This window comes from Engystomops pustulosus, chromosome 4 (genome assembly GCF_040894005.1).
Source record: "Engystomops pustulosus chromosome 4, aEngPut4.maternal, whole genome shotgun sequence".
In the NCBI taxonomy this organism is placed as follows: domain Eukaryota; kingdom Metazoa; phylum Chordata; class Amphibia; order Anura; family Leptodactylidae; genus Engystomops; species Engystomops pustulosus.
The window spans coordinates 20,855,097-21,140,763 of NC_092414.1; the positions used below are offsets into that span (position 1 = coordinate 20,855,097).

Consider the following 285,667-nt stretch of genomic DNA (forward strand, 5'->3'; position numbering starts at 1 on the left):
AGTGCCACCTCTGGCACCAGTGCCATAGGTTTGCCACCACTGCCATAGAGCAAGAGATTCCCTTTTTGGATTTTCTCAATCTTTTTAATTGTTTTATTCAGGAATCTGAGATTTGCTTTCGGAGCAAATATATTTGCTAAAGTAAATGGGACAGAATTGATTGCACACACTAGAACAAAGTGGGGCACATTTACTAATGGTCTGCAGAACGCATTTCCGTCGGGCTTCCTGAATTTTTCTATTTTGCGCCGCATTTAACTGTGGTTTTTGGCACACGTGATTGGATTTTGGCGCTTTGGCGCCGGCTTTCACGCGACACAAATCAGGGGGTGGGCCGTCGGACGATCCGACGGATTCGGACTGAGCGCGAGATTTAGCATCTCAAATTGTGTTGCAAGCCAAGCACTCACATGCACCAGGAAGAAGAAGGTGAACTCCACCGAACCTGAGCAGGGAAGCGACACATGCAGGATATTGGGCGCACGATCTTGGTGAATTGCGCCGGACTTCATCTCCGTCAGACCGTCCGGATCGGGGGTCGCGACAGGACCGGGTAAGTAAATGTGCCCCAGTATCTCCCCATCTCGTCACATAAGCTCTCCGAGACCTGCACATCTACATCGTCTCTACATGCTATCAGTAACTGATTGTGGGATACCTCTAAACTTTACATTGTTGCGTCTCCCTCTGTCCTCCTTCTTGCTTCTTATTGCCTCCGGCTCCTCTTCTAGGGAGTAATGAGCCTCGATCAATTCATTATGGGAGCTAGTTACTTCCCCCATTTTGTTCTCTAGGTGATCCACCCTGTCCCTCCCAAGTCCTCTATATTAGCCTGAGTGTCGGCCAACTTGGTTTCCGATGGCATCTGCTCAGTGGAGGGGAAAGCTAATAGTGGGTCCTGGTCCTCCACCTCCTCTCTCTCAGCCTCTGCCTCTCTCTCCTCTATGACCTGTAAGAGACTCGGGCTTTGCTTATCAGGGCTGCAGCATGGTCGCTCACCCTGCCATGCGGTGTCGGCCGCCATCTTGTTCGTCCCTCCTGCCAATTCACTTTGCTGCTGTTCCTTTCTCGGTGATGTCAGGCACAGGCTGCTGGAGGAAAGGCTTTGGGTGAGTTTAATACCTTGTCCCGCGAGCTCCGTGGTGTTAAGGGAGGCCCTCTGTGTTCTCTCTCCGCTGGCTACACCACCGCGTTTGGCTGCCTGGCGGCGCCATCTTGGGAGACCTCCTATCTCAACGCTCTGGCTGAAAAATACTCCGTTATCTGCCTCGGGCCCCTTTTACCTGACCTCTTTCTGGTCATCCTCTTGAGCAGGGGTTCTGGGACATATTTACACCCAGAATTGGTGTCCAGTGGTACTGGGAATACCGTTGCTTTAACCCATGGACATGGAGATCAGAACCGTGAGTCCATCCTGAAGCTCATCCAGGCCAGGCCCTGAAACTTTTACATTTCTGATCACAGAGGGTCTAGCAGAACAGGTGTCCTCTAGTCCTCCTTTGCTTCTTTGTGATGTCAACTTCATCTGGTTCTGTAAGCTTAGGCAGAAGTCAACGGAGGACGGGCTCCCCAATGCCGAAAGTGCCAGTCAGATCCTCTGTGACCAGACATGTATGTTCTATCCTGTAGATCCTGACTAACATAATAACTAATGACTAACATACTGCTGGTCAGAAAACCTCATCCCAGTGAGGGATCTGCCACGAAAGCTTCATGGTCGGCCATTTTTTTGCCTTCACAAGAGACTTAGAAGATGAACATCTTACTTTACCATACAAATGTGATTTTTCATGGGCAATCCACCACATACAGACATTTCACGTGGTTGGAGCAGACTGTGTAATACAGTCATTGGTGATGCTCGGCCAGGAATTGCTTTGTGAATTAGGCATGGTTTTTCAATTTTCCACCCCTGGACACCATCTCCACATATATAGTCGAAGAACTTGAGTGACCTTGCTTGCCCCTTACTCCTTCGACTTCTTTGTAGAGTAGCAGGACTCTCTAGTTGAGTGGTCTCTTGTCCGGTTTTTAAGTGAAAATTGAGGAGAAACCTTAGGAGGTCCTTTCCATCCGTAGGGTCAGGGCCAACCAGAGCTGGTGCAGTCTTCTTCTCGACTCTACATATGATCAGGCATAAAATTTTTTTGACAATGTGATTTTTTATCTTGGCAGATTCATAGAAGGGAAGATCTCACATATGAGCCATCACTCCGCAGGGTAGGTCTTCTGGAGCCTTGTAGGCCACCTCTGAATCTTCTGCCAGGTTCAATCACTCAATGTTGACCCTGTTTACTCACTTATCACTCTTATACAGCATAACCTTTGTGTTGCAGACCCCATCTTATAGATCTACCGCACTACAAGGTACATTTCCAGCCAAAAACATGGTGGTGGTGTCCAACTAAATCGAGGGGGTCCCGATTCCTACAACTGCTTGATATCAAAGATGAGTTTGAAAAGGAGAAGTGATCACGACCACCCCATCCATAGATGGAAGAAGCCAAGAGTGGTAATGGTGGGCCACTGTTGATCTAACATTAAAGGGGTTGTCCTCTACTATAAAACACGTTCCACTACTCCAGAACAGTCCAGATTAAAGTGAATGCGGCTTAGTTGCAACGTCAGATACAGCCCAAATTTTTAGTTACAATATCCCTTTAAGATTTCTGGAATCATCTATTTTATTAAGGGGGTGTTCTGTGTCCCTACAGACCTGCTATAATTTCCTTATGGAGAATGTTACAGCGATTCATTGTGTAGTTTTGGGTTCTTGTCTGACGGCACCGGCTCCTGGTGAATGATACGACCACAAATCTAGATTTTTTCATTTTATTTGCTGCTATTTTTCTGCCGTTCCCTGTCACCGCAGATCAATCAGGATGTCCATGGACTCAGATCTAGTGCCGTAAGAAGAGGAGAGGAATACTGATTTGGGATGTTGAATGTGTAATGAGTAGACCCAGAGGAAGAGTATAGTAAGTTATCTCCATGACGCTGCAATTATTACTATTCACGGTCCTTATTCCCTCTCACCGCACCCTTGGTAAGTCCTGAATATCAAAAAATTTAATGGAGATGTTTAGTGGAGAAATCTGGAGCCACCACTGTACTAGAAATTATTTCCCCAAAATTTGTTAGTAGCAGCAGGACTGTGAAAATTGGAATTTTATTCCAGGATTGTAGCACTGGGGTTGTGGGCTCACACTTCTGTGCTCTGTGCTCACTGCAGCCAGTGTTAGTTAGTGTCCCTGGAGAGATGTGTAATCATAACTTAGTGTGGGGTTGTGGGCTCACACTTCTGTGCTCTGTGCTCTCTGCAGACAGTGTTACTTAGTATCCCTGGAGAGATGTGCAATCATAACTTAGTGTGGGGTTGTGGGCTCACACTTCTGTGCTCTGTGCTCACTGCAGCCAGTGTTAGTTAGTGTCCCTGGAGAGATGTGTAAGCATAACTTAGTGTGGGGTTGTGGGCTCACACTTCTGTACTCTGTGCTCACTGCAGCCAGTGTTAGTTAGTGTCCCTGGAGAGATGTGTAATCATAACTTAGTGTGGGGTTGTGGGCTCACACTTCTGTGCTCTGTGCTCTCTGCAGACAGTGTTACTTAGTGTCCCTGGAGAGATGTGCAATCATAACTTAGTGTGGGGTTGTGGGCTCACACTTCTGTGCTCTGTGCTCACTGCAGCCAGTGTTAGTTAGTGTCCCTGGAGAGATGTGTAATCATAACTTAGTGTGGGGTTGTGGGCTCACACTTCTGTACTCTGTGCTCACTGCAGCCAGTGTTAGTTAGTGTCCCTGGAGAGATGTGTAATCATAACTTAGTGTGGGGTTGTGGGCTCACACTTCTGTGCTCACTGCAGCCAGTGTTAGTTAGTGTCCCTGGAGAGATGTGTAATCATAACTTAGTGTGGGGTTGTGGGCTCACACTTCTGTGCTCTGTGCTCACTGCAGCCAGTGTTAGTTAGTGTCCCTGGAGAGATGTGTAATCATAACTTAGTGTGGGGTTGTGGGCTCACACTTCTGTGCCCTGTGCTCACTGCAGCCAGTGTTAGTTAGTGTCCCTGGAGAGATGTGTAATCATAACTTAGTGTGGGGTTGTGGGCTCACACTTCTGTGCTCACTGCAGCCAGTGTTAGTTAGTGTCCCTGGAGAGATGTGTAATCATAACTTAGTGTGGGGTTGGTGTGGGAACCTAGTGTATCTTGTTAGTAACAGCAGGACTGTGAAATATGGATTTGTATTCCAGGATTGTCCTCACACTGATGTGCTCATAACTCTCTGAATGGCACCATCTGTATAAGGATCCAGATTTGCTAGAGTAACTGGTCATGTCCTCACACTGAAGTGCTCTGTGCTCCATGGCCCTTTCCCTTTAAAGGAAATACTGTGACTGTATTGCAGATTAAAGTATAGAGCACAGCAGTGTGAGGACAAACCCCCAATCATATAAATTAATTTGATCTGTATAAAAAAAAACTATGACGAGGTGACTCTGCTGATCTCACCCCTTTCTACACAGCAAAGTTAAAACAGTAATTGTGGAAAACCATAATATTTGTATAATATAATGTCAACTAAATCTTTCATTTATATCATGTCTTCAGCTGTACCTTGGGGGCCCTCTACTAGTCCCGATGCCACTAAGTGTGTGATTACACATCTCTCCAGGGCCAATACATTGGCTAAAAGCACAGCAGTGTGAGGACACAGCACCAGTACATTTGGAAAAGCGACAATTATGGAATAATAAGTACATTTTTTTCACAGTTCTGCTGCTACTAATGACATACACAAAGGTCTGATAACACATCTGTTCAGGGACAATACCTAATGTCAATATCATGTCTCCAGCTGTACATTGGGGCCCCTCTATTAGTCCAGATGCTGCTAAGAACATACACAAAGGTGTGATTACACATCTCTCTAGGGCCAATACCTAACATTGGCTTCAGAGCACAGCAGTGTGAGGACAAATTTCCAGTGTACTTGGAAAATTACAAACCTGGAATATAAATACATTTTTTCACAGTCCTGCTGCTACTAAGAACATTTACATATACATATAAATAAAGATTATTATTATTATTATTATTACTACACAAAGGTTTTATTACACATCTCTCCAGGGCCAATTCCTAACAGTTGCTTAGAGAACAGCAGTGTTAGGACACACCACCAGTGCATTTGGAAAATAGACAATCCTGGAATAATACATTTTTTTTCACAGTTCTGCTGCTACTAACGACACACACACACAGTTCTGATTTCACATTTCTCCAGGGACAACACCTAACACCATCTGCCTGTTTGTGTACAATCCTTTTAATGACTGTAGTTTCTAACCTGAAAGACCATATAGAGAAGCGGATCAGCGTTGTACACCATGAATAAAGTCTATCCGCCTCCAGGGGTCAGACAGCAGCAGCAGTGACTGACCTGCCAAATTGATTCTAAAACCCGCCCACTTCGGAAACCGCTTTCCTGTAGAATTCCGTCAATATTTCCTTCAAATTTTCATAGAATTCTATATAGACCATATCAGAGGGCTTGATATCTGGTCTTTACGTCCCACCACACTGCGCACCCGAAGATAAACCGGTCCTAAACTTGTAGTATATCCGCCCACTTTTGGAGGGGTTTCACAAGCCCTGCCCCCTTTTTATTGTGACAGAATGTAGAATCAGTGAAAAAGGTTTGGCACAGGGCTGCGATTGTGATTAATATATTCAATAGAAACCAATGCACTTTCATAACTTATCTCTGATGCTCCTTAAAGGGAACCTGTCAGCAGGAATGATGATGATTTTTAGCTGGTGATAGGTTCCCATAGCCTAAAATGGCCGAATGCTGCCACTAATTTATACATTTTTATTTTCCTGGGCCCCTCTTACCATCTGCCCAAGTTAACAGCTGCCCCCATACACTGTCGGCCCCCTATGAGGTGGAGTAAGACCACCGTGGGCCCTGGGTTGTATGAATATTATAGCCCCTACAAGTCTGGGATCACTTCCTACATATGGGACTAGAATCGGCTTCTTGGGGAATGGAGGATGTGTCCCTTCTGCCTGCTCTCAATTTGTGGTTTCAGGACCTTTGGAGGACCTTCAAAGGTCCTGAAATGGCTCTTGTGCACATGTAAATTGAGAGCAGGATCAGATGTACATGGATTTCATGGGTGAAAATTTGGTGGGTGGTTTGGGTGGGCGTGGGGCCCCTAGAAGACTTGGGCCCCCGGGCTACTGCCCAATCCGCCTATGTTATAATCCACTACTACCATCATCTTCCTCCATAAGGCCTGACATAATGGGATTACTCCTTTTTTAAATTATGGCTATATGCCGGGTACGGATAAGATGAAGACAAATAGGCAGAGAAAACGCAGCGTCAGATTAATAAGACTGCGGATAAGAAGATTTACGCGGGAGGCCGCCTGCGCTGCTAATATATAGTCGCCAAACTCTACGGACGCCCGTTACTCTCCGTAACGTCTGTTCTGTGGTTGATAAATCAATGGACCTGTTTTTCTGATATTATTAACGGCGCCTTATAAATATTCTGGCTTTTAAGTCATTTCACTCGTTTGCGGTGATTTTTTTTTTTACAGATTTCATGGACCACAGCGCCACCTAGAGGGCATTTTGGAGTATTGCAGTCTGAGTCCATAACGCCTATAGAAATGGATTTTATTATCGTAATTTTGTGAAATGAGAATATATTTTGCTATCGCCGTGATTTTGGGTCTATATCTCCTATGAAGATGTATGTGTCTCCATGGAGACAGACTACAGAGGACCCTGTGTACTCTGGTCATGCAGTAGCTCTTTTATAGGAGTTTTGCAGGTTGGGTTGGGGGTGTCAGATCAACAGGAATGTGAAACCTATAAAAATCCCTTTTTGACAACTTTTCACCCTCGCCAGGTAAAGTTTTTCACTAGTTCTCCACCCTCGTTGGCTATAGATCACTTATTTAAAGGGAACCTGTCACCAGGTTTTACCCCATTAAATTACCAGCTCCCTCAGGTAGGGGATGAAAAGTCGTTTCTAAAATCCCCTCTTTTATGTGAAATCTCTCCTGTTTACCTATGAAATATTTCCTCCAAAGTCTGGCAAACATGACTCTTCTCACCTCATTTTCACATGAGATGAGTCAAGTTTAGTGGTTGCAGGGGCGATGTCAATTCAGAAGCCTCTATCTTCAGGTCTATAGTACCTAGAATCATGCTGCTGGTGCCATATTAAAGATAAGAATCACATATTTTAGATCCCATCAGGCCTATGGTTCTCTGAGCTACAGAAATGGAGATACAGGCAGTTAAATGATAGGTGGGAACCGGATCTTTATCTGCAGCTTGCATTTCCATATATGTCTTTAGCTGTCAGTATCTCTGGTTCTGGTTATGTGATATGAAAGATGAGATCCTTATCTTTAATATGACACCAGTAGCATGTTTCTAGGTGCTATAGAACAGCAGAAGTGACACTCTGCCGTCAACCACGAAACTTGACTCATCTCATGTGAAAATGAGGTGAGATGAGTCAACATACTGGTAGGATGATTAGATTGTGAGCCCCTTTGGGGACAGGGAATGATCTGGCAAACTCTGTGCGGCGCTGAGTAATCTGTGTGCGCTATATAAAGGGATTATTATTATTATTATTATATTTGCCTGACTTTGGGGGAGTTTTTTGTAGGGAAACGTGTGAGTTTTTACATAAAAGAAAGAAAATTTCATCCTCTATCCGAGGGGGCTGGTAGTCTAGTGGCGTTAAATCTGGTGACAGGTTCTCTTTAAGTCCAGAAATTCTGCAGGAATTCTCCGGATTCAGACCTCAAATCTATTTCCTATTGAGTCATAATATTTAGTTATATATGAAGTGATGGATGGCCGGCCTTACATCCCCCTGGTACATGTAGTTACCTACCTTAGGTAGGTATAGGTAACATGTAGGTAATTACCTTAGAATCCATCGCTCCCTCAACTTCCCAGTAAGTACTAGACCTAGGTTCTGCAAGTTATACATACAGTAAATTGTGACTGTATTGCAGTGTTTCATTTTGGCCACTAGAGGTCCTTACTGCATCAGCTCCTGGTAATAGAATATGTAAGAGGTTGACAGCAAGAACCAACTGAGACCTGTAATAATAATAATAATTCTTTATTTATATAGCGCACACAGATTACGCAGCGCTGCACAAAGCATGACAAATCAGTCCCTGTCCCCAATGGGACTCATAATCTAAACAACCTACTAGTATGTTTTGGAGGGTGGGAGCAAACCGGAGGACCCGGAGGAAACCCAAGCAAACCCGGAGAGAACATATAAACTCTTTGCGGATGTTGACCTGGGTGAGATTTGAACCCAGGACCCCAGCGCTGCAAGGCAGAAGTGCTACCCACTCAGCCACCGTGCCGCAAACTGTAGATTTGGACTGGGAATATGGTCCATGTATGTGTCACAACATTGCGATATGTTACTGTCTAGCATCATGTGATGACACCACAGTATAGTTGTAAGTGTATGGGCGCAAAATACCTGGTGGCTACCTTATAGACCCCCAAAAAGAAACAAAGAGAGCCACCAGCCACGCCCACATCATGCCACTCCACGCCCACTTGGTGTGGAATTGGCGTAAGTACAGAAATAGGGAGAATTCATTGTGACTATTTGAGGACCAGCACGGCAGGTGTCCTGATAAATCTGTCCCTCTGTTTTGGGATATTTTGTGCTCTAAACCACAAGCATTGCCCCCGGTCACACCTCCAAGCATAGTATCATATCAACCTTAATGGCCCCCACATTGTAAAATGCCCCTTCCTGTGGCCAACCCCCCGATGGACCAATAAAATGCCCCTAATGCAACTCAGCAACATACAATATCCCCTCTTTCATTTTATCCTTCCTTACTTTTGGTTCCCCTCTTAGTGGGCCCTTTTATTTATCTCGTCATACCTATAATGCCCTAGTCTACTGTACTCTGACACCTTTCTCCTTCTCACACTGTGGTCCCTCTCTCAATGTGGCCCCTGTCCTCCCTCACCCTCATATTTTGTAACCCAATAGTATTGGGGGCACTCATCTGGTAGAAATAGTATTGGGGGCACTCTGCTGGTAGAAATAGTATTGGGGGCACTCTGCTGGTAGAAATAGTATTGGGGGCACTCTGCTGGTAGAAATAGTATTGGGGGCACTCAGCTGGTAGAAATAGTATTGGGGGCACTCTGCTGGTAGAAATAGTATTGGGGGCACTCAGCTGGTAGAAATAGTATTGGGGGCACTCAGCTGGTAGGAATAGTATTGGGGGTACTCTTCTGGTAGAAATAGTATTGGGAGCACTGTGCTTGTAGAAATAGTATTGGGGGCACTCAGCTGGTAGAAATAGAATTGGGGGCACTCTGCTGGTAGGAATAGTATTGGGGGTACTCTTCTGGTAGAAATAGTATTGGGAGCACTGTGCTTGTAGAAATAGTATTGGGGGCACTCAGCTAGTAGAAATAGTATTGGGGGCACTCAGCTGGTAGAAATAGTATTGGGGGCACTTAGCTGGTAGAAATAGTATTGGCGGCACTCAGCTGATAGCAATAGTATTGGGGACACTCTGCTTTTAGCAATAGTATTGGGGGCACTCAGCTGGTAGAAGTAGTATTGGGGGCACTCAGTGTGGTTTATCTGCTGGTAACAATAGTATTAGGGGTACCCTGCTGGTAGAAATAGTATTGGGGGCTCTCTGCTGGTAGCAATAGTATTGGGGGCACTCAGTGTGGTTTATCTGCTGGTAACAATAGTATTAGGGGCACTCTGCTGGTAGAAATAGTATTGGGGGCTCTCTGCTGGTAGCAATAGTATTGGGGGTACTCTGCTTTTAGAAATAGTATTGGGGCCTCTCTGTTGCTAACAATAGTATTGGGGGCACTCAGCTGTTTTTTCTGACTTTCTGCAGGTATTATTGTATATAGCAGTCTCTGGCACCATTTATTGGGGGCACTGTACTGGTTGGGGCATAGAGATGGGGGTTACATGCAGTAGATATATAACTACCCCCCCCCCCATTAGTATTTAAGCTCCTGTGACCAGTTTCTCTGTGTCTGATCCTCGGCTTCTCCATGACTGCTGTGTCTCAGATTCCTCCCTCCCTCTCACATTCCAGGATCGGGGAGATATTTTGCGGAGGGACGAGTGTGATTTGAATATAAAGTTAATTTTTGAGCATTTCTTTATCAATAATACATCAGAGTATTTCGGCTGCTCAATAATTTCATTATATGGGAGCGGGAGAGCGCTCGACCTCAGTGTTTTATTTTAATGAAGTCGATAAAACTTAGAACATTTTGTTTTGTGGGGGGGATCTCGGGAATTCTGGGCGCCTCCGTCTCTTAACATCTTTTAACCCCCTCCTGCTCCCTGATGTATACAGTACTTAGTGATAGGTATATACTTCTCCAGGTTCCTTTATACTCTGCCCGGTGACCATAGATGGCGCTCCATACCCTGCAGGGGCGGATAAGACCTCCCCAGCCCCTGGGATGTATGGATATTATAGCCCCTACAAGTCTGGAATCACTTCCTACATCTGGGACTAGAATCAGCTTCTTGGGGAATGGATTATGCGTCCTTTCTGCTACTTTGTTTCAGGACCTTTGTAGGACTTTGAAAGGTCCTGAAATGGTTCATGTGTACATGTGTATTGAGAGCAGGAACAGTTGTACAAGGATTTCGTGGGTGAGGGTCCTTCTCAGTACATATGGGACTAGAATCAGCTTCTTGGGGAATGGAGGATGCATCCCTCCTGCTGCTGCTGCTTTCACTCGGCGGTTTCAGGACCTTTGGAGGACCTGTAAAGGTCCTGAACTAGCTTTTGTGTCCATGTGTATTGAGAGCAGGAACACATCTATGAGGATTTCATGAGTGAAGATCTTTCTTTGTATAAAATTTGGTGGGAAGTTTGGGTGGCCATGGGCCCCCTAGAAAACTTGGGCCCCGGGCTACCGCCCAAACCGCCTGTATTATAACCCCCTACTGACTGATAATGGTTAGCTGCAACGACAAGGGGTGGCCACTACACCCCTTTCAGCGCCAAGCTTAGTGTCCAACAGCTTATATGTTTGGGTCCCACTAGGTATCCTATAAATCCAACAAATAATTCAGGGCTGGAAAACCCCTTTAAGATATTGACGTACTGTATATAGTTATAGCATCACCTGACTACACGCAATGTAGTCAGATGTGATGAAGTCTATTTTGTTATAGAATTTAGATTTTTTTTCTTTTTATTGGTTTACCAAGTGCAAGAAGTTGTGAGCGTTATCCTATAGCGCCATCTCATGCACGAAGTAGGTAATGCTACATAGTCTAGTCTTAGATGCTTGGAGTGTGATCAGTCGTTTCACCCCACAGCCGTACTCCGAGGCTAGTAACATCTGCTGGAGGGTAGGCGCGTGGCGGCTGTACCAGTTACGACCCACAATGCAACAGAGATTAATTTGACAGCAGAAGTTACAGAAGTTAAAAAGGGAAGAAAAAGCTTAATTATCAGGAGCACACCGCCGCCTGAGGTCAGACACTCAACTGGCCTGATGCTTGATGCCAATAAGACAGACTAAGTAATCAAGATCACCTGATAACTGCATCAGGGAACATCAGGAAGATCTGGAACAATGAGCAGGATCCAGATGTCGGCCACTCCCTAATCTGAGGATTGGTCATCTGTATGAAGGATCGGCACTAAGCCACTCCCCACAGATACAGTTCAAGGTATGGAGACTCCATATGGGGACCTGTGACTATGACAATCTGCAGGCCTGCGTGTGTCACAAATAGCTAAGGTCAACCATGGTTCCATCGACGGACGCTGTCACTTTTTATGTAAATTACCATAAACCCCTCCCCCTTTTTAATCGGATTTATGGAAACTTTTACTAAAAAAATCAGGACTGTGAGCGTAGATGGTAACGCTTTGTATGAGGTAGTTTCCAAATCACGTAGAGATCTATGAATATGGTAATTAGTGTGTATCACTGGGAGATGATGTGGCTCCGCCTACATTCTGCGCTGCTGGATTTACATAAGGGGGGGGGTGAGTATTTTTAGCATTTGGTGGGTGGGTGGGGTGGCAGTGTGATTGTGTGGGTGAACGGGATCATTGGAAAAGTTTATGTATCCTAAACTGTGAAATAGAAGCTACTGTGAGTCACTATTGGGAGAATTTATTTGGCACCCTGCACATATTGTTTAAAGGGAACCTGTCAGCAAGGCGCTATTTTCCATCTATCACACGTTCCAAAAGCCCATAAAATGATAAAAGCAGAAGACATCTAATATCGGCATTATAGAACCGTACATGGCTCCTCGACAACCTCCCGGGGGCTGGGATTCAAATTCAAACTCATCCGGATTCATGGCGCAGCCCCGTGTGACGTCACGGGTGGGAGGGGGTTGTGTTGGCGGCAGCTGGGAATCAGTGGTCCGTCCCCTGGTTCCTAGCGGCCGCCCGTCCGAGACCTTAAAATAAATACAGAACCAAGTTTAGAATATTAAAACCCATAACAACCACAAAGGAGACCCTAGACTTATCATGAAATTAATATAAAACCCTATAAACAGACCCCAGACCAGAACTGCAAATATATACAGACTCCAGGACCCCAGACTAGGACTGTGGATATATACAGATCCCAACCCATAACTGTAAATACAGCCCCAAAACAGAACTATGGATATATACAGGTCCCAGACTATATATTAATATATACAGATCCAATACTAGTATTGTAACTATATACAGACCCCAGAACTGTAACTATATACAGACCCCAGACCAGAACTGTAACTATATACAGACCCCAGAACTGTAACTATATACAGACCCCAGACCAGAACTGTAACTATATACAGACCCCAGAACTGTAACTATATACAGACCCCAGACCAGAACTGTAACTATATACAGACCCCAAATCAGAACTGTAACTATATACAGACCCCAGAACTGTAACTATATACAGACCCCAGACCAGAACTGTAACTATATACAGACCCCAGACCAGAACTGTAACTATATACAGACCCCAAATCAGAACTGTGGATATTTACAGACCACAAAACAGAACTGTAAATATATACAGACCAGAACTGTAACTATATACAGACTCCAGGACCCCAGACTAGGACTGTGGATATATACAGATCCCAACCCATAACTGTAAATACAGCCCCAAAACAGAACTATGGATATATACAGGTCCCAGACTATATATTAATATATACAGATCCAATACTAGTATTGTAACTATATACAGACCCCAGAACTGTTACTATATACAGACCCCAGAACTGTAACTATATACAGACCCCAGACCAGAACTGTAACTATATACAGACCCCAGACCAGAACTGTAACTATATACAGACCCCAAATCAGAACTGTAACTATATACAGACCCCAGACCAGAACTGTAACTATATACAGACCCCAGACCAGAACTGTAATTATATACAGACCCCAAATCAGAACTGTAACTATATACAGACCCCAGACCAGAACTGTAATTATATACAGACCCCAGACCAGAACTGTAACTATATACAGACCCCAAATCAGAACTGTAACTATATACAGACCCCAGACCAGAACTGTAACTATATACAGACCCCAGACCAGAACTGTAACTATATACAGACCCCAAATCAGAACTGTAACTATATACAGACCCCAAATCAGAACTGTAACTATATACAGACCCCAAATCAGAACTGTGGATATTTACAGACCACAAAACAGAACTGTAAATATATACAGACCAGAACTGTAACTATATACAGACTCCAGGACCCCAGACTAGGACTGTGGATATATACAGGTCCCAGACTATATATAAATACACTCACCGGCCACTTTATTAGGTACACCTGTCCAACTGCTTGTTAACACTTAATTTCTAACCAGCCAATCACATGGCGGCAACTCCAGCTGGTCTGAGTATTTCAGAAACTGCTGATCTACTGGGATTTTCACGCACAACCATCTCTAGGGTTTACAGAGAATGGTCCGAAAAAGAAAAAACATCCAGTGAGCGGCAGTTCTGTGGGCGGAAATGCCTTGTTGATGCCAGTGGTCAGAGAATGGGCAGACTGGTTCGAGCTGATAGAAAGGCAACAGTGACTCAAATCGCCACCCGTTACAACCAAGGTAGGCAGAAGAGCATCTCTGAACGCACAGTACCTCGAACTTTGAGGCAGATGGGCTACAGCAGCAGAAGATCACACCGGGTGCCACTCCTTTCAGCTAAGAACAGGAAGCTGAGGCTACAATTTGCACAAGCTCATCGAAATTGGACAGTAGAAGATTGGAAAAACGTTGCCTGGTCTGATGAGTCTCGATTTCTGCTGCGACATTCGGATGGTAGGGTCAGAATTTGGCATCAACAACATGAAAGCATGGATCCATCCTGCCTTGTATCAGCGGTTCAGGCTGGTGGTGGTGGTGTCATGGTGTGGGGAATATTTTCTTGGCACTCTTTGGGCCCCTTGGTACAACGCCACAGCCTACCTGAGTATTGTTGCTGACCATGTCCATCCCTTTATGAGCACAATGTACCCTGTAACATCTGATGGCTACTTTCAGCAGGATAATGCGCCATGTCATAAAGCTGGAATCATCTCAGACTGGTTTCTTGAACATGACAATGAGGTCACTGGACACAAATGGCCTCCACAGTCACCAGATCTCAATCCAATAGAGCATCTTTGGGATGTGGTGGAACGGGAGATTCGCATCATGGATGTGCAGCCGACAAATCTGCGGCAACTGTGTGATGCCATCATGTCAATATGGACCAAAATCTCTGAGGAGCTTCCAGCACCTTGTTGTATCTATGCCACAAAGAATTGAGGCAGTTCTGAAGGCAAAAGGGGGTCCAAACCGTTACTGGCATGGTGTACCTAATAAAGTGGCCGGTGAGTGTATATATATATATATAGACTTCAGACCAGAGCTGTAAATACTGTATATACAGACTCCTTACACAGCAGGGGGCATGCCATACACATCTTTGGGGACAGTCGCAAAGGAATACAGTGAGTTCTGAGTGGACAGTATTAGTCTATACAGAAATATGAGTCCAGGCTGGGCCGGAAAAATCTAGACTCGGGGGTCTTCTTTCGAGGCCACTGATTTAGTATAGCAGGCCCCTGAAATTCCCAGAAAACCCCTGTAATGTAGACTACAGGTGATGCCCCCCACCACTTTGCTTTATTAAATCATAAGAGAAAACATTTGCCTTCTCAGGAAATATCTGCCCCCCCCCCCCCCCCCGTTACCATCGGCATCATGGGTAATAAGACGGAAGGGCTATTGTGTCTTTAATGTATAATCCATATAATATTGCAGGGAGTAAGGCGATAGGAATGTACCACATGCTGAAATGTGTCACCAGCGGCACATGTATCCCCCTGACAGGGGGCTGAGGTTTCATCGCAGCCTCCATGTTGGCAGCGCATCATACGGCCTGCCGCACAGTTGTCTCCGAGGCTGGAAAAGAAAACAAAGGATAGAATGATCCTTATACATATGCGGATCACACAACCAAAATATTAGCCCTGTTCAGCTGTTTCTTAGATCCGCTCCTGGGAAAGCTGAGTGAACAGTTGATTATCCTTACAGTACGTCACACAGCTTTCCTTGAATTCTGAATGGTAAATCTGCCTTGTCAGATTCTGTTACTGTATAACTAGGCAAGATTTAAAGTAAAGAGACCTGTAACGGCAGCCATATTGGTTCTCACCCAGCTTTCCCAGAACTAACTAAGGACTGAAGCTTTAATAACTTGAGAATAAACAAATTTTGTAATAAATGGAAAATTTTAAAAGATCTGACTTTTGTTTGATAACAAATGACCTATAGTGTATAAAGGGGTTTTACAAATAAGAAAATACTAATTCAGACTCCCTATTGGGGGATCTGAAATGAATAGAGGGAGTTATCAGTTCAGTTTCCTTCTCTTTTGGCCACGTTTGTTACAAAAAGGTTGTCCTACGCTGGAGGATTAGTCCTGCAGTACCTAATTTACCCTCTAGTTAGGCTACATGGCCACCAAGGAGTGGAAATGGGTATGCACCTGTGCAATGCTTTTGTACGTTATACTACGTAACTCAAGGGTTAATTTATGCTCTGTAATTCTAAATTGTAAATTCAAGCTGTCATTGGTTGGTACTTCAGAGATGTAACTATTGACCAAGGTATTATAACGCCCTGATCTGCAGCTCTGAGTTTAGTGGTGAGCGAGTGTACATGGAGACTGCTAAGAGATCACACTATGAACTATTGAGCTGCTGGTGCAGCAGAGCCAAACAGGCTGCAGGACAATCCAGCCTGGTTGACCAATAGGTCCAGGGATGAATACTGAATTGTTCCTGCAACTAAGGAATATTGTCTAAACAGAAGCCAACCAACAGAGAGACCTGCTAGCCACAAGAGAAATCTTTGCCAAACTGTTTGGACTCTAAACAAACAGCTTTCACCACTTTACTTCAGTGTCTCCAGTGTGCATCCGTGGCCTGCCATCCCTTCTTCCACTTTTGTGGGATTGCCCCCCCCCCCCATATCCGGGGGGACTAGCTTCCAGACTACGGCCTCCCCCTCCTTTTCTTGCTTCTGGCCCAGACAGGGGTGGAGGAGGCCTAGTTTGGGACCAAGCCACGGTGACACTGGCCCCAAGGCCCCAATAACTGCCTAATTGACACCATTCACTGTCGATCCCTAGTGGGGTAGTTTTGAATTTATCCTACAGGGGGCACAACAGGACAAATGTTGTATTACATACCGACTCTTCAAATGTATGACCACCCACCATACATGGACAGGCCAGCTCCACCAGAGGGGAATACGTTTAGTAGGACCATAGCTAGTTCTAGTTTATGCAAGTTGCATAATCACATCCATCCACTAGAGGGCACAACAAGACTTTTATAATTTTCATCCTATGAGGCCTAAGTAAACATGAACATTTTCTGAAGGACATCCTATATCTGGGTGATTAGTCCCCTCAAACCGATCCTATCCTATTTCAAGGGGCTCTGGATTGGCCTAAACAATCTACTGTGAGATCTCCTCATTTATATTGTGATTGGAAATGTCATCTTACAGAAAAGGGGGCGGAGCAAATAGGGATCGGGGCGCTAATCTCTTTAAGGTAGTGAAGTATCTGTGATCATATTATATAATAAAATTACTCAATGTACATTTATCAAGAAGAAAGGACAATTGAAAGGCCTATGACTGCAGGATCTGACTACGCAGCGTTTGTTTTGTAGTCTGTCACCATGGAAACATTCCGGCCTACACAGGAGCAGTATAAACAAAGCAATATGAGACTTTGCCAAACCGATGAGTTTTTTCTTCTTTGCTTGATATTTATTTCATCTTGACCCCACGTGACTTGTCCGTACACCCACACTCGTCTATTGTTTATTGGGGTTTATTCAGATTTTTGGTTGTTTTATCCTCTCTTCTTTTCGCTCACCGCAGACCGAGACTCTTTAAAGGGAGTTTACAAGCCGAGATGAAAAGGAAGATGTTCAAAGATGGTGAAGAAATGTTAAGTGAAGCTTAGTGAGGATAAAAAAACCCCAGACTTACATCTCAAGATCAAATATTAGCATTGCCCAGATTAACCTTGCGGATTTCTGCTGTCAGCCGGGCCGCACTCTCCTCCTGTCATCTCAATCCGGGCCCTGTGTGTTCTGGAGGCGACCTCCTGTAGCACGGGGGGAAGGGGTCACTATTTATTTGGCTTTCACAATAGTGCCAAAAATTATTGGCCCAATATACCTCTAGGGGGCGCACTACCAATCTAATCATGAGGAGCCCTTTCAGTCTAGATTTACAGGAAATTTCCTTTAAAGGGGTTGACCACTCTTTTACATAAATTTACTCATCTGGCTTAGAAATCCCTGAATGTTTATCATGTGATTCAGCAGTCCCGCTACTTACATTTGTGCTGTGTGCAGACCCTCTGTGCTTCTTTGTTGACAGGTGTGATGGGAGCACTGATGAATAGGAGGGGCTGCAGCAGGAGAGATATGACTCGTCCTGCTCCCTCACTTCCCCCTCTACCGGTCTCCTCTCTGTGATGACCTACTGTGAAAAGAAATATGGAGTGGGAGACGCCAGAGGAAGTTGTATATATGCAGAGGGCAGTATATAGAGGACAGGGAAAGGCTGGAGCTTTCAAAGGAGGCAAAGGTGCAGAGATATCTAATGAAAGAGATTGATTGAAAAGTGGTCAACCCCTTTAAGCTGGGTCCATATGGGCTTTAATTGGCCCATTTACAAGGGGTTAGCAACCATTATTACTCCTTCTTTGAGTGTTCTGAGGGGCCCCCTAAATTTTCTCTTCACCCATTAATGGAGTCATTTGGAACAATAAACCACCCACAGGTCTTATGGATCGATGTTTTCGCATTTCAAAACCCCTTATATCATTTATACTTACTTAGAGATGAGTCTGATGATCCGTATTGGTCTTATTTCTGACTCTCCCGCCACCTGCGCTGAGCGTTAAAGAAGTACACCGCAATTTTACTGCGCATGCGCTCAAGGCCAGGGTGTATCGATCAGGCTGTACAACCATGTAAGTGCTGGGAGTAACGGCCGAATAGGGCAATTTACACTAAACTACCCACAGATCCTCAAGGTGTATTTGCCTTGACTAGTTCCCATTAAAGGGTTATCCCTATGTATAGTATTCATGACACATCCCCAGGATATGTCATAGATACATGATAGATGTGGGTCTCACCTCTGGTCGGCCGGGCCAAATAGATCTAAATCTAGTGTTTCCGCGCATGCGCAGTCATCCCTCGGTTTGGCCCAGTCATGGGAATGGGGTCAGCAGACCAACATTTTCAAGATAGATGTGGCTTCCGGAGGTGTAGGCTTATGCACATACTACAGACTGTTGGTGCATGCGCTGATTTTTCTCTGCCACTGCGCCGCCTGCAATTAATATGAATACTTTGGCGTTTGCAGTATGGATCATAAAACACTGATCCCACAAGTTACTGGCCAATGAAATCGCCAATACAGCACTGCAACGCTGAGTGAAGAGGTGGCCATGTGGTGGGATGCCTCGCTACTTTAGTGCCCACTCTCCTTGTAGTAAATAGTTCCCATATAGTATAATGACCCTACTTCTAAATCAATAGTGCACCACCCCTAAAAAAACAGCTCTACTCACCTTCTCCTGACCCTCGCATGCAATGTTTATGTCAGCCTCCTTCGGCAGAAACCTGCCCTGCATAGGTGGGACATCATGGTGCCGCCATTGCCAGGACACTGATCTACATTGTAGAATTTTATAAGTGTCTGTTCAAGAGAACCCGGCCAGATCCCACCCCTGCCTCTACCTCTACGTATCCTTCACTGATCCTGTGTAAGAACCTGTCAGGGGTGCCCCCGCGATCTATGTCACTGATAGGAGGCACACCCGTGCCCCTCTCCGTGGTGCATTTACTTCTCCACAATCCTGCTCCCGTCCAGGCTAAGCCATGCGCTCCCTAGGGCATGCACGCGCCGCCACTCATCATCCCTGCCAGATCTTAGTGCTCATTATCCCTACAGAAAGCTTCCTTGTTCCCTGCGTTTGTTCCTTGTTCCCGTGTACCTTGATCATCTGCTGCTGACCTCGGACCTGACCTTTGACCTCTGCATCCCTGCCGCCTGCCTGTGCCTGACCACGAGCCTGGACTCCAATTCCGTACCGCGACCTTTGCTGCCACTGTGGGCTGGTAGCACTTGTGGATCGACCTGGTGGTACCCCACCGCAGCAAGACCATCCTGCTTTGCGGCGGGATCTGGTGAAGACCAGGTGCCACTTAGACTCCGGTCCCAGGTGGCGGCTAGTTCCATCTCCCACGGTGGTCTGGCGCTAGTCTGCGCATGATTTATTGTAGTTTTCTTTTTCCTGTGATGTCTTGACATGTTGTTGATGTTAGTGATGAGTCGACCCAACCCCAGACTATGTTTGGACCGAATCTGAACCCCCGCTAATTATCACCTGCTATTGGTGCTGGCGGTTGTTAACTCATTAAGCATTTCAATGGAACACCACCATTTTCCCAGAGATCAACGCTGCTCCGGGGAAATGATGAGGTGCATGCGCCATCTACATTGAAGTACCCTTTTGGCTTTACCCAGGGCATTTAAAGAATCAACACCCGTGATCAGTGCCAGCACCTATCATGGGTGTTAAATGGCCGAGGGTGAGATGAATCCCAACATGAACCCGGACTTCTGACTGACATCCGAGGGAGCAGAACCAGCAGTGTTCGGCATGGATCAGAACATTGCGGGCTCAGGTTGGCACATTACTGTCAGTGGTGTTTCGTCTGAGCACTGTGGCTAGTACTCCGTTCTACAGCGCCACCCGTGGGATAGTACGAAGTACCAGCCACGCTGAGACACCACTGAAGCTGGATCTTTGGACGCCCTATATGCCCGAGTGCTGGTAGCAGCTTGGAGAACTTGGTGCCACCTCGTGTCTCGTGTGGTATCTGTTGTGTCTCTAACTTTTTCCCTTGTTTAATCTTTTGTAACAATCTATGTATAGAGACTCCATAGCAGCCGGGAAAACCTGAAGTATGAAATAAAGATGAGACAAGTCAAGACATCACAGGAAAAAAGGTATAAATCATGCACAGAATAGTCACAAAAGAAAGGAGGATAAGTGATAATTGTACAAGAGGAGCTCTGCCTTTAGGAATTAGTGACGTGAGGTCAGAGACGCGCCCGCTAATAGCAACCACCCAGGGGATACATATTTAGATAGAAGATATATGGATAAAAAGAAAGATATATATGAGAAAGAAATTAAATGGCATAAATAGATGATAGAGAGATAGAAATAAATAGGTTGAAAGAAAGATAGATGATGATAAATAGTTAGATAGAAGATAGATAGATATGAGATAGATAGATATGAGATAGATAGATAGATATGAGATAGATAGATAGATATGCGATAGATAGATATGAGATAGATAGATAGATAGATAGATAGATAGATAGATAGATAGATAGATATGAGATTGATAGATATGAGATAGATAGATAGATAGATATGAGATAGATAGATATGAGATAGATAGATAGATAGATAGATAGATATGAGATAGATAGATAGGAGATAGATAGGAGATAGATGATAGATAGATAGATAGATATGAGATAGATAGATATGAGATAGATAGATATGAGATAGATAGATATGAGATAGATATGAGATAGATAGATATGAGATAGATAGATAGATAGATATGAGATAGATAGATATGAGATAGATAGATAGATAGGAGATAGATATGAGATAGATAGATAGATATGCGATAGATAGATATGAGATAGATAGATATGAGATAGATAGATAGATAGATAGATAGATAGATATAGATAGGAGATAGATAGATATGAGATAGATAGATAGATATGCGATAGATAGATATGAGATAGATATGAGATAGATAGATAGATAGATAGATATGAGATTGATAGATATGAGATAGATAGATATGAGATAGATAGATATGAGATAGATAGATATGAGATAGATATGAGATAGATAGATATGAGATAGATAGATATGAGATAGATAGATAGATATGAGATAGATAGATATGAGATAGATAGATAGATAGATAGATAGATAGATAGGAGATAGATAGATAGATATGCGATAGATAGATAGATATGAGATAGATAGATATGAGATAGATAGATAGATAGATAGATAGATAGATAGATAGGAGATAGATAGATATGAGATAGATAGATAGATATGCGATAGATAGATATGAGATAGATATGAGATAGATAGATAGATAGATATGAGATTGATAGATATGAGATAGATAGATAGATAGATATGAGATAGATAGATATGAGATAGATAGATAGGAGATAGATAGATAGATAGATATGAGATAGATAGATAGATAGATATGAGATAGATAGATAGGAGATAGATAGGAGATAGATAGATAGATAGATAGATAGATAGATAGATATGAGATAGATAGATATGAGATAGATAGATATGAGATAGATAGATAGATATGAGATAGATAGATAGATAGATAGATAGATAGATAGATAGATAGATAGGAGATAGATAGATATGAGATAGATAGATAGATATGAGATAGATAGGAGATAGATAGATATGAGATAGATAGGAGATAGATAGATAGATAGATAGATATGAGATAGACAGATATGAGATAGATAGATAGATATGAGATAGATAGATATGAGATGGATAGATATGAGATAGATAGATAGATATGAGATAGATATGAGATAGATAGATAGATAGATATGAGATAGATAGATATGAGATAGATAGATATGAGATAGATAGATAGATAGATATGAGATAGATAGATAGATAGATAGATATGAGATAGATAGATATGAGATAGATAGATATGAGATAGATAGATAGATAGATATGAGATAGATAGATAGATAGAAAGATATGAGATAGATAGATATGAGATAGATAGATAGATATGAGATAGATAGATAGATAGATAGATATGAGATAGATAGATAGATATGAGATAGATAGATATGAGATAGATAGATAGGAGATAGATAGATAGATAGATAGATAGATATGAGATAGATAGATAGATATGAGATAGATAGATAGATAGATATGAGATAGATAGATATGAGATAGATAGATAGGAGATAGATAGGAGATAGATAGATAGATAGATAGATAGATAGATAGATAGATATGAGATAGATAGATAGATAGATAGATAGGAGATAGATAGGAGATAGATAGATAGATAGATAGATAGATAGATAGATAGATATGAGATAGATAGATATGAGATAGATAGATATGAGATAGATAGATATGAGATAGATAGATATGAGATAGATAGGAGATAGATAGATAGATAGATAGATAGATATGAGATAGACAGATATGAGATAGATAGATAGATATGAGATAGATAGATATGAGATGGATAGATATGAGATAGATAGATAGATATGAGATAGATATGAGATAGATAGATAGATATGAGATAGATAGATATGAGATAGATAGATATGAGATAGATAGATAGATAGATATGAGATAGATAGATAGATAGATAGATAGATATGAGATAGATAGATATGAGATAGATAGATATGAGATAGATAGATATGAGATAGATAGATATGAGATAGATAGATATGAGATAGATAGATAGATAGATAGATATGAGATAGATAGATATGAGATAGATAGATAGATAGATATGAGATAGATAGATAGATAGATATGAGATAGATAGATAGATATGAGATAGATAGATAGATATGAGATAGATAGATATGAGATAGATAGATATGAGATAGATATGAGATAGATAGATAGATAGATAGATGAGATAGATAGATAGATAGATAGATATGAGATAGATAGATAGATATGAGATAGATAGATATGAGATAGATAGATATGAGATAGATAGATAGATATGAGATAGATAGATATGAGATAGATAGATATGAGATAGATAGATATGAGATAGATAGATATGAGATAGATAGATATGAGATAGATAGATATGAGATAGATATGAGATAGATAGATATGAGATAGATAGATATGAGATAGATAGATGTGAGATAGATAGATAGATATGAGATAGATAGGAGATAGATAGATATGAGATAGATAGGAGATAGATAGATAGATATGAGATAGACAGATATGAGATAGATAGATAGATATGAGATAGATAGATATGAGATAGATAGATATGAGATAGATAGATATGAGATGGATAGATATGAGATAGATAGATAGATATGAGATAGATATGAGATAGATAGATAGATATGAGATAGATAGATATGAGATAGATAGATATGAGATAGATAGATATGAGATAGATAGATAGATAGATAGATAGATAGATATGAGATAGATAGATAGATAGATATGAGATAGATAGATAGATAGATATGAGATAGATAGATATGAGACAGATAGATATGAGATAGATAGATATGAGATAGATAGATAGATAGATAGATATGAGATAGATAGATATGAGATAGATAGATAGATAGATAGATATGAGATAGATAGATAGATAGATATGAGATAGATAGATATGAGATAGATATGAGATAGATAGATATGAGATAGATATGAGATAGATAGATAGATAGATGAGATAGATAGATATATATGAGATAGATAGATAGATATGAGATAGATAGATATGAGATAGATAGATATGAGATAGATAGATAGATAGATATGAGATAGATAGATATGAGATAGATAGATAGATATGAGATAGATAGATAGATAGATAGATAGATATGAGATAGATAGATATGAGATAGATATGAGAGAGATAGATATGAGATAGATAGATATGAGATAGATAGATAGATAGATATGAGATAGATAGATATGAGATAGATAGATATGAGATAGATAGATAGATAGATAGATAGATAGATATGAGATAGATAGATATGAGATAGATAGATATGAGATAGATATGAGAGAGATAGATATGAGATAGATAGATGTGAGATAGATAGATGTGAGATAGATAGATAGATTTAAAAATACAGAAGCCGCTTATCTTTTTAGCTGAAATTTATTTGAATGGACATTGGTCTCCCCCCCCCCCCAAATAAATATAATTTCATGCTCTCTCTGAATTAGTTTTATTTTTTTTACATTGGAACTTAAAAATTTTATTTTTTCCTTTCATATTTTTTCTCCATTTCCATTCCCAACAGTTTACAGAACATAAAGGAATCATTTATTATTTTTTTTTTTTGTATTTTTTTTTCTTCTTCTTCTTAAAAATGAATGAAAAACAGACAGCGGGTCATCACTTCTCCAACACTCGGATGTCGTTTCTTCGTCCGGGAATCCATCCCCCGACTCTAAATCATTGTACAATATTTACAGACGACGTCAAATACTGCAGACAATGTATCAGGACAGAACCGGATGGTCACAAATCTTCTATACAATCATTTGGTTTTTTTTTTATTAAGTTATCATGCTAAATTTATTTTCTTTATATTTTTTTTTTAATATATTCATTATAAATAGAATTTACGGTAGGCAGTTTATTTGTCATCTATCAGAGTGGTAGAAGCACGTACAGAATCGACTTTGACCTTTGACCAGCGCCGGTTTACCATATAAGGCCTTATTGGGTCAATGGGCCAGTGTAGGATCATTTGAAACTTATTTTTTTTTCCCCATCGGTGGAATGTTTTTTTATCTCGTTTTTTTTTTTCTCGTTTTTGATTATATAAAGTTGTACAACCCATTTTGCCCCCAAATCACCTACATTTGTAAACCCGGCCTCGCTGGTCAAAAGTTATAAAAGCTTAGATTTTTCCCAAAAATATAACATAGACAGGAAGAAAAAAAAAAAAAAAAAACATCATCAATGTACCAAAAAACTTACATTGCATCATCAGGCGTCTATCTACATCTACCAGTCATCGATGTCTGAGAGGGAACCGGCATGCCCTATATGTTTCGTATTTTATAAAAAAAATTAGGAACCAAAAAAAAAAAAAAATTGTTGTTTTTAACTAACAATTATCAGCCATTGTCTCACAATTTTTAAAAAATTTTTCGACATTTTTTTTTTGTACATTTAATTTTCTCATGCAAATTGATTGTGACGCAAAAAAAGATGTGGCACAAGTGTGTAATTTTTGACACATACAACAAAAAACATACATGTTAGGACCGGGTGTTTTTTTTGGTCGTTGTCGTCTAAGATGCCATCCTATCAGAGCCGATATAACAAATGAGAATATGTGAGAATTATGAACCTCACGGCTTTCCGTAAAAACCCGGACACTGAGACACAATGAGATCGTGACCTTATATTACAAAAACCTAGAGAAAAAAAAAAATTTGCACCATTTTAAACGAATGCGATGTAAAAACTAAAACCTACAATCGATTTTACATATTCACAGTGAAACTGAAAATTTTTAGTTTTTTATGTGCTGTCTTTTTTTTTTTGATACTTCACAAATGGGTTCGTACAACGAAACGGCTGAATTCTTGGCAAAAAAATGGATACACGATATAACACCATGCAAGTCTGAGTTTGCTTAAGTTGATGAAAGTATCGACATGCCAATATTCTAAAACTTCTTTTAAAAAAATATTTCCTCGACGACACCTGTTTATTTTTGTTTTTGCTCCCGTTCCGGGTAGAACCTTGAAGAAAAGGAGAATTTTTCAGACTTGCATCAGGAAAAATAAAGTCACTGGGCGGACAACTTTTTGAGAAATAGGTCGTATGAAAAGTCTCGATTTTTTTTTTAACCTACAAGGCCACCCCAAATTTTTACAGATTTTTTTTTTTTTTTAGAAATCTTTAAAAAGTCACGTCCTCCTAAAAATCTCCCAGCTCCACTCCATCAGACGCTTCCGTCGTACGGATTTTTTTTTTTTGCAGTAGTCCCCTCTAGTTTTTTTTTTTTAGATGTTTCCTTTTCCCATGATGCACATAAGACGAGAGTCGCGTTGAGCTGAGAAAAATCAAAAACATCACTTTTTATTTCGACATCTTCCCGGTTTTTTTAAAGTCTTTTGGGGTAGATTCCGTTGCTCGTTGGAGCCGTCTCGATTTCCTTTGGAAAATTGTTGAGTAATCCTCTAATTTTTAATTAAATGACTATTTTTTTTTAACAAAAATAAGATTTTTTTTTTTACATACAGAATTTTTTTTTCCAGTTTAGGAAGATCCAGAATTTTTTTTTGCCTTCAGCCTTCAGAAAAATAGGAAATCCGATAATTGAAAAGCTTCTTCTCTTCATATAAGCCTCTGTGAGTAAACACTGCCCACCCTGACGACGCAGACCCTATACTATAGACCCTTTGGAAGAGGATAGATGGATAGACTGGATCCGTGTCGCCAACGTCCTTTGTAAGTCACCCAGAACATCCTGGCCCGATGTCTCACAGTTCTTATCGTATAATAGCTGTTTAAACGCTTCGTTTTCGATGAGGAGCATCATATTTTTCAAGAAGTAGCCTTCACAGTAAGACGATAACTCAGGGACACCGAGAAACTGTGGAGACGGAGAAAACGGGTTAGAGGGCGAAATCGGATCAGTCACAAGATTGAAGACGGACCAAATTTTGTAACCTTGAGAAGTGATATGCCATAAAAAACACTGGTTATATTATAGTAAAAAGAATTAATAATAATAAATATACATTTCCAAAATTGATATGAATTTATTACTAACTTGGCTCCGAAAAAGTACAACCAGTCTTGAAACATACAATGCATCACATGACTATGTTACCATAAAAGTAAAAATTTGACCACCAGAATCTCGAAAAAAACAAAAATAAGGGAACTTCTTAAAGGAAACCTACCATTAGATATCTACCTATTAAGGTAGATCTGGTGGTAGGTTGCCCCCTACATTCTAAAGCCTAATTTATCTTTAGTGAATACTATACTACTATCTGCACTAAACTACAGCTCATCTAATTAATATGCTAATTACTGGAGAGGCTACTTGGCCTTTCTGTGGAGCGGGAGCAAAGGCTACTCCACGCCCCAGTAGCCTCTTCTGTCCCTGCCTACCTGACTCATATCTGTGCAGAGCGCACGGGCATAACAGTGCCCCAATGGCCCCGAAGCTGGAGCTATTGGGCAATAGCGGCATTGAGGGCGTGCAATCATGGAGGCAGCATGGCAGGGGATGAGCAATTAGGCAGGGACAGAAGAGGCTACTGGGCTTGGAGTAGCCTTTCCCTGGAGCAGGAGCAAAGTCTACTACATACCCCAGTAGCCTCTTCTGTTCCTGCCTACCTGCGCATACGCAGACTCATATCTATCCAGAGCGCACGCACATAGCAGTGCCCCAACAGCCCCAAAGCTGGAACTACTGCGCATAGAGGCGCTGAGGAAGTGCAATCATGGAGGCAGCAGTTAGGTAGGGATGAAAGAGGCTACTGGGGCTTGGAGTAACCTTTCCCTGGAGCAGGAGCAAAGTCTACTACATACCCCAGTAGCCTCTTCTGTTCCTGCCTACCTGCCCATACGCAGACTCATATCTATGCAGAGCGCACGCGCATTGCAGTGCCCCAACGGCCCCGAAGCTGGAGCTACTGCACATAGCGGCGCTGAGGATGTGGAATCATGGAGGCAGCACATCGGGGTATGAGCAGGTAGGCAGGGACAGAAGAGGCTACTGGGGCGCGGAGTAGCCTTTCCCTGGAGTGGGAGCAAAGGCTACTCCATGCCCCAGTAGCCTCTTCAGTCCCTGCCTGCCTGCATGTACTCAGACTCATATCTATGCAGAGCGCACACACATAGCAGTGCCCCAATGGCCCCGAAGCTGGAGCTACTGCACATAGCGGCGCGCAGGACGTCTAATCATGGCGGCAGGGGATGAGCAGGTAGGCAGGGACAGAAGAGGCTAGTGGGGCATGGAGTAGCCTTTGATATTGCTCCACGGAGAGACTACTCCATGTCCCAGCAACCTCTCCAGAAATTAGTATAGATATAGTATAGTTAGTAAGTTAGATAAACTGTAGTTTAATATAGATGTAAGTCTAATAGGTAGATATCTGATGGTAGGTGTCCTGTAAAGAACATCTTTACCAACCCCAATCTGTGTTGTTCCAATGATTCTGTCATGGGTGGAATTATTTCTGTAGCACTCAACGTGCCGAAGCCATTACTAACATTATTTTCTGCTCTCTAGATGGTTGGAGCAAGGAAGCCCCCTTGTATTATTAGGGTATCTTGAATTTATAGAGGAGGAGGTCTACATTTTGGATTCTCATCTAGATTGTACATGGAGGAGGAGCCAAAATTACAAGAACAGTCCTTCCATTCAGTGTAATACTCCACTTGCCCTGTAGGGGTGCTGTAGGGAAATTAATCAGCTGATCACTGGGGGTCTAAGCCGCAGGATTCCTTGTACTCAGTCTATAACTACCTAAGTAAAAAGGATTATCTTGTGTATACAATCACTTTAAGACATTTGAAGATTTAGAAATATGTTTTTGTACTGACAATCCCTAACAACCGACCTGTTTCAAGATGATCTGCATGGCCGGTTTGGGAAATAACAAGCAGCTGCTACCTGAGCACTGAAAGATTTATCGGAATAATCTTGATGTGTTTTTACAGAGACTACAGATTAGCGCATGGATGTAAGATTTTAGGGGAATTTGCTGTGTCATTCTGGGGTACGTGAAAAACAAGAGCCAGTCCAGACTGTAAAATGCTGTGTAGTCTGGAGATACCTAAAGGGCCCCCAGCAGTCTGTACAGTCTGGAGGGGCCCCTATAACTTCAGTCTAACTGTGTTGTCTTGAGTGCACCCTATATAACAACAACAGTCTGGATACATAGTCTAATATGCACCCAATAACAGCAGTCTAGCTATGTAGTCTGGAGTTACTCATATAGCAGCAGCTTGTAGTCTGGACCTCCTCCTGGAGTGCCCCCTATAACAGAAGTTGGGCTGTGTACTGTGTAGTCGTGGGTTTCTAGTCTGGACCACCCGATATAACAGCAGCCTGGCTGCATAGTCTATACATTCCCTCAAAATTGCCGTCTGACTGTGTAGTCTGGAGCGCCTCCTATTACAGCAGTCTGGTTGTGTAGTCTAGAACCCCTCTAGTCTAGGAAATCCTGCAATGTAGTCTGAAGTGACCCATATGGCAGCAGTCTTGACCGCCCCCTTATATTGGCCATCTGGCTGTGTAGTCTGGAGCACCCCTGTATAAGAGTAGTCTGGTAGTGTAGTCTAGAGCACCTTCTATATGAGCAGTATGGCTGTGTAGTCTGGACCACCCCCTATAACAGCAGTCTGGATGTGTAGTCTAGATCACCTCCTATCTCAGCAATGTCTCTGTAGTCTGGAGTGACCCTTAAAGCAGCAGTGTGGACTGCCCACTATAGTAGCAGTCTGGCTGTGTAGTCTGGAGCACCTCCTGCATTAGCAGTATGGCCATGTAGTCTGGACTTCCCCCACATATTTTGCACCTCTTCTTATAACATCAGTCTAGTTGTGTACACGGGACCACCCACTATAACAGAAGTCTTGGTGTGAATGCACCCTAAAACAGCCATCTGTCTGTAGTTTCACCCTCTTCCAATAACAGCAGTCTGGCTGTGTATCTAAGCGCCCCCTATAGCAGCAGTCAGAGTGTGTAGTCTGGACAGCCCCCTCAGTGTGGCTGTGAATCTGAATGCTCCCTATAACAGCAGTCTGTGTGTAGTTTGGACCTCTTCCTATAACAGCGGGCAGGCTGTGTAGTCTGGACCGCCCCTTATAACCATAATCTGGCTGTGAAACTGAACGCCCCCTATCGAGGCAGTCAGTGTGTAGTCTGGACAGCCCCTTTATAACCACAGTGTGGCTGTGAATCTGAATGCTCCCTATAACAGCAGTCTGTGTGTAGTTTGGACCTCTTCCTATAACAGCGGGCAGGCTGTGTAGTCTGGACCGCCCCTTATAACCGTAATCTGGCTGTGTATCTAAGCGCCCCCTATAGCAGCAGTCAGAATGTGTAGTCTGGACAGCCCCCTTATAACCACAGTGTGGCTGTGAATCTGAGTGCCCCCAATATATCAGTCTGTGTGTAGTTTCCTATAATAACATAACAGCAATATACCATAACGATTCATATTGTAACATTGTATCTGTACCTTGGCATGGTTATATATATCCACACAGTTTTCCGTGTTGATGCTTTTTGCACAGATTATTTCACAGTGGCGTTGCAGAGCTTCCAGGTGAAAAAACTTGCTGGCAGACAACAGCTGCGAGAGAGGGAGGAAGAGGTGCAAAGGATAATGAATTCACGGGGAGCGGAGGTTGGATTGTAGCATTAATAAAATAATCTCGTGCGATAGGACTGAGACTAAATATGGCGGAAATGTTGGATTATCAATAATTATGTAATTGGCATGGCGGTAACGCGTCTGTCCTATAAACAGCTTCCCCTCTAAACATCGGCGTCTAGTTTAGCCCCAAGATCTTGATCATACAATGACTTACCTCCATGATTTCATTATTCTTGATGAGGAGCGATTCTGTGCCGCCACAGTATAAGTACTGCATGACCAGCTAGAAGAAAAACGGAGTATATGTCATGGACGGTCATTGAGCCCACATTCACATAGAGGCCGAGACTGAGGTCCCTCAGGAGTTTTTTAGCCTGGCATACCCCTTTAAGATCCTTACGCTTGCTCATTTTTACGCTTCCGTATACACTTTCGGGTTCTATGTTTGGGTAACCATCTGGTCTACACCTATCCTTGCCGATTTTACTTTTCTGTGGTCTCTCGAAGTGTCCGATGAGTGGACCTATTAATCCCGTTACAGCGGGGAGATTGCAGGATGCATAATTGATGGCGGCTCGCTCAGACTATGCGGTATTATTAATACGCTGTGCATAATTCATGAACCATTGTAACCTGAGATGTCAAATTATATTAAAGTAAATCTTACATTAAAATGTCAAAATGTTCTTCACTAGAAAACTCGGCCAAATATAGAGTCATCCGACCTACAGGAGTCAATGTTCTCGTGGTGGGAATGGTCCGCACCCTGCTGTCACATTAATAAAGGTAAACTGTGAAGGAGACCTTAGGGGGTATCAAAACCTCAATGGGGCGGCAACACTGTTAGGGGGCACTAAATGGGCATCAAAACTTTGTAAAGGGCACTTGAGGGGCAACTTTACTGTGTTGGGGCAGTAGGTGAGTATCGCTGCTGTGGGGGGCCATTCTTACTGTGAAGGAAGACACTATGGGGCATCATAACTGCGAAAGGGGAATCAATAATGTGAGGGGGCACTAAGTGGGTATCAATACTTAGTAATGGGCACAACAGGGAGAATTCTTAGTGTGTTTTAGGGGCACTAAGTGACCATCACTACTGTGAAGTAGTATTGTGGGAACATCTTCAATGTGAAGAGAGACACTAGGCGGCATCATAAATGCGAAAGGAACTTCAATACTGTGTGGGGGCACAAAGTGGGCATCAATGGGCACAACAGGTGCATCTTTACTATTTATTGGGAGCATTAAGTGATCATCACTATGGTCAAGGGACATTGTTGGAACATCCTTAACGTGAAGAGAGACACTAAGGGGCATCAATACAGTGAAAGGACGCTAAGTGGGCGTCAATATCCTGTAATGGGCACTACAGGGGCCCTTTGTTTTGGGGCACTACTATGAGGGGGCACTGTTGTACCAACCTTACTGTAAAGGGAAACACTAGGGGGCATCATAACTGTGAGGCACTTCAGGGGCATCTTAACTGTGATGGGGCTACTAATTGAGTATCACTACTGTGAGGGGGCATTGTTGGCGCATTCTTAAGGTAGACACTAGGGGGCATCCTAACTGTGAAGGAACATTAACACTGTGAGCGGGAATTAAAATGGCACCAATACCTTTTAGGGGGCACTAGGGGGCATCATAACTTTGAAAGTGAGTATCACTGCTTTAAGTCGGCACTGGCACGCCATCCTTACTCTGTAAGGAGACACTAGGGGGCATCTCAACTAGGATAGGTCACTAAAGGGACATCAATACTGTGAGGGGCAACAATATCTTGTAATGGGCACTACAGGGGCACTGTGCTTTGGAGCACTACCGGGATGTTTTAACTCTGTTGGGGGCACTAAATGAGCATCACTACCGTGAGGGGGCACTGTACATCATTAAAGGAGACACTAGGGGGCATTGTAACTGGAAGGAGCAACAATACTGTGGGCGGGCAATAAAATGGCATTAAAACCTATTAGAGGGCACTACAGGGGTATCTTTACTGTGTTGATGACACTAAATGACCGGCATGAGGGGCACTGCTGGAACATCTTAACTGCGAAGGAAGACACTGAGTGGGCACGGGCATACCATCCTTACTGTGTAAGGAGACCCTAGGGGACATCTCAACTGTGACAGGTCACTGAAGGGACATCAATACTTTGAGCGGCACCAGTTGGGAATCTCTCGGCTCTTGTCAGACACGTACCTGGAAGATGTGATATTTCACATAATTGATTTCGATGCAGCTGTTTTCCGCCGTCGATTTGTTGGTAAGAAGAGCTTTAAACCTTCAAAAAAAAGAATTCGTAGTTATCTAACCAGAAACTTCACACTCGCATCTTCGTGGTCTTAGATCAATCCCCCACCCATAGAGGGCGTTGTACTATTTCCTGTTATATCAGCAGTACTGTCTATAGACCCCCTACTTAGACCCTTAGACTTGGTTTTGTGTAAATCTTACCTTGGAGATGCAGTGAATAGTAACACTTTGTGTGCATAGAAAGGTCTTCCTTCCACAATAAAGGTGACATCCGACATTTCTTTGTTGTTGAGGAAATGAGGATCTACAAAGAAACACAAGAATTAAAATATTCTTCATGCCTGAGGAGCCCATAATTCAAGGGGGTGTCAAGGGGAAAGTTGATTTTTTCCCAAGAAACAGCACAACTCTTGTCCATGGTTTTTTCCTGGTACTGCAACTCATTTTCTTACCATACACACCCAAGGACTTCTTGGCTAGATGATAGGTGGCCCTACTTGTTATGGGAAGTCCTAGGACCCCATCACATTTTTAAGAATATACCTTCTCACTCATTCCAAAGGGACAAAATCAACCTAGGGACCTCCATCGGACTCCATAACACTCACATAGAACATACACCATTAACCTTCTGAAGAACATTTAAATTTGATCTAAAAGGTCTTACGTCCAATTTCTGGTGGCCATGTATGACCTGGCCATATCTACCTTTATAGATGACTGCATAGTCATGGTTCTTGAATGGTAGTCCCAAACCATTAATTTTGCCTAGAGGAGTTCACCAAAAGACATGGTCACACATTGGCATGATGGTGGTAGATATATGAGGAAAAGATCTGAGCCTGTCAATCTCCAAAATCTCATGACCAGACTAGATTGGAGTCATGATCTCCAAGATGTGTCCATCCAATGATTGCAAAACTCCAACTCCGAAAATGCTGCAAATTTTAGTTTTTTTAACAGCTTGAGACCAATAGCTTGGTGGCCTTCAGAGTTAAATAGGTCATAGTAATCAAGATCGATGACTTGGTGGAAGACATTGAAGAGACCCATCAATCAAAAATGGAACCAGATACAAGATGTGGTCAATGTAGTCCTCTTGTGGACAAAGTAGACCTCCTGCCACTACCCAAAGGTGGAGAAGAGTAGGTGACTTTCTACAAACTAGTCTTTTTTCCTCAACTAAGCGACGACAAAAATATGGGTCACAGCAGTGCAGAGGACGCTGGTACTTGGCTTTCATCCATGGATTACACTACTGCTCACCTGATCTGAAGCTGCACAAGCACCAGATCAATACTCCTGATGTCTGCAGGAGCTGCAGAGCAATTTCGTAAAATGGTGGCAGATCAAAGTCTCTAGCTATGCGAAGATGAACACCCATGGAAGATCATCGTATATTTGCCCAATGTTTCTAGAGCTACTTAGTCAATCAGGCCCTTGAAGATCAATTAGATTGCACCTGTCATTGTGAGAATCTTGGAGAAAGCTGCTTATCAATATAGATGAGACCTGCATTGTTACACAAATGTTCTGACGGTGGCGAAGCGAACAGGATAAAAAACTACAGAGACGTATTAAGCATGTTGGAGACTACTAATCAGCTTCAAGGGCCGATGGTTCATCTGTGTTTGCATAGCTTTCATTTCTAGCCAAACAATGCACAAGAAACATGAAGAAGCTACAATTTCAATAAGACATCTTACCTAGCCGAGACGTCTGCTTGCGCTTTATCTCGGTCAGCTTCGGGATGGGGTAAGGACCGTAGCACTGGCTGAATATGACCGCCAGTTGTTGGCTGATAACCTCATTCTGTAATGGAGAGAAGACGGTTTCTGTTACACAAATGTGATATTTGACCTCTTGAGATGTCGATTTTTTAATCTATGTTTTGGAAATATGTCAGGATACAGCATCGGTGGGGGGGGGGGGGGCGTAACCTGAGAATTTCCCTACATAGACCCCCCTTAGATTTTAGCTTAGAGATCTCTCAGCTAAAGTTGACCGTTGGGATTTATGATTCAAGTCATGGACCCCATCAAAGCAATGTTCTAGGAAATTTCTATGTAACCCACATGTCTTAATTTTCGATATTTTTATCTTTTTACTTCAGGTGTGCATCCCTCTGGCAGGCCTTAAAGGGAAACTATCACCAGGGACCTCATTTTCACTAAAGACAGGTTACACAAGCCCATCCCAACTGCATTGCAAATATGTATTTTTGCCTTCTCTAAGCATTTACATTACAATATAATTGTGTTTTATAACTTACCTTGCACCCTGACAGAATCATCTGTGTAGTTCCAGGGGTTGGGCTTTGGTTTGGATGCATATCAAAAAACAACATGGGACTAGTCTGTGCTGCAGACTCCTCAGCTCTCAGCCCCCACCTTTGTGCTCCTGTACAGCTCCTCCCTCCCCAACTGATGTCAGCTCACCAGACTGTGAGCTTTGTCCCTGTGAAGGAACACAATGGTGGGGGCTGAGAGCTGAGGAGTTTGCAACACACACAAGTCACATGTTGTTTTTTGAAACGCATCCAAGCCAAAGTCCAACCTCTGAGACTACACAGAAGATTTTGTCAGAAAGCCAGGTAAGTTACAACACACTATTATATTGTAATGCAAATGCTTAGACAAAGCATAAAAGCATATATGCAATGCCGGTGTTCTAGGCTTCTGCAACCTGTCTTTAGTGAAAATGAGGTCCATGGTGACAGGTTCCCTTTAATTATCATGTCTTGTGTGGCCTCCTTCAGTATCATTTTCTCTGGCAGATCGTCAGAATCATGACCTATCAGAGACCTTTAGTATAATTTCTTCTGACAAGACGTCTGTATCATTCCTTCTGGTAGACCTTTAGTATTATTCCTACTAGGGGGACTTCAGTATTATTTCTTTTGGTGAGCCTTCTTCTTGTGGGTCTTCACAATCATTTCTACTAGGGGGACTTCAATACAATTTCTTCAGGTTGGTCTTCACTATCATTTCTTCTGGTGGGGGGGTCGTCAGTATAATTGTTTTCTAGGCCTTCTAAATCATATATTCTGATGGGCCTTCAATGTATCAATGTGGTTGGCCTTCAGTACATTTTCCTATTGTAGACCTTTAGTATAATTTTTTCTAGTAGGTGTTCAGTATAACTTCTTAGGTTGGGCTATCATTATTATTTCTTATGATGGACCTTCAGTACTTCATTAGAATATCCTCTAGTAGACCTTTAGTATCTTTGTTCTGGTAGTGTTTCAGTATCATTACTTACGTTGGGCTTTTCGTATTATTTCTTCTGTTTGTCCTTCAGTACAACTTTTCTAGTGACCTCAAGTACCATTTCTTCTGGCCACCTTCAGGACCATTTCATCTGGTGGCCTTCAATCTAATTTCTGATGGATCTTAAAGGGGTTTCCCCACAAAAACAATTTAGGCCCTATCCACGGGATGGGGCCTAACTTGCTGATCATTGGGGGTCTCAGTACTGAGACCCTGCAGATCACCAAAACAAGGGGTCTGACCGACCCCTCGTCGCTTTACAAGAGTGATAGAGCAGACGGCCGCGCATAACCACTCTGCTCCATTAATCTGTCTTCGTGGGAAAAACACCTTCAAGTATCATTTCTCCTCAACATCACCAGTTTCTATTTTTGCAGGACTTTCTTATGGTGCTCTCGAGATACAGTTGGACCCCCAGCTCAATGACTAAAAGCAATGACCCATTTTGGTTGTCTTCTTTACTCCTTCTATGGTATTGATGCCAGTTTTTTTTTTGGAGGACTTCTTATGGTGCTCTCAAGGTACTGTTGGACCCCCAGCTCATTGACTAAAAGCAATGACCCATTTTGTTTGTCTTCTTTATTCCTTCCTATGGTATTGACGCCATTTTTATTCTACTTTATATCCTGACTTGCTAAAGCAATGAAGCCGATAAAGCGATGTACAACTCCCAAAAACTCAGGCAGCCAATGACTCTCCAGAGTACTTCTCATTGTCATCTCTAGTAAGACTGATTAAATGTCACTCCAGAGTACCGATACCCGTTACCAATGTGGTCTGTGTAATTAAAAACAATCAGCATCTCCCTGCCGCGCTGAGGTCTGTGAGATCTGTGGTAAGAAACCCATCTACAAAAGGTTTTTTTTTTCCAAGCAGATGAAGGCTTTTCCTCAGTAGAGCGAAATGAAGGAAAGAATAAAAAGCCCCATCAGACTAAACGCTGGGAGATCTGCCAAGAATAAACTTGGAAATTGCATTTGCAATCACAGCTGTGAAGTGAACTTTGGGAAACCCTGGGCGAGAAGGAAAGTTACGTCCTTGGGGGCCAGTAATGAGACGATTGCAGAGATGACGGGATCGGCGGAGCAAAGCAAGATCACGATCAGTGAATTGAATTCTTTGTTGGAGATACATCTGCCTCCTATTCAGTGCCGTTCACTCCTCACTCATAGATGGGGGGTGATGTGCATGAGGTCACTACACTTCTTATTGAAAAATGGAATAAGACAGATCTATCATAATATCTAAAACAAAGTTGACATCTTGACAACCCTGGAGCCCGGTGATCGGTAACGTGGGCCATATGAACCACAAGTGACTTCATGGGTTAAGAGGGTCGGAAGAGTGGGCACAGCCCTAGTTTGGGAACCAATTATCGGAGCAACTATTTCCTCATGAAAATTATAGTCCCACAGCAACCAAAGAGCATTTGCTATAAAAATTGGCCCGTTAGCCTAATCTTTATGGGTCCATCTACCATGGTTTACGTCTTATAACCCTTCCTGTAGACTACCTTTAGATCCAAATGTCTAAAGACTAGAGATGAGCGAGTATACTCGTCCGAGCTTGATGTTCGTTCGAGTATTAGCATACTCGAAACAGCTCGTTGCTCGGATGAGTATCTCGCCGGTTCGAGATCGAGCATTTACTCGATACACAGTGAAGAACAGTCAAGAATACAATGAAAACAGTGAACATAGGATCATTTAAGTGAAGAACATAGTGAAGAACACATTGCAGATGTTCCGTACATCTGCTAACTTATCGGAAGACACGCATGCAGAACGATGTTCTTCACAATAGTATGTGAAGAACAATATGTGTGAAGAACACATTGCAGATGTATGGAAACATCTGCAATGTGTTCTTCACACATATGGTTCTTCACATACTTTTTCTTCTGATAAGTTAGGAGATGTACGAAACATCTGCAATGTGTCCTTCACTGTGTTCTTTCAATGTGTTCTTTCAGTGAAAACACCTGCAAACATCTGCAATGTTTTCTTCAGTGTTCTTCTTTCAATGTGTTCTTTCAGTGAAAAATGCTCGAGTCTCCCATTGACTTCAATGGGGTTCGTTAATCGATACGAGCACTCGAGCAATGGGAAAAGTTCAACCCGAGTAACGAGCACTCGAGCATCTCTACTAAAGACCTCTCTTCTGGGCCTTAATTTCAGAAGGAGCTGTTCACTGTCTACCCACCGATATACACAAAAAAAAAATCACAGGGCTTTTTGCCCACAGCCAAATGTGACTTCCGCCCCTTTGTCCTGCCATAGTAGGTCCTCATCATATGTTAGTTCCCAGCCACCTTACCTAGAGCATTTATAGTTTTCATGCCTGGCATATACAGATAGAAGTTCCTCTGCTATCTCCTTCCACTCTTATCCTAAATAACTTTTCTCAACCACTTGTCTTCATTTTAAGCCCCGAGCTACCTTAAGTATTGCCAGGTCAGCAAATAAAGCAATTAGGAGAGAGATTTATGAAGCGCACCCACAGCGGAGAACTTCCTAATTCATTAGTTGGTCCTGAAGGTGGCACCTAAGTCATTTTTTATCATTGGCAAGGGATTTTGCTGTGTGATGAGGTGGAACCACGCGAAGGTAGTAGCTGGAGAGTTTCCGTACAATGCATATAAAATATTTTTCTTGGCAAGCCCTCCTGGCAGAAAATATTGCTGACGTGTCAGGTGGTCATCCATGAGTCGGGCTTAAATGTCTATTGGAAATGTGAAATGGTAATTGATGTGAATTCTTTGAAGACTGGAAAGTCAGTCAAGGACAAGACGTTTATCTAAAGGTTTTCTGGGTGGACGAGTTTTCCAGAATGGTCTTCAGGATAATTCATTAGTCATCAGATTGGTGGGGGACACTGACCCTGCACCAATGAACTGTTCTGAGCTTCTTTTGGTGTGAGAACCTATAAAGGTGATGAAGGTGGAAGCAGAAGGTGCCGACCAGTGTATATCTATGGTGCCAAAGTATTGTATGTCTGCTCCTACTTCAAGAGGAGAAAACCTGAAGTCCCTCGGCACAGCCACTATACAGTAGACTGAATATTCTGCCTCCGGTTCAGATCCTCACCTATCCTTAGGATGGATCACAGGTATCAGCCATGGGACAGACATATCCTTTAAAGGTGTCTAGGAAAATACATTGTAAAATTCAGTCAACTATAAGTAGCCATGCTCCAGTCTATGTGATCCACCAAATGGGTTTTTTATGGCGCCTGTAGGCAGAAGCATGGGTTGCACTTCAGGTACGTCCTCTAGGGTCTTCTTCACTTATACATTTACTAATAGAGTAACTCATGTCGGTTGTCCCTAAAAAGTACAAAGTATACAAAGTGGACATAAATACCTTGCTAGCTTTCAGAATCTCGAACATGAGCGGCAGACCCTGTGTGATCAGCTCCTCCGTATACTCGTCCTCTTGAATAGACTTGAACTCCTTCAGCAAACATTGTATCAGTGGACGTCTATGTTGATGAAACGAGATGCGCAGGGACTCCAGCCAAGTATGAAGGGTCCAGGGGACACCTACAAGGGAACAAGAGAGTGATGAGCTGTCATGGAAAAGATCTATACAACTAAAATGGGGAGGACAATAACCAACCCTTTTTTTCCTACCACAGTCAGCAATAAAGATTTCCTATCCTGTATGGAACTAATAAGGACCTCTCACCAACTACAAAATACTGAATCATATTCCTTATGTGATTGTGGCTGTGCTGTGGATTAATTTGGTGTTTGATTTATAAAAATCCGTCCAACCGTTCAAAAGATATGGCCTCGGAAGTATATATGTGAATTACCGCTAGCAAGGTAAGGGGGCGGTAACTATTTATTTTCTCTGGAGGGGCGTGTCTCTGGTAGAATGCGCTAAATCTCTTTTATACTTCCTTGGGCCTTATCTTTTGAACGGGTGGACCGATTTAAATAGGACAAACACCAAATTGATCAGGGGCATGCTGGCAAACACATGAGGGATGTCATTCAGTCAATTTTTTACTTGGTAACAGGTCTCATTCATTTCTGTTCACCTGGTGCCTGTTTTCTGTGGTTAAGGCCAAGCTTGACTCTTCATCAACGCTTTGGCAATTACTTCCAAGGAGGTGAATCCGAATCATTGCTGTGGGTGACTTGCTGGATATCAAGAAGTGCCCTCTCAAGTGCCCTTATTATCTCCCCATCATAGTAATATAATCAACCCTTTCTAAACCAAGGCCCCTTCACAGTATTCTGCTCTCTATTACTTCTTGTGATACCAAAGTCAAAGAAAATGTCTTATTCTCCCCCGGGAAGATCCATTTCGGCACAGTGGGTAGTCGATTTAAACACCTGTGACACCAGCTTTGGTTTTCTTTAATGCTGAAACCTTCAATTACGAGAGTTTGTGGATGTGCTAAAAAAAAAAAAGCAATTTACATCTAGCGAAGGGAATTTAGACGATAAATGTAACTGAGTTAGTGGAATTAAATTATAAGGTATCGCTTCATTAACCATTATTAAGGCTCGGACAATTGAGCCGCCTTCCTCTTAAGACTGTTGTTTGAAGATAGCCATCAAAAACAGGCCAAGCTTCTTCCTACATTTTTATAACCCTACGTAAAAGATTGATATCTTATTTGTCTTTCTTCTTTGCACGTCATTGGGATAGGGCATTGGGACCTGGGCAAAAAAAATAATTATTTAGCAAGGGCGATAATAAGGAGGGTACTTGTAGGGTACATAGTATATAAAATGTGTGCTCCATCCTGTTTTGGCTCACAAAGCAGGGTCCTAAATGACTCGTAGAACTCGTAGAACAATAGTGACTACTAATTCTCCACTGTCTTCTCCTTGTTGGTCCACCCAAGTTCCTGAAGATCTTCTGGTGGGACCTTTATATAGAAGGTTCATTTTGAACTAAGCACCGCCCAGTAGGCTCTTTTTCTTTTAAGGGGGTCTCCTTGTAGGGTACAAAGTATATAAAATGTGTGCTCCATCCTGTTTTAACTCACAAAACAGGGTCCTAAATAGGTGATCACTCGAAGAACAAAAGTGACTACAGTACTAATTCTCCACTGACTTCTCCTTGTTGGTCCACTCAAGTTCCTGAAGATCTTCTGGTGGGACCTTTATATAGGAGGTTCATTTTGAACTAAGTACCACCCACTAGGATCTTTTTCTTTTAAGGGGGTGTCCTTACATCCAGGCAGTTCCACCAATAAGCCATATTCTGGTCCAATTCTGCCTCAGCCCAGTGAAAATTCCCCTCTTAGAGTAAAAATTATATAAAAGTGTCCTTAGGAGGTTCCTGCTCCACTGTGACATATGTCATGTGTCCATCTGTCCTTAAGGAGCACACATACAAATGTTATTCACTATTGTACACTAAGCAAGGTCAAACCGGTCCACCCAAGCATCAGAAGACCTTTGTGTGGGCCCTAATACAACAAGGTCCAAAAAAGTCCAGCAGAAGAGATACTATTTGTAGTTAAGCACCTCCCAAAAGGATGTTCTCATTTAGGACACATATCCTATAGATGGAAGTAAGGGCCTTAGGTCCATCCGGTTCCCCACTGCTGCCTCTACATATAGATTATTCTCTCCTTCTACAGTGATGATAGTTTGCAACAAAGAAGTAAAACGAGAAGTAAACGATCAAAACTGGTATCCCTCCCCCTCACCATTCTGCTCTGTGTTTGTTTCTATATAAAGAAGCTTAATAAATGGACCCTAAAAGGCAAAGTGAACCCAAAGCGCCAGCGGCGTACTTCCTCCTGAGCACTGCTGGTCTACAAGTCCCCCAGGTGGTAAATGAAACACATGCCTCATTAGTTGCTGGAAGGGGCACAGTGTTCGTGCAGGGAGGCATGCCATTGGGAGGAAGGGACTTTTATGATGTTTTTAGGAATCAGGGGACAAATTGGTTATTTTGTTTTCCGCATAGAAGTGAATCAATTCTGCTGTCTCATTGCATTTCTGTAACGTAGGCCGAGGTAGAAGACGGTGACTCGCAACCTTGTAGTGCGGCCAAAGAATCATATGTAGTAAGGAACCTGTGGGTCATTTGGACCTCCATCAAACAATATGATCATCAGAGGCAAACCATGCCCCTTCTATTGGACTCCAGATGAGAAGGGGCTCAGAACTGCTATTTCGGTTACCCTTGACAGTGCATGAATATGGAAAACCAAACCCCTAGGGGGCATCATAAGAGGGGAAAAAACATACTTGCCCCAGTTCCCGTCTTTTGTGTCGATCAACTACTAAAAGTTTTTTGGCCTGTGACCAACAAGAAGTTTTGTGGGTTCATGGGACCCACTTCATCCAATAAGCGGCCTTCTCGGACCAGGGGACAACACAGCAAATTAAGTCCCCTGACGCCTTGTGTCTGAGGAGGCCACTAATACCTTATGTCTGAGAAGGCCACTGACGCCTTGTGTCTGAGGAGGCCACTGACGCCTTGTGTCTGAGGAGGCCACTGACGCCTTGTATGTGAGGAGGCCACTGACGCCTTGTGTCTGAGGAGGCCACTAACGCATTGTGTCTGAGGAGGCCACTGACGCCTTGTGTCTGAGGAGGCCACTAACGCCTTGTATGTGAGGAGGCCACTGACGCCTTGTGTCTGAGGAGGCCACTGACGCCTTGTGTCTGAGGAGGCCACTGACGCCTTGTGTCTGAGGAGGCCACTGACGCCTTGTGTCTGAGGAGGCCACTGACGCCTTGTGTCTGAGGAGGCCACTGACGCCTTGTGTCTGAGGAGGCCACTGACGCCTTGTATCTGAGGAGGCCACTGACGCCTTGTATGTGAGGAGGCCACTGACGCCTTGTGTCTGAGGAGGCCACTGACGCCTTGTGTCTGAGGAGGCCACTGACGCCTTGTGTCTGAGGAGGCCACTGATGCCTTGTGTCTGAGGAGGCCACTGATGCCTTGTGTCTGAGGAGGCCACTGATGCCTTGTGTCTGAGGAGGCCACTGATACCTTATGTCTGAGGAGGCCACTGACGCCTTGTATGTGAGGAGGCCACTGACGCCTTCTGTCTGAGGAGGCCACTGATTCCTTGTGTCTGAGGAGGCCACTGATGCCTTGTGTCTGAGGAGGCCACTGATGCCTTGTGTCTGAGGAGGCCACTGATACCTTATGTCTGAGGAGGCCGCTGACACCTTATGTTTGAGGAGGCCACTGATACCTTATGTCTGAGGAGGCCACTGATACCTTATGTCTGAAGAGGCCACTGATACCTTATGTCTGAGGAGGCCACTGATTGGATGGAGCAGGCTCCATGAACCTCCTGGAACTTCCAGTCAGTTGCAGGCCCAAAACTGAAAGTACTGCTGCAACTCTGGAAGCAGAGGGTTTTTGTTTTCTTTCTTGGTCCCGATAGGGTGTTTTCCATATCCATGTGTTTAGTACATGTTTTGGAAGTGACCCTTATACACAGAATAACCAGCCCCTCTGAATGTGTATTGCCATTCCATTCACTGTCAATGGGACCCTGTGTATTGTTATCTCCAGAAGTCTTCAGAGAAAAGTTTAGATGCTAGACCTATAGCTCTATTCAGAAGGGTAAACATGACCCCCTTCTCACCATCAGTGAAAATCCAAGGAATCAGATCCCCACCATCATCAAGTTTGTTTCCTATGTTACCTCCAGGAAGCTTATTCCTGAATTCCTGCTTGGAATAATTCTATGAGAGATGTATACAATTATATGCAGTAAAGCTCCTCCTAGTGGCGGCTGCAGATGGGCAGGATTTTATCATCAAAAGGGGCTGAATTAAGTGTTTAGCTTATTACTTGATCAGGATATGAAAGCCAGGACATCTACTGATCATGAGAAGAAGGGGTTGAACATTACCCTGTAACGGTGGTCGAGCATGCTCATTCCTCATTACTCAGTAGAGGTTAATGGCGCAGCATTGCGAAATCTTGACTGCTGTTCTGTTCTTGGATTATGACAAATTTTGCTATGGGGTGCTATGTTTTCTATGTGTGCAAGCTTACCCAAACTTCTTATATCAATGGTGATATCCACATATCCATGCTCGGCACTGTGGTACATGGCCTCCTTCAGAGCCTTCAGTTTAGCTTTGCTGTTACGACTTGGACATAACGTGGCGTTCGTTGTTTCAGGCAAATCGGTTCCTTCAGCTAGAATCTCTTCTAGAGATAAAATGTCACTCTTCTCTTTCTCGGGTTGGGACAGCAGCTTCCGAAATACATTCCTAAAATAATGATATGATATATCAGGTAATTTTATGATAGTAAAGTAGAGGCCTAGACTGGCTGAGAGGCTGCTGGAGCTAGTACTAAGTTTCTATCTCACCCAAAGTGCTTTATTCACATCAGTTTGAGTTAGTACTTCTTTATTATGTCCTATATGATCCTACTGATGTTACTAAGTGAGAAAGAAGACTGACACAGGCACAGTCAGGCACACAGAGAGGCTACTGGAGCTAGTCCTGAGTTTCTATCTCACCCAAAGTGCTTTATTCAGATCAATATCAATCAGTACATCTTTATTATGTCCTAAATGATAATACTAAGTGAGAAAGAAGACTGACACAGCCACAGTCAGGCACACAGAGAGGCTACTGGAGCTAGTACTGAGTTTCTATCTTACCCATGTGCTTTATTCACATCAATATCAATCAGTACATCTTTATTATGTCCTAAATGATCATACTGATGTTTCTGAGTAATAAAGAAGACTGACACAAGCACAGTCCATGGCTACTAGAGCTAATACTGAGTTTCTATCTCACCCTAAGTGCTTTAATCACATCAGTACCAGCTAGTACTTCATTATAATTTCCTATATTATCATACTGATGATTTTGAGTACAAAAGAAGATAGACATGGGCACAGAGAGAGAGAGAGAGGCTACTGGTGCTAATACTAAGTTACTATCTCACCCCAAGTGCTTTATTCATATCAGTACCAGTCAGTGCTTCTTTATTATGTCCAATATGATCCTACTGATGTTTCTTACTGACTAAGAAAGAAGATTGACACTGAAACAGAGAGAGGCTGCTGGAGCTAATACTGAGTTTCTATCTCACCCAAAGTGCTTTATTTACATTATTTCAGGTAAGTACTTCTCTATAATATCCTGCTAATTCTTTTACGTGAGATATGCATAATGGTTAGGTACACCCTAAAACCACGAACTATGGGGGAACCTGAAGCATATTTGTGGTAGCATGCAACTCGAACATTCTTTTTTAGTCTTCTTCTTCTTGGCACACAAAAAATATTCCAAGCATTGAGCGATAACCATTATCTGTAAAAGCCTCCGTGTATAAATCACCTGTGCCCGTGTGCAGCGGCCTGGCTGAAAGAATTCATGTCTCCTTGTGGTGCCGTAGAAATTCCATTCCTGTACATCGTTCCTATCATGGGATCCCCTCCTCGTTCCAGCAACAAACTCACAAGCTCAAAGTTTCCTGTGGGGAAAAGGGATTTAGGAAATGTTATCTAGCAAGATTACGAAAACAACTGTCTCATACTAGTGGTGTTGGTAGGTGGGGCCAAAATTTATCATAGGGCTGCCTTCATGGGTTGTCGCACCCCCTCACCGAGCCACCAAGAGGTTAGTGGAAAGCAGGTCAGGTCTGGTTTTCTATCTCTTTACCGCACCTCCTACTTTTGGGAAGAGGTGACACTGGCCCTCCTCGGAGTAGATCCAAATAGAAGGCCCACCAAAACTTGACAAAACTACATTGAAAATCCTTGGTATACTGTCCACCATTTTTGAGGTGGCCATCACTCCTAAACCATATCGAATGAAGTTCAAACTTAGCAAAGGCAAAATTGAGGGAAACTTAAGTCCTACCTTAAAGAAAACCCCACAAATGGATCACGTTAGGGTAGATGTTGCATACATTGGTCTACTTTACCCAGGACAATCCAAGTTTGCTTATGACCCAACATAATTTTAAGAATCCTGAACCCAACTGCTAATGCATGAGTTCGGCCTACTATTTTGAAGGAGGATCTCAAAGGGATGGAGTTTATTCAAGTGGAAGGAGGTATCAAAGGGGTTATTAGATAAAAAAAAAACACTAAAAACATGGCAAAAACAATCATATATTTAAGAAACCCACCTGCAGCTGCTGCCAATTGTAAGGGAGTTTCTGAGTAATTTTCTTCACCAGTTTCCAAAGATCCCTCTACGTTAGCGCCTGCATCCAGGAGTAACTGGAGAGAGAAGTAAGTACATTACATCCTGATCATGTACAACTATCTCTCTATGAATGTAGATATTGCAAATATTATAATTTTTCCACTTTGATGATGTAGAAAGTGACTTGGCCTCTATTATACCTGTACAACCGGAATATGTCCCTGGAGAACAGCAAAGGTCAGTGCGGTCCAGTGACGCGTCTCTGGATGGACAGATGGAAATTTATGAGCTGTGCTCGGGACCTGAAATGGAGAAAAGATGTAGGGATATTGGGGGTCAGTAAACTTGGTTGTTGTTCTGGCTTTTCTCTCTATTCGCACCTTTTTAAGCACCTTTTTGCTCCTATGTCAATGGTTGTACTAAATTGGAGAAGTTGTTTTGTGTATCTGAGACCTCACTAGGAAAAATGACCCCCATAGAGTCATAATCCCTTCATAATCATAGTTATAATTAGATTACTCTTTATAATGCATCACCAGAATATTAGTTCACCAATGCCACTTTCCATTAAACCAGTTCCTTACCTCCCTACACAATCTCTGACCACTATTTGTCTTCTCATGTTCCTCAAAATTGATGTCTTCTCACGTTCCTCAAAACTAAAGTCAGGTAATTTATCCCCTTGCCCACCTTCTCTGTCATCCATGGTAATGTGTAACCCTATAACCTCCTAGACTCCTAGACTTTATGATGCCACAAGTCTTCTCGAGGCACCAGAATCCTACATAGCTCCTTCCACCTTCTATCTTCCCTGCCCCTCAAAATTCCCAGACTCCTAGGCTTTATCAGACCCCAAATGTGATGAAGGCAGAGTCCTATCACCTAATGTCTACCTTTAGCCTTCTGATATAATCATTGCCCAGGCTTCCCATGCCATTCCACATGGATTTTACAAGGTTCTTGCTCATTCTAACCATAGTTACCCTGCCAAAAGAACACCATGGTCCATACACTTAGATTTCATGGGGCTCCAAGCATCTTCTGTCTTCCCATGCCCTTCCACATTGACTTTGCAAAGTTCTCTGCCACCCTTCGTAATGAGGAACCTAAGGGGCCTAAACATCCTTAATCTTCCCATCAAAAAGAACAAAACCCAAATGAAACCTAGACTAGCGCACAATAAACAGAGGCTTCAACAATGGTCACAATGGCTGCCATTGGCCAAACCCGTCCCAGTCCCAACAGATCTCCCGAGTGTAGTTCCTATTATTCAGAATTTGCATTACTGTCACATTCTCACCTCAACGTTGAGCTCAGCGCCTGCATCCAGGAGCATCTGTACCATCGCTTCATCTCCCCGGACACACGCATACATTAGTGGGGTCATCCCCTAGAAAAGCGGCGATAATTGACAGTCATTAATGCCTGGCACCTTCAGAATCATCCTTCTGCATGTCTCATCATTATGGATCATCACCAAAGCTACGATAACATTACTGTAGGACATGTTTACAGCATCACTATAGGGGGTGCAGGCCTCGAAAACCTAATGTGCCCACTACAGCTCCTCTACCTCATAAGAAGACACATGTATTACTAATAATAACATGGTTCTCAGCTTGGTACATAATAAATTCTATAATACAGCCTCCTCATGAGATATATTTTTATATATATATATATATGTTTCATTTTTAATGCCACCACATGAGTTCCCTGCAAAGGGGGGAGGCCCAATGGAGCTCTGTCACCCAGGGGCCTACTGAAACCTGGAGCCGATCCTGGTTATATAGAATGATTAACTGCCATGTACTGTAATCTCTGGGTGCTGGGGGTTGTCACGGCAACCTGGGGCCTACTGAATACGGCAAAGCCTACTAGATTAGTACAATTAGCACCTTGTGATATATAGATACTTTAAGAGAACCTGTCATGCAAATTGACCCATGGGACGCCGAGAGGAGTAGATGGGAGGAGCTGACTGAGAAGGACAAACCCCCTCTGATGCCAGGTAATATAAGATAAAGTTGATTTATGGGGAAGTGAGGGAAACAATTTTTAGCTAAGAAGGGTGTCAGTTAGTTAATAATACTCTATAGTGTATGTCAAAATGTGGTGACAGGTTCCCTCTACATGGCGGATACACCACACTCTTTCGTTCCCATAATCTGACGTGTCCTTAAGACACCCCAAAATCCTTTAGTGGAATTCTGTATTTCCCTGAAGGCATGACATATACATCCAGGAGATCCTACTAACTTGTTCGCTCATGCTGTTGATTCCTTCAGGACCGAGAAGAGTCACCGCTTGCTTGACCAGGTCTGTCCTTCCGCAGTTGAGCATCCGAAATCCAAGATCTTGCTTAAACTTGGCTTCTGTGGCTACGGCGTCTAGTTTACGAGATGCGCAAAAACAGTCGTCGGCCCTACAAAGAATGGAAGCAGAGGGATCATAAAAATGGCGGCCTTTATCCCGCTCATGGAAGATATAGCAGCTAACATTAAGGAGAGGTAGAAGCTAACTGGGCCCGTTGCCTCAGGGCGGTGCTCAGGCTCATAACACACAATACTTTTTGGGAACTTTGAGTCTCCCTGACTGTGTATATTGGGTCACAATTTATAGGATGACTCTCAGTTATCAGATTGGGTTACATCCATATTTCCTTACAATTGATTTATGACATGACCCAGTGCTTCTCATATGTGAATCCATCGACAGTATATTAGATCTTACCCCCTGGGACTTCGGGCTTGTTGAGAGGAGTAGCGAGACAGATTCATTTTTATCCTGGCATATATACATAATTCCCGCCCGGGGTCGGCCGTAGTTGAATGTACCATATAGATTATTCATAATATGCCAAGGGCTTTTATGTGATTCAACTTTCAAAATTGATGGTTTTTTTAAACACTAAAATCTTTAGCTGTGGCGGACATTTTGTTCTCAGAAGTCAGCCATTTTATGGGTCTATTATCCTTAAATGTTGACTGTTGAGTTCAGTCATTGGCAAAGATCCAAATTTACTCAAACCATTGGCCATGAGGGAAGGAAGGATTTTTCAAGTTTTGGCACCACAAGATTTGAGTTGCTTTTTAAAGGGGTCCAAGAGTAGCTACATTACATAAAATAAGAAATTTTACCACTCTATAAGCTATCTCTGCCGGAGTCATGTAGGCGGAGCAGCTTAGCAGCAGAAACACAGAGGCCAGGTACTAAATATGTTCATTCTGACTGGAATTATAGCCTTCTGATTGAGATACCTCATCTTAAAGGGGTTGGCCACTTTACCTCATGTTTTTTGTAATGTGTGTGTAAGTGTGGGGGAGCAGGATATGAGGTGAGTTACCAATATACATCTAGTAATAGTTCTGCTCCGCTTTCTTGATATGTCAAGTGAAGCCTCCTGTATTTTACCTCATCAGTCAGACATTCCTGTCCATAAAATGGCCGCAGATGGAGGGTCATGTGATCATAACTGTCCATCAGCAATCACCAGTTAGAGATCACATGACCCTCCATCTGCGGCCATTTTGTGGTCAGGAATCTCTGGCTGATGAGGTAACAGACAGGAGGCTTCACTTTACATGTCAAGAAAACGGAGCAGAACTATTACTTGATGTATATTGGTACATAACCTCATATCCTGCCCCCCCCCCTCCCCGCACACTTACACACACATTACAAAAACATGAGGTAAAGTGGCCAATCCCTTTAAAATGAGGAAGTGAAGATGAGGCCAACCCATTTAAGCCTATCCTAACCACATGTAGACATTGTCCTCTTGTTCTAGCGCATGCGCATTTAATATAGGTTCCGTCTTCATCACGATCCTGCCCGCCATCCCACTACCTTTAGATTCATTGCACCCGAAAGACATCTGATGGGCTATGGGTGATGTTTCCCATTCTTAATTGGCATTGTTAGGGCCTGGCTACCTTTATTGTTCTGCAAGGTGGCTCCACCTTCTTGACTCCTTTAAGGTACAATACATTTTTGTGAAGTACTTAAACTAAGGAACTTTGGGGACTTTGCCCAGCGAATGTACCAAAATTCTCACATGCGCTTCATCTTTTTGGCCCCTTATCTCGCAAAGTCTTGCCCCCTTTTCGAGTCCACACACCTCAGGTCCAACTAGTCATAAAAGCATCTAAAACCCTTGATATGTGGGTTAAAATGCCTTGTAGGCTTCTTCTTTGGTACAAAATACGACAGAATTGATAAATCCACTCTCTACACCGTTTTCACCGAAAGAAGAACCAAACCTTAAGCCTTGGCTAAGAGCAGGTCATTGCAAACAGTGGATTAGCGCCAATTTTAGCAGTTTTTGATAGCATTTTAGAAAGTGGACAATTCCTTTAAGTGACCAAAAAAATTACAATACCTTTAAGCAGAGGTCAATTTTTTTTTAAGCGAGCCACAGATTCCTTTAGGGAACCACCAGGGAACAATGGATAACAACCAAACTGGTAAGAAATCCCGAAGCAATGGCAGTGTTTACCGGAAGACCCGCTTAAAAATCCTGTAGGAAGACCCCTTTAAGAAAATGGATGTGGATAAACTTACTTTAGCTGTCGTGGTTCACAGTCTACACCAGGAAGAAGAAGACGGGCAGCCTGACGAACATCGTCGCTATCTACGGAGAAGCTGCGGCGGTATCCGGCATGGGCTACGGCAACACGGATCCATTCCATTAAAGGCGGGAGCATCAGGAATGGCCTGTGATAAGAAGAGAAAAATACGGGATGGTCAGCGTTACTTTCCTACTGCGTCTTTTGTAGATGTGATAAGGTAATTGATCTCCTTTGGCATTCCTCTTGTGGCTGGCGGCGTTCCCATACTGCAATGCATCCTGGGATATTTCCAGCTGACAAAATGCCTGACAACCTGCGCCAAGCGTGCGCCGCATCCTCAGTCATGTAACTCAATGCACATGTTCTCCATAGACCTTGCTCTGTGGCTCGTACTGTTTGATATTAATACAGATCAACTTGGATTTTCGTTAATCCCCTCCTGAAATCAGCTGTCATAAGTGATGATGTCACGACTTAACCCAATACAGATACGGGATTAGGCGTCAGCGGTGGTGGGGGGGTATATCTCTTTCCCACACATTACTGGACACATTTTCCAACCATATATTATTACAGATACCAAAAAAAAATCACTTAAAGGGAATGTCCACACCAGTCCACTTTAACATCCAGCGTGTCTCCACATAAATTTATAGCTAAGCTTTAGCTCTGAGATTTGTTTTTCTGATTCAGAGCTCCAAACCCCCTAGAGAGTGTTAAAAACTAAAAAAAATTATGACTGCCTACAGCCACCACAAGGTGGAGCTTATGAGCTTCCTTCATACTGTGTTATCATAGAGTTCAGGGTATAAACAGTATGCAGAATTCTCTTTATCTCCCTCTAGTGGTGGATGCAGGTAACCACAATGTTAAATTTGAAATATATAGCCTGAGCATAGCATTTCTTAACCACACTGATTATATTTGGAGCCCTAACCCAAGAATCCAAGTGCACATTTATTAACATTCCCAAATTTGCTATAATTTTTCAGATTTTCAGTGAAAATACTGAAAATTTTTTCCTAAAATTAGCTGTTATTGAACAGGATTTAAAGGGGTATATTCCAGGGAATATCAAGGCTCAAAAGTGTATTGGAAACAAACTCTTCCCTGTTCCTTGTTGCTCCGAGGTTAAAATAATTCATCTGGTCTGACGGACCTGGAAGCAGTGCCTTTACACAGCTCTACAATGACAACACCAGTAAGGGGTTGTTTTTCTTCTCCCTAGAGTCAGGGAATCATTATATCATGTGACTGGGAGGCTGGAGCCATTCTGCTGTACGGAAGACCTCCATCCCCCTCAGTCACGGCAGGGTGTGCTCAGTTACAAGCAGTTACAGTGACTGAGGGGGCTGGATGTCTTCAGTACAGAAGTAAGAATCCACCCCTCAGGTCACATGATGCAATGAGCTCTGACTCTTTAGAGGAAGACCATCATTGCAAGACAGTGTAAAGGCACTGCTTCCGTGTCCCTCTGATTAGCTGAATTTTTTTAACCCCGGAGCAACCAGGTTGCAAGAGACGAGTTTATTTAATAGCTTTTTATATTCTATGGATAACCCATTTAATAAGCGACAATTAGTGTCTGTCCTTAATATCAAATAAGTGGGGTTCAATGCTTGGCACCCCTGTAGATCAGCAGTGCACTGCACACACTGTGTAGTGGCCACGTCGGGTTACTGCAGCTCAGTACCAAGGAGCATTCAGAGGCCCTGAAAAATCCCTTTAAATACCTCCATTCTAGCCAAAATGGCTAGGTGGCAACTATTTCTAATTGGATAACTCTTAAAGGGGAAGTCTTATTAGACCTGCCCCCAGGCCACCAGGTGTCTGGTAATACCCCTATGGTTGCAGGACTTAGATCCTAATACTTCGGTTTTCAACGCCCGACTTGTAACTCATCAATCGCCCTAATCATCATTCAATGACATCGGTGAACATTTGATTTATGGGAAATAATGCCTTTAAGATGAAATAACCTTTAAATATTCATGACAACCTTGTGCTTCATTAACAGAGAGCAGCAGAGATGGCGATTGAATTACGTCGGTCAATACTAAACCGCTCTATAGTGCTTAACGCAGCGCCACTTTAATCTCCTGCCCAAGAAAACCAATGTCTTGGCCATCGCTGATGAACATCTCGGATCACTCAGCGACACCTTCAAGACGACCTTGCTGAAATATTCAGGAGCTACGTATAGACACTACAGGAGGGGACGTCTTCTATAGGCTTCCGGTCAGTGACAGATCATACAATGGCCGATGGCCGACAGACAGGGGAACGATTGTGACCTCGACGAGAGGGACTGAGACCTCAGACACATACAGAAGACTTCTTGCTAGGATCCACTAAAGAATTGGCTTGTTCTACGGGTTTGAAATTTGGGGTCACACTGTAGGTTATATACGGCAACATTCTAAAATCCAAAATGTGGATGCTTTTCATGCATGGAGTAGATACAACCATGCAGTAGACCAAGCAACAGTGCCCCCATAATAGTACAAATGTCCCCAAATAGTCCAAGCAACAGTGCCCCCATAATAGTACAAGTGTCCCCAAATAGTCCAAGCAACAGTGCCCCCATAATAGTACAAATGTCCCCAAATAGTCCAAGCAACAGTGCCCCCATAAAAGTACAAGCAACAGTGCCCCCATAAAAGTACAAGTGTCCCCAAATAGTTCAAGTAACAGTGCCCCCATATTAGTACAAGTGTCCCCAAATAGTGCAAGCAACAGTGCCCCCATATTAGTACAAGTGTCCCCAAATAGTTCAAGCAACAGTGCCCCCATATTAGTACAAGTGTCCCCAAATAGTTCAAGCAACAGTGCATCCATAATAGTGCAAGCGTCCCCAAATAGTCCAAGTAACAGTGCCCCATAATAGTGCAAGCAACAGTGTCCCCATAATAGTGCAAGTGTCCCCAAATAGTTCAAGTAACAGTACCCCCATAATAGTGCAAGTAACAGTACACCCTTAATAGTGCAAGTAACATTGCCCATAATAGTATAAATAACAGTGCTCCCAAAAACTCCAAGCAACAGTGACCCCACTATAGTCTAAGCAACAGTATCCTCATAATTATGCATAATTGTGCCCCCATAATAGTGCACGTAACAGTGCCCTCATAATAGGGCAAGTACAGTGCCCCATTATAGTACACGTAACAGTACCCCACAATAGGGTAAGTAACCATTTTGATGGCTGTCCAACCTTTGATAACTTTTTATTAAAAATTTTGTGGGATAAAAATATGTGGGAGTTATTTTCTGTTATGGGGTCATCTGAGGCCACCTGAGAGGTACCAGGACCTTCTCACCTCTGAAGATCCATCGGGCCTATAAATTGTGGCTTTATTGGTGTCACAGATCTCTAACTCTCCCCCTTCTGAGACATCTAGGTTAGGGAACCTTGAAGTAAGGTATCACTTTTTGACCACCCAACCCTAATAGAGCTTCTATTTTTCATGACTTCCATGGTGAAGTATTTTGGAAGAGTTGGAGGGTAGGCTGGAGTGAACCTATCCTCTCTGCTGCCTGTGGTAAACTATAGAAAGGCGCTCGCTCAACCTCACGAAAATAGTAATTTCAATGGTTTTAAGCAGGTTTTCCATCCAGTGTTTCCCATCCTTGCTAACATCAGGTGTAATTACATGGATTTTATATCCATAACTTCTCCTAATGAGAGAAGTTTATCCCATAAAACCTCCATTAAGTGGACTGCTCTGTACAGATCCTTATTAGCAACGTTCTGGAGGAAAAGAGCGTTGCTAATGGTGGCAAAGTTCTGAATGATAGTTGTAATGGATTCTTGCCTTTTCCTTGATGTTTTTGTAAAGGGATGCCAGTGTTGGCTGGTAACTGTGATGTGTTGAAGGGTAAACTCCCAGAGGTGCACAGTTGTTGGCTGGGCTACTGATGTTTTCCCGCCTTTTTGAAGTTGATGTCTCTCTGAGGTAAAATACTCAACTCTCCTCATGGCAGGTTCCCCCACTGAGGGTAGGTCCACCACCAACATGGAACGAGGGGAATGATAACTTCTCTGGACATATGTGGCATCACCTGTACCTACAGAACAAATTTTAGGTGGGGGGGGGGGGTTGGAGGGCAAATTCCAGAGTCCTCATCATATTAGAGGAACCTCATCAGCTTTGGAGGACCAGATTTGGATCAGATTAGTGATGGTATCTCCAAAGCCTAATACTATAATCCAGTGTTAGAGTAAAGAGTCCACCTCCAGTATGTGACTGATTTTAAGACACCGGGTTAATAACACAACAGCGACATGGAAGGATAAAGGAGGGTTTTATCTGAGGATTAGTTCTGTCAGGTACCGCTCGCCATCAGAGAACGTGGCATTGTCACAAGGACAGAAGACACCTCCTTCAAGGAGAGTAGCTATTCACTCCCCGTATCTCTCCTCCATTCACTCCTTATCTGTGGAGTTTTGGGCACCTGACAAGAGCGACACTTCCAGATAAAGCGGACTGACATGGATATATATAGCGAACACCAAGACAAAGAAATATTCAGGATTCTCAGTTTTTTTATGGGAATTAAAGGGGTGAGGAAACTGTTATAAGTCTTCAAGTCTTTGCTGATATAGATAACAGATATTGGGGGTCATTTACTAAGGGCCCGAATCGATATTTTTCGACGAATATTACTGATTTGCGCCGTTTTTCCCTGAATTGCCCCAGGTTTTTGGAGCACGCGATCGGATTGTGGCGCATCGGCGACGGCATGCATGCGACGGGAATCGGGTGCGTGGCCGTTGGAAAACCCGACGGATTCAGAAAAAACACTGAATTAAAAAAAAAAAATGTGCCGCTTGACAAGCGCTTACCTGCACCCAGGATAGGATGGTGAACTCCAGCGGACTTCAGCGCAGCAGCGACACCTGGTGGACATTGGGCGCACTACCTTAGTGAATCCCGGCTGGACCCGAATCAGCGTCGGAGAACCCACCGCTGGATTGTGACTGGACCGGATAAGTAAATGTGCCCCATTATGCTTCTTTCCTGACAAGCAGGGCAAAAAGCTATTTCTATTGGTTCATATATTTTCTCTCATCCATTTAATAGTGAACTTTTTAAGTATTTTCTTTTATAGGATAGGATTTTATTTGGGAATTAAAGGGGTTTGGAAATTTCTTTAAAGAGAAACTTCCGTTTAAAATTAACTTCATTAAAAACTATGGTTAAAAAAGCATTGTCCGTATCCCTAAATAGTTCCTTTCCATGGCTGCAGCGTTAAAAAAAGTTTGTAAACTTATATGTTAAATGCAAATCACCTGATGATAGTCCAATCACACTTAGTAAGACCTGCATAATAAATTTTACTTGCATTGCCCTGCCTTTTTGTTCCTGATTGACTGGTCTCACTGCTAGGACGTGCTGCTGTATGGAACATTGAGAAAGATCTCTGTCACATCATTGGGCACTTCATTTCATGTGACAAGGGTGATGTCATCTAAGATCCTTTACCCAGTAAGATTTGCAACATCCACCCCACGTATGTATATTACAACATGATATCACATCATGCCTCTGAGGTGTAAAAGTCCATGGAGGCCCGCTGGGATTTCATGTGATCAGATACATACATGGGGTAGCCATTGCAGATCTTACTGGGTAAAGGACCTTAGAAGATATCACCCTGGTCACTGGACATGCTGAGAAGAAGCATGAGACTTAAAGAAAAGTAGAGGGGATGAGCCGGCTCAACAGGACACACCCCTCTGATGCCAGGTAGGATAACATAAGTTGATTTATGGAGAAGTAAGACAATTTTTAGCTAAAAGAAGAGTGCGAGTAAGTTAAAGGGGTTGTTCGAGACCTAAAACAAAAAATTATATGTGGCCAGGATGGGGTTTATTAAAACAATAAACATGTACTTACCTCCGCGGCCCCTCCCGTGCTGCCGTCTCTCCCGGTAAACAAACCGGGGCATGGTGGGTGAGAGCGCGGAGGTAACTCATCCCGGCCACATATCAGTTTTTTTGTACAACCCTTTTAATACGGCTCTATGGGAACCTGTTATTAGCTGTATTTTGGAAAGACAGGTTCTCTTTAAGCCTTCAAACTTTTATTGTCATATATAAAGGATGATTTGCTCCTTTCCTGACAAGCAGGGCAAAAAAGCTATTTCTATTGGCTCATATATTTTCTCACATCCAGTTAATGGGTTAGGAAACGTCGATAAGCCTCCAAGGCCCCAAGTGTCATCAGACTACTGGGAAGTATCATAACAGGACTTTTAAGATTTCTCTATATCTTTGAAAATATTTTACCCTTTCTTTACAATATCTCTGTTTTAGGTCCGAACCCAGTGCCGTTTCTGGTATTAAAAATACCTTTTTATAATTTTTTGGCCTTCATCCTCCGGGGTGCTGTTTGGGGCAGGCTCTGGTCAGAGTTAGTCTCATCTTTGCTGTCATCTACAACAGAGATTATGCTCCTTTCCTGACAAGCAGGGCAAATAGCTATTTCTATTGGTTCACATATTAGGAGGACCATATTTATACCTGCCAAATATCACAAAACCCCCATTTTATTTAAATATGGGCGGTGCCATCTCTGCTCATTGCTGCCCCCTACTGAGTAATGTAATTAGCGCAAAATGGCCATTGTAGCTTGAATTTTTTCCCCGTTTTCTTTAGGGGAGAATTGTAAAGCGGAATATAAAAGAGGGTTTTCCCATCTGAAAACAAAAATTCTAAACAATCACCAAACAGACTACAAGTTAAAAAGATGTCCCAAATATTCTCCACCTCCGCTGTGACAGGGGCTGGATGTTGCGTGGCAACCTCTGTCACAGTACAGAGCACAATGTAAATCTGTCTGGGCACGTCTCCAAAATCTTTTTTATTTTCTCATGTGTTGACTTGTGCATCTGGGCAGATTTTCACAAAGTAAAAAACCCGAACGAATCTCAGCTCCTTCCAAAATCAACCGCAGAATTAAGAGGAACGAAAAGAAAAAAAAAAAAAGTGCTTACTCTGTACCCAACCACATCCCACAGCAGCTCCTCTCCGCAGAGAGGGGAATTATAAAAACGCTGCATAAACCAATCATGCGCAGTGTGGGTTCAAAACGTGCAAATAAAACCATGGGTGGGGCAGTACATGGGTATGTACAATCTGCTCAGCTCCTCCTGCTCTATAACATGCTGCCTGCAGATAGGACACTATGTACAATCTGCTCAGCTCCTCCTGCTCTATAACATGCTGCCTGCAGATAGGACACTATGTACAATCTGCTCAGCTCCTCCTGCTCTATAACATGCTGCCTGCAGATAGGACACTATGTATAATCTGCTCAGCTCCTCCTACTCTATAACATGCTGCCTGCATATAGGACACTATGTACAATCTGCTCAGCACCTCATGCTCCATAACATGCTGCCTGCAGATAGGACACTATGTACAATCTGCTCAGCTCCTCCTGCTCTATAACATGCTGCCTGCAGATAGGACACTATGTACAATCTGCTCAGCTCCTCCTGCTCTATAACATGCTGCCTGCATATAGGACACTATGTACAATCTGCTCAGCACCTTATGCTCCATAACATGCTGCCTGCAGATAGGACACTATGTACAATCTGCACAGCTCCTCCTGCTCTATAACATGCTGCCTGCAGATAGGACACTATGTACAATGTGCTCAGCTCCTCCTGCTCTATAACATGCTGCCTGCAGATAGGACACTATGTTTAATCTGCTCAGCTCCTCTTGCTCTATAACATGCTGCCTGCAGATAGGACACTATACAGATTGCCTTTTATAAATTTGTATCCTCTTAACCTAGGAAGAAATATATGTATTAAGAGAAAAAAAAATCTTCTCTTGAAAATCGGAGAAAGCAACATCAATAGAAGCAGATTTTGGTGTTTCTGTTAGTTATTTATCTGTGACTCTTCAGTGTGTGTATTACATTGCAGACACGAGTTATGTCATTAATTAGCTTATAGCATAGATTTCTCTCCTGGAATCAGAGATGTCAACCGGGATATTCCACAGATTTTTCCATGATTGACATTTTATTTTTATTCACCTCAAGTAAAATGGAAATTACATTAGTGCTGCTCAGTTGTAAACTCCATAGTAAAACTATAAGGGAACATGATAAATATAGGTATATAAAGCTCCTAATAAGCTCTGCACTAACTGTATTCATAGATATGCAGTGAGCTCCCCCTACTGGTGACTCTGGGTAGCCAGAATTATATGGAATGTATATACATAACCTTTCCTAAAGACAGGTATTCAAAAGTTTAGCCCACAAAACCCCCTATAAGTAGACTGTTCTGTACGGAGTCATATTAGCAACGCTCTGCAGGAAGACAGCGTTGCTAATGGTGACAAATTTATGAGCAATGGATTTTTGCTTTTCCTTTGGTGGTTTTTGCAAGGAATCTCAGGAGTAAGCAGTTCAAAGAGCGTTATAGGTGGGCACCACAGACTAATATCATTGGGGCATCACTGTCACTATGGCGGCATTATATTTGGGATTCATTTGGGAATAGAATGGAAACATTTCAGATCTATGGATATTTTGTATCACATACATCTCCTACAGATCACAGGTGTCTTCAAGCAGAAAACACAAACACGAAATATCTAGCATTACCGGGAACAGAAGAGGACGGGCCGCCCTGTAATTTGATCAGAAATCCATACGAAGGTGACATTGTTCCATTACGGAATAAAAGGAATCCCTGCCTGCCCACGCGGGGAGGTCGCATCTCGCTGCCATGAAAATGGATACGCTAGGACAATAAAATCACACTGAAAGCTGGTTTTACCCGGAGATGGATAATAGTGCTGAGGCAGCTCTCCAAACTACAATAATCACACTGCAATTTTTGTTCAAAGTCGAAAATTTACTTGTTATATTATTGTGCGGCACCGACACCCGGAATGTGCACAAAAAGACTGAAAAACAAGAAGTTTTCTATTATTGCCAAATGCTTATGGCAAAAGAATTATGATATACAGTAAAAAAACTGCATTTTTTAAAGGTAAATGGGCTAATGATAATTAAAGGGGATGTCCCCCAACTCTGTTTTGTTGTACCCTTTAATAGCTGCCGCTCCACTGATTCCAGCGCAGTTGGAATTTTTTCTCTCGCTCGCACCGTTCCTGAGCAATCAGTGTTGTAAGTAGCAGCATTACTTCCTCTTTATGGTCAAGTGGGCTGAAGCAGACTACCAGGCACCGCCCACCTGACAATAGGTAGTCAAAATTAGCATATTGGGTAGAAAATATATGGCCCTGATTGCTCAGGAACGGTGGGGCGAGAGAAAATATCCCAACTGCGTTAGAATCAGCAGAGCTAGAGATAGATAGATATGAGATAGATAGATATGAGATAGATAGATAGATATGAGATAGATAGATAGATAGGAGATAGATATGAGATAGATAGATAGATATGAGATAGATAGATATGAGATAGATAGATACATAGATATGAGATAGATAGATAGATAGATAGATAGATAGATAGATAGATAGATAGATAGATAGATAGATAGATAGATATGAGATAGATAGATAGATAGATATGAGATAGATAGATATGAGATAGATAGATAGATAGATAGATAGATAGATATGAGATAGATAGATAGATAGATAGATAGATAGATAGATAGATAGATATGAGATAGATAGATATGAGATAGATATATAGATATGAGATAGATAGATAGATAGATATGAGATAGATAGATAGATATGAGATAGATAGATAGATAGATAGATATGAGATAGATAGATAGATAGAGAGATATGAGATAGATAGATAGATAGATAGATAGATATGAGATAGATAGATAGATAGATAGATAGATAGATAGATAGATAGATAGATAGATATGAGATAGATAGATAGATATGAGATAGATAGATAGATAGATAGGAGATAGATAGATAGATAGATAGATAGATAGATATGAGATGGATAGATAGATGGATATGAGATAGATAGATAGATAGATAGTTAGATATGAGATGGATAGATAGATGGATATGAGATAGATAGATATGAGATAGATGGATATGAGATAGATAGATAGATAGATAGATAGATAGATAGATAGATAGATATGAGATTTTATTATCCTATGATATAATCGGATTCCACCCTCGGACGCTGCAGAGATGATTCTTGGCCGGTAACTTCGCTGTATTTTATTATTTATGATAGAATCAAATTTTAGAAGGTGAAAGGCGTCTTGGAAAACGTTTATTGGATTCCAGGATGTGTAAAACCTGTTTTGGAGTAAAGTAGATGAGAAACAGCTGGATATGTGATAGAGCTATGCCGCGTGACCGACTCCAAAAGGCTTCATGTGTCGCCATACACCTTCTACCTTGTAAGTTGTGGTTCAGAAGCTTGGGAAAGCTGGGTGTTTACCATTAGTTCACACTAGTCACACAGCTTTCATCTCCAATAAAATAACTTAATGCAACATTCACAGCACATATAACACTGCCCTATAGACCAGTGATGGCGAACCTTTAAGAGACTGAGTGCCCAAACTACAACAAAGACCCGCTTATTTATCGCAAAGTGCCAACACAGAAATGTAATTTGTGATTTATACTCCCTTCTCTGTCACAGTTTTCATTGATAACCAGCACCCTCAGGCACCAATAAAGCAGAAAGTAGTCCCAGGTACAGCTGTCACTTTAAAATAGCTCTGTGTACAGCAAGTCCTGGGCTGTCTGGGACTGCAGGAAGATGCCTGGAGTCATCTCTGGTGATGGCCTGTGTGCCCACAGAAAGGGCTCTGAGTGCCTCCTCTGGCACCAGTGCCATAGGTCAGCCATCACTGCTATAGAACCTTCATTATAACCGTCATATAGCACATAATAGCGTAAAGCACTTAAGAAGACCTTACCGCTCCGTCTGTAGTGTCACTTTTGAGGGCTCCACATTCGGGTTCTCCCACTCCATCTGGGGGCAGTGCATGAAGTAACAAAGGGTATACAGGGCCTCCGGCTCCCAATACAGGGGTCCTTGCTTGCTGTGCATGGGGGTGCCATTACCGTGCTGCTTTATATTGAGTGGCTGGAGGTGGTGCATCGCCCGAGACACCAGGTCACCTGTTAATATGAGAAAAAAATTGGTTAGATACCTTATTATATCAAATGTATCCATCTCAAATTGGACTGTATACCAGTTCTATCAGTTGGTGCCCTCTAGTGGTGGCTATAGGCAGACATAATTTTATAGTTCCTCAAACTTCTGTGGGAAACTATAATTTCTGTGTTCACCCTATACTGTACTAGGTTCGGTAGATATGAGATAGATATATAGATAGATAGATAGATAGATAGATAGGAGATAGGAGATAGATAGGAGATAGATAGATAGATAGATAGATAGATAGATAGATAGATAGATAGATAGAAAGATAGATAGATATTAGATAGATAGATAGATATGAGATAGATAGGAGATAGATAGATATGAGAAAGATAGATAGGAGATAGATAGATAGATAGATAGATATGAGATAGATAGATAGATAGATAGATATGAGATAGATAGATAGATATGAGATAGATAGATAGATAGATAGATAGATATGAGATAGATAGATAGATATGAGATAGATAGATAGATAGATAGATATGAGATAGATAGATAGATAGATAGATAGATAGATAGATAGATAGATAGATAGGAGATAGATAGATAGATAGATATGAGATAGATAGATAGATAGATAGATAGATAGATAGATAGATAGGAGATAGATAGATATAAGTTAGATAGATATGAGATAGATAGATAGATATGAGATAGATAGATAGATAGATAGATATGAGATAGATAGATATGAGATAGATAGATAGATATGAGATAGATAGATAGATAGATAGATAGATAGATAGATAGATAGACAGATAGATATGAGATAGATATGAGATAGATAGATAGATAGATATGAGATAGATAGATAGATAGATAGATAGATATGAGATAGATAGATAGATAGATAGATATGAGATAGATAGATAGATAGATAGATAGATAAATAGAGTGTGAGGAACACAGATATTAGATGGGCATATTATATGCATGGAACCTGTCCTAAAACTCTGCTATTTAGTGTCTCTACGGTCAGAAGGGTGGTCCTGGGATGAAGCAGATGTCCTGGCCACTCCCTTTTGACAGTAGAGTGACAGCGGCTGTACTGAATCTCAGCCAATCTATGTCCAGAGGTGTAACAAGTGTTGGTAAGTACTGTAATGCTGCCCCCTACAGGAGAAAACATGTGAAGCACTTGCCAGGAACAGTCATTTAAAATAAAGCCAACAGGTAATATGCCATAACATACATAATGTGCTCGGGGCTCGTGTAAAGGTCGGGCTCTGTCTATATATTGTTTCCCTCGCTCATAAAACATTGTTATTGAGTTTTTTCTTCATCTGTTGATTATTTCTCGGCCTGTGTTACTATGGCAACAGCTACTGTCTCCGAGCGATCGGCACTGTACCACGAGAGCGTAAAACAGCACAAAATGGACTTTCTTTGTATTTTTACAATAGTTTAGAAAATAAGTCTGTTTCTTCAACTTTTCCAGACAGGGAATTGTAAATGTTCCTTGGAGAAGAGAACAAGATTGGGGAGAATGATGTAGATCGGGACACTTCTGTTGCACTGGAAACTGAAGGTTTTTATCTGTGTTTGACATTTTGGGGCAGATTTACTTACCCGGTCCATTCGCGATTCAGCGGCGCGTTCTCTGCGCTGGATTCGGGTACGGTCGGAATTTATTAAGGTAGTTTCTTCGCCGTCCACCAGGAGGCGCTGCTGCACTGAAGAGCATCGGAACGCACTGGAGTTCACCAGCTCGTGCAAGCTCCGCGACAATTTTTTTGTTTTAAATGCGGCGGTTTTTCTGAATTCGTCGGGTTTTCGTTCAGCCACACCCCCCCATTTCTGTCGCGTGCATGCCAGCGCCGATGCGCCACAATCCGATTGCGTGTGCCAAAATCCCGGGGCAATTCAGGGAGAATTTGGCGCAAATCGGAAATATTCGGGTAACACGTCGGGAAAACGCAAATCAGGCCCTTAGGAAATGACCCCCAGTGTGTCTTAGGTCGGGGGGATAGGGAGGGCAAACAGGGTACATGACTTCTCCATCACATGACTTGTCTCCATCACTTTGAGGATCTGTTTAGCCTCCAGGACCAAGTCAAGTTCTTCTGATTCACCCTATGAGTTGCGTATGCACTGACCACTCTAGGGGTCAAAGGGGAGGTCTTCAGATGATATTCACAACCTGAGGGGTACTAGTCAAATACGTGTTTCAAAAATATTGGTCAAAACAGGTGGCGGGGCCCACAGTATCGGCGGCTAGCTCAACTCGCTCCGCGACTCACTCACTTACTCCTCTTCAATAAAGAGGTTTCCACCTTTGAAACTTAAAAAACACTGGCCTCCACAGGAAGTGAGATTTAAAAATATTGCCACAACAGGAAGTGAGATTTCTATACTGGCTATAAAAGGGGTGGAACTTAAAAATACTAGCCCGAACAGGAAGTGGGATTTAACAATACTGGCCACCACAGGAAGTGAGATTTAAAAATATTGCCACAACAGGAAGTGAGATTTCAATATCGGCTATAAAAGGAGTGGGACTTAAAAATACTGGCCCGAACAGGAAAGGGGATTTCAAAACACTGGACACAACAGGGGTATAACTCAAAAATACTGGCCTCAACAGAGATGGGACTTAAAAATACTGGCCAGAACAGGAAAAGGGATTTCAAAATATTGGCCACAACAGGGGAGTTACTCAAAAATAGTGGCCTCAACAGAGGTTGGACTGAAAAATACTGACCTGAACAGGAAGTGAGATTTAACAATACTGGCCACAACAGGAAGTGAGATTTAACTATACTGGCCACAACAGGAAGTGAGATTTAACAATACTGGCCACAACAGGAAGTGAGATTTAACAATACTGGCCACAACAGGAAGTGAGATTTAAAAGTACTGGCCACAACAATGGTGGGACTCAAAAAATACTGGCCACAATGTAGGCAGCAGGCTCAACTGGCTCCACATGTTGCACAGATGTCAGTGAAGATGGCCATATGCTTTGAGGGTTCCTCATAAATGGTAATAGGTTCAGTTGGGTCCAGATCCCAGACACGGATTGCGGTTAGGGCTACCATCTTTGAAACTCAAAAATACTGGCTACACCAGGATTCAAAATACCAGCTAGGTGGCAACTCTAGGTTAGGTCCTAGACCAACCAAATTCTGGCCATGGGTATTTAGGTCATTGAAATCTATGACCTTTGTACAGGATGGTGGGGGAGCTACCTGTGGAGCGACCAATGATAGGGACAATATGGTAAAGGTATACATATACGTTTATGGAAAAAAGTAGGTACATTATCTTATTACATGTTTGGCCACCAGCATCTTCCGATGAAGAAAACATCTTTTAGCTTCTGACCCTCACAGAGATCTATTGATCGTCACCAGATCCTCCATCTTCAGAAAGGAGCTTGTCCAGATAGTATGACCCCTTTTTTCATCTATATTTATTTTTAAGATTTAATTTTTTGATGGAAATACTCATTGCGTCACTAAAGTAAGATGTAGTACATGTTAACGGATTTTGTATCCTGGTGCCCGCATTCAGGTCACCAAAAAGTTCCCATCTCGCAGTGGAAATCCACTAAGATTTCAGATATTTATCGCAACCCCTTGATATTTACTAGAAGCAGATTGAGAATTTACTGTCTGTTTTAGATGTTTTCCTGAGAGACTCATTTCACAGCTTTTAAGAGAAACCGGAGGAACAGATGGAAGACAACCCCGTGTAACCCCGAAATCTATCTTCACATTACAGATGCTAGGAACACCGCAAGAATGCCTGGAGTCTTCACCTTCTCCAACGTGATTGTTGTGGGTTTCGCTGTCGTTTTTACATTTCCTTAGGAAGTCGTGGATTCTTAAGTAGCTCAGTAACATATGGTTTCCAGATACGATGGTCCCATTATATATTTTGTACAGTTTATTATGGTGTCATGGCTTCTGTTCATAAAAGAGTTATATTGCCTATGGTGGGACCACTTTTGTAGATGATTCCGATAAACTCAACGGGGGGGAATTTATCATGGTCCTCATCACTTTCCAAAGAGGGGACATGTGGTGTTGACTGTGAGAAGGGGGATCCAGTTCTCTGGCATCAAAGCTTGACTCCAGTTCCCTACGAGAGTCATGGAGAACATGCGTCAAATTTATGATGAGGTACTCTACAGAGTGGACATTAAGACCATTGTGAAGAACATTAGTCATGATGTCAACAAGTTACTTGATTATTCCTCACAATTGATGCCCCGTTGCCTGAAAAGACACCGTTGGCCGAAGGAGGTCTTATGACTCTGGATACTTGTGGTCAGCCTGGAGGTGGTAAAGACTGGAATTACTGCCCCTTCCCTGGCCCCCGAAGAGGGGACATGTGGTGTTGACTGGAAGAAGAGGGAGCCAGTACTCTGGCATGAAAGCTTGTTAAATTTGACTCCAGTACCCCTACGAGAGTCATGGAGAACCATGCGTCAAATTTATGATGAGGCACTCTACAAAGGGGACATCAAGACCATTGTGAAGAACATTAGTCATGATGTCAACAAGTTACTTGATTATTCCTCACAAATGATGCCCCGTTGTCTGAAAAGGCACCGTTGGTCGAAGGAGGTCTCATGACTCTGGATACTTGTGGCCAGCCTGGAGGTGGTAAAGACTGGAATTACTGCCCCTTCCCTGGCCCCCGAAGAGGGGACATGTGGTGTTGACTGGGAGAAGGGGGAGCCAATACTCTGGCATGAAAGCTTGTTAAATTTGACTCCAGTCCCCTACGAGAGTCGTGGAGAACCATGCGTCAAATTTATGATGAGGCACTCTACAAAGGGGACATCAAGACCATTGTGAAGAACATTAGTCATGATGTCAACAAGTTACTTGATTATTCCTCACAACTGATGCCCAGTTGTCTGAAAAGGCACCGTTGGTCGAAGGAGGTCTCGTGACTCTGGATACATGTGGCCAACCTGGAGGTGGTAAAGACTGGAATTACTGCCCCATAGCTGGCCCCCGAAGAGGGAGATATGTGGTGTTGACTGGGAGAAGGGGGAGCCAGTACTCTGGCATGAAAGCTTGTTAAATTTGACTCCAGTCCCCTACGAGAGTCATGGAGAACCATGCATCAAATTTATGATGAGGCACTCTACAAAGGGGACATCAAGACCATTGTGAAGAACATTAGTCATGATGTCAACAAGTTACTTGATTATTCCTCACAACTGATGCCCAGTTGTCTGAAAAGGCACCGTTGGTCGAAGGAGGTCTCATGACTCTGGATACTTGTGGCCAGCCTGTAGGTGGTAAAGACTGGAATTACTGCCCCTTCCCTGGCCCCCACAGGTTTTTCCAGAATCCCTTTAACTTTTCTATGAACTTGGGTGAGAGAGCATGATCTCAGAGGAGGTCACTCCTTGACAGCTCCTTGACTGGGAGCTGAAATTGGGAGCAAGTTGAGATTTTCTCAAGCCTTCCCAATGGAAAGCCATCGATTCCTAAGGTTTGCAGAGCATTTTGGCTTGGAGAGCCGAATGGTCAGATGATTTAGGGAAAGTTTATAGGGGACGCATCTTGTGTACACTTTTTATCTGGCACTCTGCACTTTTTACGCCCTTGCTTGACAAAACACGATCTTGCGCTAGAAAACATCACCAAATAGATTTTTTTAAATAATTTGGGTGGTAACATATGGTAGGTACTGACGGTGCCAAAAATACAAGGCATCAAAAAAAAACCATTAATAATAAAGCAGATCACGACAATCAGTTGATTTACAGCGGACGTGTTCCCCAATCTGCTGTCTCTAAATATTTAGTCGAGAATGCAATATCCGACATATGGCTGCAATCATCTCCATGTCATTAGTCATAGGCTACGAGATATAAACAATCAAGTGTGGCTGATCACAGAGAATGACAGCGGGGTAAACAGGACACACCCAACCCACGTGTAACATCTCAAGATCCAGTGTGGGTCACATTCACATAAATATCCACAGTAATGTAATTCGGAATGTCCCATCACATCCTCGTATCCTGGATGAGATTTCTCCACCCTTCTTATCTTATGTCTCTGTATGTGCAAAAAGACTACCATGACTCCTCGTGTCCATCTGATGTCTCTGCTCTATCAAGCAAAACCCTGTGCATGCGCCAAAATCCTGGGTTCTGGAACATGTGCAAAAAAAAAAATTGTGCATTTCCCACACCTGCTCATCTAAAGTCTCTGTATGTCCAAAAAGTTCCCTCCTATTATCTGATGCCTTTGGCGCATGCACAGAATTTTGGTAGAGGGGGCAAAGACATCAGATTGTCATCGGGAGCTTTTTGCACATGTATCACATCCTGTGACCTTGGTGCACATGTAGAATTTTAGTAGGTGAACAAAAACTCAGGATACGCCGCATGTGCAGAAGGCCCACAGTCCTCCTCATCTAATGTCTCTGTTTCTCTAGCAAACCCCTGTGCATGCGCCAAAGTCATGCAATGTGGCTCATGTGGAGAAAGCTCCTAGCCTGCTCATCTGATGTCTTTGTATATGCAAAAAGCTGCCTCATATCATCTGATGTCTTTGGAGTATGCGCAGAATTTTTGTAGAGGGAGCAAAAACATCATTGGTTGGAGGGAGCTTTGTGCACAAGCCAAGACAGCAGATGAGCAGGGTGTACGCTTTCGGCACATGTGCCAAATCCAATGAGAATTTGGCGCATGCACAGAATTCTGGTAAAGTCACAGAATGTGGCGCATGTGCAGAAAGATCACACCCCTCCTCATCTGTTGTCTTTGCACTCTCTGGAAATATCCTGAAGTTTCAGGTCCTGGCGCATGTGCAGAAAGCTCCCACTCTGCTCCCACCGTCCCATCTAATGTACCTGTATGTGCACAGATCTCCCTACGATCATCTAAAGTCTTTGGCGCATGCACAGAATATTGGGAGAGGGAGCAAAAACATAAGATGATCGGAGAGAGAGAGATTCAGATACATCAGATAAGCAGAGGTGTGAGATTTCTGCACATGCACCGCATCCTGTGACTCTGGCGCATGCACAGGATTTTGGTAGAGGGAGTAAAGTGACAGGATATTGCGTATGTGCAGAAAGCTCACACCCCTCCTAATCTGATGTCTCTGCATGTGCAAAAGTATCAGCATTAGATCACAAACTACAAAATCCAGCGCATGCGCATAATGAATATTGGTTAGCCAATATTCCAGTGATTCAGTGGTACGCTTGACTAAAGCGCCGTCTAATTGAATGCAGATCCTCATCAGCGTTCACCAACCTTCAGAGCTGCGCCCATTTCTCATCCAGAAAGTAATTGACAAGAAAACCCAATACTCCACTAATGCAATCTAGTTAATGTAAACAAGTCAACCGGTCCATGAAGCCAACATAGACAATCACGGGGTAGCCATGGAAACTGCAGGCGATATGCAGAGCTGTAACCTTATAATTCTGCTCAGGTGCTCGTATAGGGCCTCATGCTCCAAGCTTATTACTGATCCTTAGTAAATGTATATACAATATGGAGCTCATAGATCATTCCTGACTACTGAACATACATGGAAAATGTGCTCCCAAAACCCAGCATCATTGCATAGGACACATTATAAGCTTTCTGGACATGTCTTTTCGGTTTCCCAGTGACTTGTCATTTCAGAGAAATTTCAATTTTTACCTTTATGCAAATTCACCTCTCGGTGCACTATGGGTGGGGCCTTACTTACCACTGTACCCGTTTTATACTTTCCCTCCTGTCAATCACTTCTTAACACAGTCCCTTTACATAATGACAGACATTTCCCTAAGAAAAAAAGGCGTGGACAGAAAAAAAACAGGTGCTATGGCAGACATGGCCCCGCCCCCAGTGCACCAAGAGCCTAATTTGTATGAATATAAAAAGGGAATTTGCTATGTGATGAAAGATCACTGGAATATAAGAAAGGTATGTGTGGAAAGCTTATAAAGGGTCCTACACAATGCTGGTTTTACTTGTGGGGGGATTTGGGAGCTGGAAAATCCCCTTTAAGACATTTTACACTACAGGCAGTCCCCGGGTTACATACAAGATAGGTTCCATTGCTTTCTTCTTAAGTTGAATTTGTATGTAAGTCGGAACTGTATACTTTATAATTGTAGATCCAGACAAAAAAATTTTTTGTCCCAGTGACAATTTGAGTTTCAAAATTTTTAGCTGTAATGGGACCAAGGATTATCAATAAAGCTTCATTCCAGACACCTTACAGCTGATCATTGCAGTCTGGGACTATAGTAACATCCAGAGAGGTCACCAGAGATCACAGTGGGCAGAGGAGTCTGTCTTTAACTAGGGGTCGTCTGTAAGTAGGGGACCGCCTGTACTCTCCCTCCCTCACAGGGATCCCATGTATCAGTTTATTGGTATATAACTATATGGACATCCTCCATGTGCTGCCCTACACGTGCCCCAGGTTCAATTCATCACAATAGTTGTGATTATGATAGTTACTTTAAGAAGGCTACACTATTTAAAGGGGTTGTCTAATCTTCTTTGGACAATCCCTTTGTGGAAGAAAGCCTCCCCGAATTGTAAGGTTTTTACTGTGTGTCCTGCTGGTACCACAAAAATGTGCTGTAAACTGGCAGCAAGTATTACATTTTTCTACACTGCCTCCGCAGGTGAGATGAGGTATTACATGCAATAAAATATGGTGCGACAGTAAAAATTATAGGAGTCTGCTAACCGAATATAACTGCTCAGACTTCGGCTTCTGGCTTTGTAAAAGCACAAGCCAAAATATAGTCATTTTTTTGGATCTCAGATCACAGGATTGTCATTGGAGAAATAGTTAAACAAAAACAAAACCGACTCTGTAAATTTCCGCGTCGGTGGCGACCGGTAGGCTCTCCGCACAGATTTAAAACAAATAAAATAAACAAGTGTAAGCAAATTAATAGAATCTACATCGCCGATGCAGCGCGGTCTCCAAAAGTTTATTTACTGTAGAGGAGGAGGTCGGAACAGGCAGCGATTCAAAGGAGAAGAGCGGAACATAAAACATGGGAAAAATACACACACATTAACAAACAAAAACAAGCACTAAATAAGCTGTGCCCCAGAGAGTGCCCAGACCACGGCGTATGGTTTTCACGTGCCGTAATAGTTAACCCATTCTTTACCGGAGGGATGGATGTTAGCAATAAATATGCAGCCTGGAAAGGGCGTGGAGCCAAAAAAAGCAAACCCACAGAAGTAATGAACGCTAGTGCCGAAGCTTTGGGGTTTGAAACAATGTTTCACTTTAAATAAAGAATGAATCTACATTAAAAAGTTGAGTAACTTTGTAAACACATTGGGGCAGATTTACTTACCATTCCCTGGCGCGTTCTCCGATCCAGAATGTCGGACTGGAATGCACTAAGATCATGCGCCAGATATCCTGCATGTGTCACTTCCCCGCTCAGGTCCGCCGGAGTTCACCTTCTTCTTCCCGGTGCATATAAGTGCATTGTCTTGCGACACAATTTTAAAGTTAAATCCCGCGCTCAGTCTGAATCCGTTGGATCGTCTGACGGCCTGCCACCGATTTCTGTCGCATGGAACACGGCGCGATTGTGCTAAAATCTGATCGTGTGCGACACAATCCCCTTCTAAATAGCTGTCACAGCGGCACAAATCCCGAAAATTTACAAAATCCTGCGGCGAAAGTGCGTTCCGTGGACCCTTTGTAAATAAGTTCCATTGCATTACTTATCCAAAGGGATTGTCTGCAGTTTACTCCAGAGCTGTATTCAGAATTCTGCAGGCTTCAGAGCTGAAATCTACATAAATTCCTTGTTAGGTTGATCTCTGTGCTGGAGATTTGATTTATGGGTAAGTACATTTTACTAACCTTACCCATGGGCAGATTTGGTATTAACTGGGGTCTGGGGCCCCGATAAAAGTTATGTCTGAGGGCCCCTAATGCATAGATTTGCTCTGAATGTCAGAGCAAGGAGCCTTTTGCTTCCTACTACTTCCTACAGTTTTACTGATGGTAGACGTGTCCTAGTAAGAAGTTTCTGAGGCGCACTTCTTTTATGGATTGCGGCAATATAGAGTTGTGAAAATTATGCAAATTAGTCTTGGGTGCTCAGGCTACATCACTGGGGCACCTCAGAGAACCTTGTCCTATGATATATTCACTTCCCTGATCCGCAGCAGTTACCTGCGCCGCAGACTAATTAGCATAATTACTCTAGATTGGCACAATTGTGGCGTAAAGGATTATGATCAAAGAAGTCCTAAAGAACATTGTTCCTCAGGAGATTCTTTGTAGGATAAGTCTACCATCAGTTAAGTTGATTTAGAGGTCCTTTAAACCGTATTGGCACCCTTAGGATGCTGATATAGATAAAACCATGCAGGAGAGGTTGTGGTTTTGTCTGAGGGCCCCTATAATGCATAGATTGGCTCTGAATGGAAGAGTAAGGAGTCTTTTTCTTCCTAGTATGTCATAGCATTAAACCGTATTGGCGCCCTTAGGATGCTGATATAGATAAAACCATACAGGAGGATGTGGATAAGGATTACCTTTCCTCACAGTTTCCTGATTCTGTTTTTGGACCCTTTGTCTACCTGGAAGTTCCAGGGATCACAGGACCTGCATCCTTCCTTGTACATGGAACGTCACCTCCATTTTCCTGGGGACTTCACTTCCTGTGCTGTCAACTACTGTAAGGAGGCCTCTCTTTCAATAAATCCCACCCCACTGGTACCTCCAGTTGGGTACAGGGCCCGAAACCAGAACTAACAGAGTGATCCTGTGGGTTTTCCATATTCAAGGCGCTCCTAAAACTGCCTGCAACGACCCACTGTATGGGCACCCCTCATCTCTAAGGCTTCAGACAACTGCATATATTATGTTATAGGTTTATCTGTCCCCCGATCCCCCCCTGCAAATTCAGGACCTCCAAACCAAATATGGTTATATCTACACTCACAGTAGATATTGAGGAAAAATTGTTTAGTGTCAGATTTTAAGAGACTAAAAAATTGAATAATCAGTAACTTCTGATGTCTATGTAGAAAAAAATCCTAAATATTGGACCCCCAACGATACATTTTACAGCGCAGCCGCATACACAGAATAAACATGTAAAATCTTGGTGACTGTACACACCAATAAAGCTCTAAGGAAAAGCTAAATGCTGTTTTATGCCATGGCAGGCTCCTCGGGGGCGGGGAAAAATGTATCTCTGTATCATATCCCGCCCCCACTGATCCTGCACTAGGTATTTTACACTATATCATTTTGTCAGGATTTGCCTTCAATAAAAAATACCTTCCAAAGCTAAAATTTCAGACTTCCCCCCTTCCCCTCTGTTGAGTGTTTTGCTTTCCTGGCACAGACTCTCTACTGGATTGTTCCAGGAAAATATGTTCCTTAAAGTAATAAATGGGGCCAACGCAGCGTAGAGGGGAGGTGAGTGTGGCACTGCCCTTGGAAACAATTCCATTTCTAAGGTTTTCCGGGAATATTTAGCACAGATTTCAGACCTATAAGAGAAATATCAGTTTCCTTGTGATAGGATCAGTGGCCTCCTACGCGTTTTATTGACTCTAGGTGTGAACCCCTTAATTCAATATTCAGCTGCCATGCAGCCGCGACCTCGCACCCCCGCAGCCGGAGCGGTGAGCGGACGTGCCGGGATCTGCTATTTATTATCCTGCAGAAGAGAAATGAGATTCAGCCAGCAATCTCTGCAGTATTACACAAGATACAAGATCCACACGGGCGGCAGAACTCACATCTTATGAAGGATTATGTGGAGAAATAGGAACAGATAAGCAGCCGGGATATATGTGCTTATATATCATATACAGGGCCCCTAGAGGGAGGGGGCCCGGCTCTAGGGGGAACAATCCTCCTCTAGAACAAGCAACTGGCCCAGATGTGCTGGAAAGAGAATACATTGAAGAAAAACATCAGTTTGTTTCTTCCATCAAATATACGGGGCTTTCTCCATGTTATAAACATGTATGTTGTCCGTGGGGGTGAGGTTATACAGCAGGAGGAGCGGATTGATATCTAGTTTTTTAGATATAAAAAAAGGGAATTGCGCAGCACACCGAATGAAGTGAAAGAAGTTCTTGTGGTTTATTCCATATTCAATAACATCAGCTGATGTTATATCGCTGGAAGATTTGAGGCCCAGTCTTATGCAGCGTGCACCCATCTATTGACCTGCTGAATGTGCTGCTTGAACTTTCTGTACGTAGTTTTTTAGATAGTAATCTATTCATTTTTTTGTCCTGTAAGCAGGTAGGGGTTATAGGATGGTATTCTAAGTGATATAGAAAGATATGAGATAGATAGATAGATAGATAGATAGATATGAGATAGATAGATAGATAGATAGATATGAGATAGATAGATAGATAGATAGATAGATAGATATGAGATAGATAGATATGATATAGATAATAGATAGATATGAGATAGATAGATAGATAGATAGATAGATAGATAGATAGATATGAGATAGGTAGATATGAGATATATAGATATATAAATAGATAGATATGAGATAGATAGATATGAGATAGATAGATAGATAGATAGATAGATAGATGGATGGATATGAGATAGATAGATAGATAGATAGATAGATAGATAGATAGATATGAGATAGATAGATAGATAGATAGATAGATAGATAGATAGATAGGAGATAGATATGAGATAGATAGATAGATAGATATGAGAGAGATAGATAGATAGATAGATAGATAGGGGATAGATAGATAGATAGGAGATAGATAGATAGGAGATATATATGAGATAGATAGATATGAGATAGATAGATAGATAGATAGATAGATAGATAGATAGATAGATATGAGATAGATAGATAGATATGAGATAGATAGATATGAGATAGATAGATATGAGATAGATAGATAGATATGAGATAGATAGATAGATAGATAGATAGATAGATAGATAGATAGATAGATAGATAGATAGATATGAGATAGATATGAGATAGATAGATAGATAGATAGATAGATAGGAGATAGATAGATAGATAGATAGATAGATATGAGATAGATAGATAGATAGATAGATAGATAGATAGATACGGTCTAATCTAATTCCTATCTCCTATCTGGCATTTAGCACTATATATGAGACCTGTAGCATTACCCATGCTCCCTTGCTCCCGTATTTCCCTATTCCTGCAGTCAGTGATGTGTTAATAGATTTTGCACCATGAATAGACATGGCATTTCTTCTCTTCCTGGCTGGAGGTAATGATAGATGTGCGCTGGAATGTTCTCCATTTAATGTGCATGATACTGCAGTCAATACCTTGACAGGTCCTGTCAGACACGAGTTATTTTGAGAGGCGACGCTGCGGCAGGATTCTGATCATGGTCAATCACTGAGCCATTTTGTGATGTCGGAAGCAGCGGCTCTGATTCTCCAGCAGATGAAACGACATGTGACTGCAGAGATCACAGCGCACCTCTGGATTCCTCTCATATTGTGATTGAAGCGTTGGGATGCTGCCAGCAGGGCTAATACCTACAGCTAGGCTCGCCTCTTGGGAACCTACACATATCTAGTATAGAATATCTGGGTAAGATTCCATAATTCCATCATCCACGGATAAGAATTCCATACTCCATAATCCTATTTCGAAAGAGGGGAAATGTTTGACCTGCCCAACCCATATATTGTAATTAAAAGTCTACATGTAATACTACATTTTGCCTGTAGTGGCCACTGCAGGACATATGAGCAGCTCGATCAGCGACGATCAAGTGCGATTGCAAAGGGAAATTCACGATGAGATTCCTAATTAAATAGAACCTTTCACTGATCCCACCAACTGCCCCTCGTTGGATCCTTGAAGAGGTGTCACCCCACTGACTTGGCAAAGTTGCAATTTTTTTCTCCTACCCCCACCCTTCTTGACTACAGATGAGCAGACCTACGTTCCAGTTTGGGTTGAGCTTCGCAACTCAAGAGTATTGCCGGATTGGCTGTTCGGCCTCCAATCCATAGCTATGGCTATGATTGGCCATGGCTAAGTAGCTAGTGGTGTCAATTTGGAAGATTGGCTGCTCGTCCACCAATCCGGCAATACATCCGGAACCGGAACTCTGAACCAGGGTGTTAGGGTACGCTCACATCTATTCTTGACCAATCAGTTTTGTTAGTTTCAGCATCCAAAATGCTTATTAGAATATCTACAATCAAATGTAGGAGAATTGAGTCACCACCACATTGGGGGCTGTAAAGTTGGTCTCACTGGATCCCACAAACTCCAACTTAGAATAACCATTTATAATGGACTGGGTTTTTCAACACCAACAGATCTTAGATCTTCATAAATTAGTTCCAAGCGTTGACCAAAGTTAAGTCCATCACCAATTTGTGGCCAAAGTTTAGGGGAGGAGGTCTTCTGTTGGTGTTTGGCATCTCCCACACCACTGAAATGAAAGAGAAACTGGTCCTCACAAATTTCCATCTCTGTAGACCTCCAGGCTTTGACTGGTATCCTAGGTCCAACTCATTCAAGAAAATTTAGCTCGGCTGCAATAACTCCCTCAGCCTGAAGACAGGGGTGGCGCTGTTTCACAGTTGATTGAAAGTTTTGTACTCCAGTCCTATAGAAAACCATTGCTAACACATGTTTACGGTGCACATATCCAGGTGTCTATTAACATGTCCACATTTATAGGGCTTTCCAAAATTAATCAAACCCCCCCCCCACACACACACCAAACCCAATTCTCCTAATCCTCTGCAGCAAATTTACCTTCAGCGTCATTTATCATAATGGGACGGGAGACAATACGTAGCCCCGATATCCCCCTCTGTACATCTGTCTTGTTTAGCTTTGATAAGTCGCCAACTCGACACCATAAAACGTACAGCGCTCCCTGTGTTCCCAATGGAAATCAGGATTTCTGCTTTATATTTATTACCTTAAAAAAATGGGTTTTCCAGGGAATTCTGACTGTTCGGAGGTCAATGTAGATCAGACAGACCAGGGGAAAAAAATATTAGGAGGGGATGGGGACTGGCAGGTCGGGAAACGCCATGATAAATCACCCGATCCGCCAGCGGCCGGTGTGTCTACATAGGATTAGGGGACAATTTTACAGGTCGGACAGATCCTATTATTGTCAGTAACAGAGGAGCCTTTTATTAGCCATTTTCCACTGGTTAATCCATTAGTGCCGGTCTGCTGCATCACAAGCCGCTGACCCAGATCTTCCTCCATGATACAGAATTTTACTTGCGCTGCCTATAAACAACATCACCCACCCCAACGGCGTCCTATTGGGTTTCCTTTCATCTCTCACAAGGCCAAATATTAAAAAAAAAAAAAAAATCTGGTAGATGTAGTGAGTAGATATGGGACCTGATTCTGCCTCAATGTGCCCCAAGTGGAAAAGCAATACCCCAATTTTTTCGTTTTTTTGTTCTTTTGATATATCTGCTGTGTTACAAGAAATACCCACTATACACATAGGATAGGGGGCAACTGTCTAATCCCAGTGTTTTGTTCATGAGAAGAACTAGATCAGTGATTGGTGATCATAAGATCAACGATATCAGTGATTGGTGATCATGAGATCAACAAGATCAGTGGTTAATGATCATGATCAGTGTCTGAGCCCATTGGTTTGATCACAAGATGAACTAGATCAGTGGTTGGTGATCATAAGATCAACAAGATCAGTGGTTAATGATCATGATCAGTGTTTGAGCCCATTGGTTTGATCACAAGATCAATGAGATCAGATGTTGGTGATCAGGAGATGAACGAGATCAGTGGTTGCTGATCACAAGAGCAACCAGATCAGGTGTTGGTGATCACGAGATGAACGAGATCAGTGGTTGGTGATCACAAGAGCAACGAGATCAGATGTTGGTGATCACAAGATGAACGAGATCAGTGGTTGGTGATCACAAGATTAACGAGATCAGTGGTTGGTGATCACAAGAGCAACGAGATCAGATGTTGGTGATCACAAGATTAAGGAGATCAGTGAGTGGTGATCATGAGATTAACAAGATCAGTGGTTAATGATCATGATCAGTGTCTGAGCCCATTAGTTTGACCGCAAGATAAACAAGATCAGTGGTAATGATAATGATCAGTGTCTGAGCCCATTGGTTTGATCACAAGATGAACGAGATCAGTGGTTGGTGATCACAAGATCAACGAAATCAATGATTGTTGATCATGAGATCAACAAGATCAGTGGTAATGATAATGATCAGTGTCTGAGCCCATTGGTTTGATCACAAGATGAACGAGATCAGTGGTTGGTGATCACAAGATCAACGAGATCCGTGATTGGTGATCATGAGATCAACAAGATCGGTGGTTAATGATCATGATCAGTGTCTGAGCCCATTGGTTTGATCACAAGATCAGTTGTTGGTGATCATAAGATGAACGAGATCAGTGGTTGGTGATCACAAGATCAACGAGATCCGTGGTTGATGATCATGAGATCAACAAGTTCAATGGTTGGTGATCATAATCAGTTTCTTAAAAAATTTACCACAAATAATGTGAATATATAAAGAGTTAGCCATATGGATGAAACTATATACAACCTATGTATTTATGTAACTGCCCTGCTGCTTCATGAAGTGACTTTTCAGAGTGACCATGCTCCTGAAATTATATATACATTTCTCATTTTTGTCATCAACCCCCAACTCTATGAACTAGTAAGATAAATTTTTTGAAGTTCACAGTTCACACTGCCTGAAAGTCACATTTCATTAAAAAAATGTATATATTGTATGCCAACTGCAGGGCCTAAGAGGTCGGCCTTTACTATGCCCTGCCCCTCAAATCATGTGCTGTGCACACTACGTTGTATTTTCAAAAATTAACCCCAAATAATGGAAATATAGAAAAAAATGGCCATATAGATGAAACTATACACAGCCTATACACTGCCATTGTATTTATATAACAGCCGTGCCGTTCGTTGAAATGACTGGTCACAGTGACCACGCTCCTGAAAGTATATACACTTCCCATTTTTCTCATCAACCCTCAACTCTAGTAAGAAGGATTCTTGGAGGTTCACAGGTTACAGGACCTCAGAGTCACATTCCATATAAAGAACTTATATATTGTGTACCTTAATGGTTTTCTGTTTGGCACCACCCCTTTTAAAGAAGTTGGTTTTTTTGTGTAAAGAGGGTTGGCTTTTGTTATGCTCCGCCCCTTCAAACTCTTAACTATGTGATCTCCATCAGCTCCGTAGAGATAAATGGAGCAGAACGGTCATGTGCGACCATCTGCTCCATTAGCTCGAGGAGCGGTGAGTGGTCAGTCGGACCCCTCGTTCTCGTAATCTGTGGGTTGTCTCAGCACTGAGACCCCCACTGATCAGCAAGTTATCTTGCCTTTGTGAGAAAACCCCTTTAAAGGGTAAGGTCGCTTACAGTTGATCTCTTCTGCCGTGGATTTTACCAAACATCTATAGGGTACATATCCCAAAACTTGTAGATTTTGCAGAATAACATATCTAAAAATCTAAGCCATTATAAAATCTACAATGAATTCCATATGGAATGTTCTCGCTCTTGTTTCCTAAACTCCACCCAATTGTATTGTAGTGAGGGAATCCACGTGAATGTCTCTGGATCCGGTTTGTCTGAAATTCCGGAATAGAACTTTTCCTCACCTTCCCTAACCTATACGTTGAGAACCCTTTAACAGACATTGTTCCCCTGATTCTAGTGTAGTTGTAATTTTATAATTGAAAAATATTTTGGATCACTAATGTCAGATGGGCGGTGCCATACTTTCAGCACCACCCTCCCAGGACCACCCACCTGACAGTAGAAATCGTTATTAGCAAGGGTAGTTTTGGTACCCAATATGCTCTTTTGCTCTCCAGTCCCAACTGTTTATGAGTAATCAGTGAATTTATTTGCAGAACTCTATGTCATATCGTCATATGGGCGGGCCCACTCTAGGACCACCCATCTGACAGTAGAAATCCAGTAATAAATACACAGATTACTCAGGAACTGTGGGGGCTAAAAGAGATACTTCTCAAAACTCCAGGATTAGTGGAGTGGCTCCTATCAAATGATAAAAAAGCAGTTTGAGTTAAGGGAGCTGGTGAAGTTCCCCTTTAAGCACAGGGCCACAAGACAGAACAGAAAGGACCTAATTATTTCAATGTAACTACTTTACCCAAGTCTTTTGAGATCTGTCTTCAGACTCCATATTTACTATAAACTATGATACATTTTAATTCTCTACTGATAGGGAGATTCTGGGCTGGAACTAGCTGCCTGGCCCCGCCCACCTGACACTAGAGTTCCGCAAATAAATACAATGATTACTCAGGCTAGAGAGAAAATTCCAAAAACTCCATGATAAGTGGAACGGCACCTATTAAAAGATACAAAAGGTTGGGGTTGATGGAGGTGATGAGGTTCCCCTTTAAGCACAGGTCCTCAATACAGAACAGAAAGGACCTATTTGTTTTTAATTAAAGTAATTGCCCAAGACTTTTGTGATCTGTCTTTAGCATCTATATTTACACTGTAATGCATTTAAATTTTTAGTTGGGAGGTCCTGGACTGGATCAGGCTGCCTGGCCCCGCCCATCTGACAGAAGAGTTGCACAAATACATACACTCATTACTCAGGAACAGGTAGTGCTAGAGAAAAAAATCCAAAAGCTTCAGGATTAATGGAGCACCACCTATTAAATGATACAAAAAAAAGTCAGAGTTGATGGAGGTGGAGAAGTTCCCCTTTAAGCACAGGGCCTCAAGACAGAACAGAAAGGACCTCATGCAAATACTTACCTTAGTTTTTTGTGATCTGTCTTCAGACCCTACATTTATACTATGACACATTTGAATTCTCTACTGTCAGATGGGAGGTCCTGGGCTGGAGTGGGCAACCTGGCCCCGCCCATCTGACAGTAGAGTTCCGCAAATAAATACACTGATTACTCAGGAACGGTAGGGGTTAGAGAGAGATTTCCAAAAACTCTAAGATAAATGGAGCGGTACCTATTAAAGGACACAAAAGTTGGGGTTGATCTGTCTTCAGACCCCCCTATTTATTTTATAATACATTTTTATTATAATGGTTTTTTTTTTAACCAAGCTACAATGTTCATCCTTTGTGTAACGCTGGCAGGATCGTTCATCTTTGTTGCATTGCCATAATTACACCGGAATAAGATAAATTGCATATATTGTAGTTACCATGGCTGTCTCCCACGGAAAAAAGCAGAATGTAGGGGGGGGGGTGTAGAGGGGAGAGGGAGAAAGAATATTTACATACTGGTACTTACTGAGCTCTGCAATACTTCCCACACGTGTGGCAAGCAAAGACTGCTCTATAGTCCTCAGTTCTGATTGGCTAAACATCTGCACATCACCTGGTTTATTTGGTCTTTGGTGATCTCTATGGAGGTTCAAACTGTCTGGAAGGCAGAGGACTCCTGAAAATACAAAACCAAAAGAAATAAGATTGCTGGGCTCTCACCCTTATCAAGACACAAGGTCAGCTAATTATGGCTTAGGACGGGGTGACTGACTCCGAGACGCTGTTCCTTCTCTGCCGAGCAACGCAGGAACGTCTGCATCTGAAGTACTTAAAGGGAACCTATCACCAGATTTTTCACAAATACAGCTAGTGACAGGTTCCCATAGAGCCCGAGTAACTAATTAACGCCTTTCTTTTAGATAAAAAATGTTCCCCTCAGATACCCCAAATTCAGCTATATAATTTTACTTGGTATCCAAGGATGTCTATAGCGAGTCGAGGTGGGTGTGGCCTTCTCAGCTCCTCCCCATGCTTTCTCTGCTTGCAGCAGTAATGTCATGTGACATCGTCGCAGGTCCTTTAGCTTCCTAAAAATTAGCAAACTGTACACCAAGTATATATCTCATGAAATCACAGTAAATCATATCACATGGCTTGCATGGAGAAGCGTAGAAGTCCACACAGGCTGCTGTGATTTTTTTTTTTATGTGGTGAGATATGTGCATGGGGTACAGTTTGCTGATGTTAAGAGGCTAAAGGACCTGTGATGATCACATGACATTATGCCACGCCCCAGACTCACTCTATAGATCCCTAGATACTAGGCAAGTTGATAACTGAGTAAAATGGGGATCTGAGGGAAACAATTTTTAGAAAAAAATGGTGTCAGATAGTTACTAGGGCTCTATAGGATCCTGCAACTAGCTGTTTTTGTGAAAAATGTGGTGACAGGTTCCCTTTAAGATGCAAGATCTTTCTGGGTGATCTGCGTGGCGTAGGAATAAAACAGAGCTCGGAAATCATTCACATTTGGTAGTGTAAGATATACACACTTTACATGTAGCAGTGCCTGATTTGTTAAAGGGGGTTATTAAAGGGGTTGTCCAGAATGAGAAAAATATGGCTTCTTACTTCTAAAAACATCCTTCTCTTTGGTATTTATATTGAAGACAACAGAACTGAGTTCAATACCACACACACCCTGGGGTGGCACTGTGTTTTAGGAAGAAAGCAGCGGTGTTTTTCATATATTGGACAACCCCAAGTGAAACCCCAGAAAAAAAATCAAGCTTATCATTCAAGCTCTGCTACACTTTCATTAAAGGGGTGTTCTGATAATTACACATTCTCTCTTATCCATAGAAACAGGGTCCCATCTGCCACATATGAATGGAGTCCTACATCATCTACAGATTCGTTCACATGGAGTAGGCAGAAACCCCCATTCTCCTGATCAGCAGTCAGACCCCGACAGATTAGACAATTATCAGAACAATCCCTTTAAATATGGAGCCATTCCCACTTTATTTGAGCTAGAATATACTGTATCACGGTCCAATGTGTAAAGGTGTACTATAGCCATCAGCAACCTAATTTTCTTAAAGGGAACCCGATACATTAAAAATGTCATCCAATCTAGGAGCACCATGTGATAGTCCAGGAGGAGCTGAGCGGATAGATATATACTTTTGGTGGGAAAATATTTAGTATAAGTTTTAATTTATTAATTTCTGCTCTGGGCTCCAGAGTCCAGTGGGCGGTCCTTCGCAGTGATGGAAGATTGAGCACCAACCGGACTTATCATTTTTTACCAGCGATGTTGTATATCAATCTTCTCAGCTCCTTCAGCTCTATACAATTCTGTTCACAGACTGGATGACATTGTTAGCGTTGGGTCGGAATTAGGCAATTTATGCAAATGAGCAGGGTTACAACACACTTAAACACATGGCACCATCATAGATATTTTATTGGGTTCTCTGTGATCTAGTTATTATGGGCAGTCCAATGGATAGGCTACATGGCATAGTCCTATATAAATATAGCTATACAATGTACATATATACTTATCTATGGCTGAGGATTAGTGCAAATTAACAACCAACTTTACCAGATTTACTTACTTATATATTTATGTAAATTATGTAATCATCTCATGTCCAATTTAGTAAATGCTTATAACCTTATACATTTTCTGGGACATTAATGTAGCATTGTACCATTCCTCTGTAATTCCTCCTGGAAATGCATTGACAACCTCTTACAGTCTGATACCATCCAAATAGGGCTGAAAGAGTCAGACTGTATGTAGCCACACCCCTTTGACCAAGGGTAAAAATATAACAAACAGATGGGAAGTTAATCATACATTATTCATCCAGGAAGAATAATAGAGGTTCGGTGCAATACTACATGTTTATACCAAGGCAGACATGTCAAAAGTGATGGCAATTTCAAGATTTATCAAACCAAATGCAGAGGAAGAGCGGAATAATTGTCCCGGTTGGTTGCTAGGAGCAAGTGTCACACTGTTCCTCTCTGTACCAGTTCTTATAGTTTCCAATAATAGAGGAACTCTCATCTCTTATGACCAAATAATTGAATTCCCCATAATATAGAAATTTTGATTACATTTTCTTTAATAGCTCAATTTTTTGTCCCTCTGTTATTCCTCCTGGAAATTTTGGAATAAATTGGACAACGTAGTGTCGCCATTCCAAAGAGTGTGTGTCCCTACATAGTGTCAACGGGTGCACGACCCTGGTCTAATTATTCATTCATTTGAAGGAGGAATAACAGAGGAACACATGGTAAAGTATTTACTAATACAGACATGTCAGTAATGGGGCCTTATTTAAAGGGAACCTACCACCATTATACATCCCTTTACATTAGGGAATTTCACAGACTCCAAATTACCCCCCTTAAAAAACGAATAAATAATCAATGTACTGAAACCATGAAAGCAAATGGGAGGAGTCCTTGTAAAGGACAGTGTTGGACTGACCAACCTAGGTCATAGGTTACGGTAATCCCGATGCCCCTATACTGTGCTGCCATATAGTGCCCTCATTGCTCTTAGGAGTGGGGTACCTGAAAACATCAGACCTATGTTGTATTACAGACCCTTATAACATAGATTCATAATTTGGGTCCTTAAAGGACCAATTGGACTCAATGTTATTTGGGCACTATATGGCACCCCATAAAGGGAAGGGGTGGAGTTGATAAAATCCCTTTAAAGGACATCTACTACCAGGATGAAGGATTGTAAACCAAGCACACTGATATACTGGTGTGTGCCCCCTATTGCAGGATCTGCTCTTCTTTTAGCTTCTTATTCCCTGGTTTTTACAAAAAAAAGGATGGAAATTAGCCTAAGGGGCTCAAGGCTCCATAGGTTTTAATGGAGCCTGGAACCCCTTAGGCTAATTTGCATAATGTTTAAAGCCCTTTATTTTTAAAAACAAGGGCATATGAAGCTTAAAGAAGATCAGATCCTGTCAGAGGGGGCGCACACCAGTATGTCAGTGTGCTTGGTTTACAATCCTTCATCCTGGTGGTAGATGTCCTTTAAAGGGATTTTATCAACTCCTCCCTTTATGGGTGCCATATAGAGCCCAAATAACATTGTCTTAGAGCGCCAAACTAATATAACAAACTAGGCTGGGGGTGTAGCTGTTTGGTGGCTTGGTAAAATCAGGAAGTGAACTGCACACAAGGTCAAGAAGGAGTTAAAACCACATCTGACTTAAAGGCAAAGGGAATTCCTCGACTTCACAGTATGACATGAATCAATGTTTATGCGCTTTACTGATGCTATTACATAGCTGCACGAATGGAAGAAAAGATCAATGTGAATGGGGCAGCAGGAAAGGGGAGCGCAGGCGTACACACACAGAACACATAGCACATGGAGTGAGAGCGGAAGCACAATGCATTGTGGGTACTGATGATCCCTGTTATGTATGATATGTTTTGTATGAATTGCAGTGATAAAATACCCTCATTTAATGGGTCCAGCGGCTGTGATCTCTGGCGATCATGACTTACAGACAATCCTTGGAAGTTGTGATTGGCCACAGCGGCCACTACAGGAAGAATGCGGAATTACATGGTGTCCATTGAAATGAATGAGTGGTCATGTACTATATGGATGGGCTAAGTCACCGAGAGCAAGATCTTTGCCTGAGACATGATTATAAAAGTAAAAAACTTTAGAGGATTTTATTAAACTTATTTAACAGGACACTGTGTAATACTTAAATTGCCCAGAGGTGGCGCTGCAGGAAAATGAGAACGCTTAACACCTAGTTTCCATACAGATTGCATTGTGTTTAATCTACTATTATCTCATCAGTTTATTGGGAGTCCTGTAACACCTATGGCTTGTCTACTCAAAATTTACCCAATGGTCCCCATTTTAAAGGGGCAGAGATTATAACCTACTTTATTAATGAGGAAGAAATCATGTGACCAACTATTAATCATATTATTAATTTATTTAGTATTCCGTCATGATGATAAACCAGGGGCACTTACTCATAGATCCAGGTACTATGATTGTGGTAATCTTCTTATATTTGTTATCCGTGGCCTCCTTCCTTCTAAAATCAACTTTTACAATTATGTTAAGGAGCCTTAAAAGTTTACCAGAGCCCCTAAGTGCTGCAGATTCACAGGCTGTTACAATGAGCAGAACATATCTCAACCAAACCCTCTGCCTGTGTAATCTAGCAGCAGCAGGTGGAGAGACCAGTTCTGCTCATTGTAAAAGCCTTTGAAGCTGCAGCCCTTCATGCACATTAGAATAATTCTAAAAGTTGATTTTAGAAGGAAGGAGGACATGGATTACAAATATAAGAAGATTATCACAGTCACGATGCCTGGTTTATCATGATGGATTTTGATGCTAGATTTCCTTTAAGCAATCCTTATCAGATTCCTCCAGGGTCAAGACTGGGATGGGACTTCTGTTTTTTTTGATCAATGAGTGTCACCGTAATCACTTAAAAAATAGAAGTGACATCCTGTCTGAAGAGGTCAGATGCAAGCCTGATAACCTGAAGTTGCGGAGCGACACAAGAACCCGCCCCTTTAAGGTTGTAGCTAAGTAGTAAAGCAACCTTAAACGGCCAAAGCCTGGCCCACTCATGGTGCCTACAGTCACACTATTTTACTAATGTATCTAAATCTTTCATGCTACTGGATACCCCAAATGGATCGGGCTTCGGCAACATGATTGGTCGAGAACAGGCCCTCATTATCATATTGGTGGGGGTTAACACCGAGCATCGCCACAGATCAGCAGGGAATGGAACAAGAAGTAGACAGCACCGTTCTCTGACTAGTGGTCGGATCAGGTTACTGCAGGTCAGCTACAATCAGATGAGCTAAGCTGCAGTGACTCAATTCTGCCACTACACAGTGAACGGCGCTGTCTGCTTTCCTCTCCATTGTCTATGTATCTGCTGATGTTGGACATCCATCATTCTGATACTGAGCCCCTATCCTTAGAACAGGTAATCTAATATTTTTAGGCCAGAAAACCCCTTTAATTGTTACTGATTAATGAACTTAATCTAGAAATTCACATATACTGAATAGAATATACTGAATCATTGGAATATTGTAAAAAAAAAAAATTAGACAACGTATCTCTGGGAGGAGGATTTGGACCTCCCCCAAAAAGAACTTTCCCGGTTATAAAAACAAACAAAAACGAACAAAGCCGAAAAGGAAAAGCTTTAAGTTCCTCGATATAAAACATCTTCAATGCTCAGTCTCAGAAAATGACACAGTGTTCTATAGGAAGCCCACGTAATCCTCCCTTTAAATCCCCCCCGCTATTATCAAACATCTGACAATACAGGACAAGAAACGAGAAGATCCGATACTAAACAGACGGCGACAATGATGAATCGGGTGCCGCTCCGACATAAAAGGGGTCACACCCAACCACTCTGAAAGCAGATATCTGGTTTTGCAAAGTAAAAGCTTTGAACTGTTTATGCCTTGACACAAGGGTTTGGTAGACCGCCGGTATTGTATGTTGTTTATGTTATTATTTTATAGAACTTTTTGAAGGCCATGTAAAAAAAAAATCATAGTTCTTTTCGAAGTGCATTTCTTCCAGGATAATAGATGTTAAAGCCTCCACTTGAGGTATTGATGTTCCCTACACCTGCCCCTGACTTTTACTTACACCTATTCCTGACTTTTACCATCATCTGCCCCTTGACTTTTTACCACCTCCACTACTACCCCATCTCTTTACATCCCTTAAAAGTCGCCCTTCCGCCGGTTCCGATACAGTTGGAATTTTTTCTCTAGCCCCCAGCGTTCCCGAGTTATCAGTGTTATTAGTTTTGGGACCCATTATGCTAATTAGGCCACTTACTGTCAATTGGGTTGTGCAAACTATTAAGGACTGCCTATCTGACGGTTGAAAGCCTAAACTTAAGCCTAAACTAAAGACTAAACGTCTACTACTACGCCAAATCTTTACATCCGTTAAAAGTTGCCCTTCCGCTGATTCTGATACAGTTGGAATTTTTTCTCTAGCCCTCAGCATTCCCGAGTTATCAGTGTTATTCGTTTTGGCACACATTATGCTAATTAGGCCCCTTACTGTCAATTGGGTGGTGCAAACTATTAAGGACTGCCTACCTGACAGTTGAAAGCCTAAACTTTTGATGCCCATTACTCAGGAACGGTAGGGGCTAGAGAAAAAATTCCAAGTGCACTAGAATTAGTGGTGCCTACTAAATGATCCAATTTGGGTTGGTTTTAAGGTGGTCATAAAAATGTCTCTACTACAATGTGATGTCTGGCAGAGGTAAAAGATGGCGACACAAGAAAAAAAAAAACATACAAACCACAAGTTCAGTACAGATCCTGTTACAGATTTTTGGTTGTTGGTGGAGCTACACCCCAAATAAAGAGAATATGGCTGAACTGCAATACCACACACAACCTGTGGACCAGTGTGGCACTGTTTATGGATGTAGAAAGTTTTTAATTGCAAAGCCACAAACTTTATACGTTCTACACAAGGCCTGTGAATGTCCCTGAGAACAACTTAATAGGGCACCTCCCTACTTTTGGGAAACAGGCAATGAAAAACAAGTCTTCATGTGAAAGATGGAAAATTATAGGATGGTGAAACATTTAAAGCAGCAGCACAGATGTTTTTTAAAACAATTCCATAATGGGCAAACGTAACAGTGTCCGAATAATACCACCATACAGTGTATACTAAGATGCCAACCTTCATATAAGGTCAAAGTGTTTGACATATTTGAATTTTCCAGCCAACACTTGAAGATTAATAGTAGCAAAGGTTAGAAATCATCCAAAAAGCCAATTCGGTCCATCCAACTCCAGAAAAACATGGCTGATTTATCTTAAAAACAGCGCCACCCCTATTTTCAGGTTAGGTGTGGTAATGCAGCACAGCCCATTTCACTTTAAGAAGCTGAGCTGCAGTACCAGGCACCACCCAAGGACAGGTGTGGCGCTATTTCTAAAAAATAAACTCTATACAGCCCCTCTAAATACTCCTTTGCCATATATTATCTAGTACACCCTCTTCTTTGGATCTTAGTTATGAAAATTAAGATGCAGAATCTTCCAAATCAGCCAAGAACAGAATGTTTCTGAATCTCCCAGAGATATAATCTACGCACATCCTAAGGCCTCTTGCACACTAGCGTTGCGTTTCACGTGCGTGTGCAATGCGTGAAAAACTGACGTTTTTGCTGCGTTTTTGTTGCATTTTTCCTTGGAGTAATTTGCGTTTTTTTTGCGTTTTCGGCGCATTTTTGACGCGCGATTCAATGGGAGACTCGAGCATATTTCAAAGGGACCATGGTTTGGGATTAAAATGTGTTATTTAATTGAAAAATAATGTCTTCTGATAATTTGCAAACATCGGCGATCTATTCCTCACTGTTCCGCGCGTATATTATCTCCCGACAATTTAGCAGATGTGAAGAACAGTGAAGAATAGAATAAAAACATTGTACACAGTGAACACAGTGAACACAGGATCATTTAAGATAAAAACACAGTGCAGAACACAGTGCAGAATAGATTACAGATGTTCGGCACATCTGCTTACTTGTCGGGAGATACGCGCAGAACGGCGCGAACAAAATAGCATGTGAAGAACAATATATATGTGTGTAAAGAACACATTGCAGATGTTTCCATACATCTGCAATGTATTCTTCACACATATATATTGTTCTTCACATGCTATTTTGTTCGCACCGTTCCGCGCGTATCTCCCGACAAGTAAGCAGATGTGCCGAACATCTGTAATCTATTCTGCACTGTGTTCTGCACTGTGTTTTTATCTTAAATGATCCTGTGGTCACTGTGTTCACTGTGTACAATGATTTTATTCTATTCTTCACTGTTCTTCATTGTGTTTTTTTAATTAAATGCTCGATCGCGAGCAGGGGAAATAATGTTATTCTGGTCACCTAGCAACCCTTACGTTTAAAACGCATTGCACTCGCATTGCACTTGCAATGATTGCGAGTGCAATGCGTTCTTGATGCATCTCCATAGACTTGAATGGGGCGTGAAAAACGCGCGTGACCCGCAAAAATAGAGCATGCTGCGATTTTGACGCGCGTGCAAACGAACGCAAGCACGCGCGTTAAAAACCACGCTAATGGAGAAAGACCCATTGAATACAATGGGACAGAGTGCAATGCGAGTTCTGAGCGTCAAATGCACGCGCAGAACTCGCGCGTGAAAAACGCCAGTGGAGAAGGGGCCTAAAGCAATCTACAACAGCCGGGTAACGTCTCTCTATTAATCACACGGATCTGGAGGAGATCCACCTATTTTATTTTAGACATGTGGAGGACTGAATGACGGCAAACAGGATGCACTCATGTGCTGCAAAAAAAATACACCGCCCCCTCAATTTCTTCCCGATTCCTTCCAAGAATAACCCTGACTGTTCTGTGACGGCTAAGGATGCCAAAGAAAATGGTTTCATTAATCATAAAGTCACATAATAATAGGATAGTGTTCATCACATGTAGTGGGATTTCCATTAAGAAGCCTTGGGACTTCCAACAAGGTGGTGCTCCTCGTGAATATATTGGACTCATAAACCTAATTTATTTAGCACTCCTATGGAACTTCATGTATAAGCTGGACTATTAGTCCACTGTATTCTTTTAGTACTTGTAGTAGTATGGACCCTCATGTATACACTAGGCCCATAAACAGTGAGTCTACTGTATACTTTTAGCATTCATGGTAATCTAGAATACACTGGACTCATTAACTGTGAATCCATTGTATTCTTTTAGCGTAGAATAAAACTAGTAAAAATAGACTATTTCCCAGTTTTCATGTATCACTTATAGAAGTATGTACCTTTATAAATACACTGGACTCATAAACAGTAAGTCTGCTGTATTGTTTTGGTGCTATTAGTAGTATGGACACTCATGTATACACTGGACTCATGAAATGTTACTTCAATGTATTCTTTTTGCACCCATAGAAGTATAAACCCTTATGTATACACATAACTCATAATCAATGGGCCGATTGAATATATTTTGCACTCCCACGTGTAAACACTGGACTCTATAAACTTTTCATTTACTGTATTCTTTGAGCACTCCAAGAAGTACGGACCTACATGATTACAGTGGACTCAAACACTGTCATTCTCTTAGCACTCATAGAAGTATGGACCTATGAATACACCTGACTCATAAGCAATGGGGCTCATTTACTAAGGGTCCGAACGCCGCACTTTCATCCGGTTTCCTGAATATTTCCGTTTAGCGCCGAATTTTTGGCGCACGTGATCGGATTGTGGCACATTGGCGTCAGCTTGCACGCAACAGAAATCGGGGGCCCGTGGCCATCAGACATCCCGACGGATTCGGAAAAACCACAGAATTTAAAAAACGGATTGTGTCGCAAGTTCAAGCTCTCAAATGCACCAGGAAGAAGAAGGTGAACAATGGCGGACCTCGGCGCAGCAGCGACACCTGCAGGAACTCGGGCACACAATCTTAGTGAATCGCGCCGGATCCGAATCCTCGTGGGACAACGCACCGCGGGATCGCGACGGGACCGAGTAAGTAAATCTGCCCCAATGAGTCTACCTTATGCTTGTTGCACTCCTATTGGTATGGAACCTCATAAATACACCGGACTCATAAACTGTTAGTCTACTGTCCTCCTTTAGCACTCCTAGAAGTATGTCCCTCATGTATACATTGGACTCACAAACAGTGAGTCTACTGTATTCTCTTAACATTCATAGTAATATGGACCCTCCTGAATACACTGGACTCAGGAACTGTGCATCCATTGTATTCTTTTAGCAATTATAGTAGCTGGAACTTGTAACTATAGTATCCTGCATATTGAACTCATGGAGCCACTCAAATATGGAGGTGTTGTGTGCTGGACGCCCGCGGATTGCAGGTAGAGACGTCGGGAAAGATATTGGACAAGTTATGTTACATTTTAACACATTCACCTCGACATTAATAAGGATCAGCCAAATAACAAGAGCCATTTATAATTTAGTGTCTTCTTATGGACTAGAGGAGCGCTTAAAGGGGTTTTCCTGGCCTATCAGAATGAAGGTTACTTGCCCTCCTCCGGTGCTCTGTTCCCACAACTTGCCCCATTCCTTCCGTTTAAAGCCCCAGTCGGACCAGAAGTGATGAGGAACCTGTTACAGCCGCAGCGGCACTGGCCTCAGCGGTCATATGAGTGATGTCACTGCTGATTGTCACTGTTCATGGTCATGTGACCACTGAGGTTGCTGATCTTCAATGTTTTTAGCCTGACCAGGACCATAATCTGAGGAAGGAGGGGGCATGTTGTGCGACAACGGAGGAGGGTAAGTATCCTTTACCGTTTTATCGTCATCTCCAATGAGTTCCCGTTAGGCCCGTAAAATCCCTTTAAGCTTCTCCCTCGGAAGTTTAAGCCTCCGTTCCAGCGCCTCTGTATCAGTACATCGATTACATAGTTCAGCGTTTATGACCCCCGCTACTAAAAATCCAGAAAGGAAGTCAAAGTTGCAAAATTCATCCCTCGTAGACACAATAACAGTCTGATTTATGGCTCATTGTCATAAAACCCTGCGTTTGCTCATTTTCGCAGTCAGTCTGACCTATTAACCCGCAGCTCATGGGTATTGTTACTTAACCGTCGCGTCTCGGGGGACCCAAGAAATTTCCAATAGAAAACTTTATCTAAAATATCCAGGTCAGGACACAAAGCTTGTAAAATGCCGGAATGTCAGGAACTCGTTACAATGACTTCTACACGCTTTGTTCCCTGAATAAGAAGTAAATAACGATTTCTATAGGTTCAGACCCAAAAATGTGTCTGGAGATAGGAAACAAATAGGAAACGGAACTGGGATATTCAATGAAAACTTGTTAGGGCATAAATATCAATAACAGATCAGGAACTAAAGGGGGACCTGTACCCTCTGCTGTAAACTAGGGGGTGATCTTCCGAATTTCTCTGCAGCACCACCACAAGCGGAATACAGATCTCAATGGACATATAAGGAAGGGTTCTTCATGGGGTTACCAGCTCTTTGAAGCTGCTCTACACCTTGGCTTGTAGTTGAAGGACTTACATGAGAAGTCAGAATAAAGGCCAATCCGAAAATGTGGATGACCCAGAGGGTCAATGTATGGTAAGTGTGGTATATCTAAGAAACATCCACCTAAATACCAGAACCCAAAGTTTCATCTTTTCCAGGGCTAAGCAATTCACAAACACCCGTAGATCTACTAAAGGATCCCAGGCTACCATCTTCTGTTGCCCTATGATCTTAAGATGTTCACATGCCCACCGTAGGCACTTTTAAGAGTGGACATTGGTCAATTTGGGCTCTCTGGCCAGTTGGCAATGATCCCATTCAATACCCTAATTAGCCAAGATGAACTTCCTCAGTAGTTCTTTTGTAAGACCAGACAAACTGGTCTTTGAACCCATTGAGGCTCATTTACTAAGGGTCCGCGGTCTGCGGTATTCCGACAATTTCCGATGTGCGCCGCATTTAGAAAGGGTTTGTGGCGCACGCAATCGGATTTTGGCGCATTGGCGCCGGCTTTCAGGCAACACAAATCGGGGGGTGGGCCGTCAGACGATCCTACGGATTTCGACTACGCGCAGGATTTAACAAAGCAATTTGTGTCGCAAGACATGCACTTACATGCACCGGGAGGAAGATGGTGAACTCCGGTGGACCTCAGTGCAGAAGCAACACATGCAGGAATTCGGACGCACAATCTTCATGAATTGCGGCGTATGGGCATTCCGGTGGACAACACAGCTCGGGGATCACGCAGGGACCAGGTAAGTAAATGTGCCCCATTGTGTATCATTGATTCCTTACCTTGGCCTAGAAGGAATTCATGGTGTGGTACACATTGAAGAAACCTAAATGCCCAAAGCAAAAGTTTCCCAGAAGTACGTCCTAGTACAATCTCTTCCAGCTACCATCTTTTGTTGCCCTAAGATCTTAAAATGTTGGCATGCCCACTCTAGGCTCTTTTAAGATAGGAACTCTGCCCAGTGTGCAGCTACTTGACCCCATTCAATACACCCTCAAGTCAGGAGGAACTTTTTCTTTTTCTGTAGGACCAGATAGACTACCCTATGATCCCGTTGAGACCCAGTCCAAAAATTGCGGTATGGTTTACCATAAGTCCTTCCTTTGGACCACTTGTGGCACATACTGCCACGACACATTGAGAACACCACACAAAACCTGTCATTTTAGAGATGCTCTGACCCAGTCCCTTTTATTTGGTCTTTGTCAAATATCAGGTCCTAATGCTTTCCCGTTTTTCGCTTCAGATATATTGAGAACTGGATGTTTACTGGCTTGATATATATCCAACCGCTTGACTGGAGACATCATCACAAGTTTTAATATCACGACTGATTGGAGTATATATATATATATATATATATATATATATATATAATACAACATAAAAACCCCCAAAACAATAGGAAAGAGCTGAGGCCATGATTCGCTGGGCATTTACTCTAACATAAGCTGTGTATTACTGAGAACTAGGCTAATGTTATTCATGCATTGTCATTAGCTTTGCTTCTCATTATGTTCCAGAAATGTCATGGGACTCTAGAGGATACAAGAAAACATATAGACTAAAATATCTAACTCCGCAGTAAGAGCGCATTAACACGGGGGTAAATATGGCTCCGAGAGGAAGGACGTCTCGTGAACCATGAATAATGTCATTCATCCTCATCAAAGCTGAGGGCCACGTGAAAATGACAGGGCAGCTATTTTAGGAATGTTATATGATGGAAGGTACGAGGGAATGTTTTGCTGAGACCAGAGAATTTACTTTAGTCACGAAAGACGAGAAAAACACCGGTTAAATCTTTTTTGGAATTTAGAGAATTTTTGAAAATTTTTGGAACCACTTTTTTAATCTTTTGAATGTTGAGGATTCCAGTATTTAGCCACCTACCAATTCAATGTATCAAGTCTGTTTTTTTAATGTATGTCTGTTCCATTAAGGGGTTGAGCCAGTCATAGTCTGAACAGTTTGTACACCAGTTTTCTGGCATACAAACCCTGATATAGTTGCAATTCCTGCAATTCCTGGATATAGGGGGACTATAAGGGGGATGTGCCCAGCAGCAGAGTGGTCCATTATTCACCAGCGTAATATAAATCCCCCCAATGGGGAAAATTACAGGTATTGTGAGTGAAAACCAGATGATTGATAATTTAATAATTCCTTTATTTATATAGTGCACACAGATTATGCAGCGCTGCACAGAGCTTGCCAAATCAGTCCCTGGGACTCACAATCTAATCACCTACCAGTATGTTTTGGAGTGTGGGAGGAAACCAGAGGACCCGGAGGAAACCCACACAAACATGGAGAGAACATACAAACTCTTTGCAGGTCCCCAGGGCTGCAAGGCTGTAATGTTAACCACTAAGTCACTGTGCCGCCCCTTTTGAGAAACGGGTAGTTCACTATAGTGCTTCATGGGGATTTCCTGGTGGTGGTTTCAGTGGGTTGACCAGAAAACTTTTGATAAATAAAACTCATCCGCTTTTTAAAGAAAAAGCAGGTGCCACACAGATACAACTCATCCGCTTAATTGGAGATTCCAAAATAGAAAAATAGTTTTGTTATGTGAATAAGGAACCAGGATGAGAACTTCCAAGTGGGTTTTGGTGTGGACAGTCATTTGGACATACCTCACCTACCATGTAAAGATTGTATAAACCATGGACAAGAAAAACCTCTAAATTTGACAAATATGTTTTAAAATATGACATTATGTAACAGAAATTAATTGAATTTGGGTGTATTTAACAACACAATGAACTGGGCACCAACGCAGTATACAGATAAATTAGTTTTATGTGAACGGTTCCTTTAAGCCAGTGTTTCTACAGCAGGACATGTGTTTAGTTTTACATCTCATAAAAATACCAGAGCTCAAGTTCTAAAATAGATCAAACGCGACCCCGAAGAAGCAAAAATGAAGTATCTTGAGAACAGAATGGAGAAGATTTTCATGCAGCTGCCAATAGCAGCCAATCACAGCACAGATTACATTTCATATTCTCCTTTTGAAAGCTGATAGCTGTACGGTGATTGGTTGCCATGTGCCACAACTGCAATTTCATCAATTTCAAGCAATACATCATAAAAATGACCTCTAACGGGTTATAATATAAGATATATGAATGATATTTAGTGTATGAACCATATTTAGGAATAATAAAATTAGTTTACTACCTCAGGCATTTGAAAATGGATGCTGAGGCCTACAAATGTGTGCTGAGGCCTACACAAACAGCTACACATGTCCCTAGCAACCAGCTGTGACTCTCCACTGATACAGTACGGACTGTATATCCTATATATGATCCCTTTATATACATTTGACATATACATATACATTAGATGGGAGATAGACATAGTTTACAAAGTGAAATAATGTTTTGACTCATATACTTTAGGCTACGATCCTCCACAAGCTTTATTTTTAATATCCTGGATTTCAGGAGCTCCTCACAAAATCCTCTCCACAAAAAAAGCAGTTCTAATACTGCGCTCCCAATGCAGCATTCATAAAAACTATTTTTAAGATGCCTTCTCTGTTGCAGGGAAAGCTGAGACTACTTAAAAGTGTGTTTTTCCTGGAAATATTCCATGAGGCGCAACAATGAAACCTTTCAGAAAGCCTCTCAACCTTAAGGAATCGCCCCTGCTAAATTTGAGGAGATTTTGTTTTATTTTTCCATTCTGCTGATGACAGGGGCTGGTGTTTTTAATATTGTAATGTACGTGTACGCCCAGGTTCACCCCACGGTCACTCCATATTTCCATGTGATAAAAATTATCTTCCCGAGCTCCTTGCAAATGATATTTGATGAATTTTAGATCTCTACTTATAATAGGTTATTAGAACTCCATGTGGTAAATTTCATAGGGTTTAGGGTCACCTAAAAGTGACTTTTGTTTTCAGTTTAGGAATTTTTTCAAACAATAGCCGCTTTAGAAAACATAATAGACTAACCTTAATGTCAGGGTGATTTTTAACCACCTACAGTTCCTAAAACCACCACTTGTCTAGCATCCCAAATCACCCTGTATCTCTCTCTGGGCTCCCAGCTTCACTGCACATGCACTGGACCTATGAAACCTGGGTGTACTATACTGGCTTCATTGAAGCAATGGTAGAGTACTATACTGGCCTCACAAAGTGCACTATTCTGACTTATCAGCGCCTGCTTTATTCAGTAAAGCCAGTGAAGAACATCACTGCACATGTGCCAGGCCTGCGAAACCAGGGTGTACTATACCGGCTTCATTGAAGCAAAGCTCAGGCACCGGTACTGTACTATGCTTGCTTCACAGGGTGTACTATGTTGGCTTCTCAGAGCTGGCTTATTTTAGTGAAGCACATCCCAATTTCACTGCGTATGCGCCGAACCTACGAAGCCAGCTTCATTGAAGCTTGATACCGGCTTCATTGAAGCAATGCCCAGGCACTGGTAGAGTACTATACTGGCTTCACAGGATGCACTATGCTGGCTTCTCAGCGCCTGCTTTATTCAGTAAACCCAGTGAAGAACATCACGGCTTTACTGCACATGCGCCAGGCCTGCGATACCAGGGTGTACTATACCGGCTTCATTGAAGCAAAGCTCAGGCACCGGTACTGTACTATGCTTGCTTCACAGGGTGTACTATGTTGGTTTCTCAGAGCTGGCTTATTTTAGTGAACCACATCCCAATTTCACTGCGTATGCGCCGAACCTACGAAGCCAGCTTCATTGAAGCTTGCCCAGGCACTGGTAGAGTACTATACTGGCTTCACAGGATGGACTATGCTGGCTTCTCAGCACCTGCTTTATTCAGTAAACCCAGTGAAGAACATCACGGCTTTACTGCACATGCGCCAGATTGGACGACCAGATTACTAGTACGCTACATGCTATTCTAAGTGTTAACGGTCAAGGAAAGGCATGATATAGGGCAATTTGGAAAGCAAAATCACTGGTCCTTTATTTGGCTTAGTGCTTCAAATCAATGGTGTACCTTTTTGCCATCCGGTAGAAATAAATCAAGATTTTTTGCTGACACTAGACAAGAAGAGACATTATTTGTCCAGTCTTGCTTTGTAGCAGGTGACTGTGTCCCTGATGCTGTTCCCTAATTTGCTGCAGGTGGTGCTGCCTGCGGCAAAAGACTCAACTCGCCTCATGGCTGTTGCACCCCTGGGTATAACTTCAGGGGGCGTATCGGCATAGAAAGCCTATATGGTCTCTCTGCATAAAAAGACCAGCATTGTAAATAGTATATTATAGTCAAAGGGGTCTGGTACTGATTTTGGATTTGAGCACAGCAAGTTATGGTGGGATGACTGCAAATTGCATCAAGCTTTTGGGTTCTCACTTTCAACTTCCAATCAGGACACAGCTTAGTCCAAAGATCACATCTCTCAATCCTTCAGGGATCTTGTGTCCTGTCAAAAAAACAATGGTAAGCAACAATGGACTTGGGCTGAGGTGACCCATATCGAAGCTGTTCCTTATCCTCACATATAAATTTGGCAAGAAAATTGGCCAGAAATTAATCGATGGACAAGAAATTGTTGTATGAACATTTTTCAAGAATTATTTACAGTTGTAATCTACATTTTAAGACCACCTTCAGCCCGAGGCCCCCTTAACCCTAATGTCTGCACAAGTGTCCTATAGAGTATCCGTCCTTTCCATGTAATCAACATTTCCATACATTTCTCCAGAAGAAGATGTTTTACAAAATCCCAAAAATTTAAAAAATTATGCCTCAAACACGTAAATTGTGTCCCGCGCAGCCGAGAAGTACTTGTGATGACCGTATTTCCTCTGCATTAATGGGTCATTAGGAGAAGTTAGCGGAACGTCAGGGTATAGAAAGGGTTTTGTTGTATCAGTGGGTTGAACTTTCCAATTAATAGGGTATAATTTCTCCGAATACAAACACAGAGGGCCCGGGCGCTGACTGATCTCAGTATATACAGTAAACCACACAGAATGATTTACTACCAGCGGCCTGGGACTCTGTGTTTTGGTAGGAAGACAAAGAAGTTCTTATTCATGTACTGTACATAGTGGTTACTGTGTGAACGAAGATGTCATGTGGATCTACAGGATTACAGAATATACACAATTAACCGACTCTATATATTTATAGATATAAGAAAAGCACTGACAAAAAGATAGTACCACACCCATAAAAGCTAGACAAATTCTGGCAGTTTTTGCTAGTGTGGGATGAAAAATAAAATTATTTAATTCTCTCTATCCCTCTCTCTCTCTCTCTCTCTATATATATATATATATATATATATATATATAGTTCAGGAATTTTCATTGCAAAATTCATATACAAGATATAGAAATCCATATATTGTGAGCGCCATCTATTGGTTTCCTTAGACAGCCAAAATTTTTAACATTCAAATCTTCTCATACTATTGAATGGAGTCGCAGCACACACGAACAACCTGTCGCTCCATCAATTAGTAAGAACAGGACCTTTGTTCTTATTATGAGTAGTGGTAAGTTCTTGTTATCAGCCAGGCCCAGCAACAAGACCCCCACTGATCAGATTGTTTAAGTTTCAACTTCAAATTAGGTAAATGGTGATCCGGACACATATTATCGTGACTCATGTCTAAACTGCTCAGTTCTGATTGGTCAGTACTAGCTATGTTGTCAGAGGGAAAAACAGGTTCCATGGTGGTTGGATTTCCATTACAGGAAACTAATCTAAGCCAATCCATCTGGATCTTCGTAGTGGAACAATCACTTGCCAAAGCGGGGACCTGCCTCAATCAGTGATTGGCTGAGAACACATCTCTGAGCATTTCCTGTGGGTTCGAGGGACAACAGGAAGTTGTATGGAGGGGCTTGGGTAGAATTTGGAAGAAAGCAGGGAAGTAACTACTGTTGTGTTCATGGGCCTAGAAGGAGAATTTTTACAGATATTTTTACAACATTGGAGATTTTTTGGGGGTTTAGTGGGCCCACTGTCCAGAGTAAGAATTTTTAATGTATAACCATTACATTTATTTTACATTAACTCAAAGTTATACCTATTGAACACATATGGCTGAATTATTTTTCATTCATCCAATAATTGTATGTGCAGAAGCATGGGCGGACAAGAACAAGAGCAGATGTCCCCTTTGATGGATGATCCTTACATTTGGTGTTGATGGATCTCATGGACCCAGGATCCAAAGTGAAAGCAGCTGTACAGGTAAAGCAAGGATACTGTCATAAAGTTACAAGGGAGTCGTATATTTTGGACGGAGCAGCCCATTAATACAGATTCGTAATCACTATCTAGCATGTTATATTTCATAGCTCCATCTTTAGTGATGACTTTTGGAAATGGGAGATCCTCCACGGAATCATCCTGAAAAGTTGGATTTATCTTTAGTAAATGGGAACATTTGGTAACACATCTTCCGCATTTCATTATATAAATGAGGGGATTATGGGGCATTCCTATTCTAATTGTAACTTTCTTCTTATCCATGGACCTAAAAAATAAACATTTAAAGGGAACCTCAACATTTAAAGGAACCTCAACGTTCCAGGGGATTTTGCATCATCTTGTAGGTAAAACTGAGCTGAACATTTTGATATATAGTTTGTGGGAGCAAGATGCAGTAGTACTGGTAAAATGATCCTTCAAACTCATTCTTGCTTGAGAGTCCAGTGGGCGGTCCTATTTAGCTACTCAAATGACCAGAAATTTGCATCAATAAATAACCAGCTATATTATATAATTTCCCAGAATCATGTATATCAATCTACTCAGCTCCTCTAACTCTATAACATGCTGTATACATATTGCACCACATTTTATCCCTTTAAATTAGTCAGTTACTAAGTTAACTGGATATCTGAACTTACATACTGCTTCAAGCCGAACAACCCCTTTAATAAAGGAGCCAAACAACCCCTTTAATAAATTAGGTCCAACACCTGAAAATTGTGGAGCTAGGACTGGCAAAAATTTCAGTTATTATTATTTTGGTTATTTTCTGGGGCAAATAATTAAAAATTTGTAAGAGCATGAAACAACACCCTCCATCTCCGCCTACTTTTATCATATGTGTCTATAACTGGTGTCAACAATAACACATTTCTTTATGGTGACTTGTTAAATCTTGGCTATTTCCGATCTGGTGCACGAGGCCTGACACGGTATAATGTGGATGTCTTATGTGGCTTAAAGGGAATCTGTCATCAGTTTTGACCATAGTAAACTCCAGATAGTGTTAGATATAGTGCCTGGAGATATGGGTAACCATACCTTTGCTTGTGCAGTTGGTAGCAGCAGGACTGTGACTTTTAATTTAGTTTTACACTTCCTCAAGTGCTCTGGGCGGGTCTTTCAGCCTGAAGAGCTTTCTGATCTTTGCAATAATCTGTTCCACAGCCCCTCCCCTCTGCTTTCATTGACTTCTGTAATTATCCAACCAAAATCCTGATGGAGCTCCCACTCATATAAGGGGAGGGGCTGCTGAGCAGCACAATGCAGAGAGCAGAAAGCTCTTCAGGCTGATAGACCCTCCCAAGGCTCTTGCAAAATCTGCAGACCTGGATTATAACTTCACTTTTAAAGTCCTAAAAACACACACACACAAAGGTATGACTACACAGATCTCCAGGGACAATTTTGACACTGTCTGAAGCTTTGTCTGGTGAAAACTGCAGCCCACTGCTTGGGTGTGACAACAGCTTCTGCCCCCAATTCTGAATATTTTCACATCTTTGCTCAATTTCGGCCAATCATCTGCGATTCTCATCCGCAGCTGAAAAAATAATTTAAGCACGATGGATTTTATTCTGCCACATTATGAATTCCACAAATGTTTAGTCTAAAATAATACCTGTAACAGCGCTTAGTTTGGAACGTTTAGGAAGTGCGACGAAAAACATCTGGGCACCATATGCTCTGCAGGTTTCAGAATACAAAAAATATATACTTAAAATGAGTTTTTTTTTTTCAATTTTTTTTTTTCGTTTTCCAGTAGCTGAACATTTCATTTTAGCAGATTTCAGTAGACTGTAGTTTTCCAGCTGCTGCTAAAAAATTATTTTGACACTGTCTATGGCATGACCTCACAATATGAGCCGAGATTCGCCTAGAGGCTGTATTTTTTATAGTGGAATTAAAATGAAAAATGCAATAATAGACATATATATTTCTACAGTTTGTCAAAATATTTTTCACATTTTTTTATCCTCTTTTTCGATGCCTCAGGTAAATTTTATATATTTGGACTCTTTTCTTAGAGGTAATTTAAGTAGGTTTAGTATTACGGTATATACACCACAAGAACTACTCACTGGACCTACTCAATGTACCTGGAGGACCCATGATCTATCAGTATCTATTCATTTCAATGGAATGATGTAATATTCCTTTTCACCTGCGGAGGTGCTCTAGGTAAAGTGACCGCTTGCTACCAGCTTCCTCTTCAGGCTAGAGAATAACGTGGTGGCCCAGAAGTGGAACAATCTATTAACAAATTCTCACAAAAAGTGGTCAACCACTTTGAAGCAACAAAAACTATAAAGGGAAGTACATAAAAAGTCAAATTTTTGGAACATTTTCGCGGCCTTTGGCTCTACAGCCACCTTAGATGTCGTGAAGTTGTCAGACAAAGAAGTGAAGTCCCACCCAGGTCAACATCTGCAAAGAGTTAGTATGTTCTCTCCGTGTTTATGTGGATTTCCTCCGGGTCCTCCGGTTTCCTCCTACACTCCAAAACATACTGGTAGGTTGTTTAGATTGTCAGCCCCATGGGGACAGGGACTGATTTGGCAAGTTCTGTGCAGCGCTGTGTAATTTGTAGGTGCTATATAAATAAAGAATTATTATTAAAGGGAACCTGTCACCAGGGACCTCATTTTTCACTAAAGACAGATTGTAAAAGCCCATGACACATGCAGTGCAAATCTGCCTTTCTGCCTTTTCTAAGCATTTGCATTACAATATAATTGTGAGTTATAACTTACTGTTGTATCCTGACAAAATCCTGGGGTAGTCCCAGGGGCTGGACTTTGGTTTGGATGCATTTCAAAAAATAACATGTGACCTGTCTGAGCTGCAGGCTGCCTCCGTGTTTGTGCTCCTGTACAGTTTGTCCCTCCCCCACTGATTTCAGGTTGACCAGGCTGTAACCTATGAGAAGGAGCAGGAGGTGGAGCTGTACAGGAGCACAACGGTGGGGGCCAAGCTCTGAGGAGTGGGTAACAGACAAGCCACGTGTTGTTTTTTGAAATGCATGCAAACCAAAGTCCAGCCCCTGTGACTACCACAGGATTTTGTCAGGGAGCAAGAGTAAGTTATAAAACACAATTATATTGTAATGCAAATGCTTAGAAAAGGCAGAAAGGCAGATTTGCACTGCAGGTGTCATGGGCTTTTACAATCTGTCTTTAGTGAAAAATGAGGTCCCTGGTGACAGGTTCCCTTTAAGTGAAGACCCACCATGGAAGACCCTAAAATTTCACTCATCCCTGGCTGACTTTTGCAGTTTATAGGTGATAAAAAAAACACTTGCTTGGGTTTTTTTTTTTAAAGTGCTCCTCCGTAGGGTGGATCAGTAGGTTTAGTGTATGTATTAAGTAGAAGCATGGCGCCAGGATGTTCGTATAGCTGCTTATCTTAGAAGGCTTCTGGCGTACACGCTCCATGTAGAGTCCTGTAGAAGGAACTGCTCGACTTGCTCAGCAGCCTTGAGCGGGGCTTGATGGATGGCTCTGTTATTTATTATATAATCAGAGATGTTAGGACTCAAGCTCCAACGTAAATTATTGAGTCTGTGGTTTCATTGATGATTTCCATATGGAGGCCTGACTCCGTTATACTACAACCTAAACTCTAACGGTACTGAGCAGTGATGGACAATTAGGAGAAATAGTAAATATTATTGGTACATGGCCCACAAAATGTGAAGGAGCTTCTCTTAAAGCCCCAATCAAATCAGTTCCAAAATTTGGGAAAACTTGAATCTGAAATGTGATCTCCTAAAATGTACCAACACCTAATATCTACAACCAAAGGTACATCTAGTAGTAACGTTCTCTAATGTGCATCTCAGAAGCTTCTCCTTGTTCTGATCATGAATACTCACAATATTTCTCTTAACATGCCCATTCTAATGCTAAGGTTCATAAGCTCTGGCACTTTACTGGTCCAGGTGTGTAAACAGTCCCATAAAAATTGTACTTTAAGCAAAAGCAACCATGTGGAGGCCTAATGTGGGTCATGCTCCTCTTTAGCCACTGTCAAGAACATCAAGAAAACCTCATGTAGGATTATCGTACCAGAGGAAAGTTCTTCCTTCTCCTCTTACTTTGTCTCTTATCATACTCATTCCTTCCATCCTAAACAGTTTTTTCTACTCTGAAATCTCTGCTGAATTCCATCTTGCTAGCAAAAGCTCACCAAGTTGTCCGATTAAATGTCTATAGATATAGGGGAGAGGGAGGAGTCACAGAAGATAGGTCTTCACTCATTAGCTTTGAAAGGACTTCAAACTACACATACAGACTGCAGAAAGGAAATTTGATAGAAAACGAAGGCTTTAAGTCACGCAATGGGGCTCATTTACTTACGTGTCCGCTGGAGTTCACCAAAAGTGCATTGTTGGACGATCATGCACTGTGCCGCGATTCACTAAGACTGTGCGCCCGATATCCTGCGTGTGTCGCTTCCCCGCTCTGGTCCGACAGAGTTCACCTTCTTCTTCCCGGTGCATGTAAGTGCATTGGATTGTGACACAATTTGAAAATGAAATCCCGCGCTCAGTCCAAATCAGTCGGATCGTCCGATGGCACGCCCCGCAATTCGTGTCGCATGGAAGCCGGCGCAGCTGCAACAAAAAATGGACTCGTGCGACACAATCCCAGCGCAGACACCTGTTAAATACTTGTCCAAGCCGTGCAATCCCCTAAAACAGCAAATAGTCCGACAAAAGTGCGAGCCATAGTAAATGAGCCTCAATGACTAGAGATGAGTGGACCACGCAACCCGAACATGTTGCAGGATTGGCAGGCGAACAGTCAATCTGTCAAATTGCCACCCCTAGCTTCTACTCATGGCTATGATTGGCCAGTCATGGTCATGGCTAGTTGCTAGGGATTTGCCGGATTGACTGTTCACCCACCAATCCGGCAACATGTCTGGGTCAAGGAGCCCGAACACTGATTTCTGTAAAGCTTCTTAAAGGTGAGGTATACGTTCCATTAAAATGTTTATAGTACGGAGATGAATGTTATGTCAAGATCTGAAACCCAAGTGTTCTATGGGATCTGGGCCAGTAAATGTCAAGGGTCCTTTACAAGCTGCTGTGCCCATGATATACTATAGCGGGTTAAACACATTACATTTTCGATGTATTCCCTAAATAAAATAAAGTTCCCTGTTTTTCTACCGACAGAATCCAATAAACCTGTCGCTGTGATTTTCCACATGTAAATGCAATGTTAATTACCATGCTCCGCTGCCAGTAGGATAGTTAATTCTAGGCCGAATACCTCAGGGGCCCCGGCGCTATGTAATAATTGTACGTTTTGTCTTAGATAACTTTAAATAAAAACAATTTGCCGGTCGCGCTGCGAGACAAGCGCCCTGTGCGTCTACCGCTTTTTACGAGGACACGCGTTGATAAGCAGAGGACGCGGTACACGAACGGGAAAAACAGGATTAATGGAGAAGATAAAATAATAAGGGAGCTTTCTGCCAATCTGATATGAGGTGAGAATTAGGTGGTTTACACCCATTTTACAGCTGCAGTTCTGGAGATGAATTTAAAGGGGAGTATATTCTACATCATTGCTGTACATAGGTTCGAGTTTCTGACTACATCCTAAAAACACGGGAACAGCTATGGGGGTACAGAGGTTTCACTCATACCTGGGCACCGGTGATGAAAGGTCATCTGGCAATTTAGAAGACACCAATGGTACAGGGAAAGTAGGGGCCAACTGAATTGGTACTCGAGAACCAGAACTATTGTTACCGTACATACGTATTTTGAGGTTGTTCCCCTAGGGGAGGGAATTAGCAGGGTATTCTCATCTTGGATATTTCGAGTGTATATACACAATAAGCAATTTTTGTATGATAAATAGAAGTCCCACCTAACTCAGGATCTTCAATTCATAGCTGCAGTGAATGGAAAAATGGCCTGTAAACATGTGTATGGGATTTACAAGACCGGCCAAATCTTCCATCTAGCCATCCATAAGATTTTGAAAATCTTATGGAGGTAAACGGTGGAATGTTTCAGATTTTAAGGGGGTCATCCACTCCTGGACCAAAAACACCCTCTGTTTTCCGTAGGAGAAAAGAGAGGTTGTGTTGAGCTGGGTAGGCCTCCAATCAGGATGTGGCTACCATTGAAACTTTAGCAGGATATATCTATCAGGCCTGTGGATATGCCATAAAGCTCTAAGGCTACATGCACATGACCATGTGCTCACCCGGGCAAGATCCCAGGTGAGCACATGGCCAGGTGCAGAAGAGGAGAGGGGGAGCACTGCTCATCCCTCCCCTCTCCATGGGAAAGCTGAGCAGCCATGGTCACAATCCACCAAACGATAGGACATGTCCTATCTTTTGAGGTGCGCCAACCTGGCCCGGTTATGGTGCGGAAAAACAAAGTGTGCTCACGGCACCATGACCGTTTGCCATAGACCTCTATTGTGGCTGTGATGTGGTGCGGCCAGATATTGGCCACAGTTACGGTCATGTGCATGTAGCCTTAGATACCCCAGGAACAGACTCAAAATGGGCTCTTTGGGATAAATTTTGATAAACATCGACCCTTTGTAGTATGGTTCAAAATCGTTGGCGTCCACAGCGATTTTCCACATTTTCCACCTCCTAACAACCAGAGACTCATCACACTCTCCAATTGGATTTTACAAAATGTTGCAAATGAGATTTTGGATCTAATGTTAGACAACCAAAATGTATTAGCACTCGGCTTTCGAATCCTCTTCTAGATTAATCTCCATCAGTGAAAGTCGTTTTACATTCCGGACACCTTTGGATACACAATAATCAGCTTGATCGTCGCTTGCATTCTGATTGGTCATCACATACTCAACAATAGCCAATCACATAGGGTGTTGGCTCACCCGCAATAGCAACCGTAACTGCAGACTTGAAGTGGTTATTATTTTCAGACCTTGGGCGACGACTTACAGGCACGTGTCCAAATTATGCGGCTTCCGTCGTTGTCAGCATATTTTATGGGCGAATGACAGCATAAAGTGCATTTTGGAAATTGATTCCGCAGTAAAGTGTCTACACTGATGAGTAGCGACCGGCCGGGAATAATGAAGCGGTTTGATTCTCTCTCCATTCATACTTTATGCTATAGATTTTATTTAGCTGCAGTGATGTAGTCATGGATACAATGCAGAATATCAACTGCAATGCCGGAACGCATCGTTACATCACAGCCATATGGGAAGTTTTAAAGGGATGGTAAGAGATTGGAGAAACAGTGCACCACTTATGTCCAGGGGCTGTGTCTGGTATTGCACCATTTACAAGATCTGCAATACCAAATAAAGCCATTGATAAGAGCCAATTTTTTGTACATTTGATCACTGATCCATAGGATAAGTCATACACATCAGATTAGTGGTATTGGACAACTGGACCCAACACCAATGTTATGTCCTCAGCAAGTACTGGAACTAAACAGTGGAACCGGATGGACCGCTTATTGAGTAACTTCTCCTGAAAATAGTGGGCCATAGGGTTAATGCTTTACCCTAAATTTGCCAAATAACAATGTCATGAAAATATACATGGAACAATATATAGTGTATAGAAAATGTATTGATACCATCAATATAGAGCTTAAATAGACTGATGACAAGAGACTACAAAAAACATGGAAGACTTGCCTAGTCTCCAAAAAAGTCTTTATGGGCACGTAGCATGAAAAAACCTTAGTAGCTGGTTTATTCTTCTGGGTAGGACGCTGGATTTGAATTGCCCCCTCTCTATTTCTACATTGAAGTTTAGGAAGAAATAGCCCAATGATCATCCACCCAACTCAAAGACGATCCATACCATAGATCTTATAGAGACGCAAAAGGTCATCCCTCTCCGGTAGAAATAAATTGGGGCACATTTACTAAGGGTCCCGCAGACGTACTTTCGTCGGCTTTTAGAAATTTTCGGGATTTGCACCGCTGGGACAGGTATGTAGAAGGAGATTGTGTTGCATGCGACAACTTTCATGCGACAGAAATCGGGGGGCGGGCGTCGGATGATTCTACGGATTCGGACTAAGCACAGGATTTAACTTTAAAATTGTGTCGCAAGACAATGCACTCACATACACCGGGAAGAAGATGGTCAACTCCGGCGGACCTCAGCAGGTAAGCGACACATGCAGGATATCGGGCGCATGATCTCGGTGAATCGTGGCAGGGTGCATGATCGTCGAACAACGCACAGCGGGGACCGCGACAGGACCAGCTAAGTAAATGTGCCCAATTGTTACTAACAAGTGAGGAGTTAACCTAAGGGTTATGGAAATAATGAGGCACATTTATTTACCCGGCCGACAGAGTGCCCGAAATACGGAGCGTCCAGCGATCATGCACTCCGGCACGATTCACAAAGATCGTGCACCCGATTTCCTGCATGTGTCTCTTCCCCACTCAGTGCAAGTCTTGCGACACAATTTTAAAGTTAAATCCTGTGCTCAGTCCGAATCCGTCCGATAGTCCGAAGGCCGGCCCCGATTTCTGTCTCATTAAAGTCAGCGCGAATGCACCAAAATCCAGTCGCGTGCGACACAATCCTCTTCTAAATACCTGTCCCAGCGGCGCAATCCGAGGAAAGTGCGGCCGTGGACCCTTAGTAAATGTGCCCCAATGTGTACAAAGTAAGACCTGGGGACAAAATGGGTCACTTTTGATGCTTGTTATTTGCCCGATCAATTTGTTAAAGTTGGGGGGAAATTCCAGGCCCATGATGATATAATGAGTAAACCAGTAATAAAGAATTAAATCAACATTAGGTAAGGACCTACTATCGACAAGGTGAGGACCTCCTGTAGATCATTGACATATTTCCTGTTTGTGTAAATGACAAAGTTGTCGGAGGATTTTAAATCTGAAATTAATAATTCTTTAAATTAGGGAGGAAATTTCAGGATCCTTTCACTCACCAGACGTTGATCTAATGTGTAAACTCGGTTGGTAATGAATTGCCATCAACCCTATTTCGTGTCTGTGTAGACAAAGTTGTATGAGGGTTTCAAACATGAATGTAATAATTCTTTGAAGTGGGAGCAAATTCCACGCTTCTCTTGGTCCCAGGATTATGGGATAACGTGTAGAACAGGCTCGGAAGGAGTAGTGTGAACCAACACAAGGTAAGGATCTACAGTAGACAAGGTGAGGACCTCCTGTAGAGCATTGCACCCAACCTATTTCCTGTTTGTGTAGAAAACAAAGTTGTCAGAGGGTTTCAAATATGAAGTTAATACAGTGTTAACACATGCTGAAAGCTTTTCCCCCAGAATCTGATAAAGTGAGAATAAAATCCAATTTACTCCCTTCTTATCACCTTGACAACTGCCTGGACGAGAAAAATCATTGCACCACAATAATATAAACTGCCTGAACTATCTGCAGGATGACGCAGAGCGGTCATCTACAATCTCATCTGTTACCGCATGGCCGGCAGTGGCTCGCCATCACATATTAATATTGGTAGCTGCAGGCTGGCTGGAAGACTGAGGGCGTTGGCGTTCTTGCCTTGCTCAAATCCACAGTGACATGCACTGCTTCACGATGCTGCTAATTATTAAGGAAATGGCATTCCCAGCTGACGGAACGTGCCGAGACTCTTTGATAGATCTACTTAACATACAGAAAGGTTTTTCCATGAGGCTTTTAACTTCGCTGCCATGTTACTGTTACAGAAAAATCAAAGTGCTAGCATCATCTATTTAAGCTAATGAACTTTCGTGAAGATAAATGTACAAAAAAAGGGAAACCTGCAAAATGATGCATTTTTAATTATCCCGCAAGGTCATACGCTTCTTCAAAGTTATAGAACGGAGGCATTACATGATTCTGAATGGGCGATCCCACTGCAGGGTACCTTTGGGAGAAATACGAATGTTGGTTCTGCTCAAGTTGAAGAATTTGGTTAACGTTGGCTCTTCTGTGCACCATGCTGGTGGAGGACCAGACAATGAATGGTTTTCCAGGTGTCTTCAAGACACGTTGGCCATGGAAAGGTGCTGGAGCACCTTCTCTAAGATGTTTTACACTTCCTGACCACTACCCTGCCTTAACTTCAACCAGTTATACCATTACAAAACTTGACCTGCTCTGACCTTGGCTTTTGCATTGACCACATTTCCATGTGCTCCTTTATGCTTTGAATTATTGTCTCTTCACCTTTCTGGTCTACCAACCAGATGCTTTCAACTGGTCCTGATCTTTAAGGCTTGAAGGGTGAAAACCAGGTGGCTACTAAGACAATGCCATTGGAAGCGGACTACAGCCAAATTAGTTCCCTGGCACAGTGGGTTTGCACCAAGTCCATGACAATACAAGGGGTTCTGTGAGCTTTATGGTTTGGCAGTGAGGTGGAGATGAAACACCCAAATTCTAAATGCCAATCCAATGAAATTCTATAAGATGGCCAAATCTGAGACTTGGTTATCTGCTCTTCTCTATCCTATTGACTTGAAGCACCAATTTACATGCTTGACTACTCCTAGATTTACTTTCTACTCATTGTTTCTGATCATTGGGTCCTTCACTGAACTCAAGAATGGATTGGTCGTTGGTCGTTGGATTGAATGGACATGGCCGTTCCAAGTACAATCAGTCCATCAATCCTGAGAGGAACAGAAACGTTGACATTGGTGGAAGTTGCAAATCTTTTGTCTAGGGGGTTAAGTGTCTATAGTAGGACTAGTGGCAAACAGAGGCTTCAAGCAAGGATGAAGAAAAAATGAAAAGAGGACCCATCCTGTCACATCAGAAGACACTGTTATTGGTAACCGTGTTGTGGTCCAGAAAGCTTAAAGTTACCGGCCAAACACGTGACATAGAATTGGACAACTCAATCTATACACGTTTGGCCAAGAAGTGTATATATACTCAATTGGAGTTGAGAAGAAGCTGCTACCAGACTTTAGTGTTGACATATCCCCCCTAAGATCCAACCATCCAATCTGCTGCCATCGGGGACAATGTCCAACTACACATATGATGTTGAATATCAACAGATTTGGTCAACAAACATAATTTACCGTAGACAAATTGATGCTTTTTCTGCTTGTGCCCCAATGCGACAAAAGAGCCCTTTACGTACATGAGAAATGAGTTAAGTGAAATGTGACTCCACGTCTAGACTTCCAAAACATGAACATTACCTCTGCTTTGTCTCTGCCAAATCCTAGCTTGTAGATTTCATTGTTTCCCTGCCAGGTACTGAAAAAGTACAGGTCAAGACTCGAGTCAAATCCACACAACATAAAACACACAAGTACAAAGCATGTGGATGTTTAAACCAACGTGACTAAGAGGGGAACTATGTCTGTGGAAGCGGCTACAACATTCTTTCTTTTCAAGTCGCCAGGTGACATACAAAAGCTGTAAATTTTCTATAACTTTGTTATTTATAGTGCACAGCTTTACCATCTGAGAAGCAGGTGCTCAAACAACTCCCAAAAAAAAAAAACAAACAGCGACGCACAAAATAATGTGAGCAAAACGATACTGACAGCAAAGAACATCCAAAAGTGATCTCCGAGGTGCAGAATGTAAATTTATACAAGATGTATCATGGTAAAACATAGCGTTCAGGCTTCCCCCGAGAGCAATTTGTGTAAACTTTATTATTTCCTACTTATCCATCAGTCAGAGTGATAATCATACATATCGCTTGGCGGGACCTAAAAATAAATCTGAAAGCACAATAAGCCAATAAATCCTGATGATCAGTTATCTTGATGTGATTGCACTGCCATCCAAAGGTTAGCGCTGTCTTGTAGCTCTGGGTTTCCAAAAATAACAAGAGCCAATTTTTATGTTCTCCAGTTTCCTTCTAATTTCCAGTTAATATTTTTTTTTGGTGGGAATAATACATATTAGCAATTTCATACTTCCAATCTAATAACCCATTGTCCCCTCAGTAGTGCTCCTTGCATGTCACCTAACAGAGGACCTTTCACAACCTCCGCCAACTTCAACTTTTTACCCTTCATTGGGTAAATTTTTGGCAAGGTTGGAAGTTTTTCTGTAGCCTCCAGTATTCCTGACCAGTCAACATTGTTAAATGGGTTTTCCAAGTAGTAGATTATAATATTGGTGGTTTGGTGATAGCCCAGAGCCCAAGCCTTTTAGGGGGCTCATGGTCATCCAAAACCACCCACCAAATTTTAAACTACGAAGGACCTACACCCATGAAATCCTCATACATCCATTCCTGCTCTCAATACGCATGTACACAAGAGTCATTTCAGGACCTTCAAAAGTCCTGAAACAGATTAAAGGCAAAAGCGAAGACGCACCGTTATACAAAAACTTAGATTCTAGTACCAGATGTCGGAAGTTAATTCCAGACTTGTATGGGCTATAATATTTATACAGCCCAGGGCCAATGCAGCCTTTGGTTTTTAAGATTTTTGAGGGGGCTTTGGTGGCAAAAAACGAACATATCCTGCTCTGACACTTTGAGTTTTCATCCCAATGAGTAGCCTTCTTGGACCGGGGGTTGTTACATCCCATGGTCAGAGGAAGAAGTGATTTCCCTTGATTCAAGGAGGCCATTCATTGTGTGATGCCCTGGAACTTCTGGAAAAATGCAAAAAATCTGAAGTAAAATACTTTGAGCCAAGGTTGTTTGCTTTATTTTCCTAGCCAGTCTCTGCCCCGACCTCCACTGGCACTTTCAGTATTCCAGAAATACCTCTTTAATCTCTGCATCCAATATGCTAGTTTCATTTGTCCGTTGGGGTGATCCTTGTGCGGAGAAGACAGTATAGTATCACCCACTTGGATCTTGGGAGTCTAACCATCATATTTGGTGCTGAAACTATTATAGAATGGTAAGGAATGGTGGAATGGTTAGGGATAAGGAAAAAAAACTCCAACGGTGCTGGGATAAGTGGAGTCGGTCATGAGATCCTCTTGAGAGTCCACTAACACAGAGGAATAGCCTAACTTTAATGGCCATCTTTCTTCTGCAACCATTGAAAGTGGGGACAAAAAAAGAGAATGGGAACCACCCTAAGCTTCATATCACCCATCTACAATAGATGTGTTGGATTAATGGAAGACTGTTTTGTTGGTTGCTTTCCCATTTATTACTAGCTAGAGAGAAATTTTGTAGGACTTTCTACCTTTGGAATAAAAATTGTCCTAAATGTAGAAGCCCTTTAAAGGGGTTATCCGGGTTTAAAAATCTTTTTATGGGCGGGCTGGGGAGGGATAGTTAAATATAATAAACATGGACTTACCTCCTCCGGCGCCACCGATGTCCCGTGCCGCGGTCACTTCGATCCGTGCCCCTGTAAACAAACAGGGGCACGGAAGCCGCGCACAGGGAGCTTCCGGTCCGCGTTGTGGACGGCTCCTCCCATCCGTCCCTATCTCTCAGCGTTGTAAGCACTGGGAGATGGTGCGCATGGGAGCTTCCGGCCGGCCAGAAGCTCCCTGTGCGCCGGTGTAATGAAACCGGCGCACGGAGAAGACGGGCCGCGGCGCGGGACATCGGCAGCACCGGAGGTAAGTACATGTTTATTATGTTTAAATAGCCCTCCCCAGCCCGGCCATATAAAATTTATTTAACCCGGATAACCCCTTTAAGGTTCAGGCAATCATTGTGATTACAAGTTATACAAGGTTTATTCAAGTGCATCCATATACATAAAAATACTATCAATAGAGAAAAATAAAAGCATATTTCACCTCTACATTATACAAAAATTACATGTTGCTATTCTGCCACCGCATGTTAATTGACACTCTAGTAATGTGAGTAATGTGACTATTCCTGAACTGAATTTTCTGTCTGCCCACATAAACAATAATTTTTGGATATAAAGAAAAGACTGAGGTCTGTACGACAGATTTCTCGCTTGGACGTATTAATATATTCTGAAATTACGTGAAAACATACCAATTTCCCATTGTGTGTCCGCCACAGTAGGGTAAGCAGTCAATCAAAGGCACAGACATTGTACTAAAATCCATTATATGTTCACAAAGCATATGTCAGGCTTTACCAGATGAAAATACTAGGTAATGGAAGTAGAAGGCGTCCTTTAGACATTCTAGAAAACACAGAATGAGTAGAGTTCATATGTTTCCCAGATCTCCAACTTCTAGAAAGCCCAATCTTGAGGTCAGACTGGTTACAGAAAGACAGACACAGACTGTAAGTCCTAAACCGACCATGCCTTCCCTTCTTTCTTATTTGAACCCCCCCCCCCCTAGGCAGTCACCAGTAAGTGGGCAACAGTCCTTGCTTAATTCTAATTGATAACAACAAACAAGGAAAAGACTTACAAAGGAATGAGGAAAGTAACCAAAGCCAAGTCAGAAACCAAAAGGACAACGGAGTACCAAATCGATAGAGAAAGGATAACCAGAAAGACAAGTTAAGGGGTCAGAAAATTCAAGACAGAACACAAACAGGCATGGTAAAGTGTGAACTATAACAACCGATTCCAATGCTGATAGGATAAGGATTCTGTCCATCACAGCAGCTTAACTGTTAATGCACCAGAATGGAGACTAGGAAATAGAGGATGATGCCAGCACTTATATCACACCTAAATATATCCAACATAGAATACAAAAATGCCACAAAGAGGGTAAATTGGGACACACACTTGGTTAGTGACTCCACTGAAAAAGCCAAATAAGTCCTACCTCCACAACTCCAGCATAGTCATATGTCCCAATATAAGAGGATCTATCTACTACAGAGGAGAGACTTCTCATATGTTGTCTCCTATCCTTGGGAAAAGCAGCCATGAATAACATTAGACGGGACCATTAAGAATGATTTGCCTTTTTAAAGGTGTTTTTCCACCACTAATGTGTATCTTCTGAGATGTAATTTAAACAAGTCAGAAGTTGGTGGTCCAGGAACTTTGGTGGGAATCTGGGAGTCAAGTCAAGGTGTAACTCACAGCTAGCACAAGGGTAAACCAAAGGACTGCTCAGCTATGACCCACAGAAGAAGGTAAAGGGAGATACTTCTTCCAAAGATGAGATATGGACAGTAAGTTCATGGGTGGAGTTGTTTTTGGTTATGCACCAGAAGAGGTAGAACCTTGGCACCGAAGCAGCTAACTGGGATGGGGAAAAGACTTCTTGGCTTGTAAATGCAGTGGAGCCATACAATGTGGTTATCGGTCAGAAGTCCATGTGTTGACTTTCCACCCACAAATTTCAATGTGGCCTTCACACCTTTTGTTGGCTTCAATGAAGAGAAGCAATTGTGAACTGTAACCAAGGCAAGGGGGCATCCTCCACACCAAGAAGAAAGACTGTTCTACCTATGTCGGAATTAGGGATTCCTTTCGGTAAGAGCACTAGGACTATGGAGCTTGTTACCCCAGAATGACCTAGCAGGAGATATGGCTATAAATCTAGACACCAGAAGTTCATGAGTGGAGCTAATCCGAAAAAAAGTCACAGAACTGAGAAACCACCAATGTTATTGACTAGAAGACCCCTTTCATTCTTACTAAGGGATCTTTTTAGACAATATCCTATTGATGTCTCCAAGGCCTTCTCCAATGTTACAGTTCATACAAATGTCGCTGTGTCTAAATGAGTCATGATTTATGCAATATCCACATAAACGGCTGTATCATAAAATTGTGTATATTGCATTCACGTTACTATCAAAGACTACTGCTCTCGACTTCATTTCCGGAGATGGGTGTAACATAGTACAAAAACAGATTTCAGACCACAAAGTCAGGTGCCAGCAGATGCTTCCCTTTTTCTTGGCTCTTCGAGACCTAAAGGAGGTTAAAACCACTATGAGTTTTTTACAACCCTGCTCCGAACCCTGATTCTGCGGTTTGCCGATGTGACATGTGAAGCCTCCTCTGACCTATGTCTGTCCTCTGCCAGCAGAAAAATATGATAGATAGCCTATAAGTATAATGTATGGTTAATGAAATCTGATGTTTTTCTTCTTTCTTCACAGTTTTAACATTTCTATATACATTGCAGTCAATTGGTAAGATCAAAAAAGTTCTTTTTTTGCTCATTAATGTGCACTTTGCTCCCCATCTTGACAGAAAAAAACAAAAATGTAGTTGAAAAAAAATGTACAAGAAAAACTGAAAAATCACATGGCCATAAGTATTCAGCCCCTTTGCTCAGGATTGAGTAGAAGCAGCTTTGGAGCTGGTGCAGCCAGGAGACTTCTTGGGAATGATACAACAAGTTTTTCACACCCGAATTTGGGGATCCTTTTCCTCTAACGTTTAGATCCTCTCCAGTTCCCACAGGTTGGATGGTGAACGTTGGTGGAAGCCATTTTCAGGGCTCTCCAGAGACGCTCAATTGGGTTTATGTCAGGGATGGTCACAGAGATGTTCTGAAGCCTTTTAGCTGTGTGCTCAGGGTCATTGTCTTGTTGGAAGGTGAATCTTCGGCCCAGTCTGAGATCCAAAGTATCTGGAAGAGGTTTTCATCCAGGAGATCTCTGTACTTGGCAGCATTCATCTTTCCTTCCATTATCCCCAGTGGTCCTGTCCCTTCCCCCATAGCATGATGCTACCACCACCATGTGTCAATGTTGGGATTGTATTTGGCAGGTGATACCTCTCAGAAGTTCAATCTTCGTCTCATCAGAGCAGAGAATCTTATCTCTTATAGTCTGAGAGTCCTTCATTTTTTTGCACACTGTATGTGGCTTTCATATGTCTTGCACTGAGGAGAAGCTTCCATTGGCACACGACTGGGTGGAGGCTGCATTGACAGTTGACTTTGTGGAACTTTCTACCATCTCCCTACTGCATCTCTGGAGCTCAACCACAGTGAGCTTGGGGTTGTACCTCTATCACCAAGGCTCTTCTCCCATGATTGCCTAGTTTGACTAGACGGCCAGGTCAAGGAAGTGGTTGTGGTTGTCCCAAACTTCTTCCATGAGAAGTTTGGAGGCCTTTAACACATGGGCTTATAGATGAATTTAACACTTGTTATGTTCCATTCTTGTTCTGTGTAATGGAGATGAAGATATATGGTTTGTCTACATTCTTTGAGGAAGAATGCTTAAAGAGAACCTGTCATCAGAAATTGGCCTACTAAACTTTTACCAGCATGTTGTCGACTAGCTGAACAGCTTCTCAATCATGCCTCTTTCATGGCCCATCTTTGTCGACTAGCTAAACAGCTTCTCAATCATGCCTCTTTCATGGCCCATCTTTGTCGACTAGCTAAACAGCTTACCAATCATGCCTCTTTCATGGCCCATCTTGGTGGCATCATCAAGAAAATCAACTTTGAAATCAGGTGTCAACTTGTTGTATAAAGTCAGGGAGGCGGAGAGTTTAACACTAAAGTCAAGCTCTCCACACCCCTGAACACCTTCTACCCCGTGATTGACATCATGCTCCCGACTTCAAGAGATATGATCAATGATGTCCCTGGATGCAGGACCATCGATTACAGTGAAGGGGGCATTCAGAGGCAGGGAAAGCTTGACTTCAGTGCTAAACACTCCGCCTCCATGACTTAATAAAACCAATTTACATCTAACTTCAAAGTTGATCTTCTGGATGATGCCACCACACTGGGCCAAGAAAGGGACATGATCTGGAAGCTGCTCAGCTGCTTGATAGCACACGGGTAGTGGTTTATTAGGCCAATTTCTGATGACAGGTTCCCTTTAATATGAAATATGCCACAAATTCTATATATGCAGCATGACTTATCTATAGCATTAGTGTTTTGATCTATAGTGGAGCCATATTCTCATATCTTGCAATGCAAATGGCACGTGTCCATAAAATTGCATCCAAAAGCGAATCAAGGTTTAATTTCATCCCCCGCGCTCTTCATTTACGGAAATAGAGTCATTTGTATTGATAAATAGCGGCAGGCAGCTGCTCCCCGAACATACAAACACCGCGCATATAGCCTCTTCCACCCCGCGTTGTTATTTAGTAATCTTTTAATTGTAGGGACTTGTAAGGGATTAATTAGGTCCTCCAGTGTATCTAATTGCAAGGAGCAGCTTCACAGGCAATGCTACCGTCTTAAATAATTTAACCAGCCTGGGTCTCGGCTTCCCGTTTTTTTTCCTCAGATGTCATATGGTAATGAAGGTGGATTTCGTATGGAAGTTACATGCTGTCCTTTAACCGCTGGAGGCGGCAAGGAAGGAAAAAAATACGAGAGAAATCATTACTTCCACAAGCCTTGTGTATATGTATATAAACTTAACATAAAACTTGACAATTAGGAGCTGCGCGCGGTCTGCCACCAGCAGGTGAGGCTGGTCCGATGCCTCTAATTAGCACTTAATTAACCAATCAACCCATATTTAACTGTCGCCAGGGGGTTACCGCATTGTTAGGTGGATATTATTATAACTTTTTCAGCTCAAAAATCTAGGGCAAAACCTAAAAATGTTAATATAGAGCTAGGGGACTTAAACTAGCAATAATTAAGTGTAAGAAGAAGTCTAGCTCCGCCCACATTATACTTATACAATGTGGGTGGGGATTATGTTAGACAGGACCCTCTAGAGTCCTTTTATCTGGTACTGCCCTTCCAATATTACGCATAATGGTTCCATGCAATGGCCAAATATTGGATTGTTAAAGGGGCAGGGCACAATTTTTCTTTAAAAAAAAAAACATTACTTACAAATTCCCTAATACTCGTTGCTAATTTAAACCTCCTGCTCCAAATTTCAGGAAAAAAAAGTTTCCGGCGCTCGGCTCAGTGGTAAAAAATATCAGTATGTCCTTAATCCATAAAAAAGGTACAGAAAAAATCTTTGAGGAAAACAGCCAAGGCCGTCACCGATTCCTGGTCCTACATTGACACAGCAAGAAATAACTAAAAGGCCTTGCAGCCAATCAGTGGCTACAAAAATTATCAGTGATTGGCTGATTAGGTTGATAGGTGATTGGCATTTCCTGTGTTTCAAAATGGAAACAGGAAGTGAAGACCTGAAAGAACTGGTTAGTGACAGAACATCCAGGGGATTGGCAAGCAAGTTATAGTTTTGTAGCCCATTTTGCTCCTTTGGCACATTGCCCAATATCCTCATTCCTAATTGTTTGACAATTTTAAGCCCCACCCACTGCCAAATAGGGAACAGCCATAAAATGCACCCCCTTCTATGCAAACCACATCAAATTTAGATCTTTACCTGAAGACATAAGGGCAGAGGTGACAAGACTTAGCAATGCTCAACCTCTTTTTACTGTCTTCATCTCTGACCGTCAGTGACTTTTCCCTGTCTGTTTCTAACTGTGACTGCCTCTGACCGTCTCTGTATTTTTCCCTCACTGTCTCTGTCTCTGACTGTCTTTGTCTCTGAGTGTCACTTTGTCTATGCGGGTATCTACCAGAAGTGTCTGAGAGCAGAACTGTTTTAATTGCCCATCGCAACCAATCGGAGTTCAAGTTTCATTTTTCCCACAGCTGTTTATAAAATTACAACTGACCTCTGATTGGTTTCCATGGGCAACTGGAATAGTTTTACCTCAGACATTTCTGATAGATCTCCCCTATCTCTGTATCCCTATCCCTCTTACCTCACACATAAGCGTATTATACTCCTATTGTATAGTAACCAATCAAAGCTCAGAGCTCATATTAATGACCTGTGGCAAAACAGCAACCAATCACGGCTCAGCTTCTAACTGCCACAGCAGACGCAGCAGACAATGGCTCCTGTATATGGTGGGTAATAAGTGGATTTTGGAAAGCGCGCAAGGGGGGGGGGATTTTGGCTCAAAACCGAGTCTATGACTTTCCCTGAGTCACAGAGAGCGGCTGTGCAAAATATGGTGATTGAACGTCACGGTGCATATTCCTTTAGCAGACATACATACATACATACACACACACATACATACATACACACACATACATACATACACACACACACATACATACATACACACGTACACACATACACTGAACTTTATATATAAGATATATACATATAGGATACATAAAATAATAATAAATCAATTTTATGTGCAGCATAACTGACAATTACTATGTGAATCTGTCTTCTCTCGACCCATAAGTTGTTTAATTACATGTTTTATGGGCGGACGCAGCATCACCCTTCGTACGTTCCGTTTCCTTCTCTCTTCATGTCAAATCTGTTTTGCTTGTTGCGCGACACCTTTTATGGTTTGGGTGAGAATGTTAGAGCTAAGCTGTCACTGCCGCTCACGCGGTTTGATGATCTCGCTGGCCTCGGAGGATGTCACACCAGTGAACGGACTGTCACTCAAATCTACTACGTGTTACTTTGAGGTTTCTGAAGAACCGGTCTATTCTTTTATGAGAAGATTTTGAATAAGGAGATCTAAGGGTAGTCTCTAAAAAGTATACAAAAATATGAGCTGGTAGTCCTCCAATTTTTTTTTTTTTGGCCCCAAGTGCTTTCAAAATAATAAAGAACTTCTTGGTACCTCTGGTCCAGCGCGGTTCCTCTCGTCAGCGTCGGTCATTGTTCGTAGCTCAGTGGTGACATCCCAGAGACTCAGTGGTGACATCTCAGCGACAAGGTGCACCCGTTACGGTCTAATACAAGCCGTAGCCAGAGGCCGTAGTGGGTGCGCCCTCTCTCAATGTGACATCATCGATAGGCCTCTCTCTATCAACAGAGGTCACCTACACTGAACTGGATACAAGGACTGAGGTAAGTATAGGTTCTTTTATTATTGAAATTCGGTAGTGTAAAAATAATAATGACAAACCCTTGATTTGATATTTTTCAGTTATTACTCCATTTCTCTGATACTAAGCTACAAATCCCCTACACAGAGTGAAATGATAAAAATATGACCGTTTACAGCCACCACTAGGGGGAGCCTAATATTTCAGGTTCTAAATTAATAAATACACAGGAAACATTTTAGATTTCAAATACGGACATGAAACCCATTCCAAATTTGGTGAGATGGTCCCTATTTACCCCACTACATTTAAGTGTATCCCTACACCTAAGTGAAGTCCCCACTTTGTGGGTGGAGATATGAATGAGTTAGCTTTTCTGTATTGATACCATCTACCATCAATATCAAACTTTATAAAACAGGAACATCTACTTATAGCTCCAGGCACTATCCGTGTCGGAAAGGTCCTTAAAGCAAATCTACCATCAGCATCAAGAATGAAAAACTAGGGGCACTTAGTCAAAGGTCTAGGTGACTTATGGTAACTTATATTTGTTATCCATGGCCTCCTTCCTTCTAAAATCAACAGTTCAGATTATGCTAATGAGCCGAGGGGCTACTTTACAGACTGTTACGCTGTCTCACCCTCCCCCCTGCTCCCTGAGGGAGCAGGGATAATACAGTGTAACGGCCTGAAAAGCCAGATAGCAGTGGGGCTACAGTAGCCCCGCAGGCTCATAAACATAAAAGTTGATTTTTAGAAGGAAGGAGGCCATGGATAACAAAATAATAATAATAATAATAATTCTTTATTTATATAGCGCACACAGATTACGCAGCGCTGCACAGGCATGTCAAATTGGTCCCTGTCCCCATGGGGCTCACAATCTAAACAACCTAACAGTATGTTTTGAAGTGTGGGAGGAAACCGGAGGAAACCCACGCAAACATGGAGAGAACATACAAACTCTTTGCAGATGTTGACCTGGGTGGGATTCGAACCCAGGACTCCAGTGCTGCAAGGCAGATGTGCTACTCACTCAGCTAAGTTATCATAAGTTACCTGGAGCTATGAGTAGGTGCCCCTATTTTTTCATTCTTTATTCTGATGGTAGATTTCCTTTAAGGGCCCTTAAGACACGGATTTTGACCAAAATACTCTACATTCTGGGGAGCGGGTTCCCCCAGATTCCGTCTAGGGTATAAAGGAAATTGCTTATTTTTTCCTACAAGGAGAATCAGTTAAAAGAATCAGTGGTTTCCCATCAAATGAGAGGAGGAATTTGCCTTTGTGTGAACAGGTCCTCGGGGGAAGGACTAGGCAGATGTCCATATGTTGGAATTAGACAACCCTATTTTACCAACTAGAAAGTTCTTAACTAGAAATTGTATGTGCACCATAGAAAAACTTTAATTATAATGTTTCCAATTTACATCGTTTTGCGCTGAATTGCCCCGGATTTTGGCGCACGTGATCGGATTGTGGCGCATCGGTGACGCGACAGAAATCGGGGGCGTGGCCGTTGGACAACCCAACAGATTCGGACAAACCGTGGAATTTAAAAAAAGAATTGTGTCGCAAGATCAGCACTTACATGCACCGGGAAGAAGAAGGTGAGCTCTGACAGACCTCGGCGCAGCAGCTACACATGCTGGATATCGGGCGCACGACCTTAGTGAATCCCGGCATTGGACAACGCGCCACGGGATCGTGACGGGACCGGGTAAGTAAATAAGCCCCAATATTTTACATATCTTACTCTCAGATTACTGTTTTCCACGGGTTATGTTGGGGTGTAAGCCGATTGGTTTCAAAAAGTTAAAAAAGTGCAAGAAACATTTTAGAACCCTACAATATACAAAGTATAGATAGAAATTGTATGCAGCTTCTAAACCACAGCAGTAGATTATATCAAACAGGAGGCAGCGCACAACACCTTCCGGATACACCTATGCAAACACTGAGGTTTTGAAATAGATGCAAAGGAAACTACATTTCCCACGCTTCAATGTCTTCTTCTCCTCCGGGCCGAGAGCAGCAGCCGAATTACATCCCCACCCAGAGATCCTATAATTACACACACAATGCAGTAAAATGCTTTCAAAGACAGACACCTTACACAACTCCTCCATGTTTTATAGAATATCTTGTAAGTGCCGGGGAATTTATGATATTGCAGTCAAATGATGCACCTGTTAATGAGTGAAAGTAAGGTCTCGGTAAAATGACTCACGGATCTCAATTTGTACCGGTGACCTCAGCCGAGATGACAGAAGACTAATAAGAGACATTTTAAAGGGGTATTCTAAGAATTTTACTAATATATTTTCTGCTTACTGCTAAACGTCCTTCTGTTCTAGGGCTGCAAGGTCCAATCCCTTGGCTCCTGCACCAAATCAGAGCAGAAATTATGAAATAAATAGAATCACAGCCACCAGGCACCTCCACCATACCGACCGTCAGTGGCCGCTCGTACTTAGGACAACCTGAGGAGTGAAGAGTACAGACACGGTGGCCATGGATCTCCAGCATTCCTACATCCAGTGCCTTCTTCTCCTGACGGTAACAGGAGGAGTGAAGAGTAGAAGCTTGGTGGCCATGAATCTGCCGCACCCCTACAGTCTGTTGCTCCTCCTGCTGAGGGCAACAGGAGGTGTGAAGAGTAGAAGCATGGTCTCCATGGATCTGAAACATTCCTACAGTCACTGGGCATTTCTCCTGTAGGCAATGGGAAGTATGAAGAGTAAAAGTGCAATGGCCATGGACCTCCAGCATTCCTACAGTCAGTGGGCGCTCTTTCTGTAGTCAACGGGAGGTGTGAAGAGTAGAAGCACGGTGGCCATAGATCTCTAGCATTCCTACAGTCAGTGGGCGTTCCTCCTGTAGGCAATGGGAAGTATGAAGAGTAAAAGTGCGATGGCCATGGACCTCCAGCATTCCTACAGTCAGTGGGCGCTCCTCCTGTAGGCAATGGGAAGTATGAAGAGTAAAAGTGCGATGGCCATGGACCTCCAGCATTCCTACAGTCAGTGGGCGTTCCTCCTGTAGGCAATGGGAAGTATGAAGAGTAAAAGTGCGATGACCATGGACCTCCAGCATTCCTACAGTCAGTGGGCGTTCCTCCTGTAGGCAATGGGATGTATGAAGAGTAAAAGTGTGATGGCCATGGACCTCCAGCATTCCTACAGCCAGTGGGCGTTCCTCCTGTAGGCAATGGGAAGTATGAAGAGTAAAAGTGCAATGGCCATGGACCTCCAGCATTCCTACAGTCAGTGGGCGTTCCTCCTGTAGGCAATGGGATGTATGAAGAGTAAAAGTGCGATGGCCATGGACCTCCAGCATTCCTACAGACAGTGGGCGTTCCTCCTGTAGGCAATGGGAAGTATGAAGAGTAAAAGTGTGATGGCCATGGACCTCCAGCATTCCTACAGTCAGTGGGCGTTCCTCCTGTAGGCAATGGGATGTATGAAGAGTAAAAGTGCGATGGCCATGGACCTCCAGCATTCCTACAGACAGTGGGCGTTCCTCCTGTAGGCAATGGGATGTATGAAGAGTAAAAGTGCGATGGCCATGGACCTCCAGCATTCCTACAGTCAGTGGGCGTTCCTCCTGTAGGCAATGGGAAGTATGAAGAGTAAAAGTGCGATGGCCATGGACCTCCAGCATTCCTACAGTCAGTGGGCGCTCTTTCTGTAGGCAATGGGAAGTATGAAGAGTAAAAGTGCAATGGCCATGGACCTCCAGCATTCCTACAGTCAGTGGGCGTTCCTCCTGTAGGCAATGGGATGTATGAAGAGTAAAAGTGCGATGGCCATGGACCTCCAGCATTCCTACAGACAGTGGGCGTTCCTCCTGTAGGCAATGGGAAGTATGAAGAGTAAAAGTGTGATGGCCATGGACCTCCAGCATTCCTACAGTCAGTGGGCGTTCCTCCTGTAGGCAATGGGATGTATGAAGAGTAAAAGTGTGATGGCCATGGACCTCCAGCATTCCTACAGACAGTGGGCGTTCCTCCTGTAGGCAATGGGATGTATGAAGAGTAAAAGTGCGATGGCCATGGACCTCCAGCAATCCTACAGTCAGTGGGCACTCCTCCTGTGGGCAATGGGAGGTGTGAAGAGTAGAAGTGCAGTTGCCATGGACCTTGACCACTCCTACAGTCAGCTTCATTCTCCTTCTGGTGCCCTCAAATAGCCAACCCACTCACACCACCACTATTCTCCGTCCCAATGAACAACCATCCGTCACCAACGACACACTTTTGTATCAGCCCTCAGAAAAAATGGTATATACTCTACTGGTGTCTGGGGCAAACTGTTTAACAGATGAGCTCCTTAAAATTTCGTAGGTCTGTCTGTTCCCTGAAAACTGATCTGAATTACCTCTTCAAGAGTTTTTCAGTTTTTTCAGTTCAACAAAGTTATGCTTTGAGTCTGGTTCTGATATGTTGGAGTCCCAAGCATGTGATGTCCACTGTGTTGGCCCTCAAAAAGCTATATCATCTATCCACTGGATTCTTGTAGGTCAATCCATTGGAAATTCAGCCAGTGTTTGGAAGGTGCCATAGAAAAGGTATTATCCCTTCTGATGCTTTTAAGTAGGTATATAAGTAAACTTTTCAGTCCCCAAAACCCTCATGGCCAAGACCCAGATAACATCCCCAAGCCCATCAATGCCTTGACTGTCAACACTTATGGCCCAGCATGGCGTGTCTCCCAACAACACTGGAGTGGGGTAAGAATGATTAATTCCAACCCAACCTGGAAGAGCTTGAAGGTACTGATAAAAAACACAAGTTTTAGGTCTACATGGAAACTTCAAACCTGTAAGGACAGAGAATGTCTTGGAATATATGTTTAGAGTTGTGTTGGTCAATGTGTAGTCTGGTTCAGCCCATAGAAACTCAGCTCTGCAACATCTCTACGTCATATCAAAATCCTAAATACAGTGCACCTCCCCTTTAAGAAGTTCCCTGGTGTGTAAGAGTCGCCTGTTTAGATGAGAACAGATGAGTAAATATTCCACTGTGTAAAGGACCGTTCGTGTCTGAACACGACACGTATTTTGGAGTCAGATGAACAATTCCCAATTAGCTGGAGAAAAGATGGAATAATTGCCGAAAACACCCACATAATGACTGCGAGTGTACGGCTTATTATAAGGAATGCATGCGAATGGTAATATACTGTATGTCAATATCATTATATAAGAAAGAAGGAATTTTCTACAGGAAATACTGAGAGTATTAACTCCTGATGCGCTCTTAAAGGGTTTGTACAGAGTTACAATCATTCTGTATTAAGAAACAGCCCCACAGGTGTCCACAGGTGAACTTGGGTACTGCAGTTCAGGTCAATAGAAGTGAATGGGTCTTAACTGTAATACCACACACATCCTGTGACCTGGAGTGGCACTATTTTGGGTAGCAGTTTCTCATACACTTCTTTTAGGGTTCTTCCACATATACAAGAGACAAGAAATGATATACAATATGAGCCGCTTGATAGGTCAGTGTTTCGCACATGGACCTTGGCTTCGGAACCAACTTCTGGATGGACTTTGTTACAATGTTACAAACAATAAAAGTTAGAATAAGCCAGATTCAACAAAGTGTCTCATGCTGTTTAGCAGATTTGTCTCAGTTTCAGATTGTCTGGTCCATGATAACTAGCCCAATTTTGGCTTATGGGCAAATTTTTGGCTCACATCGTGTCTCACCTTTGGGCACGGCCGTCTGTCTGTTAAGCTGCACCCCCTATTTCCATAGAAGTCACTAAAGTGTCTCAGAACTGCCAAAAATCTTTCCTGATATGTTTGGTGGGTTTTCTCTAAACAAGCCCCCTATACACACAAAGGACAGAGTGGGACTGGGGAGGATAGCACAGTGCAAGAGGGATCAGACCGGGGAGGATAGCACAGTGCTAGAGAGATCGGACTGGGGAGGATAGCACAGTGCAAGAGGGATCAGACCGGGGAGGATAGCACAGTGCAAGAGAGACACCAGGGCCGGGGAGGATAGCACAGTGCAAGAGAGACACCAGGACCGGGGAGGATAGCACAGTGCAAGAGGGATCAGACCGGGGAGGATAGCACAGTGCAAGAGAGACACTAGGGCCGGGGAGGATAGCACAGTGCAAGAGAGACACCAGGACCGGGGAGGATAGCACAGTGCAAGAGGGATCAGACCGGGGAGGATAGCACAGTGCAAGAGAGACACCAGGGCCGGGGAGGATAGCACAGTGCAAGAGAGACACCAGGACCGGGGAGGATAGCACAGTGCAAGAGAGACACCATGGCCGGGGAGGATAGCACAGTGCAAGAGAGACACCAGGACCGGGGAGGATAGCACAGTGCAAGAGAGACACCATGGCCGGGGAGGATAGCACAGCACAAGAGAGACACCAGGACCTGGGAGGATAGCACAGTGCAAGAGGGATCAGACCGGGGAGGATAGCACAGTGCAAGAGGGATCGGACCGGGGAGGATAGCACAGTGCAAGAGAGACACCAGGACCTGGGAGGATAGCACAGTGCAAGAGAGACACCAGGACCTGGGAGGATAGCACAGTGCAAGATAGACACCAGGACCTGGGAGGATAGCACAGTGTAAGAGAGACACCAGGGCCGGGGAGGATAGCACAGTGCAAGAGAGACACCAGGACCTGGGAGGATAGCACAGTGCAAGAGTGACATCAGGACCTGGGAAGATAGCACAGTGCAAGAGAGACACCAGGACCTGGGAGGATAGCACAGTGCAAGAGAGACACCAGGACCTGGGAGGATAGCACAGTGCAAGAGAGACACCAGGACCTGGGAGGATAGCACAGTGCAAGAGAGACACCGGGACCTGGGGGGATAGCACAGTGCAAGAGAGACACCAGGACCTGGGAGGATAGCACAGTGCAAGAGAGACACCGGGACCTGGGGGGATAGCACAGTGCAAGAGAGACACCAGGACCTGGGAGGATAGCACAGCTCCATCCTAATGTCTAGTTCCGTAACTTGTTACTATGACTATTCGATGATAAATATCTCATGACTTCAGCTACGATTTCAAAACAACATGAATAATTTGTGTGCGGTATAAAGGCATGACCATACGGGATCGGCTGGGATCGGAGCCACAGAGAGTAATTCCACGTCTGCTCACAAGTGTCACATGTTGGACTAATAAAAAACAAGGCAAAACATGAATATTTATATGAGACAGAATCCTCAGGGTGACGTATGACACATAAACAGATGATCATATAAAATCAGCAGGATAACAATGGCAATTGTTCTGTAATCCACCAGCCAAAATGTAACTACTTGTGCAGGCGAAAGTGACCAAAACTTATAGAAATAAAGACACCCCTGTTAATATAGGCGGTCCCCTACTTAAGGACACCCGACTTACAGACGACCCCTAGTTAAAGACGGACCCCTCTGCCCACTGTGACCTCTGGTGAAGTCTCTGGATGTTACTATAGTCCCAGACTGTAATGATCAGCTGTAAGGTGTCTGTAATGAAGCTTTATTGATAATCTTTGGTCCCATTACAGCCAAAAATTTTGCAACTCCAATTGTCACTGGAGCCAAAAAATTTTTTGTCTGGATCTACAGTTATAAAATATACAGTTTCAACTTACATACAAATTCAACTTAAGAACAAACCTATGGACCCTATCTTGTATGTAACCTGTGGACTGCCTGTAGTCACATCCTCTGTACATACAGGGTCATTATAGGAACATATGAACCTTTGTTCATATGAAGCTTTGTTTCTGTAAATATTGCTAAACGGGAGTAAAATGTGAGGTTTTGTTATGATTTTGGATCGCCCAAGTTTTGAATGATTTCCTCTATCCAAAAGATCGGGAATAGCTTGATGATTACTATGGTTCTAAGTGCTGGGGCTCGACTTCATTTAAAGTCTATAGGAATGCTAGATGCAGTCTAGATTATAGTTTAACTCCCAACTGTTTATGGGTTGAGTGGGACAGTCCTGAAATTTTGGGTCTGTGCAGGAGGTAAGTCCCAGGCTTCAAATTTACTAAGGGTCTACCGACCGCGATTCTGCGATAGTACCGTTTTGCGCCGAATTGCTTTGGGTTTTTGGCGCATGCAATCGGTTTGTGCCGCATCGGCGCCGGCTTTCACACAACATAAATCGGGGGGCATGGCCGTCAAACAACCGCACGGATTAGGAAAAAAAGTGGAATTTAAAAACCGATTTGTGTCGCAAGATCAAGCACGTACATGCACCAGGAAAAAGGTGAACTCCGGCGGACCTCGGCACGGATGCGACACCTGCTGGAAATTGGACGCACGACCTTAGTGAATCGTGCCACACCCTAATCCTCATCGGACACCGGGGATCGCGACGGGACCGGGTAAGTAAATTTGCCCCAGAGGGTCAAACAAGTGAGCCTTCTGCTCCTCACATCACCCTCGAGCCTCTGCCACTCCTATGTACAGCAGAGGCCGGAATGCGGGATGTGATGATGTCATCAAGCCTCCCAGGTTCAGAGCCGCACACTGTTGCAGCAGAAACGACAGAGTGTTTCCCTTTTAAAAAAAAGAAAGAAGGGGGTGGGATAAGGGTTCTAACAAAAACATGGGCAACCTGAACATAAGAACTTCAAAAATTGTGCCATTATCGATGGAGTTGCTACAGGGGGCATAAATCAGGTAGGCTAGCCGATAAAAGGGGGTATTAGAATTTGAGGGGGGGGGGGGTAGATGTAAGGGGTCAATTTAAATGTGGCCTAACAGAAAATGGGGTATTATAAGTCTACCAGTCAAAAGCTGAACTCTGACAATGAAACCCTAAACACAATACCCCAAAGTGGGAAGATCCATACATACAAACAAACTCTATAACATATTTTGAAGGAGAAAATGTTTTCTCATGTTTCCCATCAAGACAATAATTTATCATAATTTTACACATTCTTGATCCTTCTCCGAAAAATTTACGCCTCATTAGACTCCCGATCCATGTCAAAATTACACAACACAGATCAAAGAAAGAGGAAAGCGAAACATTTCATAAATTCTACAAACAATTGACAATTTTTCACATGATTGGATCTGGTCATTTTGGTATTAGGCATGCATTGATGATCATTACGGGAGCCTATTATCAGTCATACCTTACATTTATGGGACGGCAGTGGCACACAACCTTGTTTCGGGTCCGTGTTTAGGATACTTCACTATGGGCCCATACTTGAGTACTTTAAATTTTACATTAAGACCTAAGATTAAGATTCTAGGGAAGAATATGGTGCCTCATGGTGTTACCATATGGCAGGATAGTCAGTGTCTACAGGTACAGGGAAACACAACCGCGATTAGACCCATGGCCATACCTATAGTCATAGTAGGCATGGCAACTGCTATGGGGCCCAGGGGTTAGGGAGACCCCTGTTCTTGTTTGCAGGGGACATCATGTACTCCTAGCCTTACTATATGAGATCTTGGATGTATTGTCCAATTACCCATACCTTTAAAGGGATTGACCTTCCAACCAAGACCACTACGGAACATAATAGGGTGCCGATTTGGCAAGCTCTGTGCAGCGCTGCATAATCTGTGTGCCCTACATAAATAAAGGAATTATTATAATTATTAATAATAGGGTGGTTGTGCTTGCAATTGCAGCTCAGACCTATTCTCTTATAGGACATGTGTTTTCAATGGCCTGAAATGTGGAAGTGACTAGAGATGAAGAGACTCGATGGTCAGGTGTCCCCTTGCCCAATCATAGCCATGGCTAATTAGTAGGGATGTCAGTTTGCCGGATTGGCTGTTCGGCCACCAATCCGGCATTATGTCAGGGTCAGGTGGCCTAACCAAAACCCCAAACCCGACCAACGGGTACACTTATCTCTAGAAGTGCCATAAATGGGCAACTGATAGTCGAATCTCTAGAAGTGCCCTAAACGGGCAACTGATAGTCGAATCTCTAGAAGTGCCATAAATGGGCAACTTATAGTCGAATCTCTAGAAGTGCCATAAATGGGCAACTGATAGTCGAATCTCTAGAAGTGCCCTAAACGGGCAGCTGATAGTCGATTCTCTAGAAGTGCCCTAAATGGGCAGCTGATAGTCGAATCTCTAGAAGTGCCTTAAATGGGCAGCTGATGGTTGAACACCCATTTATGTTGAGGATATATACTCAACTTTTTACGGCTACCTATACGGCAAAATGTCTGTGTCAGGTGGCCGATCTTTTATCCTGAAGATATGTGATCAACTTTTTAAAACTGGACAACCCCTTTGAGCCCCTGTATTGAGTCCCTTCCAGAAGTTCCTTTAGTGTACTAAGACTGTAACATAGACCTTTAGTTCTCGTTGTGGCACAGTGTGATGTCTATGAATGTCACCATGTCACTTTTAGTCATTCCTACATAAAATAGGATCTACGAAGGACAGTCACACGAAAAAATGTTGTTTGCTGCTGTGTAAAATCGCGATTAAAATTCTGTAGCGTACCGTAAAAATATCAGAAAAAGAAGCAAAGAAACACCAAACAAAAATTTTTTAAAAAAGTAGAAAATAAGACTATAGTCATTTCCTTACAGCTTTTAGGGTCTGCAGAGTTTGGGGTCAGTAGGAGACTTGGTTACTGTGCCCTCTGCCACTATAAGCCTTTCGAGCGCTAAGAATAAAGGCAGAGCTGAGGTTTTTTTCCTTGCAGGATACTGAAGTGTTCTAGATTCCTCCTGTGCTAATTGTGGCACTCCTCGAATGTTTTGACAGGTGGTTCTCATTTTTGAGAGCAATGAAGCCCCGATGTTCAGAATATTTTCTCAGTGTCCATGTTTAGATTTCAGAAAATAGTTTCATAGGTTTTTTTTTTCTTATAACAACATTTATGTAATACATGGAAATCACTGGATTCTGTGGTAGACTTCATCACGTTCAAGCAGTTACACTTTTTTACTCACACTTGGCTTTCCAAAAACAATGTCTAGTATATTTCCCAATGGGAAAATAAATATTAATTACTGGTACCACATTGAGATTTTGGGGTAATGTCTAAGCCAGTGGTTACCACATTGAGATTTTGGGGTTAAGTCTTAGCCAATGGTTACCATCTTGTGTCTCTCAAACGACACCCTCAAGTTACAGGGTGAAGAACGTTAACCTGAGCTATGACGAGATCTCTGGTAAAGTAGGCATGTCGGGAGAATTTTGGTATCTTATATAGTATTGCTCATGATTACGATCAGTCAAGCACTTATGATCATGCTGACCATGGATGATCATGAAAACATCATAGACTTTGAAAATAATGTTGACTTGACAGGTCATTTTGTGAGGAAAGTAAAAAATGCAACCATCGTCAAATGGTCCATCACTAAAGTACAATCCTACATTGGGGCAGATTTACTTACCCGGTCCATTCGCGATCCTGCGGCGTGTTCTCTGCGCTGGATTCGGGTCCGGCCGGGATTTATTTTGGCAGTTTCTCCGCCGTCGACCAGGTGGCGTTGCTGCGCTGAAAGCATTGGAATGCGCTGAGGTTCACCGAGCCGGGCTTAGTGAAGGTAAGTGCAAGCTCCGCAACAGATTTTTTTTTTTATATGCGGATTATGTGCCACAATCCGATCGCGTGCGCCAAACTCCCGGGGCAATTCAGGGGAAATCGACGCAAATCGGGAATATTCGGGTAACACGTCGGGAAAACGCGAATCGGACCCTTAGTAAATGACCCCCAATGAGCTGTGAAGACTAAGCCATAATAGCTGAAACTAGACCATATATCACAGACAGCAATGTCCTACCTAGGATCTGATATCTCCTATAGATTTTGAAGGCACCAACCAATATAAGCTTTATGACTACCTAGTGGCCAACCATAGACATAGGTTGTGAAGGGTAAAATAGGTCTTCGCTCTGCAGGTTGAACTAGACTGAGCATAGATTTGGAAACAAGGACAATTTACTCCAAAATAACTATTGGCAACTTGGTACCCCTAGAGTTTGATCAAAAGGTCAACCTCCCAATGAAACCTGTCATCGACTGGGCATACCCCCTCTTTCTTCCTCAAACAAAACACATGGACCTTACCACCTTTGACTTAAACAGCTTTAATCTTGGACTGACCATTGTTCTGGCCCATTACATTGACCCATTTTATCTCAACTATGTCAGGTTCTATAATTTAACAACATAAAAACACAAAAAAATTGGCTTAGAAATGAAAATTCTCCCAGATCACATCTCATTCATGCATATGTATCCTGGGCTATAGAGATGACGTAGCCTGTCCTACAGCAGATGCAGCTGACGTCATCATCAACCATAATGGGATTGTGTAGTGTTAGGGAGGGACTGTGAAACTAACCATAATCATACATTAATACCTCACTAGGGACCACACTGTGGTTCTCTGGCCGGTCAAAATAACACAGATCATCAGGGTTATTCTTCACATGATGTTCTTCTCAGACAGTGAGGGGGAGATGAAAAGATGAAACGTGGGAGGTGGAAAATAAAGTCAATAAATGGTAGTTTGGGGTCATGGTCCCAGACAAAACATGATAGAAGCCAAGAGGAAGCAAACATGAGTATCCAGAAACATGAAACATGAGTATCCAGAATGATAAATTATACCATATCATTATAATGTTTTCCAAGTGGACTACAAAAACATACAAAAAGACCTACAAGCTTTAATATTGAGGATTTAGGGATAATACAGGCTTCCTTAACCCCTTATCACCGACACTAGTTTTCAGCTCAATGACCAGACTCGATTTTTCAAATCTGACATGTCTCACGATAATTGGTTATAACTTCGGAACGCTTTAACATATCCTGGTGATTTTGAGAATGTTTTCTCGTGACACACTGTACTTCATGTTAGTTATAAAATTTAAGTGATACGTTTTGCGTTTCGTTCTGAAATAAAGTGAAAATTTGGCAAAAGTTTGTAAAAATTCTTCATTTTCCAAGTTTGAAATGTTCTGGTTTCCAGACAAGATGTAAAACTACCCAAAAAGTTTGATAATTAACATTTACGGAATGTCTGCTTTATGTTGGGATGATATTTTATGCGTCCGGTCATTTTTCTAGGATGTTATGAGGTGCAGAACTTTAGGTGCGATTTTTCTTATTTTCATGAAAATAACAGCCCGACACCGGCACCAGCGAGAACCGGTGTCCCGAAATCTTCTTCTGACGCGCCGCCGTAGAAAGGCGTACGCGTCAGAAGAAGTACCCTTAATGACCGCCGTAAAAAGCCGATAGGGCGGTCATTAAGGGGTTAAACAGCATCTGTAGGCACCTCGGAAACTTGAGGGCAACTAAACTTGCCAATTTCTGCCAGGTGATATCAGAAGAGAAAGAAGGGATACACATGGCACAACGTTGGGTAAAATCAACTTGGGTGAAGGATCTCTCACGAAAAGTCACCATTTTTTGAAGGAAGACAATTACACTTATAACTTTACTTAATGGACTACTAAATCCAACACAATTTCCCCTATAAATACTAGATCCTTACGCTGAATACACTTCTTACATTATTGACTTGGTTCCCGTTGTGCCGTTTAGTGAAAAATGTTTTCTCATCACCGAAAGTCATTTTGAAACTTGACATCCGCTCCAGTTTGCGAACAATTAGGGCACGAAAAAAAAAAAAAAAAAGTTGAGATTTATGTCTAAGATTGACTAATCTGCTGCTTCATTGTAGTTATGGAAAAGTTAATTATCATCAGATGCTGATGTCGCGTACAGTAATCCTGCGCGTGAGTCATTTCACAGAACAAGCACAATGTAGGAATTGGGTAAAAAGAATAAAACGTTGACACAAAAATTACCAAATCAGGTCGGGATAGAACTCCTGGACCTTGGAATTGGGCCAAAATCTAGAACTAATCATACAAACTAGATCATACAAGCTATAGGCCAGTGGTGGCGAACCTATGGCACGGTTGCCAGAGGTGGCACTCGGAGCCCTGTCTGTGGGCACTCGGGCCATCACCAAAGAGGACACAATGGATCTTCATGGATTCCCAGACAGCCCAGGACTTTCTGCGCTCAGTGCTTTCTTAAAGCGACATTGCTGCCTGTGACTACAGGAGGAATGGGAAGGTGTGGGCAGATCTGGATGATCATTGTAGCTTCAGCTCCAGGCACGAAAATTCTTCCTATTCAGGGGAATCTGAATTTGTCATCGCATCTTTCTACTGTATTGGTGTGCTTAGGATACTGATACGATTGAAAGCTATAATAGAGAAGGGAGCAAGAAGTTACTGCTTAAATTGTACTTAAATGTTGACACTTTGGGATAAATAAGTGGGTTTTGGTTGTAATCTGGGCATTCCGTGTCTAAAAGGTTCGCCATCACTGCTATAGGCCAACACTACGAGTGGGTTTTCCAGCTCTCAACCAATGATAGATGTTGGATTGGGTTTGCAGAATTGCAATATGATCAATTCTATGTCCTACAAGAGATATGTCATCTCCAGAGGACAATCATTTATGGTGGAGTCAGAAGAAATAACTGAACAAGCCAGTTGATATCTTGGATGTGTATTCTGGACTTTAGGTCTGGTAATACATATCAGATCGATAAGGTCCAGCCTCTCCACCAATCTGCTGACATGGGAGGCCATGTCATTCCATTGGGTCCAACTAGGCACAGCTCAATTTTGGTAAGGATTTGCAGTACCAAGCAAAGCCACTTCTAAAAGTATGGAACAACAGTTTGAAGTGGAGGCCACTACAGTTGGATCATCAGAAAAGTACTAGAAGTACTTAAGCGTCAACGCCAATCTCATGTTGATGGCCCACCCTAAGAATAGGTTCATAACTTAAATTAAAAATGATATAAAAACACTCTTGAGCGGGCCTTTAGAATAACTAAACATTACTATTTGTTAATAACTTAATTTTCTAAAAATAATCGCTAGTCAATCAAATTCATGGTCCTCTTCTGACCCTACTAGAAGTACTGGAGAAGGCAGCACAGCCAATCACTGTCTGAGGTAGGTCATTGCTCCACTGAATGATTGGCTAAGACGGCCCTTCCTCTGTGTTTCCTATTGTGTAAGGACACACCCATGAAGTAAAGTGCTACCGGAATCGGGAGTGATGGGAGAATGGGATGGAGTAAGTAACATTTTATTATTTCACTGGACCTATGTAGATTTTTGACATAATGGACAATGCTTTAAAGTACTTTGGAGGGTCTTCTAATTCTCTGAATTGCTATATACAAATATGGCAGATACCAGCATTGCAACACTCCAGTGCCGCTGTATAATGCTCAGTCCCGAGCTTATAACGCTTTTCAGGAAGAGCGACACAATACTGAATAGAACCAAAATAACTACCTACAAATCTACAGAAGACAACACATCAAGAGAAGCGTCAGGACCTTAATACATTGACAGCCTGGATACGTCTCACATAGTTAGAGAGATTCATGGTATCGTAGACTTTGTTCTGTCCCTGGTTCTCATTATTGTTACCCCGATTCCCCGGTGCAGCACTTGGCAAGCGCGTCAGGGTAAGGCATCGTTAATGTTATTTAAAGGGACATAACAACTAGAAAACGAGAAGTATATAAAAAAAAAGACTAAATCTACTGTATGTGTCAGTCAGTAAGACATTCTACATGCCCCTGAAATGAAGAAACCCGGCCAAGAAAGATGGAGCTAATACCTACCGTTCTCAGCCGATTGAGCTGAAGATTAACCTAGTGGTATGATAGAGTAATCCCCAAATACAACAGCCCAAATTCGAGCAGGCTTCACCCCAGCCTGAGATGAGACTGATTTGAGGCCAGGGGCATGATTGAGACCCTTAGCAAAGTTTAGGCTGACGTCCATTAAAATAAATTTAGTTCACTTACCTTACCCCTTAGTGTGGCCATAAAATATAGTGGGGCAGATTTACTTACCCGGTCCAGTCGCAATCCAGCGGTGCATTCTCCGACGCTGATTCGGGTTCTGCCAGGATTCACTAAGGTCGTGCGCCCGATGTCCACTAGGTGTCGCTGCTGCTCTGAAGTCCGCCGGAGTTCACCTACTCCGTCTCGGTGTATGTGAGTGCTATTCTTGCAACACAAATTCTTTTTTAAATTCTGCGGTTTTGTCCGAATCCGTCTAGTTTTCCGACGGCCACTCCCTGCGATTTCTGTCGCGTGAAAGCCGAAGCAAATGCGCCACAATCCGATCGCGTGCGCAAAAATTCCGGGGCAATTCGGCGCAAATCGGGAAAATTCGGGAAACCCGGCGAAAAGGCGCGATTCGGACCCTTAGTAAATGTGCCCCAGTATCTCCCCACATACTGTAATAGCCCATTCCTTACCTTTAATTCCCCCCTCACTTATAGAACCCCTATCTGAAGCTCTCCTCACTTATAACGCCCCCTCTTTGTTGGCCCCCCACTTATAATCTCCCGTTTCTGTGGGCCCAAACTTGTCCTTACATTTCTGTAGCCCCCAAATGTATTATTTTTCTTAAGCCCCCATACATATTATGCCATGTTTTGGTTAAATTATCCCTCTTTTCCCCCCTTTAAGTAGCCTCCTCCAACTTTATGCCTTCCTTTGGGTAACCTATACGATCTGCTCCCTGAGCTATAGCACGGCACCCCCTCCATCCCGTCCAGTAATAATATATCAGGTTATTTTTTAAGTAGGTGGATTCTCCATGCAGTGTCTCACACCCGTGCTGACATCACGTGTGAAGAGACAGTATTTTTAAGAGTCAGATCCTGCTTTGTAGGTTGCTGTCCCCCATTTTTCTGCAGGTGGTGGAGCCTGAGGCAACAGGCTCAACTCGCCTCATTGCTGGTGCACCCCTGTTAGCCATATATTACTCAAACATGGTAGGTTCTAGAAACTTCCAGGTATGCCGGTGGCCAACACCAGCCCTATACTTTTTTACTGATTATTATTGGAATTATGGGAATTTTATAATAGAATGTAAGGGACTATCAAACCCAAAAGACAAATCCTATGTTTGGCTTCTATTGTCCACGTTTCTCCCTTCGGTCCCCTATCAGGCCTGCCCTAGAATTGCTGCTGACTTCTTCAGAAAGGTCACCTTATATACTCGAGTATAAGCCTAGTTTTTCAGCACAAAAAATGTGCTGAAAAACCCAAACTCGTCTTATACTCGAGTCAAAAAAATAAATATATCTAAACTCACCTTTCCGGTGACCCCTGTATATCTTCTGTGCGATCTGTCTGGCAGCGGCGGCAGGCTATATACACTGGGGCAGGGTAAGGCATGCTATATACACTGGGGCAGGGTCTGGCAGGCTATATACACTGGGCAGTGTCTGGCAGGCTATATACACTGGGGCAGGGTCTGGCAGGCTATATACACTGGGGCAGGGTATGGCAGGCTATATACACTGGGGCAGTGTCTGGCAGGCTATATACACTGGGCAGTGTCTGGCAGGCTATATACACTGGGGCAGGGTCTGGCTGGCTATATACTGGGGAGGCTGTGACCAATGCATTTTACACCCTCGGCTTATATTCGAGTCAATAGGTTTTCCCAGTATTTTGTGGTAAAATTAGGGGCCTCGGCTTATACTCGGGTCGGCTTATACTCGAGTATATACGGTACTTGTTAGAAAGTAAAAAAGGATTTTTTTGAATACCTTTAAATAAATTGGTAGATAAGGCGGCCATTTTCTTGTAGCATTTATTATACAGGCACTGCTCCCTTACACCTTGTAGTCTATTAATTGTAAACTGGTAGTTTATTTCTAATGTGTGGATTATATGTGGATTGTTGAGACTCACATACTCCGAACATTCACATCAAACGAATCGAAATCTGCTGCCAAGTGATTTCCACATTACTAACATCTGGATATCAGCTTGGACTCGGGATGACTTTGGCAGGGAAACCACTTTTGAAACCTGTGAAGAAAAACTTGGTGGAGGGAGGGGGAAGGGCTGCCTAACCAGCTTCTTATACTGGGGAAACTATGTGACAATTAACATTCCCAGTCATAGTCAACCTGCTGCGGGAACTGGGACTGATCCTACATCCAACTCCTGCAGCATAATAAAAAATGGGATCTAGAAGGTAATACTTAAAAGAAAACTAGAATAACAGGTGACTGCAATCACAGTTCATATAAATTCTTTAATACGGGAACATTTGGGAGAAAAAAAACATTAAAAAACTACAACTATTTTCTTATATAAATAGCGCCACTCTTATCTAAAGGCTGGTTTTGGTATTGCAGCAGTGCAGTATATCAGCAGCCAAAGTTTGGTAATAATGTTTTAGCCATGTTTTAGGTGTAGCCATGTTGCTGGAGAATAACTCCCATTTTACCATCCTGTTCAATACTCAGTATTGCTACAATAATGAGACCTTAAAGGGGTTGGCCACTTTACCTCATGGTTTTGTAATGTGTGTGGGGAGCAGGATATTAGGTAATTTACCAATATACATCTTTAAAAAGTTCTGCTGCGCTTTCTTGATATGTAAAGGCCTCCTGTCTTTTACCTCAGGCCTCCTGTCTTTAGTTATCAACAAAGTGAAGCAGAACAATTAATAGATGTATATTGTTAACTTACCTCATATCCTGCTCCCCACACACTTACATGCACATTACAAAAAAACATGAGGTAAAATGGCTACGCTCCCTGTTGTTATCATTGCAAAAATAGCGGCCACCACTGACAAAAGTCCAAAACCCCTCTAAAGCGCAGTGTATTAAGTAAAAATTTTCACATTTTTACCTTAATCTAGAGAATCTATGTTTTCTTTCGATTGAGTGGCAGATCTCTTATATTATTTACAAAATGGCCTCCCTTCTGAATGAAAACTGTCCATAGCAACCAAAACTAGATGTGATGCCCATGGCAACCAAGCAGATCACTGTGTGATATAAATTTTAAGTCATTTTGGGGCTGAAATATTTTGACACTGGACTTAGATAAAGAAGAAAAATGTACATTCAAGTCTGTATATTATAAAGAGCCATAACTTGAAGCTTCTAGGCCCGAGATCTTAACATGAGGGTGTGCAGAGGGTGTGTTCACATCTAGGCCCAAAAGCCTTAGGAGGGGCCTATGATGGGGAAGCCAAATAGGGGCCTCTATGAAAAATATATGACAGGTCCATCCTCCTAGTATATAATATTCACTACATATAATATAAACTTTGTGTCCTGTGAAAAATCTATGACAGGTCCTTCCTCCTATTATGTACAGTGAGTACAGTAGGCAAAGTAGGCCCCATCCTAGGTTGCCATAAAAGCAGGGGTACACTATATGGACCTAAAATGGTAGTAAATTTGTATGTCTATGTTATGAGGAAGAATACTGGGATAAATAATTGTCCATCTGAGAACTTCAGGACCAGGGGGGTTTGGGATTTGTTCAGTCCACTGTCTCAGTGGTCTCAGAGTCACATATCCTTTTTTGAATCCCAATCTTGAAGTGGACCTGGACCCTCACTGGCATTTTGCAGGGGACCTTTCACCACCTCCACCATCTCCATCTCTTTGAATTCTTTATTAGAAGTCGTTCCACTGGTTCGGGTGCAGAAGGAATTTTTTTCTGTATCCCTCACCATTAGTGATAATTCCAGTCTCTACCTGGCACCGCCTACTTGTCAGTACAGTGACTATTTAGCATATTGGGGCACATTTACTTACCCGGTCCTGTCACGATCCCAGGGTGCGTTGTCCGACGAGGATTTGGGTCTGCCGCGATTCACTAAGATCGTGCGCCTGAGTTCCCGCATCCGTCGCTTTACGCTGAGGTCCGCCAGCGTTCACCTTCTTCTTCCTTGTGCATGTGAGTGCTTGATCTTGTGACACAATTCCTTTTTTAAATTCCGCAGTTTGTCCGACCCCCGATTTGTGTCGCGTACAAGCCTGCGCCGATGCGCCAAAATCCTGGGGCAGTTTGGTGCAAAAACGGAAATTGTCAGGAAACCCGACGAAAATGCGTTTGACGGACCCTTAGTAAATGAGCCCCATTGTGTGCTAAAACTTACTCAATGATTGCTCATTGTGCCGGAATCAGTGGAAAGGTATTTCTTAAAGGATAGAAAGAGTTGGAGACGGTGAAAAGTCCCCTTCGAGACGCCGTAAATGGTGTGAGTGACCCCCCCTGTTGCTAGGACTCTACATCTACATATTAAGCCCCTTCTGCAATGTACCATATGTAGAAGTAATTGCTCTCCATTAGCAGCTCATTGGATTTTTTTAAAAGAAATCGGAAAAATTTCTGAATGTTCTTTCATCATTCCGTGTTGAGCGCAATCCAGTTCAGGGATTTACCCACACGGTGAAGAACAAATTATTTTTTTTTTATTATATTTCTTTTCCCTTTGAGAATCGAAACATATTAAGCTGTTTCTTAAAGACCTCAGAGTAACATATGAAGTCTTGATTGATTCTCCAGGAAACGTTCCGTAGGCCCGGAGTAACTTTCCCTGGAATTGGCGTCACTCTTTGCTTTGAAATTTTAATGTGTTATCTGGGTTAGATAAACGTATTACTGTGGCATGCTGAAGTCATAGAGAAGAGTCCCCTGGTCAGGAGACCACCACTGTGAAACTACTCAAACAAGACCCCCCCAGCCATCACAGCTGAGACACTACCCCCTCCCCCACCTCCTGCCAGCAATAGTCTAGGGAATATCTAAAAGATTGCCATACATTTATAAAGTCTTACAGTATTTAAAGGGCAATTCCAGATACAAATATCTAAAGATATAAAGTTCTAACAACGCACCACTGCTTTCTTCTAGAAACAGCACCACCCATGACCATAGGCTGTGTCTGGTATTGCAGCTCAGCTTAAGAGAGCTTCATGGTGATCTAAGGATAGGATATTCTAACCATAACTAGGTTTTAATATTAAAATTAATTTGGTGGACGTCCACATCTAATATCCCCCAAAGAGAACCCTTAGAGAAGCAGTCAGGCAGCTCAGTGTCTATTAAAGTAAATGGAGCAGTAGATCTGACACTATACAGACGGTAGCATGGAGCAGTAGTCTGTTCTCTGTGGTAGAAAGCTGATCAGTGACGGTTTTGGAGGTACGAGACCCCAACTAATCTGAGCACACACCATTCATTTCTATAAGCTAAAAATCACTTGTGCTTTTACAACATGGCAACAGGGTTTGCTTTTATTTAGGGCAACTGATGTTGAGTTGTACAGGCAGTCCCCGGGTTACATACAAGATAGGGTCTGTAAGTTTGTTCTTAAGTTGAGTTTGTATGTAAGTCGGAACTGTATATTTTATCATTGTAATCCCAGCCAGAACTTTTTTGGTCTCTGTGACAATTGGATTTTAAAAATGTTGGGTTGTCATAAGAACTAGGAATAACACTAAAGCTTCATTACAGACACCTGTGATAACTGTTACAGCTGATCATTGTAGCCTAGGACTAAAGTACAATAAATTACCAATATCCAGAGGTCCATTTGTAACTAGGGGCCGTATGTAAGTCGAGTGTTCTTAAGTAGGGGACCGCCTGTATTTGTGGACTAAGGTTTTCTATTTGTTTAGATGTTGGGTCTGGGGATTTCTAGTCTCGGACTATAGTTGTTTAGGTGTCTTATCTGGGGTTTGTATTAGTTTGAGGATCTTGTCTGCTGTTTTATATGTCTGGTCTGGGGTTTGTATTTGTTGAGGGGATCTGGTACGGGATTTGTGTCTGATGAGGGAATCTGGTATGGATTTTGTATTTGTTTAGGGATCTGGTTTGGAGTTTGACTTTGTTAAGAGGCTGGGTCTGGGGTTTGTATTTATTGAGGAGATCTGGTCTGGATACTATAGTTATTTATGTGTCTGGTCTGGGGTCTGTATTTGTTGAATGGATCTGATTTGGTGTTTATATCTGTTGAGGGGATCTGGTTTGGGGATTGTATTTGTTGAGGGAATCAGGTCTGGAGTTTTTTTTATCTGTTGAGGGTATCTGGTATGGATTTTGTATTTAGGAATCTGGTCTGGGATTTGGATTGGTTGAGTATATCTGGTTTGAGGTTTGTATTTGTTGAGGGGATCTGGTCTGGATTTTGTATTTGTTAATGTGTCTGATCTAGGGTTTTTACTTGTTAAGGGGTCTGGGGTTTATGTTTGTTTAGGGGTCTGGCTCGGGGTTTGTATTTGTTGAGGTATCTGGTCTAGGGTTTTTTCTGGTTAAGGGGTCTGGGGTTTATGTGTGTCTAGTGGTCTGGTCTGGAGTTTGTATTCCTTTAGGTATCTGGTCTAAGGTTTGTATTTATTCAGGTGGTCTTTTTTTGGGAGGTTTGGGGGGGGGGGGGGGTCTGGGTTTTGCATTTGTTTTTGCGATTTGGCCTGGATACAAAATTTGTTAATAGGGGTTGAATTTTAGGGCTACAACTAGACCTGAGAACTACAAATATTTAGGGCATTTGGTTTAGGTTCTGAACTGGATTTTGTCTTGGGTCATTATGAAGGAATCATGGTTTGGGGGTCTATACAATCTTTGGACAAATGCAATTCCTAGAATCCCCCTTACATCACTTCACTGGTGCTAAGGCATCCAATTGTATCAAAATGCAAGGGTGAAGCTTCCCCTTTCCTGATCCTTCCCTCTCTCCACAAAAAGATCAAAGCATCTTCATACGTCTAATGGTTACTACTAACAAATTCCATCTCAAGGGTATTTTAATGATCATTAGTTGGCCACACACCATGAAAGGTTACTAAATTGTCCCACATAAGGATTTACACACAGAGATCTATTCACACATTTTCTTAAAGGAATGTGTTTTTATGGAATTAAGTTTGTGGTTGAAACTGGAGTTTTTAGGATTTTTGTGCAAAAAAATGAACTTTTCATGCAAGAAAACAATTATACAACGTGAGAATATGCTGACTGCAGCTGATCGGGGGTCACGGGATGAGCTGGATGGCTCACATGCCATTCATTCAGGCTACCAGGAATGCTGGTATAGGGCCTCCAGGCAATTCTAGAAATGTTTATCTAGATTCTTCTGACAGGAGCCTAAAGCTTTTTTTTTTCAATCACTGACATTTTGCACAGTAAGGACAAATCTACTGAAGTAGCAAGTTTGTAGAAGAAAGATATAGCACATTGTGTGGTGGTATCTACAGAACTTACATTCATAGCGTCAGACTGGTCCACCAGAGAATCAGAAGATCCTCCAGGGGGCCCAAGCCCCAACACAATAACAGACTTCAGAGGTCCGCCTCAAAATAGCCCAATCTGGATTCTACTAGAGTCTTTTTCCTAAGGGCTGATGGATGTTTGTCCCAAAGAACTTTAGTCTAAAACAGCCTACATCCCAAAAGTTACATGTATAACCCTGAAATCCACCATATGTAGAGCCCTGTTCTTCTAGAAGTCATCATAATGGACTTCACTGTGGTACCAATCCCGGTTATTTCACTCATTTCCCCAAGAGAAGTATATGGCAAAGGAGGATACTCAGTTGGCCAGCTCATATGCCATGTCAAGGAGATCCATATTCAGCTTGGCTCCTCTACCAGAGTCAAAAATAACTTTCGGAGCCATATTGAGTCCCCTATACTAGTTACTCTCTTCTTCCATCAGTAAGAAGTTTGTAAGGAGAGGAACCCTTAGCTGGGTGGTTTATATGCCATGTCAAGGAACTCTAACCTTGCCGGGTCACGGTATAACAAATATCTACACTAGTTTTGACTGCTTGTTAATGGCTCACTTCCTGATTAAGAAGCCTATGGAGATGATGGACCCTAAATTGTATGGATTACAAGTTCTGAAAAGGTAATCCTAAAGCAATTTGGGTTCCATCACCTCACCATGACACAAAGAGATGACAACCACGGGGGAAGTAAGATTTTTGGTGAGGTGGCCTTATGCCACTGTAAGAGACTGTAAATACAACTTGGGGCCTAATCCCCCACTAGAGTCACAGTTTATAACATATATGGGCATCAATCTAGAGTTCCATCCGTGTACTGGTAAACCTACTTTTACCCCAGTGAGAAGTATGGACCATAGTTACATGGTTCATATGCTTCGGCAAGGAGTTTCAACTTGGGTCTTTCATAAAAAAATTCAGACATGGGACAACCAGGAGAAGTCATATTGAGATACCTGTACTGGTTCTCTTCTAGTCCTTACTTTTCCTATATAAAAGCCAAGGGTTGTGGAGAATTAACTATTACCAATAGCTATTTCATCAATGTGGTTTCCATCTATTCCCTTTTGAATAGTCTTTGTATGGATCCAAGTCTGGACAACTCCCTATGAACCAATCCAGTCTGTAGAGGTCACGGCAGATCTCCAACAGGCTGAGGAACCTTAGTTAGATGTCACCTCACTTCTACCAGTGAATGGTCTACAGCAGTGATGGCGAACCTTTTAGAGGCCGAGTGCCCAAACTGAAACCCAAAACCCCCCTTATTTATCGCGAGGTGCCAACCAAAAATTAAAGCAGTAACTTATTGCTCTCTGTTCAAACAACTTTCAATCATATTGGCCTCCTGAGGACAGCAACACAGTAGAAAGATGGAAAATTTTCATCATTTTAGCTTCTTTCCAGTTTCCCTCTGTACACAGAGAATCGTGGGCCTCCAAAAATAATTCGACCCTGTCAAATCCTAAAGTCCCAACTAGCGAAGTAAGTATCAAAATATGACTGAAGGCTGCATCTTTTAAGCTGCTTGGAACTGCAGGAAGATTATTTGAGTCCTGTCTGGTGTGCTGGGGCCATGGCCTGGGGGCCCACAGAAAGGGCTCTGAGTGCCACCTCTGCCACCCGTGCCATAGGTTCGCCACCACTGGTCACCAGGAAACCTCAAAATGGGTGGATACTACCCTAGGAACCTAGTGATTATATTCCATAGATGATGATTATGGTCACCACAAGATGGTGGAGATCCATAATGGTCATCTCCGAAGGTTGGTGGCTCTTCGAGTTCCCCAAGAGTCACATCTCTATTGTCCTGGCTATGTATCAATATCCCTGGATAAATACAGGAGGACAAAATCGCCTAAAATCAATTAAAACAGTCAAGAAACGGGAGCAGACATGACACTGAACAAGCAGGACCCTTTAATTAACGCCATTACATTACCCACCGAGACAAACTGCGGCAGGGACCCTGTTCACACATTGCTAGTGACAAATTTAGAAAACAAATTTAATTACTGCTTGCTTCAGACGAATGATAAGAAATACGTAGTAAAAAAAAAAAAAAAATTAAAAAATGTAAAAATCTGACAGGACGTCTGACAGAATGAACAAGTTGGGTTTATAATTTATGGAAGATGCCGTGAAGCGTGTTTCCAAAGAAGCAAAGTTCAGGTTCTTTTAACAGATAAAAATTAATTGCCTCGTTTTGAGACATCCACGTTTTTCAAGTGTTCTCCAAAAGCAGGGAAAGGACATTAACATATTTAAAGGAGAACCCCAACCTTTCCTTAAATTTTATAAAATTACTACTTAATCCAAATCAGAATATGGAGGGCCTGACACCCGATCCCTCCACCGATCAGCTGATCAAAGCAGCAGCCAATCAATGACAGTACTGTTTTGTCATGTGATCTGAGAGCACCAATCACAGGACAGCTATCTCGTGAGAAGTCTCATATAAGGTAAAGGGGTGCTGGGAGCATTCATTCACCTTCTACAATTCTCACAGTCATGACATTAGTAGCAGGACCCCATTAAAGGGGTGTTTCACTAGAATATAACATCACTTGGGATCCTCTGTTGTCCCATTGGTCAAAACCCCCAACATTCAGATATTGGGGCAGATTTACTTACCCGGTCCTGTAGCGATCCCCGATCCGGACTGTCCGGCGAAGATGGAGTCCGGCGCGATTCACGAAGCTCGTGCGCCCGAGTTCCTGCATCCGTCGCTTCCCCGCCGAGGTCCACCGGAGTTCACCTTCTTCTTTCCTCTGTGCTTGTAAGTGCGTGTCTTGTGACACAATTTGAAATGTTAAATCCCGCGCGTAGTCCGAATCCGTCGGGTTGTCCGACGGCCCGCCCCCCTGATGTGTGTCGTGTGCAAGCCGCTGCCGAAGCACCAAAATCCGAGCGTGTGTGCCAAAATCCCCTGTTAATTGCGGGCAAAACCGAAATCGCTGGGACACCCGACGAAAATCTGCTCCGCGGACCCTTTGTAAATAAGCCCCATTGCTCCCCTATCCTGTGACCATGGAGAACACCCCCTTTAAATGGATTGTATGAGAGTACAGCTCAGCACCCCTCTTATTTATTTTTAGGCTGTGTTCGGTATTGAACTTCTAAAAGTAACGAAGCTGCAGTACCAGTCACAACCTACAAACATAAGGGCGCTGTTTAGGCGTTTTTTTTTTTAACCATTGTGCCAATCCCATTAATCCCATTTGCTGACACAGGGGTGTAAAACAAATACACCCAAGGTAGGTGATGAAATGTCATTTTAAGAATTTCCTCTTTTATGTGAAATCTCCAAAGTCAGGGAAATATGACTCTTCTCCCCTCATTTTCACATGAGATGAGTCAAGTTTAGTGGTTAAAGAAGTGTCACTTCAGAAGCCCCAGTCATCTATTCTATAGCACCTGCTTTTTGTGTCATATTAAAGATAAGGATCACATCACATCAGGCTTATGTTTACAGAACCAGAGATACGAGTAGTTAAAGACATAATTGGAAATGCAAGCAATGCTATAGCTCACAGAACCACAAGCATGTGATCAAAAAGAGAAGATTCGTATCTTTAATATGACACAGGAAGAATGTTTCTAGGTGCTATAGAACAGAAGATAGGGGCTTCTGAAGTGTAACTCCCCTTGTAAACTTGACTCATCTCATGTGAAAATGAGGTGAGAAGAGTCATATTTGCCTGACTTTGCGGGAGATTTTTTGCAGTTAAACAGGTGAGATTTTCAAATAAAACATGAACTTCTTGAAATTTCAATCTTAAGATTAAGGGACTGGAAATTTAGAGGGGTAAAACCTGATGACAGGTTCCCTTTAAAATTAGGTTTGCTTGGGCAAGATGGAAGATGAAATTGTAAGTTTCCGAGGTTCAGAAAACCAATATGGCTGCCATCACAGGTTATCAACTAACTTTATTGAAACAGAAAATCTACTAAGTTGGGCAACAATGTAGGAGACAGATTCTTTGATGAAGGGCTATTCAGTCATATAGGAAAGCTGGGTTACAGACTCCACAGGGGTTATACTTAATAATCAACAGAAATCACTTAGCAATGTAATAGACAGAAATGTCATTCAGATTCCCAGGAAAGTTGGGTAAAAGTTGTGGAAGCCAATATAGATACTATACTGATTAGGTAACCACCCAGCTTTCCCAGCCACATCTCTTCAAAAGAGTTATTCAATAGTCTGGGAAAGCTGGGTGACAACCAACATGCGCCCCAATCACAGCCCCAAATGTGGTAGGGGGGGGGCTATTCAGTCATATAGGAAAGCTGGGTTACAGACTCCACTGGGTTATACTTAATAATCAACAGAAATCACATAGCAATGTAATAGGCACATTCATTCAGATCAGATTCCCAGGAAAGTTGGGTAAAAGTTGTGGAAGCCAATATAGATACTATACTGATTAGGTAACCACCCAGCTTTCCCATCACAGCCCCAAATGATTCTGGAACAGAAAATCCACTTATAGCTATTGGTCACTGGTCAAGTTTGACATTCAGAAGTCTAGGAAAGCTGTGTTAATAGGTCACCTGATCTCCTGACAGACAACTAAATAGGGGGTTAATACTTATTCATGGAGAGCTGAATGACTACATTGCTTACGAGGTGGATACGTTCTCCCCTATAAGGCCCCTCGCCCCCTGCGGCCCCCAGGCGCCCCCCTACCACAGTCCTATATGTTTACAGTAAAGCAATTTTAATGGAGAGGTTCTCGTATGTATAAAGGGTCCATTCTGGCGCCACAATGAGGGTTTCTTTAGCCTCCTGCACGTGAGTTACTGTAGTATAAAGAGCTGTTATAGCGTCCGATGCTCCGTGCTGCGCCTCATTTACACGATTTTTATACATTTCATGTCAAGTTTTTTAAATCCAACTTTTTTAAGGGTTTTGTGAGACATCATTCATGGTTGATCAATGGTAGATGTTTACAGCGCCACCACCGTACCTCTGTCTGTGTCCGGTACTGCAGCTCAGTCCTTAGGCTAAACTTCGCATGATGTGGGTGGGGCTTATGTAATACTGGGTTGGGCTATAAAAATATGAATAATAATCAACATTTTTGACAATTTTTGGGGCATCCCTAGGTACGGGTTAGACTTTGACATACTTGCAAGGTGCGGTAGGCTGGCCCAAAAACTTTTGGTCTGTCTACGCCCTGTTTTTCTAAGCCACGCCCTATTTGAGTCCACTTTAAGGAATGGACCGTCCCATTTTTTTGGGACGGGGGTACCTGACGCTTTTTTCAGGGTACAAACAGTACAAAAAGTTCCTGTATCAAAATTAATGTAGAGTCCTTATACACATGCACACTCGGCACTTATACACATGCACACCCGGCACTCATACACATGCACACCCGGCACTTATACACATGCACACTCTGCACTTATACACATGCACACCCGGCACTTATACACATGCACACTCTGCACTTATACACATGCACACCCGGCACTTATACACATGCACACCCGGCACTTATACACATGCACACCCGGCACTTATACACATGCACACTAGGCACTTATACACATGCACACTTGGCACTCATACACATGCACACTCGGTACTTATACACATGCACACTTGGCACTCATACACATGCACACTTGGCACTCATACACATGCACACTCGGCACTTATCCATATGCACACTCGGCACTCATACACATGCACACTCGGCAATATCCACATGCACACTCGGCACTTATCCACATGTACACTCGGCACTTATCCACATGCACACTCGGCACTCATACACATGCACACTCGGCACTTATCCACATGCACACTCGGCACTTATCCACATGTACACTCGGCACTTATCCACATGCACACTCGGCACTCATACACATGCACACTCGGCACTTATCCACATGCACACTCGGCACTCATACACACGCACACTCGGCACCACACCTAGGAAGTCATGTGGAGGTCAGGAGGAAGTGTAGTGATCAGATGATTGCCCTTTGACAATATTGTCAGTTAGGGGTGTGTCCTTACAGTCTGACAGTTTCAGACCACAGCTTCTTGACAACAAGGTTGAGCAACACCCAATTGTCAATTCTTATTTTTTCCATAAATTTCCAGGAGGAGCAACAAAGGGATGACATAACACATAATTGTAAGACAATACGCTCTGGCATTCTTACATTTTATAAGAGACGAGTGTGGAGAGGATAGAGCTCCCCTTTAAGCTTCGTACAATTCTATAACATTCAATGGAATAGCTGTGTTTTTTGAACAAAAAAAAATGTAATTTTTCTTTTGTCGTCTGATCTTCCACATAATGACGGGAGAATTACACTCATAAAGAGCCGGAGCGCGTCACGTGTCGCGGCCCACAAAGCGCCGACCGCTACTTTGTACTGGAGAAATCTCTGGTGTGAGGATAGCGGAGCGCTAATTACTTCTGCTAAGACGAGGATCCGTTTGATGAATTGTAAGAACCGCTATTTCATCTCGGAAATCTACAAATATTAGCATTCGTCTATAAAGCGCCCAGCTCTGACTGTTCTCCTAAATTCAAGGATGACCCCCACATCGGAGGCCGTATTAAAGGTGAGGTTCGCAGAATGCAGGATGCCATATTTTGGACCTTGTAAGCTATTTAGGGTAGTGGAGCCATCAAAGTTGGCCCGATCCTTTATTCCTTGTGAGGTATGTACCAAACACAGCAGCGCTACTTGTGGCCAGGCCTGGTACTGCAGTGCAGTATCCTCCCTATGTACAGGAAATGGAGTAGGTGTTTGATTAGCCGGGTCTGAATTAGGGGATTCCCAGGAATTACAACAACGAAGGTGCGAGAGTCTTAGCCTGTGAATGTCGCTGTAGCCGACATGTGACCACCGTCCCATTAACTTTTATAGGACAGAGCGGAGGACCCTGTATAGAGTCACCATTTATGCCTTTCAGTCACAATAGGGGGTGGAGCTCTAATATGTATTCATCACAATAAGGGGTGGAGCTCTAATATATTCATCGCAATAGGTGGTGGGGCTCTAATATACTCATCACAATAGGGGGTGGAGCTCTAATATATTCATCACAATTGGGGGTGGAGCTCTAATACATTCATCACAATAGGGGTTGGAGCTCTAATATACTCATCACAATAGGGGGTGGAGCTCTAATATACTTATCACAATAGGGGGTGGAGCTCTAATATACTTATCACAATAGGGGTTGGAGCTCTAATATACTCATCACAATAGGGGTGGAGCTCTAATTTACTCATCACAATAGGGGGTGGAGCTCTAATATACTTATAACAATAGGGGGTGGAGCTCTAATATACTTATCACAATAGGGGGTGGAGCTCTAATATACTTATCACAATAGGGGGTGGAGCTCTAATATACTCATCACAATAGGGGGTGGAGCTCTAATATACTCATCACAATAGGGGTTGGCTTAGGAGGCAGGGTTGGAAAGAAAAGAACGCATACTCACCTTGCTCCAGCTCCTGTTTCTGCATTAATCTGGTGCTTCCGTTTTTTGTGCCTGCCCCAGGAGGGGAGGTCACTGGACTCACTTTAGCCAATAGGTGGTTTTCTCAGACTACAGGATGTTATTTCCGCTCTCCAGGAGATTCTTTGTTACCCCTGGTCCTAGAGGAACGCTCATTAAATGAAGCAGGTCACGTGACCTACCAAGAATTCCGCTTCGGTTTGTCCCGAAAACAAGAAGTGCTGGAACAACACAGGAACAATAAAGAGGTAAGTACTGGATGCATTCTTTTTTTTTTCCTATCCAGCCCTCACAGGGTCTTCCACAGTTTAGCCCAATTCCAGAGCTGCAGTACCACACATGGCCACATGGGTAACTGATCGGCGTCGATCCTTACTGATTACACATTCACAGCTTTTTCTGACATCAATACATATTCCTATCACCCCATTTTAAAGGGTAAATTTCAAAAAGCAGCCCCCAAAATGTATAAGAGACGCATATGGGATCATTTCTACCTGAGATCTCGTCACCCTGCCCTTGTTTTCATCTCCGCACCAGATGGCGAACGCCAACTTATCATCCTGCAACGCATCCTACCCGGGTCAGGTTACACACAGACGACCGGCATAACAGACTGTACAGGGGGGAAGGAGAATGGGGGTTGTAATTATACCGAACACCTAGTCCAGAGGTTCCTAATCTAAAACAGCAATTTCGGTGCCACGCTGATACCCCTGGCACCGCGCCAAACTCGTGATACAACACAGGACCCTTTATTGTCCTCTCAAAACTGCTGAAATCTAAGAAGGCGTTACTACAACAGCCAATATATCTGAGGCCCAATACGCCGGGGTCTGCTGCTCCGCGATGACAGGCAATGGCCAAATTATTTATAGTCCTTGTATTGAAATGAGGGGGGGGCACATACTTTTGACACAATCCCAGACCACTGTTTTGGATTAAACTTAAGTCTTACTTTTACACAGCTGCGGTTTGTTACAGTGTAGCAGTACGCCAGGGGCAACAAACTGTTGATATCACTGGAGAAATTGCGGCACATTTTCCCTGCGGCGCCCCTACAGTCCAAATGTAGTATTACACGTTAGATATTGATGTAATATATAGATGATTTGAGACAAGCTTTGGGGATGCAAATAATCTCCTTTGTAGGACATTCCCTTTAAATAGATGAATTCTCTGCTACAGTTTTTTTCAATTCTTCGCCCCTTTAAGGGAATTGATATTGTATCTGAACACAGCAAAGCCTTTCTGTATGGGAAATATGATATAGTTCATTGTGGCCATACTCGGTACTGCAGTTCAGACCCATTTAACTTAATTATGATCTGCAATAGTTGACAGCTCGTTGTGGCCATACCTGGTACTGCAGTTCAGAGCCATTTAATTTGATTATGAGCTGCAATACTTGACATGGCCACAAGGTGAATATTAATTAACTAATTAGCAATTAGTAATAAGGGGTGTGTCGTCAGGTAATGTCTACTAAGGGACAGGGACTGTTAACAGACATTTGACATTTCCAGGAGGAATAACTGAGGAATAACAGACTTCTTTTTAGATATTTGGGGATCTACAGCAGGGGAGGGGCTGGGGTCCATCTCGATGTCATGTATATAGTCTAATAGGGCAGATATACAGGGCTTATCTGTGTGAACTGACCCCTATAATCCAAATTTTACGCCTCCAATCCCCTCTCTTTCCTCTGCCCGTTATTACCGCCAATAGGTCATAGTTTATTAACAATTAACCAATCCTCAGCAAGCAAAATATTCCCATTATTTTTGGCTAAAATAAGCCACGAGGGGGTAATCCCAGCCCCGCGTACGCCAGTAAATACGCGTTAATTTACTTTCTGGCTGCGGAGAGTCCCTGATGCTTTATAATGTGTGTATTTTAGGGAGAATAGATAACAGTCTGTAAAACCATCTAATTGTTTGCAATGCTTTAACCTCAGCTTCGCGGCACCATGGATACCGAACACTTTACGCGGGCGAGAGGGAAGACGGGGATTGCTTATTAAAGTCGAAATTAGCATGGAAGAGGCACGCTACGCAGGAATCCTTGATGGAGTCCTTGTGTCATGCTACATATTCCAGGAATTATAGGAGGGGGCATGCTCAAGTGATCATAGATGGCATACAGGGCATAGAATTTACCTGATACATTGTTGCAAAACTACCGTATTCAAATATACAAAAGCTGCAGCCAACACTAGAGGGAGTTGAAGAGCATCCCGCATACTGACTATACATCTAAGCTATTGATATAACAGTCTACAGCAAGCTCCCTCTAGTGGTGGAGGCCGGAACACAGAATTTAACAATTTAAAAGAATTGTCAAATTTTAATAGTTATCCTCTATCCATGATTTGGTTGACGCTCCTTTAATTAGTGGAAACAAGAACCTGATTCTGGAAATTGGTGGCAGTCCCAGTGGTCTGGGCCAGCACCAACCATATTATTATACCCTATACTGTGGATAGGGATTGAGGACTAAACATGGAACTACCCCTTTAAAGGTTCTTTATCTAGGATTTAAAGGGGTATTCTGGTAAGGGGACCCAGATTTTTTAAATTGGTGGCAGTCCCAGTGGTCAGAACCTCACCGATCGTATTATTATGCCCAATAATGTGGATGGGGATTAAGGATTAAACATGGAACTACCCCTTTTTAAAGGGGTTTTCTGAGATTTAAAGTAATATCCTGGTAAAAGGACCTGAACTTTCGTAAATTATTCATGATCCCAGTGTTCAGACCCACACCGATCATATTAATATGCCCTATACTGTAGATAGAGATTAAGGACTAAGAGATTAAGAACTTAAGGATTAAGAACATGGAATTACCCCTTTAAAGGAGTTTTCTGAGATTTAAAGGAATATTCCATTTAAGGGACCTGAATTTTCATAAATTGTTGCTGATTCCAGTGATCCGACCCTCACCGATCAGATAATTGTCCTCTATGCTATCGATAGGGGGTAAGATTAAACATGGAACAATCCCTTTAAAGGTGTTTTCTTGGATTTAAAGGGATATTCTGATAATAGGTACCTCGTTTTTGAAATTGGTGGCAGTCCCAGTGGTCACACCCTCACCAATCAAATTCTATCCCATATCTCGTATATACCCATGTAACCTTAAACACCTTTAAACGGGTTTTGTAGTATTTAAAGGGCTATTCTCTAAATTAGAAGTTAACTGTTGAATATGAGGATTGAATGGGGCATGCTCTGGACCCCTGATCTCGTGACTGGTGGGAGTTCCAGCGATAGGACCCCGAGAGAATTAGAAAGTAGAATCTTGTGAATTGCAGGTGTCACAATTATTCAGAATGTTATCTGAGCTTCCCCTTTAAATATTGATGATCTATTCTTAGGATAGGTCTTCAATATTACATCAATAGGGGTCCAATTACAAGAGGATTTGGTAATTTACTGAACAATATGGCCTCTTTATAGTACACCACACATTTCATAGTGGTGGCGTCTGGAATTGCAGCTGAGTCTTCACTTGAAGGCCTTCACATCATTGCTAATCTTCTGTGATCATCTGATCGCTGAGGGCGGTGGAAGTCAGACCTTACTAATCGATGACCTATGTCATGGATAGGCCGTAAAAAAAAATTTGAGATTTATTCAGTTTTTTTTTAAATAATAAAGTGAAAGCCTAGCGTCAAGAAGAATTTCTGAGCCTAAAATGAGATTATATTGAAAAACGGACATTTACTAAATCCTGTTAATATGCGGATCGCTAAATCTGTCAGTATTAGGAGTCTGCTAGCTGCTAAGTATGAAGTAACCAAGGTAACAGATCTCATTATCTGTCACATACGGCCTCAGTCTACAAGCAGAGGCTCTGTGATTACAGCAATGGCCGCCAGTGTCATCACATGGTCATACACAACACACAAGACATCAGGGAACCATATGAAACTGGCCTTATAGCCCAGAGCAACCAATCACAGGGCAGCTTACAAGTTTAAAAAGCTGAATTCAAAATGAAAGCTGCTCTATGATTGGTCTAAAAGATTTCTCTCATTCCCTTGTGGGAACGGAACAATTTACAGTAGTAAAATAAGATATAATGTCAGATTCTAGTCAAAGCATGACAAGTTTTATGTAGTAAACAGGAGGCATGAGAACTCCCAGAGCCAGGGGCGTAACTTTAGGGGGTGCAGAGGTTGCGGTCGCACCTGGGCCCAAGAGGTTTAGGGGGCCCTTATGGTGTCACTTTCCCATATGAGAAGACTATTACTATAAACCATACATTATAATCGGGGGCCTGGCACAGTCTTTGCTCTGAGGCCCATCAGCTTCTAGTTACGCCACTGCCCAGAGACTATGAATAGTTTATGACCACCAGGATGAAGGATTGTAAACCAAGTACTCTTACATGCTGGTGAGTGCCCCCTCCGGCCGGATCTGCTCTTTTTTTAGCTTCCTATGTCCTTGTTTATACAAAAAAATTTCTTTAAAAATTATGCAAATGAGCCTGAGGGGCTCCATAGCTGCTCTTGACCCCGGAACCGCTCAGTCTCAGGCTGCATTCACACAGCCATATGGGGGGGGCGTATATATGTCAGCTATAATTCCCCCATACACGGCAATGGCCGTACGGCGCCCTACGGGATTCTCCCAGAATACATTGCCGTGTGCAATGTTCCTCTATGGAACGGCGCCGACATGTGCCCGCCGTGCTACAGTACGGTGGGCACGCGTCAATGTAGCCTCATTTGCATAATTTTTAAAGGCTTTTTTTTCTGGCAACAACTAAACTAAAAGAAGAGCAAATCCTGGCACACACCAGCATGTAAGTGTGCTTGGTTTACAATCCTTCATCCTGGTGGTAGATTTCCTATAAAACCATCATGGTAGATGTAGTGTGAGAGCTCTACAACTACAGCAGCTCTACATGGCCCTAGATCTTGGCTTCTATCCATGTCAATATACGGTAATTTGGGGTTGAAGATGAAAAAAAAATTTTTATAAAAAATATATGAACCCTTTTTCACCAAATTACCAAAAAGTTGATCCTCTTGATCTGCCAGATCGCAATTCACTTTATTATACTTTGCCTTTTAAAGAGTCATCTTTTACGGAGTAAATACTTGTTTTTACCAACAAAAATCAACATTTTTGGCATCTTTTCCCAAAATTCTGCATTGTGCCCTTAAGAATTGATAAATCGACAACTGGGTGTTACAACTGAACCCTCAAAAGTTAAAGGGGGGCGTGTCCCTGCAATGTCTGACCCTAGCAACGCTCATTGAATGATGCCAGACTCTCCAGGGCAACGCTCTCAAGGGGTAACACCCAGTTGTCAATTCTAAGAGGAAGGGCACAACATGGAGAACTAAGAAAAGATGGTGGATATTTCATAGGGGACACAAGGATTTACTAAAATCAAGATGACAGAGGTGACAGGTCCTCTTTAAAGGTAATGTCACAGTAATCTAGTAGATAGGGGACAATGGGGCAGATTTACTTACCCGGTCCATTCGCGATCCAGCGGCGCGTTCTCTGCGGTGGATTCGGGTCAGGCCGGGATTCACTAAGGCAGTTCCTCCGACGTCCACCAGCTGGCGCTGTTGCGCTGAAGTCCGCTGAATTGCACTCAAGTTCACCGGCCTATTCCTGGTGAAGGTAAGTGCAAGCTCCGCGGCACTTTTTGTTTTTTAAATGCGGCGGTTTTTCCGAATCCGTCGGGTTTTGTTTGGCCACGCCCCCTGATTTCCGGTGCGTGCATGCCAGCACCGATGCGCCAAAATCCCGGGGCAATACAGCGAAAATCGGCACAAATCGGAAATATTCGGGTAAGGCCCCTTCCACACTAGCGAGTGTGATGCGATGAACTCGCATCACACTCGCAACGCAAGCTGCCGGGAACGCACGGCCCGAACGCTGCACCGCGGGAGTGAACTGACATGCTGAGTTCACTCCCGCGGTGCAGGGTTCGGGCCGTGCGTTCCCGGCAGCTTGCGTTGCGAGTGTGATGCGAGTTCATCGCATCACACTCGCTAGTGTGGAAGGGGCCTAACACGTCTAGAAAACGCGAATCGGGCCCTTAGTAAACGACCCCCTATGTGATGATTGGTGGGGGTTCCAACTATTACCCCTGTCCCCAGTAAGAGGACCTCCACCCATAAGCCTGCGAATAGGTGATAACTTGACGGGGGTAATTTACTAAGGGCCTGATTCGCGTTTTCCCGACGCGTTACCCGAATATTTACGATTTGCGCCGACGGAAATCAGGGGGCGTGGCAGAACGGTAACCCGACGGATTCGGAAAAACCGCCGCATTTAAAAAAAAAGTTGGTCGCACAGGCCATACTCACATGCACCACGATGAAGACGATGAACTCCGGGGCACCTCGGCGGACTTCGGCGCAGCAGCGCCACCTGGTGGACTTCGGGCGCAGGACCTTCATGAATCGCCGGAAGACCCGAACGCTCGCCGGAAGACCCGGGTAAGTAAATGTGCCCCGATGTGTCTGGAATATCCCTTTAAGTAATTTTCTAACAATGTCTAATTCCTCTTCAAAATTTGCTGCGATTCCACAACCAATATTTCATCCAGATCATCAAAGCCGCCCTGAAACTGGTGAAAATAAATCCCATAAGATGAACTAAGATGAAAAAAACTCAAACAACCAAAAAAATACCGCTACTTCCGCTGGGAAATGTTTTCACTCCAGTGGATTGTGAGCCGAAAAACAATGTAAGGAGCGCGGCCTGGGAACAATATCGTGCTGAAAGTTTGCCAGAAATCGAGCAATTACAAACCCCATAGGGGGAAGAATTAAAATGTGAGAAAGGAAAATCTTTGTCAGGGGAAAAACTCAGAAGTCAAAGTGTTACCCGCCGGAGGGAAGAGAGTTATTATCCATATTGGCATTATGAGGAATTAAAGGGGCTGCACACAAAGCTGCTAAGTCTGTGACAAGCAAACATCACGTGTCACCTATTACTATAGGAAAATGTACAATATAATGCAGTAAAATGACGGCACATCCTCCTGCTACTGCTATCAGGGCTATCAATATCATGTGTAGGCATCATGGTGCCTCAGTGGTTAGCATTACAGCCCTGCATTGCTGGGGTACTGGGTTCAAGGTCCCATCCAGGTCAATATCTGCAAAGAGTTTGTATGTTCTCTCTGTGTTTGCTTGGGTTTCCTCCGGTTCCTCCCAATCTCAAAAACATACTGGTAGGTGATTAGATTGTGATCTCCATTGAGGACAGGGACTGATTTCCCAAGCTCTGTGCAGCGCTGCTTAATCTATATAAATAAAGGAATTATTATTATTATTTTGCTGTATCTATAGGGTTTGTAGTTGTGGCAGGACCCTCTCTCACAACGCTTTGATCACATTTGCAGCTTGGAAGTCTAAATATCCTAAACCCTTGCTCTGCTCTCTGCACTGTGATTTATGATACATATTATTAACCCTTCCCCTGATCTCTGCACTGATATTTATGATAAGTATTATAAACCCTTTTCCTTCTCTTTGCACTGAGATTGATAATATGTAATGCAAACCCTTCCCCTGCTCTCTGCACTGAGATTTTTGATATGTTATTTGAACCCTTCCCCTGCTCTTTGCACTGAGATTTATGATATATAACATAAACTCTTACACTGCTCTCTGCACTGAGATTTTTGATATGTAATTTGAACCATTCCCCTGCTCTTTGCACTGAGATTTATGATATATAACATAAACTCTTGCACTGCTCTCTGCCCTGAGATTTATGATACATATCATAAGACCTTGCCTGCTCTCTGTACTGAGATTCATGATATGTAATGTAAACCTTTCCCTTCCTCTCTGCACGATTTATGATATTTAATGTAAATCTTTCCCCTGCTCTCTGTACTGAGATCCATGATATGTAATTTAAACCCTTCCCCTGCTCTCTGCAATGAGATTTATGATACACAGGCTTCAAAGATTCCTCCTCTCTCCATAGGAGACAGATCTTCCTCCACTGTGGGGGTTACAGTTTTATCCTTGTATATGTCTATTTGGAAGGGACTGTGGACAATACAGTAGATTTCACTCCATACCCACCACTACAAACAGAGGAAACACCCCCGGATGTAACAAAAATCTACGATTAAAGAGAACGTTACCAGAAAATAAAACAATCTCCCATTTCCTGTATTATGGCGCTAATATCTGTGCGCTGTTAGTCCGGAAAGACGCCGCCTTCAGGATGCCGGGGGTATTACATCTCTATTTCAAATGAGTTGTTTATTACTACTGCAATTAAAACTTTTTTATTCTGGTATAATTAGAATAGTTAAAAACTTTTATCTTAAAAGAGGCAATGATACAAACACGTATTATTTCCCAGTATTCTGCCGCACTCTTGACAGAATGTCCACGCACAGTTCCCAGTTCCCAGTGGGGCTCACATTCTAATTTCCCCATCTCAGACACACACATATGTGGAAGCCAATTAGCCTAAGTATGTTTTTGGAGCGTGGGAGGAAACGGTTGTGGAAATGAGCTGAGAGTGGAGAAGGTTTTCTGTATATATTGTAGAAAGTACATGTGTGTAAAATAGAGAGCAATGCAGATAGGAGGTAGAAGGATAAAAGTATATAGGATACATGTACAGTATGAAGATAGATAGTGATAGATATATAGATGATAGGCAGATAGATGGATAGAGAGATATATAGATATGAGATAGATAGATAGGAAGATGAATAGAGAGATAGATATGAGATAGATATGAGACAGATAGATAGATAGATAGATAGATAGATAGATAGATAGATAGATAGGAGATAGATAGATGTGAGATAGATAGATAGATAGATAGATAGATAGATAGATAGATATAAGATAGATAGATATAAGATAGATAGATAGATAGATAGATAGATAGATAGATAGATAGATATGAGATACATAGATAGGAGATAGATAGATAGATAGATAGATAGATAGATAGATATGAGATACATAGATAGGAGATAGATAGATATGAGATAGATATGAGATAGATAGATATGAGATAGATAGATAGATAGATAGATATGAGATAGATAGATAGATAGATAGATAGATAGATAGATATGAGATAGATAGATATGAGATAGATAGGATATTATAAGGATAGATATATAAAATACATGGACTGATAGATACAAACAATTATAGAGATAGATAGATAGAGTAGATATAGATAGATATGATGCGAAACATATAGATAGATAGACAGATAAATAATGTAGATATGATACTGTATAGACAGATAGAAGATACTTTAGATAGATTTACATATATAGTTGGATAGATAGATTAGGATATATATATATATATGTGTGTGTGTATATGATAGATAATTAGATATAATGAATAGATAGATGAAATATAGACAGTATATATATATATATATATATATATATATATTAGATAGATATGAAATACACAGACAGATAATAGATCTGACAGACAGCTGTATCTCTTACTGCCAAACCATAGACATAACATAACATAGAAAATAAACTAAAACATTTTGCAGTCAAGAGCCCGGCCAGAGATGCAGACGGGTGAGTGGCTTTAGTTTCCATGCAGGAGCATAGAAAGTGAATGTGTAGCTGGCGGTGGCTGCGGCCCCGGGGCATGGTGGGGATTAGAGGTGAGCTGTAATGTTTACATAGGCTGGCTCTGGTGCCAGGGGCCACATGCTTCCACACATGCCTGTAGCTGGGGCTGTGGCACGTTCCTCTCATCAGATAATTATCCAGGAATTCTGTTTTGCTCTCTCCCAGAACGTCCATAGAAAGAGAAATCTCAGACTTGTTTATTCATGACCGTCCATGGCTCGGCACCAGATTTTTTGTTTTACTACCAACCCGGAACTCGGAGTCTATCAGAATGACTTCCTCACAACAGCAAAAAGGGAAGTTGTTACTCAGTTTATTGGGTGTTTTTGAGGGTATTGTCATAAAGTGAACACACGTTAGACGAGGACGCCCCCACACGTCACTGTGGCCCCCACCGCGGCCTTCACCAAAGTTATGAGTAAGCCTTGGCTTCACGGCCACTCAGCAGGTCATCCGGGACGTGTGAACTCTGGGTATTTACTAGGGGGACTTTCCTTCTATTTGTTTTTGTGGACTTTTTTTCGTTGCCCACTATCCTTTCTCCAAAACTCCACCGTTTATTAGCACAACGTCCCTCGTAACTACGCAAATGTCACGGTCTGACAATAGCCAGTCTATATATACTACCACCCACACGTACAAGACAGATATATCTAGATATAGCAGATGTAGTAATTTAGTCATGTTTGATTTGAAGAGAGAGAGCTTAGTGGCCCTCAATGTTCACCCTACATAGGGTCCAAGTTGGTGGGGCCGACTACTACCCAAAAAGCAGCATTCTACTACATGTAAGGTTCCAAGCTAAGTAAATTTTTGGCTCCCGATTACTGATGAGGACTTATTTCTACTTGAGACTAGTAGTTGTTAGTAAGACATAAGATTGTGGTCTTGATGAGTAATCAGAGAGCCAATGGACCAGTCCTAAATATGGTGCGTGGTTGAGAGGGTGCCATCAGAAAACTAAAAAATTAGGCCTTTCGAAACCTCAACCCATCCTAAAATCCTGGGACTGGTCACTTGCTCAGCAACATGGACATGTAGTATGAAGGATGTGGAAACCTAATTTGAGATCTTACCGTATGAAGCATCTACTATGTTATACCTACCCACATACGGATCCTAAATATGGTACAGCACTTGACTGAGCGAAAACGAAAATATTGGGCCTCTCTCAACCTCTACCCATCCTAACATAGTAGGACAGTTGTTGATATCTTGTAGTAAGAAGGGTGTGGAAACTTGAGATCTTACTATATATAATATCTACTACACTACCCTAACCCATTTACTAATCGAAATATGATGCTTGACTAAGAAGGAACCATAGAAAAAACTAAAAATGGGTCCTCACGCAACCTCAACCCATCCTAAAATAACATGACTCTTCACTGGTCCAAATCTTGTAGTACAGTGAGCATGGAGACATAATATGAGATCTTACTCTCCATAATACTATGCTACACCTAACCTAACCATGCATCCATCCCAAATATGGTAATTTACCTGAGTTGGTACCATAAGGAAAATAAAAATGGAGCCTCTCAACCTCAACCCAACCCACCCTAAAACAGCTAGTCACTAGTTCAACCACTTTATGTCCATATCTTGAAGTACGATGGCTTTGGATGGCTGTCCCACCATTCATTGACCTCCCACTTAGCTCTATTGCTCCATAATGGGGTGACATCACAGGTTAAGTGTCCTAACCCCTATAGACAATATTTCGATGGGTGGATCTAGGAGTTTAGATCCCCTCTTATTGAAGCTAAGTAACTCAAAGACAGACTTGAGAGTGACGTCCGGAGCAAGTGGCATCCATCATTACACAGTACAATTATAAGAGAATGATGTAGGATATCTCGCCCACGCTAATTACGATGCTCGTTGTGTCAGACACATCATAATAACATCACTCTACGGAGCGCAAATTATCTTCAAATAGAAAACAACGGGAGGACATGGTGCCATTCCGACGTGTAGCCACTGGGTAGTAAGAAGAGGTGAGTTGCCAAGCATGTGTATCGTGTGATGGCACCGGCATAAAACATCAACAGTAAAGCTGACTCAGGAGGACTTGGTTTGTCTACATTAAAATATACACATAATTCTACATTGATTTATATGTATACAGTGTCGAACTTGGGTTCCTCGGGCACATCAGGTAGAATTATTCTGAGGGCCTCAAGAAAATAGACCCTACTGGCTTCTGAATTAGCAAGGCTTCTCCTATATCTCAGGGGTGCAGTATAAGATTAGAGCCTAGGCCCACCGGAGGATCCTCTGCTCCTCCGGTGGGACAGTCCAACACTGTATGTATGTAATGAACTGGGGCCGAACTGGGGTTCTTTGGGTCCAACAGGTAAAATTATTCTGATGGCCCCAAGGAAATAGACTCTACTGGCCTCTGAATTAGCTCATCTTCTGTTGTATCTCTGGGGTGCAGTATAAGGTTAGAGGCTGGGGCCACCGGAGGATCCTTTGCTCCTCCGGTGGGACAGTCCAACAATGTGTGCATGTGACAAACTGGGGTCAAACTGGGGTTCTTTGGGTCCAACAGGTAAAATTATTCTGGTGGCCCCAAGGAAATAGACTCTACTGGCCTCTGAATTAGCTCATCTTCTGTTGTATCTCTGGGGTGCAGTATAAGGTTAGAGGCTGGGGCCACCGGAGGATCCTTTGCTCCTCCGGTGGGACAGTCCAACAATGTGTGCATGTGACAAACTGGGGTCAAACTGGGGTTCTTTGGGTCCAACAGGTAAAATTATTCTGGTGGCCCCAAGGAAATAGACTCTACTGGCCTCTGAATTAGCTAGTCTTCTGTTGTATCTCAGGGGTGCAGTATAAGGTTAGAGGCCGGGCCCACCGGAGGATCCTCTGCTCCTCCGGAGGGACAGTCCAACAAAGTGTGTATGTGACAAACTGTGCTCAAACTGGGGTTCTTTGGGTCCAACAGGTAAAATTATTCTGATGGCCCCAAGTAAATAGACCCTACTGGTCTTCTTCTGTATCTCTGGGTCCACCAGAGGATCTTCTGCTCCTCCTGTAGGACAGTCCAACATTGTATGTATTACTGGCTGCAACCTGAGCCCACCGGATTTGGCAGATATTTTATTGCGGATTCCCCCTTATCAGACCCTTATAATAGTTTAAGGGGAATTCTAGCTACACCACCTGAAAAGAGCACTGGAGCTGGGTCCTAGGACTTGAGGGTCATCCTTGTAGAACAGGGGATACCAAGGTAGGATGACTCCTGAAGTGGTTCAGACCTTTCCTCCTATATGTACTGATATTATGGCATCTGAGAAGAGACTGACAGTGCCCATTAGATGTGGGTGACCCCCTCCCCAGTACCAGCTGCAAAGGTTGGCTCTGCGGCTGCCGGGTTTACACATAACAGCTGTGACTTGTCTACTTAGCTTGCATTTGGCGCCCTCGGACTGACTACTCAAGATTTTAAGAGGGTAATTCACACTTGCCCAATTATATGAACCTTAGGGGATCCACTTCTGACTGTCCTCATCTCTGCGGAGCTCCATCACACTGGAGCTTTGCATCCCGCGATGCCCCCATATATATTACATAGTAGACTCATCCCTTTAAAAATAATATGGTCCCATTCATATGAAGGGTGTAACATGGCTGCATTCCTATCGCCATTGGCTATACTCAAATATCCTCCCCCACACTATGGTGGAGCCCCCCCCCAAAACGACCTCATAAAACATGGAAACCCAATGCATGGAGAAGTAGTAGAGACAGTGCTGGGAAAAAAACGCCATCCAACACTGCAGAAATGAACATCAATAAGACGTGTCACATATCATATATCAGGACATGACACACAGTGCGGGGACTATATGTACCGTGACTGCCCCCCCCCCCCTGCAGATGTGTGACTGATGGGGACAAATACTGCAGTGAATGTGCGTCCTGGTGATACTTTATATCTGCTGGATTGCTGCATTGTTACAGGTTTTATACTCTTGTGTAGTTGGGTGTTTTATGTTATTTGTGTGGATATTGATCATTGTGGTTATAGTGTGTATAGTGCACTGTATGAATGTATGTCAGTGTGTATGACGCTATATGTCTGTATATATGGCATGTATGTCTCTGTGTGTCTGTACATGTGTGTATATATAGCATGTATGTGTCTGTGTGTCTGTGTACATGTGTGTATATATGGCATGTATGTCTCTGTGTGTCTGTGTATATGCCTGTATATATGGCATGTATGTCTCTGTGTGTATATGTGTGTATATATGGCATGTATGTCTCTGTGTGTCTGTGTACATGTGTGTATATATGGCATGTATGTCTCTGTGTGTCTGTGTACATGTGTGTATATATGGCATGTATGTCTCTGTGTGTCTGTGTACATGTGTGTATATATGGCATGTATGTCTCTGTGTGTCTGTGTACATGTGTGTATATATGGCATGTATGTCTCTGTGTGTCTGTGTACATGTGTGTATATATGGCATGTATGTCTCTGTGTGTCTGTGTACATGTGTGTATATATTGCATGTATGTCTCTGTGTGTCTGTGTACATGTGTGTATATATGGCATGTATGTCTCTGTGTGTCTGTGTACATGTGTGTATATATGGCATGTATGTCTCTGTGTGTCTGTGTATATGTGTGTATATATGGCATGTATGTCTCTGTGTGTCTGTGTATATGTGTGTATATATAGCATGTATGTCTCTGTGTGTATATGTGTGTATATATGGCATGTAAGTCTCTGTGTGTCTTTGTATATTTGTGTATATATGGCATGTATGTCTCTGTGTGTCTGTGTACATGTGTGTATGTATGGCATGTATGTCTCTGTGTGTCTTTGTATATGTGTGTATATATGGCATGTATGTCTCTGTGTGTCTTTGTATATGTGTGTATATATGGCATGTATGTCTCTGTGTGTCTGTGTATATGTGTGTATATATGGCATGTATGTCTCTGTGTGTCTTTGTATATGTGTGTATATATGGCATGTATGTCTCTGTGTGTCTGTGTACATGTGTGTATATATGGCATGTATGTCTCTGTGTGTCTGTGTACATGTGTGTATATATGGCATGTATGTCTCTGTGTGTCTGTGTATATGTGTGTATATATGGCATGTATGTCTCTGTGTGTCTGTGTACATGTGTGTATATATGGCATGTATGTCTCTGTTTGTCTTTGTATATGTGTGTATATATGGCATGTATGTCTCTGTGTGTCTGTGTATATGTGTGTATATATAGCATGTATGTCTATGCCTGTTTGAGTGCAACTACAAATTGAATCGCATGTGTGTACGTGAGCATGCATGAGTTACACATGTAGCTATGTTTACTTGTACAATGTATATCTGCATATAGCCTGTGTTTATGTGTGCACAAGCAGTGTATATAAGTGTATATGTATGCACATAGGGGGTAGCTGTGTACATAGCGCATGTCTGTATGTGTGTATGAATGTGTTAACATATGAGTTTGCACATATAAAATATGCCAGTGTATGTATGCATATGTCTGAGTGAACTTATGAGTGTGTAGATATAGAGTATACCTGCTTGTGTATGAATGTACAATGTGTATGTATGGCTTGAAATATGACAGTGTACATATGAACAGGGTGTATGAATTTGTTAACATGTCACCATATACACATATATACATATTCTAGCATATATATATATATGTACAGCTGCGTGTATATATGTGCAGGGTGTAAGTATGGGTTTACATATTATTGTATACATATCATATTCAGTATGCGGTATACGCATGCATGCGGTTTATGTATGTGTATCTGAGTGTATAGATATAGAGTATATGTGTGTGTGTAAGTATAAGGTGTATGTATGTAATGACATATGATTGTCTACATATACAGAATTCCTATGTGTGTGTATGTATAGGGTGCATGTATGCATTGACACATAAGTATGTACATAGAGTATGCCTGTGTATGTATATGTGTATAATATAGAAGTGTGTGTACGTATATGTCGACATATGAGTGTGTACATATAGAGTACACCTGTGTCACTGTACGTGTATGGGCATATGAGTGTGTACATATAGAGTACACCTGTGTCACTGTACGTGTATGGGCATATGAGTGTGTACATACAGAGTACACCTGTGTCACTGTACGTGTATGGGCATATGAGTGTGTACATACAGAGTACACCTGTGTCACTGTACGTGTATGGGCATATGAGTGTGTACATATAGAGTACACCTGTGTCACTGTACGTGTATGGGCATATGAGTGTGTATGGGCAGTGTTTGCCTGTATGTATGTACAGGGTGTAGGTATTCGATGATATATGAGTGTGTATGAGACTACACCTGTAGCATGTATATATGTGTGTATATATCTGTGAGCTTGAGTGTGTATGAACATATCTGCACAAACATTACATCTATACATCCTGTACGTGTGCAGCGACCGCTCTGCATTTTCCTACAACTTCTACGTCGAACCACATTACAAACACCAGCTACACATAGCAGCAGCAGCAGCAACACATGAAGCAGAGCCGGATAGAGAATGCCATTCACTGCCTGTATACTTGACGCACTGTATGAGACATACACACACACCTATGGATGTGTGCAGCATACAAGCACAGGGTTAAATAGCACAGCACTCCAAACGCCTGCCAAATCCCTGCCAATGTGAGTAAACAAGCCCCAAAACCATGAATGGAGCAGCTACCAACCACCAGTCCAGACCAGTGCGATCAACAATTATGTGGGAAGGGTCTCCGACCAGGATTGATAATGCAGAACTGGTGGGCACAGGGTAGGGGGGGATTCATCCTATATACAGGTGTCACTGGGAGGAGATACTGCCTGGGGCATATTCACATTGACGCAATCAAGGTCAGTTATTTGGCACCGTAGATGGCCTGTTATCAATGCAGATGTGCCAAGCATGTGGGAAGGGAAGGGGGGTTGTATTCTAAGCAATGGCTCACATCACAGGTAACCACCAAATAAGAACCATCCGAAAAGATCATCCACCTGTGACGCACTGGATGACCCCCCTTGAATACCAATGAGCAGGATAGCCTTATTATTAAAGCACCGCTACATAAGTCTCTACTACTCACCACTAGCGTTTTTACCGCATATAAGGTGCTGGAAAGGTTGAAGTAAACCCCATAGCTCCGAATCGTTGCTAATCGCTTGTTCCAGGGATTCCGGAGTAAAGTTTGGCGCCTCGTTTTCCTTCTCGGGGCGAGGCATGGCCAGGACCCTCTTGTAGATCTCCTTGAAGAGGGTTTCCATGCAGGCTGTCAGGTAGATGGCGGAGTGTTCGTGGATCCTTAGCGCCACCCTGCTGTCCACCATCCACCTATAGAACTTCCCCACCAAAAAAGTCAGGCCACAACGCACCGATTTGCCCCGGCTTAGCCTATCCCCAGTGCTCATGTTGTATAGGGATAGAGCGCTAAGGGCCGAGGCGGTGCAACTGGAAGATAGCGACCATGCCAAGACTATCTCCATGGCACTTTGGATCTCGTACTTGGTGCATTTGGCAAATCTTAGACTCAGCCGTTGAGCCTCTTTGGCAATCCTGACGAGGGACCTGCTGACCAGGGTGGACAGCTTGGAGAGGACATCTTTGCTGGTACCAGTCAGTATCTGCTCTTTCTTCAAAAGAGCTTCAAGCTCCTCAAGGCTCCAGGGGACTTCCTCAAGGTCAGGCAGCCTGGAGCACTGTCCTGAGCAGTCCAGGACCTCCGAGTCTTCAGCCAGGACAGTATTGACAGTGTCAAAGCTGTTGTGTCTACTGTGCATGGAGTCAGTTAGAAGCCAGCAGTTTCCTCCATGGGGATAAGCTACCGGGTGAGAATCGGAACACAGGGACAAGTTGGAAGACCTGACGGAATCAGCTGCACCACCATAACCAGAATCCAGGGTCAAATCTTCCAGTGTCCTCACAGCTGTCTTACCTCTTCTTGCCATAACTGCACTTCATACTGCACCAGTAAAACTAAAGGGAGGAAAAATAAAGGAGCAACTGCTGCAGTTATTTGTCTCTTAAAGGGATGACCAAGCCTACCCCTCTTCAAGGAATAGTCAACCACAAGGTTCTTCTCCTTCCAAGGAGCTGCAGAAGGCTCACAAAGTCCGATGTGACGGTGCTATCTCCTCCAACAGCTCTGCAGCCAGCTCTGAGCCCTGCACTGCATCATAGCAAAGAAGCAAAGCAGCAGACAGAGAAGAGACTGGGCTCAAGTCAGGGGGCGGGGCTTCAAGGCAGGGGATCTGAGCATTGGCCAATAGCGAGGCAGAGGAATGAGCAGCCAAGCAGCAGCAATGGGAATGTCAGCCTGCTGCAAGCCAAATGGAGAGATTGTCACTACAGAGAGGAATCACACTGAAATTCTTCTCATTCTCCTCTACTTACAGCCACTGCAGGATGGGGAGTGCCCTAAGGAACCATAGGGGGGCGCTGCAGGGAGGAATCTGTCCTCAACAGGTGATGAACTAGTTGCTGGGGCTGTGGGAGAAGTCAGATGCAATAGTCTGCAGGGTTTGTGTTATTGCGTTCTGGGAAAGGAACAGTCAATATTTCTCAGAAGATTCTTCACTTTGCAACATTGTGTCGGGTCACATCCTGTTGGGAGGTGACATCATAAATAATAGTAAATTAGTAACCCAGCTTTCCTCCAGTGCTATGTCACAATGCAGATTCTGTTTAGGTGATACCAGGACTTCTAGGACATAGACAAAAGAAGCCTCCAAATGGGGTTGTCTTCTGCTGTATGTCTGGGCTCCAGTATTGGGATGGAGTATAGAATCCTCTGGTGGGCCAGTCTCACACCAGGGGGTATTATCCCCTATATACCCCACTAATACATCAGTAATTGTGAACTATTGTATGAATTAGCTCACTTTCTTATAATCCAGTAGTTAGATAGTTTTTAAAGGGGATGTCTGATTTTAATATCACATTGGTGGGTGAGGGTCTAAAACCCAAGACTGCAAGTGCATTTCCAATGATCATCTGCTCTTCGCTGCTCCAACATTGAAACTATACAGTGTACAGGACCAAACAGCTCCATCCACAGTTAAGTGGCAGTGCCATGGCACAGCAGCTCCAATGCCATATTACATAGACCTAGGACACAGCTATTTACTTCTAGATACTTCAAGACCATATAGTTCCAAAATAAAGGCTACTGTGAACCAGTGATTGAGGGGGTTTCAGTTCCCAATTTATCTCATATTGTTTACTTATCTTAAAGGGGTTGCACTAAGTGCCACAGGTCCGACTGCTGGCAATCCCCACAATTACAAGGGTAGACTACCAGTGGGGTCGGTGGGGGTCCATTCTAGTGATCGGTGGGCGTCCATTCTAGTGATTGGTGGGGGTTCATTCTAGTGATTGGTGGGGGTCCATTCTAGTGATCGGTGGGCGTCCATTGTAGTGATCGGTGGGGGTCCATTCTAGTGATCGGTGGGGGTCCATTCTAGTGATCGGTGGGGGTCCATTCTAGTGATCGGTGGGGGTCCATTCTAGTGATCGTGGGGGTCCATTCTAGTGATCGGTGGGCGTCCATTCTAGTGATCGGTGGGGGTCCATTCTAGTGATCGGTGGGGGTCCATTCTAGTGATCGGTGGGCGTCCATTCTAGTGATCGGTGGGGATCCATTCTAGTGATCGGTGGGGGTCCATTCTAGTGATCGGTGGGCGTCCATTCTAGTGATCGGTGGGGATCCATTCTAGTGATCAGTGGGGGTCCATTCTAGTGATTGGTGGGGGTTCATTCTAGTGATCAGTGGGGATCCATTCTAGTGATCGGTGGGGGTTCATTCTAGTGATCGGTGGGGGTCCATTCTAGTGATCGGTGGGCGTCTATTCTAGTGATCGGTGGGGGTCCATTCTAGTGATCGGTGGGGCTCCATTCTAGTGATTGTGGGGGTCCATTCTAGTGATCGGTGGGGGTCCATTCTAGTAATCGGTGGGGGTCCATTCTAGTAATCAGTGGGGATCCATTCTAGTGATCGGTGGGGGTCCATTCTAGTGATCGGTGGGGGTCCATTCTAGTGATCAGTGGGGATCCATTCTAGTAATCAGTGGGGATCCATTCTAGTGATCGGTGGGGGTCCATTCTAGTGATCAGTGGGGGTCCATTCTAGTGATCGGTGGGGGTCCATTCTAGTAATCAGTGGGGGTCCATTCTAGGGATCGGTGGGGGTCTATTCTAGTGATCGGTGGGGATCCATTCTAGTGATCGTGGGGATCCATTCTAGTGATCGGTGGGGGTCCATTCTAGTGATCGGTGGGGATCCATTCTAGTGATCGTGGGGATCCATTCTAGTGATCGGTGGGGGTCCATTCTAGTGAGGGACAGGGTCTGATTTGGCTCTGTGCAGCGCTGCGGTATCTGTGTGCGCTATATAAATATAAATAGAGTTATTATTATTAATATTCCCTTTAACAACCACTCATGTTACTCTGTGCCCCTATACAATACGATAAAAATGTTTGCTATTTTTTTTAGGTCTCCAGTAGGGGGCAGCCAAGATGTAGACCCCTGAAAATGGAAATTCATACATGGGGGTTAAGGATCCCCATTTCCATTATAGACAGGGTCTCAGCATTCGGACCCTCAGATATGAGACAGTTATTCTCTAAGTGTTGCACCTGTATGTCCATAAGTACTCTATAAATGACAGCAGAAACCTAATGGGGTGTTTCAGGACATAGATTAGAATAGGTCATGAATATCAGATTGGCTCTACTGCTCTGTGCATTACATAGTGGCTGTTCTCGGGATTGCACCTCAGCCAATTCACTTGTATAGGACTTATGTGACCTATGAATATGAATCAGTGACCTGTGATCCCCACAATCTCATATTGATGACCTACAGCGAGGGTATAATTCAGAAATTATACTGCGATACATGACTATACATCATATCCAATTCCTGCTGCCATAATTCCTGTGATTATACAAAACATAAACAATTTTCCATCCAGTAATTCCATAATCCCCCGGAGCCTCCAGGTTGTCACCTATGTGCAGGATTACAAGTGACAGATCCCCTTTCATGTCGCCTATTAGGGGAAGTGGTTTTTTTCGTGATTCATTAGGTGTGTTTTCCGAAGAAACTTCTAAAAATAAAAATTTGTATCGCAAACTGCATGCGGCGGGGGCATGGAAATAGCCAATTTGAATAAAACGAATGTAATAATCTGAAAATAGCGCCTTCATATCATGTAATTACCTGCCGTTGGATATTTTCCACTAGTGAGGTCATGACCATTGTACATTTTATCTCCGCGCTGTAGAAAAATTATAGAAAATCAACATTTAGAACCAAATTCTTCATTCAGAATCTTTATAATATACCGTATTTTTTGGACTATAAGACACACTTTTTAGCAAGAAAAAATCTTGCTAAAAAGTCCATGCGACTTATAGACCAAAGGTCAGGAGGATCCAGCACTGCCAGACCCTCCTGACCACTGTAATGGAGATTGGGTGATGCCCTGACATAGAGCTGCACCCGATCTCCCAGAGAGGAGAGGCTCCGGACTGCTCTCCCCAATGTCCTACAGGTACAGGACCTGCGGTGATGTCAGAATCATGTGACTGATCACATGTTTCTTACTTCACCACAGGTTTGATACTGCCATGCTGCTCTGGGACAGGGTAAGAAGAAGGGTAATGGCGGAAGTATGTGTGTGTATAGCTGGCTGTGTCTGTTGTGTGTGTGTATATCTGAGCTGTGTGTGTTGTGTGTGTGTGTATATCTGAGCTGTGTTTGTTGTGTGTGTGTATATCTGAGCTGTGTTTGTTGTGTGTGTGTGTAGCTGAGCTGTGTGTGTTGTGTGTGTGTATCTGAACTGTGTGTGTTGTGTGTGTATATCTGAGCTGTGTGTGTTGTGTGTGTGTGTGTATCTGAGCTGTGTGTGTTGTGTGTGTATATCTGAGCTGTGTGTGTTGTGTGTGTGTGTATCTGAGCTGTGTGTGTTGTGTGTGTGTATATCTGAGCTGTGTGTGTTGTGTGTGTGTATAGCTGGCTGTGTATCTGTTGTGTTTGTGTATATCTGAGCTGTGTATGTTGTGTGTATAGCTGAGCTGTGTGTGTCGTGTGTGTGTATAGCTGAGCTGTGTGTATTGTGTGTGTGTATATCTGAGCTGTGTGTGTTGTGTGTGTATAGCTGAGCTGTGTGTGTTGTGTGTGTATAGGTGAGCTGTGTGTGTGTGTGTATAGCTGGCTGTGTGTGTTGTGTGTGTGTATAGCTGAGCTGTGTGTGTTGTGTGTGTATAGCTGGCTGTGTGTGTTGTGTGTGTGTATAGCTGAGCTGTGTGTGTTGTGTGTGTGTATAGCTGAGCTGTGTGTGTTGTGTGTGTGTATAGCTGGCTGTGTGTCTGTTGTGTGTGTGTATATCTGAGCTGTGTGTGTTGTGTGTGTGTATAGCTGAGCTGTGTGTGTTGTGTGTGTATAGCTGAGCTGTGTGTGTTGTGTGTGTGTATAGGTGAGCTGTGTGTGTTGTGTGTGTGTATATCTGAGCTGTGTGTGTTGTGTGTGTATAGCTGAGCTGTGTGTATTGTGTGTGCGTATAGCTGAGCTGTGTGTCTTGTGTGTGTGTGTATATCTGAGCTGTATGTGTTGTGTGTGTGTATATCTGAGCTGTGTGTGTTGTGTGTGTGTATATCTGAGCTGTGTGTGTTGTGTGTGTATAGCTGGCTGTGTGTCTGTTGTGTGTGTGTATATCTGAGCTGTGTGTATTGTGTGTGTGTATAGCTGAGCTGTGTGTGTTGTGTGTGTGTATAGGTGAGCTGTGTGTGTTGTGTGTGTATAGCTGAGCTGTGTGTGTTGTGTGTGTGTATAGGTGAGCTGTGTGTGTTGTGTGTGTATAGCTGAGCTGTGTGTATTGTGTGTGCGTATAGCTGAGCTGTGTGTGTTGTGTGTGCATATAGCTGAACTTTAGTGCGAGCAACAGGGATATTTTAATTGGTGTAAAATATATTTTTCCTTTTATTTGGAAGCCTAAATCTGGGGTGCGTCCTATAGTAAGAAGCGTCTTATAGTCTGAAAAATACGGTATGCCTCTTTGCAAAACTACTACTACCATCATCATGCTGGAGGTCGGGAACCACCTTGACCATTAAGATTGGCTTAGAAGTTCTCAGGTGTCAAGCTTCCATGATGGAGAACCTTCTTCCGAAGTGCCCTACATGGGAAGAGTTTTCACAGTGATGACCCAAGTTTTTGGACAGGATAATAGAAAAGGTTGTCACAATCGTTGGCATGACTTATGTCCAATCTTAAGATCCGGTTGTGACAACTTTATGACCTCTTGACCCCTCACTAGTGTTAAAAGGGCCCTTGTATCATCATTGGGACTCTTCTGAAGACATGTTTCCATTCTTGGTTCTTATGAAGAAGACTCTTCTTTCAAGACATGTGATAAGGAAGCATGACACGTGAGTAAATTTAATTGGTCACAGGAAGGGTCCCCAACCTCCGGCATAATGAGAATTGTGAAGGACACTTTTCATGCACGGGTTCTTCTGAAGAAAACTCTTCTTGACCTGAGTCAAGATTTTCAAAAAAGGTCTTTCCAAATTAGGATATTAATGGTATCCCTAGATCAGGATGTCGATAACGAATTGGTGTAAATTTGACTCTTAAGACCTTCACCCATCATCTCTTTGAAGCCAATTTGTGTTCTTGAATGTCACAATGCATGTTATTACACATGCATTCACTTGAGGAGATCAAGATGACCCTACAATTGCAAGCATTATCACTACTAATGTAAACACTAGAGGTTCCTCAGGCGTCGTAACACCTACAATCGATCTTCGGAGGGTCTGGACCATTCCAATCTGATATTAATGGTCTATCCCAAGGTTGGCCTCCAATATCCTTCTTGGAAAACCCTATTTAATTGGTACCGTAATTTGCTCTCTAGATTTGGTATGGATCAGAAGCAACAGTACTTTTTCTGACTTTTTCTTGTTACAAGATCCAGATTAGAGATAAGGAACCATGCTTGAAAAACTGGAATCCTCAGAACTGTGTCCTTCACAATCAATATGACTGTGAAGGTCACAATAGAAAATAATTCCTGAGGAAAGGGACTCATGGTTTCAACATGGTGAGAACGTGATTACCAAATCAACCATCTTCTCTCTACAGTCTTAGGTACACCATAATATCAATAATATCACCTAATGGAACAAGTGGCCCAATCCAGGTTACAGAGGGTAGAAGTTGTGACCTCAGTTGGACCTTCTACACTATGGTGACCCGTACAATGTATTATTATCATGGTGGAGTCATCTTTGGTAGGACCAGGTAAAGTTATGGTCCCAGGAGCTCAATTTTTTACCTCTTCAATGAAGACTTTTCTACGATATTTGCTCTTTAGACTAGACAGGGCAGGTGCTACAACACATTGGGTCCTCCTGTTCCAGGACAATCTCATTTTTGTTACGGGTTTGGCATCTATGACTGCTCCAGACATGGACAATGTCACCAGCCGCCATGTTCCTGTCTCTGTTGTTGGATCATCCTCCGTCAGTCACGCTTCTTAGCACCATTGTGCAGGTGTTTCATTTCTGTCCACGGATCACTGGGCCTCACCCTTGTCAAAAGGTAAGAGCTTTACTCCATTTTCCGGATAATAGGTGACCCAACCAGTTTTTCTGACTTCCAGATGTAAGAATGAGCTAATGCAACTTGCAAAGAATTTTGTGTGACGTCTGACCGGTCTGTGTTGTGAGTGGCTCACGTCTTCATACACTAAAATCAGCAAATTCACTTATATTTGGGTGATTCATGTGTGACTCACCCCCAAATTTCTCAAACATAGGTCCTACTGACTACAGGTGCCTGTACACAACTGGGGGTCCAACATACAAAATTGATCTGCTGATTCTGAATGCCATTGCATGGAAGTAACACAGATCAGGGCACATTTACTTACCCGGTCCTGTCGCGATCCTCGCTCTGCATTGTACGACGAGGATGAAGTCCGGTGCGATTCACCAAGATCGTGCGCCCGATTTCCTGCATGTGTCGCTTCCCCGATCACGTCTGCCGGAGTTCAGCTTCTTCTTCCTGGTGTATGAAAGTGCATGACTTGCAGCACAATTTTTAAGTTAAATCCCGTGGTTTGTCCGACGGCCTCCCCCGACAAAATCCGCTTGTGTGCGCCAAAAACCCCTTTTAAATCCCTGTCCCAGCACCGCAAAATGGAAATCGCAGCGATGTCCGGCAAAAGTGCGGTCCTCGGGGCCCTTAGTAAGCCCCATTGTGTAGCTGGAGCTAAGCTGTAGTTACACAACTCCACCACTACACAGAGACCGGAGCTCTTCTTCTGATTCTACATTCTGTGTTGCTTAAAGGGAGTCTAGAAGAAATTGTAAGTGTTAGGTATTGTCCCTGGAAATCAGTGTAATCATACCTCTGTGAGTATCAGCATGACTGTGAAAAATGCATTTATATTTCAGGATTGTAGCTGCACTTAGAACACACGAAAGAGAGTGCTCACATTGCTCTAATGTGAGATCGCTGCTGCCAGTATTTGGTATTCTTCCTGAAAATCTGTGGAACCATGCCTTTATGTGTGTTGTAAGTAGCAGCAGGACTAAAATAGATTTATATTCCAGGATTGTAGCTTGACTTAGAACAAAGGATGTTCATTGCCTCACACTTCTGTGATTGAGACCTTTGCTTTATACTGCTCCACAACACCACCTTCTGAATTCCTGCTTTATTATCCAATCAGAAGCCTCAGAGCAGAGAGGAGGGGACTGCAAAGCAGTGTAATGCAGAGATCTATCAGCACAGCAGTGTGAGGACACTCCCCCATGTAGGGTCAAAACTGCTTGTAGACTCCCTCTAATTAGTTCATCTGATAATTATAACCCATTATACAGCTTTCACAACCAATTATCCTACAACTACGACAAACGGAGGGACCACACCATTCAAATGAGTCTTGTGTGGTGAAAAGTTGTTCTTGGGGTCTCCCCTAGTGTATTGCTTCCTGTTTTGCTATAAATCGTATTGGCTTCCTGTGGTGGCTGATACAATTTATATCAAATCCTCTATTTAAATATTTTCCCTAAATCAACAGTGAAATGAAACCGTGAGATGAAAAATATAGGTCAATGAATTATCATATATTTACTTCTTTATTCTTTACGGGACATCCCCGCATTATGCTTCCTACCTTGTGGCTTGAATTTTGGATGTTCCTCCATGATAATGATAGATAAACAGATATGAGATAGATCGATATGAGATAGATAGATAGATAGATAGATAGATATGAGATAGATAGATAGATAGATAGATAGATAGATAGATATGAGATAGATAGATAGATAGATAGATAGATAGATAGATAGATAGATAGATAGATATATGATAGGATACAGTATATAGATAGATAGATAGATAGATAGATAGATAGATAGATAGATATGAGATAGATAGATATGAGATAGATAGATAGATAGATATGAGATAGATAGATATGAGATAGATAGATAGATAGATAGATAGATAGATAGATAGATATGAGAAAGATATGAGATAGATAGATAGATAGATAGTGATATGAGATAGATATGAGATAGATAGATAGATAGATAGATAGATATGAGATAGATCGATATGAGATAGATATGAGATAGATAGATAGATAGATAGATAGATATGAGAAAGATATGAGATAGATAGATAGATAGATAGTGATATGAGATAGATAGATAGATAGATAGATAGATAGATAGATAGATAGATAGATAGATCGATATGAGATAGATAGATAGATATGAGATAGATAGATAGATAGATAGATAGATAGATATGAGATAGATAGATAGATAGATAGATATGAGATAGATAGATAGGAGATAGATAGATAGATAGATAGATAGATAGACAGATAGATAGATATGAGATAGATAGATAGATAGATAGATAGATAGATAGATATGAGATAGATAGATAGATAGATAGATAGATATGAGATAGATAGATATGAGATAGATAGATAGATAGATATGAGATAGATAGATAGATATGAGATAGATCGATATGAGATAGATAGATATATATGAGATAGATAGATATGAGATAGATAGATAGATAGATAGATATGAGATAGATAGATATGAGATAGATAGATAGATAGATAGATATGAGATAGATAGATATATATGAGATAGATAGATAGATAGATATGAGATAGATAGATAGATAGATAGATAGATATGAGATAGATAGATATGAGATAGATAGATATGAGATAGATAGATATGAGATAGATAGATATATGGATAGATGTTGTGTCCCTGTATTTGGGTCTATTATCACTTATATCATATATAAGACTCTCACTGTGCACATGAAGTGAGGTAGCACAGGATGTACACAGTACATATATACGAGACTCGCCAGGGGGTGATTATACATTACATTCCGTCCTCGGTATTTCCCAATTTCCTACTTACATAACAAAGACAAGAGTTACCAATAAGTTGTACGGACTCTTTCCTCATCGCTCCGTCCTGGTGCAGGACTGAAAGAGGAAACCTGGTCACTCGTAATACTATGGTGCACGCCGCACCTCCATCTTCCTCTGATGTTACACTTAGGGACAGATGTATCACCGTTCTGCGCTCAAGTCTCGATGTTGCACCTTAATTCTGGCGGCAGAATTATCACAAGCGACAACCATCTGTGAGGAGTTGAGTTCCTGCCTCTGATTCCTGATTAATAAATCACTTCAATTTAGGCGCAATATAGCACAATGTAAGAATAACTCTTACAGCAGCACCCAGGTGTGTGACACCCTGCACCCAGTGACCCCCCCCAGCAGGGGCTTCTCCTGGAGGGGATCCTCCGGTGCTGGTCTCAGGCTTCCCCCCTGTAATTCTGGCCAGTATCCTCCTCAGACATTAGTGAAGACATCCTGCTACATGGGACACTTCTCTGTACTGTCTGCAGCTCCCACTCATTTCTCTTCTATCCTGCTACACGGGACACTTCTCTGTACTGTCTGCAAAATCCAACCCACTCCTCTGTCCTTTCTGCAGCTCCTACAAACTTCTCTTCTCTCCTGCTCTGAGCTGAGGCCTTTGCAGATTGTTTGTAAATAGAAGGTGATGAACTGTAAACAGAGGCTGCATGTAGTGTCTATAGTGTCTGTTGAGCTCTGCTATTGGGGATGAGCTACACTGCACAAGAGCTCAGTGTTGCTTCTCAGTTTAGGAACAAACAGAAAAGGGGGGTAAACAATATTCACTCCAAAAGTAGTCGACACATCCAATAAGATCTACAAGATATGGAAAGAGAAAGCAGATGTGCATGTAGACAAAAAATCTTTATTGACAAAAACGGGCACAAGTTAAAAACACTTAAAAAACCTTAAACAGGTATTCATTTAAAAGGGTCCCCCCGAGGTCCTAACATTAGAGAAATGACAAATGATGACAATGTATTCGATTGGGCAAGCAAACACAAGAACAATGGGGGTAATTTACTAAGGGCCCGATTCACGTTTTCCCGATGTGTTACCCGAATATTTCCGATTTGCACCGATTTTCCCTGTATTGCCCCGGGATTTTGGCGCATGCGATCGGATTGTGGCACATCGGCGCCTGCATGCGCGCGACGGAAATCAGGGGGCGTGGCCGAACGAAAACCCGACGTATTCGGAAAAACCGCCGCATTTAAAAGCGGAAAATGTGTCGCTCGGGACGCGCTTACCTGCACTCAGCCGGCCTCAGTGAATTCCGGTGCGTTCAGATGCTTTTCAGCGCAGCAGCGCCACCTGGTGGACGCCGGAGGAACTACCTTATTAAATCCCGGCCAGACCCGAATCCAGCGCAGAGAACGCGCCGCTGGATCACGAATGGACCGGGTAAGTAAATCTGTCCCAATGAGTGTACATATAGACAAAGATGGTAAGTATAGAGTAAATGGTAGGTACTGCCGCCCAAGGAGCTAAGATACAGTTACAGTGAAAAGAATTACATTACCGTAATAAAGGACCAGGGGAGAGAAACGTGGCTTCTCAGTTTAGGCCACATTCAGTCTGGAGTGTTTTTGCACCAAAAATGCGCCTAAATGAACAAGTTGCTAATGATGAATGATTGTTAGGTGCACGAGCACATCTGGATTGGTAGGATAAATGAGGGAAACGTGGTTATTTTAGCTGCCCGGCTAGTTTGGTGTTTAGTCGCAAAACTGGCGCAAAAACAACAGAAAAAACAAGTGATACATCTGGCCCATTGGTCGTTAACATACAGATTCTATACACAAAGATTATGGGGATCATTTATCTTAGGCCTCATTTACATGGACGTCTGGGGGGGGGGGGGGGAATGTATATACATCCACATAGATGGCAATGGTGGCCCAGCGTGCCACGCATGTTAATCTTCCTGGAAATCTATACAAAACATTACTAATAAATATTCCCGTCTCTAGTCAATATCCTTACTGATCTTTGTGTGGCAATTTTAGATTTTACTGCCCACGTATTCATACATGGGGAGGAATAACAGAGGAATACAACAATTATTGGGCCACATTTATCACTCTTTTTTCTGTTGTTTTTGCGCCTTTTCATTCAGGTGCACCGTTTTTGCGCCATTTTTGCGATTAAACGCCAAACTAGCCGCGCAGCAAAAATAAGCAGCTTTCCCTCATCTATCTTACCAATCCAGATGTTTTGCTGCGCCTAATACTCATCACTTGCAACGTCTTCATTTAGGCGCAAAAACGGGCGCAAAAACACTCCAGCCCGAAGGTGGCGTTATCTGAGAAGAAAGCACTGAGCCCCTTTCCAGAAGAGCTCATTTCTGGCAGCAGAGCTCAGCCAGACACTGGAACATATAATGGATACAATTAGATACTCTGCAGACACTAGAACATATAATAGATACATTACATACACTACAGACAGGAGCTGCAGACTCTATTTACAGTTCATCACCTTCTATTTGCTAATCATTCTGCAGAATCCTGAGCTCACAGCAAGACAGGAGAGAAGTTTGCAGAAGTTTGCAGATACTACAAACAAGTGTCCCCCATGTAATTCTGCACAGTGTCTGAGGGGGATATTGTGCAGAATTACAGGGGTGCAGCAGGAGACCAGCATTGGGGGATCCCCTCCAGGAGAAGCCACTGCTGAGGAGGTCACTGGGTGCAGGGTGTCACACACCTGGGTGCTGCTGTGAGTGTTATCTTCATTCTGGGCTGTGGGAGAAGCAGAGAGGAGCTTGTAGCAGGATCACATGTAAGTGCCCGAATCTAACATTGCGCCTAAACTGCGCCTAAACTGTGTTAAAGTAAAGTGATTAATAAGAGGCAGAAAATATACTTATCACAGATGGTTGTAGCTTGTGATAATTCTGGCAAAACAGTGCGCCCGAATTTAGGCGCAACTACTACACTTAGGCGCACAAAAGTGATAAATGTGGCCCATAGAGTGCTTGCTTAATGAAACAGGAAACAAAGACTTTAGAAGGAGCTTAACTAAGGTGTGAGAGGAAGTATGAGTCCTCACCATGCCTTACATCCCGGCTGCTATTGTAATGCTCCTCTTACCTGTCGGAGAATAATCTTCCACACATGTGCCATGTTTATAAAAGGTATCTCATAGCTGGTGAAGATTAGCTATAATGTCTCCCATAGACTAGAAACACAAATTAACAAAAAATAATCTGCCCATAACTTTCCATCACACAATCAGAAGCCTCAGCAGGAAAAGAACAAATGATCTGTGCTTATTGGAATAAAGCACTTGCAGGTAAGATAGAAACTTAGTATTAGCTCCAGCAGCCTTTGTTTCTGCCTGTGTTTCCACATACTCACTTACTCCAAAGCATAAGCAGGACCTCCAGCTGCCTCTGTATGTGCTTATGTCTCTGCTCTCTCACATTCAGAAACATCAGCAGGATCGTACTCACTCCAAAGCATCAGCAGGACCATTAGGGCCATGCAGCAAAACTACTGATGGGTTTATGAGAGATTGGTCCTGTCAGACTAATATGATTGGTTTCTACGAGGAGGTAAGTTCCAGACTGGATCTGGGGGACGCTGTGGATGTTGTATATCTGGACTTTTCAAAGGCATTTGACACCGTGCCACATAAAAGGTTGGTATATAAAATGAGACTGCTGGGAATAGGGGAAAATCTGTGTATTTGGGTAAGTAATTGGCTTAGTGATAGAAAACAGAGGGTGGTCATTAATGGCACATTCTCAGATTGGGTTGAGGTTACCAGTGGAGTGCCACAGGGGTCAGTATTGGGGTCACTTCTTTTCAATATTTTTATTAATGACCTTGTAGTGGGTTTACACAGTCAAGTTTCAATATTTGCAGATGATACTAAGCTGTGTAAAGTAATAAATACTGAGGTCGATAGTTTAGCATTACAGAGAGATTTGTGGAAGCATGAGGAGTGGGCAGAGAAGTGGTTGATGAGGTTTAATGCAGATAAATGTAAAGTTATGCACTTGGGCCATGGAAACAAAAAGTATAATTATGTTCCTTGGTAAAACTGGAGCTGAAAAGGACTTGGGGGTATTGGTGGATGGTAAACTTAATTTTAGTGACCAGAGCCAGGCGGCTGCTGCTAAAGCAAATAAAATTATGGGGTGTATCAAGAGAGGAATAGATTCTCATGATAAAGACATAGTTTTGCCCTTATACAAATCCCTGGTCAGACCACACATGGAATATTGTGTACAGTTTTGGGCCCCAGTGTATAAAAAGGATATAGTAGAGCTGGAACGGGTGCAGAGTAGAGCAACCAGGATTATTAGGGGAATGGGGGGATTAGAATACAATGACAGATTACAAAATTTGGGATTATTCAGTTTAGAAAAAAGACGACTGAAGGGAGATCTCATTACAATGTACAAATACCTGAACGGACAGTACAAGGATCTCTCCAAAGATCTTTTTATACCTCGGCCTGTGACCAGGACAAGGGGGCATCCTCTACGCCTAGAGGAGAGGCGATTCTACCATCACCATAGACAAAGGTTCTATACTGTAAGAGCAGTGAGACTGTGGAACTCTCTGCCGCAGGAGGTTGTTATGGTGGACTCTATGTACATGTTCAAGAGAAGCCTGGATGACTTTCTGGAGAGAAAAAATATCATGGGTTATGGGGATAAAACATTTATTTAATTCTTAAAGGTTGGACTTGATGGACTTGCGTCTTTTTCCAGCCTTATATACTATGATACTATTATACTAAAGCACTTTGGGGTAATACAGAAACTTAGTATTAGCTTCAGGATCCTCTGCCTGTGACTTTCACTCACTCATTCTGAAACATCTGCAGAATCATGAAGGACATATAGAAAAATAGTGACTTGTACTGATTGAAATAATGCATTTGGGGTAAGATAGAAACTTACTATTATCTCCAGCAGCCTCTGTATGTGTCTATGTCTCTACTCTCTCACACGCAGAAACATCAGCTGGATCATACTCCAAAGCATCAGCAGGACCATAAAGGACATGCAGAAAACTACTGCCCTGTACTCATGGGAATAAGGCACTTGGGGGTAATACAGAAACTTAGTATTATATCCAGCATCCTCTCCCTGTGTCTCTCACTTACTCATTCTGAGGCCTCTGCAGCATCATAAAGAACATATGGAAAAGTACTGACTTCTACTGATTGAAATAAAGCACTTGGGGTGAGATAGAAACTTACTATTATCTCCAGCATTCTCTGCATGTGCCTATGTCTCTGCTCTCTCACAGAATACTATAGGGAAACATAGAGAAGTACTAACCTTTACTTATCAGAATAAAGCAATTGGGGTGTGATAGAAAGTTACTATTCTCTTTAGCGGCCTTTCTCTGTGCTTATGTCTCTCCTTTTTCACTCTGACTTGTACTGATTGGTATAAAGCACAGTAAGATTGAAACTTACTATTTGCTCCAGCAGCCTCTGCCTGTGCCATTGTCTCTCACTCTCAAAAACATCAGCAGGATCACATAGGACTTTATGGAAAACTACTGACTTATACTGGTAAGAATAAACCACTGGGAGTGAAATAGAAACTTACTATTAGCTCCAGCGGCCTTTGTCTCTTCCAGTATCTCAACTCCCTCACTTACCTCTTGCACATTCTTCCCCCTCTCCTCTCCATAGGCTTCTATGTAATTGAATGCCTCTGTTAGCTTGCAGTCACATTCTATAGTTTCTCTGGATACATTACTATGATTTTTTTGAATATTGTACAGTTTTTGTTCCTAATCCTCAATAGGGGTAGATTTTGGCAGCCAATAACGCCAGACAATTATTGCTTAGCTGCTGGGAAGTCAAATCAGGGGTCCCAAATTACTTTTGTAAATGGGTATTCCTATTAAGTGCCCAATAAGACACCAGGTGACCTTAGATCCTCCCATTAGAGGTGGGAACTCCCATGAATAAGTCATATTTGGCCATTACTATTGATATGCCATAAACATCTCAAACAGGAAGTCCTACAATCAGAGTTGGACTTGGGTTCCTTTGACCCACCAGATAAATTCCCTTTGGGTGCCCACTCATTATCATCCTCTAAGAAATAGACCCTACTACCATCTCAATTTGGTTGTCTTTTACTGGAACTCTGGGGTCCAGTATCAGGATAGAACCTGGACCCCTCAGAAGATCCCGTGGTTCACCGGTGTCTGGCTTGACTGACACTGAATACAATCGTACAATCTGGCCTTCAAACCCCAAAACAGTTTGTGTCCTGCTGTTCTCATCTATGAAAGAAGATATTGTAAAATTTCGTAAAGTGGAAAATTTCCGCTTCTTTGAACTAAAAAATTTCGAACCAAAAAAAAAAAAAAACTCAACAGATATAAATAGTTTAATAAACAAAAGACAATCGACGCAGAAGCTCACGGGGGCCGGGATGGAGCACTATAATCATCTCGGATAACGCCTGCAAACTCATTCCCTTCCAGCAGCTGTGACCCGCTATGTAGCGCGCAAAGATCCCCGCCGTGTGACAGAAGCCGATGACTCAAGGTTGTTTGAGACATTAAGGCCTAACAGTTCCGATCAAAACATGGAGCTTGTTTATACAGCAAACGTCATGTGTCATCACATGGTGTGCGGAGGAGCTACAACATATCAATCACACGCTACATACACCTAACATCTAGATAACATGCAATACTAGGAAGCAATGGACCATTTCTAACCTATATACAGTGTCGGACTGACCCACCAGAGTACAAGAGGGTCTTCTGGTAGCAGTGTTGGACTAGGGTGATGCAATGATGTTGTTGAGGGCCCACCCTTCAATCATCTAGTGTCTCCTCCAGGCACGGTTCTATCTTCTATTAGTTCCTTTATGAGATTCTGGTCTGACTGGAGAATCTTCTGGTATTTTGGTGGACCAGTCTAACCGTGGCTCTAACCCAAAGATCCAAAAGAAGACAACCCAATTTGGAGGACACTGAAGTTTGAAGGACCACAGATTAATCTAATGGCCTCTGGAACCAGAAACGTCTTTGTTTATTACCATACCTCTCTCAAAAAGGAAATGGGATCATATCAAGGCAGGGCTGACATGAACATCCATAAGGTAGGTAGACTCGGCTGAAAAATTGGTTTATTGGTGGCATTTTTTATGCAAGGTTGGATGATATGAAATCTATATCTTGGTAATTTAGATGACAATCAATATGGTGGCCTATCTAATGCCCACAAGGGGTTGTCCGCAACCTAAAAGTTTTGACCTTTGACTTTTTTGGAGCCTTCCTGTAAATTACTTTGGTAAGCAATATTTATTTTTTTTATTTCTCCACTGATATCTCTTCGATACTTATTTATGATTATCCTACTAACTTTCCCACAAAGGGGACAAGTTTATGCAAATACATATCAATACTAACATTAATGGAAATATTGGGGGCTTGTCCGGGACGGAATTAAAGTTTGAAATTCAACTGTTAAAAAGTCATCTACTACCATGTGATCATGTCATCCAATGGCCTTCCAAGAGATCTCATGATTTTTTTTTAGATAGAATAATTCCTATGAGACATTATTGGCTTTGACAATACCTGCTAAGGTTGCAGACAGGGTTTATCTGATATGTTGTAGTTTCTGTATCTGATGGAATTTCCACCTCTGAGTCAAGGTTCTCTCATATTTCACACCTAGGTATAAAAAATGTGAATCACCTGGAAAGATCTGAGCATTTCAGTCGACAGACACTGACTCTTCATTGTCAGACAACGATGATGACAACTTGCGGGAGATGCCGCTTCCACCGCGTGTTAAACATATCCAGGGAATGACGTCCTATTGGGTTTCTCAGGGAAAGAGTGTTATTTTGTGAACATAGCAACAATTTTTGACAGGTCAGGATATATTACACTGTCTGGTGTGTCTGTTTTATGGTTGCTTCATGTATTAGCCTTGGGTATAGTCAATGGTGTGTTGCATATCAAGGGTCGGTATTCTTCAGAATGTGTCCCTAGGTAGAAAGTATAGTGGGGTCCCTCTCCCTGTCCCATTTTACCTAAATATATGGTTTATTTAACTGAATGTTCAAAAAGATGAGTACCGTCATCCAGTGGCAAATAATTCTCCCAGAGAATGAGCCCAGATAATGCTGCCAAGCATTGGCAATGCAATACCTCCATAAGGTTCCCTCATATGACTAAAAAATTGACTAATTATGGGCAATTCTGGAACACTCTTGGGCGAGGTCAACAATAAAAAAAATCAGAGTCCCCGCTCCCGAGTCCCAGCCTTGCTCCGTGTGCGCGCGTCCCCGTGTCTTAGGGTGCGCGCAGCAGTCTTGGAAAATTTAATGGGCCAGCGAGCCATTAATTGGCGCTGGCCATTTTCCATGAGGCTATTTATACCTGCCTCTCCCATCTCACCCTGCCGGATCTTTGTGCCTCACAGCCTGAGAGAAACCTCTATTGCAATTTGCCTGCGTTCCAGTGTCTCCTGCGTTCCTGTGTCTCCTGCGTTCCTGAGTCCCTCCGTGTTCCTTTGTTACCTGAGTCCCTCCGTGTTCCTTTGTTACCTGACCTCCTCCGTGTGCTGTGTTCCCTGTACCCCTCTGTTTGGACCTCCTGTTGCCGACCCCGGATTGGACTCTGACGTTGCATCTCTGCCGCCTGCCCTGACGCTGTGCTTGGACTGTGACTTCGAGATTGACTGCTGTTCCTGTACCTCAACCTTGGCCGCCACTGCAGACAAGTCACGCCTGAGGAACGACCTGGTGGTACCACGCCGCAGCTTGTCTAACCCGCTTTGCGGCAGGCTCTGGTGAAAACCGGGTACCACTTAGACTCCCGTCCCAGGTACTGGCTTGTGTCATTGTCTGCTCAGATTATGAGATGTCACTTCCTTTGGGATCACAAATAGCTTCCTATGGTCCCAGGAGGCCACAGATTCACAGAAGTGGGTCCTCCTGGCACGTCAAGCCAAGCACAGGTGCTGAAGACTGGTGCAACAGGTCCCCAATTCATGAAAAAATCCCTTTAATAATTTGGCCCTTCTTGTAGCATTTGGTTGGGCGATACAAATGTTTACAAACATTTGAATATGACGGTATGAATATTTTTTGGACTGGCCACTCCCTATTTGTCTAAGCTACACTTCTTCTGTGGTGACATGCCCCTTTTAGAGAACTAGGCACAGTACATGGCTGTTATGCCCCTTTGTTGTAGTGTTACTGGTCCAAATCACATATGAAATGTCAGGAAGCCTGAGGGAAACAAGAACAATTTGCCCATTCTTCCAGGACCCGGAATGGTCTCATTTTTTAGGAGCCCTCTGGCGACCTGGGAGAGTGGACAAAAATAGGTTGCTCCTGATCTAAAGTGGTTAGGGGAATCAGATGGTTTGGCTCCGACTCTGTGTCCCATGTATACTTGTATCTAATTGCCCATTTTTTGGTTCTAGAATAGACCATGAGGCATGGAAGTGGTGGAAGTAGAGACCTACTTTAAAACTTGTAGGTCTAGTAGGTCTCAATAGAAAAACTGTGAGTGATGTTGGTGTTTGGTATTGGCCTCCACTGGGCAACTATTGATGGCCTATCAAACCCCTTTAAAATCTCACTGTGGTCACTTAATAAGATAAGCTTGTATCTGGATGGCCATTGTTTTGGTCTCAAAAACATCATAATTCCTTGGAAGTGTTGGAAGTAAATTTATACCTTTAAAACATGTAGGCTTCACTACAAAATCATGGAGTTCTGTTGGGGTCAGTTCCAGCCCCCGCTGATTTACTATTGATGGCCAAGCCAATGCCTTTAATATCAACCTGATTACACTTTTAAAAACTAGACTTGAATCAAAATGGCCATTATTTTGTCTTGAGAAGACCATGAGGCCTTGGTGGAAGTAGAGGTATAACTTCAAACTTGTAGGCCTCAAAACAAAATCGGGGAGTAGAGTTGGAGTCAGGTGTTGTCCCTACACTGATCAACAATTTATAGCCCCTCCAACCCCTTAAAATTTTGTTGAAGTCACTGATTAATAATAGGTTCATATCTAAATGCTTATTTGTCTCGAAAAGACCACGAGGTTTAAGATTTGGAGGAAGTAGAGGCATACCTTCAAACTTGTAGACCTCGAAATAAAATCAGGGAATGCCGTTGAGATCTCGTGTTGGCCCGCTAACTGATCAACTATTGATGGCCCTTCCAACTCCATTAGGATCTGCTTGGGGTATCGTAAATCCTTTATGATATGCTGTGATGGTATCTGAATACCCACTTTTTTGGTCTGGAAAAGACCATCATTCCTTGGAAGGGGTGAAAATAGAGGCATACCCCCAGACTTGTAGGCCTTGATACAAAATCATGGAGTGATGTTGAGGTCATATGTCCACCCTCAGTGATCAATGGCCTATCCAACTCCATTTTTTGGTCTTCAAAACACCATGAGACCTTGGAAGCGGTGGAAATAGAGGCATATCTAAAAACTTGTATGTCCTCCATTTACCGTGTGCCATTTGGGAACCTTAGATCCTGCAGAGTCACCAGGTTTGAGGTGTGATCACTACCTTGTAGTGATGTCTCTGTGGGGGAGGACGGAATTCAGGTGAGGAGGCCTCTATGTTGGGTAAAGGAAGTGACAACCATAGCTGAGCGGTGATGTAACTGACACTTGGTTGGACCCAACATGGGACTTGCTAGATTTTCCTGCTGTCACACCATTAGCATTAAGGTGTCTTTGTGACAACACCCTTACCCCCAGGGCTCTGGAGATAATAGATCACATACCTGTAGTTAACCGTGTATGGACTGACTAGTCCGCCGCTGGATCTGCTCGGAATTGCTCGCTGCCGGAGCAGGAAACATTGGAGAAAATAATTGAATAAAGTCAACACGCTCCGAGATTCCTCTCAATTAATAGGAAACACGTCTAATCATTATGAAATGCAGCGGAGTCGTATATCATATAATTAAAGACTTCAGAGGAAGATGGGAGGACAAGCTTCTAACAGATAACATTCGGGATGCTCAGGAATTAACCATTTACAGACTAAAACGAAAGCTGGAACATATCATTGTGGGATGAATCCGTAGATTCTGTGATACTTTGTTGCATATTTGTCCCACAATGCAAAAGACAAATCTTTAAATTAATGTGATTATGCAAAGGAGGGGAGTGCCTGTACAAATTTTGGGAAGGTTCCTGAACAGTGTGTGTTATCCTGTACTGTGACATCACTGTGTGTATTATCCCTGTACTGTGACATCACTGTGTGTATTATCCCTGTACTGTGACATCACTGTGTGTATTATCCCTGTACTGTGACATCACTGTGTGTATTATTCTGTACTGTGACATCACTGTGTGTATTATCCCTGTACTGTGACATCACTGTGTGTATTATCCCTGTACTGTGATATCATTGTGTGTATTATCCCTGTACTGTGACATCACTGTGTGTATTATCCTGTACTGTGACATCACTGTGTGTATTATCCTGTACTGTGACATCACTGTGTGTATTATCTCTGCACTGTGACATCACTGCGTATATAATCTGTGTTCCGTGGCATCATCAGATAAAATTAGCAAGAAGTTTTCATCTTAATGTAATTAAACTGGACAGAACTTTAATAACAGACACAACCTCAGTGAAGGGGGGGCGCTGTGTGTGAAACGGAGTGTGGTTTTTTAAATGTACTTTTGGTGTATTTACACACTATTAGATGGATAATGTATGTGTGATATCTTCTCATCTCCACTTAAGCTCTTGGTGTTGCCATCCGGTTGCCGGGATGTGATTAATGGCTCCGGCGCAGCGTTCGTCCATATAAATAGCTTTTTATTAGATGATCGCGGGATGATTGTGCTTTACAATTTTTATAGCGCGGCGATAATGCGATGCTCTGCAGCTGATACCATTTACCCTGAAGATCCGATTTGTTTCCAGTTGATTTTTCATCCATTAAAGTATAATTTCAATTTCCCAAAAAATGTAATCCCGTATTGTGAGGGATTGGGTTAACACTTCGTAGGACACATAGTTTTTTTTCATTTTACAGCAATGGAGAATTTTTTAATTTTTTTTATCATTTTGAGTCACAGTTGATAAAAATTTAGGAAAATTATTCTGCACAGATAGGGGCAGCCAAAAATACCTGCTCACTCCTGTGGGTTCCTTTGGTTAGGTCATCCAAATTTCTAGTAGAGCAGATAAATCTCCTGACAAGGTCTGAAGACTGCCGCCTCTAGGGGGAGCTCTACAAATCTATATGTAGTGAGGACTTCAATGTGGACGCTTCTCCTGACAAGCTCTGAAGACTGCCGCCTCTAGGGGGAGCTCTACAAATCGGTATGTGGTCAGCACTTCAATATGGAAGCTTCTCCTGAGGTCAAGACTAAATCTTCGAGGAGGGAAGGGTTGGCCATTGAACAGGCAGTGGAGCCTCTTGTGGTGTTGTTGGGCTTTGTTGATCACTTGTGACTTGGTGGCAGATCGATGGTCACTACCAATGGTGATAAGTGGACCTTAGGTGTTGAACCCTTAGGGCGCACCAGACTGATATAAAGATCTGATGTTCTACCGTTAGAGTGTAGAACCCCTGACTAGAAAACTCATACGTGTTCGTCTACAGGCAGCTACAGGCACAACAAGATTTACAGTAGTAAATCCTAAATCCCCATTTTTCTGGAGCGTTACTCAATTTCTTCTGTCCCTTATCCTTCATTTCCTCGGCAACTCCAAATTCTCCAATTTCTCTAATTCACATAGTGGAACCTGCACCCTCTGAGGTGTGATGTGGCTCTACTGGATCTCATGTAGCCTATGTCTAAGGAATTCTCTTGGTACTGTTGGACCTCTACTACAATATGGCCTCCAAAGCTTGACTAAACACCTAACAAGGCCCTTCACCCAATCGGAATCAGAGAGTGCTGTCCAAGTCACCGCTCTCCATTTCTTGGTAACCTGTGAGCTAATGTCCAAATGGTATGGTGGCCAAACCAGACTGGAGTGGACTAAACCAACTAAACCTAGGGTGGGGATGTCAGAAGCCCTCCAACTTTCAAGAAACTTCATTGTTTCCTAAAAAAAAGGCATCTACAAAGGCCAGCAATATCTTATGTTTGAAGTAAGTAGTAGTGGTAGGTCCAGGTTGGAGACGGGAAAGCTCCTATCCATGACGTAGATTGACCCAAGTCAATGGGCTCGCGAGAGTGTTAATTCTCTGTATGGCTCTTCATGGATGGTACGGTGAAGTAGACTGGTCGATTTGAGCTGAACTTTATCAAATGGGGAGTTACAAGACCTTGTGGTTACAGTAGACGGTATATAACAAAAGTACAGGATAGTGTGTGGATGGTCAACTTGGCCACATGTAACCACAGTATCTGACTCCAAAGCCTATTCAGACAATGGGGCTCATTTACTAAGGTTCCGCGGAGCGCGATTCCCTTGGGTTTCCTGAATATTTCCATTTTGCGCCGAATTGCCCAGGGTTTTTGGCACACGCGATCGGATTGTGGCGCATTGGCGCCGGCTTGCATGCAACACAAATCGGGGGGCGTGCCGTTGGAAAACCCGACGGATTCGGACAAACCGCGGAATTTAAAAACAGAATTGTGTCGATAGATCAAGCACTCACATGCACCGGGAAGAAGAAGGTGAACACTGGCGGACCTCAGCGCGGAAGCGACACCTGCAGGAAATTGTACGCACGACCTTAGTGAATTGCGGCAGACCCGAATCCTCATTGGACAACGCACAGCGGGGATCGCGTCAGGACCGGGTAAGTAAATCTGCCCCAATGAGTTCAACGAAAGTCCATATCCTGGTTGAAGGCGATTGGGTGGATGGTTACAATCAAACAAGATCTCTGGATCAATAACTTAGCAAGGCTTTCCAGATGAACCAAACTCAACTTCACAAACCAAACCAGATGGTGCTGTAACTCCTCACCATCAATCAGTCACAACCTAAGGTGCAGTCCATGGTTGGTGGAAGTTGGTGGACCTCAAACATCCTCCTATAGGCTCAATGAAACCAATCCAGATCTTGGACAGGATCCAAGCCAGGGCCATATCCTTGAGTTCCGGGGAATCTTATTAATTCTAAAAAATGCATATGTATAGAAACATTTGGCCAACGGAGCACAAATAACATGGGCCACCCTTTGTAGGATCCAAAAAACCGATACCCTCAAGGAGAGAAGAGTCCACAGTGATTGAGCATAGACAACATACTTCTGAAGACATAATAAAATAAAGCCGGAGCACCGGGAGATGTTTGATTTCTAAGCGGCTGCTGGTGACTCATGACCGGTGCCTCGTAATTGATTCTCTGTGAGGTACGCTTGCCGACAGAGCGGACAGTTTACAGAACAAGGGGTGAGCGGCTGACGGCAGCGGAGGACACAAGCTGCGTACAATAGCTAGAGCGACGATCAAGGGGTGTCAATAACCGGCACCTAGAATTCCGTAGCAACTGTGTCGCGTGGCTCTTTGGTACGTTTCTTGACCCCAATATAGAAGACTTTGGGGGTCATTTACTAAGGGCCCAATTCACGTTTTCCCGACGTGTTACCCGAATATTTCCGCTTTGCGCCGATTTTCCCTTAATTGCCCTGGGATTTTGGCGCACGCGATCTGTTTGTGGCGCATCGGCGCTGGCATGCACGCGACGGAAATCGGGGGGCGTGGCCGAATGAAAACCCGACGGATTCCGAAAAACCGCTGCATTTAAAAAAAAAAAAAAGTGTTGCGGGGCTCGCGCTTACCTTCACTAGGAATAGGCGGGTGTATTTCAGTGCATTCCGGGGAACTTCAGCGCAGCAGCGCCACCTGATGGAAGTCGGAGGAACTACCTTAATGAATCCCGGCCGGACCCGAATCCAACGTAGAGAACGCACCGCTGGATCGCGAATGGACCGGGTAAGTAGATCTGCCCCATTGTCAACGGAAAAATGGAGGTTATTGAAGATGTACAAAGGTTTTTCCATCTACGTTAAAAATATCAAGAGGGTTGTATCATTGGCTTGACCTGGAAAATATATCTAGCAATGTATTTCTAGATCAATTAGTGTCAGTCTGCTGCAGCTAAAGCCAAAGATTTATTACTTTGGAAATGGGAACCAAGTGCTAAATTATGGCACAAATTTAAAGGGAACCTGACACCTGCTTTTTCACCACTAAACCACCAGGGCTCTCACGTAAAATATGTTATATGATTTCTATATGTAATAAAACTTATTGACATAAGAGTCACTTTTTGTCTGAAATGAGTCACTTTAAGAGGCTGGAGGAGGAGCATCACTTCGGACACTGCTATCTTGCACTCTATAGAACATAGAACTAAGGGGGTCATTTATCTTATTTCCCCCTTCCCTGAGCTCTTTTTGCACCTTTTATGAGTCTATTTTTTGCACCACATTTGTCTTTGTAGTTTTGGCTCTTGGTCAAATGTAAATTTCTTTGAGACTAATAAGCAAATTTTTGCGCACCCCATAGCATTATCTTTCCTACACATGGTCAGGCCTGAAGTGTTTTTGCGCAATTATTTAGGTACTTATTACGCCCTTTTAGGTACAAATCAGTATTAGATCAGACTCAAACATCTGGAAGCAGGAGAAATACAAAGGCAAATTAGATGCAAACCAGGAAATTGCTAACCCCTGGAAAAAGGTGCAAAAAAAGTGCGCAAATAACCAAAATGCGCCCAAAAAGTCACTAAAATACAATCCAAAAGCATGCAAGGATTGTGGTTCTCTGTGCTACGGTTTTGGAGATACAGGCAATTACAAAATACTTGTCCTTAGTCATACTAGGTATGAGTGAGGGCTAGTATTTTGTTAGGTCCGAAAAGGTCACCCTTTTTTTCATTCCTCCCCCCTTTTGTGTCCTGTATATTTGTGTGCTGCTGCTGTGAGCCCCCTCTGGCAGGATCCGCTCTTCTTTCAGATTCCTATGCCCTGGTGTTTTTTAAAAAAACAGGCTTCTAAAATTTTGCAAATGAGCCTTAGGGGCACCGAGCTCTATAGGTTCCGGAGCTTCTCAGCAGTGGCGTAACTAGAAGCTGATGGGCCCCAGTGCAAAGTCTGTGCAAGGCCCCCGACTATAATGTATGATTTATAGTAATAGTCTTCTCATATGGGAAAATGACACCTTATGGGCCCCCTTAACCTCTGGGGCCTAGTTGCAACTGCACCCCCTCTAGCTATGCCCCTGCTTCTCAGGCTCATTTGCATAATTTTAAAAGCCTATTTTTTCTAAAGTAAGTAACTCCTAGTGCTACAACAGATGTAGCAGTGTGACACTGGTAGCGGTATACAGCTAGCAGACACTTCCGCCATGTACAACAGAAACGCAGGACCATGCTGTAAGTGGTGTTCTTGAGGGGACGGTCGGAGGCTCTGCCTGTCCCCCAGATCGCCCAGCCCACTCCATAGCCCGGCGGTGATTGCCAAGCTTCATGCACCAACCCATTCCCGTTGCATGTGAGTGATTGATTTTGCAACACAATTAGTTTTTTAAATTCCGGGTTTTCCGACGGCCACGGCCCCCAATTTCTGTCGCGTGAAAGCCTGCGCCAAAATCCGATCGCGTGCGCCAAAATCCCAGCGGAATTCGTCGCAAAGCGGAATTAACGGGAAACCCGACGAAAGTGCGGCCGTGGAGCCCTTAGTAAATGAGCCCCTATGTATCTTATTTTGATTTCTTTTTACCCAAGTCACCATCATCACATCCCCTGATCTGTAAAGCAGACTGTATTTTTCATCCTGTATGGAATCTGCATGAAACGCTCCGTTATCTCGTAGTCAGGAACACCTTCATCCACTATGCAGATTCCCACCCTACTGTAGGGAGCTGGTGATGAAGGGGTTACACGTCAATGTAAATCGTGAATCCAACAAATTTGGTCTAAGTAATCTCCAGGCGGAGGGAGCGATGCTCTGCACGGCAGTCCGGCTGCGTTAATCACTCTGCCCTGATCTATTCCCATTCCCAGGATCCACATCCCGTACAGCGCAGAGGCGTGCAGCGGCCTCCAATCACTTTCGATCAATAGTTTCAATGCAGCAGCCGCCGTCTCTACGGGTTACTCTCAAATTAATGAAATGCAGGCGTCTTCCAGCAATCCATTGCAGCAGTGTCACTGCAGAGCTTTTGTTGCAATGGGGATTCATCCAAGTTTTATTCAGGCTTGTAAATTCTACACCTCCCTCCCCCCCCCCCACTCCCTCGCTCCCTTCATCAGGTTGCAGTATCTCGGTTTCTCTGTTACTATTCCGAATGACTCAATACGGAGGCAGATGGTGGACTATTCAGGTAGAAACGCTGCAAGGTGGATCGCCATGAAGACTTCTAGCCCTTCTATGAGTCATATGACTGCAGATATGTAATATGTAAGGTCAGGGTGAGGGGTAGGTGGTGTAGGCAGTTGCCTTGGGCGGCACCGGCACAATTTATAGATTTTAATAGAATAATTTCATAGTTATTATAATGAAAGGGAATCCATTATCATTTTTGACTATAACAAACTGAAAACAGTAAAGAACCCGGAGATAATAATAATAATATTTATTTATATAGCTCCAAAAAAAATTCTGTGGTGCGTTGCAAATCATAGGAGATATGGATAACCATACCTGCTCCGGACAGGTCTTTCAGCCTGAAGAGCTTTCTCCTCATTGCAATGTACTGTTCCACAGACCCTCCCCTCTGCTTTGATTCAGCTTCTACTGGAAGCAGAGGGGAGGGGCTATGGAGGAGCAGAGAACAGAAAGCTCTTCAGGCTGATAGACCTGCCCAGAGCCCTTGAGGAGCTGCCAGGGGAATTGTCATGAAGAGTTCTAACCCTTCTATGATTCATATGACTGAAGATATTTAGATGTGGTTGCTGAATATATAAGGTCAGGGTGAGAGGTAGGCGGTGTAGGCAGTTGTATTGGGCTGCACCGAAGTGAGGGACACAATTTATGGATTTAATGCATGTCCAGGAATAATGTCATAATTAAAGGTAATTCATCATTACAAACTAAAAGCAGTAAATGCCCTGGAGATATGGATAACCATACCTACTCTGTATGTGTGTTTCAGCCTGAAGAGCTTTCTCCTCATTGCAATGTACTGTTCCACAGCCCCTCCCTAGTAGAAGCCGAATCAGAGCAGAGGGGAGGGGCTGTGGAGCAGCAGAGAACAGAAAGCTCTTCAGGCTAATAGACCTGCCCAGAGCCCTTGAGGAGCTGCCAGGTGTCTTGCCAAGACTTCTAACCCTTATATGAGTCATATGATTGCATTTATGTAGATGGTGAAAATATAAAGTTAGGGTGAGGGGTAGGCGGTATGGCCAGTTGTCTTGGGCAGCACCAAAGTGAGGGACACCATTTATGAATTTTATAGCATGGCCAGCAATCATGTCATTGTAATTACACTTCAAGGGAACCCATCATCAGTTTTGGCCATAATAAACTGAAAACAATACAGACCCTGGGGATATGGTTAAACATACCTTTTTGTGTGTAGTTAGCAGCAGTACTGTGAAAAGTGAACTTTTAATCCAGGTCTCCATCTCCTGCAAGTTCTTTGGATGCATCTTTCAGCCTGAAGAGCTTTCTGCTCTTTGCAATATTCTATTCTACAGCCCGTCCCCTTTGCTTTAATTCAGCTTCTACTGGAAGCAGAGGGGAGGGGCTGTGGTGCCGGAAGCTCTTTGGGCTGATACCTGCCCACAGCCCTTGAGGAGCTACACAACTACATTATAACTTCACTTACAACAAAGATATGATACACAGATCTCCAGGACAATACCTAACACTGTCAGCAGCTTTGTATGATCAAAACTGCTGACAGATCCTTTTTAATTTTTAGGGAGTCAAAAGGGAGGCATATTTTGTATATAAAGCAAAGGTCATAAATAGTGTGGGCAGTTGTCTAGGAAGCTATTGAAGAGGCAATATTTATGGATGAACTAATATCAAGGCTTCTAGGACATGTTGCGGTGATTATGATGAACTTTCTGAGAAACAAAGAGCAGATCCAGCTTATGTACAATGAAAGGGGAAGGGTTAGGCAGTGTAGGCAGTGGTCTAGGGCATCACTGAAGAGTGGAGATCAAATTATGAATTGATAAAAACAAGGCTGATAGAGGAACTTTCAGGAAATCAAAAGGGTGGACATGCTGTACGTATAAGGCCGGGTTAGGAGTTGGCAATTTGGACAGTTGTCTAGTGCCCTACTAAAAAGTGGGGCACGATTTTTGAGATTAAGTTTGCTAGGAGTAATATCATTAGTTATTATGAAGAACTTTCTCCGGAACCAAAGGGGTTAGGCACATTCTATGTATAAGACCCAATCTTAGGGGAAGGGCACAATTTTTGAGTTAAAAAAAATGTATTATTATTATTTACACTCCTGTGACCAATAGGACAATGTCTAAAAGCTGTGCCCTGAACTTTGATGGAGCTTGTTCACTGTCACCACGTAAGGTGTCCCCCACCAGTCTCCGTCTTCAGTGACCGCTAGACCCTACGTGAAACTTTGGATGACGCTGTACCTTTAAATAAACCCAGTTTGGGCAAATTTAGTAAACCTCGAGTGTCTTCATATTTCCGTCTCCTAAGGAAGCATGGGGTTTTCTAAGAAGCTGTTGATGTGGTTTGTCTATTTCGGAGCGTCACATTCCTGCTCCATGAAACCAGAAGGTCAGGACAGTTAAAGGCGAGTAAAATGCACTGGTCCTCTGGCCGAAATCCACCGGGTCAGAGGGCAAGTATCATATATTATCCCCTCCAGAGACTATGGAGCCACCTGTCTTGTGTTTTTCGGAGGTTTTCTCCTTCCTCGGTGCCGTCTCCTTTAAGCAATATAATTACAGGGACAATTATCATTTCATTACGTTAATTAAATGTAGCGCGGAGGAGAAATTTACCGCAACATGTGGCATGAAAGGGATACTCTGCGGCGTCCGTGTTCTGCTGTGTAATTCGCCTCCTTCTAATAGCCGTGAATTGTAAAGTGTGAAGAAATAGCAGAGATGGCAAAATGTCATTTAGAGGATGTCAACATTGCAGATATTCAATACTGGATGTGGAATTACTTTAACCAGCATGGCCGGAGGGGGTCTGTGACAAACATGGGGGGGGGGAGGGGAGGTTGTGATGGCCTTCCATGTACTGGAGGAGCTTCCATTGTGGCCTCAGCTGAGGAGACCCACCAGGATATCTTCAAAAAATCAAAGCCTATGAGCTTCAGTCAACTTCTAGAAATGGCATTTCCAATATCTACTCATCCCACAAAGTGGCTTGCCATATAAAATTAGGTTCCCTAAACTGTAGAGCAAAACTGTCCTTATCCTTAAGATAAAGGACTCCCCCTCTCACTTCTGGTTTCTGGGAATGCCTCCCTTCTCATTACTGGTCTATAATATGGATATCCCTCTCAATTCGGGACTCCAGCACTGCTCCCCCTTCTCATTACTGGTCTCCAACTTGGCTCTCAATCTCATTTCTGGTGTTCAGATGTCTCCCACTCTTATTCCTGGTCTCCAGCATGGCTCCCATTCTCATTATATGTCTCCTGCATGGTTCACTCTCTCATTTCTGTTATTCAACATGGCTCTCCTCCCATTTCTAGCCTCCAGCATGACTCTACTCTCATTTCTTTATTTCTGGTCTTCAGCATGACTTCACCTTTTATTTCTGGTCTCAAGCCGGACCCCGAACCTAATTTCTGGTCTCCAGAATAACTCCCCCTTCTGATTTCTAGTCTCCCCCATAGCTCCACTTCTCATTTCTTCATTTATAGTCTACAGCTTGACTTCCCACCCCATAATTTTTTGGGTCCAGCATAACTCACACTTCTCATTTTTGGTCCATAGCTCAGCTTTTCCTCTTTATTATGGTCTCCAGAATGTTTTTTTTCTCTTATTTCTGGTCTCCAGCATGGCTCCCCTCTCATTTCTGGTCTCCAGAATGGCTCACTCTCTTATTACTGTTTAAGAATGACTCCCTTCTCATTTCTGGTTTACAGCATGGCTCCCATCGCATTTCTCGTCTCCAGTATGGTTCTCCCTCCCATTTCTGGTCTCCAGTATGGTTCCTCTTTTCATTTCTGGTCTCCAGCATGCTTCCACCTTTCATTTCTGGTCTCCAGCATGGTTCTTCCTCCCATTTCTGGTCTCCAGTATGGTTCTTCCTCCCATTTCTGGTCTCCAGTATGGTTCTTCCTCCCATTTCTGGTCTCCAGCATGGTTCTTCCTCCCATTTCTGGTCTCCAGCATGGTTCTTCCTCCCATTTCTGGTCTCCAGCATGGTTCTTCCTCCCATTTCTGGTCTCCAGCATGGTTCTTCCTCCCATTTCTGGTCTCCAGGATGGTTCTTCCTCCCATTTCTGGTCTCCAGCATGGTTCCCTCTCTCATTTCTGGTCTCCACAATAGTTCCCCTTCTCATTTTACATCTCCAGCATGACTCCCTCTGTATTTTCTTATCTACAGAATGACCCACCCACCCTATAATTTCAGGTTTCCATCTTAACTCCCTTTTCTCATATTTGGTCTACAGCTTGGCTTTTTCTCTCGATTCTGGTCTTCAGCATGGTTTTTTGTATCATTTCCAGTGTCCACTATGGTTTCCCTCTCATTTCTGGTCTTCAGTGTGGCTTTCCTCTCATTTCTAGTTTGCAGCATGGCTCCCTCTCTTATAGTGGTCTTCAGCATGGCTCCCTGGTCATTTCCGGTCTCTCCAGAAAGGCTCAATCTCTCATTTCTGTTTCCCAGCATGGCTCCATTGACATTTCTGGTCTCAAACATAACGCCCTCTCTCATTGTTGGTCTTCACGATGACTCCATTCTTTCTGGTTTTCAGAATGTATCCCATCTCATTTCCGGCCTTCAGTTGGGTTCCCCTTTCATTTCTGGTCTCCAACGTGGTTTTCCCTCTCATCTCTGGTCCCAATAAGACTCTGCTCTTGTTGACCAACATGACTGCTTTTTCCATTATCCCTTTGAGTGATAACATTGAGTGGAGCTGACATTTAATGTTAAAAATCCTTTAATCTATAACCAAATTACCCCATTGTGGGGCAGGTTTTACAGACTTTCATCCCTTCTTTGGGTCAGATCCCACTTTTCTATGGTTAAAACCGACAAGATTTACCAGGATAAAAAGATGTCATATAGTTCCTATATTGTTAATTTATCCATTGTGCGGCAGATAATGTCTCCATAGATTACATACACGATCCATCAGAGGAGATGTGGATTGTACTTGTACGGATGACTCTTTTATAAGAAAGCGTCTTAGCCGAATCCTCATAACATGAAACAGTTTTTAATCTTCTTCATTTTATCTACTTGAGGGCGAGGAATCTCTGGGGATGCATGTTCAAGGGTGTCTAACAGCTGGGAACATGCAGTATTTTACATAATATTAAATATTAATGGACTACTATATACATACATGGCACTGCAGGCTAATCAGGCTGGAAAGGGATTTTTTAAATATATTTTTCATAATAGAATTAAAAAAGATATTAAACTCATCAAATTGTATGACACCCCTTCTGGTAAAGACGTCAAAAAGCCTATTATCCTACATTCTTACCAGGCTTGGAGGCAATGAATGTCCATTAAAACCCACATGATAGCATTTTTTATGGAAAGGAGAATCAGGTTCTCAATACTCATCACTACTCATGGGCGGGGCTTCACTATGCATGGGCCGGGTCCATGTTAGCTGTCTGGTAAAAAGATTGTTTACCCATATTCTTATCTGGGTTAAGGTCTGCATGACCATCAACACCCAGCGAACTCCACCACATATCATTTCTTGTAGAAATTAGGATCAGGTACTCATTACTCATGGGTGGAGCTTTACTCTGCATGGGCCATCCATATGAGCTGCTTGGTAAAAATATTGTTTACACACATTCTTAACAGACTGGGTTAAGGCCTAGATGACCTATGACATAGAATTTCTTGTGGAAAGGAGAATCACATTCTCACTACTCATGGGTGGGGCTTTACTTTGCATTGGCCATCCATTGAGCTGCTTGGTAAAAAGCTTGTTTATTTCATAACAGACTGGGCGACTATTAACAACCATAAAATAATAGCATTTTTTGTAGAGAGGAGAATCAGATTCTTACTACTCATGGGTGGGACTTTACTCTGTGTGGGCCATCCAAATGAGCTGCCTGGTAACAGCCTCTTTATAGACATTCTTAACAGACTGGGTTAAGGCCTAAATGACCATTTACACACATATACACCAATAACATAGCATTTCTTGTGGAAAGGAGAATCAGATTCTCACTACTCATGGGTGGGGCTTTACTCTGCGTGGGCCATCCATATGAGCTACCTGGTTAACAGCCTGTTTGCACACATTCTTAACAGACTGGATTAAGGCCTGGACGACCATTTACGCCCATATACACCCATAAAATAGCATTTCTTGTGGAAAGGAGAATCAGATTCTCACTACTCATGGGTGGAGCTTTAATCTCTGCGTGGGTGACCCATATAAGTTACTTATGAATGTGTCTAAATAGACTTTTTACTAACAGGCTAGATTAAGGCCTGGACAACTGTTGAAACCCATAAACATTCTTGTAAAAGGAAGGATCCGGATCTCACTCCTCATGGGCGGGGCTTCACTCTGCAAGGGCTGTCTCATCTGGACTGTCATTATAGTAAATTTAAGGGATAACTTTCTGATCCAGATGGGTCCCAAATGCTGGGAACCCAACAATCACAAGAAGGTGGGTCTCTTGTACCCCACAAATGAATGGAATGGATAGTTGTGCATGGACATCCACTCCATTCACTTCCATGGGGCTTCTGTGCTTGGGGCGTTGTATAGGGACAGTTATGTGACATATGTTCTTTAATTGGTGTTTAAAGGTTGGACAGACACTTAAAGGTGACACCGGACAATCATCGTGAATTACCCCGATTTGCCTTTCATGATGTCAAACACAACTGTTTTAAGGCACAATTTACATGGTGACATCGGGACCTTCTGAAGAGTAAAAGACAGAATCTGAGTCATCCGACGGGATGTACGTCACTTCAATTAATTAAAATCACTGTTGTTCTTGTTTTATGGAGAGCCTCGTTACGTTAAGGGTTCTGTACTCAATTGTCATAATCACTCGTTACATTTACTGCAAGGTCATCCGGACGTTCACAGCCCTGGACACAACACTCAAACTTAGGCCAAATATTGTGATGTGGAGAACAAGGAGCCTGATTCTGGGGTTGATCTGAGTGCATGGGTTGTATGGAGTTCACCTGCAAAACCGAACCATATGGACATGGCTGGATCATCTTATATTATAGAGCAGGAGGAGCTGAGTAGATTGTAAATAGTGTCCTATCTGCAGGCAGCATGTTATAGAGCAGGAGGAGCTGAGTAGATTGTAAATAGTGTCCTTTCTGCAGGCAGCATGTTATAGAGCAGGAGGATCTGAGTAGATTAAACATAGTGTTCCATATGAAGGTATCATGTTATAGAGCAGGAGGAGCTGAGCAGATTGTACATAATGTCCTATCTGCAGGCAGCATGTTATAGAGCAGGAGGAACTGACCAGATTGTACATAGTGTCCTATCTGCAGGCAGCATGTTATACAGCAGGAGGAGCTGAGCAGATTGTACATAGTGTCCTATCTGCAGGCAGCATGTTATAGAGCAGGAGGAGCTGAGAATATTGTACATAGTATCCTATCTGCAGGCAGCATGTTATAGAGCAGGAGGAGCTGAGCAGATTGTACATAGTGTCCTATCTGCAGGCAGCATGTGCAACATCCCCCACCGGGGCCTAGCCCTTGAGGTGAGGCCTGGAGACAGCCGGGGCCCGCTGTACCGGAGTGGCTGGCGGTTGCGGCCTAAGCACGCTATTGTCACGGTGCTTGGTACGGGGGAACCGGAGGGCTGTCCTACAGCCTGGCAGGTCTCCAGCAGGGTGGTGTTGGCAAGAAATGATGAGGGAGAGGCTGCTATAGCGGATCTCCCTGGGGCAACCCCTTAATGTCCCGAGTGTGAGTCTCTGGGTGATGGGCAGGGTGCCGGTGATGAAGGCAGCCGTATTAGCAGGGACCAGACGGAGACAGAAGTTGAAGAAAACAACTTACAGTTCTTTATTTGAACCGCAGGAACCGCAGCAAACGTGCCTTTAACAGGTAGGTAGGATGCCGAGATGTGAGTTGGAGGGAGCCTCAGGAGATAGTTCACCAGCCTGGATGTAGAGGGCAGGCTGGGAAGGCAGCTGTGTCCTGGTAGGAAGCTTCAGCTTGTCCTGTAGGGCTTCAGGTATCACCTTTAAAGGTAAGATGATACCCCTTTTCCTCACTACACTAACTCTAGTCTAATGCTCCACTCTTCAGAGGCAGGGGCTAGGCTCTTCCTGCTCTGGTATGGGCTAGACAGAGATTTCTCACTCACTGATTCTCCTAGGATTCCACACTAGAATAATCATCCAGAACATTCCTGGCCAGAGGTTTTACTACCTCCCTTTGGTCAGGTGGTGGCTGCTCCTCCAATCACATCTCAGCTCACAGAGCACAGGATGTAACACAGACATTGGTCAATAGCATCTTGCATTATACAAAATACTTAACCTCTGCCTTGCCAGGCAGGATTAACCACTGCAATATCCCTATGTCCTATCAGAACCATGTTGTGTAATGGGATTACATGCAGGTGGGACGTATTCGCAAACCCTACCTCGCCATTGCATCGGCGAGGGTGTTGCATACCCCGGGGGCAATTGAAAGAGCCGCCCTCGGCTCGACTACAGATGGTTTGGGGCACAGAGGGGGCTAAGGGCACTTCTGGGAAGTGCAGGCTATGTGAGGTGTAGGGACAAACCGCCCATGGTCCTGGAGACAGGCACCTGGGTTGGTGTCGGACTAAGACAAAAATATGTAGCTGTATGACAGTTGGTCGCTGACGCCATTAAACCGAACTGTACAGTAGGAAAGGTGTGGTGTCATGTCCTGTAATCCACTCCTTGCACCAAGGCCTGTATATTTGTTTTATCAACGCTTCTTCCCTGGCGGCAATTATATAAGGTGTCTATCTGCATTGCGTTAGCATATGCGACACAAGTACCTCCTGACTGGTATCCTTACCCATGTATGGGTGGCATCCAGGTGCTAACTGTGTAACACCCCCGGCCCCCGTAGGACCCGCAGTTTACGGACTACTCCCATGTGCAAACCTCAGTTTGAGGGATCAGGTAGCGGTCAGTGTTTTACACAAAAAGACGGTCCGACACAGCCACACTACAACCTGAAAAGCCTATAAAAGGGTTAATGCATACTACTGGCATATATTGACAGTGTGCAAATAGGTTAATTCACATTGGCTTAGGAGCCCAATGGGTACACATCTTGAACGTTACAAACGTTACAGAGGTGGATAGGCTACTCAGGGTAGCACGGTAGTAAATGTCTCTTTTCCTGCAAAGGAAAGGCATAAAAAGTGCAAACAGAATGTCCGTACCTAAAAGGAAGGCATTAAGTGCAAAATAGTAGTCAATGGCCACTTTTCCCTTGTAGTATCTGGCAAAAGTCTCTCAGAAGGTCTCTAGTGACAAAGTCCATCTTCTGGGTACAGCCCTTGATGTGGGGAAAAGTGCACTGAGAAGCAAAGGGTCTCCTCTATGTGTAGAGGGACAGAGTCCTTTGAAGAAATTATCTCTGCTGTGGCAGAGGAAGGGTGCTATCATAGCACAGGACAATAATCAGTTCAAGGTATGTCTCTTGACTGAGATAAATAAGGGTGAGAGTCTCAGGAAAGTCTCTGGCTCTTTGGGGTAAGGACAGAAATATACACAATATGTACAGTACCTGAAGTGGGCTACAGCCCTTCAGGGGTTACTCTGCATCTTCTTCGGTGGTAAGTACTTCGGTGTCAGAAAAACGTACCTGCCTCCTGCTTCTGCGTGTCACCAGCTGGTACTCCTGCAGGTACGCAGGAGCTTTACCTTTTGTCTCCCTTTGAGACCTTCGAAGTTCCGGCCTGGAGAAGATAACAATCTCCTCATCGTCCTCCTCTGATTCAGGCGCTGGAGTCGGAGTCTCAGCTTCCTCTGATGCTTCAGGGGTTGCAGACACTGGAGCCGGATCATCCTCCACAGGCAGCAGTATTGGAGACTGCGGTGGGGATGATGGTCTCTCCGAGGTACCTCTTACTGGAGTGGAAACAAAACAGAATTGAGGCACAGTCACAAGTTCCAAGAAACTGGGGGTAGGCGAACACAAGGAGGTCTCTAAGTTGGGGGTCGAGGTGAGAGGTGTAGACATAGGGGCAAAAGGACGAAGACATCTCTTCAGCCGGTTCCTATGTACCCGGAGTGGTGGACGGTCTCCTCTTGAAATCTCGTAGACTTCAGGGGAGAGACTGTCCCTAACTAGGTATGGCTCACGCTCCCAACGCCCATCTAGCTTACTGGTAGGATGGTTGTTGCGCAGCCACACTCGATCTCCTGGGGCAAAAGGCTCAGCACAGGCATTACGATCGAAGTCCCTTTTTTGTTTCTCTCGGGCCTCTTCCAACCGCAGATCCACAACTTCTCTGGCATCCGCCAGGCGCCTCTGGTGTTCGTGAACCCAGTCAGTCTGGGGGAGTAAAGACTGGGAATCAGGGGACTCCATGTCCCAGGTCATATCAGCAGGGAGATGTCCGTGTCTCCCGAACATCAGATAATACGGGGTGTATCCTGTGGAGCAATGAGTGGTATTGTTGTACAGGTACACTAATTCGGGCAATAGTTTTGGCCAGTCAGCCCTTTTTGCAGGGGTCAGAGTCCTCAGCATATTGATTAGAGTCTGATTCATCTTTTCACACAGCCCGTTGCCTTGGGGATGATAAGCTGTGGTCCTCAGCTTCTTGCAGCCATATAGAGTGCACAGCTCCTGGAAGACTTGGGACTCAAATGCTGTTCCTTGGTCCGTAAGGATCTGGTCCGGACAGCCATAGGGGAGGATGAAGCTCTTCCACAGGGCCGCTGCGGTGGTCCTTGCAGACAGATCTCTGACAGGTACTGCAACCACAAATTTGGTATAGTGGTCGATGATCGTAAGAGCATAACTGTGACCGGATCTGCTGGGCTCCAACTTCACGTGGTCCAATGCCAGGATCTCCAAGGGCCGTTGGCTCACAATGGGACGTAGAGGGGCCTTTTGATTGTGTCGCTCTCCTCGAGCGATGGCGCAGGCTGGGCATTCTCGACACCAGGCTTCAATGTCGGACTTCATGTTGACCCAGAAGAATCGCCTTCGGAGGGTGGCTTCAGTCTTCTGAGCGCCAAAGTGCCCGGACTGGTCATGGTACATTTCCAGTACTATCTTGGCGTCCCTCCTGGGAATCAGAATCTGGTATATCCGATCATAAGTGATAGGGTCCAGAGTTCTTCTCTTTAGCAGACCCTGGTGCATGCTCAGAGCCTTTCTCTGGCGCCACAATTGAGACAGTTCTCCATCAGCTCTTCTGCGCCGGATTCTTTCAGGCACTCGCCCACTAGAGAGATAGTCCATTACTTCTCCTATGGCACGGCTATCAGCCTGAAGACTCATCCAGAGGTCCTTTTCCGCAGGGGGCTCTGACTCTTCTTGAGGAGTAGCTGGCGCTGCCTCTGTCGGTAGGGAGTAAACTCTCTGGGCATCTTGACGCACAAACCGGGCATAGAACGCTGGCATCTCCACATCTTCCCACTGAGCATCCGTGGAGGGTCCCTCCCACTGGTCAGGGAGACGGGACAGAGCGTCGGCGTTGTCATTGGTCTTACCAGCCCGGTACTTGATGGTAAAGCTGAAATTGGCAAGTCTGGAGGCCCACCGTTGTTCCACTGCTCCAAGACGTGCGGTGTTCAGATGCGCCAAAGGATTATTGTCTGTGAAGACAGTGAAAGATGATGCAGCTAGGTAGTCCTTGAACTTTTCGGTCACAGCCCAGACTAACGCCAGAAACTCCAACTTGAAGGAACTATAGTTCTGGTCGTTTTGCTCCGGTTCTCGGAGGGAACGGCTGGCGTAGGCTATGACCCTTTCAGTTCCGTTTTGGAGCTGGGATAATACCGCCCCTAGACCTTGCTTGCTGGCATCAGTGTATAGGGTGAAAGGCAGACTATAGTCTGGATATCCCAACACCGGAGGTTCAGTCAGCCGTTGCTTGAGCATCTGGAAGGCAGCTTCTCGTTCGGCCGTCCACTCAATGGATACTCGGGAACGTTGGCTCTCTTTTGGCAGGCCCCTTAGGAGCTCTTGCAGGGGAGCCGCCAGCTGGGCAAACTTCGGGATGAAACGCCTGTAATAACTGGCAAATCCCAGGAAGCTTTTGATGTCCCGTACGGTTGATGGGGTAGGCCAGTCGTGAACAGCTGCAATCTTCTCTGGATCTGGCTCAATTCCATGAGCGCTCACCACATGTCCCAGGTACTTGACGCTAGGTTGTAGCAGGTGGCACTTGGATGGCTTGACCTTCAACCCATGTTGGGTCAGGATTTGGAAGACTTCAGCCAGATGGTGGAGGTGGTCTTCATAAGTCTTGGAGTAGATGATAATGTCGTCCAAATATAGCAGGACGGTCTCGAAGTTGCGATGACCCAAACATCTCTCCATCAGCCGTTGAAATGTGCCTGGGGCGTTGCATAGCCCAAACGGCATGTTGTTGAACTCGAACAAGCCCATTGGGGTGGTGAAAGCCGTCTTCTCTCTGTCTTCCGGCGCCATGGCCACTTGCCAGTAGCCACTGGTCAGGTCCAGGGTAGAGAAGTAGGCAGCTGACCCTAGGGCTGCGAGGGATTCCTCGATTCGAGGCAGAGGATAGGCGTCCTTGTGGGTGATATTGTTGATCTTCCTATAGTCAACACAGAATCGAAGGGTTCCATCCTTCTTCTTCACAAGGACCAGCGGGGCAGCCCATGGGCTGTGACTCTCCCGGATAACGTTGGCTGTCTTCATCTCTTGTACCAGCTTTTTCACCTCTTGGTAGCGGGCTGGAGGTATGGGACGGTATCGTTCCTTGATAGGAGGATGAGAGCCAGTAGGGATGGTATGTTGGATCAGAGTAGTCTGCCCAAAATCCAGTGGGTGTTTGCTGAAGGCCTGGTGGTGCTTCATAACGACATCCAGGACACCTTGTACTTGGTCTGCAGGAGTAAAATCGTCGTCTCCAATATTGAGCTCAAGCCACCAGGATTGCTCGGCAGGCTCACCTTCAGCACTTGGCTTCACTTCCAACTGTTGGGAGGCAGACAGAGCGGTTTCCACCAAGTCTTCAGGATGGACACTGAAGAGAGTGGCTACGGCTTGGTACTTTCTCAGATCCACTGGGGAGTCTCCCACATTTAGTAATCGAATGGGTACTTGTCCTCGGGATACGGTGACTAGGCTCCTGGCGGCTAGAATGGGCAGGTCTTCATCAGCTGGTAGAGGTTCTACTATCGCCTGGTAGTCTTGACCTTGAACGCCCATGCAGGCTCGACACCATACTAACGTCTCAGTCCCAGGTTGAAGGCGGACAGGTTGGGGATCCTTGATCCGGGCTCTGCAGATTTCTCCATTAGGGCCAGCAAACTTCTGTTGCGCCGCTAGAACCTGCATAGTCTCCTGAATTACCTTCCGGGAACCGTTGGGCACTGTAGGCAGGGAGTCGTGGAGAGCCTTCAGCACTTCAGGGTAGCAATTGCGGAGGACATTGGTACCCAGTACCAGGGAGAAGTTACCGTTTTCGGGCACACGTGTCACCACTACGCCCTGTCTGGTTAACTCAGTGTCTCCAATGGTTAGCGTGGGCTCCCAGTAGCCGCGGATGGGTACGGGTTTTCCGTTCGTAGCAATAATGTTCAAGTAAGCCTTGGGAGGCTGGATTAAGGATGCTTTTCCTCGGCATTTCTCGAAGGCAGCACTCCGGAGGGTGGTCACTTGAGAGCCGGTATCAATTAAGGCCGGTAGGGTAACTCCATTGATGGTTACATGAACCATGGGGCGAGTCCCCACGAACCTGGGCATCCAGTTAGCATCTCGGGGACTTACAAGTTCTTCCCTTGGAGGTCGTCCCTTAGCTCCAAGGGTTTGTCGTTTAACTGACGACAGTCATTCTCTTCATGCCCATATTTATGGCAGTAGCTGCACCGCTGACGGGGTTTCTTCTGACTCCAGGTGCTTAACGACTTTGCTTCTTTTGGGCGCTGTTTAGTCGGAGATTCACGAGGAGTAGCTGACCGTACCGGGTTCTCTGGAGGTTTCCTCCTCATAGCGGAGATAGTCACTTCCACCTGGGTCAACCGATCGAGGATTTTATGCAGGGTGTCCGCCAGATTAGAGACCTGTCCTGCTAAGTCAGCAACTTCCGTAGCCGCAGGAGTAGGTGATGTCGACTGCGTTGGATAGCAAGCTAGAGCAGATTCCTCCATTTCCACGGACTCAGGCTCTTTCTGCGGTCCAGTAGGCGGTCGGTCCCCTAATATGTCAATGGCAGTTTCCTTAAACTCAAGGAAGGAGGCCTGGGCATGTTGAGAAGAGATGATCTTTAGTTGACACCTTTGATTTCTATCAACAAGTCCATTAATAAATTGTTCCCTCAAGGTTTGATCAGAGGTTTCAGCGTCTTTGGGCTCCAGGCAGGTGATGGCCTTCCATGTCTCCTGTAGGGAGAGGGCAAAGTCTCGGAGGGACTCTTGGGGCTTCTGTCTTTTCCCGAAGAATTTCTGCTTCAACTCGGAGACAGTACACTTGTCAAAGGTGTTACGTAGCCTATCAAGAATCTGGACCACATTCTGACACTGTTCTCGGGGCCAAGACTTGACTTCCCGGAGAGCGGGTCCTTTCAACTGCCCGATGAGGATGCCCACTTTCTGTTCCTCTGTGAATGGGAGCAAGGCGAAGGTGGCTAACAACTTGTCCCTGAATTCAGGGAGAGTATGTGATTCTCCCTCGTAGTAGGGTAACCAGGGGGCCCCCAGATAGTAGGGCATAGTCAGAGGCATCATGGTGGGAGTCCCAGGGACACTAGCTGTAGCAGGGCTGAAGGGACTCTCTGGAGGACTTAACATGCTCCGGTACCCTGAGGAGGGACCAGGGGACGGGACTTGCGCCAGTCCCGTATCTTCGTCCTGGGCGGACATGACTGGCCTAGCTGAGGGAAGCCTGTAGGGTTACACAATGTCCGTTGCTATGGGCGATGGCTAGAATGGGACGTGGGCACTTTAAGACACAGTCACTATTCCCTGGGAGGTGAGCCAATAACCTAGCATCGGAAACAATCTCTACCCCCCTTTAACTTCCCCAGCGGTACTCACTCAGGATCAGCCGCGGTGACAGGACAGCTCCGGTACACGAAGGTCTCCGTTCCCGATGTCCGGCAGGCAGCAGGGTTCAGTGATGCTCCGCGGTGTTCTCCAGTCGCAGGACACGTGCGCCGGAACTCCGGATGAGGCGCACACTGCTGGCAGGCTTCAGGCGCGGCCTGCGCCGAAATCCAAGATGGCCAATTAACCCTCTTCGTTGCCGGCCGCACACGCTCCAGCTCCTCCTCCACGGTGCTTCGCGCCACTCGCGCAGGGGGCGGGGCCTAATGACGCTTCTGGAGTTCCCGCCAGTGAAGATTTGGCGGGCTTGAAATACTTGCTGCGCCACACGCCTCTGAGGTAAATGCTTCAGGCGCAGCAGCGCCGGATGTAGCAGAGCTGACACAGTTCTTGCAGGAATTAACCTCTTGAGTGCTGGAGTGGCTCGACAGCACGTGGCAGCAGTATAAAGTTCAATGTAGAAACACACAAATACTTGGGCCTAAACCCGGATGGCAGCAGGGTTAGGCAGCACAGTCTTTTTCTTAATAAAGTACAGTCTTTAGTGCCAGGATAAGGCACAGAAGTAAATATCCTGTGATTCGTGACGCCACTTGCAACATCCCCCACCGGGGCCTAGCCCTTGAGGTGAGGCCTGGAGACAGCCGGGGCCCGCTGTACCGGAGTGGCTGGCGGTTGCGGCCTAAGCACGCTATTGTCACGGTGCTTGGTACGGGGGAACCGGAGGGCTGTCCTACAGCCTGGCAGGTCTCCAGCAGGGTGGTGTTGGCAAGAAATGATGAGGGAGAGGCTGCTATAGCGGATCTCCCTGGGGCAACCCCTTAATGTCCCGAGTGTGAGTCTCTGGGTGATGGGCAGGGTGCCGGTGATGAAGGCAGCCGTATTAGCAGGGACCAGACGGAGACAGAAGTTGAAGAAAACAACTTACAGTTCTTTATTTGAACCGCAGGAACCGCAGCAAACGTGCCTTTAACAGGTAGGTAGGATGCCGAGATGTGAGTTGGAGGGAGCCTCAGGAGATAGTTCACCAGCCTGGATGTAGAGGGCAGGCTGGGAAGGCAGCTGTGTCCTGGTAGGAAGCTTCAGCTTGTCCTGTAGGGCTTCAGGTATCACCTTTAAAGGTAAGATGATACCCCTTTTCCTCACTACACTAACTCTAGTCTAATGCTCCACTCTTCAGAGGCAGGGGCTAGGCTCTTCCTGCTCTGGTATGGGCTAGACAGAGATTTCTCACTCACTCACTGATTCTCCTAGGATTCCACACTAGAATAATCATCCAGAACATTCCTGGCCAGAGGTTTTACTACCTCCCTTTGGTCAGGTGGTGGCTGCTCCTCCAATCACATCTCAGCTCACAGAGCACAGGATGTAACACAGACATTGGTCAATAGCATCTTGCATTATACAAAATACTTAACCTCTGCCTTGCCAGGCAGGATTAACCACTGCAATATCCCTATGTCCTATCAGAACCATGTTGTGTAATGGGATTACATGCAGGTGGGACGTATTCGCAAACCCTACCTCGCCATTGCATCGGCGAGGGTGTTGCACATGTTATAGAGCAGGAGGAGCTGAGCAGATTGTACATAGTGTCCTATCTGCAGGCAGCATGTTATAGAGCAGTAGGAGCTGAGTAGATTGTAAATAGATTATAGGAAAAGATTCTTGTGTGTTTCCACCAGTATTATAGTTGATCTGGCTGTGCTCCTCTTGTAGACCATGGGAGGACATTTGGGTGGCTCTTCAAATTTTCACCTCTCATCTTTCTAACAACCTGCATCAAAGCTCAGTGACTTGCGACGTAAAAGTTTTCTTCATGAGGTAAATTATTCCAATTTTCGCACCAATTTGCTCATTTAACGTGTCGACGTTTCTTCTGATTCTAGGAAAATTGTCTACTTAGAGGTTCTGAATCATGTGTTCCTCTCATCTCCACGTCCCATTGATTGTACGGAGAACTTCATAGACTCGATTCTTCAAAGGACATCTCTGGGCCACACCTGGGAGACGCAACGCAGTTAGTTTATACCGTTCCCTCAGCCTTATCTGCTAGGTCCCAGTCTCAGTGTGACAATGTAGATCAGAAGAGTGGGCCCGGGCCCTGTCGCACCGGTTTCGGCCTGTCTATCAGGTCTACCAGCTGTTGTGTCTTCTAGTCGTGACCATGATTTATTCACACGCGGTGGGGCCCTCTGCTAGGCTTCAGCCTCATCCCCTGCATGAATCCGTAAACCATCGGACGGATGATGAGAGGTCTAAGCTCAATATCCCACCGCGTTCCAGCTATTGTCCCTCGCACAATGCTCTCTAATAGGATGTTAGAGATTCAAAGGGGAAACTCTGTGTGAAACGTAAAACTCGTGTGTCAGATTCGGGTAACCTGATGCGTCCGCAATGTTTTGATAAGTCAGACGTAGGCCCGGACCAGCTGTATGCTAATGATTAGAGGGATTTATAGATAAAGCTATGAAGTCTACAACTAGCGACATAGAGATATCTGAGGGATTGTGAAAAATTCAAAATGGCGCCACATTTCTCACAGGTTATGTGCGGTATTGCAGCTCTGCCTCTTTTACTTGAATACCAGACCCATGATCAGAGAAGGTGAGCAGGATCGGGGTTTTTGGATTTCCACTTGCCCAATCCTAAGGCTGGTGACACACGAGTGAGTCCGGCTCAACGCTGAGCAACCGGAACTGGACTCACCGGGGGACACATTTACTTACCCGTCCTGTCGCGATTCCCACTGTGCGTTGTCTAACGAGGATTCGGGTCTGCCGCGATTCACTAAGATCCTGCGTCCAATTTCCTGCATGTGTCACTTCCCCCGCTGAGGTCCGCCAGAGTTCTCCTTCTTCTTCCCGGTGCATGTGAGTGGTTAATCTTGCGACACAATTTGCCTCTTAAATTCCGCGGTTTGTCTGAATCAGTCGGGTTGTCCGACGTCCACGCCCCCCGATTTGTGTTGCATGCAAGCCAGCGCCGATGCGATACAATCCGATCGGGTCTGCCAAAAACCTAGCGATATTCAGGGCAAATCTGAAAAAAATGCGGAACCCGACGAAAATGCAGCATTCGGACCGTTAGTAAATGTGCCCCAGCATGTCTCTTCAGTTCCGGTTTGGGTCAGACGTTCCAGCCACTCTGTTAATTGGATCTGCTCGTACGTAACGGGTCTTAGAGGTATCCAGCAGCGGCTCCGAGCTAAGATTGTGGGGCTCATTTACTAAGGGCCCAAATCGCTCATTTTCGTCGGGTTTCCCAAAAATTACTGGTATGCGCTGTTTTACCCTGGGTTTTTGGTGCATGCGATCGGATTGTGTCGCATCGGCGGCGGGTTTCATGTGACGGAAATCGCCCCCCCCCCCCCACCTGTAACGTTCAAAGCTCCGAACATCGGATTTATTGCCCTTGTGTACGGCTCCGACCATTGGAATGTTGCACATTCTGCGGAAAACATGTTCCTAAATCTACGGAATGTTTAGACCTTTTTTTTTTTACTTTTAATTACACAAATTAATTGTGAAGAAGTTATAAAATATCATATTACGTAGTTACAGCGGGAGTCCATGGCAGCGCTGTGGCAGGATGGGAGTAAGAGCATAGGGGTACAGAATAGGGGGCCTAAGGTAAGGAAGCTAGCTAAAGGGGGCTATAAGGTGGGAGGGGTATCTAAGGCAGGACAGAAGGTTGGGAGAGCTACCTGAAGCATTTTGGGGGTAATGGGGGTATAGGGTATACATTAGATACATCAGATAAATGAGAGAAAACAAATACATCAGATACTTTAGATATATTAGATACATTAGATACATCGGATAAAGATACATTATATACATCGGATACGTCAGTGAGCTGATGACCTTGTGCTGCTGCTGTCAAAATATATAACGTTTTCTCTGTTATTTTGCGTTTTCAGCAAAATTCAATCTGCTTTGATGAAATATTGATGGACTGTTTGATAGATTAGGCTAATAGATGCTTTACTAATTGATCTGCTTTTGCTGCAGTAATGGTGTAGGGGTTTATTCACATGTCACAGTTATGTTGCAGTGATTTTTTGTCGTTACAATTTTTTCAAAACTGTGCACAAAGCAGTTCTACAGCAGTAGAGGGACAATACACACAGTGATGTCACAGTACAGGGACAATACACACAGTGATGTCACAGTACAGGGACAATACACACAGTGATGCCACAGTACAGGGATAATACACACAGTGATGTCACAGTACAGGGATAATACACACAGTGATGTCACAGTACAGGGACAATACACACAGGGATGTCACAGTACAGGGATAATACACACAGTGATGTCACAGTACAGGGATAATACACACAGCAATGTCACAGTACAGGAATAATACACACAGTAATGTCACAGTACAGGGATTATACACACAGTGATGTCACAGTACAGGGATAATACACACAGCGATGTCACAGTACAGGAATAATACACACAGTGATGTCACAGTACACAGATAATACACACACTGATGTCACAGTACAGGGACAATACACACAGTGATGTCACAGTACAGGGATAATACACACAGTGATGTCACAGTACAGGGATAATACACACATGGATGTCACAGTACAGGGACAATACACACAGTGATGTCACAGTACAGGGATAATACACACACTGATGTCACAGTACAGGGACAATACACACAGTGATGTCACAGTACAGGGATAATACACACAGTGATGTCACAGTACAGGGATAATACACACAGGGATGTCACAGTACAGGGACAATACACACAGTGATGTCACAGTACAGGGATAATACACACAGTGATGTCACAGTACAGGGACAATACACACAGTGATGTCACAGTACAGGGACAATACACACAGTGATGTCACAGTACAGGGACAATACACACAGTGATGTCACAGTACAGGGATAATACACACAGGGATGTCACAGTACATGGATAATACACACAGTGATGTCACTGTACAGGGACAATACACACAGTGATGTCACAGTACAGGGACAATACACACAGTGATGTCACAGTACAGGGATAATACACACAGTGATGTCACAATACAAGGATAATACACAGTGATGTCACAGTACTGGGGTAATACACACAGTGATGTCACAGTACAGGGACAATACACACAGTGATGTCACAGTACAGGGATAATACACACAGGGATGTCACAGTACAGGGACAATACACACAGTGATGTCACAGCACAGGGATAATACACACAGTGATGTCACAGCACAGGGACAATACACACAGTGATGTCACAGCACAGGGACAATACACACAGTGATGTCACAGCACAGGGACAATACACACAGTGATGTCACAGCACAGGGACAATACACACAGTGATGTCACAGCACAGGGACAATACACACAGTGATGTCACAGCACAGGGATAATACACACAGTGATGTCACAGCACAGAGATAATACACACAGTGATGTCACAGCACAGGGATAATGCACAGTGATGTCACAGTACAGGGATAATATACACAGTGATGTCACAGTACAGGGATAATACACACAGTGATGTCACAGTACAGGGATAATACACACAGTGATGTCACAGTACAGGGATAATACACAGTGATGTCACAGTACAGGGATAATATACACAGTGATGTCACAGTACAGAGATAATACACACAGTGATGTCACAGTACAGAGGTAATGATGATCATGGTGCTTGAGTAGAGGTTTTCACTATTATTATTGGTGGATATTATTGCCTTATTCTGGATATTCCCATCTTCTACTTGTGGATGAGATCTGTATCGTACGACTCCCACCATGTGACATCAGAGGGGACATTATACACAGAAAGCCCCCGGAACAGCTGAATACACGTCCTCACAGCATTACATTCCCTCCTGTGAGTCTCCGGCCGCTCTGTCTTTCTCCGCAGATCAGGAATGTAAGAGATTCCCAACTGGTGGGTCGGTGCCGGTGCCTGGGAGACAGCTGGTGGCACTACATCATAGTCCTGTAATTCTCAAATAGAAGAGTGGCCACCGGACCGCCAGGGCTGGATGACGGATCACCTCTGCAGCAAACATGGCCGCCGCTCACATTGTGCTCATATCCAAGAGAAACATGAAATTACCCCATATATATACGTAACTACCGAAAACCCTTCAAAACCCCCATCTAAATAAGGCCATAAAAGCCTAACGACCTACCTTATGAAAGAATTGGGTACCCCTCCGCAATCATGGATAGTCGCTCATGTATATTGCTGCTAGGACTGTTGTGCATAGTCTATTGCTCTACTCAGGGACCCCCAGAATCCCAATACTTGTCCTTTGGCCTTGGGATAGATGAGTCATTACCATATTTAACCTTACTACGACCCCAAAGATTAAAAAGCCCCTTTAAGTGATCTCTACAAAAGTCCGACCGACTCTGATCAGTGACTCCAACCGAGGTCTAAAGTCGTCTGAAATCTGCTGCCTTCCCGTTGGCTACTGGAATGGTGGAGCACAAAAATTTCCGGGTGAGCACAACCCTCATTAGGCGGGACACACCCTTTTTAAGTAAGATGAACACGCAACATACCAGTCATGGCATGGAGTCTGGGGATTTGCCCGCTCTTCTGGGACCTCTGGAGTACTTCCATTTTTAAGGGTTGGTATCAGTACTGGATAATAATGTAGGCAGTTTGGGCAGTAGACAGAGGACCAAGTCTACTAAAGGGCCATGGCCACCCTAACCAAGCACCGAATTCTATACCAAGAAGGGCCTTCACCCATGAAATCGTCATACATCTCTTCATGCTCTCTCGACACATGTACACCAGAGCCTTTTTGAAGGTCCTCCAAAGGTCCTGAAATGACAAATTGATATCAGGCAGAAGGGACACATCCTCCATTTCCCTGGTTGTTTTGGTGTCTTATCAGATGATAAGTGAGGGGTGTAGACCTTCATTAGAATAGTCCACTGATGATAAGCGACAAGAATTGATCAGTTATAATTTGTCGGGGTGTCTAGTAGCCATTGTCTGGTTTCCCTACAGCTCCCCCGCAGGAATAATGAAGCATTACACAGAGTCATTTAAATGATGAGTGTAGAAGGTCCACCAGGGCTAGAGATCATCTCTGAAGCCACTTTGGCTTCTAAATAAGGGTCCTTGGAGGAGCTTTTACAAATGGCGTCTTGTACGAGGTGAAAAACATTATTACTTTGAAGACTCAAGATAAATCTTTCATTATCTTAGAGCTTTCTGCTTCCTCTTGAAATTATTCTTGGCCGGGATTCAGTGATGACCTAAATCATGAGACAGAAGTGATATTATTGGACTTTTGTACTTTGTAAATGATGACCATTGACTCCATGTTCTTCTTCTACCATCTACATGATTATTCATTTGTTGGATGGGATTTATTTGCATATTGATGGAACCAAGGGAACATTTATTTAAGGTAGTGGATTGAAGTAATTGGATTCAGTCCCATGGCTTAAAGGGGTTGTCCAGAGTCCTAGCCAAGCTCTACCTCCTGGTCCATCGTGGCAATCAGGAAATGACTGCTCTTCCAGATATTGGTTAGTTGGTAACCCACCTCAGCCTGGAATATCCTGTACTAGGACTTCCTAGCGGTAAGTGGTCTTCATCATGCGGGTACCCCTTACAGTTATACCAGGATACCATGGGGTGTTATACCCCACAATGGGGAGTCCCATGGTTTTAATCCCATAGAGTTTTCCAGATTAGTCCAGATTAATGTCATGGTTGATCTAGAATTAGTAACCCCTACAGTGACTACAGGTAGCCCCATCTCCACAAAACTAAAGTTTCCTCTAGAGTCAAGGGGGTTACCCCAATTTCATTGATCCCATATAGTGTATGATAGCACACTGTGGGCACCCCTTGGCTTCAGTCACTTTCTGTGTACCATGCCTTTGATTCCATAGAGTGCTCTACATCAACGCATGTAAGTATCCTTTCGAGTCATGGTGGGTATCCCCAAAGTGTGGGTACCCTATGGCTCATGTCATCCATTTCACCCTAATGGGTCATAGAGTTCTCCACATTAGTCCAGATTAATGTCATGGTTGACACTCCCAATGATATAGAATCAGTAACCATTACAGTGTCATCCTCATGGGCCCACATTAACAGGGTGGTCTTTGATAGCAAAGAGTGGGTGCTACATGGCTACTGTTAAAGTGAGTACCCCCATCCATTGACCTATCACATACAGTGCTCCACATCAACACAAAGTAAGTATCCTGTAGAGCAGGGGTCAGGAACCTTTTTGGCTGAGAGAGCCATGAATGCCACATATTTTAAAATGTTATTCCGTAAGAGCCATATGCACATGCTCCCCAGTAGATAGGTAGTCCAAGTGTCACGGGTGCCCCTGCGATCTAGGTCTCGGATCGCAGGCACACCCGTGCCCCTCTCAGTGGCAGTGCCCCTTCCTGAGCTCACTCAACCTACCACTTTCTGGCTCCCGTCCCGGCTGGCCAGCATGCGCGTGCCAGCACTCGCTGGTTTAAAGGGCCAGAGCGCTGCTGATTGGCGCTGCCCACTTCCCAGATTCCTATAATGACTGGCGGCTACCAGATAGGTAGCCATACCACATGTCTCCCAGTATATAGGTAGCCACAGCACACGCCCTCAGTATATAGATAGCCACAGCACACGCCCTCAGTATATAGATAGCCACAGCACACGCCCTCAGTATATAGATAGCCACAGCACATGCCCCCAACTAGATAGGTAGCCACAAAAAATGCCCCCTAGTAGTCACAGCAAAAAAAAAAAAAAAAAAAAAGAATATTCACTTACCAGCGCTCCCTGCAGCCAAATCCTTATCGCTCCCATGCTCTTCTCTTTGACCCAGGCGATGGCGATGGCACCTAGATTGTACAAAGGACGTAGGCAGCGGTAACATAGCTGCCTGTGTCCAGTGATCAGTCGAAGAGACACACAGCAGCCATCACTATTTATTAAAGATCTGTCTGAGAGCCAGATACAGCCAACAAAAGAGCCATATATGGCTCCCCATGGCTCATATCATTAGGGGTACCCCTCTATATCTTTGATCCAATAGAGTGCTCCACATTACCAGGGTGGTCTTTGGTAGCACAGTGTGGGTACTACATGGCTACTCCCATCCATTGATTGATCACCTACAGTGCTCCATGTCAACACAAAGTAGGTATTCTCTAGAGTTATGGTCACTACCCCCAATGTTTCTGACCCCACAGAATATTTTAAGTTACCACAGTGTTAGCGCCCCCTAGAGCAACAGTATTGAGCCCCATTGGTATTGATCCAATATGACCTGAAATTGGGAGATATTACAGTCCTCCCTGTGCCTGAGCTTTTCTTTTTTAAGGGATTCACAATGTAAAAATAAGCTGCATTCAAATCATAGGCATCGGCAGCAGGGAGCGGTAAAAATAAATCTACAGATGTTATAAGATGCCTATAATTACACAGGGAACATAATTCTTCAGAGAAGGACAAATATAAGCAGAGAAATGCCAGGACGTGGGATAGCGCTGACCCATCATTACATCACTACTGACAATAGATGATGTCACAGCTTATCCCCTCCCCCTCCCTGTACAATGACCTCTATATAGATAACACTGACCCATCATTACATCACTACTGACAATAGATGATGTCACAGCTTATCGCCTCCCCCTCCCTGTACAATGACCACTATATAGATAACACTGACCCATCATTACATCACTACTGACAATAGATGATGTCACAGCTTATCTCCTCCTCCTCCCTGTACAATGACCTCTATATAGATAACACTGACCCATCATTACATCACTACTGACAATAGATGATGTCACAGATTATCTCCTCCCCTCCCTGTACAATGACCTCTATACAGATAACACTGACCCATCATTACATCACTACTGACAATAGATGATGTCACAGCTTATCTCCTCCCCCTCCCTGTACAATGACCACTATATAGATAACACTGACCCATCATTACATCACTACTGACAATAGATGATGTCACAGCTTATCTCCTCCCCTCCCTGTACAATGACCTCTATATTGATAACACTGACCCATCATTACATCACTACTGACAATAGATGATGTCACAGCTTATCTCCTCCCCTCCCTGTACAATGACCTCTATATAGATAATACTGACCCATCATTACATCACTACTGACAATAGATGATGTCATAGGTTATCTCCTCCCCCTCCCTGTACAATGACATCTATATAGATAACACTGACCCATCACTACATCACTACTGACAATAGATGATGTCACAGCTTATCCCCTCCCCCTTCCTGTACAATGACCTCTATATAGATAACACTGACCCATCATTACATCACTACTGACAATAGATGATGTCACAGCTTATCTCCTCCCCCTCCCTGTACAATGACCTCTATATAGATAACACTGACCCATCATTACATCACTACTGACAATAGATGATGTCACAGCTTATCTCCTCCCCCTCCCTGTACAATGACCTCTATATAGATAACACTGACCCATCATTACATCACTACTGACAATAGATGATGTCACAGCTTATCTCCTCCTCCTCCCTGTACAATGACCTCTATATAGATAACACTGACCCATCATTACATCACTACTGACAATAGATGATGTCACAGCTTATCTCCTCCCCCTCCCTGTACAATGACCTCTATATAGATATCACTGACCCATCATTACATCACTACTGACAATAGATGATGTCACAGCTTATCCCCCTCCCCCTTCCTGTACAATGACCTCTATATAGATAACACTGACCCATCATTACATCACTACTGACAATAGATGATGTCACAGCTTATCTCCTCCCCCTCCCTGTACAATGACCTCTATATAGATAACACTGACCCATCATTACATCACTACTGACAATTGATGATGTCACAGCTTATCTCCTCCCCCTCCCTGTACAATGACCTCTATATAGATAACACTGATCCATCATTACATCACTACTGACAATAGATGATGTCACAGCTTATCTCCTCCTCCTCCCTGTACAATGACCTCTATATAGATAACACTGACCCATCATTACATCATTACTGACAATAGATGATGTCACAGCTTATCTCCTCCCCCTCCCTGTACAATGACCTCTATATAGAGAACACTGACCCATCATTACATCACTACTGACAATAGATGATGTCACAGCTTATCTCCCCCCCCCGTACAATTACCTCTATATAGATAAAACTGACCCATCATTACATCACTAGTGACAATAGATGATGTTACAGCTTATCTCCTCCCCCTCCCTGTACAATGACCTCTATATAGAGAACACTGACCCATCATTACATCACTACTGACAATAGATGATGTCACAGCTTATCTCCTCCCCCCCTCCCTGTACAATGACCTCTATATAGATAACACTGACCCATCATTACATCACTACTGACAATAGATGATGTCACAGCTTATCTCCTCCCCCTCCCTGTACAATGACCTATATATAGATAACACTGACCTATCATTACATCACTACTGACAATAGATGATGTCACAGCTTACCTCCTCCTCCTCCTGTACAATGATCTCTATATAGATAACACTGAGCCATCATTACATCACTACTGACAATAGATGATGTCACAGCTTATTTCCTCCCCCTCCCTGTACAATGACCTCTATATAGATAACACTGACCCATCATTACATCACTACTGACAATAGATGATGTAACAGCTTATCCCCTCCCCTCCCTGTACAATGACCTCTATATAGATAACACTGACCCATCATTACATCACTACTGACAATAGATGATGTCCCAGCTTATCTCCTCCCCCTCCCTGTACAATGACCTCTATATAGATAACACTGACCCATCATTACATCACTACTGACAATAGATGATGTCACAGCTTATCTCCTCCCCTCCCTGTACAATGACCTCTATATAGATAACACTGACCCATCACTACATCACTACTGACAATAGATGATGTCACAGCTTATCTCCTCTCCCTCCCTGTGCAATGAGCTTTGATCACTATTTACAATTCTTATTCCACACTTATAGTAATTAAGTATATTACCCCACTGTCTGTAGTTAGCTAGAAACTGGTTTTAGGTAGAAAGATTTTTTTTTTTTTTTTTAAAAGTGCTATCTATCAAAAACATCCTATATGACTAATCTGTCACCTATCAGACATATGAGCATGGTGGGTGTTGTGGTCTTCTTTGGGTATTCAGAAATGAGTGTTATATTGTATACAGTCATCAGATTTATATAATCTGATGTAGATTATAATCCCTTTATTTCCCGGAGGTTCTGGATTTGACCATTTGTTCACCACTTCTGTTTTTCAGAATTGCTCGGAGATCTCCATGTGACGAGAGATGAAGAATCCGAGTTTATCACTTCTAGGAAGCGGTGGCGGTATGGAGGAGCCATGTGAGGGGACTAATAACATGCCCTGGATTCTGCATTAGATGTGGCCAGTCACGGGTCTTATCACAAGTCATTTTTTACATTTCAGAACCAAAATAAATAAAATCACGACGTTCCATGGGTGTCTTCAGCTTCTTGTAGATGTAGGGCATGAATGTAGAGAAAACACCAGGAGTCATCGCTCCTGCTGATAAGAGTATCAGATACACTGGTGATACCTCTATTACCCAGGGCTATAAATAGTACCGCTATACTGTGTAGGGATGTATAGTATATGTGTACTCTAGCACCGCTACACTGTAACACACAGAACCATATCATGCACATAGACATATATACACATTACACACATACATATCATGCACATAGACATATACACACATTACACACATACATATCATGCACATAGACATATACACACATTACACACGTACATATCATGCACATAGACATATATACACATTACACACATATATATCATGCACATAGACATATATACACATTACACACGTACATATCATGCACATAGACATATATACACATTACACACATAGATATCATGTACATAGACATATATACACATTACACACATAGATATCATGTACATAGACATATATACACAATACACACGTATATATCATGCACATAGACATATATACACATTACATACATACATATCATGCACATTACACACATATATATCATGCACATAGACATTTATACACATTACACACGTACATATCATGCACATAGACATATATACACATTACAAACGTACATATCATGCACATAGACATATATACATATTACACACATATATATCATGCACGTAGACATATATACACATTACACACGTATATATCATGCACATAGACATATATACACATTATACACGTATATATCATGCACGTAGACATATATACACATTACACACGTACATATCATGCACATAGACATATATACACATTACAAACGTACATATCAGGCACATAGACATATATACACATTACACACGTATATATCATGCATGTAGACATATATACACATTATACACGTATATATCATGCACGTAGACATATACACACATTACACACATACATATCATGCACATAGACATATATACACATTACATACATACATATCATGCACATAGACATTTATACACATTATACACGTACATATCATGCACATAGACATATATACACATTACATACATACATATCATGCACATAGACATATATACACATTACACACATATATATCATGCACGTAGACATATATACACATTACACACGTACATATCATGCATATAGACATATATACACATTACAAACGTACATATCAGGCACATAGACATATATACACATTACACACGTATATATCATGCATGTAGACATATATACACATTATACACGTATATATCATGCACGTAGACATATACACACATTACACACATACATATCATGCACATAGACATATATACACATTACATACATACATATCATGCACATAGACATTTATACACATTATACACGTACATATCATGCACATAGACATATATACACATTACATACATACATATCATGCACATAGACATATATACACATTACACACATATATATCATGCACGTAGACATATATACACATTACACACATAGATATCATGCACATTACACACATACATATCATGCACATAGACATATATATACATTACACACATATATATCATGCACGTAGACATATATACACATTACACACGTACATATCATGCACATAGACATATATACACATTACAAACGTACATATCATGCACGTAGACATATATACACATTACACTCGTACATATCATGCACGTAGACATATATACACATTACACACATACATATAATGCACATAGATATATATACACATTACACACATACATATCATGCACATAGACATATACACACATTACATACATACATATCATGCACATAGACATATACACACATTACACATGTACATATCATGCACATAGACCAGTGATGGCGAACCTATGACACGCGTGTCAGCACTGACACACGTAGCCATTTTTGGTGACACGCGGCCGCCCCCCTCCCTGTGTAATGTGCTGCCCCTGTGTAATGTGCTGCCCCTGTGTTAATGTCCCACCCCCGCCCCTGTGTTTCTGCCCCCTGCTTACCTGTCCGGCGCCGCATTGGTCCGCCCACCGTCTGAAACTCCTCCGGCTCCTCCAGGCTGCAGTGCACGCTGCTCGTCACGTGACTGAGGCGACCTGACATCAGGTCACGTGAGTCACGTGACCCGAGGCGCACGGTGCAACTTGGAGGAGCCGAGCCGCCATTATCGTCAGACCTGCCAGTAAAGCTACAGGGAAGAAGACATCACTGGGTAAGTATATAAGTTTATTATTATATTATATTTAAAGGGAGTCGGTTAGGGGTATTTTAGTAGAAAAGGGAGGCCGCTAGGGGTATTTTAGTAGTAAAGGGAGGCCGCTAGGGGTATTTTAGTAGTAAAGGGAGGCCGCTAGGGGTTTTTTAGTAGTAAAGGGAGACCGCTAAGGGTATTTTAGTAGTAAAGGGAGGCCGCTAGGGGTATTTTAGTAGTAAAGGGAGGCCGCTAGGGGTTTTTTAGTAGTAAAGGGAGGCCGCTAAGGGTATTTTAGTAGTAAAGGGAGGCCGCTAAGGGTATTTTAGTAGTAAAGGGAGGCCGCTAGGGGTATTTTAGTAGTAAAGGGAGGCCACTAAGGGTATTTTAGTAGTAAAGGGAGGCCGCTAGGGGTATTTTAGTAGTAAAGGGAGGCCGCTAGGGGTATTTTAGTAGTAAAGGGAGGCCGCTAAGGGTATTTTAGTAGTAAAGGGAGGCCACTAAGGGTATTTTAGTAGTAAAGGGAGGCCGCTAAGGGTATTTTAGTAGTAAAGGGAGGCCGCTAGGGGTATTTTAGCAGTAAAGGGAGGCCGCTAGGGGTATTTTAGTAGTAAAGGGAGACTGCTGCTGGACATGTTATTAATAAGGGGAGGCCGCTGCTGGACATGTTATTAATAAGGGGAGGCCGCTGCTGGACATGTTATTACAAAATTCGTTTTTTTTCTAAAGGTGACACAGCACCCGAGTTATGCTCGGTTTTTTGGTGAATTTTGACACACCAAGCTCAAAAGGTTGCCCATCACTGACATAGACATATATACACATTACACACATAGATATCATGCACATAGACATATATACACATTACACACATAGATATCATGCACGTAGACATATATACACATTACACACGTATATATCATGCACATAGACATATACACACACATTACACACGTACATATCATGCACGTAGACATATATACACATTACACACGTATATATCATGCACATAGACATATACACACACATTACACACGTATATATCATGCACATAGACATATACACACACATTACACACTTACATATCATGCACATAGACATATACACACCTTACACACAATTATACAATTCTAGGCAGAAAGACTGTAATTTTCAATTCTTGGATTATAGGCACAACTTAAGGGGGTGTACCTACACCTGAGCCCAGCAGCTTTAGGGGGATCAGCACAGGATACCGTATAGTTAGGGGGTATAGATTTGTACTTGGGGCAAGCTGCTTTAAGTTACCCTCTTGGACATAGGTAGCTATTTAAATAATTGATGTGTGATACTATACTTCGCCTGTAGTGGCCGCTGTGGAGAAAACTGGATCCTTAGATGCCAGGAGCCGATCCTTAGCGATCACTTGGGATTCGATCACTAAACATACAGGTTCTTTTATCAGGTGGTGGTCCTCAAAATACTGAAAATAAGTAAAATCTTGCTATTACGTGCTCTGCTTTCATATCTCAGCTTAAAAGGGAAGTTGTGAAGCGTTTCTAGAATGCTGCCCTTTAGCGTAACCACAAGGAAGGATTTCTCGGTATCTCAGTCTCTCGTTCTGTAGATAAAAATATATCACAGTTTATACAGAAACTGAAGTATATGCAGAGTCATTATCCTTCATCTTTCTCCCAGAGTGAATATTGTGTAATCTTGTCGAGTTATGAAACTCGAGTAAAGAGTAAGACGTGATTTCTACAATCTATAATATAGCACAAAGTTGTGGGATTTATCAGGACACCAGCGATTATTCCTACAGTCTAAAACAAGTTGAATTGGCTTATTGATGATTTTTTTAAAGATTTACATTGAAAAAAATAGAGAAATGTAAGCCCCGCCCCTGGGACTGCCCCCGATTCAGTAGTAACTGACACTTTTCGTTAGCGGTTTGAACAGACCACGCCCCTTTTCAGGTTGGAACAAGCTCAAGCGGGCCTTGCAAGCAACTTATTTATATCCCTACAGCGCCACCAAAGGAGGTATGAAGCATTACACTGATCATAGTGGTTAAAGTATGTGTTATATAGCTTACAGTGTGAAAGAATCAACATATCACATCCGTTCCTTTTTAAAGGGGTTGTCCACTTTACCTCATGTTTTTTGTAATGTGTGGGGGGCAGGATATGAGATAATTTACCAAAATATATCTATTAGTTCTGCTCCGCTTTCTTGATATTTAAAGTGAAGCCTCCTGTCTTTTACCTCATCATTTTACCTCATGTCTTTTACCTCATCATTTTACCTCATGTCTTTTACCTCATCATTTTGCCTCCTGTCTTTTACCCCATGATTTTGCCTCCTGTCTTTTACCTCATCATTTTACCTCATGTCTTTTACCTCATCATTTTACCCCATGTCTTTTACCTCATCATTTTGCCTCATGTCTTTTACCTCATCAGCCAGACAATAATGACCACAAAATGGCCACAGATGGAGGGTCATGTGATCTTATCTGTCCTTGAACAATCGCCCTGCCGGGACGTTAATCTTATATTCATGAATACTATCATAAGGTCCTGGCAGGGTGATTATTCATGGACAGTTAGAGATCACATGACCCTCTATCTGCTGCCATTTTATGGTCAGGAAAGTCTGGATGATGAGGTAAAAGACATGAGGTAAAATAATGAAGTAAAAGACATGAGGTAAAATAATGAGGTAAAAGTCAGAAGCCTTCACTTTACATATCAAGAACTACTACTAGATGTATATTGGTAACTTACCTCATATCCTGCTCCCCACACTTACACACACATTACACAAAACATGAGGTAAAGTGGCCAACCCCTTTAATGGTATTTCTTGAGATTAACATATAAGATGTTTCCTTAAGGCCTCAGCTTTTACACTACTAAGCTATCAAATATCTGATCTTGAATTCCTTCTTTTATGTTGAAATTCGCCTCTATGAAAGATCTCCTTCGTATGCAAATGAGCAGAGACGAGTCACCATTTATGACTCATTTTCTCTTGGTTCACCATCTAAAATTTCTAGTACTTCCCCCTGACCTAGAGGAGACAGGTCAGAAGAGGTCATGTCGGGGAGGCTGTAGTATGAAATGAGGAGGTAAATAGCTGATAGTCCAGGTCTCAGTCTTAGTGGAAATCCCAAGGTCTATCCAAACCTGAATAGAACAAAGCCGACTAAATCTAGTCATGTGACCTCGTATGTCGTCTGTAGCAGCTTCTACCTTATGACTGGTTATTGTAGAAGAAGGAATCAGCAGAAGTGAACATGATGCTATGACTTTGAAGCGTCTTCCATATTTCAACCCAATGCTTACCATTGAATTAGCCATGTGGGCGTCTACATGACCAAAACTGGTCATGAAGACACCCATGTAGGCGATTAGTTATTCAATCTGTTGACCAAGGCAGCTCTAACAGGACAGAAATGTGATATTTATTCATGTTATAAAATGTTCCCAACTTTTACACTACTAAACTCACAGCTCCCTCAGGTAAGTTATGAAATATCCTTTCGAGAATTCCCTCTTTCTATTATAAAAAAATTTTGACCCCCAAAGTCATATGCAAATGAAGCAGAGAAGAGTCAATTTTTGCCCTGAGATGAGTCACTTTTAGACGCTGGAGTGGGAATGCCTCTTAAAGGGGTTGGCCACTCTTTTACATACGTTGGCCACCTTTCTTTATAATAATCACTGAATGTTCATCAAGTAATTCTGCATTCCTGCTACTTACCTTAGTGCTGTCTGCAGACTCACCATGGATTTTTGTTTACATGTAGAAACACTGATGAATAGGAGGAGCTGTAGCAGGAGATTATGACTCATCCTGCTTCCTTCCTCTCTTGTCCCCCTGTCAGTGAGACAGACTGTGAGAGAAAGAGGCACAGTGGGTGACACCAATAGAATGGACTGAATGAGTGAAAAACCGGAAGTTGTGTATATATACAGAGAACAGGGAAAAGCTGAAGATCTCAAAGGAAGCAAAGACACAGGTACGTATACATGCAGAGACACGTATAATGGAACTTATTTATTGAAAAGGGTCCAGCCCCTTTAACACGCCACTATGTCTACAGCCACTAGAACCATGGTTCTGGTGTCATTGTAAAGATGAAAATCTCATCTTTCAAAGTGCATCATGGCTGTGCTATAAAACCAGGCAGTTAAAAACATAACTGGGAATGCAAGCTGTCTATGGGGCAGATTTAGTTACTCGGTCCATTCGTGATCCAGCGGCGCGTTCTCTGTGGTGGATTCGGGTCCGGCCAGGATTCACTAAGGTAGTTCCTCCGACGTCCACCCGGTGGCGCTGCTGCGCTGAAGTTCCCCGAGGCCCGCCGAAATGCACTCAAGTTCACTAGCCTATTCCTAGTGAAGGTAAGTGCAAGTTTCGTGACACTTTTTTTTTTTTAAATGCGGCGGTTTTTCCAAATCCGTCGGGTTTTCATTCGGCCACGCCCCCCGATTTCCGTCGCGTGCATGCCAGCGCCGATGCGCCACAATCCGATCGCGTGCGCCAAAATCCCGGGGCAATTCAGGGGAAATCAGCGCAAATCGGAAATATTCGGGTAAAACGCGAATCGGGCCCTTAGTAAATGAGCCCCTATGTCTTTAACTGCATGCATATCTGCTTCTATAGGGCCAGAATCAGTAGGTCAATTGGTGCGTTTCAACGTAAGAGCAGGAATTCTAAACCTATAGGGTGCTACTAGTGAAAACTGGTAACTGTGTCCCTTTAAGGCCACGTATAGCGCAATGGCTGCAACGCTTGTCCGAATGCTGTAGTCTCTTGGAATAGTTAATCCAATATTGATGACCTATCCAAAGGACAGGCTATCAATATGTTAGTCCTGAAAAAATCCTGGATAAGCCGATCAGCAGAAGCGTCTGAATAGTAGACCAAGTCTAGTACGCGAGTGTATGACTGCGCCAGCTGTACGCTATCCAACATGTACGTCCTGATTCAGTCTGCGTGTACATAAGAGGGTCATCCTCTGCGCCACCATTAACCCACTTCTCCAGCTCTATATCTCACCATATATGACATCCCCCCCATCAATGTATAGGGGATCATCATCTGGAGAGAACCTCCCAGCCTTTCCCTGTAAGTGATCTGACCGATATAGTGTCTGAAGATATACAATTCTTCTGTTATGTCTATTTTTTTACATTCTATCCTCATTTTCGGATTATTCTTAGGTTACCTCCATAAAGGCGGCATTGTTATAGGGTAAGAAGTCATAGTAATACAGTAACGCTGCCCTTCTCGTAGTCATATACATTTCAGATTGTGAATATTCTACATTTTTTAATGTAAAATGATGATAGACTGTTGACCTATATCGAGAATTTCGATGAGGGGGACATATTTAACTTTGGGTGCCCAGCGTATCACATATTTATTTGATCATGAGGAGCCTAAAGGCCACAACTATGGAAAATTCTAATTACCCTCCATAAACCTGGCATGACCCTTACCCTTTAGTTCTTACCTATAGAAGGGATTGGCCTTTTTTTCCATCTGGAGGACCCAGCACCTCCATGAACTACATGGACCACACATTGATTGTAATATGCGCAGTGTAATACCTAAATTCTCCTGCGGGGGCAGTGCAGGAGAACTGAACACTTGCTCCCATGTTTCCATATAACTTAGAGCTGATAACTAGATGTCTCAGGAGTAGGAAATTAGGATCTGTTTGTCACATCTTATTAGGAATATGATATTGACGTTCCTTAGGATTGCGGTTATCAATGTCAGATCAGTGGGGGTCCAACAACCACCACTCCTGCCAATTAGCTGTTTTAAGATGCCACACGGTTCTGTCAAGCTTTTCCCAATCATTACGTCATGTCCAATGGTCCGTTCCATTCAAATAATTGAGAATGAGCTGCAATACCGAGCACCGCCACTGTATAAAGTTTGGCGCTGTTCATGTGGACAGTGAGCGAGCACCAGTCTCTGATTTGGGCATTGATATCTACAAGTTGACTTTATTTTATCAAGACAATAGTCGTAGTCAGCTGCAACTTATTAAGGCCTACTGCGTCACGGCTTCAGGGGGAGGATGCGGTCTGGATCCCGATGGGTGCAACCGTCACACATGAGATGAGTGATATTATACAGAAACCCTCTTGATTCATAGCTTTTAGAGACAGTGAATCACCAAAAGAAAAAAAAAATGAAAATTGAGTCTTAGAACAGAAACTCAGGACTGGGTCATTTATAAAGAAGATGTCGCCCTCACAAGGGCATTTCTTGCAGCATTGCCCTCAAAAATAGGGTGGTTCTTGTGCAAATTTGCATAAAATTGGTTGTTGGTCACACTTTCCAGGTTTTAGAGTTATCAAGTCTTATCCTGCTCTCCAGCATGCCTACCTGTCCCCGATTTATAGGGACAGACTCAGATTTATAGGGCAGTCTCAACCTTCCGGGCAGCAGGTAGTATGTCCCCGGCTTCACTTCTACCTGTGTCCTCCGAATACAGATCGTATTGAATGCAATAGTGCAGCAGGGAGCCGTCAGCTCCTCGCTGCAACATGAGCCTCTACCATTGCTGTGCATGGCAGAGGTTGGCAGTTGCCATGTGATGACATCATCACCCCTGTGAACCGCCCACAGCAGCAGCAAAGAGTAGAACTGCTGCGAGAGAGAGCGTGAAATTAGAAGGATCAGATTCATTTATTTTTAATTCACAGAAAAAATGGAAGAGGAGGGTACAAAAAAGAGAGCATTCCAAAGATGGGACTGCAAGAAAGGGAGCCTTATATATTGGAGGGTATTATGAATTTGGGTGCTACAGTCAAGGGTGTATAAATAATGAGCCTACAGAGACAGGTGATTATAATGGGAGAGGGAGGAGGGAAAGGGTTACTGTAAAAAGGGATCACAGTAACTAATACATATGAGGAAAGAGGTAAAGGAAATGGGGCACAGTGTGGGGTAGGCAGCAGGCATTATACAGGATGGGGTAAAACAGGCGAGTTGATCCTCTTGCCTCAGGCAGCACTACCTGCAGCAATAGGGGGGGGGCAGTATTAGGGGTGCAGTCACCTGCTACAAAGCAGAACCTGCCACTAAAAAATCGGGTCTCTTCACGCCTGATGTCAGCATTGTGAACCCACTTACTGAAAAGATAACCTGATACATTACTATTGGATGGGGTTAGTGAAGGCGTCGTTCTATAGATCGCTTCAGGCGGCAGAGAGTTTAGGTTTACACAGAATGGGGGGCATTATATATTGTAGGGTATAAAGGCACAATAGCGGGTGGGGTTAGGGGATGGACCACAGGTGGGGCTTTTGTTTTGAACATTGTCCTTTCCTTCGGCACCAGACATTCCATATGGATTCCCTCTGTGGGATCACGATCTTACAGTCAGGGTTGTAGGCCGTAAGACTGACGAACCAGGAACCAGAGCGGGACTCCTGGAAAAGATGTCCATGAAGCTGCTGTAAAGCAAACAGTTCCAGCCGCAGCAGCTCTGCTCATGATATAATAATAAAAAATATCCGAAAGAATTAACCGATTGAAGGTGAAAAAAAACATAACAACATCCTCCTTAAAGGAGGGAAACACTGGAGGAATGTGGAGATGTCTTCCAGGAAACGCTGGAGGTTACGATATCTCAGGTTGTGTAACCGCTCAGCTGTTCTGGAACACAGAATGTGAATGCGCAGGTTCCGGAGCGGCGCTGTCATGTGATCTGACTGTGTAAATACAAGTGATGATGAATGGGACAAGACTGGGAGCGGCAGGACTTGGTGACAATACACCGAGCAGATGAACATCCTCCCCTTCAGCTTATTTCTACCGGCGATGTGTGTACTTACATTTATATAGGTTGGTCCGCAACTCACGGGCGGCAGGAGAAGGACTGGACTGTGACTGCGACACTGAGCGACCAGGGAAATTCTCTGCTAAATGATTAGAACTTAGAATTGTTTTCCATAGATTAGGGCAAAACACGCTGATTCCGATTGTTGAGACCCCCAATGTGTATATATAGGGGTATATATGGTCACTTATATTCAGGAGAGCGAGTAGTCACAGGACCCGTGTTGATACGAGGCAGGTCTCATCAGCCATGTACTGGAATCTGCCCCTCATCTCCATATTATAGAATTATTTAATATACAATAGAAGAATGAGACGTAATATTAATCTAAAGTACAGACCAAAAGTGTAATAACTAAGGATCATGCGTAAGGAGATGTATGTGCCGTGCGTCCGGAGTGAGAAGACTGCCACCTGGTGGAGAGACTGAATATGTAAATTTGGTATACATATATAATGTAGATCTCCTGTTCCCTAAAACATTCCCTAGTTTATCATACCAATAAGCCCCCTTATGGTTATTTTGTATAAATCTCCCCTCAAACCCTATGGATTGATTAGATACAGCCCCCCTCACCTCCATGAATTCCTTGTGAACAGCATTATGTGCCCCGCCCCCCCCAGCACCTCTGGGTCCCTGGCACTTGTCCGGGTATGCCCAGCACTGGCCCTGGCCCTGATTGTGCTAAAGAAATCTCAGAATGTACATGTGTGTAAGTAGCATGTTTGCGTGGGTTTCCTCCAGGTCCTCCGGTTTCCTCCCACACTCTAAAACATACTGGTAGGTTGATTGGATTGTGAACCCCCTTGGGGCGAGGACCTATCTGGCAAAACTTTGTGCAGTAATCTATGTGTGCTATATAAATATTATTATATTATTATTAGCCTTAGACTGTGTCCACACAGGACTCGTAGACAGCAGGTTCAGCACAGACATCTGCCCCTCGCGCCATGTACAGTACTAGCATAGTTAAAGGGGGTTTCCAGTCACAACAAGCTAGCCCCTCTCCACAGGAGCTCCTAACTTGCTGATCGGTTGGGGGTCCCCTTTGAATTATGAGAATGGGGGTCTGTTGTACCCTAAAAAATGGAGTGGCAGGCTGCTTCTCCACTCACTGCCTGTGGAGTACGATGTCCGGCTATCTCCATCAGCCCCATAGAGATGAATAGAGCAGCAGTGTACATGTGCGATCGGCTACTTTGCTCAATAGGGGTAGATAGGAGGTAGAAAGGACCCCATTGTCATGATCTGTGGGGTCCGCTATCTTGGGGAAACAAAAAAGGACCAAGTCGTTAAGGGGTTTAAATACCAAAAAGTGTGGTTTACATCTGTCTCCTGTAGAGATGGGCAGACCTGACAATTGCCTTCAGGTTCAGGGACCCGGACATATTGCCAAATTTGCACCCGAACAGGCAATTGAGCAACTTGGGGCCCCTAGCTACTAACCATGGTTATGATTAGCCAGGGGGACACTTATCCGCTCATCTCTAGTCTTCTGTTCTGTCAGACACAGATAAAGGCCACAGGAACTATCTAGACCCAATGGGGCTCATTTACTAAGGGTCCGAATTGCGCATTTTCCTTGGGTTTCCGGAATATTTCCGTTTTGTGCCAAATTGCAGTTTTTGCGCACACGATCGGATTGTGGCACATTGGCGCCGGCTTTCACGCCACAGAAATTTGGGGGCATGGCCGTCGGAAACCCGACGGATTCGGAAAAACCTCAGAATTTTTTAAAAAATTTGTGCCGCAAGATCAGCACTTACATACACCAGGACGAAGAAGGTGAACTCCGGTGGACCTCAGCGCGGCAGTGACACCTGCTGGATATCGGGCGCACGGCCTTAGTGAATCTCGGCAACCAGGTGTTGTCCAAGAAAAATTATATATATATTGTTTAAGGGTCGGTGACCACTGACACCACACACTTTCGGATATAAAAGGTCAAACGAGAGAACATGGTCAGAATATCCCGGAGCTTGGGGTATTGCGGCCCTTACATGATATGGATTTCCCCTACAATCGGAGCTGTATTTCTGCTTATACTTGTGACATGATCCCTGAAGGCTTCCGATTCCTGTATATTCGGAGCAGTTCCCACCTGATGCTATTTGTAAAGTTTTACTCATCTCAGTTATTTTTAGATGGCTCTGAGTCATTGACAGACGGTTTTACCTCAGCGCAGTGTGAATGGTATTTTTACATTGTCGTAGTACAGGAGCCCAATATCCAAGAAACAGCTAAAATAACTAGACTGATAAATCTACATTCCTCCCAACTTTTGGGATGGTAAAGACAAACCAAATATGTTTCGCCTAAATGTTCAATTCCCCCCAAACTCGCCCCCTAGCCTCCAGTAAATATAATAACCCCCTCCGTTAATGTCCCCCCACAAGATTATGTTATACTATCCGCCTTAGTGTCCCCCACATAGTATAATGCCCCTTCCCTACTTAAAACTCCCCCTATTCCTCTAGCCCCCCCATTTATTCCCACATTTTGTAGTCCCCTTTATTGTAGCAGCCCCACCGATGTGTGCGATGACATCATCACAATGACATCATCACATTGCGCCAGCCATTCGCTGCCATAACCACGAGTGTCAAAGGCAAAGTAGTGGGCACCAAATCTGACTAAAATCTTTTAAAACGGTGTCTGGCTACTGCTTTCATTCATCCCAGAGCTTATGGAGATGGGCAAAGGGGAACTTTTTCTGAAAAATCTGTGTTTTATATGACTGGAGGGGGTTATATATATATATATATCTCCAAGACAATTGGATAAATATTGGAATGATTCGATTCCTAACCAAATCAAATCTTTTTTAAGAATTCAATAGAGCTTTTGCAACATCCACGCACCGGGGCCTGATCTTGGTGTGGGGGGCAGCTAGATACCCTGGTACCTAAGTGGCTGACCTGAAGCACTAGTGTCATGTGTGGTCCAAGTGAACAGGCCTCTTCCATGCCAATCAGGGCCAGCGAGGGGATACAAGAAGAGAGGGAGGCCGCGATCTTATGGAGGGTTCCCCCTGGGGCAGTCCCAGTGAACGTGCAGTGGAGAGTTCCATGGGCAGATGGAGAAGGTGAGGCCCGTGATGTTAGCGGCAGCAGCCAGGGATGATGAACAAATAGCTCACAGTCTCTTTATTAGGCAGACAATCCAAAGCAACAGTGGGTAAAAAGTTGTAATGCTTCCTTTGTGCAGGTGTCTATGAGGCAATGGTTTGTTGGATCTTTAGCTTGGGAAAGGATCTCAGTCTTGGTCCGGTAGTTAGGGGCTAAATAGTGCAGGCCCTATAGATCTGGTGCAGGCCATGTGGGATTAGGCACACATGCAGGCTCTGCAGACTCACTGTTGCATACTAACAGAATAGTGATGGGTCGTTTGCAAACAAGCCAGCACAAAGAGCCATCTCTCTTGCGTGAACAGCCGATAGCTCACCTCACCCCGCCCCTAATCGGCTCTCCACACCCCCCTTTAACCCAATAATATTGTGTTAAAAGTGCAGTGCTGTAAGGTGGCTTACTGGCCTGAAGCTCCCTATTAAATATTTAATAGGGAGCCGTTCAGGAGCCAAAAGAGTTTAGCAGAGGTTAATGAGCCAGTTCACTAAGAAGAGCCGGACTTCCCCTCACTATAACAGAAAGATCTAAAAATCCAGCCAAAGGGAGTATTTATAGACTTCAACTCTAGGGGGACTCCCAAAGCTCCAACCAATGAGCAGCCTCAGGCTGCAGGGAAGAAAAACAAAATAAAACATTTAAAAGTAAACAGTATACATGTCAACCCTAAGCTTCCCATAGTATATGGCAGATGAAGTACCATATGAGGAAACTAGATGGTAGCATAGGATAAGGACTGAAGGAGGGGGAAGTAGATAAAATTACCTGTATTAAGGTACAGAGCTGTGCATATTGATTGAGTTTGGTTTGTAATAGCCCCATCCAGCAGGCCATTACACTTCTCCAAATTGAATCTTGAATGATTCACTCATCTTTAGAGGTGGGACTGACCCAAAAATCCAGGATTGACCCTCTCAACCTGATATGGTGGGGAAGAAGGATAGAACAGGATGCACCTATCTGCAGCAGGGCCATATTAAAGGGCCCCATTAAAGGGCCATTACACTTGATTATCTGGATTCGCTCATTTCATAGTCATCATAATGATATTTGATTAGTAATTTTCTTCGACTGTGGATACTAATGTTGCTATACTGTTGCAGAACACAGCATGGAAAATCATGATTTTTCACAGTATTTTTTTCTAATATGTGCCCCCTTATCATATTTTTTATCACTCCCGTATGTCCCTTCTGTATACTTTGGCATCTCTCTTGTGCTCTTCGCATATATATACTTAGACCCCCAATTTCTGTATCCCTATACATTAACCCCTAGAATTCTTGTGTCCATCTTCCATATACTCCCTCACCTAAAGACTGTACCCCCTGTGCCCCCACCCTATAACCCCGTAATATGAACCCTATATGGTGGATGTATCCCAGTCACCTGAATGAGGTTGTGAAAGTTTAACTCTATCATTACCCCCTGTAGTCCTCTGCTATGTAATATCACTATATATAATGGAGGAATAATAGGACCATGTATGTATGAGATATTTGGGGTAGCAATACCCAGAGGATGAAATTATTATCAGATTTTTGCATAATATCAAATGGCTGCTGTCTATAGAACATAATTACAGAAGCACAAAAATTCTGGAAACCTCGGGAAAACGAGAAAATGGTTGTACAGGGTACCAGCGCCATCTGCTGTTTGGATAAAGCATTATCAAAAGGTCCCTTAAAAACATAAAAAGATTAATAAAAGATATTGAAACTAGAGATGAGCGAGCACTAAAATGCTCGGGTACTCGTTATTCGAGACGAACTTTTCCCGATGCTCGAGTGCTCGTCTCGAATAACGAGCCCCATTGAAGTCAATGGGAGACTCGAGCATTTTTCAAGGGGACCAAGGCTCTGCACAGGGAAGCTTGGCCAAACACCTGGGAACCTCAGAAACACCACGGAAATGGACAGGAAACAGCAGGGGCAGCATGCATGGATGCCTCTGAGGCTGCTTAATCGCACCATTATGCCAAAATTATGGGCAACAGCATGGCCATGACAGAGTGACAGAATGAGGCTAGATAGCATCTAAAACATGCAATAATTGACCCTGACACTATAGGGGACGGCATGCAGAGGCAGCGGCAGCAGCGGAAGGCTAGAGAGTGGCATGGCGACATACCCTAAATGGACTCAGGTTTCACCAAAGGAGGTGAAATGATTTCCTATGTGAACAAAAGGTTGACGGTATATTTAGTCGATAACACAGCATGGTGGCGACATAGTGACCAAGTTCCATAACGTATCTGGTGAAACACCCGAAAAATGAGCCTGACACAGCTCTTTTGATAAGGGGACGACATGTGGAGGCAGCCATGGAGACGACTTCCATGATTAAGAGCGACAGTATGGGGCAGTCATATTGCGCTGCTATGATTGCAACTTCAGGTCTCCAGCATGGCGGCGACAGATGGGCCGAGTTCCACTATGTATCTGGTGAAACACCTGAAAATTCTGCCTGACACAGCTCGTTTGATAAGGGGATGATGTGCTGCATATCCTCTCGTGCTCCAGCGGCTGGGGTATAGAGAGTTGAAATGAGACATTGGTGGACGCTGTGGAGGATCGTGGAGGCAAAATGGACAGGAAACAGCAGGGGCAGTATGCATGGATGCCTCTGAGGCTGCCTAATCTTGGGATGGAGCTTGCGGTCTGCTGCCTGGCGAGCTTTCGCCTGTCCAAGCCCCTGTCTCTCGGCTCCTCCCCACCCAAAATGGGCCTGGGGGCCAGAAGCGTTTACTTTGAAAAAATTATAATTTCCAAATCAGGCCGGGTCGTTTGAATATTTCACCTAGGAATAATGGAATAGCATAGTGGTTCTATTTTTAATTGTTTTTACGGAAATGGTTCCATGATTAAGAGCGACAGTATGGGGCATCCATATTGCGCTGCTATGATTGCAACTTCAGGTCTCCAGCATGGCGGTGACAGATGGGCCGCGTTCCACTATGTATCTGGTGAAACACCTGAAAATTCTGCCTGACACAGCTCGTTTGATAAGGGGACGATGTATGGAGGCAGTGAACTAGTAGTAGATTAAAGGTGCTGCAGTTAAAACTATGTTAGTTGGATCTTGAGATGGAGCTGGCGCTCCGCTGCCAGGCGAGCTTTCGCCAATCCAAGCCCCTGTCTCTAGGCTACTCCCCAAACAGCACTTCTAAGAACCTTTTGTATAAGATCAAGTGTAGTAGCGTTCTTATAAGTTTAGGATATGGCGGGTGAGGGGAATGTAAACAGATGCGTAAGAAGCGCTGAAATAATATCGGTAAATGATAAAAGTTTGCCAGTATATTTTGTGGATTACACAGCAGGGTGGCGACAAAGTTAACAAGTTTGATGTGGAATGCCCTGTAATAGCTCTTGGGCGGTGTGCCTTTTATCGCCTAGGCTCAGCAGTTTGAGCACCGCCTGCTGTCGCTTAGCGACGGCACTGCTGCTGTGCCTAGAGCTACCGACTGATGGCGCCATGCCCATGGATGGTAATTCGGAGGAGGAGGAGGTGGAGGAGGGGTGGGAGGAGGAGGAGGTATAGTAGGCCTTTGAGACCTGGACCGAGGTAGGCCCCGCAATCCTCGGCGTCGGCAGTATATGACCAGCCCCAGGGTCAGACTCGGTCCCAGCCTCCACCAAGTTAAGTGTAGTAGCGTTCTTATAAGTTTGGGATATGGCGGGTGAGGGGAATGTAAACAGATGCGCAAGAAGCGCTGAAATAATATCCGTAAATGGTAAAAGTTTGGCAGTATATTTTGTGGATTACACAGCAGTGTAATCAACAGATGAGCAAGAAGCGCTGAAATAATATCGGTTAATCATAAAAGTTTGCCAGTATATTTTGTGGATAACACAGCAGGGTGGCGACAAAGTTAACAACTTTGATGTGGAATCCATGAAAACAACCCAAATTTCTGCCTGACACACCTCGTTTGATAAGGGGACGATGTATGGAGGCAGCTATATGGACGACTTTTGGAGGTAGCAATGGAGACAACGTGTGGAGGGTGCTATGGAGACAATTTAATTTGGATAGTGCCTGTATGTGGCAGTCCAAAAAAGTTTTCAAACCAGAGGAGAAGGTAGGTGGCCCTCCAGAAAAATGAAATAGATTGAGTGCCTGTATGTGGCAGTCCAAAAAAGTTTTCAAACCAGAGGAGCAGGTAGGTGGCCCTCCAGAAAAATGAAATAGATTGAGTGCCTGTATGTGGCAGTCCAAAAAAGTTTTCAAACCAGAGGAGCAGGTAGGTGGCCCTCCAGAAAAATGGTCAGGTGGACCTTGTCAGAAACGGCGTTGGTCAGGGCACGGATGATGTTGTCTGACACGTGCTGGTGCAGGGCTGGGACGGCACATCGGGAAAAGTAGTGGCGGCTGGGGACCGAATACCGAGGGGCGGCCGCCGCCATGAGGTTGCGAAAGGCCTCGGTCTCTACTAGCCTATAGGGCAGCATCTCCAGGCTAAGCAATCTGGAGATGTGGACATTAAGGGCTTGGGCGTGCGGGTGGGTTGCACTATATTTCCTTTTCCGCTCCAGCGTCTGGGGTATGGAGAGCTGAACGCTGGTGGATGCTGTGGAGGATCGTGGAGGCGACGATGGGGTTTTTGTGGCAGGGTCCTGGGCAGGGGGCTGACTATCAGCTGACACAGGGGAAGGAGCAGTGGTGTGTACGGCCGGAGGTGAACGGGCTTGGTGCCACTGAGTGGGGTGTTTAGCATTCATATGCCTGCGCATACTGGTGGTAGTTAAGCTAGTAGTGGTGGAACCCCTGCTGATCCTGGTTTGGCAAAGGTTGCACACCACAGTCCGTCGGTCATCCGGTGTTTCCTTAAAGAACCTCCAGACTTCTGAAAATCTAGCCCTCGCCGCGGGAGCCCTCGCCACGGGAGCTTCACTACGTGACACATTTGGCGCTGATGCACCAGCTCTGGCCCTGCCTCTCCATCTGGCCCCACAACTGCCTCTTCCAACCTGTTCTGATCGAGGACTCTCCTCCGTCTCAGAAGCACTGTGTTCACCCAGCCTCTCAACCCAGCTTGGGTCTGTCACCTCATCATCCTCCGATCCCTCAGTCTGCTCCCCCCTCGGACTTCCTGCCCTGACAACAAATTTCACCACTGTCTGACAACCGTGTCTCCTCATCGTCGGACACCTCTTTACACACTTCTTCCACTACGTCAACAAGGTCATCATCACCCACAGACTGCGACTGGTGGAAAACCTGGGCATCGGAAAATTGCTCAGCAGCAACCGGACAAGTGGTTTGTGACTGTGGGAAGGGTCCAGAAAACAGTTCCTCAGAGTATGCCGGTTCAAATGCCAAATTTTCCTGGGAGGGGGCAGACTGGGGGGGAGGAGGCTGAGGTGCAGGAGCTGGAGGAGTGCCGATTTCGGTGACATGGGTGGACTGCGTGGAAGACTGACTGGTGGACAAATTGCTCGAAGCATTGTCGGCAATCCACGACATCACCTGTTCGCACTGTTCTGGCCTCAACAGTGCTCTACCACGAGTCCCAGTAACTTCAGACATGAACCTAGGGAGTGTAGCTCTGCGGCGTTCCCCTGCTCCCTCATCAGCAGGTGGTGTCTCACCCCGCCCAGGACCACGGCCTCTGACCCCTGCAGTAGTTGGACGCCCACGTCCCCGCCCTCGTCCTCTACCCCTAGCCCTCGGGTTAAACATTTTGAAAATGAAAGTTATAACTTTAATTTTTTTTTTACTTTTTATTTGTGGTTTTTTTTTTTTTTTTGTGTTTTTTAGTTTTTAAAACCAAACGATGCTATCCTATTGCTATGGCTATTTTCTAGCCAAGTATGAAAGCACACTGCTATGCCAGATGAGATGACGCTGAGTTATGAAAAAATAAACGTAAAATAAAAAGAAACTGCCAGACTGTGCCTAATTGAAATCCAACCCCTAATAAATTGTCCCACTTCGGTCTTTGCGATGGATATGTGCGTCACTAAGCGCTAAACACAACGGTCGCAAGTCTCACTGCAAATTCCTCACAATTTGCTAGTAGATGCACTGCAGCAACCAGCAGATCAACCAGAAATAAAATATATATAACGCTACTGTAGGCGTAAGTAAGCCGTTTGGATTCTCCTATGGCTATTTTCTAGCCAAGTATGAAAGCACACTGCTATGCCAGATGAGATGACGCTGAGTTATGAAAAAATAAACGTAAAATAAAAAGAAACTGGCAGACTGTGCCTAATTGAAATCAAACCCCTAATAAATTGTCCCACTTTGGTGTTTGAGGTGGATATGTGTGTCACTAAGAGCTAAACACAACGGTCGCAAGTCCCCCTGCTAATTCCTCACAATATGGTACTAGCTGCAAATAAAAAAAAAAATGTATAACGTTATTGTAGCCCTAAGAAGGGCTGTTGGGTTCTTGTTGAATCACTCCTGCCTAACAGTAAGCTAATAGAACACCCTAACGCTTTCCCTGACCAGCAGCAGCTCTCTCCCTAGCGGCATCCAGACAGAGAATGATTCGAGCAGCGCGGGCAGGGGCTAGTCTATCCCAGGGTCACCTGATCTGGCCAGCCAACCACTGCTATCTACGTGTAAGGGTACCACGTCATGCTGGGTGGAGTGCAGAGTCTCCTGGCTTGTGATTGGCTCTGTTTCTGGCCGCCAAAAAGCAAAACAGCGGGAGATGCCATTTTCTCGAGCGGGCGAAGTATTCGTCCGAGCAACGAGCAGTTTCGAGTACGCTAATGCTCGAACGAGCATCAAGCTCGGACGAGTATGTTCGCTCATCTCTAATTGAAACCTATAAAATTGTGTAAATTGTAGAATTCTGCCACATTTCTACAAGTTTGGTACTGATTTAGGTACGGACACCTGATCCTATCCTCTCTTATATGAAGGTATTTCATCTTCTCTGCTAGCATTTTCTTTTATTAGATGCAAAAAACAAAAAAAACAAACCTGTTTCTGTAAGTTCTATGAACTCCAAAATGATGGTAATCCCTGAAAATACAAGCCCTCGCTGCACTAATGGAAAGGTTAAGTTGGGACTGAAAGTGTGAAAAAAATATTTTACCTCTGTTATTTTGATGAGCGGTTATGTCAAAATTCTGGTTCGATGACTTCAGCCAAACATTTGGAACAATTTGGTTCAGGAACCCAACTTTAACCCGAAAAACACAAATTAAATCAATGGAAATAGTTAATAAAATTCAATATTGAATCCAACTAATGGATTTTGATTACAAGTCATGCGGAACTTGGCCGTTTCAATTTCCAATTAATTTGACTCTCCTACCCCTCCCCCTGGCACTGCAAAGTCACGTGGGATCCAGGCCCGCTTTATCTATAGGAACTTGAGGATATCCATGTTGGCTGTGGACAGGCAGATCCTCTTGTTGGTGATGACACCCCGGCGGTGCTGAACACAGCACCTACAAGGCATAAAGGGCAAGATCTGGGCCCCATTTTCTCACCCTTTCTCTGTGCCTTGCCACCTTTTTGTATGTTCGGCTGGCTTTCTGACCATCACCACTGCTTTTGATCCAGGTTATGTCTAGGACATTGTTATCAACCCTGGTATGTTCTACCCATCACTGCTGCCCTCCTTTCTACCTATCTCCCTGTGTGCCCTCAAAAGGGCAATTGAAATGACTTAAGCTATTCTTTGCCTCGTTGTCCCTTGAGCTCCACTCTCTCCCTCTCTGCCTCCTCTCTGTGATGTCACCAGGACATGAGACCCAGTCTCTTATACAGCGGGGTCACATGTCCCGGCAGGCCACTTACAGCCATGATCATACAGCGCATGGCTGAGGCTGCTATGGGGCTTTAAGCTTGTTGAATGGCTGCTCAGCGGTCAACCAGCTCCCACGTGTTCCCGAAGCCGGAAGACTGGGATGACGTACAGGGTCGTGTGTGCCAAATCCACCACGTTCATATGCATTAACTTTACATTAAAATGTATCCCCTCATATATAGGTTTGCCATTTTGGGACCTTACCTAGTTTAGTCTTGGAACGTATGTCTCCACTCCAAAGGGCAACGCAAACACGTCTTTTGTTATCTAAACAAGTTCATTTTGTATTAAACACTTTATAAAACATACAGTAAAAAAAACTATATGAAAGTATAAAAAAATAACAGACGGTGGAAACGTAGGGATCTCCTTCTGAACACTAGACCATTGGTTATTAGATATAGACCTTTCATCCTCCTCCCATCTACTTTTAGGTGCAAGGAGATGTTTCTCCAGTAAAGCGTCTATTGTAGATATAATTCTCTTTCCGGCACCCGTCAACACTGCTAAGGAGGGTACCGCATTGTCAAGAAGTATTATTGAAATTTCTGGAAACACCCAGGAGGAAGTCCATATAAATTTTGAAGATGGGCAAAGGACTAGAGCTGCAGGATAATAATATAATATAATCGAAACGGGAGCCACACAGGGTTGTTATGCAAAAAATAGAGTAGCATCATCACCATTGTTATCAGATTACCTCTACCAGTTGGGGAGTTTACCCCAAGTGTTAGCAGGTGTTGCTCCCGCTCTACCATGGCTTTAATATACATTGGTGCTCATTTACTAAGGGTCCGTCGGACGCATTTTCATCGGGTTTCCCGGCGATTTCCGTTTTGCACCGAATTGTCCTGGGATTTTGGTGCACGCGATTGGATTTTGGCACATCGGCCCTGGCTTGCACGCAACAGAAATCGGGGGGCGTTCCGTCGGAGAATGTGTAGGATTTAACATTTACAATTGTGTCGCAAGACACGCACTTACAAGCAACGGGAAGAAGCAGGTTAAGTCCGGCGGACCTCGGCGCAGAAGCGACGGATGCAGGAACTCGGACGCATGATCATAGTGAATCGCGGCAGACGCGAAACCTCGTCGGACAACGCACTGCGGGATCACGACAGGATCGGGAAGTAAATCTGACCCATTATCTTCAGATTACCAAACTGGCACCCCACAACTGCTTGGGGGGCCTCCTTATCTTTCGACTCCACACAGTTGCCCAGGATGGATTAGGTAGCACCGTGTTCAATAGTGACCATGGCATCTTAGGGGTATGTTAGTGAAACTGACATCTCCATCTACCACTGGGAATACAATCTTGGTTTGCCAATAGTTTTCTATGGCATATGGGGGCTTAACGTTTTCCCCCTGTGGCTGCCATACTAATGTCTCAATTAGACATCCCTTTGGCCTTCTATGCCTACATGGGTCATTGTGGCTCCTACTCGAGAGACGAAGCTTATCCATACATTACACAGAAAGCCACAACATATCATTGCCTATAAAGCTTTCCTGTAAATTACATATGCATAAAATTGCAGTATATACAAAAAAGCATGAAAAATTACAAATCTGCAGTGTTGTTTCATAGGACCCACATCTGTAATGGGTTAGGGCGTTGTCTAGTAATGGATTTCCTTTGTAAACATATCATATCATACAATACACTTGATATTGTAAATCCGCATCCTCAAAACCTGCAATTGAGATTCCCATCAGCCTCCCGCGGGGGCGCTAAATGCGACGAGGCCTCTAACATAATGTTATAAAATGACTGAATATTACATAATGTCACTAAATGAAAAAGAAAAACAGACTGACGCTCCTGTGTAGTACCTGCAGAATCCAGTAGATGGGGGAAGATTATCAGATAACGATGCAAAATGGTCTAAATCTCTTCCAGAATATTGGAAAATGTCTCACTAGTGCCACCTATTGGTGACTATTCTGGAAGTTTCAGAGAGATTTTCACCCGGTTCAGGTTCCCAGTCTTTCCTCCACTGCTGGGGTTTAGAATCCCAAACCTGGTGACCCCAGTTCTGTCCAATTTGGAAAGTTTTATCAATTTGGAAAGTTTTATCAGAGATTCCTGTTTCAGATCTGTGCCATCTTGTATCCATTAACCGGTCAAGGACCGGGCCCTTTCCTGTTTTTTCATGTCCATTTTTCACTCCTCACCTTCAAAAATCTATAACTTTTTTATTTTTACACGTAAAGAGCTGTGTGACGGCTTGTTTTCTGCGTAACAAATTGCACTTCATAGTGATTAAATATTCCATGCCATGTACTCGGAAGCGGGAAAAAAATTCCAAATGCAATGAAAATGGTGAAAAAATGCATTTGCGCCATTTTCTTGTGGGCTTGGATATTACGTCTTTCATTGAGCGCCCCAAATGACATGTCTACTTTATTCTTTGGGTCGGTACGATTAAGGGGATACCAAATTTGTATAGGTTTTATAATGTTTTCATACATTTACAAAAATTAAAACCTCCTGTACAAAAATAATTTTTTTGATCTTGCCAACTTCTGGCGCTAATAACTTTTTTATACTTTGTTGTACGGAGCTGTGCGTGGTGTAATTTTTTGCGAAATTTGATAATATGTTCAATGATATAATTTTTAGGACTGTACGGCCTTTTGATCACTTTTTATAGATTTTTTTAGATTTTTCAAAATGGCAAAAAAGTGCCATTTTCGACTTTGGGCGCTATTTTCCGTTACGGGGTTAAACGCATTGAAAAACCGTTATCATATTTTGATAGATCGGGCATTTTCGGACGCGATGATACCTGATGTTTTTATGATTTTTACTGTTTATTTATATTTATGTCAGTTCTAGGGAAAGGGGGGTGATTTGAAATTTTAGGTTTTTTTATTATAATTTTTTTTTTTTTAACTTTTTTTTATTTTTATTTATACTATTTTTCAGACTCCCTAGGGTACTTTAACCCTAGGTTGTCTGATCGATCCTATCATATACTGCCATACTAGAGTATGGCAGTATATGGGGATTTTCTTCCTCATTCATTACAATGTGCTATCAGCACATTGTAATGAAGGGGTTAAAACGAAATAGCCTCGGGTCTTCGCAAGACCCGAGGCTACCATGGAGACGGATCGCCGCCCCCCGATGACGTCACGGGGAGCGGAGATCCCAGGTAAGATGGCGGCGCCCATGCGCCGCTATCTGTTTGAGGCTGCCGGCAGCTTTGCCGGCAGCCCACGCTGTGAAAATATGCGCGATCGGTGCTAGCAATATGCAGCAAAGACTTACCGGCTATGGAGAGGGCTCAGCCCGTGAGCCCTCTCCATGCAGCGCGAAGCGACCGCCGCCGTGAATACACGGCGGGCGGTCGCGAACCGGTTAATAGGTGTTGCTCCACAGCTTCCAGAGCAATTTCTTTCTCTAGCCTATATCATTCCAGGGAAATCAGTGGTTTTTAAGCCCGGTAGGGTCTCTATTGTCAGGTAGGTGGTTTCAGATTGTTTGTTCCAGCCCAGGACCACCCACCTGACAGAAAGGACACTAATTAGCATATTAGGTGGCAAACCTGACAGCACAGGAATGGAGAGGGCTAGAGAAAAAGACCAACAATCCCAGAATCAACGCCAACTTGGCCACCCCCTAGTTACAGTATTTTTTGGACTATAAGGCACACCGGATTATAAGGCGCACCATCAATAAATGCCTGCTAAAACGTCTAGATTCATATATAAGGCGCACCGTATTATAAGGCGTATTTGATTATAAGGATGAATGACCAGCAGGTGGCAGACCTGTGCACAGTTCAAGGCAGCTGATGTCTGTAAGTACGGTTCATATATAAGGTGCACTGGACTATAAGGCGCACCTTTGATTTCTGAGAAAATCTAAGGATTTTTTATGCGCCTCATAGTCCGAAAAATACAGCAAATGTTCCACAATCCTTTTTGCGTTCTAGCATCCCAGGTATCTTTATACTGACCCGCACTGAAACAGGAATATAAATACACCACCATTAATATGTGAGGTTGTGTTATACAACACAATGTAACGCTACATCAACAACACTTCTCTTTAATCGTCCGGTTATGAATATGTTTCTCCTGCTGTTGTCCAAATGGAACAGACAACAGGTATAAAGGAGTGGTTCTGTAGGTGGTGACAACAGACCACAGCCCAGATATATCATTGTGTCTGCGCCAGTTTTTTTGTCTATCTTTGCACTGAAAAAGACAACTTTGGAGCTTGCACATGTATTTATAAAGTGTGTTCAGCCATAACTGTGTCGCGGCTGAACGAACCGTATGTCCGACACTTTAGAAAACTGTACACCTAAAGAGTCGTGGTGGTGCTTAGTTGGAGTTTGCTCCACATTAATTACTGCCACTACTGTGGCGCACGCTGTGTAATGAAAGTTCATCAAAAAGAAAAAGGTGCAACTGTGTCCACACTTCCCAAAGCAGTTCCGTTTGCGTCAGATAACGAAACACTGTGCATCACTATTGAATTATCTGGCGCAACCTATGTAAGTAATAATGTAAGTGAGGCAAACTGTACCAAGGCAGTACCTGTATGATGAAGATATTGACGCTATGGACTGGTCTGCCCATTCCCCAGACTTGAGTCTAATCAAGAAGCAATAGGGCATAATGTCTCATCCACCAACGCCACGTTGCACCACGGACTGATGCTTTAATCCAGATCCCTCAGGAGAACATCCGCTGCCCCATCAGGCATGCCCAGGTGTTGCAGTCAGGTCATACATGCACGTGGAGGACACACATGCTACATCCAGGTCTGGGAGGAGAGCCTTCAGGAGAACATCCGTTGTCTCAACATTAGCATGCCCAGATGTTGCAGTCAGGTCATACATGCACGTGGAGGACACACATGCTACATCCAGGTCTGGGAGGAGAGCCTTCAGGAGAACATCCGTTGTCTCAACATTAGCATGCCCAGGTGTTGTAGGTAGACCATACAGGCATGCGGAAGACACACATACTACATCCAGGTCTGGGAGAAGATCCCACAGGAGAACATCCGCCGCCCCATCAGATATGCCCAGGTGTTGTAGTCAGATCATAGATGCATGTGGAGGACACACATATTACATCCAGGTCTGGGAGAAGATCCTTCAGGAGAACATCTATTGCATCGACATTAGCATGCCCAGGCATTGTAGGTAGACCATACAGGCACGTGGAGGCCATACATACTACATCCAGGTCTGGGAGGAGATCCCACAGGAGAACATCCACCGGCCTATCAGGTCTGCCCAGGTGTTGTAGTCAGGTCATACATGCACGTGGAGGAGGCACATACTACATCCAGGTCTGGGAGGAGATCCTTCAGGAGAACATCCGTTGCCTCAACATTAGCATGCCCGGGCACAGTAGGTAGACCATACAGGCACGTGGAGGCCATACATACTACATCCAGGTCTGGGAGGAGATCCTACAGGAGAACATCCACCGCCCCATCGGGCGTGTCCATGTAGTCAGGTCATACATGCACATGAAGGCCACACACAATTCTTAGTCTCATTTCCTTGTCATTTTTGTTTGTCGAGACATTTCCACAGAAATTGGATCAGCATGAAATTTGATTTTACACTTTGATTTTGAATATCATTGCCAATACAGATGTCCATGGGATATTACATTTCAATTTCCATTGATCATTTTTATGTTGTATTGTTCTCAACACATCCTACTATGTAATGAATAAAGAATTGCAACCAGAATACGTCATTCTTTGTGCATTTAGGATGTGGGATTTTAGCGTTCCCTTCATTTTTTGAGCAGTGTACATATCTTTTGAGGATTTAAAATGGTTGACCCATCCTGATCATGACAATGTGCGTCCCAGCCTGCTGCTCCACTTATTCTATACAATTGCCAGGTCCATAGACAGTGAATAGGGTCCCTCATTCTCATTTGGAAATCTCAGTTGAATTCCTTCTTGCTATTAAGACTCGCAAAAGCTCATTGAGGTGTTAGATTACAGACAAGTCTATGCAGAGTAGATGTGGAGGAGTGAGTCACAGCAGCTAGGTCAGAAGCTAAGCCAAAACGGAAAGGGGTTAAAATATAAAGATATCGGGGCACATTTACTTACCCGGTCCTGTCGCGATCCCGCGGTGCGTTGTCCAACTAGGATTCGGGTCTGCCGCGATTCACTAAGGTCATGCGTCCAATTTCCTTCATGTGTCGCTTCCGAGCTGAGTTCACCTTCTTCTTCCCGGTGCACGTAAGTGCTTGATCTTGCGACACAATTTTAAATTCCGCGGTTTGTCCGAATCTGTCGGGTTGTCCAACGGCACGCCCCCTGATTTCTGTTGCATGCAAGCCGGCGCCAATGCACCACAATCTGATCGCGTGCGCCAAAAACCCAGGGCAATTGGGCGCAAAAAGATTTCCTTCGGGAAACCCGACAGAATCGCGGTCCACTGACCCTTAGTAAATGAGCCCCATCAAGTCACATAATGACCAGGCTGTATATACACTGGACTACCGATTCCTGAAATAAAATGTAAGCTACGCTCTAAAGCATAGTTAAGGGTTAAATGCAAGTGAACATTTTTTAAATACATCTTTAGAGCAAATAATTTGTTTTCTAGCAATGCCCATGTTTTATCAGAATTTAATTTATTTTATATAAGACCATTTATTTTGTGAAATTCGCAATGTGGCCTCCTCAATAGCAACAACAGGGAATCCCATCAGCCTCCTGCGGGGAGCAAAATGTGACAGGGCTGCCATCACCTTACATAACGTGAGAGAGTGACTAATAGTAAGTCAAATGACCAATGTTCCCTTGTAGTATCAGCAATCTCCAACAGATGGGGAAAGGTTATCACATAAGGATGCAAAATATCACGTCTCACTAGTGCCCCCTACAGGTGACTATACTGTGCCATCCGAAATTTAGTTGCTTTTCAGCTTAGTCCTTACAGTATGTGTAATAATTGCCATAGATTTATTTGGGGGCACAATGGACCTTTCTTGTCATGATTGGTGATGGTCCCATCGCTGAGACCCTGCGGGTAATCCTTTTCTAATCTGCAGTGGGTGGAGTTGCCCACTATTGCAAGCTTTAACAGGGACAGTATAGGACCCTAATAATGTCACTCATATTATTCTTATCTTGTTAAGATTGCTGGGAGCTGTGGGTCACATGACTTCCTGTGACGTTCTGCAACATCCCCCACCGGGGCCTGGCCTTTTCTTGGGGCCTGGAGGCAGCCGGGGCCCAGTATACCGGAGTCGCTGGAGGTTGCCGCCTTGGCACGCTGGTGTGATGGTGCTTGGTATGGGGACCGGAGGGCTGTCCTACAGCTTGGCAGGTCTCCAGCAGGTGGTGTGTGCAAGAAATATGGAGGGAGAGGCTGATGTACTGGTTCTCCCTGGGGCAACCCCTGAATGTCTGTAAGATAGGTACCTGGGTAATAGATGGGGAGCCCGTGGTGCTAACAGCCGTATCCAGGGATCAGACGGAGGCAACGTTGTGCAAATCAACTCACGGTTCTTTATTGAACAACAGGTAGTAGGCAACGGGCCAAAATGGTCAACAGCAGATGCGGATTCTGGTACTGGAGTGGTCATGGAGAGGGGTCCGCAGGAGTAGAGCACGAGCCTGGTAGAAGATGCAGGCTGGGATAATGGAGATGAAATTGTGTCCAAACTGTGGAAGCTGCAGCTCTGGATTAGAGTCTCCTGACTCAGTTCCTGGGGTTGGTTTCTGTGTCAGCACTGAAGGTGTCCTGAACACTGTCTCTCTGTTCACTGTGACAGCAGGTCTGACTCTCTACTCTGTGGAAAGACCATGAGGTCTGGACTAAGACTCTGAAGGACCATGTGCTCCCACTGCACTCCCCCTATACTCCCCCTGGTCAGGTGGTAGCACCTCTCCAATCATACTCCAGTTTACAATACAGCCACATAATTGGATAACATCTTACATCCATTGAACTATTGCCTATCCAGACAGAGGTTACAGCTGCTATCACCTGAGATCTCCCTGCATTATCCCTTGGGTGAGTTGCGCAGGGTCACCAGATGGATCCTGACAGGTAGAGGGCCCTATCCCCTTGCCTATATGTTGGCAGGGGTGTTGCAATAGCAAGTCACATGATGACCAGGCTGTATATACATTGGACTACCGATTCCTGACATAAAATGTAAGATACGCACTAAAGGATAGTTAAGTGAACATTTTTTAAATACCTCTTTAGAGCACATAATGCGTTGTCTAGCAATGCCCTGCATTATCAGAATTTCGTTTATTTTATAAAGACCCTTTATTTTGTGAAATTCGCAATGTGGCCTCCTCAATATGAACACCTGGGAATCCCATCAGCCTCCCGCGGGGAGCAAAATGTGACAGGGCTGCCATCACCTTACATAACGTGAGAGAGTGACTAATAGTAAGTGAAATGACCAATGTTCCCGTGTAGTATCCGCAATATCCAGCAGATGGGGAAAGATTATCACATAAGGATGCAAAATATCTCATCTCGACAGGATGTCGAAAACAGACTTCCAGTCAATACTCATCACCCTCAGGGATACTCATTATTAATAATAATAATCTTTTCTTCCATATAGGTTCCATATTGACTATACTATGCAGTGACCTCCTTTTTTTGCTGTACCCTAATGGTCATAGAGCATTTATATATTTCACTTTATATAGAGATACACAATAAAATATTTTAGGTGAATTTTCAAATTATGTCAGGGTCTACCATTATTATTTTCTAGTCCAATGTTCACTGTTGTCGCCATTGCTTCTGTAAAAATAGGGACATCTTACTAAAAGAGGGCCACCTGTTGTTTTCCCTTACTGCTGCCTGGATCCAAGATGGCGGTCGGGGTGCGCATCACTTCGGCGCATGCGCGCGTCCTGATGGGGGCGCCGAACTTGTGGTTTTTAAAGTATGCTTTTAACTTTGTCTTCTTGATGGCCAATTAATAAAGTTGATATATTGTTTGTAATGAATTGATTGTTACGAAGCATGATTTCATTGAATTTTGAATTTTGGATCCTATATACTTCTATTGGTATTGCACTCATTTACTAAGGGTCCGCGGACCGCAAATCGGGGACTGTGGCTGTCAGACAACCCGACTGATTCGGACTATTCGGATTTAAAATTCAAAATGTGTCGCAAGACATGCACTTACATGCACCGGGAAGAAGAAGGTGAACTCCGGCGGACCTGAGCGGGGAAGCGACAGATGCAGGAAATCAGGCGCACAAGCTTTGTGGACGCGGCACAAAGCAGGATCGTCGGACAGTCCGGATCAGGGATAGCGCACAGGACGGGTAAGTAAATGTGCCCCATAGATTCATTTGGGGGCACAATGGACCCCTCTTGTCATGATTGGTGGAGGTCCCACTGCAGGTAATTCTTTATAATCTGCTGTGAGTGGAGTACCCCTTTAAAGGGGTTGCCCACTTTTGCAAGCTTTAACAGGGACAGTATAAAACCCTTATAGTGTCACTCATATTATTCTTGCCCTGCTAAAAATTGCTAGGAACTGTGGATCACATGACTTCCTGAGAAGTTCCTGTGACTTTGGGACTTCCTGTGACATTCCATGTCCGTCTTCCGGGAGATGGAGGAGACCATGAAGACATTACTGTATGCATGCTCCTCTCCGTCATAGCCACACCCATATTAGTGATTTTAGGGGTGTATATATGTCTTTGGAACACCCCCTCCAACCACTTATATGGGAGTGGTTATGACAGAGGGGGCGTGCAAACAATAATGTCTGCACGGCCTCCTCCATCTGCTCGAAGCAAGTAGGACGTCACAGGAGTCCTGCTACCTGGGGTTCACACCGGTAAACTGTAACAGGATTAGTATAATATGGGGGACCCTATAAGAGTTTTATACCTACACTGTTTAATTCAAACAGATCAAGCAAAACTTAGATGTAAAATGACATACAACTGACTGCACATAGAAATTGTACTTTCCAATGCCAGGCAGCTGCCACTAAAGCCAGTATATATATATATATATATATATATATATATATGCAAAGGAGAATCGGGAACAGATGCATAGAACATTTCTACAACTATCTAGCATATACTATCCCCCTAAATCTATTAGATTGTATAACAAGTTACAAAGACCTGAGAATTCTGCTGTGATCCTTTCTTGTTACTGTATACCTCTTGTAATGGCTTTCCAAAACCAATTATTTTTATTCCTTTTATAAGGGAACCTGTCATCAGAAGGCGGCCTGATAAACCAGTCCCAGTGTGTTGCTAAGCAGTTAAACAGCTTCTAGACCATGTTTATTTCATGGCCCAGCTTGGTGGGATCAATCAGAAAATCAACTTTGAAGTCAGATGTAAGTTGTATGTATAAAGTTATGAAGGCGGAGAGTTTAACACTAAAGTCAAGCTCTCCCTGTCTTTGAACACCTCCTCCCATGTGATTGACAGCATGCACGGGACTACAGGGGATCTGATCAATGATGTTCTTGGACACAGGACCATCAATTACAGTGAAGGGGCATTTTAAGGCAGGGAAAGCTTGACTTCCGTGTTAAACTCTCCGCCTCCATGACTTTATACATACAACTTACATCTCATTTAAAAGTAGATTTTCTGGATGATGCCACCACTTTGGGTCATGAAAGAAACATCATCTAAAAGCTGCTCAGCTGCTTGACAACATACTGCTAGTTGTTTATTATGACAATTTCTGATGACAGGTTTCCTTTAAGATCTCTATTATCAAGTGGGTGGAACCAGGTTGTTTTCTCTAGTCTAGGACCTCCCATCTGACAAAAGAGAGGCAAATGAGCATAGTTCCTGTATCCAATCTGTCAATTGGCTCTCTACTGTCAGGTTGGTGTGTCCTGAGTTACAGCACTGCCCCGCCCACCTGACAGTATAGATATGAAAATACTAAGGAACGGTGGGTTCTAAAGAGAGAATTCTTACTACACCAGAATTAGTGTGTGTGTGTGTGTGTGTGTGTGTGTGTGTGGGGGGGGGGGGGGTATTAAAGGGTGAATAGAGTTGGAGTTGAATGTAGTGGTGGAAGGTCTTCTTCACAGGATTCTTCAGCCTACCTTCCTCCAAGATCAGGGAGGGAGGCCCCTGTTACACAGTTAGAGGACTTACAGTATATGATTTTTTTTTTTACATAAAACTAAATATCTACTAGACTTCATACTTTCATGTCCTCTTTTAACCTGTCTTTTCGGAAAACTATCAATGAGAAGAAGCTGAAAAACCAGAAAAACTGAAAAAAGATAAATACCCCCGTCAAATGTTCAACGTCGCCTCTTTTGGATGAGATCCAGGACTCTCTGTTTTATAACAATGGCCTGGGGACATGTTATATAAAATCATACAAAATGGCTGCCGAGGACTTGACTGTTTACACAAATGATCCAACCATCCATTTCCAAATCTGGAAGACAAGGACCTCGAAGTTGGGAAAAAAACAACATGGCTGTCTCTTTCAAAAGCAGCACCAGTCCAGGGACTATGTTTGGTATTGTGGTTTTTTAATTAGTCTGAGGTACAACATCACCCACAACCTTTTAAGAGATGTGTTGTCGTTTTTAAAAAAAATTTTCTTAAAATTTTGGACAAACACTTTAAAGGGGTTTTCCCACCAAACAAGTTAGGCCATATCCACAGGATAGGGCCAAACTTACTAATTGTTGGGGGTCTCAGTGATGAGATCCCCACAGATCCCAGGAACAGAGAGTCCGTTGAGGTCCCAGGTACCACCATCGGACCCCGTAGATGAATTGAGCAGACACCCACACGTGTCCGTTCTGCTCCATTTATCTCTATGGAGCTGACCGAGATTGCCAACCTTGGCTATCTCCCTCAGCTCCATAGAGATGAAGGTAGCAGAACGGACATGTGGGGCCATCTGCTCTATTCATCTCCAGGAGCGACGAGAGGCCCGACAGAGGTAACTGAGACACCAACAGACTCCCCCCCCCGTTCTCGTGATGTATGGGGGTTTCATCACTGAGACCCCCACGGATCAGCAAGTTAGGCCATATCCTATGGTTAGGGCATAACTTGTTTGGTGGGAAAACACTCTTTAAGGTAAAATGGGTATTAAAAGGGCGTGGTATCCACTAGAGGCCCGATCTCGGACAACCTTTTTAAGAAGGAAGCAAAATTTGGGCCTACGAGAGACAGCAGTCAGGTGGAAAGTAAGGAAAGCATAATGGCTTCACCAAACCAACAAACCAAGAGTATCTAGTATGGCATTGCTTTCACACAATAGTAACAAAATATGGCGTTCAGAAATATTCTACAATTTGCCGATGTGTGACAAACCAGAACCTGATCACATGATTAGGCAGAATAGGCATCATTACAGGGCCTACATTTTGGTATTTGCTGTGTACTTCAAGCACATTACCATAAAGGGGCCAGTATCATGACTACCAGTACTTCTTTCCTAAGCACTGATGCTTATGGGTTGGCAATAGGAAAAAAAATTACAGGAATTTTGTGGGCCCCCCACCTGCTATGTGCCATTATATAATTTTTATGTCAGGGTGGGTCCTAATAACACACTTTCACTTTAAAGTCAAATTCTTTGCATGCCAATTCATAGCAACAGTAGCCGGTGGGTTGTAGGCCAGACCAAGAATGTTAGAAGCCCCTGGGTGAATTGTTTGTGTAGGCCAACACCCCGGTATTGTTATGTCATATGTTGACAACTTATACCTGACACATTTGTGAATATCGGACATTTTAGGAGTCAATTAATGAGGCATTTGTAAAAATACAGGCCTAATTGTAAAAATACAAACCAAGCCGGTAAACTTGCCCACTGGTAACCCTAATAGGAGCTGTTTAATGGGCACCGCCCTACTTAATTACTAATAGGTGGGGGGGTCTCGTTCTTTTTTATGGTTTTTAAGAGGTCTAAGGACAATGGCAGGATGGCAAACTTAAAGTTAGGTCCCACATGGGTTTCTAGTCATCCAATGTGTATCCCTTGCCGATAATTTCCTCACAGAAATTAGCAGAGTTGGTCAAAGTGGCAACAAGGTTTTGATTGGTCAAGTAATCCAACCAATGTCTCGCTGTTATTGTGGGAAGATTCTCCCTGGCCCCGGTGACAAGCTTTTCATTGGGGATTTTTTTCTCCATGTGACCTGGGTTTTTTGGATAAACAATTATTTGATATATTGTGAGGTAAAATTTCTAGATTTGAGTAAGTTTTTTGAGTAAGTTTTAAGTTATTTGCACTCCCACATTTTTAGTCCCCTGGTTATGTACAAGATAGGTTCCCTGGGTTTGTACTTAAGTTCAATTTGTAAGTCGAAACTGTATATTTTATAATTGTAGCTCCAGACAAAATTTTTTTTGCCCCAGTGACAATTGGAGTTTTAAAATTTTTGGCTGTAATGGGACCAAGGATTATCAATAAAACTTCATTACAGACACCTTACAGCTGATCATTGCAGCCTGGGACTAAAGTAACATCCAGAGAGGTCACAGTGGGCAGAGGGGTCCGTCTTTAACTAGGGGTCGTCTTTAAGTCGGGTGTCCTTAAGTAGGGAACCGCCTGTATACAACTGAAAAAAACTCTTTTTCTGCTTTTTGTAATATTATATTGTAAAATATTTGATTCATAATCCCATGTATTAACACATATGTTTTTCTATACTTATATATATATATATATGTGTATATATATATATATATATGTCTCTGCATTATCATGGTGTCATATCAATGTCCTTATCCCTGGCACTGGTCCAAAGAACCCCTCCCTGAAAACCATAATTGAATGCAGTAAGTGGGCGGATGAAGGTTGTCAGGGATTATGTTTGTACATGATTTCTATTAGTTCTAATGTATAGAAATATCTTGCAAAGCATCATGGGTAATGCCTCTCACAACCATTCACTCACTACTCCCCAATTTGAGTTAACATGTAGCAAACTAATGTTGTGCCCTTGAAGTTTACATACGCTAAACAAACGCCATGTGTGAACGCACCCTCAAGCAAAACGGTCCCAGATTTATGCTGGGTGACAAAGCACAACACCATAATGTAGAGCCTATTTGCATATCTACTAGGGGTCACCTCGATAAATGGTGCCATCTCCCTAAAAATCATCTGATGCAGTCAGATTCTGCTCAGAGATATCACACAAAAGTTAAAGAGGAGTGACAAGGGGTCCAACGGAGGTACCTCGGACCCCATTGGACCGCCCATTCTCGTGATCTGTGTGGGTCTCATCACTGAGACCCCCACCGATGAGCAAATTAGGCCCTATACTGTGGATGGGCCCTTGTTCTACCACAATGATACTGGGGGCCATTTCTCAAAGTCATAAGAAATGCCCAAGTTGAGTTGTTTTCAACTGGAACTCTGAATCCCACTATGGTCAAGGTTAAGCCTGGGCCTATCGTAGGATTCCCTGGTACCCAGATCGTCCAGTTCAGTCTTGGGAGTTTCTATTAATGGGCTTATACCTACTTTTAGGGTCTAATAGTTCTTTATCAGAGATTTTTGTGGTTATATTCATTACTTATGGTCTAGCCGTATCCATTATTGGGAGACGGTTATATTCATTACTGAGGGTCTGGCTGTGGGGGCCTCCATCAGATTTTGCACCCGACTTTGATCTGGCCCTGCCTGCCTCCACCAATCACAAGTATTGGGCTTCCGTTCTCAGTCATTGATGGAGCAACAGGTCGAGTATGAGTCCTACTGCTCCATTCAATGTTGAGTTTGAGTGCAGCAGGGGTCTCTCTGGCACTATCAATCATTGTCTATAAGAGTCCCGTAGATACAGAGCAGAGCAGTGAGTGGAGTGATAGGATATATACATGACCTGATACTCAATGGGAGACCTCTTTATGTAGTCCCAGTGGTCAACCCCCACCGATCAGATTGTTATTCCCGATCCTGTGACCATCTCCTTGTATCATCTTTCGAGATCATAAATTAGGCTCATTTACTTGTGATGCCTATGTAATTTTGACCTTTTTTCACCTAAAATATTTACTTTTCCAGCTATAATAAGATTTGTCACACAACACAGCTGCAATATCTCCTGCTAGTGAGTGATTGCCTGCGCCGCGTTATGGCATTAGACCAATTTTCACTGATGGTTTTACATCCTGCATGTAACATCGGCACTTAGAGAGGTGAAATTGACATTTTTCGGATGTATTCAGAGCACATGATGAAGAGATTATCGCTGGATGGCGTTTGCACAGTTAGAGTCTACATTAGGTTCGGGGACGGTGCGGACAGGAAGTAATTTAATTAGTCGCGTAAGAAAAGGGCAACGGGTTGATATCCGTGCGAGCGAAGGCAATAATTGTATCAATCAATGGAAATCAAGGTAGAGGGAAAAGATTGCTGCTTTCAGCTAAATGCTAAATTGTACAGGCTCTTATATTTGTTCATTTTTCAGTCTCCTTGTCAACAGCGCAAGTTCGTCAGAAGCTCCTAAAAATAAGTTTGTGCTCATTCATAACCTAAATGACAGGATCTAAGCACTAAGAGGAGGCTTGTTCTCTGCAATAACAACCAATTTGCAAAAGTCACTTCCCGTTATGTAATATACAGTGGATTACTGTTCTGGGTATCAAGGTAGCAAGTGACACCCTGGATTTGGGGTTCACTAGTGTCCTGCTGAGGCCAGAGATTGTCCTGCTGAGGCCAAAAATCAGGACATGCCCTCAACATGACCGGAGCGGCTGGTCTTTTGGTTTTTTGGGAAGAACCATGACTGGACATGTCACACTCAACCACACTGTTACCTCTGGAACCCTATTTTGGGTTAAAAGGGGGTGCCATGCATGTGAGTTAATGGGAGTACCAAGTTTATAGACTATTTTTGCACTCCCATAAAGTTTAATGGAGAGTCACCATGTATGCAAACCACACCATACTTTCAGTCTGTCTGCAGCAAGGGGGTCAGTAGATCCCCGTTACCAAGTAAGGTATCAGAGGTAGGACCTTGTGGAGATGTCATAAATAGTCTACCCCTGTAAGTTACCTTTCTCCATAGACTTAGTGTGCTACCGAAATTTTGTTTCCTTACCTATGTTTTGACCTTGACTTGTTTCCTTGACTCTGAACCTTTTCCACCTACCCTGACCCATTGCTTGTATATTAAATCAGTCTGCCCTGACTTCATTGTCCATGGATCACATATTTGCTTGTTGCTTTGGTGAGAAAGTGCAGGGTGTTGAGTGACCCACTGGATCACTCAATAGGGACTCAGTAGGGACCTGATTGTTTCCCTACAAAGAAGCCCACAAGGGTTAAAGACCACTTAAACCACTTAAACAAAAGCATTGGGAATAACCTCACAGAGCTGAAAGTGCGCATGCAGATGGGAGTCAGCCAAGATGGGTATTGGCTAAACCAGGGAAATTTGGGCAACCATTTAGCCACTAATTGTATTCCCAAAATATTCAGATACAGGCTACAAGGTCAACAAAGGGAGAGGTGGTGGGCCATGTAGTGTAAAGTGCTCATGTATCTCTGCTCAGTGATTACAGGAAGCGGCTGCTTCATGTCTGCTCTGTCCTGTCTACAATCTACCCATCATGTATCCACACACACAGTGCACCTTCTCCCTGAAGCTGCTCAGTTTAAAAAATATATTCTTGTGTTTACAGAATATCATCCATAAGCCTGCTCTTTGGGAGATCTGAAAATATCTGTGGTTATTTTTCTTCAATAGACTTGGATATAGCAGGCAGTCCCTAGGTTACTTACAAGAGAGGTTCTGTAGGTTTGTTCTTCAGTTCTTAAGTCGAAACTGTACATTTTATAATTGTAGCTAGAGGCAATTTTTTTTTTTTTGGCCTTTGTGACAATTGGATTTTAAAAATGTTGGATTGTCATGAGAACCAGGATTAACAATATAGCTTAATTGTAGACTTTGATGACTGTTATAGCTGTGTATTGTAGCCTAGGGCTAAAGTTCAGTAAATTACCAACAGCCAAAGGTCCGTTTGTAACTAGTGGTCGTCTGTAAGTCGAGTGTTCTGTAGCGGACTGTCTGTAATAGGGAGAATCCAGCAACATGGCCACCCCCAACACCATTCTGCACTCCACTGACTTCTATGATCCATCTGGGACCACTTACAGGACAGTGCGTACCGAAAATCCAATTAACTATAGGGAATTTCAATGGGGACTAGGAATTGTATGCTGGGGACCCCAATGGCTGAACCCTCGTCAATCTCTCAGTCACATAAAAGGTTTAGTTGTGAAATGTTTGTTGATTTGAAGCCTTGGATCAAACACAGACCCCCCCCCCCCCACTAATATAAATATATCCTGCGAAATTAATTCCCTCTAAACATCAACCTACTAATGATACCACGTACAAAAATGAATTGAAATCGACATAGAAAATGTCTTTGAAAGTCCACATATCAGTCTCAGTAGCAGAAAACGCACAGCATGAAAGCCAAGACAACTGAATAGGCCATAAGCTCAATTGTCCAAAAAAAGCGGGAAAAGCACTTATCCACAACAAAGGAAGATAATGCATGGAGTCGTCTCTTGTGTACTGAGAAAATTGTCTGATATGATGGCGGCCATTGTAATCTTAGAAGTAGAGTTTTTTTTTTCCCCTGAGATTCATCTTTTTTTTTTTCTTTCCGCAAAAGGCAGAAGAAGCTGATAAATAGTAGCCGTTCTGAGGTAAATGTGAACTTGCGCTTCTCATTGAGCTGATTGTTGGCTTTGACAAAGCTTTGTGAAGGGGCTATTCATAGCGTCGAGCAAAACATTCAATTTACAATTTATGTAACCGCCTATTTTGGAGGATAATACCGAACAGCGGGACCTCATCGAGTCCTTATCGGCTGAGAAAATCAAGGGATGGCTAATCAATATTTATTCACGACAGATAAGGCCCTGAAGATGAGGTGTTAAGGATGGGCCAAGGACTAAGACCAAAAGATGGACTGCACTATGAAGAGTCTCTTATCTTCTCCCCTCGCAATGGGGCCCATTTACTTACCCGGTCTCCGACGCTGATTCGGGTCCGGCCGGGATTCACTAAGGTCCGTGCGTCGATATCCACTAGGTGCCGCTGCTGCGCCGAGGTCCACCGGAGTTCACCGGAGTTCACCTTCTATTTCTTGGTGCAGGTAAGTGTGTGTCAAGCAACACTTTTTTTTTTTAAATACCGCAGCTTTTCCGAATCCGTCGGGTTTTCTGACAGCCACGCCCCCGATTTCCATCAAATGCAATCCGATTGCATGCCCCAAAATCCCGGGACAATTTAGGGAAAATCGGCGCAAATCGGAAAAATATGGGAAACCCGACGAAAATGCGCAAATCGGACCCTTAGTAAATGACCCCCATTGTCTCCTTCTTATTTCCATAATTAGAAATGATCATATAATGTGGTCTCAGCCGGTTTCCACTGAGTGACTATAAGAAGAGATCGTGAAATTGGAAAAAATTGTTCTCAATAGTGGAAATTCCCTTATGGAATTTTGTAGAATTCCATAAACATTTTTAGAATTCCATAAACTTTTGTTTTCTCTTTCTATCCAAATAGCCTTAGGGCTGATGGAGGGGTACTTACATTTTCATTTTAGCATTGCTAAGATAATCTGAATCTGTCCGTTTTATCACCAGTAGTTTACATTCTCTGATTGAGCTTTAATTTTTCGCTACCTACCTTCAAAATCCATAACATTTTTATTTTTCCATGTATAGAGCTGGGTGACGGCTTTTTTGTGTTGAAATGAGACGGGACTTTGTCATAGTAAAGGATCGTCCCTCCCCCCCCTCCCCTGATGACTTCACAGGGGGCGGCGATTAAATCCAATATGGAGGCGCCCATGGGATTTAAGTGCCTCTGGCAGCTTTGGTGGAGGCATTTACAGGCTTAACAGCCGCGGTCGGTGCCAGCACTGACCGCAGGTGTTATCAGTGGGTGTTTCCTGCAATATGCAGCAAATGCCCACCTTGTATGAAGATGAGTTTGCAGACATGTGACGTCACATATAGGAGCATTGTGCTCTACCCATAATTACTGCATGGAATACTGAGACATAAGAACATTACACGTACTTAGCCACAGTTGTCACAATCCTTCTAGAAAGTGAATGCCGGGAGATAAGTATTAGACAAGATGGCCCCAAAAAGTTACAGTGGGCAACATCAAAATCGCACATTAGTTGTTTACCAGAGGCAACATAAAAGGATCCACGGAAAAGACCAAAACTGAGATTAAAAAGTGGAATCCAGATGGATTTATAGAAAAGTTCCACTTGACATGAAATGAATCCTCAGCGATGCAGCTGCTCATATTCCCCTCCTACTCACCCACGTGACCTAATATTGTGGGCACTGATCTGATCACAGGAAATCATCACATTGTTGTGCTAGAATTAGAGTTTTCAATAAGCATTTGGGGACATTTTCTTCTTTGCAGGTAAATGGATGCACATGAATAGTGATCAGATGAGGAGACATTGCTCAGCCAGACAAATGTTCCCTTAATAAAACGTGCCTCCCCGCAGACTGCGCTTATACTGCACCTGGCAGCGTCCTCGCCTCTTCCCCCCCCACGCGTCTCGCTAAATAGGTGACTGTAACTATAAAAAGATCTATGTATTAAAACTAATGTAAAAAAAAAACATGCATGACCCGAAACCCGAGGTGTCTGAGGATATCGGTAAGTGGTAAGGGATTATCAAAAGCAAAGATGTGTTAATTAATAAATGCATTGGCAAAATGTATCTTGTTGTATCCTTACTTAAACTTATAGAAGTGTCCTTCCTTACTGTTATCCAAATATACACTTATAAAACTCTTTTCTTACTTTATAAACAAAACATATAGAAGCCTCTTTAATAATAATAAAGCTTTATTTATATAGTGCCATCATATTCCATAGTCTTCCTTACCTTAAACTAAGCTTATAGAAGGCTCCTTCCTTACCTTTATCCAAAACTAAACTTATAGAAGGCTCCTTACTAATGGAAGTGCCTTTCATTATCTTAGTCCAAAAGTAAACTTATAGAAGGCCCCTTCCTTGCCTTTATCCAAAACTATACTTCTAGAAGTGGCCTTCGTTATCTTGGTCCAAAACTAAACTTATAGAAGCCTCCTTCCTTACTTTTATCTAAAACTGAACTAATAGAAGTGCCTTTCATTATCTTAATCCAAAACTAAACTTATAGAAGTGTCCTTCCTTACCTTTATCCAAAACTAAAGAGGTTAGTCTCTCTTACCTTTAGCTGACAATAAACCATTTATAAGTCTCCTTCCTTACCCTAATCTAACCCTAAAGCAGTGATGGAGAAACCTATGGCACGGGTGGCACTCAGAGTGCTCTCTATGGGCACTTAAGCTCAGCACAGAGTTCACCAGACAGGACTCAAAGAATCTAACTGCAGTTCCACACAAGTCAAGTTTTACTAATCTCAGTCCTATTTTAACCCTTTAATCGCCAAGGAAGTATCTCATAAGTCCTCACAGGGTGGAACCTCAGTGGCCACGCATGTATGAGATACATCCTGGAAAATAGGAGCCATAACTTTAGATCCCTGGCACCTAGAATCTCTTGGCAGCTTGGGAGTGAAGGAAAAGCGAGAATGTGCAGAGAGGACCAGAATATCTTTGAAGGTCCTCCTGCTGGCCCCACAACTCTTTCTGTACAGCGGGAATCTGGAGAGAAGCTACAGTGATAGTCCGGATTTGCCCTCCTGCTTTCAATTGTATCTGTGTCCTCCGTAGGCTGGTATGTTCGGAGAACAGTTCAACAAATAAACAAATGACTGCTTATATTGGCACTTTGTGATAAATGTGTGGCTTTTGGTTGTAGTCTGGGCACTCGGTCTCAAAAAGGTTCGCCATCACTGACCTAAAGCATTCTTTTTACTCTTCGTGGTTGGACATGTCCATATAAAGGTCACATGATGATCAACTTTTCAAAACTAGATGATTTTGTGATACTCACAAGATGCTTGTATTGTTAATTTCAGCCTGCTTTTTTATAAGTTCCATTTAGTTAGAATAGTGCCTTCAAAAAATAATCCTATATCAAGTTGTTCTACTAAGGAGAGACCTATTAAAGGAAACCTACCACTTGAAGTGGTAGGTGTAAGATGCATATACCAAGCACCAGCTCAGGGTGAGCTGCTGCCGGTGCTTACTTTCATTAGTGTCCTAAACCGCTGTATCGCGGTTTAAACACTTTTTATTATTTACAGCCGAAGGAGCTTCGGTGTACCAAGCGCGACCGTGCGTGCGTGACGTCACCGGCTCTCCGGCACCTCCTATGTATGCGCGCAGGTACTTGGTGCCCTGAAGCTGCTTCAGCTATAAAGATTAAAAAGTGTTTAAACCGCGATACAGCGGTTTAGGACACTAACAAAAGTAAGCTCCTGCACCAGCTCACCCTGAGCTGGTGCTCGGTTTATGCATCTTACACCTACCACTTCAAGTGGTAGGTTTCCTTTAACAACTTTCCACACCAGGGGGAATATAAGGCATTGTAATTGTAATTTTTTTGCAACTGCTCTCACTAATGGTGGTCTCATAAAGGAAACTCCCACTCTATTGGTTTTCCCTGCACATCGGTGGGGCAACTACACTAGGACACACCAAGAATCATATACTTGCATCCATAGCGTATCATCGAGGTGTGATACGCTATGAGAGATGCAGATGTTTGTCTCATATACTATGGATGGAACTATCTGCTTCCTGATATGTCCCTAGTGCTGTAGCCAAACAATATTCATATGGAGATGTTCGGAGAGGACAACGGAGGTCAAAACGACACTTATTTAAGGGGTTACTTATCCTGTACCAGCTCTTGCATCACTTCCAGTATTCATCTCTGCATCCGTCTTGAAGTTTAGGGGGTCACAGGATCCACGTCAGCCAATGAGTGGCATTTTCGGACCTTCGCGCAACAAAAGAAGTGATGTCCATTGATCTATGAAGGTCAATCACTGGTCGATCCCATGAGTCCCTGGAACTGGAAGTACCACAGGAACCCTAACCCCTACAGTGATCCATAATTTCGTGAAAACCCATTTATTAACCTTTACTATCATAAGGTAACTGGCAGGTTAGGTACCGGAAAACCTTTTTAACGCCTAGTGCCCCACAAGACTTTTTTGGAAACATGAAACCCCTTTAATTGCAAGCAGTCTTGTCCTATAGGCTCATACGGGGTCATTTACTAAGGGCCCGAAGCGCGTTTTTCATGGGGTTTCCCGAAAATTACCAATTTGCGCTGAATTGCCCTGGGATTTTGGCGCACGTGATCGGATTGTGACGCATCGGCAACGGCATGCACCGGCATGCGTGTGACGGAAATCGGGTGGCCTGGCCGTCGGAAAACCCGACAAATTTGGAAAAAACGTGGAATTTAAAGAAAAAAATGTGTCGCTTGTGTCGCGCTTACCTGCACCCAGCAACGGATGGTGAATTCCAGCAAACTCCGACAGACTTCAGCGCAGCAGCGACACCTGGTGGACATCGGGCGCACTACCTTAGTGAATCGCCAGAAGACCCGAATCCTCGATGGAGAACCCGCTGCTGGATCGCAAATGGACCGGGTAAGTAAATCTGCCCCATAGAGTTGCTCATATCTTCTGTTCCCTCGTATGCCAAATTTTTGAGCAGCTGAGGTTTACAACCTCATATTCTCCACTAAATACTTTTTATACATTTTTTTTTTCTACGCAGCATAGACCACGGTTACATAATGTGGCATTTCATAAGCAAACACAACACTTTCCCTTTAAGTGGCACCTGAGTTATTGATCTATAACAAAATACCCCAAATTGGCAAAATTGACTGACCACTGCAGCCTCCGAGGCTTAGGATGAGGCACATACACACAAAATGAATAAGAGCGATGCTAATGATGGGGAAGCTGCCGGCTTTATCTGCGAAGGGAACATTTTTTTTTTTTTTGTTGAACAATCCATTTCGAAATGTTTTGTATGATTCACAAATCCATTAAAACACTTGAGGATATTACAGCGTAACTACCTGTATTATGTGTTCCCATTTTCTCTCAAAACGAGAAATAATGAGGTTTTCCTTGATAACTGGAACAAACATGTGTGGGGATTTGGCCCAGTAGAGACCGTGGGAGCGGGGTGCTAGGATGCAGTTTCAAGACAGGGACACCAGGATACAGTCCAAACAGGTCTCGCCTGCGTTTATTGCAGCAAAATAAAACCAGCCTTTACATACAGGTATTTAAATAAACAAAAGAAAACCTACCCGTCAGGGTGCTAACTATACAATGAGTCCACTAACTCACGCTAAACAAAAATCACGTGGCTGCTCCAGACACACAGGTCAGAGCTGTGTCCTCTCAGCCTCCTTCCACAGAGAGAGACAACCCACTCAACTCTGCTGAGTCATTTTATCCAGGCTAATTAGGCTGTTCCCATCACCTGTGTCCAAGGTGCTGGACAAACCCACCTCAGCACTAAGGCCTTGCATAGAAGCAAAACCTAGGGGAAACATACCGCCCATCCACAGTTAACCCCTTCAGTGTCTCACATACCCTCCCCCTCTGTTTGACCCTGTGGGGACGAACACTTTTGGCCATCAGACAGTGGGTACGGGATAGGGCATCGGCATTCCCATGCAATTTTCCTGCTCGATGTTCCACCGTGAATTTAAAATTCTGGAGCATTAGGAACCACCTTGTGACCCTGGCGTTCCTCTCCTTGGCCTGACTCATCCAGGTTAGGGGAGAGTGATCGGTCACCAGTGTAAACTGCCGCCCTACCAAATAATACCTCAGGGATTCCAGAGCCCATTTGATCGCCAAGCACTCCCTCTCAACTATACTATAGTTCTTTTCAGGAGGTGTGAGCTTGCGGCTCAGGAATGTCACGGGATGTTCCTCACCCTCCACTACTTGGGACAGGACAGCCCCCAAGCCCACGTCAGAAGCGTCAGTCTGCACAATAAAGGTCTTGGTGAAGTTAGGGGTGATCAGTATCGGTCCCTCACACAAAACCGTCTTAAGTCGCTGAAACGCCCCCTCAGCCTCTTCACTCCACTTTACCATCACCGCCCTGCTACCCTTAGTCAGGTCAGTCAGAGGTGCCGCTATTGTCGCAAAATCGGGGATAAATCGGCGATAATAGCCCACTATGCCCAAAAAAGCCCTCACTTGCTTCTTGCTCAAAGGTCGTGGCCACTGCTGGATCGCCTCTACTTTGTTTACTTGGGGATTGATGACCCCTCGCCCAATACGGTACCCCAGGTAACGGGCCTCTTCCAGACCCAGTGCACACTTTTGGGGGTTCGCTGTCAGCCCTGCTGCCCTCAGGGAGTCTACCACTGCTTGTACTTTGGCTAGATGACTCTCCCAGTCGTTACTATAGACTATAATATCATCTAAGTAGGCCGAGGCATAACTCCGGTGAGGTTTTAGCACGAGATCCATTAACCTCTGGAATGTGGCGGGAGCCCCATGTAGCCCAAAGGGGAGTACCACGTACTGAAAAAGCCCATCAGGGGTAACAAAAGCGGTCTTCTCTTTAGCCCTGTCAGTCAGGGGTACCTGCCAATACCCTTTCGTCAGGTCAAGGGTGGAGAAGAACCTAGCCTGTCCAAGTCGTTCTATCAACTCGTCAACCCTGGGCATGGGATAGGAATCAAACTTGGACACCTCGTTCAACTTCCTAAAATCATTGCAGAACCGTAGGGAACCATCCGGTTTAGGAATCAACACAATAGGACTCGACCAGTCACTTTTAGACTCCTCGATAACCCCCAGGTCTAACATCTGCCTGACTTCTTCGGCTATGGCAAGCCGGCGCGCTTCAGGGACCCGATAAGGTTTTTGGTGTACCCGGATGTGGGGTTCGGTTATGATGTCATGCTTGATGACTGAAGTACGTCCCGGTAACTTAGAGAACACATCCATATTTCGGAGCACAAACTCCTTCGCTTCCTGAATCTGGGCCCTGGAGAGGGACTCCGAGATCCGTACTTCAGGCACCTTGGCAACGGGTACACCTACCTCCGGTGTCCCCTTCTTGGAGACAGACGCCTTCTCTACTCCCATGGCCATCAGGGACTCTCTTTCCCTCCATGGCTTTAGGAGGTTCACGTGGTATATCTGTTCGGGTTTCCTCCTCCCCGGCTGAGATACCCTGTAGGTTACCTTCCCCACTCTCTCCATGACCTCATATGGCCCTTGCCATTTGGCCAAGAATTTGCTCTCCACGGTGGGCACTAGAACTAGCACTCTGTCACCTGGGTTAAAGGTCCTGAGTCTGGCTGTCCTATTGTAGACCCTAGACTGGGCCTCTTGTGCCCTTGTCATGTGTTCCCTTACAAGGGGCATTACCGCCGCTATGCGGTCCTGCATAAGGGAGACGTGTTCTATCACACTACGGTGGGGGGTCCTCTCCTGTTCCCAGGTCTCCTTGGCTACATCCAAAAGCCCACGTGGGGAACGGCCATATAACAGCTCAAAGGGTGAGAAACCCGTGGAGGACTGGGGAACTTCACGTATGGCAAACATCAAATAGGGCAACAAACAGTCCCAGTCCTTCCCATCTTTGCTGACCACCCTCTTAAGCATCCCCTTCAAGGTCTTATTAAACCTCTCGACCAGACCATCTGTCTGAGGATGATACACAGAGGTGCGGAGCTGTTTTACCCGTAGTAACTTGCACATCTCCTTCATTACCCTAGACATGAATGGGGTACCTTGGTCAGTCAAGATTTCCTTGGGGAGGCCTGTGCGTGAGAACACCTGGAACAGCTCCCTAGCAATAGTTTTGGAGGAGGTGTTCCTTAGTGGAATCGCCTCGGGATACCGCGTAGCGTAGTCCAGGATAACTAGGATGTATTGGTGCCCCCTGGAGGACTTGACTATGGGGCCAACCAGATCCATTGCAATCCGTTCAAAGGGCACTTCTATGATCGGAAGCGGAACCAAAGGACTCCTGAAGTGGGAGACCGGGGCAGTAAGTTGACACTCAGGGCAGGAACTACAATACCGGGTTACCTCCTCCCAAACCCCGGGCCAGAAAAACCGCTGCAGGATCCTCTCTCGGGTCTTCTCAGCACCTAAGTGCCCTCCCAGCACATGTTTGTGTGCCAACTCTAGCACCAACCTACGGTGAGATTGGGGTACTACAAGTTGCTCAACCTCCTCACCCCGTATCTGGTCGACCCTGTACAACAGTTCCCCAATAATCACCATTCGGGGGTATATTTTATCAGCCCCTGGTATTTGGAGTACCCCATTTATCACCTTGACATTCTCCCGTGCTTTAACCAAGGTAGGGTCCTGTAGCTGTGCAGCCCCAAAATTGTCCCGGGAAATCTCAAGGTCCAGCATGTCGGCCACCTCCTCGTGGCCCTCGACCTCACCAGCAAGGACCTCTAGGGGAGAAAATTCATCACATGGGGTCACCCCTACTGCTGGTGTGTGTACATCGGCCTCAAAGGGTTCGGGGGCCAAGGCCGGACACACCTGATGTCCATTGTCTGCAACAGTTCCTGAGGTGGGTCTTCGGCTCCAGAGGTCCCAAAACACGGGTAAGTCTCTGCCGATAATAGCCTCATGGAAAAGGGTCCCCACCACCCCCACTTCATGGGTAACAGAACCACAAGGGGTATGTAGGTTGATGACGGCAGTGGGATATTCGCGAGTGTCCCCATGTATACATAACACTCCCACTTTCCGCCCGCTGTACAGTCCAGGGTCAACCAAAGTTCCCCGCACCAGGGTGACCAGACTCCCGGAGTCTAGCAAGGCTTCCACTGTGTGACCACCGATTGTGACCATGCATACTTGGGGTTCTGCATCCGTGACTGACTCCGCCGACAGAACCGGTCGGGCAAACAGCGACACTCGCCGGGCCTGGCTGCAGTCCATTGGCTCCACTGACAGTGGACAGTTGGCAGCAATATGGCCCATTTCATGACACCGCCAGCACTGGATACGGCCATGACCTCTGTCACGAGCCTCACTGGGTTTCTGGGTATCCACGCCCCCCAATGAACCCCCTCCCAACCTGACATGTCTCCCCTTTTCCGCAGTAGCAGTCTTACCGGCTGGTTTGGTGACCCTGTCACTGGCACTGCTTCGTGAGGGAGAGGTAAGTAGAAGGTCCTCCGTAGCCCGATACCTCTCTAAAAGGGACACAAGATCCTCAGCTTTTGTGGGGCCGGCCTGCCCAACCCACCGCTGGAGCCGAGAGGGCAGAGAACGGGTGAATTTGTCGAGGACCACTCTCTCTACCATCTGTGCGGGGGTGCAGTCCCCTGGTTGCAGCCACTTCCGGACCAGATGGATCAGGTCATGCATTTGGGAGCGTGGGGGTAACTTTTCTGAGTAAGCCCACTGGTGGACCCGGCTGGAGCGGACTTGAACGGTGACCCCAAGACGAGCCAGAATCTCCGCCTTTAGCTGGGGGTACTTACGGGCCTCCGTCTCACTTAGGTCGTAGTAAGCCTTCTGCGACTCGCCGGTCAGGAACGGTGCCAGGACATCTGCCCACTGCTCAGCCGGTAACTCCTCTCGCTCAGCTATTCGTTCGAACACCGTGAGATAAGCCTCCACGTCGTCGGTCGTCGCCATTTTTTGCAAAGCCTTCTGTACCGCAGCCCGTGCGGAATGCTGGACCACCGGGTACCCCTGCAGACCAGTACGGGACCCCTCAGCAGTCGTCGCCTGCGGTGCTGCCATCATGCCAGAAAACTTCTCCATCAACAGCTGGAACATGGCTCGGGATTCTTCCTGCTGCTGGCGGGACCTCTCCTCCTGCAGCTGAAACATGGCTTGCTGCTGGCGGTGCCTCTCCTCCTGCTGCTGGATCATGGCTTGCTGCAGCTGCCGATTAGCCAGGGACTCTTCCTGCTGCTGTTGCCGATTAGCTCTGGCCTCCTCCTGCTGCTGGCGGGATCTCTCCTCCTGTTGCAGGAGCATGGCTTTAATAAAGTCCTCCATCTTGGCTTTATCCTGCACTTTGCCTGCTGCTTTCACCCAGGCCATGCAATGTTGCAGGATGTAGCGAGCCTGTCGGGTGTATGTCTTTTGAACTGCCCGCAATCCGAAGCACCATATGTGGGGATTTGGCCCAGTAGAGACCGTGGGAGCGGGGTGCTAGGATGCAGTTTCAAGACAGGGACACCAGGATACAGTCCAAACAGGTCTCGCCTGCGTTTATTGCAGCAAAATAAAACCAGCCTTTACATACAGGTATTTAAATAAACAAAAGAAAACCTACCCGTCAGGGTGCTAACTATACAATGAGTCCACTAACTCACGCTAAACAAAAATCACGTGGCTGCTCCAGACACACAGGTCAGAGCTGTGTCCTCTCAGCCTCCTTCCACAGAGAGAGACAACCCACTCAACTCTGCTGAGTCATTTTATCCAGGCTAATTAGGCTGTTCCCATCACCTGTGTCCAAGGTGCTGGACAAACCCACCTCAGCACTAAGGCCTTGCATAGAAGCAAAACCTAGGGGAAACATACCGCCCATCCACAGTTAACCCCTTCAGTGTCTCACACATGACACAAAAAAGTTAGGATTTAAAGGGAACCTGCCATAAGAATTTAGACCCATGGTTGTCCTCTACTGGCTTGAATGAAGAGGTGGTAAGTTGTCGTAAGCAACCTTCCCATCTTCTTATAATGAACCTGGAGACATCAACCAAGCCTTTGTGTGACTCCTCTCCGCCCCTGTGACCCCTTACAGGTCATTTGAATTTCCTCTGTAAAGCTAAATTTCCTGGAATATAGAAGGACAACATTTTGACCCTTGGATAAAAGCTGGTTCTTTTCCCCAGCCCCATGGATCATTCTTTCAGCCTGGGCGCATTACTATGAGGCAGCAGTGTGACAGTGAGCTGTGAGCTAACTGTCACTCTCTGGGAGTGATACGCAGGACAGTGAGCTCACTATCTGAGATACAACGGCGGTGCTGTGCCGCTGGCCCACACATATAGCTGTGGGCTGACTATCTCTGGCTGGAGACCAGCCAATTCTAGGCGTGCCACTTAACAGAGCCCGCCAAGACCTCTAAACATGCATCACTCTCTTTAGGAGCTCCGCTGAATGCAGCAACTCTCGGCCGGCACACAGAATGACGTCAGCCACTTGCCAACATCATTGTTTGTGAGCCACCGGCATTGTAAGGGGACCCGAAGAGGGCTCGGCTTATACTCGGGTATATACGGTAATAATGTTTGCCATTTAATGCCGCACATTTTGATATATTACATGTCTGTTTTAGGGTAAATGGTTGTCCTGTAGGATGACGTCATCGAAATGGCATATTTTTTATTAATTCTCTTTTTTCCCTTTTTTTTAATTTTTACTTTATGTCCTTCAAAGCTCAGAATAGACCTTTATGGACTTTATTGTTTCAATATTTTTTGTACCCATTTACTTGGCTCATTCACTTCAAAGGACAAGGTTAATTTACCATAGAATTGCTGACTCGGCGTAATCCGGTTATCTAGTTATACGGTTGCGGAGAGCACAATGTGTTTGTCGGACCTCCTCACGGTATTGTACATGCTGTGCCCAATCTGCAGTCACTTAATAAAGTTAAATAACAAAATACTAAATTAGCTCCCGATTTGATAGGAGGTTTTTTTGCAGCGACAGCCGGCGGAGCAAGGACCATGCTGCTCCGTAATGATTTCTGCCAGAGTGTCGGATAATACGGAGTGGTGTTTTATAGAGGATTCGAAAGAGGCCTTTTCTCCTTAAAAGCTTTTTAAGTGCCTCTTTTTGGACGGTCGACAGGAAACATTATGTAACTCATGGCAACTTCCGAGCCTCAGCAAACGTCCATGACCGAGAGAGAGCCGAAGCTTCTGAAAAGAAATTTTGGATCTGTCTCAAGAGTTGGGCCCTCAAGTCTGCATTTAGAACAGACGTCAATCCATCCACCATCATGATTACCGTCACCAGCTATATCACCGTCACTAACCATTCCCTACTTCCTGGCATTATGATGGGGTTGCCATGCCAACTGAGGCTCGTCGGTGACGTCGGCACAGGAGGGATATAATCATTCTGGCATCCTACGCTCTAGAATCTCATCGTTTCGTACTTGTCTCTGGCTTCTTGTGGTATTGACTTGGTTAATCACCTGGTTTGGGATTTTGGCTTCATCTACTGACTAGAGTCTAGTCCACTCCCTGACACTAGGTGTAAACTGACTCCTAGTTTCGACCCTAAGATTGTTTTATGATGTTAATCCATGTTGCCGGCTAAACTACAGAGTTGATCTGTGTCTTCCTCATGGCCAATAGGGTTAAACATGAAAAACTCAAAACTTTTTACGCTCCTCTAGTTAGAAGATCAACCCTTAACTACATGAGGAGGGCACAATTATGTAGCCAGAAACATGGGTTAACTGGTCTTACCCAGGATTAGGGAACCACGCTAGATGGTTATAGGATTGTATAATAGACAACTAGCTTGGTGGTTACAAACAGTCTCTTAGACTGGGAGGGAAGTTAAGAGTCTTTACAGAGGCAGTTCTTGGAAGTTTCACTCCTTTCTGAAGCACATGGCATTTGCAAGTCTTTACAGACACAGTTTTTGCTGGTTTTGCTCCTTTAAGGGGAACACAGCTTGGCAGTTACAAGTCTTTTTGGAGGTATTTCTTGGTGGTTTCACAACTTTCAGAGGCACACAGCTTGACAGGTACAAGTCTTTACAGAGACAAGTTGTTGGTGGTTTGATTCTTTTACAGAGGCGCACAGCTTGCCAGTTACAAGTCTTTACAGAGACAAGTTGTTGGTGGTTTGATTCCTTACAGAGGCGCACAGCTTTCCTGTTACAAGTCTTTACAGAGACAAGTTTTTGGTGGTTTGATTCTTTACAGAGGCACACAGCTGGCCAGTTACAAATATTTACAGAGACAGGTGTTGGTGGTTTCATTCCTTTCACGACTTTTAGAGGAACACAGCTTGCCTGTTAAAAGTCTTTACAGAGACAGTTTTTGGTGGTTTCACGCCTTTCAAGGGAAAACAGCTTGGCAGTTACAAGTCTTTTTAGAGGCAGTTATTGGTGGTTTCACGCCTTTAAGAGGCACACAGATTGCCAGTTATAAGTCTTTAAAGAGACAGTTGTTGGTGGTTTGATTCCTTACATAGGCGCACAGCTTGCCAGTTACAATTCTTTACAGAGACAAGTTGTTGGTGGCTTGATTCTTTACAGAGACACACAGCTTGCTAGTTACAAGTCTTTACAGAGACAGTTTTTGGTGGTTTCACTCCTTTCAAGTAACACAGCTTTGCAGTTACAAGTCTTTTTAGAGGCAGTTATTGGTGGCTAACACCTTTCAGAGGCACACAGCATACCAGTTACAAGTCTTTACAGAGGCAGTTCTTGGTGGTTTGATTCTTTACAGAGGCAAATAGCTTTCCAATTACAAGTAATTTTGGAAGCAGTTCTTGGTGGTTTCATTTCTATAAGAATCACACAACAAAACTCATTGACACTCGTGTTTTAAACCCCATTCTTAAAATTTCCCTTTGCTAATGTTCCCACCTATGCCTAATTTCGGACCTTATACCAGGTCTGAACTGGAGTTTTTTTCTATAGTCTCTGCTTGTTTTCCGGCAAAAACTATAGTAATTTACGCCCCTGCCCACTTCGCACTTCTAGATACCCAAAGTGGCATGCGGGTCGGAGAAGCCAGGAAACTGATGGGGAGGGGGAGATTTATGTGCCTTCTCTACCACAAAATTCTTGGAAAGGGCTTAATGGATCTTCACCAATGTCTTTAACTAGTAGTTAAAAGCTGTTACAGGCCACAACAATTTGTTGTAAATCACAGCCACAGCCCTCTACAACCCTCTGATCTCTTCTCTGACAATGACCTGCCAGGACCATTTGTCTATTTCTAGATTTGTCCATGTCTGGCATCTTTAAACCTCAGTAAAGGACTCATCAGCCAGAACACATTTATTCAATAGTGATCAATACTAAGTCAATAAAATTCATCCTCCTCCGACATCCTGTTACCGCAGATTTACATGAGCCACAAGCATCACATGAACTTAACACATCCCAGGAGGCCGGCGATGACGAAGTTTACAGAGTTTATTAGTAACTTCCCATAAACCGAATGACGTCAGAACCTGATGATTATACATAGGTGCTACATAGGCGCTGCTTATCTCACCCTGCAAGTGCAGCCTCTCATAGGTAATTAGTAAAAAGTTATAGCCACCGTTGGCACATAGGACTCCAGTGAGGTTCTTCAGCAGCCACCGTACAGCCACCGTACATATCAGACCATAATGTCCCTTCTTATGTTCAGAAACTCTGCAGAGCATCATAATACAAACTTCACCTGCTGCAGAACATCATAATACATTCCTCAGCTTCTGCAGAACACCAAAGTACACATCTCAGCTACTACAGAACATCATAATAAACACCTCTGCTGCTGCAGAACATAATAATACACATCTCAGCTACTGCAGAACATCATAATACACACCTCAGCTTCTGTAGAACACCAAAATATAAGTCTCAGCTGCTGCAGAACCTCATAATATGAACTTCCGCTACTGCAGAACATCATAATACACACCTCTGCTTCTGAAGAACAGCAAAATACACACCCCAGCTGCTGCAGAACATCATAATAAACACCTCCGCTGCTGCATAACATCATAATACATACCTCAGCTACTGTGGAATATCATAATACACACCTCAGCTAGTTCAGAACATCATAATGCACACCTCAGCAGCTGCAGAACATCACAATACACAAACCAGCACTTGCAGAACATCATAATACACACCTCAGCTGCTGGAGAACCTGATAATACACACCTCAACTTTTGCGGAGAATAATAATACACCCCTCAGCTGCTGCAGAACATCATAATACAACACCTCAGCTATGGCAGAACTTCGTAATACATGTATCATCTGCTGCAGAAGATCATAATACACATCTCAGCTGTTCCAGCACATCATAATACATGCCTCAGCTGCTGCAGAATGTCATTATACATACCTCACCTGCTGTATAATATCAGAATACAAACCCCAGCTGCTGCAGAACCTCATAATACACACCTCAGCTACTGCAAATTGTCATAATACTCACTCCAGCTGCTGCAGAACCTCATAATACACACCTCACCTGCTGTATAAAATCATAATACACACCTCAGCTGCTACATAACATCATAATATACACCTCAGCTGCTAGGTTACTCATGCTAATTGGTGCTCTTAGAGTTTTCTGTAGTACAGTACATAAATTGTAGTACAGTACATTGCGATTTATTACAAAATCCATTGTGCGTTCCATGATTCCACTCTGAGATTTCTTCTGACTTGTCAGCAAGTACAAAAACACAAAGATACATTTCCCAATCAATTATGAAATATCTACTCGTAGAACAGGTTGACGCTTGTGCCTACAGGACATGAATGGGCGCAATTAGAGGGACAATTACTACAAACACAGTACAATGGCCGAAATCCTATCTAAGAAAGAGGAAATTAAATGGTTCTTCTCTGTGTGTGCGAGACTGACGAAAGCCGTTTATTCCCAAAAGCGCGACTCCATGTCTATGTTACATCCGAGTTCGGAGACTTCCAAATATGGAATTATCGGAACTAACCAATTGACAAACAGTCAGACAAAAAGAGCAGGCAGCCCTGGTACTATGGTTTCTTAGGTTCTAGTAATATGGGGGCCATTCAAGTGTCAGGACCCCTATAATCCAATATGCCCATTGGATACACAACACCCCCCTTACTAAGACCCCTACTCTGTAATATAGGTGAAAAATTGATCTAATTCTGGTAATTTAGTAATCTGTATGCTGAATCTTAATAGAACCATTGATGAGGCAAGTGTCTCAGATACCCACACAATTCTTGTAGGCACTGTAGATAAGTGGTAGTCACCGGTCATAAGTATACCCCAATGGAGATGGGCTGAAAGGCAGCAAAGGAGAAAGAAGTGAGAAGGAAATATCAGGCAATCATCCCCTTACCTTGTAGTATGTAAGTTTCGCGCTCTTGATGGGTTATTTGCTTTAAAGGATGAAATTATGACTTCCTTCAGCCACCACAAGGGGGAGTTGACTGCATACACATGTATACAGCATGTATGAAATAGGCATTGATTATTTTACGAGGGCCCAAAGTATTAATTCATTTAAAGGGGCCTACATTATTAATGTGTTACAGATGAGACTGCGGTAATTTATTATAAGTATGTATCAATTTCTTATAGGAGCACCATATGTAATAATTTGCACTACATGCATCAATTTATTATAATTATACAGTGTATGTATTAAATATAATAGTAGATAATACATAATAAATAAATTGGCATGTATGGAGTCAGGTTCTGGTGCTGTATTTCTCTACAGAGCTTGGTTCTGGTGCTGTATTTCATTACAGAGCTTGGTTCTGGTGCTGTATTTATGCACTGAGCTCAGTCTGTTGCAATAGTTATGTATTAGGCCTGTTCTTGTGCTGAATTCTGTACCGAACTCTGCTAAATCGAATGACCTAAGTTTAAAAGTAAAAAAGGTTAAAACAGAGCGATGGGGTCCCCACAATCATAACAACAGGGACAATGCTTGGGAGTCGGGAGAACTTATTTGCTGTTTACTCCCAGATCGCACCTCTACATTAATGGCAATATTGATCTCCTCTAATAATAGAACAGCGGACGTGACATACAAGAGGATGAGTGTATTCATTTAGCTTTTTTTAAACTTAAAGGGGTCTTCCAACACTAGATATTGATGTTGTATCCTTAGAAAAGGTCGTCATTATCAGACTGATTAGTCTTAATCACTTGTCAGGGTTTCTGGCTTTGCACAGTGTGATGAGTAGGTTGCCGAACTGCAATTCAGGTGATTGCATCGGCAGAATAGTGAGTGCAGGTCTGGAGATCGTTATCTCATTAGCAGGGGGTGTGTCATGTGTGGAGCTGCTATTTTTGTGCTACTGAGCTCCTGGAGATCCATCTACCCACCCAAGGCCTGCTCTCTCCTCTCCCAGAGAGGGTGTTAGGTTCTGGGGATGAGTGAGGGAGCCAAGTCCCAGGCTCCTGCTTCCCAGTCTAGGGAGGCAGGAGAGGACAGCAACCGGCCAGCGCTTTGTTGGGCTTAGGGGTGAGACTTTCCACCAGGAGTCGTAGCAATGCGGCTCCTACTCCCCCTGAGAAGCAAAGAACCCAGAAGCTGGGTGCCCAAGTCGGTGCGGGTGAGAGCGGTCCTTCCGAGGCTGGACGTGTGAAGTGGAGGTAAGGCTGACCATGCGGGGGGAGGCTGGGCGGTGCAGGGGCCCTAGGAGTCCGTGTCCACCTATGCCTCCCGGGTCCAGAGCCACCTCTGTGAGTACGAAGAGGCGACTAAGACCATCAAGAGGCTCCGGGAGGAGCTGCGATGTGCCCGCGCCAGGGTGAATACGGCAATGGGGAATTGTGTCAGAGATAACCTGTGAGATTAAAAGATTAAAATTTGACATTGAAAAGCTTGTTATAGGAAAGACTTTTATTTGAAAGAACAGCGGACCATTCAAAAAAACCTGTTGAACGATAATAGGTTTGCAGACATGGCTGACACCAGAGAGAAAAGGCTGATGGGGTTGCAGCCTGCGAGCCAGGTGGAGGAGGAGGATGATGATGACGAGCAGCAGGACACACCTGGCGGCCTGCAGGAAGATCAGCAGGCCTCGTGCAGTGGGCCCCCTGCAGGACAGTCAGCAGTAACACCTCGCTCGGGGGAGGACAGTGACACCGGCAGCCAGGGAGGGGCACTCATGGCGCAGATCCGGCTGCTCGAGTCCCCAGTGTGCATGGAGAACTTTTCGTTTGGGGATGAACTCCCAGAAGGGCGGCCGGAGGAACACCTACTGGTGTTGGGCTGATTCTGACACAGTAGGTTTTTGTTTTCTGACTATTTAGAGATGTAGGACTTGCAGGGCTTTATATTGTTTGGAATAGTTTACAGATTTGATGTGTGTTATAGTGTATATAGATTAGTGTTTTATATAGATTATTATAGTATTTGTGTATATAATTAGTTTTAGGGTGTAGGCATTAGGTTGGGAGGGGGGGGGATGGGATTTGGACACTATGGGGCAGATTTACTTACCTCTGCGGTGGATTCGGGTCTGGCCGGGATTTATTAAGGAAGTTCCTCCACCGTCCACCAGGTGGCGCTGCTGCGCTGAAGAGCATCGGAACGCACTGGAATACACCGAGCCGGGCTGAGTGAAGGTAAGTTTTTTTTTAAATGGGCGGTTTTTCCGAATCCGTCGGGTTTTCGTTCGGCCACGCCCCCCGATTTCCGTCGCGTGCATGCCGGCGCTGATGCGCCACAATCCGATCGTGTGCTCCAAAATCCCGGGGCAATTCAAGGGAAATCAGCGCAAATCGGAAATATTCGGGTAACACGCCTTAGTAAATGACCTCCTATGATCCAGGACACTGGTCTGGACTACTTAACGAGAACTTTGGATGTTAGACCAGTGTCTGGTATATTATTGGGGTTTTTTTGTCATTCTTTTACCTTACTTTATGTTTATGATTTGTTATGTTTTTCATTTTTATATAAAATAAAAGATCTACAGGATTTCTGGATTAAAGCTCACACCTAGGTTTAACCCTTTATTTCCAGCTTTTTAAATTTCACTTACATGTCACCCTGCATGACAGTACCAGACACAGAGTCCTGTAGAGATGTGTATTGTCAGTGATGTAGAATAACTAAATAACTGCATCCCATAACCGTATCAGTGACGCAACCTCTGACCTTTTCTATTCTCTTAATTAATAAAGGCGATGAAGGCTACATCTCTGCTCAATAGGAGAATCAAGTGAGGGAATAAATGAAGTTCATAATGGACAAAATTCCGGAAGCCATTAATAAAACGTATGAGGACGTGGTCTGGATAATGGATCTGACACTATCCAGATGCTCTATGTAAACACGTTCCCCTATAGCCCATAGGCTCCAGTAAGGAGATCACATCGGCTGCACATCACATCTCTTATGCCGACTGTTTTCCAATGGCCTGATATAGCCAAAATGCGTATCATGTGACGTTGTAATTGCTACGGCAACAGGGATTGCGGGAGAACTGGTTGTCTCTTCCGAAAGCCTTCAGTCTTTATATAGTTGCTGAAACTGGGCATTTATAGAAAATGTCAATTTCCTGCCTTAATTTGAAAGACCATTAATGCTCAGCTAAGTATATATCCCCATAATAGTTACGGAAAATGAGTAACTGCCAATCACTTGCCTGCGGCACTTTATCCATTGTCCGGCGAAAATATGTTGATTTCTGTTGTGAAAGATACAAAGAAAAGATCACATCAGAGGAAAGAGCTTCTTCCTCCAATTACTTGGCTCCTATTAGGCTCCATTCCTGCTACAGTATGGAAACAGAGGAGAAGTCTGCAGAGAAGGGAGGGGTAGTAGTGAGTCACAGCAGCTAGGTCTAAATACAGACTGCAGCGATAACTACTCCACTTACCAGAACTTCATCTGGATAGGGTAAAACAACACAAAGTGGGGCAAATACTCCATTAATGCCATTAACATCAATCATCTCTGTCTCTTAACTCTTTTTACACCCTCTAATCTCTCTATGCCCCATCTATGTGGCACCCTCTTATCTTTCTATGCCCCATCTATGTTGCACCCTCTTATATTTCTATGCCCCATCTATGTTGCACCCTCTTATATTTCTATGCCCTATCTATGTTGCACCCTCTTATATTTCTATGCCCCATCTATGTTGCACCCTCTTATCTTTCTATGCCCCATCTATGTTGCACCCTCTTATATTTCTATGCCCCATCTATGTTGCACCCTCTTATATTTCTATGCCCTATCTATGTTGCACCCTCTTATATTTCTATGCCCCATCTATGTTGCACCCTCTTATCTTTCTATGCCCCATCTATGTTGCACCCCCTTATATTTCTATGCCCCCATCTATGTTGCATCCTCATATCTTTCTATGCCCCATCTATGTTGCACCCCCTTATCTTTCTATGCCCCATCTATGTTGCACCCCATTATCTTTCTATGCCCCATGTATGTTGCACCCTCTTATCTTTCTATGCCCCCATCTATGTTGCACCCTCTTATCTTTTTATGTACCATGTATGTTGCACCCCCTTATCTTTCTATGCCCCCATCTATGTTGCACCCTCTTATCTTTCTATGCCCCCATCTATGTTGTACCCCCTTATCTTTCTATGCCCCATCTATGTTGTACCCCCTTATCTTTCTATGCCCCCATCTATGTTGCACCCTCTTATCTTTCTATGCCCCATCTATGTTGCACCCTCTAATAGCTCTATGCCCCCATCTATGCTGCACCGTCTTATATTTCTATGCCCCCATCTATGTTGCACCCTCTAATATCTCTATGCCCCCATCTATGTTGCACCCTCTTATCTTTCTATGCCCCCATCTATGTTGCACCCTCTTATCTTTCTATTCTCCATCTATGTTGCACTTCCTTATCTTTCTATGCCCCATCTATGTTGCACCCTCTTATCTTTCTATGCCCCATCTATGTTGCACCCCCTTATCTTTCTATCCCCCATCTATGTTGCACCCTCTAATATTTCTATCCCCCATCTATGTTGCACTTCCTTATCTTTCTATGCCCCCATCTATGTTGTACCCTCTTATCGTTCTATGCCCCATCTATGTTGCACCCTCTTATCTTTCAATGCCCCATCTATGTTGCACCCCCTTATCTTTCTATGCCCCATCTCTGTTGCACCATCTTATCTTTCTATGCCCCATCTATGTTGCACCCTCTTATCTTTCTATGCCCCCTCTATGTTGCACCCTCTTATCTTTCTATGCCCCATCTATGTTGCACCCTCTTATCTTTCTATGCCCCATCTATGTTGCACCGTCTTATCTTTCTATGCTCCATCTATGTTGCACCCTCTTATCTTTCTATCCCCCATCTATGTTGCACCCTCTTATCTTTCTATGCCCCATCTATGTTGCACCCCCTTATCTTTCTATGCCCCATCTATGTTGCACCCTCTAATATCTCTATGCCCCCATCTATGTTGCACCCTCTTATATTTCTATGCCCCCATCTATGTTGTATCCTATTATCTTTCTATAGATGGATAATAATGGACCATAATATCTCCCTAATATCCGCATTAGTAAAGTCCAAGTGAATATTTGCATAGGGATACCCATCAAACCCAGGAAAATCTCATGACTCATCCGGCAGTGACTCACAAGCCCTGGATCTAGCACTGATTTAATAAAAGCCATTTCAATTTAGAAGACAGATGGTGACATTAATAATAGATGTCATTACTAAGAAATCTTCACCACCACAACTTAATTCCATTGAGATATTCTCCATAAGACGGATCACATTCCGCCTCCATAATGGATATATAAGAGCTATACATGCCGGTGGACATGTCATTTTTAGCCTGTTAGTAGCCGCTAAAAACTAGAGGTGCATTGTGGGGGGAAAAAAAGCTTTCAGATCTGCAGGGGATAATAAAAAAATGAGAAAAACTGTTGTTGCCATGCCGATCTCCTCCACGGGAGTCAGGAAGTCACCGCTGATGGAAGGAGTTTGACGTCACGCAAGATATCTAAGCCCTGACTTACATACTGATTCCTTCATTATGGGTTTGGCCTTACTTTTTTGCTTTATTTTTCTCTTAACCCCTTAAAGTATGGTGTGTGCCATTGATGTCTGAGTGGCCTTTCCTAGTGGTACCACGTGTTGCATTGAGGTTCCTTGGGTCCACCAAGGTGGGGCGTTCCTGCAGCCGGCGACTTTTCATACGTAGAAATAATCTTTTCGACGGAGGCCAGAACCTCTTGATGTATCCGGCTGCACTGACATATGATAAATGACCCCCAAGATGACCATGACCACTTCACCCTTGTAAATGCAAAAATTCCATTACAGGCGTCATAAACCATTTAGATTTTTTTATGATAAACTGTTTCCGTGTCTTATTGGACTAAAGTATTTGGAAAGATAATTTGGAAATTATTGTATGTACTTGTGTACAAAAATGTTCTGAAAACCCCGCCCCGGCTTATATACAAGTGTGTAAAAAAAGTGTGTATAAAAAAACAAAACTTACATACTCACCTTCCCTGATGCTCCACACGTCTCCTCCTTCACCTTCCCTTGACGTGTAACAGAGCAGACACTATGGGGCAGATTTATCAAGTGTCTGAATGTCAGAATATTTCTAATTGCCCATGGCAACCAATCACAGCTCCCCTTTAAAATATTCATGAGCACTGGTAAAATGAAAGCTGAGATGTGATTGGTTGCCATGGGAAACTGGAAATATTCTGACTTTCAGACACTTGATAAATCTGCCCCTGTGACGCGGCTGATGTCTGTGCACGTGTCTCTATCCGCTCTGTTACACGTGAAGAGAAGGGGGAAGAGGAGCCGTACGGAGCATCAGGGAGCATCAGAAGGTGAGTGTATAAGTTTATTTTTTTTATACATCCAGGGGCTGCAGGACATTGCATCAGTGTTCGCTGCCTGCAGGGCATTTCATAGGTTGGGCGGTTTGCAGCAGGGCATTGCATCAGTAGGGGAAGGCTGGTTGCAGGGCATTGCATCAGTAGGTGAGGCCTGACTGCAGGGCATTGCATCAGTAGGGGACTGCAGGGCATTTCATAGGTTGGGGGGCTGGCTGCAGTCTATTGCATCAGTAGTGGGAGGCTGGCTGCAGGGCATTGCATCAGTATGAGGGCTGCAGGACATTTCATCAGTAGGGGGACTGCATGGCATTCCATAACTAGGGGGGCTGCAGGGCATTTCTTTACTAGGGGGTCTGCTGTAGGGCATTTAATCAGTTGGGGCGGCTGCTGCAGGGCATTTCATGAGTACTGGGGACTGCATTGCATTGCATCATTAGGGAGGCTGCAGGGCATTTCATCATTAGGGAGGCTGCAGGGCATTTCACCATTAGGGAGGCTGCAGGGCATTTCACCATTAGGGAGGCTGCAGGGCATTTCACCATTAGGGAG

General features: G+C 43.5%; 1 protein-coding gene and 1 long non-coding RNA gene across 3 annotated transcripts; one reads left to right on the forward strand and one right to left on the reverse strand.

Moving 5' to 3' along the window:
• Positions 1-26,836: 26,836 nt before the first annotated feature.
• On the reverse strand, positions 26,837-169,477 carry ABTB3 (ankyrin repeat and BTB domain containing 3). 2 transcript variants are annotated; one of them, XM_072145439.1, is made up of 17 exons: positions 168,381-169,477; positions 81,554-81,703; positions 62,015-62,219; positions 51,096-51,248; positions 48,792-48,957; positions 47,833-47,922; positions 46,733-46,834; positions 46,513-46,606; positions 45,717-45,852; positions 44,410-44,630; positions 39,778-39,956; positions 34,853-34,958; positions 33,348-33,450; positions 33,093-33,174; positions 31,104-31,172; positions 30,752-30,865; positions 26,837-27,141 (listed from the first exon to the last, which is right to left on the reverse strand). In XM_072145439.1, the coding sequence occupies exons 1-17, from the start codon at positions 169,237-169,239 to the stop codon at positions 26,932-26,934; spliced, it is 3,039 nt and encodes a 1,012-aa protein (XP_072001540.1). In that variant the 5' UTR covers positions 169,240-169,477; the 3' UTR covers positions 26,837-26,931. The 2 variants fall into 2 exon arrangements, with proteins under 2 accessions (XP_072001540.1, XP_072001541.1); XM_072145440.1 differs by lacking the exon at positions 81,554-81,703.
• Positions 55,058-66,147, forward strand: LOC140126229 (uncharacterized). Its single transcript, XR_011854786.1, has 3 exons — positions 55,058-55,102; positions 63,707-63,796; positions 65,892-66,147. It is a non-coding gene; the product is annotated as an uncharacterized lncRNA (long non-coding RNA).
• Positions 169,478-285,667: the final 116,190 nt, after the last annotated feature.

Excerpts from the sequence above, each read along its gene's own strand:
- ABTB3 (XM_072145439.1), bottom strand. The coding sequence starts at position 169,239 with ATGGCAAGAAGAGGTAAGACAGCTGTGAGGACACTGGAAGATTTGACC. Across the intron at positions 47,923-48,791 it reads TCAACAGCATGAGCGAACAA|GGGATGACCCCACTAATGTA; the intron begins GTTAGTAGGATC and ends CCGCTTTTCTAG. Across the intron at positions 34,959-39,777 it reads AGATTCTGAAAGCTAGCAAG|AATGAGGTTATCAGCCAACA; the intron begins GTATTTATGTCC and ends TCTCCATTACAG.